General features: G+C 32.3%; 5 protein-coding genes and 2 long non-coding RNA genes across 9 annotated transcripts; 6 read left to right on the forward strand and 1 right to left on the reverse strand.

The window, feature by feature from the left end:
* Positions 1 to 984: 984 nt before the first annotated feature.
* Positions 985 to 41,372, forward strand: LOC143053734 (uncharacterized). The gene is made up of 21 exons (XM_076226516.1): positions 985 to 1,003; positions 7,863 to 8,036; positions 9,083 to 9,154; positions 9,439 to 9,606; positions 9,839 to 9,920; positions 10,500 to 10,669; positions 11,013 to 11,183; positions 12,083 to 12,216; positions 12,894 to 13,068; positions 23,901 to 24,149; positions 25,262 to 25,432; positions 26,093 to 26,359; positions 29,462 to 29,635; positions 30,273 to 30,344; positions 30,601 to 30,768; positions 31,312 to 31,393; positions 32,306 to 32,478; positions 33,396 to 33,566; positions 34,643 to 34,776; positions 35,988 to 36,162; positions 40,900 to 41,372. Exons 1-21 carry the CDS (start codon positions 985 to 987, stop codon positions 41,313 to 41,315), a joined length of 3,417 nt encoding a protein of 1,138 aa, XP_076082631.1. The 3' UTR covers positions 41,316 to 41,372.
* Positions 41,373 to 62,986: 21,614 nt separating this feature from the next.
* LOC143054587 (uncharacterized) lies at positions 62,987 to 65,211 on the forward strand. Its single transcript, XR_012971745.1, has 3 exons — positions 62,987 to 63,131; positions 64,042 to 64,212; positions 65,084 to 65,211. It is a non-coding gene; the product is annotated as an uncharacterized LOC143054587 (long non-coding RNA).
* Positions 65,212 to 81,679: 16,468 nt separating this feature from the next.
* LOC143054585 (uncharacterized) lies at positions 81,680 to 119,146 on the forward strand. Its single transcript, XM_076227600.1, has 14 exons — positions 81,680 to 81,760; positions 83,347 to 83,619; positions 84,339 to 84,509; positions 84,896 to 85,144; positions 86,815 to 86,985; positions 90,279 to 90,542; positions 91,322 to 91,495; positions 92,483 to 92,557; positions 93,643 to 93,798; positions 94,636 to 94,717; positions 96,547 to 96,719; positions 98,622 to 98,792; positions 116,059 to 116,192; positions 118,994 to 119,146. The coding sequence occupies exons 1-14, from the start codon at positions 81,694 to 81,696 to the stop codon at positions 119,012 to 119,014; spliced, it is 2,181 nt and encodes a 726-aa protein (XP_076083715.1). The 5' UTR covers positions 81,680 to 81,693; the 3' UTR covers positions 119,015 to 119,146.
* Positions 119,147 to 130,971: 11,825 nt separating this feature from the next.
* On the forward strand, positions 130,972 to 133,831 carry LOC143054586 (uncharacterized). The gene is made up of 3 exons (XR_012971744.1): positions 130,972 to 131,058; positions 132,656 to 132,928; positions 133,675 to 133,831. It is a non-coding gene; the product is annotated as an uncharacterized LOC143054586 (long non-coding RNA).
* A 462-nt stretch (positions 133,832 to 134,293) lies between these two features.
* Positions 134,294 to 145,642, forward strand: LOC143053735 (uncharacterized). Its single transcript, XM_076226518.1, has 12 exons — positions 134,294 to 134,541; positions 135,156 to 135,329; positions 136,251 to 136,514; positions 137,271 to 137,444; positions 138,209 to 138,283; positions 138,769 to 138,924; positions 139,774 to 139,855; positions 140,571 to 140,743; positions 141,027 to 141,197; positions 141,533 to 141,666; positions 142,248 to 142,422; positions 144,905 to 145,642. Exons 1-12 carry the CDS (start codon positions 134,313 to 134,315, stop codon positions 145,381 to 145,383), a joined length of 2,286 nt encoding a protein of 761 aa, XP_076082633.1. The 5' UTR covers positions 134,294 to 134,312; the 3' UTR covers positions 145,384 to 145,642.
* A 1,667-nt stretch (positions 145,643 to 147,309) lies between these two features.
* LOC143054589 (uncharacterized) lies at positions 147,310 to 210,182 on the forward strand. Its single transcript, XM_076227601.1, has 10 exons — positions 147,310 to 147,677; positions 186,783 to 186,972; positions 188,379 to 188,532; positions 194,737 to 194,959; positions 199,822 to 199,890; positions 200,170 to 200,261; positions 200,908 to 201,689; positions 203,329 to 203,516; positions 206,467 to 206,678; positions 207,717 to 210,182. The coding sequence occupies exons 1-10, from the start codon at positions 147,474 to 147,476 to the stop codon at positions 207,727 to 207,729; spliced, it is 2,127 nt and encodes a 708-aa protein (XP_076083716.1). The 5' UTR covers positions 147,310 to 147,473; the 3' UTR covers positions 207,730 to 210,182.
* A 5,663-nt stretch (positions 210,183 to 215,845) lies between these two features.
* Positions 215,846 to 237,024, reverse strand: LOC143054590 (sialin-like). 3 transcript variants are annotated; one of them, XM_076227604.1, is made up of 10 exons: positions 236,864 to 237,024; positions 232,571 to 232,761; positions 229,421 to 229,651; positions 228,548 to 228,731; positions 226,949 to 227,070; positions 224,989 to 225,138; positions 222,095 to 222,227; positions 221,321 to 221,476; positions 220,902 to 220,987; positions 215,846 to 217,865 (listed from the first exon to the last, which is right to left on the reverse strand). In XM_076227604.1, the coding sequence occupies exons 1-10, from the start codon at positions 236,961 to 236,963 to the stop codon at positions 217,659 to 217,661; spliced, it is 1,560 nt and encodes a 519-aa protein (XP_076083719.1). In that variant the 5' UTR covers positions 236,964 to 237,024; the 3' UTR covers positions 215,846 to 217,658. The 3 variants fall into 3 exon arrangements, with proteins under 3 accessions (XP_076083719.1, XP_076083720.1, XP_076083718.1); XM_076227605.1 differs by lacking the exon at positions 226,949 to 227,070 and adding an exon at positions 227,084 to 227,205; XM_076227603.1 differs by having other exon boundaries at positions 226,949 to 227,205.
* Positions 237,025 to 271,102: the final 34,078 nt, after the last annotated feature.

Genomic DNA, 271,102 nt, shown 5'->3' on the forward strand with positions numbered 1-271,102 from the left:
TGGTGCGTTTTCCCTGTGACTACTATCATAGTATTCTCAGATTTGGCGATATTCAATATATTCTATCAGAAGTCAAACCTACATGGGGACCTTTTCATGTCTTGATTTGGACAACGATTGTTTAATTTCGTTGGACAATTTAATTCGTGGAGAAAGTCATCCACGAAAACCACGAAAATTGGTTCCCCACGAATAAAAGTACTTTCACATTACTTTGGTATTTGAACTTACTTTGTACTTACTTATTTATAATACTACTGTAGCGAGTAAAGTTGCCTCACAGTAATATATCGTGATGTATTGTCACATAAAGGACGAAATGTACTTAGGTGAAATTAAAAAAATAAATAAAGTTGATACTATAAGTTGAAAAAGTATACGTAAGGAACAAAATGAGCTAAAAATATTGATACCTGCGTTTTTTAAATGGCGGAAAAGACTGACTCGGTCTTTAACTTTATATTTGCATTGGTATTGTTTTGGTCTCAAATCGAAAGTAAAGTATATCTAGAATCTATCTTAATTTTATGAATGACCTTTTATTAGCTATTAAAGTCTGGTGTGAAAAGAAAATGGGTGCTGTGAGGCGAAATATGTTTCGCAGTATCGTAGGAATATAACCGAGGAATCCGAATATCTGACAGAAATTCTTAAATATCACCTAAGTACATCCTTAAGATATGTCAGACATAAACATTGTGTTGTATTTGTGACCTCAGCAGGACAATGTGTCTATTCTTGTTGTATTTTTATTATTGGTTAACTGTATTATTTCTGTTTCTTTATGCGTATACATCTATTATGTATATTTGTATATTCACAAGTTAAAAATTAGATATTATTTTTCCCTTTGTATTTTTAAATGACTGGGATTTATCTTTTGTATAGTACGTAGTCGTTTAATTCCTCGTCTTTATTTTTCTGACGATAGCAATGAGGATGATAAGGCTTTTCACTTTCGTCCTTAAAATATATATTTATATAATGAGAACAACAACTGCAGGTTAGTGAAGAACATATTTAAAGATATAAATTAATGTATGAATATATCATTTCTGGATAAACATGTATATATATAATTCTTTAAATAAGGAAGTAATGCTTACATACCGATAATGTTTAACTTTAACAAATTGATATTTATCAATATTGTGCATTGTTCTTGCTATTCATCATAAATATTTATGGCATCAAAATCAAATGATTATATCTTAAAAAAGGGACGAAAAATACCAAAGGGACAGTCAAACTCATAAATCTAAAACAAACTGACAACGCCATGGCTAAAAATGAAAAAGGCAAACAGATAAACAATAGAACACATGACACAACATAGAAAACTAAAGAATAAACAACACGAACCCCACCAAAAACTAGGGGTGATCTCAGGTGCTCCGGAAGGGTAACTATGTATATAGACAATTAATGGTTGTACGCGTACTTTTAACGGTAAATAAGTTTAAGGTGGTATAGGAGTCTAAATTAAAAAGGATAGAATTTGTTCATACTTTGCCAAAACGTAGTAACTATTGATTTATGTTCAAAAATTTCATAAAATTGATAGGTCACCGTGCATTTTCGCAAGCTACAGGTCGTGATGAAATGACACATTTTGTATGGATTATACAGAATAACCACCATTATGTGATTAGAAGCTAAACTAAATGATAGAATTGTAAAATAAAATACGAGAAGATGGCTTTTCTAAATTGCTTTTAAAATATCTAAAGAAAAGATAGGGTCACCGTGCGTTTTTTTTCGGCAAAAATACAAAATAGCAAAAGTCCATGTCGATTCCTTCAGCAAATACACTATTTCAGAGCTACCTCCCCTTAAAATACCAATTTAGAAATATAAAAATTCAAGCAGAACTAACCAAACCTTGTACAAATATTCATTTAAACAAGTTATTATCTGATAAATTTGTTCTTTTAAATGTTTATTCATAGCAGTTATCTGCATTCCTGCATCAAATTTTGCAAACTTGATTGAAAATCTAGACCTTAGATTCTCTGTTTTTTTACAATCCATGAATACACCCATACCACCTTAAATAAGTTTATGTCCGACCGTGCGATGGCTAAAAAGCCAGTCAAGGTCATTAAACACTTCAATAATTACGTTAAGTCTTAAAAGTAAGTAGGTAATACATGAGTAAAATTACTAGACATTTGTGTTAAACATCCAGTGATTAATATTACAAGGTCATTATGATATGATAATGTTAACGTGGTATAAATTTCATCAGTGCTCTGTACTTGACAGACACGCTGAGCCGGATTTTGAACGTGCGTTTGCACAATGTCATGTAACAGTACACAAGAAAATATACACCCAAACGTAGATAATTTGAAGTGTTAACTCATGCAAACCACTCGGTCGCTATGGAAATTACTAAATATCACTTAAAATATGCCAACGAAATAGTATGTTTTTTTTCCATTTTCATCTTATTTTAACAAAGAGTAATTTTTCTCCATTGAATGAACATTGGGTGATACATACATAGATTTTTACATTGATTACAGAAGCAGGAAGTATTTATATAATCATAAAACAAACAAAAAAGTGTGTCCTTACTGTTAATACATATTGTCTATATTGTAAATTATCACGCAATCCTTTTCAATTTTAATATATTGACAATAGTGATACTGATATAGATTTAATCTAGTTACGACAAATATAAAAAAGTGTCTACTATAGCATCATACTAAATCACTAGTACATTGTAAAGATCAGTTCAAGAATATGATAGTCAATTTGGTATATAAGTAATGGTTCATATGGGTTGATTGACAAATGTTCGAAAAATTAAAAAAAAAAGAGATGAAATCTATCAATGATAAATACATCTATTAAGAATATTCATCTGTACTACCGTTTACATTTAGATCAATCATTTATTAATCAATTTAGTTACAATAAGCCAAAAAATATTTCTGAATAGTTCATTTATATAAATTATTGACGTGTGAACAATACGATTCATTGTTTAATTTAGTTAAGAAGTTTTATCATCGCGAAACAATATCTTCAAAGACTAAATATGAATTTTTGACGTATTATTACATGCATTAATCCATATGCGGAAGTTAAGATGAATCATGGTTAATTTTTTTCTTGTTACTAAATGTTTAACGGTGCATATGTGTTTCTTTAATTGTATGTGATTGTATTTTGTATGTATTTACCTATTGTTTCACATGTGAATCAGACGACGGAGGTGATTTTAAATAAAGCATATTGTACTGTACACAAAAACAACAGGAAGTACTTACATATAGATTTCACTTCTTTTAATACGACCAATGCATTTTTAGAGTTAACATAAGATGTAAGATTTGGTCGGACGACCCGTACAATATAAAGATAAAGATTAGAAGATGTGGTATAATTTCCAATGAAACAAGTATCCACGAGAAACAAAAGCACAAAGAATTAACAACTCTTTGTCACCAAACGCCTTCAACAATTAATAAAACAAATCCTGAATAGTCATCTATAATAGGCCCCGAAATTACGCATGTAAAATTATTCAAACGTAAAAACTATTATTATTCGTCTACATTTTATTTGTAAAGCCAAATGCATTTAGTAATCAGTTCAGCCCGAACATCTATTTTCAAACGTGACCTACTGCACACAAATCTAATGTGAACGTTTTATTAATTTGCTCTCTGTGGTTACTTTGTCATATGAGAAAAAGAAACACATGGAACATTTGGGTTTACGTAAAAATCAGTTTTGCAACACACAAAAAAACATAGTCAATATGTGTTATTCTACTATCCGATATGTCCGGGTTTTATAAATGTCCATATTTCTTTCAATTTGTTTTTCATTTATATGCCAAACATTTGCATCATTTCAGATCCAATTATAAAGACATACACAGAGGGAGAACGTGCACAATTAACATGTTCAATTAAATTTAACGAAATAATTGACATCACATCGATCAATTATTTCAATGACACATGTAGTCATAGTCAAACATATGGTATAAGAAATTTATGCAACGGCAAAACAGTTTGTCGTTTTGATGTCAGTAACAGCAATATTGGAAGTTCTTGTGGTGCAAATGGAACAGCCATGTTTAAAGTGGAATACAACTGCATACGTATGTACAAATATGTAGTTGACCATGTTTTCTAAAGCAATTTAATGTTGAATTTGAAATCACTAAAGGTGTAAATTTTGCTGTCTGAATCCAAGTTGATACTATTGTATATTGGTCAATATGTATGGTATGAAACTTAGGACTAATTGCATATCGTTATATTTCCGCGCATTGCAAGACTACATGTAAATCGTTCATAGAAAAATAGGTAAATCATTCATATGCATCACCATAAGACACTAACAACATAAGCCAATATGTTGAAGCGCCGCTCGGTTGAAAAAATTAAATGGACTAAGCTATTTTTATTACTGACTATCCGTTAACACTTCAAGTACAGACTTTGGTTTGATAATCGTAATATTTATTGAAACAATGTTGAGAACGTTATTGCTAAACATCTTAGATTCCAGATTTTACATTTTAGAAAACTAAAAAAATAACACACCATGAAAGAAGAGTTATAAGTACGTTAAAGTTTGACAGAGAAAGTCTGATATTGCTAGACATTTTTGTGTCTTCAAAGATTTCTTATATTTCTAATATATACCATCAATAACAAAACTTAATAAAAACATAGTTGAATCTTATTCCATTAATAACATACAAATGCAACCATACATAGTCCAAAGACATCAGCTGATATTCGACTCAACATTATCTTTTCACCAGTAAAGACAATGTTACGAACAGAACGACACATTTTAAATCACCAACGACTTAAGAATTGAAATATATACGAGTAATTTTACATTTAAAAAATCTATAACATTTAATATAGAATGTGAAAATTTAAAATCCGGAAAGAGACATTGAACTCTTGTCACTTTCAAATGTACTGTAGTTAACGTCAGATTCCACGTTTTAACCTTATTTATAATTCCACAACTACGCATTTTAGGAAAACAGAAATACCTAGGTCAGTGTAAATAAATATATAAAAAGGATAGAAAGAAATATCTAAATTGTTTCTGATTCAGTTTAAGTGTAATAAATTCACGTTTTAAGGCAATGGTGGTTGGTCTGATTGGATCACTTCCGCTTCTTGTCCAGTATCATGTGGTGGTGGTTTTCGGAACGACACAAGAACGTGCAGTAATCCCCGTCCAAATGCAATAGGAAGTACATGTACTGGTGAAGCTTTTCATGAACAAAAATGTAACACAAACATGTGTATTTGTAAGTGAATAATATTTAGAGGCTTCCGAAATAAACATCTCGTAAAAGATATATTTCGTCTATTTAGAGCTAAACTTTAAGACAAATGTGACTATTTCAATATACCGTATCTATATTTTCTGCTGGCACTTTCAGAAACCTTTAGATTGATTTCAATTAAGACTTGTTAAAATAATTTATTCTTTTTTTCTTTTGTAAAAACAAGCTGCTTCTCTAATGATAAAAATATGGAAGACTGTTTCCTGTACCCAACGTAAACGTTATACAGTGTTGATATTTGTGCATTTGGAGGCTGCCGAAATTACGGTGTACTAGTGGTCAAAGAATTGTTTTTGTCATTTTTGTAAAGAGGAACAGACAATGGGTATATCATTACTTTGATTTCTTTTAACAATGTTTTTGTAGCATGAACAATATATTCATTGATTTGATTTTTTTACATTTGTAACTAACTCCGGAATGTTGCATTACACAAACTACATTTGATACATTGGCCTTGAGTTACGACAAAATCACTATGATCGGACTTCTTGTATGTAATCAAAACTTCTTGGTATCATTTGACAACATTAAAATTTGTAGCTTTAAACAATTTTGTAGATCAAAACACCGCATGTTGGAAAACAACTGTCAATTGGAACTGCCAGGACGGGCTTATCACAGTTATAAAAGCAGTATGGGAGACAAGTCAAACATGTGGCACACCATACACTGGTTTCATATCATATAACGTGATTAACCGTGTAAAAGCTACTTGTGAAAACAGACGGAATTGTTCATTTATTGCTTTTGATTACACTTTTTCAGAGTCTTGTTCTTCTTTGTACTCAAGATGTACCATTTTTGACTATGTTTACACATGTATTAGTAAGTAAAACAGCATTTAAACAAATAATATGCATTCGATATTCGATTTACAAATCAGCTTTCATGACATTTGTGAGCGAACATTATGTGAGCGTGCTATGTAATTCAGTTTGACAGTAAACGCTTAGCGATTCTGGTGTGTACCAAACACCATTGCATTGTCAAATTAAAGAATAAACATATCTGCTCTCACTCAAGATTTCTACAGTGTAATAAAAAGAGGGGCAAAAGATACCAGAGGGACAGTCAAACTCATCAATCGAATATAAACTGAAAACGCCATGGCTTAAACATAAAGACTTAAACAAACAAATAATGGTACAAGGCACTAAGTTAAGTTGGGTTTTATCTTTAGATGAGTTATATCAAAATATAGAAAGCTTAATTGGCTTTTACTAAATATATTTATAGACAGTTTTCTGTTTAATGAAGCCTTTTAAACTTTTAGACTGGACCAAATGACTACTTTGTCTCAAGCTATTCATAAAATACTTTAAGTTGATTCTGTTACGTATACACTATGACAAAATAAGTACGTTTGAACAAAGTTCACAAGTTATTAATAGACTGGCGTCATTAGGACAAATATAATAGGCGATTTTTTTCTCTGTAATATATCCATACAAACACGGCCTGGTATCTGTTACAATATTCACAAATCCTATACAATTAAAGCCAACAGTAGTATAGGATTGTACCTGATATTCATATGATGAAGACATAATCTTTCAATCAGTTTAATTGAGGTCTGGAGCTGGCATGTCAGTTAACTGCTAGTAGTCTGTTTATGTATTATTGTCATTTTATTTATTTTCTTTTGTTACATCTTTTGACATCAGACTCGGACTTCTCTTGAACTGAATTTTAATGTGCGTATTGTTATTGTTTTACTTTTCTACATTGGCTAGAGGTATAGGGGGAGGGTTGAGATCTCATAAACATGTTTAACCCCGCCGCAATTTTGCGCCTGTCCCAAGTCAGGAGCCTCTGGCCTTTGTTAGTCTTGTATGATTTTAAATTTAAGTTTCTTGTGTATAATTCGGAGTTTAGAATGACGTCCATTATCACTGTACTATTATGCATATTTTAGGGGCCAGCTGAAGGACACCTACGGGTGCGGGAATTCTCGCTACATTGAAGACCCATTGGTTGCCTTCGGCTGTTGTTTGCTCTATGGTCGGGTGGTTGTCGCTTTGACATATTCACCATTTCCTTTCTCAATTTTATTCTATACCGCTGTTCAAAATTCATAAATCGATAGAGAAAAAACAAATCAGACATAACAGTCACAACACCAAAAAACCATAGAAACAAACTATAATGTAACAATAAAATATGAATAAGAGCTTGAATTTTGGTATCCAGCTGAATGTACAAATGTATTGCAACGAATGTGTTTTCACATAGTTTACTCATCATCATCATATGAAAAGAATACCAGAATTTGTATTTTATGGGAAATGCATTATAAATTGATATATATCATATAGATATGTTGATGAAACAACATACATTATTTTTTATCTTCTTACCTGTCGCTATCGCAGACTTTGAGGTAAGATAATGTGTTGATGGGCATAACATCTAATGTGCGCTAATCACTATAAAGCAGCTCGAACACTTGACACGAATATAATCGTGACAATAAATCTCAAACTGATGAGGTATATATCATTATTGTACAATATTACAGAAGCAACTTGGGATGACTGGTCTTCGTGGTCAAAATGTTCAAGATCATGTGGTAGTGGTAGCCAGACAAGACAAAGACAATGTTTAAACCAAATAAATGACACGGATGGATTTGTTTCCGATTGTGATGGAGTTGGAACTAATTTGAGATCATGTAATACTGAACCATGCCCATGTTAGTAGAGTTTGTACAATTAATTACTTTTGTATTCGTTGATTGATTTATATTCAAATCTTAGATTTAAAATGATCAGAGTTCTACTCTTTTGTGTTGTAGTTTTTATAATCGACTGCAATACAATTATTAAATTAAAGTCGTTTTAGTAAAGATTCCTTGTATATGGCTTTCGCGTATTCTGTTCCGAAAACTATAACAACGTTAAAAAATTAACTATATTACAGTTGCATTACATGTCTATAGCATTATTGCTTTAAAAATATTGTACAGTAAGAAATATGAATAAATTTTATTGACAATTGTCACAACTTATTAAATCCAAATCCAATTGGCAACCTTATTGCACATTTTCATGATGATAGATGGCTGGCTTTTTATTTATTGTGAAATGACTTATTCACGGGATGGTCTGAACTAGTATACAAAAAGATCTGTCAATGTACACACTTTTAAACAAAACGTGCTCTGAAAAGATATCATCAACTGAAGACGATTTGTTCTTTTTTTGATATGTTTGTTTAATGTTATGCTTATGTTGTTCATATATGGTTATCTGTGAATTATTGACAATTCATGCAAGATATATTTGAACGATGACCACATTTTAAAGCTACTAAACTTTCACTTATGACATCCCCGAATGTAAGTAATTGCCGGATTTTTTACTTAAAATGAGACTGACTGCATTTCTACATAAGTAAGCCGCCTATTTAAACCAATAACCGCAACAACAACAAAACTGACTGCAATAACCAACATTAAAGAAAGAATTACATTCAGGGGCATTTTTAAGTCCATTTATTGTTTTTGGTAAGGTTTTGGTTATGTTTTTATCTCAATATGGTTTTACACTTTTTGTTGTTATTTTTGTGTCTTTCTTCGTTTTATGTTTTTGTTCCCTTATTGGTATATTTTTTTTGTAAAAAATGCTTCTGTCAATTTGTCTTCCACTTTAAAGACGAAGCAGTCATCAAATAATGCATTAATTATATACTATACATTTCTGTAGGAAGAATAATAATTGAGAAGTATTCTATTTTTAGACTGTGATGACACCAAATTTCAGTACCGATTACAAAAACCGCTATCAGATCTGAAGGATGATACCGGTTCTGGTATTATCATTTACTTTAATTCAGATATAATAATATTTCATTTGTTTTTTTTTTTTTTAAACGAATCATGGTTAATCAAGTTTTTATTTATTTCAAACTAAAAAAATATCACAATTTTGATATAATTGTGCATTGTTGCACTAAGTATTTCAAATAAACACATTGGATACAGTTCGTGACAATAATAAGGAAAAGTCCAGTTTGTAGCGGCTGGTCAATAATTTTGAACTTGCTCCATGTAACTTTTAAACTCTATACACACATTTTGTATTAATATATTCTAGGATCCGGTTATTTGATAACGAATGGAATATTTACTGTGAACTGTTGCGGTAGAATAAAATTGTGGGAGTTTATGCCTGTAAAGGCTGGAAGTCTTAAATTCATTGTCGTAAGAAAAACGGAGGGTGGCAAATATAGATGTGTAGGATCTAACGTAATTGATATCTCAGGTATGTATCTTTAATGCCGTACTTAAAAGCTCAGTGCACATAAAAAGACCAGTTATCAATTATGAACAGGGCAAATCATTTTAAGCTGTAAAAAATGAAGAATTGCAAATGCAAATTTATAAGTTTGGTATCAATAGAAATATTCGCTCATTTTATAAAACATCAATATCTTTTTATTCGCTTGTAAAATAACTATAGTACGATTTCGTACTGGTGTTTTTTTTTTTTGTAGAGTCCGACCTTCACAAAACAGCACAGATCCGTGTGTCTGATGACGAACGTATTGCTGTTACGCAAGGGGACATTATTGGATGGCAAGTAACTCTTATGTCTCTTTCTTACCGATTCATGATGATATTTTCTATACAGACATTAGTCGTAAAACCTTGTTTGGTTGAAGTTGTTGCTCATAAGTAAATATTAATGACAAGATCACAAAGGAGACTATTTTGGCAATTACTGTTTTGCCAAACATGTAACAACATTGAAGCGTTAATACCATTATGTAAGATCACATTAAAAAACATGTATTTTGATGTTCCACAGACGAACCTTTAAATAAACCTGAAGGTTGTCATTTGGTAGATTGATAGTACATTTTGATTTTTTGAATTCAAGGGGTCAAAGAAGCCGACTCATCATAACAACTTTTTCTTGAACGATTTATTCGTTCATTTTTTAATAAGATCGACTTTGGGTTAGCCTAGTTTAAACATTTTGTAAATATTGAGAAATACGAATCACACCAATTACCTTGGATAAACTGGAATGGTAAGCAGAACCTGCTCCATATAACATGTATAAGTCACCTCTAATCTTACAGCAATTTTGATTTGAAAAAAGTTTTCAGATTCGGTAATATTGCATCATTCGTGTTATTTCTTTTCCTCTAGGTTTGGTAGTGGTCACATCATTGGATATTATGAGTGTATTCCGTCATCAAAACCATGTCCTGTGTCATTAAAGCTAAATTATTCTGTCAGTGAGGGAGATACTATTGATCTTGGTACTCTAAGCAATTCATTCAACAGAATATATGCTCTTAATTATTCAACAATTGCAAGTATGTTTTAATATATACCTAAACTTGTGTTTAAAAAGATATAGATACTTGACATCGAAAACCAAGTAAAAACAAGTGGTATAGAAAAAAAAATTCTAAACAAGCTTCAATATCAAATGTTATGAAAGCGTACATGAATACATGAAGAAACTACAAACTTAAAACATAAAAACAGATAATTGAAAAATCTTCTTATTACATGTATATCATGTATATCGTTAGTGGAGAACGAACCGGGTAAATGTTTCCGACATTTTATAGTTTAATATTCTCTAAACATTTGAAGATGTTCTAAATGTGAATTATATCAAATATTTTATAAGTTACATATTCTCTATTTTAGACAGAGCAGTTACTATTGCCATTCCATCTAAACCTGTGACGATCCCGGATCATTTAATGGTTGATTCGTTTGTGATGACAATACCAATATATGATCCAGACTATGGTGACTTTATACTGGATTTCAAACTTGATTACAATAATGATTATTTTTACCTTGATACGAAACTGAGTTAGTATACATGTTATTCATTAATTTTGAAATAGGACCCTCATAAAGTTAATACACTTATGCAACTTTACAATTTCATCATTCAATTTTCCTGTAACACAACATTATACAACGGCCGTCATCTCCTATAAAGTTTGGCTAAGCAAAGCTGCTATTCTTCACACGGTATACATTTCGTAATAGTATATTATATGTGGCAATCAACCAATATAGTGATCTTCTCGCAGGATATTAGACAGGTACTAGTTTACTTGCCTCACAACTGTACTTTATTGTTAGGTTAATCATTGGATAGAATTTCAGATTGGTAATGCATTTTTTGTGTATATTACCACTTTTAAGTTTTTATATCTCTGATGGCTTCTCAAGTTTTCTTGAAAATATAAATTTAAGTTATTGTTTTTTTTTACGTACTGCAGACACATAAAATAACTATTTTTACTCTTTTTTTAACTTCTGTCCCTACTAAAGTCAATACAAAAGCATGACTAAATTGTTTGTAACGCTTCGTTTCCCTCTTGACATGCAAACCATATTCTACTTTTGCATGCTTGATTAAAAGTTTGTTGATTGTAAATCATCGTGCTTGTATATGAAACAGAGTATATGCGAACAGAATACTAGCGTCAACAAATTTTAAAACAGAAATCCATGTCAAATCATCTGACGTTTAAACGCTTTACATACATGAAATATGGACGAATTAACAGCTTTGGTTTGAAAAAATAATCAATTTGTTAATTCTGACATTCAGTTGGGTAGTAAGGTGATTCTATAAAATACAAATCGTATATGTCGTATGTGATCTGTTGGTAATGATTTTCAAAAATACCTTATATCATGACTAAAATTTGAACTTTGAAATTAAAAGTATTTAATATTTGTCCTTTTCATTACAGGAAGTGTTCATGCTAAGAATCCGCTTCCACATGTTATAGGCCAGAAAAATACAACTTTAAACTTTATTTGTACGGTTCAGGACTCTTGTTTTAATTTGGCTAGTACTACAATTACCATAATTTCATACAATGTTGTAAGTACCAAAAAAAAAAATATACAGATTTTTAATAACTCAATATATTGATATTAAAACAAGATTGTGTAATTTTATTTTAAATCCACATGGAGAGTAATTATTCCTCAAACGACAAAGTTTTTTGTTTATGTTCAACATTTTGGTCAAATTCTTTATTATCGTATTGACATTTTGTAGTGATGTATCATTTATAGAATTTAATAATTACACAATGAGTTAGAAAACATTCAAAATTAAGGGAACACATTAGTATGCAGTATTAGCGATTAGATCTCATATTTCTGCAAACCTCAAACACATTCTTTCATTTAAATGTGATAGGCTTAATGCAATGAAGAGAGCAACATCCACATGCACATCGCCATTATGCATGTCAAAATCAATAAGTTATATAAAGATTGATTTCAGAAGATTTGTTACCCGACAAAAATTAGACAAATTATATGTTTTCTTCTTTGATCATAGAATATCTACGCGTACTAAACTTGTTAAATGTATTATTTGGAAACGCAAGAAGTATTGTGAAATAACATAATAGTCCGTTAGTTGCAAGTGTGACATGATTTCAACAGCTTTGGATTGTTAAGTTTAAGTGATGACGGCTACAGGAGATTTTTTTATTTTACTTGTCAATAATTTAAACAATAATGATACAGACATTGTTTGTTTAACAGCCACCTGTTATCACAGAATTACCAGATATATTGAGAATAGATTTACAACAGCTTCAAGAGGAGACCAGTTTTCACATCTTTCATGTTGAAGATCCCTCTAATGATACTGTGTCATGTGCTTTGAGTAAAATATCTCCGACGACAGATGCATTAATTTTTAAGATGGATGGCAATGGTATTTGATATAATTCGTATAAAACTATTAACTAAAAAAATCATTTGTGGAGAAGAATTAAAAACGGGATACAAAAAAATCGTATTTGAAACTATTTTGTATTACTATATGTCAATAATAATCTAATCCATATATTTGAATATCTTTATAAAAAAAGTTCATAGATTTACGATGATATAATTTTGTTGTTTGCAAATTTGACTGTACTTAGAAGGTCTTCAGTTTTGCATTGCAAGATATATAATTCTAATGCATCAACGCCTGTAACGTTCAGTTTGATAGTATGACGTAACTTTTTTACATGGCATCAATTGACAATTGATGCTATGGGACGTACGCGCATGCGCAGACGGCATATAACAGATTTCAGTTACATGTTTTAACGTTGTTTTCTGTCAGTTTCATTAGAATGGAGATAACAATATTGTATTTTAAGCTCCGATGGTATCAATTGGGGATTTGATGGTCGCAAATACCCGTTTACTCTCTTCGTCGCCAGTAAACTTAATATGCGACCGTCAAATCCCCAATTGATGCCGTCGGAGCTTAAAATACAATAGAGTTATCTTCAAAATATGAAGCATTTACACAACTAACAAACTATGTTCAGAGATTAATCTCAATACATCATTTGCAATTCAGAAATTATTTGACTGCCACATATGTGAACATCTTTAATTTTTCAAAATAGCATTTGAGTTTATTTATTTGACGGTTTTATTTTTGTTTGATTCATTGAACTGTTTTGATTTGTTATACTTGAAAATCTTGTGTTTTTGCACCTAGTGATTAAAATTTGGTTTACTGTTCCGTTACACAAACATTTGTAGCTTCTTCTTTATTTTACAGACGCATATTTAATAGTATCCAAACATACAGAAAGTAATTTAACATTGGAATATGACCTCCAAATATGTTGTAACGATGGAACAGAGGACACTGTCTTCAACTTAACCATCCATTTTTGTACAGAAAACAATTGTCAAGGAATTTCAGCATCCAGTCAAAGTAACAAACTGCAAATTGTTCTTGTGTATTGTTTAATTGCTGGGATGCTAACAATTATTATTATATCTGTCCTTTACTTATGGAAGCGACAAAAGCCATTAAATGTTGAAAATGGATCACATGATAGTAGTAGAAATAGTCGGTATATATCAACAATACAGCGGAACTCTGCTGTCCACAAATATGATGACCTTGACAAAAATGGACACCAACAAATATTACAAGATAATGTAGAAATGTCTGCACAAGATACGACCATTTATGAAAATACCAATCCGTTCATTTGAATGTACTTGATCATGGTTGAAACCTGTAGAGTAAATCATGAGCATATAATTTTTATTTGTATTGACACAATCTGCACGTCACCTAAGTTATAATTACTAGTTTTAATTGATGTATTAAAGATTAAGCTATGTTTTGATTAAAGAGATCTCCGAAGACTGCCGAAAACAACAATTAATTTAAGAAATGCATTCTTAAATTAAAGACAATATACCAAAGGACTTTTGCCTTTATTTTTCATTTTTCTTTTAAATTTCGTTCACTCATGACCACCACTTCCATTTAGACAAAGCTTTAAACAAAAACAAAATTGAGAATAGAAATTGGGAATGTGTTAAAAAGACAACAACCCGACCGAAGAGCAGAAAACAGCCGAAGACCACTAATCGGTCTTCAACACAAAGAGAAAATCACGCACCCCGAGACGTGATCCAACTGGCCCCTAACAAAAACGTCATTCTTAACTCAAAATATATGGCCAGAGGCTCCTGACTTGAGTCAAACGCAAAAATGCGGCGGGGTTAAACATGTCTGTGAGATTTCAGCCCTCCCCTATAATTTAGCCAATGTAGAAAAACAAACACTTAATTTAAAAGAAGTCCGAGTCTGAATAGGTAACAAAAGAAACTAAACAAAATGACCAAACTACATAAATTAACAAAGGACAACACGCAGTTACTGACAAGCCAGCTCCAGATCTCATTTAAAACTTAAACTGACTGAATGATTATGTCTTCATCATATGAATATAAAAAAATCCTTCCAGTTAGGGGTTAAGTATTATAACATAATAACATGTATAAGAAGAATATAAACCGAATCATGCCAACAACTGGTTTCAGAATAAATGAGCTAAAGACGGTATTTGTGGATCAATATGAAAACCAAACTATGCCATCTTTGATGATCTGACAATAGTATCATAACTATATCCCTTTTAATCAATCTAAATGTGTCTGTTTAAAAGTTTTGTGAGGTTTTGAGGTGAAGGACGACATTTTGTGCTTTGTAAAGAATATAACCATTACGTTTTTACAGACACGAGCGCAATGACCCAGATGAGATATAAAAGATGATGACAAGGAAACCATTGGAACGTCACCATCTAAAAATGAATAATTCACAAGAGGGAATGAAAAAAATTTAAAAAAAATTTTCTCTTAACATAAATTTTGGTATTAAGCTTCACGTTAATGATAATGATATCAGGATCCAGGAAAGGGCAGAGTTCATTGTCAATATAAGCTTTATTCAAAGTTAGTTCAACAGGTTAAATATCTTTAGCGTTCATACAGAAGTTGTCATTATTGAGAGTCAATATATTATCCAAATATCTTAAGGTATTATTTGATTTGTGTATGTTGTTTTGGTGGGTCTTTGCTGATTTTTGTCATAAATTAAAACTCATAACAATACAGAAATAAGTGGTGCACAATAAGTCCCTGTTTGAATTCAAATAAATTAACGTTATCCGGAATCCTTAAAGTGAACAAAAGTGTTCTTCCGTAAAGATCAAAGGGTAGTTATAGTACCAAAGCAGGTAAACATGTGTTTGTTGTTACTAAAAAATTACCTTAAATAGTTGGAACATATATATTCACATTCTGACTTTTTAATGCCCATTGGTTGTTATCAATGTAACACAAATAGAGTAAGCACACACAAGTTCAAATGTATCAATCAACTATTTGTTTTTAGAATTGCTCATATCAGAGTTGATAAGACTCCTTTGAATATTGTCAGAAAGTCGTTCGTTTTGGTGTGTGTGTGTGTGTGTTTTTTTTCTAATATTTTTCTGTTTCTTTGAAAACTATTTATACCACTGGATCGATGCCACTGTTGATGGACGTTTCGTCCCCAAGGGTTTCACCAGCCCAGTAGGCAGCACTTCGGTGTTGACATGAATACCAATTATTCGTCATTTTTATAAATTTCCTGTTACATAACGTTGAATTTTTCGAAAAACTAAGGATTTTCCTATTCCAGGAAAAGCCGTATTTGGCACAACTTTTTGGAATTTTAGGTCCTCAATGCTCTTCAACTTTGTACTTGTGTGGCTTTACAACTATTTTGATCTGAGCGTCACTGAAGATTCTTGAGAAGACTTAACGCGCGTCTAGCGAATTAAATTATAACCCTGGTACCTTGATTACTATTCATAGTAGATCTATTAAGTATCAAACTTAATTGCAAAGGAATGGTTTGCATTTCAGTTATTGTGTTGTATTAGCATTATTGTCCATTTAATAGAAATTGCGTCTCAAGAATAAAAAAATACAGAGCTAATGAACATCTGATATATCATTCCCTGTTTTAGTGGGGTTCGTGCTGTTCATTCCTTATTTTTTTATGTTTAGTTTGGTATACTCTTGTTTGTCTTTTGTTTTTGTTTTGCAACTGCGTTGTCAGTTTGTTTTGGACTGATTTTGAATGGTGGTGTTTTTCCCCTTTCTTTAAAAGAATTCAACTATTTTATTGGAACAGTGACTATTTTAATCATATAGCTCCAAATTTTCACAGTATTTTCAAGATGTTAACTTAAGATGGTAAATAAATGTGTGTTTAGAATGTCATTATCGTTTATATTTATTTCTATGCATTGTTCTGCTCCCCAGCGGCCACATCCATTGCCAATACAATGTTTTGTTTTAGATTCTGTGTAGTGATACACAGACTTAACTAAGTCATGACTCGAACCATCAGTACTGATGTTGCTGTCATTGCTTTTTCGGTATTCCGGGACTTTTCAGTATTCCGTAACATATGGGCAAACAAACTTTGGCTTGGATCTAAGACCTTTCAAATGCTCTAGGCATTGAGAGATTACACGTTTGCTGGAAAAGGAACTGCGTTGATGACATGAATGGCGTTTGAAGATGGGACTTTAGCATTAAGAATGATGATTGATCAGCCAAAATCACCAGATATGGAATTTAATAATGTCATTGATAAAACGATACGTAGTTTTGTTGTAAGATCGAACAACCTTATCAGATGGGGTAAACGGAGCAAGAAAACATGTGATTTTGGAAAAGAAAAAACTTTTTAAGGCTATTCTCACGATTCGGTCTAGTCTTTTCAGCTTTCAAAACGTGCAATATACCATTGCGGGTGTGAATGAGTAACAAGCTGTGAATTGATTCCTATGCTAAATAGTTCAGATGCTAATGAATGGCGAAGGGACAACTATGATCCATGGGAACCCTTTTGGACATCTCTTTGTGAAGTCTCTTCATCTGATCAGGAGCGTGTACATTATGGATGTAAGAAACAATACCACGGTCTTTGCAAATGTGAAAAATCAGCACTCCGATTGTGAAAAACATGTATTTGCGGCCATAAATTATTAATTCTAATTATGTTCTAATTCATAACTTCAAGCGAACATAGATTATTTACAAAATAAACTCAACACCTTTGTATGGGATCAGCTCGCCTGATAGTGTGCAGCAAAGCTTCGAAAAATAAAGAAAGGGTAAAGAACAAATAAAAGAACAAATACATAATTAAATTCCAATATTATTTGTTATAGAAAGTCTATCCTTCAAAGACTCTTTAACATAACCGTCTTTTGCTGTGTCACTTTTCCACCGACCATGCTTTTTGAACAATCTGTCCTCTACACCAGGCGCTGCAGCAGCAGCCGATGCCTCTCCTGAACGGAGACTATTCAGTCCAATTTTTTTACTATCTAAGCCTATACTCTGTAGATTTGAAAGTAGTATTTCCCGAGCTCTCGTGTATGACAACGGACCTGTACTTCTAAGTTTATGAGAATTATCAGACTTACAAAAATTAACAGATCTAAAAATTAATTCATCAGAATTTGATGTAATACTAGCTAATTTGAGATATCGTTCTAGCATAGAGACAGAACAAGTTACAAGATTAGTTCTAGAAATAACCTCATCCCTCCCTTCTCTGTAAATATCAGTTTTACTTTTCGCCAAATATAAATTTGCGTGTGTAGAATAAATCGTTATATCGATACCTCTCAAATTAACTAGTTCTGAAAACCTTAAAAAAACCTGCATAGCTTAATAAACACATACAAACAGTTCTTAAGTCTTTAAGATTTCTATTAAGATGACCATAAGTATGAACAATCTTTTGCAAAATGCCTGGTGTAATAGGATCTTTCTTAGTAATAAAATGTCCCAATTTTCTCTGTGCTCCTTCGTTAACAAATGTTACTTATTCAGATGTACAAGGATTATTAAATCCAGTCAGTTTATGTGCCCAGCTAATGGCGTAATTACTTCATTTATCTTGCTAGCCGATTTTGCATTCTGTGAAATGTGAATCAAATAGAGAGAAACTGTATAATCAGATGAAGGAAATGGAGTAATATTATGTATTTTAGTCCACTTACAGAAATCTTTAGAGGCATAGTGGTACTTTTTATGAGTGTTCAGAGAACGTGAGCTCAAGCAGTACTCTGGTAATCTAGCTTTCAATGGAGAAAATTCATCCGAAATATCTGAATTCCGTTTCCATCTACTAACTCGAAAAATATCTGAAAAATGTGCATTCGTGAAACAAACATTATAAAATGTCAAAGTATTAAAACTTATCTACAAGTGAACCATGCCACTGTAAACATAACAGGACCTTATCCAATATTTACTTGACCATGCCAGCTACAATGCTATATACATTAGTGCCGTGTTGAATACAACCATGCTTTCTATAATGTATATACACACAGGGGCCTTATCAAAAATAATAACCGTGCCTGCTACAATACACATTCGTTTACTTGGGCCTCGTTACTTTAATCTCGCCAGCTACAATACACATTCGTGTACTAGGGCCTCGTCACTTTAACCTCGCCAGCTACAATACACATTCGTGTAGTAGGGCCTCGCCACTTTATCCTCACTAGCTACACTACACATAAGTGCACTAGGGCCTTGTTATCCTTGTCGCATCTAATTTCACTGCCAATACTGGAGCAATAAAAGGCTCAGTGCCAAAAATGGATTTTCTATTAGAACCACTGACAAAAATACCACTTGTATTTTTGAATTCAATAACAGCAGATATGTATTCTCTGTATTTCATATTTTTATCAGAAATGAAAGGCCAATAGGTCGCAGATATCCATTTTGGTACAATTAAAGTACCTCTAGCTTTACAAGCAATTACATGTTTTATAGCTCTCAACACTAAGTACATAGGTGGTACAATCCAATTGTTTTCACCAGACCAATTCTGAGTAAAACAGTCTACAGCTTCTGTATTTACATTCCAGAATAAAGAGTTAAATCTTTCTAATTTTTGTGTCACGAGAACTAGCAAAACGATCGACTGTATTATGACCCCAAAGGTCGTTAATAAAAGTATAGAAAAATTCTGAAACACCCCAGTCTTCATAATCAATTATTTTACTGATATAGTCAGCTTTCGAATTTTCACCTCTCGGAAGCCATTGTATGTTAATAGAGATTCCCTTTTGTAAACAAATAGAAAAAATGGAAATTGCTATATCTTGCAATTTTTCTTTCATGCTTCCTGCTTGAACAATTCTGACACAATTTTGATTATCAGTTAGCCATTTTAAGGATTTTCTAGCAAATGCATGTTGCTAAGACATCAACGCCAATTATATGGCCTTTAGTTCCCTCCACGTGGAACCCTCTAACATTTCAGTGGATTTCCACATAGTGTGAAAATTTTACTTTCCAACTCTACTGTACATGCTCCGGCAGCTATGCTGCTAGCATCAGAATGAATCATTACATGCGACTGACTATATTGATTTCTTTATAATAATGCATTTACTGGGAAGGGATAAACAGATTGATTGTTTCATTTTTAACACATCATAAAAGTCGAGATAACATACGAAATTTCAACTTTATAAAGTTATATATTTTTGATAAGTTTTGGTGCATGGAAACTTTTTTGGTTGTTTGTTAACCAACGTATTATACATGTTATAAGGGCTTTTTGCAATATTTTGCAAATTTGGTTTAATATTCTATGATTTAGTTATAATATCGTTAAGCAGATGTTCTAATCGCTCAAAATTGTTTTTTTTTTTATCATGAATAAATTATAATTTTTTTGGGAAAAAGCTAACCTGAAGCTTAACGAATGCAAAGACATAACATGATATCAATTACGTTTATGCTAAATATCAGAATTTTTTATCAATTTTAATTCAGATCTTAAGTTAGCTTCTAAACTGTTCAGGTCACGCTTCAAACCATTATATTCGTTTAATCTGTATAACAAGTTGACATATACAATTATTTAGTATTGATACCATCAGCCTTTAAATGTAATTAACTCGAGTGATAATCAATTTATATATTTGGATTTGCTTATGTTAAACTGTACAAATTAAGTTACTAATAAGTCAAAATGATGAATATCCTATCTAAGGACTGAAACATATATAAATATAGATTCATGAATTAACTGATATTGTTTACTCTCTTTTTTAAATTTTAGTTTTATAATGATTTATATTTTAGCACATGGACATTTATTTTGTATTTAAACACAGTTTATGCATACTGTTTTAATTCTTATAAGGCATCATTTAACACATTTGCATCGTAAATTAAGAAAGTAAGTTAAAAATTGAACGTTACATATACTTCTCATTAGAATATCACAGCTGAGATAGTTTGATATACAAATACTTTAATTAAAAAATATAGGTAGCTTTGATATATAGTCCATATTTTGTTTTCAATTTATAAAGCACATCGTCTCTGTTCTTATTATTTTATAAAGGAACATTTCTTTCCGTTTTCACTAACCTGCGACTGTTGAACCATAACTCCCTACGGTGATAATGAGCAGCGATGAAGCAATAAACCTTACAGCTTTCATTATAATCACGAATTTCAAACCAGGAAGAGGAGGGTTTAAACAATATTAGTAGTCACATTATGTCGTATACTGCGGAACAAAAGAATTGTCATGCTAATTTAAAAGACCAAAATAAAACAATATAAATTGAGGGGTACTTACATTTGGTATACATTATATAAAACTTCATGCATAAATAAACATAAATGAATATAACAAAAATACAAGAATGTACTTTCAATTTTGCATAGGTACTATTTATGTACCAAAAATCTGTAGAACTAGAAATTTACTTTTAAATTCAGTACTATTTTGTTACTTAAGAATTATTTCAATATTTAGGTACCGGTATTTTACAGTACTTGATTCATACCTATGCAAAAGTAGCTGTGTAGTATCAATAAATATGTAATAGGTATTTGACAGATGGAAAAATTAAGTGGTAAAATCTAAATACCGCTAAGACGCTGATAAAATAGGAAGTCATTATATTTAAACTTAACTTTTATAAGTAGTTTGTGCCTTATATGTGAATTAATATGTATTTAAGGAATGATTGCAATATTTTTTCTGTCTATGAAGAAATAACATAAAAAATTTGGTGCACACTGAATAACGCGCGTAGCTGGTTATTTAACAGTGTGCATCTCATTTTTTATGTTATTTAGAATAAACAGAAAAAATATTACAGTCATTTCTTAAATACATATTAATTCACATATAATGACTAGATATTGCTATATGTCTATTGAAAGTAGAATGTAATGGGATAGTTATTTAGTTTTTGATAGTAGACGTTTTGTGATATCAGAATGAAAGTTCTGGCTTGATAACATTGCAAATGTAAATTTTAAAATTATGTGATTACTAATATTGTTTAAACCCTCCTCTTCCTGGTTTGAAATTCGTGATTATAATGAAAGCTGTAAGGTTTATTGCTTCATCGCTGCTCATTATCACCGTAGGGAGTTATGGTTCAACAGTCGCAGGTTAGTGAAAACGGAAAGAAATGTTCCTTTATAAAATAATAAGAACAGAGACGATGTGCTTTATAAATTGAAAACTAAATATGGACTATATATCAAAGCTACCTATATTTTTTAATTAAAGTATTTGTATATCAAACTATCTCAGCTGTGATATTCTAATGAGAAGTATATGTAACGTTCAATTTTTAACTTACTTTCTTAATTTACGATGCAAATGTGTTAAATGATGCCTTATAAGAATTAAAACAGTATGCATAAACTGTGTTTAAATACAAAATAAATGTCCATGTGCTAAAATATAAATCATTATAAAACTAAAATTTAAAAAAGAGAGTAAACAATATCAGTTAATTCATGAATCTATATTTATATATGTTTCAGTCCTTAGATAGGATATTCATCATTTTGACTTATTAGTAACTTAATTTGTACAGTTAAACATAAGCAAATCCAAATATATAAATTGATTATCACTCGAGTTAATTACATTTAAAGGCTGATGGTATCAATACTAAATAATTGTATATGTCAACTTGTTATACAGATTAAACGAATATAATGGTTTGAAGCGTGACCTGAACAGTTTAGAAGCTAACTTAAGATCTGAATTAAAATTGATAAAAAATTCTGATATTTAGCATAAACGTAATTGATATCATGTTATGTCTTTGCATTCGTTAAGCTTCAGGTTAGCTTTTTCCCAAAAAAATTATAATTTATTCATGATAAAAAAAAAACAATTTTGAGCGATTAGAACATCTGCTTAACGATATTATAACTAAATCATAGAATATTAAACCAAATTTGCAAAATATTGCAAAAAGCCCTTATAACATGTATAATACGTTGGTTAACAAACAACCAAAAAAGTTTCCATGCACCAAAACTTATCAAAAATATATAACTTTATAAAGTTGAAATTTCGTATGTTATCTCGACTTTTATGATGTGTTAAAAATGAAACAATCAATCTGTTTATCCCTTCCCAGTAAATGCATTATTATAAAGAAATACTGATATACTATTCTATTGACGAATATATGATGATACATAAAATTGAGAATGAAAATGGGGAATGTGTAAAAGAGACAACAACCCGACCATAGAGCAGACAACAGCAGAAGGTCACCAACAGGTCTTAAATGCAACGAGAAATTCCCGCATCCGGAGGCGTCCTTCTGCTGGCCTCTAAACAAATATATATACTAGTTCAGTGATAATGAACGCCATACTAAACTCCAAATATTACACAAGAAACTAAAAGTTAAAATAATACAAGACTAACAAAGGCCAGAGGCTCTTGACTTGGGACAGGCGCAAAAATGCGGCAGGGTTAAACATGTTTATGAGATCTCCCACCTCCCCCTATACCTCTAGCCAATGCAGAAAAGTAAACGCATATCAATACGCACATTAAAATTCAGCTCAAGAGAAGTCTGAGTCCGATGTCAGAAGATGTAACCAAAGAAAATAAACAAAATGACAATAATACATAAATAACATCAGACTACTAGCAGTTAACTGACATGCTAGCTATTATGTCTTCATCATATGTCTATCAGTAGGCTGACAACACAACCAAATCGAACATTGTATGCTTGGTTGTCATGATGCTTAAATGACGGGATATGGCTCTACATTCATCTGTTTAGGCCTTATGATACTACTAATCCATATTTAATATTTTTGTAATGTTACATAATATGACTTTTTATTTAATTCCAGAACCGATTGTTAAAACGTATATAGAGAGTGAAATGGCATATCTAACATGTTCAGAACAGTTTAATGAACAAATTGAGATCTTATCGATTAATTATACCAATGGAATGTGTATTCATAATGAAATATTTGGTGTCAAAAATATATGCAACGGAAAGACAAGTTGTAGCTTTAATGTTACTAACAGCAATATCGGTAGTTCTTGTGGAGCAAATGGGAATGCAACATTAGAAGTTGAATATACCTGCAGACGTACGTACAACTTTATAGTTTTTAAGATAAATCAAGGTTAAAAAAGTACAGTTTGAAACATTTGAAAAATAAATGATGACTATCTTAATAAGAGGCGTCAGATATTAGAGGGACATTCAAACTAAAATCCCAAAATAACCTGACAACCTCGTGGCTAAAAATTAAAATAAAACCAACAGACAAATAATGATACATAAAACACAACATATAAAACTCAAAACTCAGCAATACGAACCAACACAAAACATGGAGTACAACGGTAGGGCGAGAATACTGCTCTACATATTTCATCCGTCGTGTTGCTTATGTTAATACAGACCCGGTTATAAGTCTTGTTTGGTAGGTCACTACTTGACTAAATAGAAAAAGGTTGAGCAAAACAAAACCAATATTAAACTATGTATGATATAAGGGGTTATTAGTCTGAAGCTAATTTTACTACAACCCGTCGTGTTGCTCTTGAAGTCCACATAAGATAGTAAGTCTTATATTAAGATGTCACTGTTTGAGAAAAAAGAAAGGGATTGCTGTTACAATTTTCAAAACATATTCGTTTCCATCTGTGAAACAGACATTTAATACCGATCAATCAACTCGTGATGCCGTCCGTACAAATGTTGAAGAAATTTCTTTTGTAAGAAGCCACCATGATATTAAGGAAATCGCGATATGAAACAAAGCTCTGAATTATCGTATCAAATATGAGATACATAAACTACATCTGCTGGAATATGGAAATATATAACCGAAAGATCAGAAATGGAAAGCCGAAGACATCAATTTCGTGTAATTTATTGCAATAACAAGAACTTGAATGGGATATTTCAATGAGTAACGCAGTAAATGTCTGTTGTAAGGCAATATCAATCAAAACCAAGGAGTAAACAAAGACTCATAAAACCAAAAGACATTAACCTCAACAGTTACAAATAATAAATAAGAAACAACTAGAACTCCGCTAAAACCCGGGAGTAAAATCAGGTACTCCGGAAGAGTAAGCATTTCGTGCACCGTATACGGCACCCGTCATGTTATTTCTTTGTTCACTTCGGTAAAGATGGCAGGTTGTAAAGTTATAAAGATACTATCTCCTGAATGAGTATATTTATTAGGCAATGGTGGTTGGTCCGATTGGAATACATCTGCTTCCTGTCCATTAACATGTGGTGGTGCATTCCGGAACGTAACACGAACGTGCAGTAATCCTTACCCTAATGAAGGAGGAAGGGCATGTACTGGTGAATCATTTGAAGAACAACTATGTAGCACAAACAACTGTATTGGTGAGTCAACCTTGTTCATATGGTTCTAAATTTATCGTTCTATAATTTACAATCATGATATATTGAAGCTTAATTATAAAACTAAAGTAGCTGTATAGATGAAATTTTTCATGATGTCATTTTTGCTATTATATAAAGTATCAACTTCGTGATTTCAGCAGGACCTACGATATGTAATGATAGCATCTTGATTAAGCATATTATTATTCTCACTATTTGTCGAACAAATCAGGTGAAGATGTCAACGGTTCATAGTCACAAATCTAAAAGAACCTTCGTTGGAAATATTTTATCTTGGAGTTTATTCTAAGTACCCCCTATAGTTTGATACAGATATGACGTACATTAAACACAAATCATGACAATGGATTAATTAAAGTTGATTATTTTAAAAATAAAAAGAGTTTCTGAATTTTGATTTTTAGAAAAATTTTCGCTGAAAATATTATATTTTGTTAAATATGACATACAGCGTATGAATTTAAAAGTAGCTGTTGACTGTTACCACAGCAATGCTCATTGTACACACTATGACACTTATACAGTTTGAGTAAAAGCAATGTTTCCTTACGATTGGTGTTCTATGTATCAAGAACACTATCATCAGATTTCTCTCCTTTAATATACAAATGTAGTTATGTTTTTGAAACAATTCTGTAGATCAAGATTCTGCATGTTTGAATGCAACAGTCAATTGGAACTGCCAAAACGGAAACATAGAGGTTAACAAAGCAGTATGGGAAGCAAGTAAATCGTGTGGCGTTGGATACACTAGTTTCAAAACACACAACGTGATTAAACGTATGCAAACTAGGTGTAATATCAGAACCACATGCTCGTTTATTGCCAATGATCATAATTTTGGAGTATCTTGTTCAACAGCAGCCTCCAAATGTACCATTTTCGAATATGTATATACTTGTATAAGTAAGTATTAAATAACTTTAAGCATCAGACTGTAAATCCAAAAGTTGTTGTAATTTTTTTAACTACTTATCAGAACTTCTTTAAACTGGAATTAGCGTGCTCTGTCTGTGAATCGATATCAGACAACGATCGCTCACTTTGTCGATTATCCAATACATGTACCAAAGACCACGATTGATTTTTTTGTTTTATATATAAAAAAAAAAGACAAATAAGAACATCTGTTCTTCGTGGTGTTTGGTTTTATTTACGGTCGCACAATGCAAAGATTTTTCATCCCCAATCAGACAACTTTAAACTGGTGTATTACCACTCATCCTTCTTTAAATTTTATAAATGAGGTACCAAAAGAAAGAAGAATGATTAATCTTTCAAATTGGGATAATTTCATTATAACATAATTATTAAATAAGTAATTGTTATGTAATTACATGCAGTTGCTATATTGTTATGTCCATACTTGAATGAATTTAGCTCTTTTGTTATTCATAGCATCCCAAAATATTTTATAGATTCTTGCACAACAAAGTTTGACCTCCAAAACTGTGTCTCAGACTTTTCCTATTGTATTTCATTCTCTCATAAATCTTCAATGAAGTTTGCAACATCAATTCATAAGAGATCACTAAATTGTATGTGGTATACAATTTGTTCTATTGATGTGTTTGGAAATCTGAGACACGGTTTTGGAGGTCAAGCTGTGTTGTACCAGAATCTATAAAATATTTTGGGATGCTATGAAGAACAAAGACGCTAAATTCATTCAAGTGTGGACATCACAATATAGCAACTAATTACATAACAATTGATCATGAAATAATTATGTCATAATGAAATTATCACAATTTGTAGGATTAATCTTTCTTCTTTCTTTTGGTACCTTATTTATAAAATGTAAAGAAGGATAAAATAAATTACATCAGTTTAAAGTTGTCTGATTGGGAGTGAAAAAATCTTTGTATTGTGCTACCTTAAGGTTCATCATAAGGAATTGAAAAATATGGCCGTGTTTACACCTCCAAAATTACTATGAGTACAGACAAACTGGTACATCCAGGAAAGTTTTAAGGCATGGCAGGAACTAGATATATAAAAGTTATATGAAGTTTACGTTTCAGAAAATTAAAAACTTACCTGGATTTTGATGTTCTTTTTTTTCCAGTCTGCAGAAGATAGCAAAATAAACAAACACCCGAGTTTCATTTGATACGGTCCACTCAGTTACACAGTTTAAACCTGTTAAATAACCTATTGTTCACAGGTGTCTATTGTCCATCTATTGTCCATTTAAATCAATACTACTCACAACATTGATTATATGAGGGGAGCTTCTCAATCGTTTTCACTACTTAGTTAATTTTTGCACCTTCTGCAGGAACGAAAAAAAAATGGATAGCAAAATCTAGAAAAGTTTATAATTTTCTGAAACATAAAATGCATTTAAAATTTATATATCTAGTTCCTGCCATCCCTTAAAACTGTTGCAGGTGTATAGGTTAGTCTGTACTCAGAGTAAAATTTGGGGTGTAAATACGGCCATTTTAGCCTAAAGGTTATGATGAACCTTAATACACATAGAAACCCGTCCTCGTCAACTCTGTGTTTTTGTTAGATGTGTTTCTATATGTATCCATTTGTCGATTTTAAACTTGTCAAGGGATTTTTATAGTTTGTTCATATGTTGAACTGTTACACTACTGTCCCGGGGAACGGTTGGGTTGAACACTCACAAACATATGTAACCCCGCCACATTCTTTGTGCGTATATCTCAATTTAGTAGTTCAGTAATTGTCGTTTGTTCATATCTGTAATATTTGTTTTTTTCGTAAATCGTTTTGTTATAAATTTGGTCATTAGTTTTCTCAATTGAATTCTTTCACATTTTTCATGTCATGCCCTCTTATTACCGCCAGTTCATACTGTTGTTTTCTCATTGTTGAAGGCCGTTCAGTTGCCTATTATTGCCAACATCCAACTCATTTGAAGTTTGCTGGATAGGTATTTTATTGGTAATCATACTTCATCTTCTTATTTCTTTTACTAATACATGCGTTTTCTCAGATTCATACAGTGATTAAGTAAAGAAATATATACTTTTGGGAAAACTAATTTAAAGCATCTGAAAGAAAAGTTTTATTAATCATGTTATTATGTGATCTTTACTTTGATTTTGCAGCATCAGACGTACTAGCTTTTGAAGTTTCTAAACTGGATCAAATAACTAATTAATATTAAACTTCTTGATCAATTGTGTTTTTCTATGTTATATCATTTCCCTATATTCTATTTTAAATATACATGTATGACACGACAAAATAATTAAAAATGCATTCATTTCGTCAATTTTGCAAGTAATTCACTGTCATCGGTACAAAAGAAAGGCTCTATAATTGTAGTCGCTGACAAACACTCCAACAGAAAATGGGGCCATGATTTTTTCTAAAGCTCACTATAAAAAGTAGAAAACCGATCTATACATTAATCTAGTAAATCAACTTCGAAGAGACAAAATACGTCACTTTACAAAACCGTTGGAATCGCGTGAAAATCAAAAGGAGTGAGACTGAGAACTTCGAAAAGGTCAGCGTGTCTGTGTCAGCATGTTACAAGAACAAGTGACAATCTTCACAATTAAAGATCAGAACACTGATCTGGAACTTATAGATCTGATTCTACGAAAACATGTTGCAATTGAGATGTATTGAAATATCGACACACGACATTGGTTAATTACTTGAAAATGATGACCACGAACTAATGGTTCTTCTTAGATTTGGGCATCAAGCACAACTTATTAAAAAAAGTCGGTGTTTAGAAATATATATAAACACAAAACGATGGAGCATCCAAAACGTGTCAATTGCCTGTGAAACTAACACATAAAGTGGAGATCGTATTTGGTGAGTGGAACTCCCACTTGATATTCTTATCTGAACACATTGACATTACTTGGTTATCGTTGTGGCATTTGATTTTCTGTGGTTTATATTAATACAATTTATAATGTGTCGCAAATTCGACTCAAACAATATTGCGCGAATATATTACAATAACCTTTGATAAATATATATATTCAATCTGCAAATTGTACACTTTCACAGAAGCAACTTGGGACGAGTGGTCTACATGGTCAGAATGTTCAAAATCATGTGGTAGTGGTATCAAGTTCAGAAAAAGACAATGTTTAAACCAAATGAATACTACGGATGGATATATTTCCGAATGTGAAGGATTAGGAACTGATTCTAGATCTTGTAATTCCGAACTCTGTCCATGTATGTTAAATTCAGACAATTTAGATTTTACTTAATGAAAAATATATAAATATATAAATAAAATATGTTAAATATGTCTTGTCAAAGTCCTGAAAGTGTTTACTATGGTCATTTACTGACTTCCTGAATTAATTCAATTTTTTTTACAAGGGTCTTGATTATTAAGCTTTATTGTTTTATTGTAAAGCCGTAAATGGGTTACTACTTATCTGCTCGTTTCTATTTTATTTTTTTTTATTTGTGCGATCAATGTTTATGAACGCTCTTTGGTACTATCGTTTTCATAATATTTGCCAAATTCCTAGTTCACATGTGTATCTCTCGGGTTTTATATGCAATAGCTTCCGTTCATTTTTTATCATCATAAGTGCAATAATAAATAGAAGCGGTGAAAACGCACAAACGACAATAATTTAAGATAAACAATCAAAAGATAATAAGAGATCGTCATTCAATCTAAATGTGTTTTTTTTTAATATCAATTTGGTAAATATTTGTATTATAATAATCTTGTACTTTAATCCCGCATATAATATTTTCATATATATCCCTTTTAGTCAAACGGAGGACCAGATAATACATAAATTTACATGGTATAAATCAATTCTCAACAATAAATAATACATTCTATTTTCAGATTGTAATGAAAGTACTTTTCAGCATACTTCAATCCAATCATCTAGAATTCTGAAAGCAGACACATCGTCTGGTAAAATGTTTATACTTTTTTTTCTAAAACAGTATAAAATATTTAAAGATCGGAACAGTTTGTTTGAAATAATTGCTGTAACATATTATGAGTATGTAAGTTGATATTCATATATGAATTCGTCGTCATTTTTATTGCTTATATTTCGTATTTAATCATTTCATACGACAGCAAATACTCAACTGATTAAACTTGCATCAATAATTTCTTTTTTGAAGTCGCACATATAATGATATAAAAGTATTATTTATTCCAGGGTCTGGTTATTTACTATTGAGTGGAATATATTCTATAAACTGCTGTGGTAGAATAAAATTGTGGGAGTTTACTCCTGTAAATACTGGCCGTTTAACATTTGTTATCATGAGGAAGACGACTGATATTAAATACAAATGTGTTGGAGCTAATCAAATACATATATCAGGTAAAACACCAATATGCTCTGTAGAAAATAAAATTGGCATTATGATTATAACAGTATGTCTACAATGAATGCCCATCGTGCGAATTGTGTCAAGTACACTTACTAAAGACTGTTCAAACCAAAACAGACGTCCTTAGTATGTTTACAGTACAAAAACCGATTCTTAAAACACCCACGTTTTGCTTACAGTGTGGATAGGGCATGCATCAAATTGTGTTTAATTTTAAGATTTTCCATTGGTACCAATTTATATAACATGAACATGATGTATGGAATATTCCTTAAGTGGTAGTGAACTAATAGTTAGGAGACCTAATAATCAAAAGTTATTATGACTAGTTCTATATAATTTTAGAATTATTTTTTTTGTAGTTTCTTTTATCTTAATTATATTAACTCGTCTTTATTCGAACGAATTTTTTTGTTATTTGTTCTTGTGGTATGTTTTGATTTCCAAAGTTAATACTGTCTGTACTTTTTACATATTATACTTTGCATATTCTAATTTCTTTTGGAAGACAATAATTTTGTTATTTCTAACAGCCACAAACCTTCGAAAATCAACTCAGTTCAATGTATCTGAAGATAAACGCATTGCTATAACCCAGGGAGATGTAATTGGATGGTAAGTAAATTAAATGACAAACCCCATATTCTAAAATTGAACTCAATTCATAGGCTAACATAGATGAGATTAGCTACTCAAACAGTTTTTCAATTAAGACATGGATACTTCTTTTTAGGGTGTAAAAGCGTTGACCGAAGTACATTTTGCATGAAGCGCGGAAGCGCTTCGTTCTAAAAACGTGCGCACGTTCAACGCTTTTATAACCCTATGAAATTACAAACAGAAGCATTCAATTAGGAGATAACTGTATTGTATTTTAAGCTCTGACGGCATCAATTGGGGATTTGATGGTCGCAAATTAAGTAAACGGGTATTTGCGACCATCAAATCCGAAATTGATGCCGTTGGAGCTTAAAATACAATATTGTTATCTCCATTCTAATGAAACTGACAGAAAACAACGTTAAAACATGTATTAAAAATCTGTCATATGCCGTCTGCGCTTGCACGTACGTCCCATAGCATCAATTGTCAATTGATGCCATGTAAGAAAGTGACGTTATCCAATCAAAATGAACGTTACAAACGTTGTTGCATTAGAATAATTAATAACATAATTACATTTTTTAGCTAAGATCATGAAAAGACGAATTTTATCAATTTTGTATTTAATTCACTTGTACACTTTATTGTCGACAGATACTCGTGTTATCATGAAGGATAAGTTTTATTGTGTAATGTAATTGCTTAAGGAATAACACGTACGTCATTTGCAGTTAGCCAATCAGAATAACGTTTTATAATGAAACATACATCTACTGTAATTATTGTATCATATTATTTCTTCTAAGATTGAAATTAATAATGACATACAATGTTGTTTCATTTGGTTTAATACTTTTAAAAACTCCTATCATACACATGTCTATATGTTTATTCCATCGTTTTTTATTACTACTTTGTATGCAGGTTTGATGGTGGAAGCAACATTGTTGGGTTCCACGATTGTTTACAAAACAATGACACGTGTCCATTGTCGTATAGACTAAACAATGGTGTCGATAAAGGAGATGTTGTTGATATTGAAAGTTTAAGTAGAACGTCAGGAAGATCTTATTCTGTGAATTATTCAACAAGTGAAAGTATGTCAGTGTACTTTTTTTGTTTCCATAAATCAAGCATATGAATGCTTGAATAAGAGACCAGCAATAACTATAATAACGCTACTATATCAAAATATCACGCACCATAGTCTATTTAAACATGTTCCCGTGTGTACAAAATAGTATGTATTCATTCGGTAAACATCTGCACAAGTAACGGATTGTCAATAACATATTTTGCGACCATGTAATTTCATAAAATACAAGTAAACAATTAAAATCATGTATATTAAACAACCGCCAATCTCCACAAAAATATAAACAGATATACAAAATTCAACTTTTCAACTACATAAAAGCGTCATAAGATGCATACAATGAATACGGCAATTGAACATTCGGATAGTGACTTTTTGAAGCCGAATTCAAAGCAAATAATACACTTTCTGTGAGCCTTGTTGTGTTTCTTTGTTATATATTATTTTGTTTTGAAACCAACATTTTCTACATAAGAAAATGCCTGTACCAAAAGTCAGGAATTCGATTCATGTTATTCATTCGTTTATTGTGTCTGAGCTTTTGATTTTGAAATGTGATTAGGGACTTTCACTTTTGGATTTTCCTCGGAGTTCAGAATGATTTTACTTTTGAGCAGTCTTTTTGATTTCGATTCAAATGAATCTCAACCAATTGGTATAAGTTCAACCAATGTGCAAGCATTGTAAAAAGGTGTTGTAAGAATACATCTGTTATATTAGAAAATCAAACATAGTAATTAATTTTATTCAACAATACATGAAATAGTTGATAATGAATTGAAATATAAATAGGTAAATATTTGTGCAAATGATGAAATTAAAATAGGAAGAGTTTGCAATAATTACAAAACCTAACACAAATCCTATATCTTTTTAAAAAACAAAGATGCTTATTTGAATTTTAATTGAATATTTTAGACAGACGCATTGCTGTTGACTTACCATCTGAACCTATCACCATTCCCGATCACTTTACCGTGGACTCATTTGTGATAACAATACCGATAAATGATCCAGATAACGGCGACTACATACAAGATGTTAAACTAGACTACGACAATACATATTTTTATTTTGATACCAAATTAAGTGAGTAACATTGTATATGAAAGGGTTATTATTCTTTAATAATGAAAAATATATTATTAAAAATGATAACTTATATTGTTAAAGTATTTGATTTATCTGTATGATTGCTTTACTAACAGTTAATGACCGTAGTTAGAACAATGTTTACAACAATCTTGAATTCACGAAAGAACAAGATCAACTTAAAACCTAAGTTTTCAGGACTACAGTGCAAGGGGTATTATGTGGTCATAACCGACATCTGATATCATTCTGATCAATAAATACTTTATGTTTTATTTAAGAACGATTATGTAAGGCCGTACCTCGACCTATAATGGTTAACTTTCATACATTGTGACTTGGATGGAGAGCTGTCTCATTGGCACTCATACCACATCCTCCTATATCTATGGAAAATTAAATTTCAATAAACAACGTTCGGTGTGTTTCTTTTTGTCGGGATATATCAAAATACAACTATTGTCCGTGTAAAGATCTCTAAAAAAAAATAACCCAGAAGAAATGATTTTATGTCAATTCAAATTAGAAATAAATCAAAGAAGTGTGTTTTAAGAGGTTTTTAATCGTGTTTTTTTTTGTGTGTTTTTTTATTTATATATTTATCATCCTGGGGTTTTCTCGTAAAAATGAGTTTGCATTTGTGACGTCGGGATTTTCATAGCGTACTTTAATTTGGGCTCTTTTGAAATACCCGATTAAGTTCCTCATTCAGTTTTAATATATGGGTCGGTTGGTTTCTGATTGATATATTTGTAGTTGTATCATTGAACATCAAACACTATTGCCTTATTTTTTGTTTACTTACAATGTATATGACATGTCTTACCTGAATCTACGACATCTGTTTGGATACTCTTACGTTTCTAAAAATATGACTGCCATTTATCTTTTTTTATCATTATTATTATAAGCATAGTTGTTATCAGTTTTATAATTATTAGTATAGTTAATTTCATTATTATAATTTTATTTTCTTATTATGATAATTATTATCAGATATTGTTATAATAAGAAGTATGTTTACTATTATTCATATTCATATTAGTATCATAATTATTATCTGATTATTAAAGGAAGCGTTCATGTTAAGAAAACGTTACCACACGTAGTAGGACAACGCAATACAACCCTCAACATAGTTGTGACATTTGAAGACTCGTGCTTCAATTTTGCAAGTGCAAACATTACCATAACATCATTTAATGCTGTAAGTATGATTGTCTACGTGCTTAAATATTTCAGGAGTTAAATATCTGTAACACCGAATACCTAAACGCATATAGAACTCAGAAGCAAATATAAAATATAAAAAAAAAAGATGTGGTATGATTGCCAATGAGACAACTCTCCACAAGAGACCAAAATGACACAGAAATTAACATCTATAGGTCACCGCACGGCCTTCAAAAATGAGCAAATCCCATACAGTAAAGCATAGAAGATATCAAGGCGCATTTAAAAAGTCAAAATTAAAAACAACAAAAACAAACACAGACAATATCATGGCCACCAATAAAAAAGGAAAGAAAGACTTCGACATTGGTGACTAAAAGTCATATTTCAAAAGCACTTGTCTAGCAACATTCATCGGGAACATGGTCAAATCCAAACAACCTTGTCGGATTACTCAGCTTATACTCACAATCAAATGTTGACAACATATGCGTAATATATGTACTAAGGCACTGAATCAATCAATTCCCGCTTTAAACACAAGTGACTTGAAATACATACATACTCCAGTTCGACCATCTTAGGAGACCAAGGTACGATAAAAATAACATTAAAACAGTGTAATTACCGATTATGAGGTTGTCTGCATATTCACAGAGTGAGCCACACAATGGAGCTTCAAAAAGGTATAAAAAGGGGCTTATCTTGTGCCAAAATCAATGTTGCACTTACTGGTACACTTATTCAACAGAAGTTCTACAATAATATCACCAACGTATAACTAAAAAACAACCTACAATCTACCTGTCTAATAACAACGCATTTCACCTCATTCGAATTTGTGGTCCTCTATGCTCTTCAACTTATACTTGTTTGGCTTTACAACTATTTTTGATCTGAGCGTCACTGATGAGTTAATACATGAGCAACACAACGGGTGCCACATGTGAAGCAGGATGTGCCTACCCTTCTGGCGCACCTGAGATCACCCCTAGTTTTTGGAGGGGTTCGTGTTGCTTATTCGTTAGTTTTCTATTTTGTGTCATGTGTACTATCGTTTTCTGTTTGTCTTTTTTTCATTTTTGGCCATGGCGCTGTCACTTTATTTTCGATTTATGAGTTTGGATGTCCCTCTGGTATCTTTCGTCCCTTTTGTGTTGACGAACCGCGTGTCTAGCTTATCAAATTGTAAGACTGGTACCTTTGATAAATAGTATGATTAAATTTAAATGTTGATTGTTGCAGCCTCCTGAAGTGAGTGGCTTTACAGACGAACTGATAATAGATCCAACCAAACTTTCAAATGATTCAAGATTCCACATATTCAACGTTGAAGACCCCTCAGATGATAATATATTTTGTGGTATAAAAGATACGTCTCATTCTACAGATACATTTGTTTTAGAGATGGAAGACAACGGTATGCATTGGTGTTTTGCATTATTTAAGAAACACATGAACAAAGAACAATAATGATATTAAACATCTGACTGAAATAAACAAGAAACTCAAATAAACAATTTAAACAACAACAAACAAAACACCCTGAAGGTCAGTGGATTAATCGGATGTTGTCAATATTATAAAATTTGATGCGATTGTAATACATATGAGAGGTTTAGCTAACAAAATTTCATCCATCATTTTCTACATAAGAAAATGCCTGTACCAAATAAGGAATATGACCGTTGTTATTCTTTCGTTTGATGTTTTTGATCTTTTGATTTTGTAATTTGGTTTAGGACTTTCCTTTTTTAATTTTCCTCGGAGTTCAGAATTTCTTGTGTTTTTCCTTTTTCTCGAATATAATATAATTGGCTGTTTGATCCATATTTAAAGCAGTTATTTTTATTATCCATTTTTAGATGGTGACGTTCCCTTGTCACTATCTTATGGTGTTTTTATATCTCAACTTGAACGATTCTCTCGTGTATGTAACAACGTATTAGAGTTTAGCGAGAGACATTTATGTATTACTGAAAAATTATTACACAAGGGTTTTCGATATCACAAACTAGTCAAAACATTTACTAAATTTATCATCGATATAAGGAAATAATTCGTAAATATAACATGCAGACATCTTAAACGTTCAGGTATTTCTCATCCAATCTTTTATGGTAATATTCTTTACAAAGCACAAAAATTTCAGTATTCACCTCAAAAGCTTACAAAACTTTTAAACAGAAGGGATAAAGTTACGATACTGTTGTCAGATCATTAAAGATTGCATATTTTGGCTTTAATATTGATTCACTTATAGGGTCTTTTTACCGGAACTAAACACATTTATTTACAAAACAGTTGTTGGCATGATACGGGTGATGTTCTTTATATATACGTTATGATTTTATGATACTTAACCCCTAATGGGAGGGATTGTGCCTGATATTCATATGATGAAGACATAATCCTTCAAGCAGTTTGCTCTTATCTTTTACATAAAAGAGGGACGAAAGATACCAAAGGGACTGTCAAACTCATAAATCTAAAACAAACTGACAACGCCATGGATATAAGCTTTGGACTTCAAATATTTTGGCCACGGGCATCACTGAAGAGACATGTATTGTCGAAATGCGCATCTGGTGCAGGAAAATTGGTACCGTTAATATTATTACTGCCACTGAGTCGATGCCTCTACTTGTGGACTGTTAGTCCCCGAGGGTATCACCAGCCCAGTAGCCAGTACTTCGGTTCTGGCATGAAGATACGTATTTTGTGTGTTATTAAAATTTGCTGTTGCAAAATGTAAAATTATTATAAATTAAGGAATGTATCTCCCGCATGAAAACGTTTGAAAGCATATATCTTTCTTATTATTGTATTGGTTCATATTGACATAAAGAATGTTTTAGCTACCAATCATTGAAGCAGACATGTTATACATGTATAGTAATATAAGAGTTTATCAAAGTTTCCATCAAGCAACTTGTTATCTTTCCAATGTAGGAGCCATGCTTGACAGTCTCTCGAATGACCAAATTATTTCACAACCGTACAGTTCTGTTCCCACATTGTGTTAATATAACTGACAAAATTTAAAGACTCTCTTAACTAAACAATGGTTTGCCATGCAGCGCTCAAATATTCAGCATTATCTTTTGGTATCGGGTTTAGAAATATTTGATATTGTATAATGATCTTTAAAGTCATATGAAACGAGTGAGTGGTGAAAAATAATGTTTTTCCAATTCTTGAACCAATGCATGTATATATCACAAACTAAGTCCTCTGTGCACGATTTTATCATTATTCACGCAAATATATCGTATAATCGTCAATTTTTTTTTCTCTCTGTCTGTTATGATTTAACAAATATGGTTGCTCATTAAATGCCGTGTTTTGAAGCCGAAGTTTACCGATTGTCACCTTATAGTAAATAAATAACAAAAAGCATGGGTATTGAGCACGTGTTTAACATGTACAATCAGATAATTGTTTATTTTAATGACAGATTCATGCGTATTGCGATCACCGGATTTTTACGGGGAGGGTTACGCTCAGGTCACTATGCATACGGAAAATATGTCGGCGAATTGCTTCCTGGAAGCAAGCAATTAAAAATAAGTAAACTTCTTCTAAATGTGGACAAATTAAAGAATTTTCCTCAGAAAAAAGTATATGTACAAAAGTTTTATAATGAAAACTATCCATTTAGTAAAAAAACAGATGCATATTTTTTTTTAATTTGAGGTTTCATATGACTTTAAACTAAACTAAGCTATAAAAGATTCAGATTCATTATGTTATTGAATATAAAACATTTATATAGCATAATATTAAACCTGACGGTCAAACATCAACAGCTTCAATACTAATAGTTTACGTATACACAAATTCATCAATTCTTTTACTTTTAGCCCTACGGCACCTTTTATTGTATATTGTAAAAATATTGTAAAATAGTCATTTACTTCTTGCGTTATGGATCATTGATTTTGTTGCCTGTTGACCCGGTTGATTACTACCACGTGCCGTTGAACTCAAGCATTTTAACTAAAACAGAGAATTTTAATTTACGCCATATATATCAGGGGCGGATCCAGATTTTTTTAGATGAATGTATGCAAGTACGAGTGAGTTTTTTTTTAGCGGAGGTGAGCTCAGATAATAATTTCTATATTTCTATATCTAAATCTTTTATTTTTTTATCCTTTATCTTTATACTGAATATTTGCCTGCCCTAAATGCATCAAATATGTGCCTTTGGATGTTAAACAACGAAACAATCAATCAATATGTTCTTTATATTTCATCATCTATATATTCTTTCTATCTTTATAAATGTTGACCTATTCTTATCCTCATACATGTACTATATAGATATACATATACATGGTAATTGAGACAAGAAATACACAAATTTTAAAACTGTATGCTTTAGAGAAAGTCCTAGATTCTGCTCCAAAGTTGATCTTGTGAACAAAAATAGCATTTGATTAATGTCAAATTGAATTAATTTTCCTTGGATCGGAGGGAATAAGAGGGGAAGGAAATACGACATTCCGTTTAAATAGACGTTTTCGAAATAAATAAGAAAAAACATCCACAAAGTACCAATTCTTTACAACACAGACCAGAAGTTTCACCTGTAAATCGATTTTAATCTGTATTGTATTATAAACCAATATAAATTCGTACTATTCAAATCAACATGCATGTAAATGTATTTTACATCAAAACTTTTGCAGAGACATTACACACAGGTGTGAATATTTACACACCCACCGATAAGTTGTCATTAATCACGTATATATAAACTACACATACATCTGGACGTTTGTATTAAATAACGGCCAATTAAGAAGTCCAATCAAGCTCTGCTGTGATGAATTTCAGCTCTTGACAGGAAATGGCAAACAAATTATGTTAGAACATTTTTTTGGAACCTGCATTGGAAAGGGGGGGATCAGTTAATCTGCCACTGCTGCTATATACATATGCATGGGTTAGAAAATAAACATAAGGATAACGTGATTAATTGTTTGGATGAAAATCTTTATACGGTGGTACTTTATTTATAGTTTTAACACTATCTCTGCACAGACTGAATGCAGTATCATGATCAGCTTCATGTACGTTGGCGACCTTGGTGGTGTTTAGACGCACCTTTGTGTAACATAAATAATTGTTTAATGATATGTTGTACACTCTGAGGTTGTACAGTACAAAGTTATGGTAATAGAAGCGTTTCCGATTTTAACAGAATAACTAGGACGAAAATAATAATAAAAAAACCCAGCTCCAACGGTAATAGTAAAGTAGGACATATCAACAGAATACGAATTAAAACAAAAATACGCATGTGTTATTTTTTGCTTTGGCTTCATTTCAATTGATTGTCTCGTTGGCAAATATACAACATCACCTTTTTTTAGGTTATGTTTAAGATATTTCCGTTTCTAATTTTCAAATACGAAAATAATGTTTACAAAGGGTTCATGTGTATATAATTACCATACGTCCTTGCACTTTATAGCTAATATGAATACATAAACTAATATTTATTAGAAAATAAGCAACATATATAGACGAATAATTTATTAGTTACCCAACAAACAACAACAGAAATAAAGAATCAACAGAGGATTTAATCTTAATAGCTTTAATTACTTTTTTTTTTTATTATTATTAATCTAAAATACACTAATCAAGCAGAAGGGGCGTAACTCGTGATATCATACCGGCATACTGAACGGATCTAAACATGGTCTGACACTTTTGAATGTTGATTTTGAGTTTTGATCTGTTTCGGTCTGACACGGTCTTAACGGATCTAAAGAGCTCGCTAGAAGATACAGTCTTAAATATCTTGACATGCCTTAACGGACTAATTTACCTAATGAGACTATCGATCCGAATGGAGACTTAACGATCTGACAAATCTTGACGTTTTCCTCTAGCGGTAAATCCAGTCAATTAAGATACGATCAGACCAAAATGACCGTTTCAGACTGAAATCGTGCTACTAGTGAAAGCTCTGATTCCTTTCACGGATTTGGCTATACCTTTTGGACCTTTTTCATTTTTGCTCTTCATCTTTTATATAAGCTTTATAAAAACGTTAGCAAATAAATTAACGAATGAATTCCACTTTTTATTTATGTTGAAGTAATCACTATCACTGTTGACAAGTAAATGTGTTGTTTTACAGATGCATACTTACGTTTATCCAACCATTCATTAACCTCGGATAATTCTTCATCGGAATATGAACTCAAAATATTCTGCGATGATGGTACAGACGAAACAACATTAAAACTGACTGTTAAGGTTGGCTTAATGAAGACCGATCAACCAAACGATCGAATTGATACAGATAAAACAGACATACATGTAGTTATAATTGGTATATGTGCCTCTGTTGGTGCACTATTTGTCATTCTGTTCATCGTAGCTTTGATTCGGAATTGCCGAAGCCAACCTACAACTAAAGAGAAGTTGGAGAAGGGACTTAACACTTACATGTCTTCAATAGATAAAACTGCTGAGAATCCATATAATGACATGGAACAAACTGTAGATCAACAAAAGACGTATATTGAAACGTCTGCCGACAGCAAACATTAAAATAAAAATGATCGATCATTTCATATTCAGCCCAGAGAAGAGATGACCCATTATAAACTTTTAAATTAATGTAATTTTCCCAAAACATTTATTATAATTGCCCTCTTTTATTGTTTTCAATGTTTGCTGTAATAAATATTTTATTGCATTATTAATTTTGGAATGTAAGTGTTTTCGTAAAGATGTATTTACTGAATTGTACGATTATTCTGGCGAAACATGATGTTCAGATCAACATTAAAACCCAGGACACTTTATATCCCACTAGAAATATTCAGGCAAACAATCTCGGGGAAGATAAAGACAAAACCGTTACAAATTGAATCGATTGAGTTGATATTTTACTCAAATTATAGGTTGCAATTGAATTAAAAGAGAGAGAACATGAAGCTTGATAAAAACGATTAATCATTTTAAAATAAACTAGACAAGATTATAGAACAATTTAGACAGAAATAGACAAAATTTAGATAGAAAAAGGCAAATTATATGTCAAGATTTTGGGTGGGTTGTCAATAACTATGCATCAAGGACCAACGGGTGTAAATGTACGCAATATTAACTCACTATACGGCTTTCAACAATGAGCAAAACTTTTATGAAGTTTCCCGTTGAAGCTATACAGGTCTCGACATGACTAAATGAAAAAGAGTTCAAGCGAGAAAAACAACAAATGATTTGTGTACAAATATGAAAAAAATACTAGACGGCAACCAGATTCAACCTCTGAAATACAGGCTCCTGGACTAGTACATGTTGGCAGATAATATGATAAGGTTAGACATGTTTGCGAGCGTGCACGATTAACATTTTAAGGTAGTGTTACTACAGTTCAAGATAAAAGCAAAATGTAAAAAACCAACAGAAAACGGTTTGACTTATAATATAAACATAAAGACACACACAACATATTACAAACTAAAAGACTAAAGACAAAGGCCCAATGTAAAAAAATTGTTTGTTACATTTTTTACTTAAAGCTAGTTATATTTAAATTGTGACTTATTAATAAGCTATTTTGCAAAGACAATAATGTTTCACCCAATAGTTTAATTGAAAACAGTAATAGCATATAATATCAACATGACTTTCTACAAGAGAACATATCCTGAAGTTATACACAGGAAAATATACAAACAGTTCTACCACAAAAAATATCATGTACAGTTTTACCCTAAAGCAAATGCCGACAATGATACTCTAGAACTTCTGGAGATTGTTTAACCTAGAAAATATGATAATTGTTCTATTGAATGTGGAGTTAGTGAAGGAGTAATGAAAATTTCATACATTTGTCACATTTATCACAGCCATGAAATAGATTTTAATTTGTTATTCATTTTAGTATCAAGGGTTGTGTATTGCTTCTCTATTGATTTGGTATCATCTGTCACGGTGCTCACAAACGTTTAAAATCGTATCATCAGTGTTCTGTTCTTAATGAGGTTGATTTGGTTTCATCATACGATGTTTTTATGCCCGTGTGTGTAGTGATTTTTGAAATTATCAAATCAGAGATGTCGTTACCATAAATTACTTATAACATTTAATAAATTCTTTCACAGATACAGATATACGCTTAGTAAATTCGTCCTTACCTGTTGAAAAATTTATTTAAAACAGTGTTTCACGTCCCAAATGTTCCTGAAATAGTGTACTAAAAGTTCAGCAATCACTTTGTAATTCATGCATGTAAACTCGAATCTTTAAACAAACTAGTTACTAAATGTTATCCTATTATTATTGAAATAACATTTTTTAATATTGTTTACATTTGCACTGGATTTTGTCATCAAACACAAATCCAACTAACGACGGGTAATCTCAGTTGCTCAGGAAAGGTTAGCAGGTCCTGGTCCATATGTTGCACCCTTCGTGTTGTTTGTGTTAGTACAACCCCAATAAAAAAAGTCTAATTCGGTACGTCACATTTGGGAAAAGAGGGCGGGAGTGCAGTTTGGAACATATCCGGTGTCAGCTGTGAAACGGATATTCCATATCGTTCAACCGACTCGTGTTGCCGCCTATAAAATTTACGAAGGGTTGATTTCAACTTCACCACTTAGAACTCTTGGTTTAAAAGCTTCCGTGTTAACATCAACCTTCTATCAAGGAATGTATGGTAGCAAAAAAAAAAACCCGTGAATATAGCATCAGCTGGGAGATATATACACTCAGTTGAATTTAACTTATTCTGAAGTCAAACCTACTGAAACAAAGATTTAGATAGAATTAAGACAAAAAATGTTATTATTAATTTAGTCTCTCACACAAACAAAAATAATCTCTATACCTTAGTAATAAGAAAAGAAATGATTTAAACATATCTAATTTATTGTAATTTACCACACAAAAAAACATTTTGTAGTCAAATTTTCGACCATACTTTAGACATTCTTATATATTTTGTTATTGTACTACGGTAAATCAATGTATTCATGTCTTTAATTTTTACTAATTTACTGTGTCTATATGCCATTTTGTGCTTCTTTGTTACAAATTTGTTTTTTTTAGTGATTGAAATTATAACACAATATTGACTGCTGTATTTTTGACATTTTTACCTGCTATGTCAGATTGTTTTTATGCGCTTATCATAAAGTTAGCGATTTAGCCAGCTATAAAACCATGTTTAATCCACCGTTTTCTACATAAGAAAATGTCTGTACCAAATCAGGAATATGACAGTTGTTATCCATTCGTTTGATGTGTTTGAGCTTTTGCTTTTGTCATTTGATTAGGGACTTTCCGTTACAAATTTTGTGATGATACTTTATTGGTAATGTTTAATCGGACTAATTGAGACTCATCCTTCATATCAATTACGTCGTCAGGTTACCAAGTCGATACTGAGTTAAGGACGATAATTTAAAGCATATTTAAAAAAAAGTACATCAATTTAAATGGTAGAATCTAATATGACTCATTCGCGTTTATCCTTCATGCAAACACCTTGACATAAAAACACGAACATATATAAGTAAGGCATTGGAATTACAACATTTCCCAATGGTGCAGACCCGTGGTTACCAACTTGGACAAACAATATATTCAATTAGATTACATCTTGTCCATGGCCATTTCTGAAGCCTCAATTTTTCATGCATAAGTCTCTATAGTTAAACCCAACTTCGTTGGAGTTCTGAATACGGCTATAATCCCAAGGCACAAACATGGTGTTTGCATGACAGTAGGTATGAATTCTACTTGAAATTCAACTAGCTTATTCCAAGAGGTCAGAGGTAGTAAACAAGATAGTAGAAGTAGAAATAAACAAAAACAATGTATAATCATTAAAACAAACACCTACTGACATCCTATAATAACATAACTTTCCCATATGCTGATAATTTTCAATCACATACTCATCCGTTTTATATGGTGTCTCTCACTTCTGAAATGTAATTTTCAAAGACAAATAGCTACTATCCTTTGAGAAATACAGTAGGGAATTTGGTGTGATAAGCAACGAAATAAATATACACAAGTAGATAACGTGGATGTAGGAAGGTACAACACATATAATAACGAACATATACAGAAGTAGGATCAGGACTTTATGCAAGATTGTGTGAGACCCAAAACATTATACGAAATGAGCGAGAAGAAACATATTTTCTTGACGTATTCCATGCTAAAGAAATAGTTTTCAATTTAAATTCTTTATAATCGTTTGTAAATTATTCACTCTTGTTAACTAGTACGTTTTTAAGTAGCCAATGAGATCATATCTGTAGTGTTTTCACATTATCCGTTCCTCCAACAACTATTCCGTATTTTTCTCAAAATCATACGAAACAAAACGACTGTATCTTTGGTAAGAACTTGAGAGTAATGGCTCTGTAACATATGAGTACTGTTTGGATCAGTCACCAACATATGTTCAAATTGTTTGCCCATTTGCACAAAAGTGACATTTAGGGAGCTACCATTTGATTTTTATGGGGGGGCTAGGATGAAATTTGAAAAAAATAGGCAGGACAGGAGTTTTGAGTAAAAAAAAGGCAGGATGAGACACTTGCAAAAAAAAAAAGTCAGGACGACAATTTAGATAAAAAAACAGTCAGGATAAACTAAAAAAAAAGGCAGGACCGAACAGATTGAAAAATAAAAAGGCAGGACAGAGATTACAGCTAAAAAAAATGCAGGACAAAATTTTTCATCAAATGGTAGCTCACTTAGTGAATTAAGTTAAAATGGTTCGTCACCGATTTATATAGTATAACAGAACAATATGACTTTATATTAGACAACAACCATGTGATAAGTAGATATGTGTAGTCTTTTTTTAGAATTAACAACAAATCTAAATACTGTTCCGCGGTACATCTTAATTGAGTGTAATGTTAACATAAACACGTACAATTCTTTAAATACATCAAAAAAAAATCTTTTTATTTGTGTATAAAACCAACATTAGTATGAACAGATATGTCAAAAATACAGAACTCTAAAGAAAATTAGATAAAAAAGAACGAATGAAAAGTACAAACATATTTCTAACTTAAAACGGGAAATTTTACAGACAAAATCATTTTGTTCATGTCATTAAAATGTAGGAAAACCTTATGCTAATGCAATTTTAATTGTTTTGTTTTTTTCTAAACAAAGACCTTTGTTTATAGCATATGTCCTGGTTGAATCCACTTCTTCCGGGTTTCCACATATAACGACAATAATGAAGACTGTTGGACTTTTTAATCTCGTCTTGAATACTTCGTTCATGCTGAGAATTGTGATCACAGGTTAGTGATTATTAGTTTAATAATTTTTATGTATGCATACACATTTAGTTATGTTGCAGGAATATGGAAGAAGGATTATCATGTACCAGGTAAATCATTTGTAAATTGTGTTCCTTTGTTTTTATTTTTCTTAAGTACACGGACAATTCATCTAGTGCAATAATCATTGTAAATAATTCATGACAAACATACAATATTTCTTAAAGAACTTAAGTCTTCAAAGGAAAAAGAGAAATCATTATGTAATTTCAATATTTAATGTAAACAATAACTATTTGTGATATGATCAATAAAAAATAGACACTAATTATTCAGCTGTTTATCAAGTATACACATGTTTTTTAAATAAATTCTGATCATACCTTTCAATTTATTTATATGCATGGTTATGGCGTTTAGAAACCATGGTACCCCCAATCAAGCCTTTTTTGAAAGTATATTCATTAAATTATGATAGAAATGTTCATAGGAAAATAATTGAGAAATAAACGAAACACAACAATCGAATGATGTTTGCATCTAATTTCACTATATTTTATTGTATCAATATGTGAAACATTTTGATACCATGAATGTTTCCTTCTTTTCAATAACAGGTGGATATTAAATTGTATATAAGACGTGATATGTTATTGTTTTTTTTTTTTCAACATAATTAAATATTTATTTCAAATATTGGCTGGTTACAATATCCTTCAAGAGTCCAAGCTCCTCCTGATGTTCCCTGTTACAATCCACTAATCACTCAGGGTAGTGAAAAGTTGTAAAATACATATTACATTTGTATAGCAAATATATATATTAAATAATATCACTTAGTATGACTATTCATATGTTTTCTTTTAGTTGCTAAGAAATTACTTTTTATATGTAAACATACTCTTCTATTGAACTCATTGAGAAAAATTGAGAAAACATTGACATTTGTTGTCTTTTGATCAGATATGTAATAGGATTTGTAAATAGAAAAACCAACAATTGTTAGAAAATAGTTAAAGTCAAAATATTCTTCGTCAGAAGTTTTATATCCAAATACCAAGTGTCTTAGTTTTATCTTAAACGTTATTTTACTGTTCTTTAAAACATCATCTATTTTATTCCAAAAAAGTTTTAAATACGGACACAGCATAAAGAAGTGATCATAATCCTCTTCTTGTGTACAAAAATTACAAGAACTATTGTTTACAATTTTCCAATGTATATAAAAGTTTCTTTGTAGGTAGAATATGTTGTAGTAATTTCCATCTAAAAATTTTAAGTTTATTTTCTTTTAAATATATGAATAAAAATTTATTTAAATTGTTTTGATATAACACATCATCTATATCAAATATACGCAGCCATTTTTTAGGTCCAATAGCTGGTTCAAATTTTTTATTTATCAGAGACTTATATAAAAGTTTATTTGATAGTGATTCTAATTTTATAGGTAAACCTTCCATTATAAATTGGTTTCTTTTTATATTAACAATACTTTTTACAGAGTTTTCCGATTTTAAAGTTGCTACCCAATCTTTCGGTATTGATTTCTTTACTAAATTAATTTCAGCTATCCAATTTGATTTATTTTTTAGTTTATTTAAAATGATGTCTTGAGAAATACAGCCTTTTTCATCTATGATATCATTTACATAAACAAGATCGCTGTTAATCCAATTTTTTAAAAATATAGCTTTATTTTCAAATTTAATAAATTCATTGTTCCATAATATTTGTTTTCTTATGTCTGTAAATGTTTTTGTTTTTTTTTGTTAGTCCTCCACCAGTTAATTTCCAACATTTAATGATATCTTTATAAAAATCTGGGATGTGTTCAATAGGCGAGTGACTTATTTCAAAAAGACGCTTAGTTAACGACTTTAATGCACCCACCTAACACACGGCTGTATTATATATCATTGGAAAGCTAATAATCTGTACTTTCTGTTTTGCCCGGTCGTAAAAAAATCGTACGGTGCATTTTCTGTAAAATCAAGGTCAAAGGTCATGAATAAACATTCCAATTTTTGCGATTACAAAACAAAAAGCCATTTTCTAATTCTTGTACCATAAATTTTTTCAAAACATCATATGAACTTTATGGAACATGATACATTATTTCCAAATCAAACAAAAAAATAGAGGTTAGATACGCAATATTTCCCGAAAATTGAAATTTATCGCAAATCTTAAAAAAATGAAAAATTGTTCCAAAAGCAAAATATATCTTAGGGAATCGATATGTGTATGCTAAAAAATTAGATAAATGTATATGTTTTAGGTCAGGGAATATTTGTTTTGAATTTTAAGATGCAATAATTAATTATTGTTCATAGAACAGCCTTCTATTGAAGTGTTTGCAGTTGCCCAAAAATCTGCCATCTGAAAATAGCGATCTTTTTGTTATTCTATGTTTAGATAGCACATCGCTTATTGTCAAAATCAGGGAGGAGAATGATTTTCCATAATAGAATTAGGGGTATTTAAAGTTCGAAAAGAATATATACGAGCTAATTGAGGTAAACATGTGTTTTTTACGAAGTCAAACGTATTAACTTTTTGTAATCATGTTTAAATGCAAACATGACTTTGCGACTAAATCGTAGGTAACATTGAAAAAAGTAACCTTGCTTAGAAACACTTGGTTGTCTAAAGCGGGATGTAAACGAACAAAATATAATGCTGCTGCTTCTTATTTAGTCTAAAATCGTGTTAGTAATATTAAGTGTGTTTAGAAGTTTAATCGCTTTAATTATTTGAATAAAAGATGCTTTGAGTATTTTCAACATAAACTTTCAAAATACAAATGCAGGTCATTGTGTATGTAAAACACTATAAGCAGTTTTGAAATAAAAAAATGAAAAACTTGAATACCCTTTCTTACCTCATAAGATTATTCGCTGTTTAGGCAGTGATCGTTTTCATGGTGTGCTGTATTTTGTGAACTGTTGTTCGTCTCTTAGACTTTAATTTTATTTTGTTCATGGTTTTAATTAAGTTTATCTGATTCATGGTTTAAGATGTTGATTGTGCTTTTAGTATTAATTTACTTGAAAGACATTAACTTGCAGTAATGAAAATCGGCAAAAAAATCGCCTCAAGGCAAAATGAAGAAGAATAACGCAAGAAGACAAATATCCTCGAAAATAACTTAATTTGCTCACTGTGATGTATATATAGAACCAAATCGTTATTATGATACATTTAGCTACAATGATCTACAATTTTAAAACCTTTGACTACTTGAATAGTGACGAAATATATCAAAGGGACATCAAACTCATAATTGAAAACGAACTGACAAAACGGCCAAAAAAACGAACACGACAAAGCAACAGTATACAAAACACAACATATAAAACTACAGATTGAGTAACAAAAACCCCCCAAAAATATTTGGGGTGAATTCAGGGACTCCAAAAGGGTAAGCAGATCATGTTCCACATGTGACACCCGTCTTGTGGCTCATTTAATTCCTAACTCGGTGCCAAGCCATAGTGGGTAGGTGTAATGCAAGGCAGATATGACGGTATTTTGGTAACGTCGATTGGAACTTATCAGTCGTCATCTGGCGAAACAAATATTTTATAATTGTCAACCAACTCGTAGTGGCGTCCATAAAATTTTCAAAGGGATGATTCCAACTTTGCATTTGAACTCTGGTTTAAAAACATGTTCAAACCACCACTTTTCTTCATATGTCCTGTACAAAGTCAGGCATATGGCAGTTGGTATCGAATAATCTGTTTCTTTGTATGTTGGGGTTTGTTTTTGTAGCAGTTCAGTGTTTCTGTTATATCGTTGTGTTCCTCTTGTATATATATAGTTGATGCGTTTTCCTCGGTTTTGGTTTGTGACCCGGATTTGTTTCAGTTTCTAGTAAATCGATTGATGACTATTGAATAGCGGTATACTATACTAGTAGTTGCCTTTATTTAACATCTTCATTGTGAGCAATTACGCACTATCACGAAAATAAATCGTGAACGTACATGCAAGCTCTGGAAAATTGTATCAACTCGGGAGAAATATACTCCACAAGAAGATGCCGCGAAATCGCGTTATAATTGGACAAGTGTTTAGATAAATAGTTTCATTTAATTTCGCGGGCAGTACGTCGACTGAGCATGCAAAGACAAATTAAGGAAATACAAAACCCTACATTTATACGACATATAAATATAAATATTTCCGACTTGTTATTGTCTCAGAGGAGTTGAGGCTCAATGAAATCGGTCTCCTCCTTTAGTAGTTGAGATATGCTGGCGTTGCTATAATGTTGCTACATAGAAACGACTAATTTATAATTTGGTAGTAAGGAGTGTTTTAATTGGTTGATTTATGCTCATCTCTGTTGTCGTTAAACTTGTTCTCAACCAACCCTCATCGTTGTTTTCAAGATACGTGATAGAGTAAACTATATCTATTGAGTCTTTGATTTTCAATTTCAATGGAAATTATGAGTCCAGCATTGTCACAAATTTGGCACTATTCAGTGAGATGAAATCATCTACATAGTTGAAAGTAAAGTTTCAAGATAATGGTGCTTCTTTCCAGTCGTCATCAGAAACTCTTGCATGAATCAACAACGCAATTTAATCAATCAAGAAGTAAAGTTTTATGATTTGTTTCCTGGTTTTTTAATTCTTTGAAATTTCAATTTTCATCAATTAATTTTCTATATTTTTTTTGTCTAGATTGTCAATTTCTTTTTTATGGTTCACATTAAATAAATAAAAAGGTTTTTCACTACATCAATATTTATAATGAAGCTACAAATCAAACAATTAGAAAAGTCGAAAGATGTTCATTTCAGTCGGGTAGTTTCAATGCAGATTGCAATCTCTTAGTTTCGCCCCCTTTATTTCAAGCAATAGTATGATTCGCGCACATATTTTTTTACTTTGAATTTTTCATATTCTTAAGAATTTGTTTATTAAATCTTATTTTGACCACATACAATGTTTAAATTGCTAGAAATGCTTAAAAGCTTTTTTTCGCAGATGGCGGTATTTGGGGCAACTGTATGAGTTGTTTTGATTTGCTGTTTGATTAGAAGTAAGCATAATTTTAGGAAATTTATGATGTCAAAAACTTCTGTGATAGTCATTACAGGGTTTTACTTAGTTTAAAGTGATTAGCAGTTCCATCAGAAAGAAAAAATTGTGTTTTTGCACATTTTATTAACTTTTACTCGAATTTCAGGAAACATGTGCTGTCTATCAAAAACACGCTTTAAATATATAAAAATGCATTTGATTGATGACTGTTAATCTCTGTGCTAAAAGTTTAAATTGTTTGCATATGTGAATTAAGTATATAAAAGTCATATTATGCAATCAACCTGAAATCTTCGACAATATGCCCTTATTCGTCCTTGGCCTTTGATCTTGATTTGACGGAAATTGCACCGTACGATTTTTTTACGACCGGGCAAAACAGATAGTACAGATTTGTAGCTTTCAAATTATATATAATTTAGCCGTGTGTTAGGTAGGTGCATTAAAAATTTAATTTCATGGTTAAAGTCACTCGCCTACAATGCTTTCGTCTGGCTTATCCCCACTGTTTGTTTGAAACACTAACCAATTTGCCCCAAAATTATAAAAATAGTGCTGGGGTATAATTTTCCAACCTCCTTCACAATCATTTACTAATCTTTTTACCCAAATAGCTTTTAAAGCAGTGAAATAACTCCTTATATCTATCATATCTAATCCCCCCTTTTCATATGGACCAATAATTGAATTTCTTTTTACTTTATCTGGTTTATTATCCCAAACAAATTTAAAACAACTTTTTTTCTATTTCTTTGAAATATTTCTCTTGAACTATGCAGGCAGATCCCACAAAAGTAAAAATGGGCACAATTAGTGTTTTGATTATCAAAATTTTTCCCAAAATAGTAAGATTTCTTTTTTGCCAAGAACAATATAATTTATTCATCTTTTCAATTTTATTTTCCCAATTTAATTTTTCACATTCCTCCCTACAATGCCCAAAGTATATACCAAGAGTTTTGACTGGTCCATTACTCCAGTTGATTCCCTCAATTTTGTCTTTACATGATTTAAGCTTGCCTACCCATAACCCCTCTGTTTTATTTCTATTTAATTTCAGTCCTGAATAAGAACCAAATATTTCAATTTCGTTCATAGCTACTTGAACGTCATATTTAGAACAACAAAATAAAGTAGTATCATCTGCTAGTTGCGAAATTTTTATACTATGACTTTTGCAATCTAATTTGATTCTTATACCTTTAAAATCACTTTTGCTTCTTAATCTTGAAGCCATAATTTCCACAGATAAAACAAATAATAGTGCAGATAAAGGACATCCTTGGCGTATACCTCTGGTGTTTTTAAAGACATCAGATATCCAACCATTATTCATAACACATGTTTGAATATCGCTATATAAAGTCTTTACCCATCTTATAAAAGAATCATTAAATCCAAAATGTTTTAAAACTGAAAACATAAAATTCCATTCTAAAGAGTCAAACGCTTTAGAAAAATCAACGAAGACTATAGCCCCCTCAATTTTGTATAAATCAGTGAAATCAATGATATCTTGTATCTGTCTTAGATTAAAACCAATAAATCTATTCTTTACATATCCAGTTTGGTCTTCTTTAACAAGTTTTGGTAAGATTTTTTTCAATCGTTGTGCTAGAGCATACGATAGAAGTTTCATGTCTATATTTAAAAGAGAAATAGGACGGTAATTATTTAGTGACAATGGATCACCTTTTTTAAATAATAGCGTTAATACACTTGTACGCTGTGAGTATGTAAGTGTTTGATCTTTATATCCACTATTAAGAATATTTACTACTATGAACTTTAATTTATCCCAAAATTTTCTATAAAATTCAACTGTTAAGCCATCTAATCCAGGAGATTTATTGAGTTTCATTTTATAAATAGCATCAGAGCATTCTTCTACTGTAATATCCCCATCGCAGAGTGATTTATCATTTTCATCCATTTCTTTCTCTAGTTTTGTCTCAAATATATATTTATCACTTGATGTTTTATCAGGGCTGTGCGTCGAGTATAACTTTTTATAGTACTCTTTAATATTAGATAATATATCACTTTGATCTGTTAAAATCTCATCATTTTCCCCTTTTAATTTATTAATTGACTTTTTTACCTGTCTCTGTTTTTCTAAACCTCAAAAGTATGAGTTATTTTTTTCCCCAAATTCGACCCATTTCTCACGTGATCTTATTTGAGCCCCTTTAGCCTTTTGTTCATAAATTTTGGTAATATTATTTTCAAGTTCTTCAATATCTTTATCTAAAAAATTATTCTCAGATTCTTGTTCATCTCTAATTTTCAATTTTATTTCTAATTTTTTTTCAAGAGTTCGTAAATTTTCTCTTGTACGTTTGGCTTTAGATTTACAATAAGCTATAGTTGTCTCCCTTACCTTTATTTTAAACATATCCCATGCTAAACCAAGATTTTGTAAATTACGATTACCCTTAAAGCAGCTTTCCAGTTCTTTATCAACTAATTTTATAAAGTCATTATCTTCTAATATAGAATTATTTATTTTCCAGTACCCCCTTCCCTTTTCTGATGCACCAGTTCTAAATCTCATAAAACACTTTGATGATCCGTAGAATCAATAACTGCAGGTTTAATTTTGCAACATTCTACTAGTGGTATGAAGTCTGAACCTATAAGAATCATATCAATCCTACTTGCCTGCGATTTATCTTTTCTCCGCCAAGTATATTGTTGTTTATTCTTATTTGAATATCTCCAAATGTCTGTTAAGTTATTTATTTTTATTAAAGATTTAAAACTATTTACTGATTGGATATTTTTTACCTCAGAACTAGTACTTTTTCTGTCTATCCCTTTCATCGTATCATTGAAATCTCCCGCCATTATTGTAATTCCTATCCCTTGTTCTTTTAATATATTATTAACTTTTTTTGAAAAATATATTTCTATTACTTTTACAATTGGGTGCATATATACACATTAGTGTAAAAACGCTTTCATCAATTTCTACATTAAGAAGAACTAATCGTCCATCTACATCGTTGTGTTTATTTATCAACTTATAATTTAGAGACTTTTTAATGAGAATAGCCACACCTCTACTAGAGGTCGTTCCGTGACTGCAAAATATATCATATTCTGAATTATTTCTTATTTCTGTTTCGATTTTTTCGTCAAAGTGAGTTTCTTGTAAAAAACAAATAGAGCTATTTTGACATTTAATCCATTCAATTACTCTGTCTCTTTTAGCTTTATTTTTAGTACCATTTACATTTAAACTACTTAAGTTTATTAAAAATTTAGAAGCCATTTCTAAGTATAATTTCATATTTTTGTATTATTTCCTCACATAACTGTACATGCCTACAAACAGTACAATTAAAACACATGCGTATAACAATCATACAGAAATCAACAATGTATAACTTTCTATTTCTACGAACATAAAAAGCACAATTTATCCGACTACATAAAATTACAGGTAACAAATAAAACACATTACCTGTGAATACGGCATTTAATTTACCGGCCTGATTTGACCTTATGTTAAAATCAATTGACACTGAAATAATCAACAGCCACGTTGTTATTGTTAATATACCCCATGTTTTACATTTTACCTAATATGTCTGTTTGTTTTGTTCACACATCTTTGTCAATATAATTGAATTTAATGCAACTGTAAAAGACGTGAGAGGTGGAAGCTAGCTATTCAACCACGTTAAATCCATCATTTTCTACAGTAGAAAAATCCTGCTCCAAGTCAGAAATATGGCAGTTATTATCCATTCGTTTGACGTATTTTAGCTTTTGATTTTGCCATAATTTTGATAAGGGACTTTCCGTTATGAATTTTGTATGAAATGTCAAAAGCAGGGACACAATTATCATGATAAGGTTATAATTTTAATCACTTTTAAAAAAAAAAACCAACCATGACAACAATAAAGCATATACTGAAAGCTGAAAATTATATTTAAAAAAATGACATAATAACCCAATCATGACAATGGCGGGATGTAGAAATACCGAACAATTCCAAAAGGATATTACAAAACTGGCCGAAACATTAACGGTTAATAATATACAAAAACAAATACATGATCACTTGAACACGTTATCAGGCTGATAAACAAAGTATGTACCGAGAATGTATGCATGCAGTCCATCATATGATAATGGTGAAAATGATACGGATTATTTATTAACATAGGGTTGGTGTCTTCTAATGTTTATTTTTAGAATAAGGACTAGACGGGTTTTTTTCATGGTGACTTGGCCCTTGTTCATCAATTTTCTGCTCAAACACAGGTGACGTTTTATAAAGTCTGATCAGCAAATAAAAAACATCAGTTTTAAAATAACTATTTTAAATAGGTTTAAACCAGTTTTATTTCAACAAGGCTACATTTTGAAAAAGAATCATTCTTTACAGGTTCAGCTTACTTGCACATTTGGAAGCATTATGTGTCTGTCTTACGTTAACTGTCCACTAATATACCGCATCTGATGTTCCTGTTTTTGGCAATACTATAAAATTAAAGCTTATTTAAAAAAGTGTTTCTGAACTTTTTTCTTAATACATGGTGTAACGTGTGTGCCAAAATTCCAATACGTATTGCCAACCTAACATATTCTTGTTTTAAATCGGGTTGAATCTTCCTAAAGAACTTAACATAAAGATCATTGCAAATAAAGCTAAACGATTAGGTCCTTTTGATATCTTTTTTTTTATTCCTTATTACAACCACACTATATATGATGAAGAAAAATATATTTTAATATCGCGTCAACGAAATAAAAAATAACGAGACTTATGCTTGCGGTTATCGGTAACGGCGGCAACTACAATGAATTATCTTCGATATGTATTTAGTACTGCCTTTTCATTTTCTTTTGTAAACTTTATTTTTATTAATTAATCCTTTCTGTCCAAACAAGATCAAATAAAGAAATGTTTCAGCGTTCACAATTTCTTTTTTATATTTCATTTCAATAGGTGAGAAACCGAAGTTGATTTAAAGTGATAACTTTGTTTGTGTAATCTCGGTAATAATTTGAAGTACATGCATTATTTTAGAAACGTTCACTAAAAAATATATGGAGGAAAACACAGCTTATTTAACGTGTTCAAGTGAATTTAACGAAATAATGAAAATAGCCACTATCAAATACGAAAAGGGAACCTGCAATCACAATGATGTATATGGTATCGGGAATCTATGCAATGGAAGAACAGAATGTTTATTCAAAGTTACAAACAGTAACGTTGGTAGTTCGTGTGGTGCTAATGGAACGGCTTCTCTTGGAGTTACGTACAATTGCATACGTGAGTTGACTCTTCAATTACATTATTTTTTAAGACGATTGATTGAAAGCTATTCGTTCCTCATACAAATAAATCAATATAATCGTATTTTTAATATAACATATTGGACTTGAAAAAAAGATGTGAGTCGAAAGCACGTATTACTGCAGTGTCACAACATAATTTAAATTGAAAAACATTAAGAAATCACAAAATTGATTTCATTTTTTTAATCATCAAGACTTAAATTGTTTCAATCGATTATTTCTTTTATTGAAAAATGTCAATTGCTCCGATATGCTTTTTAATATCGTGAGCTAAATCCATTAATGATCAGATACTTGCGAATCAGTAATTAATGTGTAATATCCTGTGTTAGATTTATCTACTATTTATTTATATTTATTCATATTCTTACATAGGAAATGGTGGTTGGTCAGAATGGAAAAATGCAACAACGTCTTGTCCCGTCAACTGTGGTGGTGCATTACAAAATGTAACACGCACTTGTACAAACCCAACCCCTAATGAGTTAGGATCCCTGTGTTCTGGTACTAATTTTCTTGAGCAAATATGCAATGACAATGCTTGTCCATGTAAGTTCTGCTGTAAAAAACATTTAGTGGGTTTTTTTTTTGGGGGGGGGAGTGTAAAGTTTATTTAAAATATATCAATATCATTATAATATGACGTCCTTATTACGGAACCAAATCACTGTTCTAATTAGCTAAAAATATGTTTGATACATGTGCACGAATTTACTGTTAATTTTCACGCTGTTATCATTGTTTTTCGAATACAATATAAACATTAGAGCAGCTTAAATAACATGTTTTTATAAATTGTTATCAAATACTATATATTTTCCCTGCTTTAATTGTTATAACTTATTAAATATCTAAATGAAATGTACAACTGGGAGGAAATGAAAAACAGTCAAATATTTTAAAGATGTTTTCGTACGCTTCAACTTATAAAAATACTGCATTTGTCTAAATAGAAATAATTCCTTCATGTCATATTCTATGCTCATTTTAACATGGGGAGGCATTATATTAGATCATACTTTAAACTTCGCTAACGCTCAGTGTAAAATATAGACAAATATAATGGCTTTTCATGTTAAAATGAGCATAGAGCATGACATGAACGAATATTTGAAGATTTTTCATTCGATTTCAGTATTGTTTGGTTTCGGGAGAAATACGTTATATGAAAAACTCGTTGTTCATTGATTTATTATTTATCTGTGGCGTGTGTCCAACAAATCTATTTAATAGTTTCTTACATAAGCATGTTTGTGAACACCTTTGTAGTTCACATTAACATTAGTATGCTGTATTTGCTGTAGAAATAATAGAAAGAAATCATCATGGTATAAGTCCTTTTCGTCAAAACTATGAGTCCTCTTTTTATCGAAATCATTATATTCAGATATTAAAAACAAATTTAGAATAGATATACCACACTTAAAAAAACAAAATGTTATTAAAAAAATTCACAATGAGACTAACAGATGCAATTTGAGAATAACAGACTGATACTTGTGAGTGCATTATTTAAGTTGGAAATATCTTACTGGCACATAACATGCATAAGGTTCTTTACAGTTATACCAATTGGCACTTCAAGGTACCTCTGGGTGAAAAATATGAAGATAATTATGACCAAATTTCCAAAAGTTAAGCACTCTTTTAGTTTAACTAATGCCTAGACTTTGCCTGTTATTTTAGTGGCAGGAACCGTATGTAAGGATTTTGGAATCGTTTGGACATGCCAAAGTGGATATATACAAATGATACATGCACGGTGGAAAGCAAGTAATGGGTGTGGTGAACCTGGCAATTATTCAAATTTCGATGTTGTCCGAGAAATGAAAGAAATTTGTAATTACAGAAAGTCTTGCACATTTACAGCAAAGGATAGTACTTTTAAGCTATCATGTAGACAACAATTCAAAACATGTTCCCAATTAGAATATGAGTATATCTGCAAAGGTAAGAGTTAATTATCAGAAATAGTAATATGGAGTCCATAATTGTTCTTTAAAAAGGAATTTCATGATGCACTAGTGAATAATTTGAATTCTTGTAACATCGCAAATGTACAAGTTTGCTGACTCTGATGAAAATAACATTATACACAATGCTTAGTTATCAAATTCTGGATAATTTTTTTTTTCACTATTGCAACCCTTATCTACGTCTTTATAAAGTTTGTAGATATATACAGAAACATTTATATATAAACATATTTAACATCATACCATTACATTGTTTCATTATGAAGAATATATAAACACTTTATTATATATATGTCTTAACAAAGACAAAAGACGTACATGTACTCATTGAATGCTATGATATATTTTAACTTGTAAAATAAGTATAAAGAAGAGTCATTGAGTATAGTTAAGAATGCCTGATTTTGTTTATCTAATATGTGTTCAAAATTATAGAAAGATTCGTCTATTGTGTTTTTTGTAAAATAATACAGATTCAAGTATTTCTATGTTGATATGTTGATATGTTGTAGATGCACAATGGAATAGTTGGACTAAGTGGTCATTGTGTTCAAAGTCATGTGGTACCGGTGAACAATATAGAACCCGGAACTGTTCAAACCAGTTTTACACAACGGACGGTTATTTTGTTAATTGTGATGGATCATCTGTAGAAACAAGAGTCTGCAACACTGATCAGTGTCCATGTTAGTATACATAAATAGTGTGTAACCTTTTTAATACATGTATATGAGTATCTTCGATGCACCCAAGGAGAATACAAGTTTCTTTAAACGTTCGAACAATCCCGTGCGCTAGTCTGCAAGTATGTCCTTATGGATTGCTACTTATCACCATATAAAACTTGTATAAAACAAAAAAGCAAGGTGCCACATGTGTACTGCTAACGCTCTAAAAATACCTGATGTATTCTCGATTTTTAATGTTGTTGAGGTAGCTCATTCTCTTGTTTGCTGTTTTATTGTTGTTTGCATTTATAAGCTTTTAATTGTTTTCTTAGTTTTTGTCTGTTGTCTGTTTTTTCCTTTGATAAACATTTCATATCTTCAGCCATTTTTCCAAAAGTCTTAACTTTCTTAACTTGTTGTAAGCAGACAACATTTAACAGATACGATACGTTTATACTGTAATGAGACTGTAAACATACTATAACGCAACAAAAAATAACATGCATTCTTTTACATCTGTTGTAGATTGCGGTGACACCAATTTCAATAATGAATTGCCAAAACCATTATCAGAGCTGAAGGAAGATACCTCTCCTGGTTTTTTATTTTCTCATAATTAGCTGACAAACATAAAATAATATTTCAATCATTGAAAATAAAAAATATCTTTTTCCAAATAAATGTTTTTAATCTGTGTGTGTAACAGTACAAAATATTTCGATATAGAAACACTTATCTATTTCGTCTTAAACATATTAAATAATCTAAACAGTTATTCCTAAATCCGTCACTCTACTAATATTACATTCGGATTGTATATGCTGTAAGACCAAGTTTTGAACTTGCTCTATAAGCATTCGATAGTTGAAATCTTACATAAAAAAATGTAAATGAATTTCATAATTATTTTCCAGGATCAGGTATTTTGCATTTGAATGGAATATTTTATGTGAAGTGTTGTGGTAGAATCAAAACATGGGAGTTTATTCCTGTAAAAGCTGGAAATCTTACATTTGTGATCTTGCGAAAGACAGAGGATTACAAATACAAATGTGTTGGATTTAACGAAATACATATCTCAGGTAAATAACTTAAATGATCTTGTATTATTTCATGCACAATTGTTGTAAATATAAAAGAATTTGATTCCACTGTCATACAAGTAAGAGGTTTAGCGCTATAAAACACGATTCAATCTACCATTTTCTACATTTGAAAATGTCTGTACAGAGTCAGGAATATGACAGTTGTTGTCCATTCGTTTAGTGTGTTTTATTATATGATTTTGCCATTTGATTAAGGACTTTCCCTTTTGAATTTTCCTCGGAGTTCAGTATTTTTGTGATTTTACTTTTATCAAAAGTATTTATAATTGAATAAAAAAGATGTTTAAATTTACTTAGCTATTAAGTATAAAAATTTGAACTGTAATGCATTTAAAAACGAAAACGTCAAAGCCACAGAGTTGAACAAAACATGGAAAGTTATCAAAGGTACCTGAATTATAACTTAGCACGCCAGACGCGCGTTTTGTATACATAAAACTCATCATTGACGCTCATATCGAAATATTTATAAAGCCAAACAAGTACAATGGATGGAGAGCTCTTCAATTTTGTTACATTAATTTCAAAACGGATGTTATCGAATGTACTTTTACGAATGCGTGCTTAATGAATGGTACCTCTGACGGAGGAAGTTCAATGTTTTTGTCATGGATCAGTTATTTAAGTTATGTTACATCAATTTATGACATGTTAAAACTCTAAACTCTGCATTGACAACTAAAATAAATATAAAAACATACATAGAAAAGAGTCTAATGAGCATTCTTGCAACGGTTGTCGTCGAGTGCTCAATGTCATATTTGTTTTATGTATTTGTCCAAAATCTGAATAATGGTTTTCTATTTGTATTGTTTCACTTTTTCACCCTTTGAAACTGACTACAAATATATAATCTAGGGTTTTATCAATGTTGTAGGCCATAATGTGACCAATAGCTGTTACCTGTTTTAATAATTTGATGTTGATTTATTTGAATAAGTTTATTGTTATTTAAAGTGCTATTAGCATGATTAAGACGATGATATATATTACGAAATCAGACTCCTATCACACAGAAGGCTACATTGAATAGTCGAAAAGTACATGTGTATGTATCATCCGTCTGCGTTCTGTCGTTTACCATAAGCATCGTCTATGTATTCCTCGTCATCGTCTGCTTTTTCCATGTCACATTTGATGAATCTTTAAATCCTAAAAAAACACAGGTTCGTGCATATAAAAGGAAGCTGTGCACCTGATAATTCCGATTGATGTCATGGTTTACCCTATAAGATAATGTATCGGTCGTCTCACTGTCTATATACCTCTGCTAAGCTCTTAATAAAATTACATATCACGGCTTTGTGATGTCAGGTACGTTGACCCGGCCTTAATAACTTTGACTCGGACCCATCAGCGACGTCATAATGATTGAACCGACGTTGATAAGTTTGACTAGAACTTATCAAATCATCTTCTGGTTACTGTTATAACAAAGAAAACACTTTCAAAAGACGCAAATACAGCCCGATAAATCAATTATTAGGGTATCTGCATTTTGTTATAGGATAATATCAGCTGCTCGACACATTATGAAGGCTATTTGATCTCGTTTGTTGTGCTCACTCGACATAAAGCTTCATATTGTGTCTCGCAGTTGATATTTTACGTTATCAACATACAGACAACTTGATAATCGCTACTGATTTTTTATAAATCTTTGACTGAATTAAGAGACTGCTGTCACATGTTATCAATGTAAACACTCTAAGATACAGTATTTTTTATCAAATAGAACGGAAAATGTGTATGAAGTTATTTCAAATTCTCTTCAATAGCACTAGACCTTCACACACCAACACAGTTTGATGTTGCTGATTCTGAACGTATTGTTATTATTCAGAGAGACATCATTGGATGGCAAGTAATTTCTTTCTTCTTCTTTTAATGACTCAATTTGCTGAACATTTGCATGATGTGTATGATAAAAGATTGTTCTGAGTGTGAAGTAATAAAAAGGTACTTCTAGACAAAAAATAAAATACTGAATAGGAGGGGGCTAAATGTTGAGTCGTAATAAACTACGCACAAAATTAAATTACAAAACAAGATGTATATCATGACTACAATAACAGCAGTTTTGATATGCGTCCGAAGTGCCACAACATTTTGAGAGCTACAAGAGTAAAAGGACCTTAAGAGGACTCGAGGGTATTAATCCATTTTTTAAATCTTGCATTTCGTTATATTTCTATAAATGAATTTTATCATAAACATTATACTAAATAGTTAAATGAATTTAAAAAAGGGCACCACTCATTTAAGCTCATAATCTTCCTTCGAAAGAAGCATGCATTTTTGTTAAGGTATTTTTTCTCTGTTGTACTATTAGGAGAAATAGAGGTTATATAAGGGAAAAAATAGATAACAGAAATCGCTTAAAAATTTACAATTGTAGTATAATTTCAGCTATTTTAAAATGCATTTTAATTTTAATGCCGAAAACTGGCTTTTTTCCACCGAAGGGAGATAATTTGGAGCTTTTTCAATAATATGACCATTTTAAAAGTAATAACGGGCCAACAAGAACGTATGAATTACATGCAAACAATTTGTCTTCGCAACACAAAATTCGGTTTCAAAGGGAATTTTCTTTTGATATAACTTTAACTCTGTTTTATTTTTAAATTGTTTGACTAATCATCACTATTCATATCAATAACACTTGTGAACTTAGTCACCAGTATCCTTGCTAAAAAAAAATATGCATATATCTAACATGTTAATTTCTTTCCAAAATGCTTAAAAAATAGTTAAAATAAAAATTGATATTTACACTATTACTGTCATTATCTACAGGTATGGTAACAACATTGGATATTGTGACTGTATTGCAAGAACAAAAGCATGTCCATTGTCATTAAGGCTTACTGATCCTGTTAATGTTGGAGATGTAATTGATATTCACAGATTAAGCAATTTGTCCAACAGAATATATGCTTTTAATTACTCAACAACTGAAAGTAAGTTCATATTATACGACTGTATTTCAAGTTGCCGAGGCCTTTCATGTCCAATTATAAGGGGTTTTTTTTCTTCTTATTTTTGAAGGCCATATAATTGCGTACTGCCACTTTATTTTATCTAGTGAATAATTGTCTCATTCGCAATCATACTACATTTTTATTATTATTAGTTAAACACTATACAGAGTATAGAGAATCAAATTAAATGCGAGGGTGTGTTTATTTACATTTATGCTATAGGGTAATTCGAAGTTTGTGTGCACGACACGTGTTTTTAAATACAAAAATATGTTGATAATTTAATAAAATGCTTTCAGAAGAAAATGAATGGAGGGATGATTAATTGCGCTAAAACTAACCATCATTTTCGTGCAAAGACAATCAAAATTCAAAATATTAAAATAATTTAAATTATTTAAATCGTGCAAAAATTATACATATTGACTACATTGCAGATGTTGTTTTTGTCATCAGATAGTCAATGAGTTGGTTGACCGTTATTGAATATCTGTGTTACAAATAATCACGGTTATATTTCAAGTGTCTTAACAACAATCCCATCATTTGCCCTTTGAGTGTGCGATTAAAGAATGAAACTTATCATCGCATTTGTTCTTGCACTATCAACACAATCGATGTAATATATTACAACTGCTCAACTTTTCGAAGTACCGGACATCAAGTACTAGTGGTATGGGGTTCGTGTTGCTCAGTCATTAATTTTGTCTGTCGTTTTTTGTACACAGTTTTGTCCTTTGGTCGCGTTTTTGCCATTGATTGTCAGTAAACACCATCTTCCGGGTAAATTCATTCCACATTTTATGATCCAGCATTCTCCAAACATAATTTAAATATTTTCACAATGTGATAAAAACTTGATATTTTTTGTATATATTTTCTATTTAAGACAGACCAGTCACAATTAACATATCATCTGAACCTGTGACGATACCTGATCACTTAAACGTGGACTCATTTGTGATGACAATATCCATATTAGATCCAGACTATGGAGACTATATACAAGATTTTAAACTTGATTACCAGAACGAATATTTTTATCTTGATACACAACGAAGTAAGTACAACGTTGATTGCATTCTTGATTTTAATGAAGAAGTTATAGTTATAAATAAGTTTTTATTTTCAACTTTTTTGCGTGCAGTTTAAGTTTTGCCATCCTCAAGACAGTTTGGATAAGTAGACCCCGTATTTATCAGGGCTATATTTGTCCTTACTCCCTTTAACCAAAAGAGGAGTTATATTATGGAGTTTAACATGTTTAAGTAGCAGATATACTATCACATACTTATCTATTGTATCATGTTGTTAATGTTTATCTTAATTTCAAGTTGTTTTCATTAAATTTGATTGATAATTCCTGGTCTGAAAAAAGTATAGCCTAGCAACAAACAACAATAACGACACATATAAATAACTTATACTTTCAACTACTTGTTTGCATTGTCAACGTGCTGTAAATTCAAATGAAAATACTCAGACTGAGTCAGGAATATGGCAGTGTAAACAAATAGTCCGATCCCATGTATTTTTGCGCTTTTATTTTAGATGCAGTTCAGTGTTACTATTTTTCACAAGTTTCCTCTTATAGTTGATGTACTTTCTTCAGTTTAAGTTTATTAATATACAGATTTGTTTTTGCTTAATAACCGATTGATGACTATTGAAAAGCGGTAAACTAGTGTTGCTTTTTTTGAATTTAAAGGCACAGTTTAAAACTCCTCTACAGCGTTCGATCACTATTATTATTTGTTCATAACATGTTTAACCTTAAAGTGTACATATCACTACATGTATCAACATGTATGCATCTATTAAAGTGACTATAATTGCAATTTTTGAAACCATAAATCAAAATTATCGACTATTAATTAGACTTGTTCATCATAAAACTTAAATCTTATTTCAATTTGACTTTTACATTGTAGGAAGTGTGCATGTTAAAAAGGCTCTTCCTCATTTGGTTGGACATTCAAATGCAACTTTGAACTTTACTTGCATTGTTCAAGATTCTTGTTTCAATTTGGCCAATATTACTATCACCATTATATCCTTTAATGTTGTAAGTATCGCCAAAAACTTTAAATGTCAAAATTAAAACGCAAATGGAGGTTAAACGTATTTACAGTCAGCTTACTAGAGAATTTAGAAAACCTTATTTTCTTTATAATATGTACTTTTGAAAACAGTTAAATTTAGAAATGGTGTCTTTGATGTATTAATGTTACATGATGGTGGCATATAGAACTTATTCTGTTAGTAAGTACTTATTTATGATATTGAAATAAATTTTTGTAGCCACCTGCTGTAACAGATTTGCCAGATGTATTGATTCTAGACCCACAACAACTTTCAGACAATTCCAGTTTTCACATCTTTCGCGTTGAAGATCCCTCGAATGATAATGTGTCATGTGGTCTGAGTAAAATATCTCCTTCGACGGATAGACTAACTTTAGAGATGGACCTCAATGGTAAATGGTATAAACTATTTTAAGACATTCAACTAAAAAAAATCCAAATCATCCTCCAGTAATACAGATTTCGATACTGAAGGTAGTATAAGTGCCTTTTTGTTTACATACTGGTTCCCAATTATGCTCCCTGCTTTCTGTGTTCCATCTCATAGAGACATAACTTGGGAATGTTACCGGTAAATATACATGGGCATATTGTTTACATTGAAATCTGTGGTAACCCTTCATTCGAGGTAGGGGTAGTTAAGAAAACTAGTGTTAGTTTAAACTCAGCCCTATATTTTGACCTTTGAAAAAAATGGTAGTGCATATGAACATTAAATTCTAGGATAAGGTTTTTTTCAACACTTCATAGTAAAGTGGTACAGTTTTAGTTGTAAAATGAGTTCCTATGGGAAATTTCATTGTCAATATTTACAGAAATGCAACCTATATAGGGTGAAAAAAAGAGAACATTCAAAATTTAACCAAATTTGCTTTATCTCACAGATTTTAAAGAAATTAACTCAAATATGAAGTTTTATAAATATTTCATTAAGATTAGTAGAATCCTGGGCCTAAGATATGATAACTCAGCATAAATTCACAGTTTACAGTATGCATAGTTTACTTAAAGACCTATATACAAAATTAATTCATAATATTTGCATATATGTATGTTAAATTGTTAAGAAGTGCTTAAATTGACTTTTCGCAGTCATTGAAACTCATTGATCCTTCCTGAATATTATGTATGGGGTGTTTGTGGCCTGTCGACAACCCAAAAGTAAGCCGTAACACCTAAATCTGCTTTTTTGTCACCACGCATAAAAAATACCAGTGTGTTCTATCCGAAATATGTACTAAATATTTTTTTAACTGCTTGAAACAGCAAAGTAATTAAGGAAATTTTAGGCCCCAGGAGCACAAAACATAGAAAATTGCCAACCCCTGGGTCATTAAAAAAATAATTTAACATGTAAATGCTATGATTTTATGATTTTTAAGTTCTTGATATTGAAAACAATAGCTATGCTTGGAAGTTATACAAAAATCAGATGTTAGCAGTCATCTCTATAACATTTTAAGTGAATTTCTATCTCAGATTGGTATCTGCATACATACAACTATTGCAAATATGGCTTTGTTTGAACACTAGTATATTTATTAGGTATATTGTGTCGAAAATATGGTTACAGATGATACTGTTGTGACAAGAACTCAAAATTGACCATTTAATGTAGGAAATGTGATTTTTAATTGACAAATAGGCATACAGTAAGATGTGGACTGGAGACAGAGGCAGGATTGGATACTTTATATAATCTTGAATGTTGTAATGATTGACTGCTTAACATAACATTACTAGTATTCTGATATGCTTTCAATATCTTATCAAAACAGTTTTAAACAGGTTCTAGGCATTCTATATCAGAAAATATGCAAATAGGGTAAGCTGGCAATAATTAAAGTCTTGTTTTCAAATTCTTTTAAAAATTGAAACAGGGGAGGGGGTATAAAATGTTCAGTAAAAAAAAACTTAGAGTATACACAGTTATTTCTTTCAGGCTATAATTCTGATAAATGAGTCTTACTTAATGTGAGAAAAACTGATTTTACAGAGTTTTCTATTTGAATGAATATTTGTATAGGTTGCACCTTGTAAATAGTTTGACCTTTGAAAAAAATTGCAGTGCATATGTACTTTTAATTCTAGGATATGTTTTTTTTTCTTCAAAACTTCATAGTAAAAGTGGTACAGTTTTAGCCGTAAAAGGAGTTCCTATGGGAAATTGCATTGTCAATATTAACAGAAATGCAACCTTGACTGTCATCAAATTTGTCTTCAAGGATTTATAAATGTGCAGTAATAATTAAAAAAAATTCACGATCCTTTATCCATGTTCAGAGAGTAGTGTTAGAAATCCGTTTAAACACTTTCAAAGGATCCATATTTCTCCTGTTTCAAGGATATGTATATTTTGCTTCCCCACATGATCTGGTGTTCTTCCTCGTATACCAAGTATACCCAATTATGTCGTGGTCACTCACTTTATTTAAACTACTGAGAAATATGTTTTTTTTATCATAACATAAAATGGCAAATATGCAACCTTATGTATACAACCAATCAGTGATCAGAAGTAATTGCAATTAAGACTCTTCTTTCTTCTTTTGAGTTTTGATCTGTATGCTGTTTTCAAACTAGCATTTGAATTCATGAGATATAAATTGACATTTTTAAATTGCTGTGTTCTTTTATCTTTTCTATATCGTAATTTGTTTGAATATATATATGTAGGACTCTAAAGTGCGATGGGGACGCTAAATTACGATGGCCACGCTAAAGTGCGATGGTCTACGCTAAAGTGCGTGGTTCCATACGCTAAAGTGCGATGGTCCGGGAAAATGTAGACGTAAAAACGTAGTTCGATAATGACGTTAACAGTTGTCTATACAAACTAATGATGAACATACCAGAAAATATATTAGGAATATTTGTTTAACAATTTTTACACCATATGTCCATGACTTACGAGTAATCGATTGCATTTAACCGTTCTTTGTCGGCTGAATCACAATGTTTATTTTTTTCGAGTGCTGAAAAAAGGACTTGTATCCTACAGTCGACCATTTTACTATATAAATACAAAACAGTATAGGCATACTTATCCTGCTTCTATTTGAAGCGAACGGACACATTCGAATCATTGTTTATGCGGCAGTTTTCTTTGTGATCCCTGTTAAAATGCCGTCGATTTTAATGAAAAGTAACGTTGGTAAAATAGAGATACATGTTTTCATGCGTTATCTATAAATTGTCTGCTAAAACATAAGTTCGTACTGTATATTGTAAGAAACAATACGGAAAAGGAGAAAGCTCGGCGAACATTGCATTTCTCTCGCATTTAGATTTAAGCTTATGCAAATAAATGCTGCATATTCCGACAATGAACGAATAAGGGATTTTTAACTTTCAATGACAAATGTAAGGGAGGTTGTATTATTAGTGTGAACGGCAATCTACAGCAATTATCCAAATATTCAATACGCTCCGAATTGTTAAAAATTCATTTTACATGAAATATAATATTAGCAAAACATAAATTACCTTTATAGCAATTATTACTTGGTCGGACTTGTTAATTTAGAAATAAATTACTTCCGCCTACCTTTAAATTGTAAAGCCTATCACATATGTTATACCTTAACATAATCATGATAATAGCTTTTGCAAAAAGACTTTTTAAACCTCGATGTTTTAGTACTTCGAATCTTACCCTTTGGACCATCACACTTTAGCCTGATACACCATCGTACTTTCGCGAACAAACAACCCACGCACTTTAGAGTGCCGGAGACCCCATCGTACCTTACCGTAGACAATCGCACTTTAGCGTGACCATCGCACTTTAGAGTACCATCGCACTTTATATTCTTACAAATATATATCATGTATATAGTGTCTTTGATTAGGTTACCATTATTATTTTGATAATAGACTATGTTCTTGTAAAGTGCTTTGTACGTTGCTACTTTGTTCAATTTAACTACATGTATTAAATACATCTATTTTTATTTCACAGAGGCTTTTTTACGTTTATTAAACCATAGTACAAGTAATACAACACTGGAATATGAACTAGACATATATTGTGACGATGGAACAGATGAAACTATTATCAAATTAATCGTCCATTTTAGTTCAAAGAAAAACAGTGAAAGTACAGAACTCAAAATTATTTACGTTGCTGGTTCCATAGGCGGGCTGCTACTTATTGTTATTATTATAGTTGTTTTCTATTATTGTTTTTCGAAACGACAAAAGACTCTAATTACGTCAAAAAGTTCAAACGAAAGTAATATCAATAGTTTGTATACATCTATAATATATGACAATGCTGCTGTTAATCCATATGATAACATTGAACAAATTGGAAACAAACAAATACCAACAGATCATTTTGAAATGTCTAAACCAGATACTAACCTTTATGAAAATACCAAAATATTCATCTGAAATGTCATAAAAAAGTAACGCCAAATGTTGTAGGCCGTTGATACATTTCATTGGCTATAATGTATTGTTACTATTTTAATGATTACGCCGTATGCGCGTCATGCGTATTAAATTATAAGCCTGGCACATTTGATTACTGTTTTTGTGTCCATTGGATTAACGTTCGTTTATTATTTTGTTTTTTATTTCGTTTTTAATTGTTTGTTTGAATTTGTATTGCCACAAACATTGTAAATGTTTAATGACAATTAAAAAAATAATAATAATATATAATAACTACCAGTGTTGATGAACTGAAGGTAAAACCAAGGTGCAGATTGAAAATATCTGCAAATACCAGTACTTTTTCAGAAAACAAGTTTATTTTTATTTCAGGCATATTAACATAATTAATGAAAATAATTAAAGACTTTCGCATATTCAATTTTAAGTTGTTTTTTGGAACACACTTTTGCAATAACTTTGTTCTTGTTTATGCATTAAAAATTAGTTGGATTTTATAATTGTGCTTCCTGCATACGAAAACATGCAATAACAATATGTACAACTATCCTCTATTAGTTTTAGTTACTTTGTTCTTATCAATATGTTTAAGTAAGGGTAATGATTAGAAAGGAATCAAATCCTTTCCAAATATTTAATAATAGTCTATAGTTTTATGTGTTTGTTTTTCCCCCTTTTTCGTCTAGATTTGTTTACTTCCGTTTGTCAATAAAAAGCTGTCTAGCAATTTGCATGATATTAGTTTAATTGAATTTCAACAAGATATGCACGTAACCTCGAGAAATTTTTATCTGTCATTGATTGAACGTATATCCCTGACTGCAATTCCTTTCGGCATGGTTGACGAATTTGGATTTTTAAGCTTCAGCAAGCGAAAATAGATCTGGGGTATTTGTGCATGCAATAGCAAAAAGATATATCATAAGAAAAAAAAGCGACAAAAGAAGGAAAAGGAAAATTCAAACTTCAAAGTCGAACAAAAACTGATAACGGCACGGCAAAAAACGAAAAAAAAACAATGTGACATACAACAGTTTACAAGAGAAATTTGAGAAAACGGCTTTGAACTAGAAAATAAATGTACCAAAAAAAACGAATGTGTATACCGACATAAATGATCATAACAGTTTGTATAAAAGTGACGCCTAATAATCATGCATTCCAACATCATTCCGAATTCCGATAGCAAAAAAAATATTTGGACTCCGTCCGTATGCATGCTATTAGTATTTTATTGTAATCATATAAAAAAATAATGATCGCATGATGTTAGTATAACTAGACTTGCAATTGCTTTACATAAATCCAAAACTAAGTTAGTGTTTCGGCAGTTTTGTATTACAAAAAACAAAAATAAAATTGAGAATGGAAATGGAGAATGTGTCAAAGAGACAACAACCCGACCATAGAACAGGCCCCAATAGAAGGTCACCAACAGGTCTTCAATGCAGTGAGAAATTTTCGCACCCGGAGACGTCCTTCAGCTGGCCGCTAAACACATATATATATTAGTTCAGTGATAATGAACGCCATAATAAACTCCAAACTGTACACAAGAAACTAAAAATTAAAAATAATACAAGACACACAAAGGCTAGAGGACAAGCGCAAAAATGCGGCGGGGTTAAACATGTTGATGAGATCTCAACCCTCCCCCTATACATCTAGCCAATGTAGAAAAGTAAACGAATAACAATACGCACATTAAAATTCAGTTCAAGAGACGTCCGAGTCAGATATCAGAAGATTTAACCAAAGAGATAATCACTCACTCAAGGGAAAGATTGAGAATTGACAATCTTGTAACAAACTGCAGAACAGGTGATAGGATAGTCATATGCAAACCTTTCAATCCGCCTCTGCCAAAGTCGTTGAAAATAGGCAATTATTGGGCTACTATCAGCCATTTTGGCCAAGCATCTACAAGCAGACCAAATATAATGAAATGTAGTAAGTGTCTAGAGGAAGGGCACATAGCAAACACTTGTCCAAACGGATGGAAGTGCAAAAAATGTGGTCAACTAGGACATAGGCAATATGAGTGAGACGAGCATTCTGATGTTGAAGTTGAAGAAGACAATACATATACGACCAACATGGAGGGTGTCTGCAATCCAGACATTTTCCATGCAAGTGAAAATGATGTTCAGACCAATGAACAAACTGAAGATAACGATGAGTCATTCCAGGATAGTGATGTCGATTCCAAAAGCTCGACAAAACCTCTCCTGAATACCAAGGGTAGAAGTAGGTCAGAGAGTGACACGGAACATTCGCATTTGAACCTTGGTACTCAGGAAAGTAAGTCCGCTGGAAAAGACAAACCTAAAGTTCTCAAAAGTGTTGACAGAAGACCAGGTATCTCGAGGTATTTGACAACAAAACCAAGTCATGATCCGAGCGACACTTCAAGTAGCACACCTAAACAGTCAAAAACAAAGAACATTGAAAAATCTCCAGTAACCCCAACAGAGAATCTGCACGACGCAACACGAGATGAGGCTGCTAAGAAGCCAAAAAAGAGACGCTGATTTAACATCTGTTAATCAAAATACAAAATATAAGACTAGAACTCTTTTATTTTAAATTATAAAAAAAAAAAAAAAAATGCATTTTGTCAATCATATTTTTCACAAAACAGTATGTATAGCACTGATTTCATTTATTTTTAACTGTATATATTATTCGAGATATGTCTCAAAATGTTTGTTGTTATGTGACACAGCTGATGAAGGTTGTCCACTTAAAATATCCAGACTGACAGATAGTCTAATCAATTCCAACAATGAAGATCAGAAATGGTCTGTTCTTCATGAAAGTTTCATCCTGAAAAAGAAAAAGACAAATAAAAAGAAAAAGTACATTAATGTATGTGTATTTAATAAAGTGGCAAATTTTTGTTATTGTGTACTAGAGAATCTAGTCATGTCGATGATAATACTTATGTCATGTTACTATAATATTAAATTAAAGTATTTACCATCTGCTACTAAACATCCTGATCGAGAAAACATATTAATCCATCTTAAAAAGTCCCCAACAAAAGCGGATGAAATAACCTTGACCTAGAAATTCTATAAATACTTTAACGTTGAGGTCAAAATATAGAACGTACAAAACTAAAAGTAGAGAGCAAGCGTACCTGGACAGCGAAAGTCTAAATCTATTCCAAAATAAACACCATATACTTGACGAATATAATCATCATGAGAATAGGTTATTAATGCTAATTATGGAAAAGATCGATAAAATAATACATTTTACGGTACGGGAAAATAAACTACTAAAAATATTAATCAGGAATACACCGACTATAAACATAGAGATAGTAAACAAACCGGTATTACTTGAGAAAAAAACAAACACAAACCTTAATTCATCGTTTAAATACCCACGATCTGAAAAACCAATCGCAATCAGTGAGGCGTATAACGGTATTTCTCAGGTAAAACAAATGCTGTATCAGTATGTAAACTGCCCTATAAATAACTCTTCTTGTACAGAAACAAGACTAAAAGAATTTAGTTTTAAGTCAGTCAAAAGAAATAACAAAATAACAATAAAGAAAACCAATTCTAAATGCTTCATTATTAATAGTAAGAAAGATAACTCACCATGCTATTGTATGAAATTTAAAATATCCAACTATAAACCACCATGAAAAACTATTTGCATATTTGTACGGTCAATGCTAATGGACTACAGCAACCTGAAAAAATAAATAAAATAGTAAGTTGGGCAAATCAACAAAAATGTGATATAATTTTTATACAGGAAACTCATTTTACTAAACAAATGCAAGATACTTTGTCTAAAGAACTTGGTAAAAACATTTTCAGAAGTGATGGTACAAGCAATTCACGCGGAGTAGCAATATGGATAAAAGATAGAATAAATTTTAAAATTATTGATGAGCACAAAGATGCTGATGGTAGATTTATTTTGATTAATATTGAAATAAATGAAAATATTTACACGCTAGTAAATATATATGCTCCAAATAGATCAAGAGAAAGAAATAGTTTTTTCAAAACAGTTAAATCATATATAAATAAATATGGATTAGGTCAAACAATTCTTGGGGGAGATTTTAACGACATCTGGTCATTAATTGATACAAAAAATAAAACTAAATCCTCTAAAAAATTTGATAAACCAGTTACAGGTTTAAAAGGGCTTATAAAATCGTGTAAATTAATAGACATTTGGAGAAGTAGAAATAAAAATCTAAGGCAATTTACTTGGTGTAGGAAAGATAGATCAGAAGCCACCAGAATTGATTACTTTCTGATTTCAAAAGAAGTACAAAAAAATTGTAAAAGCTGCGATATTAGACCTTTAATACAGAAAATAACAGACCATAATGCAGTATCATTAAAAATTAATACTGAAAGAGGAAATAAGGGGCGTGGCTACTGGAAATTAAACTCAAGTGTTTTAAATAATGATGACTATGTAAATGAAATAAACAAATTAATAAACAGATATGAAAATGAATCAATTAACTGTGACGATTTAGGGATACTATGGGACAATTTGAAAATAGAGGTAAGAGATGCAAGTTTAGACTATTGTAAAAGAAAAGCCAAATTAAAAAAAGATAAAATAAATATCCTAGAAAAACAACTAAATGATCTCAATAATAAAGCAAATAATGGTACAGATGTAAATCATAAATTACAAAAAGAAATTGAAAATGTGGAAAATGATTTAGAGTGTTTATATAAAGACAAAATTAAAGGACAAAAAATAAGATCAAGGGTAAAATGGTTCGAAGAAGGGGAAAAAAATAGTGCTTACTTCTTGGGACTAGAAAAAAGTCGTCAAACAAAAAAAATTATAACTGAACTATATGATGAAAATGGGCTCGCAACAACTGATCAAGATAAAATTCTAAATCTACAAGTGAAATATTACAAAAAACTTTATGAGTCAACTAATCCTTGTGATAATGAAGTTAAAACATATATTAATGAAACAAAATTAACAAAAACGCTTAAAGACTCAGATAGTAATCAATGTGAAGGGGAAGTAACAGAAATTGAATGCACTGAAGCAATTTTTAAAATGAAGCTTAATAAATCCCCTGGTCTTGATGGGCTGACAGTGGAATTTTATAGGCAATTTTGGACGAGCCTAAAAAATATTGTTGTCAAAGTATTTAATTATAATTATGAAAAAAAAGAACTTACAAACTCACAAAAGAAAGGTGCAATTTCACTAATATTTAAAAAGAATGATCCTCTTTCATTAGATAATTATCGTCCAATAACTTTATTGAATATTGATACTAAACTATTAGCTTATGTGTTAGCTCAGAGACTTAAAAAAGTACTACCATCTATTATTAGTCTAGATCAAACAGGATATGTTAAAAATAGATATATCGGATTTAACATCAGACAAATTCAAGATATAATAGATTATTCTGAGAAATTTAATATAGAAGGAGCAATCCTTTTCTTAGATTTTAGTAAAGCCTTCGACTCACTAGAATGGACTTTCATGACGGAAACACTGAAACGGTTTGGATTTAAAAGTAGCTTTATCAGATGGGTTGAAACTATGTATAACGACATTAAGGGATGTATCTTAAATAATGGGTGGGTCTCAGGTCCGTTCAAAATATATCGAGGAATACGACAAGGGTGTCCGATTTCAGCGTTACTTTTTGTTATAACAGTAGAATTAATGGCAATAAGACTTAGAAGTAATAAAGATTTTAAAGGTATAAAAATTACATTAGATGGAAAATCTTGCAATTTAAAAATTTGCCAATTAGCTGACGATACAACACTTTTTCTTCAGTCAAGGAAAGAAATAAGTTTAGCTCTCAGTATAATTGAAACATTTGGAAGTTTTTCAGGACTTAAGCTTAATAGAAATAAAACGGAAGGGGTATGGTTAGGACGACTAAAAAGTTCAAAAGATAAATATGAAAATATAAATTGGACCGACAAACCAATCAAAAGCCTTGGAATATATTTTGGGTATGACAAAAAAGAGTGTCAAACATTAAATATTGAAAAAGTGTTGGACAAATTAACGAAACTTGTAGAAAGATGGGCAAAAAGAAAGTTAACAATACTTGGAAAAATATTAGTAGTAAAAGCTCTTCTTCTACCAAATATAACCTACATTGCTACTAACAGTATCATTACTAAAGAAAATCTACAATATATAAATAAAATCTTATATAAATTCATTTGGAACGGAGGAAAAGATAAAATAAAAAGGTCAATAATAACAAAAAACTTCGCAGAAGGGGGGTTAAAAATGATTGATATAGAATCCTATATAAAATCTATACATTTAAAATGGATTATAAAAATATTAGAATCAGAAAATGCAAATTGGTCTGTATTATCAAAACTATACCTTAATAAGTTCGGAAAAAACCTTCTTATTTTCAAGATGAATGTAAATAACACAAAATTGCTAGATAAAAACATATGGAACAGTACACCAACTTTCTATCAAGAGATGATAAAAACATGGATAAATGTAAATAATTGTGAAAACAATCATCATGATCAAATCGATAATTATTTAGAAATCAGAAAACAAGTTATATGGGGAAATAAATTCATAAAATTTCAAGGAAAATGTTTGTTCTTTGATAACTGGATTGATAGTAACATAGTATATATAAATGACATAATAGATAAAAGAGGAAATATATCAGAAGAAATGATTACTTCAAAATTAAGAAATAAAAGGAATTGGATTTCTGAATACTCAAAACTAAAAAAATCTATACCAAAGCAATGGACAGACAAATTAAAATCAGAAGAATCATTCAAAACAAAAGTCCACATCAACCGAACAAAAACTAAACTTAGAGATTGTAATGATGTTCTAACTATTAATGGTAAAAACATATACAATTTAGTATTAAGTGTGTCAAAAACAGAAATACCAGTAGGATTTTTGAAATGGGAAAGAGTCTTAAGCAAAGGGAGACTAATAAATGAATTTAAAGACTCTATTAAATTTAATTTTGAATATCTTAAAGATAATAAAATAAAAATGTTTAGGTGGAAATTAATGCACTTTATTTTGCCAAATGAGGTGCTGCTTTTTCAGTGGAAAATTTCACAAAACAATTTGTGTTCATATTGCAATGAAATAGATAATTATAATCATTTTTTCATTACATGTTCATATCATAAAACATTCTGGAAATCAATGAAAGTTTTACTCAAAAAAGTCTTCATAGGCGAACATGTAATAAGTCTTCATTCCTTGGTTATAGGATACAAAATTCATGACGATGCATACTATGCGCTAAATCATTTGCTTAGCTTAATGTTCTTTTCAATCTATAAAACACATTATGTTTCCAATAAAAAAACCAAAGCAGTAGACACATTAGAAATTTTTGAATATGAGGTAGAAAATACTGTTGAACTATATAGTATGACCAATTTAGAGATCAGCAGTTTATTAACAAAGGTGTTGAATATTTTGAAGAATAATAATGAAGTCATTTTTAGTTAAAATAAGCTACATGTATAAAAATTGATTTTTTGTTCCTCTATTATAAATGTACTATGCAAGTAATTATCTGTAATTGCTATGCCTAAGGTATGAGTATGTATGAAAGTTATTGAAAGAAATTTGTTTGTAAAATGTATCATGTGACAGTGAACAAGTATGACTGTATGTGCAGAAGTTTGTTTGTTCAGTAATTATTACTACAATGTATGAATGTTAATGTGGGTAATTCAGATATAAATGAATATGTAGGTGTGTGTGTGTGTGTGTGTGTCTTTGTCAATATATAGGTACTTCGACACTTGTACGCTACATGTGTGTGCATTGTTTACAAAATTTGTCAGGTAAAGGTCACGACACGGTATTTATCTGGGTCAAATCAATAACAAGTTTATTAAAAACTGAAAGTGAAAGTGCAACTATGAAAAATATATTTACACTCCAACTTACCTTTTCGCAATATTATTCAAAGCTTAAAACCACATAGAAATTAATAATCCAAATTCTCGAAACACTTAAAAAAATATTGTCCCAACACGAGGAACAGAAAAGTCGTGTGAGGTCACTTGACCGCAATTCGTTTTTGATTAGTTAATAAAAGAACCCAAAAAGTCATTCCGGATGAATGATCAATTTCCGTAAAAATATTATTGTGTAGATATTTGTTTATGAATATATCAAAAAATACTTTTTGTGAAGATGCAAAGACTATTTGTAACAACTATAATAATAGTTTAATATGTGAATTAAACCAATGTAATGTATTAGTTAATTTTACTGAATATTATCCCTGGGTATTCAGTGGTAATTTAACAGGGAAACTTGATGAAATGCTGTACACCAAGTTTAATTGTTAAACAGCAATATGTGCAATAAAGAATCAATTATAGTGTTAAAAAAAAAAAGATTTAACCAAAGAAAATAAACAAAATGACACTAATACATAAATAACAACAGACTACTAGCAGTTAACTGACATGCCAGCTCCAGACTTCAATTAAACTGATTGAAAGATTATGTCTTCATCATATGAATATCAGGCACAATCCTTCCGGTTAGGGGTTTAGTATCATACCATCATAACATATATGAGAAGAACATAACCCGTATCATGCCAATAACTGGTTTTAGAATAAATGTGTTTACTTCCGATGCAAAGACCCTATAAATGAATCAATATTAACGCCAAAATATGCAATATTTAATGACCTGACAACAGTATCGTAACTATATTCATTCTTGATATGTCTATTTAAAGGTTTTGTTAGCGTTTGAGGTGAATACAGACATTTTTTATGCTTTATAAAGAATATTTCCATAAAAAATTGGATGTGAAACAACTGAACGTATAAGAAGTCTGCATGTATGCTAATGCCAAAAGTATATAATGACAAATGTAATAAACATCAGTTATAAATATTTTTATAATCATATTTTTAAAAATGTGGAAATGCAAGCTACCAAAGTGAGAAACATACATTATCTAATTGTAAACAGATACTAATTTGCTTAAATTGGATATATATCATATGAAGTTTTTTTCACATATTTTTATTTTCCCTTCCGAATATGATTTGTTAAATAAAACAGGGACCCCTCTATCAGCTGTCTTTGACTTCTTAGGTTTTATTTTTAAATGTTAAACGCTGTACCCGTATTTATTACATTTTCCCTATTATGTCTTTTTGATCACACATCGTTGTCAATATAATATAATTTCAATAAACATAAGGAAATGCCTGTTCCTAGTCAGAAATATGACAGTTGCTATCCATACGTTTTATATGTTGATGGGTTTAGGCTTTTGATTTTGCCTGTTGCTTAGGGACTTTCCGTTTTCAATAGTACTTTCTTAATTGATGAGATTTCAAAATTTTACAAACATAAGAAAACAATATAGGTCACCGATTGGCTTTTAACATTGAGAAACCATAAGAAATCGTACAGCCAACTATGAAAGACCCAAACATAATATAATGATGCAATGTATGAGAGAAAATTAAAGGCCTAATTTATGAAGTAAAGCTAACGAAAAACATATACTATATAGTATGATAGACATAAACTATCTATAATTACTGTAATACATTGCCTTGAACTGGGACAAGCAAACACAGAATGTGTTGGGTTACACATGTGGGTGAGCGCTTGTCATTCAAAACCATTTTTCAGGTGTGCAACAACACATAATCAAATTGTGAACATCAGTTGCAGATGGCGAAACACATATACATTAGATTACATCAATACAATATACAAAAAACCACCGATATAGGAATATTCACGGCAATTAAAAACTAGTTCAAACCAATTACAACTAATAAATAAATGATGTTTACTATTATCTCGTATTAGTTACTTGGGTCCAAATATTATCGTCGTATTTTAAGACTCTGATAAAGACTAATGTGGGGGAGAAATTTATTCGCCATTGTATGTCTGTCTGTTAACGTAAAGCTTTTTTTATAACAGTGACAAAACATTTCAAATCCCTGGTAATCAGACGTCGTGTATTACTTTGAAATCCAAATACATGTATTTTCTTGGATACCCTCCGTCAATGTTTATAATTTTGCAATGATATCAAAGCGTATTTCTTACCAATAATGTACGCAATTTATCTGATTCTGAAATGAGATCTCCTTAAATTGTGAGTTAAAAAAAAAATGTACAAAAGTGTTCATAATCTAAGGTTCATTGGTATAGATTCTAACACAATAAAGGGGAATATAAACAGAACGAAACCAGTTGCTCCAACAAGACTCTCGTCGCCTTCTTTGCCACCTCAAAAGCGAATTAACCCAAAGCATACGTATATAACTCTAAACAAATCATAAGCAAAAATAAATACGTATTTTGAAAAGCAAGACAACAGAGGTGTAAACTTTAAAAAAAAATGGTCTGTTGAACCATGTTACCTTCCTGGCGCAGATAGGTCATTCGCTTCGAGTCGGACGCATATGTTTTACATTGTCGCTTATAACACGTATTTTTATTTTACGTATTGATCTTTTCCTCAATATTGACGCAGATGGACGACTTTACACGAAAATCTATGATAAACGTGACGATTTCAACTTCCCAATTATCAATTTCTCATTTCTCAGCAGTAACATACCCTCTGCCCCTTCGTATGGTGTTTACATATCTCAATTGATACGTTATTCTCGTGCTTGTTCACACTATACGGACTTCATATACATGAGTGTGCTCCTTACGCAGAAACTGCTCAAACAAAGTTATGAGTAGGACAGATTACAATTCACACTCCGTAAATTTGATGGACACCATCACGAATTGGTACATGTAGGTCCATACGATGTGGCTTTGACCAAACTAGCTGAGGACATTCTTCCCACATGGTAGATTGTGGTTTATCATTACGTCGTATAAACTTTTGATTACCGAATGTGACTTATACCCGATTGTGACTCTTTTGCTGAGTGTGAATTCGCATTGCTATAAGACGGTACTCTTCTATCCCAAATTCATGTACAATGTATTTGGTTTTGATGTTATATTTTTTATTCTCATCGGATTTTGTCTAATGCTAAGTCCGTTTCTGTATGTATTACATTTTAATGTTGTGTCGTTGTTCTCCTCTTATATTTAATGCGTTTCCCTCAGTTTTAGTTTGTTACCCCGATTTTGTTTATTGTCCATCGATTTACGAGTTTTGAACAGCGGTATACTACTGTTGCCTTTATTTACGTAACTATATATTTAACGGGATTCCATGTTTTTGATTATTTTAGATCGCCCAAACAATTATTAACTTTGATGTATAATACAAATATTTTGTGTTCACCATGTCCCTAACCTCCTCCGAAAACTATTTTGTCACAGCTTTTTTCAAGTACAACGGAACAAAATCACTTCATCTTTGGCGAAGAGTCCGGCAGTAATGCATTGCAACTTACTGTTTGAATCTGTGAGATATCTACATGGGTTTTACCTACATAATTACCGATACTTTGATATTTTCATTCAGTTATTATCAACACAATAGTTCGTCACACGTTTCTGTACAATCCTTGCTCTTGATTACGTTATATATTGACAAACAGCTTTGTAGCAATGTGTTGTAAAAAGTAAAATAAAAGAATAACTGAACTCCAAGGAAAATTCAAAACGGTAAGTCCCTAATGAAATGACAAAATCAAAAGCTCACACATAAAACGAATGGATAACAACTGTCATATTCCTGACTTGGTAAAGGCATTTTCTTAAACAGCAAATGATGGATTAAACCTGGTTTTAACATGTGGGTGGTTATTTTGATCTGTCTAACAACTACGTTCTTGTCGATGACAATTCTGAATGACGAATAGTGCTAAACTTAGCACGACAATGCATACATTCTTGTTTGTATCGAATACGTATTTTAATGCGTACAAATTCAGTCATGTACGTAAAATATTGCATTGATATGTATAAAATTTCAATTAACCTTACGATAATATTCTTTTGAATGTGTTTACCAAATAAGCGTGACGTGTCTTTAGTTTAAGGTCAATGTTCTAATTAAGTTCCTTCTTCCGGATTTCATATTAGCGAATATAATGAAGAATGTTAGACTTTTTAATCTCGTCCTGACGACTTTATTTATATTGTGTGATGCAGTCGCAGGTTAGTCATTACTAACATAAAATAAATAATGTTTTACAAGTATATACATTGACGTCTTTTGTAGACATATTGTCGAAATACTATTATATGTTTGAGAAGTAGTGAATGTTCGCTTTATTCCCTGAACTACATTTTGAAAGGCGATTTTTAAATCTATATACTGCGTACATCTATGGCATTTGATTCTGTGAATAATCTATGCCATAGATGCACACTAAAATAATTTCCAAAGTTTAATCTTATAATAAGACATTGAAACGAAAACTTACAGTAATTTGAACCTTATATTGAATTAAAAATTGGGATTAGAAGAAAATTATCACTCGGTTTATCGGAAAATGCTTGTATATGCTATACTTGAATCAGTAAGGCTCCGTGGATAGAATAAACATGATACTGTATTTATGTTTTATGTCCATCGTTTTTGTTACATGAATTGTAAACTTGCTGATTACTCAACACTGGGAGTCAGAATTGTATGTGCTTGCAGAAAAAGTACACAGAAAGGCACGTCTTTCTACCCGGAGACAGTTTTAATTTTGTTTGAAAATGTAAGATATTTTTACCATCTTTTGTTTAAGACACATTTATATAAGCAACAGGAACCGATGCATTCACGTTGGCAAAATAATATACGTAGGTAAGGGTTTCCCCTGTCATCAACGTACACATATTAACACAAACATCTTAAAGAAAGTTTATCAGGAAATAATTAAGGATACTTATAAAAAAATCAACAATCAAATATAATTTGCATATTTTAATAAAAACCAGATTTTTAACTTCGTTAGCAAATAAGGAAGAATTGGTTGTTGTTATCTAGCAAGTGATCTTTACCTGTAAAAATACATGATTTATGTTAATGATACACGCAATAAACATGAGAAAGAACATTGAGTGAAATTCAAATCCCTTGGGTTAGCTGTCTAAACAATTATACAGGTTTACTTTAATCACAAAAAAAAGTAACTCAATATATGGTTCTTTATTATTATTTTGTTTTTGTTTTGTTACATTGATCAGTTTCTTCTCATTCGATTTATGAAATTCAAACATCGGTAAACTTCAGTCGTATTCATTTACGATTTACATGAATATAGTTCTTCGTATTTCTACAACTTTGGGGCCCTTTTAAAGCAGGAAATTTGACATTAATTCAAAATGTTTAACGTATACTGGTTTATATGTTCGGAAAATAGCTATCAAAAGTACCAGGATTATAATTTAGTACGCCAGACGCGCCTTTGGTCTACAAAAGACTCATCAGTGACGCTCATATCAAAATATTTATACAGCCAAACAAGTACAAAGTTGAAGAGCATTGAGGATCCAAAATTCCAAAACGTTGTGCCAAATACGGGAAAAACAGTATTAATTAAAATAAAAGTACTTCAATGAAAATTCAAAACGGAGGTCCCTTATCAAATATCAAAAATCAAAGCTCAGACACATCAAACGAATTAAAAACAACTGTCATTTTCACTATCATATATCAAATATGTTATTTCAAAATTAAAAATGCATGACGTGCATATCGATATTAATGCTAATTTAGCCAAAGCTATGGAATAATCATTTTATTTCAGACAGTGATACTCGAGTGACATATGCGGTCAATGGTACTGACATTCTGAATTGTACGGCTGATAAACAGTCGAAGATATATATTGACTCAGTCGATTTTAACTCATCATTGTGCAACATTACTGATACAGCATTTATACGGCACTTCAGAAATATATGCAATGGTAAAACCGTGTGTGGATTTAGTACTATGAATGAAATCAGCGACCTTAACATTTCATGTTCTATAAATGGGACGGACAGTAATCTACCTGACGTTTACTATCACTGTGTTCGTAAGTATAATTTTAAAGATTGTACTACGATAGTAGACCTAAGTTATTAAAGATAAACCATCTCACATATTTTGTCTGCTGAAAGGCAGAGTTAAATTTTGTTAACAATAATTCATGTACAGCAACTTAGTAAATTGCAATTATGTCTTATTAGATATTTGAACATTTTAACGTATATCTAAAACAATGTGGTGGCTATTTGCATATTGTAAACTGCTTAAGCCTCATTTTTTTTCACAGACAAACATGTTTATTAAAAGTTAAGCTAACCTGCATCGGCAAGTGAAGCTTTTTATGTTTGTTCGACGACTGCTGATACTAGTATTTTTTATCTCAATATTTTGAAGAAAAGATAAAAACGATTGCAGACTGTAAAAAAAATCTTACAAATTCTTGTATACGCGATGCAACCAATACACATTGTCGCTTATGCATTTTCTAGTTTCCAATTGATTTAAATTCTGTTAAAAATACTCTGAATATAGATTCGAATAATATATAAATATATACATTTCCCATTTTCTTTCTTAATTTTATGGTTTCAAAATATAAGTTCTCATGCATCGTAATGTTTTGAAAATCGATATATGATGAATAATGTATTCTGAATTTACTTTCGCTCTTCCTTTTTTTTGCCAGTGTGTGAGTGTATATTTTCTCGACATAAGTAAATGCTGCATAAAATCTTTTTAATTTTCGTGTGCAATTGTTTTGTTTAGGTAATGGCATGTGGTCAAATTGGAGTGACTATTCCATTTGTTCTGTCACGTGTGGTGGAGGTATACAAACCAGGTCCAGAATGTGTTCCAATCCAGCTCCAAATGAAAATGGTCAGAACTGTTCTGGTAACAATGTAGACGAAAGAAACTGTAACACACAAAACTGCTCTAGTAAGTCTTGAAACGTTGTTACATATATGCTGCATGTACATTAAATGTTTGATGCAGTTTCGAACATGCATCATTTAATTCACACCTTAACCAATTTTAGAAAAAAAAGAGTACTGTTTTGTAACCAATCAATGTTAAATCCTTTAGTTTTTTTCTCATCCTCGTTACGTTTACAGCATGCTTTCCAAATCCTTTTTTTTTTAACTTAATAGTTTTTCAAAAATATATCATCTTAATTATTCAACATCCATTACAACAGCTTCTGTCTAATGTTAGAGATGTTGCTGTTTTCATGAGACAGATAACTTCTAAAAAAAGTTAAGTTGATTTTAAATAACACTAAAAAAGTGATAATTGGGTCATATGTACGTGATGTATAATTTCAGATCCTTTTACTAAGCATTACTTGGAGGAAGAAACAGCTTATCTAAAATGCTCAATAGAATTCAACGAAATAATAAAAATAGCAACTATCAAATATGAAAAAGGAACCTGCAGTCACAATGATTTGTATGGTATCGGGAATCTATGTGATGGAAGGACAAAATGTGCATTCAACGTGACAAACAGTAATGTCGGTAGTTCGTGTGGTGCTAATGGAACGGCATCTCTTGGAATTACGTACAATTGCATACGTGAGTTATACCTTCATTTATATCTTTTAATAAGACAACCATGTATTTTGATCCAAAATACATCATAGTATGTGTTTTATTTTGAAGATCAATAATAATCATAGATTGACCTTTAAATACCAGAAGATCTGAAGCAAACGTTAATAGGATTGCAGCTACAAAATACAAAACAATATAAATGAACATCTAGAAATCATGTTTAAAACAATAATACTATTTTTTTCAGTAGACTACTTGATATGAACACATGATAGTACAATGGTCATTTATACAATTTCTCATAAAACGTGTGTAAATAAAACATGTAAAAAAAAAAGGATCGACAAAACGGCTGTTATAGAAAAAAATATAACTTTGAGCGTTTAAGCCAGAGACAAGTATTTTAATGTGTTCACACGTTTGACAATTATCGTATGAAACATCTATGCAGGAGTGTATTCCTAGTTCACTTTTTTTTTAAACGGAGAAACGAATCCTTATTCTCCTTTTCTAAAATTTGAAAGTAACTGTTGCTACTGGACAGCTCCTCGAAACATAGGCTAATAATCTAATGTGTCAGTGTTACGAAACTGCAGTGATACATGTATATAAGAAAACATGCTTGCATGTACACTGTATTTAGCTGTTATTTCTGTTTTCCGTTTTTGTTTGAGCGTTTTGAATAAAGATTAAACAACAATAGTTCTTCGAAAGTTACAATCTTTATCTAGCTTTTTTTCCAAATAAATTTATGAAACCATGTCGACAAGAGTGTTATGACAAGACTGCGAAAAGTTATAACGGGTCTTTTTCCTTTCGGGGCAATTAGAATACGATTAGGCAATGAATCATAATGCAAATTAATGCATTTCTTTGTCTAACCACAATACTTAATCCTTTTAGTTAAAACAATTGTGATACCCTTTATATCGATTATTCTTTACAAATTGATGTCCTTTAAAGACAAATTACAAAATGCATGCATGTTATCAAATAAACAATCGGCCCTGTAAGCCAGTTTTCTCTGTTTGTTTTGCAAATCATTATATTTGAATATAAAGCATTGCGATAGAAATAATATTTTTTAAATTACGGTCGGACAACTTAAAATCAAAATAAATCATTACAAATCTCTTTTGTTTAGATTTTCTGTCCGTCCGTCCAGACTTTTTTCTTCATGCTTGAAGATATTGATTTGATATTCGGTGTATTGTTTTATCATGACAAGTAACATGTCAAGTTCGATTTTCACGATTTTAGATTTTCTCAGTAAAAGTCCTTTCCCTAGAATTGATTTTTTGCTGAAATACTGTTTAATTGCTAGATTTTTGTTCAAAGGGAAATAACTCATTGTTTAACTTTCACTAGAACTAAATTTTGAATGAAATACTTATTAATTACTTGATTTCTGTTCAAAAAGGAAATAACTCATTTTTTAACAGATTTGTAAAATACATTATTTTAAGATAAATGACTTTTTGGATTTTTTTCCTTTTCTTTGGCAACTTGTTTGAAGAGGTGGTAGGTTTGTTTGTTATTTTATATAGTTTAATTCATGACAAGTTATTGATTAAGTTAGACTTTCGTTTCATTTCAATGATTTGTTTTAACGGTAGTTGACAATGTATTGCCATGCAATACTCACAGAATGCTTGTTCATAGTTTATTTAATTCTACATATTGTTCTTAAGGAAACGGTGGATGGTCAGACTGGAAAAACACAACATATTGTCCCGTCAACTGTGGCGGTGCATTACAAAATGTAACACGTACTTGTACAAACCCGACCCCTAATGAGCTAGGAGCCTCGTGTTTTGGGACCAGTTTTAATGAGCAAATATGTAATGACAATGCTTGTCCTTGTAAGTACAGTTGTCAAATATTATGAGTGCAATTAGCGTCGCGCGAAATCTATTTTACATACTAAAATTTGAAATGAAGATATTTTAGTTAGTTTTAGTATTGTTTGTTTTGGATTTAACGACGTTATGTGAGAACGAGATTGCCCAGATATTTTTTGCATATCTATGGTGTGTGTCCACAACAACAATGTGGTTTCACGTTTTTAATAGTTGTAAAAGAGGGACGAAAGATACCAAAGGGACAGTCAAACTCATAAATCTAAAACAAACTGACAACTCCATGGCTAAAAATGAAAAAAGACAAACAGAAAAACAATAGTACACACGACACAACATAGAAAACTAAAGAATAAACAACACGAACCCCACCAAAAACTAGGGGTGATCTCAGGTGCTCCGGAAGGGTAAGCAGATCCTGCTCCACATGTGGCACCCGTCGTGTTGCTTATGTGATTACAAATCCGGTAAATAGTCTAATTCGGTAGGTCATATTCATGAAAGGGAAGGGGATTGTAGTTACGACGTAAGGAACATATCCGATATCATTTGTGAAACGGTTATTCCATAACGGTCAACCAACTCGTGATGGCGTCCGTAAAATTTACGAAGGGATGATTTCAACTTCACTATTTGTAACATCAGCATTTTTGTGAAGACCTACATGTATGTATGAAAATTGTAGTAAGTAGATCATGTTACTTTGCATGATAATTCCTTCTCGTCAAAACTATGTGTGTCCTTTTTTCGAAAGCATTATACAAGTATTCATATATTTAACAAACCCCATCTAAAAGCAACACAACACTTAAAGAAACAAAAATGCTTTTCAATTCTCAATTTTATGAGGTTAAAAATGTTCGAGAGGCAAATGGATCATCAAAACAAAACACACTAAGATTTACAAATGACAAGTAAGATGTACACACTCATATTGTTGAACGCATTATTTAAAATGTTAATTTCATACTGGCACATTTGTATTCGATTGAATAGCTACCTAAGATTGTCATTAATATTTTATATGAAAACTTTGCAAACAAGTTAGTATGATTTTTTTGTGTTCATTTGATATCAATACATTTATTTATCTGTTCTTTAATGCAATAAAATGTCATTTGCAAACAATAAAATATCTAAGTAAAACGATAGCAGGGGCCAGGGCAATAATGAAAAGAGTAAGCATGAATAAGTATTTAAACATCCAAACATTATCATGATTATGATATTGAAATAACAAGTATGAACAAAGATATAACAAACATGCAAAAACTCTCTCACGGGCAAACACCCCATAATTGTAAAATATAAGGACACACACCACGGGGACATGTTCTACTGCATCAATACAGAACGATCAACACATACTGCTGTTCCGTGAAAACGTTGCATAGTGTAGTCGTTATTTCATGTCAAAAATAATTTGTACCGTACGATTGTTCAATCTGACAATTTAATGACCCAGGACTAAACAGTTTCCTGTTCCTCATTAAAAACAAATATTCACCCAGATGTCTAATATAGGGGGAAGTTTGGATACCACTATGACGTTTAACACTGTCACATTTCATATGTACCTGTCCAAACTCAGGACAGGAATCCACCGTTTTTCGTTTGTTAATGTACATCATATTTGGTTTTGGTTTCATAGTATTGTAACTTGTCATGTGGCTGTACCACTGACCGAGTTTTGTGAAGGTTAGTCACCTCCGCCGATGTATAATCCCGCTACGTTCTATATGAGTTTGTCCCTAGTCATGTAGGGACCTGTAATTCAGTGGTTATCGTTAGTTGCTGTATATTCTATGTGTTCTTCTTTAATAGTTTATACATAGGTCTGAGAATTAATATTTCAGATAACTTCTTAAAGCATAGATGAGTATGGTCCGTCTCTAAAAATGGGCGTATGTATTTTTTTCACTATTTCAAGCAAGAAGTTTTTATTGACTATTTTTGATTGCATGTATTGCTCAATTGCTTAAACAAAATTGCATCTAAATTGTATTACCTTTGACATCAACCTATGTGCAGATAAGAATATGTTTTTAGTTACCTATACCCAAAAATGTCTTGTCTATTTCCTGTGTTGGTCTTTGTATTATGTATTCGGGTTTTGTTTTCTGTAATTAGTTAAGACTTCAGTTTTATCATCATGTATATCTTTGATATTCATTTGTAAAATTTACTGTTTGCAATAGCATAAATTATTCTAAATAATAAGGATGTTCTTATCACAAGCAGAAAACCTTAGCCGTATTTGACACAACCTTTTTCAACTTTTGATCCTCAGTGCTGTACAACATTGTACTTTTTTTCACTTTCGAACTTTTATATCTGGGCGTCACTGGAAAGTCTTGTGTGGACGAGGCGCGTTTTTGGCGTATTGAATTTTAAACCTGATGCCTTTTGTTATCTATTATTCATGTGTTTCTTTGCATAATACGTTGTCCTATTTATTTGTAGTGTAGTCCTATAATATTATGTTGTCATTTTAATGTTATATTTAACATTGCCATTAAAGTGCGAGGTTTGGCATGCCACAAAACCAGGTTCAACCCATCATTTTTTCCTTTAAAAATATCCTGTACCAAGTCAGGAATATGGCCATTGTTATATTATAGTTAGTTTCTGTGTGTGTTACATTTAAACGTTGTGTTTCCGTTGTGTTGTTTGTTTTCTCTTAATTTTTAGTGTGAATTCATATTACTATAAGACGTGTAAAATTATAGTCCTGGTACTTTTGATAACTATTTACGGTACTTATCTATCCCAAATTCATGTATTTGGTTTTGATGTTATATTTGTTATTCTCATAGGATTTTATCTAATGCTTAGTCCGTTTCTGAGTGTGTTACATTTTAATGTTGTGTCGTTGTTCTCCTCTTATATTTAATGCGTTTCCCTCAGTTGTTTGTTACCCCGATTTTGTTTTTCTGTCCATGGATTTAGAAGTTTTGAACAGCGGTATACTACTGTTACCTTTGTTTACCATACGTTGTTCCTTGAATACAATGTTTACCTCGACATCCTAGCTTGCATGTAATGCATCATCATAGGGCAGACCTAGACTTAAATCAAAGAAGACAGACATATGCACCAGGACAAAAAAAACATTAGATACACAAACGGGCATAAAACACACTTTAAACAGCGGTGTGAATTTTGAAAACAAGAATATGATTAAAACAGAAGGTGCACTTACACAACCTAGGAGAGTTAGCATTTTCGGTTGACTGTGTGAAACAATGTATTACTCTATTTTTTATACATGGACATACTATAATATGTTTTTATAGTGATAGGAACCGTATGTATTGATAATGGAAATGTAGTGACATGCAATAATGGATATATACAAATGAGACGTGCATGGTGGAAAGCAAGTAACGGATGTGGTGAACCTGGCAGCACTTCAAATTACGATGTCGTCCGAGAAATGAAAGAGATTTGCAATGAAAGAAAGTCTTGTACATTTACAGCAAAGGATAGTACTTTTAAGCTGTCATGTAGACATCAATTTAAAACATGTTCCGAATTAGAATATCAATATATATGCAAACGTAAGTGTTATTTGATTATGAAATATAGTAGATAGCAGTCCATAATTGTTGTTGATGAAACATTTATGCATTAATAGATAAAAACAATAATTGATAAATTCACCATCGGACATGTACACGTCATATTTGTTGACGCCGATACCCATTTCAAATGTGTTGATCGAGGCTATTTTCCACTGAAATATTTTTTTATGGATCAGGGCACGTCTATCTGTCGTGAAATGTATTTTCCATACCAATCACACATTCGGTACTCCTTGGCATGACCCTACGGCAAAGGACCGAACCACATCTAGCTGATTTCAAAGATATTGACCCGGGTTTTTCGACACTTAAATAGTTTTCTTGTGTCCAGGTCCGACTAGCGACCAAAGAGGTCCACAGTTATTCCTAAATGTATTTTTCATATCAGTCACAATATCTACCAGTGCTCCTTATGGTAAAAGTTCCTTACCAGACCAAGCATATTAAAAAAGTGTTGATTGAGGCTAACCGCCACTTAAATATTTTTCTTATACCCGTCCCGTCTTGCCACCACAGGAGTTCAAAGTTGTTCAATACTGTTTATACTGTCTGATTACTTTCATCTAATCTACGTGAATATTTGAGCATATAATCAAAATTTATCGCAAGATTCCTATTTTTAAAAGATTTATCATAAATTTATAAATTTTAATGTTTCAAATATATTCAAAATTTTAAGATTCTTATATTGAGAAATATGTTGTAAAAGAAAACGGACCCAAACATTGATATAATTTGATGTTGGTGTGTTGCAGAAGCAAAATGGAATACGTGGACCGAGTGGTCATCTTGTTCTAAATCGTGTGGTACTGGTGAACAAGTTAGAACACGCAACTGTTTAAACCAGCTTAACACAACGGACGGTTATTTTATTGACTGTGAAGGATCGTCTGAAGAATCAAGAGTGTGCAATACTATTCAGTGCCCATGTTTGTATACATTATTATAATGCAATCTACTCCCTCACATTCATTAGATATGTGACATTCTCCAGTGAAGTTGTAAAAATACCAATTACTCTTAATTTTGACTGCCTTTAATCAGTGTACAAAATTATTGTTACCTTTTATATTTTTTATTGTACGCTCCTTGTCAATAAATTAAAGCATAAGTGTATATGTATGCAATTCAAAAGTATTTACAATCAAAAATGCTCGGAGAAAAATTCGGGGCAAACCCGAACTTTAATTAATATCTCAATTATTTTTAATAATGATAAATGTTATAACTAGATATCGTTCAGTTTGACTTCTTTATGCCTGAACAAGCGCAGCTTTTTGGAATAAGAATATAGAAGGCTTCATGTTATTATCTTGTGTCAGCGTAGAGTTACATGTTTTTGTTAACTTTAACCCTGAGCAGAAGCACGTTTAAACAAAGCTTATACATTCTGTTTACCACAAATTTATATTCGTATCAAGTAGAAAACATTATATTTGCCACAGAACGTTTCATATCAATCCATCATTTTCATCGTTGAATACACTATTGAAAACGTATTTAATAAAAAAAAAAAATTAAAAAAAAAACATTGGATATGGGGTATATATCCATGACACAAAATCAAAACATTTGTTCATGTAATTTATACGTTTTTCTCGTTTCTCGTTTTTTTTATATAGATTAGACCGTTTGAATGGTTTTACATTAGTAATTTTGGGGCCCTGTATAGCTTGATGTTCGGTGTGAGCCAAGGCTCCGTGTTGAAGGCCGTACATTGACTTATAATGGTTTACTTTTATAAATTGTTATTTGGATGGAGAGTTGTCTCATTGGCACTCACACCACATCTTCCTATATCTATAAACACAAATAAAAAGCACTATAATTGTGTAAGTTGTGATCTACGGCAATGTGGAGGTATATATTTGATTAAAGTATCAATGCTAATAAATTATATGTTAAAATTTTCGCAGATTGCAATGGTAATACGCTTCCTAATCACATGCCAAGTAATCGTCAACTGAAAAAGGATGTCTCTACTAATTCTGGTAACATGCAATGTTTTATACTTTATTGTTATTTCACTATTTTACTGCGTTTTTACAGGACTGATATAACCAATGCAAGTTTGCTCTATCTTAAAACTTGTGGAATTCAGAAAACGTGAGGAAACAGTTTATAATAAAACAGATTGGGTTTTTTTCCAAATAAATCGGTATCAGTTAGAAAATAACATAGTTGTTTTCGAATGCCAAAAAAAAAAAAAACGATAAAGCAAATACTTTTTTTGATTCCATAAGATCTAGAAGAATTTTGCACTAATGCACATATTAGTTTTGTTGTTTGTTGCGATTAACTTGTTATAATTAAGTGTGATTTTAATCATTATGTTACTTCCTTATAAAACCTATTACTATGATGAATTTTTAAATATATTTAAAGTCATAAGAAACGAGTGACCGGTTAAATATAATGTTCTTCCAATTCTTGAACCAATGCATACAAACATCATTAACTTAGTCTTCTGTGCACGAATTTATCATTTTTTTTCGTGTAAATTTCGTATAATCGTCAATTTTTTTTCAATCGGTCAGTGTTGTTGTGAAAATATGGCAGGTAATTAAAGTTCGTGTTTTGAAACCAAAGTTTAACGATTGTCACCTGTTTGTCAACAATCGACAAAAAATCAACAAAAAAGCATGGAAATTGAGCACGTGTTTAACATGTAAATTCAGATAATAGTTTATTTTAAGGACATGCATTGCGTATTGTGATCACCGGATTTTTACGAGATGGGTCACACTGAGGTCACTTTGTATACGGAAAATATGTCGGGGGAATTGATTCCTGGAAGAATTAAGAATTAAAGTAAACTTCTTCTAAATATGAATAGATTAAAGAACTTTCTTCCGAAAAAAGTATATGTGTACATAAGTTTTATAATGAAAACCACATTGAGCTATAAAAAAAACCATATGCATTATTTTTTTTTTTTTTGATTTGAGGTTTCTTATGACTTTGAATGTATTTTTACATTATTTTTTGCTTTTGTAATCTCTTTAGTACATTTTTCATTTTTTTTTTCGACAGTTCCTATTTAAAAAAAAATGAAATCTATATTTTCTTTCAATAGAAATGATGACAGACGTATACAAAATTGAATGTTGTGGTACAATTAATGCATTTCAATTTATTCCCTTAAATACTGGAGACGTCAAATTCATTGTTTGGAGGCGCATGACAGAACATACGTACAAAGCTATTAAGAAAAATACAATATCCGTGACAGGTATGGTATCAAGTAGTTTTGGAACAGTATGCACCACATCAGATCAATTAGTTTAAACATATTTATTTATTATGGATTGGGACACAAGTTTTTGCTACTTATACATGTTATATAAGTCCTTTTCCATTTTGCGTCAGAATATGAGCTTTTCATATTAAGAGCAAATGGCATGGGACAATAATTAGAGCTTTTCATGCTCGCAACCCTTATACACTTTCTTATACATATATAAACCATATATGCAGCAATCGGTATGATATCCTGCGTAATGATAACGTGTAATACTGACCTCAGTGTTTAAGTAATGTGCTTCTTCAATGATTTTCATAGCACACAGCTCAAAACAGATAACATGATAAAAATTGTAAAATAATAGGTGTAAACAGAACAATCCAAAACGTCTGACATGAGAAAAAAGTAATGCGTGTACAAAGTCAGGAATATGGCAGTTAAGTTCTGTTCGTTCCGTTGGTGTAGTGATTGTTTTTTTCATATTTTATATACTTACCGCTCTTAAAGTTACTTTATGGTTCGTTCTTTTCTTGTTTGTTCATATGGCTATTTTTTCTTATCTGCGTTTGAATTAGCCATACTGCAAACGGTACTTCTCAGAACTGATATTCTACAAGCAGTGGTATCGGTTTTCGTCTGTAGGAGTATCACAATACAATGGGCACATGTACATGAATTATCTTTAAATGAATACATAATCATATTGTTCAACATTTTAAGAAGAAAATTATTATTTAAATGATGTCAGTACCAAGTATTTTCTTTTGTTGGACATTACTGCCTGCATCAAGAACCAAGCGTCCAATCTTATTATATTTATTTCAGCACAAAACATTGGGAAGTATGTTCAACACAACTTGACAAAATATGAACGCATAGCTGTAGTGCATGACGACATAGTTGGATGGTCAGTTATTATGACTTCGTATTCGTTTTAGATATTCTTTCAAAGCTTTCGTATCAGCACATTCATTTGTATTTATCTTCACCTATACCCCAGGAATGTAACATATAGATAATTTAGTTACAAGTTCATTGTATTATGAAGAGAAATGAATGCGTCTAGATAATCACTTAGATACCCTTTACTTGGTGTTAGATACCTGCCTATTAGATGTATATCTTCTTTTACTAAATTGAACATTACAAATGTATTACGCTTATAAATTTGAGTACATAAACTCCATCAAGTGTAAACGACTAATGAAACAATAATTTACAAAACTAAAATTAAATAAATAGCTATGATATGATGCAAATAAAAATTAACCGATGTCCCATTCGTGGATGTCACAATCGCTGAAACAAGGACGGGGTTATAGCTATTACAACTGAACACATATTTGGTCATATATTATAAAGATATTCCATAACGGTCAACCAACTAGTGACGAGGTCCTTCAAACTTTTGAAGGAATGGCTTTAATTGTACTTCTCAGACCCTTTTTTCAGAAGCTACATAGGAATGAAAAGTTTAAAATTAGGAAGCTGTAACTATTTCATTGGTCGTGGAGATGTGTTCTCAGCCGAAAATAATCATCATTGTTCTAAGTTAAGACATGAGGCAGACTATACAGTGCATGTTTCAAATTCGATGGAATATATGCTTTCCATATAGTCACCAAACTCCAAATCATTAAGTGAGAGGAATCCATTTTTAAAGCGGAACGTGAATCTTAAAGGTTATTTGATAACTTCGATCCATTTTTCCTGGCTTCAGATCACAGTTAGATGCCTTTAGTGGTCTATGGGTCCAAAGTAATATATATATAGGGTATGTTTTTCTGATTTTACTTGACACTGTTTCCTTTTAAAAGTTTACTATTAAAGTGGTCGCATAAGTTGCATATAATCCTGGTATATATGATGAGTTACTATATTGAAATAAAAAATAAGTAGAGTGTATAACAAGTGAAAAATATTAATTGTTGTAAGTGATTTTGCCAAGTGAAAGTCGAAAATATGTGTGCAAAGTCAAGAAATGACAGATGTTTTCCAGTTGTTTGATGTGTTTTGATTTTGCAAATTGACAAAAAAAGTTAAAAAAAAAAAAGAACTGCAAGGAAAATGCACGAAAAATGATGGCGAAATTAATTGTAAAAAGGCGCCATTTTGATATCAATGATAAAAACATCGCCAAAAACACGCATGGCCGATCATTCCAGAGAAATCGCACTTAAACAAATCATCGCCTTTACCTTATGTTTTATTTACCTTCAAATTTTTCAAAACTATAAGACATAATCCAACATTTATCTGCATTGACTGATCTTATATTGCAAAATGAAGTTTAAGACTGATACGTTGCACAAAATTTAAAGGAGAAGGTCCGGTAAGGGCCGATTTTGGCCTCAAATTTCAGGTTCATCGGATGACAGTTTTCTGACACTTTTTAAACACTAAAGAGTCTACTTCAGTCGATTCAATAAGTTTATGTGAAAGATTTGAACTGATTTAATCATTTCAAACGCTCAAATTCAAGCTTAAATATGATAAATCTATCAAATATGCCATAATATGGCATTTTTCAGATGGTTTTTGTCAAAAAATAAAAGTGGCCGCATCCGTGTTAACTCTCAACCTTTATATATGTTATGTATTATTTTCAAATACAACTTACATTTTCAAAACCTAAGGCTTTTCTTCCAAAGGAATAGATTACCTTAACTGTTTTTGGCAAAACGTTTTGGAACTTTTGGTGTTCAATGCTCTTCAACTTCGTACTTTATTATACAGGTACGATGGCGGCAAAAATACCATTGGATATTATGACTGTTCTCACAAGAATGAAACCTGTCTAGCATATTCATTGCTTAAACCCCTTGTAAATGATGGCGATGAGATTTACACAGACGGCTTACCTTCTATATCTGACAAAATATTTGCATGGACTTTTTCAACAACTGAAAGTAAGAAAATCATCTCATGTTTAATTTAAATACCTAATAAATCATGTAAATTGGTTGGTTTCAAAAGATTATTTAAAAGTACTAAACGCGTATGGTGTATGTTAAAGCAGAAATTCGGGGGCGGGGGGGGGGGAGGGAAACGTTACAAATATATCATATGTGTTGAAGATTTTTGTGATATGCTCTACTGAACAATAGAACCTTTTAGTCAGTCGATTTGTCATTGAATAAGCGCCTTTATTTCTTATTCTATGATAATTCTTGTCAATCAAAGCATGACTTGAACGCAACATTTCTATTCGCAAACCTAATCATTTAAAATTATGCTTTGTTTTAGACACGGCAGCTGAATTATCGTTTGGGGATGACGTCATTAAAATTTCCGACTATTCGGCAGTAGACTCCTATGTGACCCATATCAGAATTTAAGACCCAGACGCGGGAGATTTTATCGGGAATATCAAACTAGATTATAACAATCAGTATTTCTATTTCGATACAAAATTAAGCAAGTATACGACGGAAAAAGATGTAACCAAATGAATTCTATTTCTTTGCAAAACAAGCAAATTAAAATCCACGTTTTCTTTAAAACGGTTTAATGCTTTTTTTGTTTTTAATGTTGACCTTTTCAGGGTTATATCTTGTCTAAACAATAGCTTTGACAAGTGTTTGGAATTACTAAAAATTAAAAAAAAGTTTACTACTACGTACTATTAACTTCAAAATTATTTCCTTTCTCCTTTTACATGTTTTATACTGCATATCCATTACACTTCCGGCACCTGTACCTGTATTGTTGATATTCAACCAACATGTACCAATTTTAAGAATAGTTTTATTGATAAACAAGAAATTTATTGGTGTTCCTTAACGGAAGGTCATACAAACAGAAGAAGAAGTAGTATACCTAACAACAAAATTATTTTCATTTACCTGTGTATAATTTTATTGCAAATAGCGGAATTTTTTTTCAAGTTTGATGGTTTTCTTAAATTTCACAGCAGTATGATACTCTTACTTTAACATGTTTAATTATTCATTTTTTATTTTTATCAACTTTGTATTTACATTGTATCATAGATCAAATTAATTCGTCCAGTGTAAGTTCATTTGTGTTACTGCGTCTTTTGATTGAGTAAAGCCATTTCAATTGATATTTTATATTGTGTCTTTCTATGTTGTGATTATTATTGTTTCAGATAAGAGTGAAGGTTTGGTACCATTAACACGTTTGAACAGCGCTGCAATCGTATGCACCTGTCCTGAACACATCGGTCGTAAATAATTGACTAACAAAGCAACAATTAAACATATTAATTATAATCTGAATTCATATAAACTTTAATCTGATCATAAGAAGACATAGGTTGAAGATTTGTTCAGCATAGAAACCAGGAGAATATAAGAAGGTGATGCAAGGACACCAGGAATATTGCAGATGTTGTTTTTGTTATCAGATAGTCAAATTACTAGTTGACCGTTATTGAATATCTGTGTTTCAAATAATCACGGTTATATTTCAAGTGTCTTAACAACAATCCCATCCTTTTCTCCTTGAGTTTGCGATTAAAGAATGAAACTTATCATCGCATTTGTTCTTGCACTATCAACACAATCGATGTAATATATTACAATTGCTCAACTTTTCGAAGTACCTGACATCAAATACTAGTGTTATGAGGTTCGTGTTACTAATTCATTAATTTTGTCTGTCGTTTTTTGTACACAGTTTTGTCCTTTGGTCGCGTTTTTGCAATTGATTGTCAGTAAACATCATCTTCCGGGTAAATCCATTCCACATTTTATGATCCAGCATTCTCCAAACACTTTTTACATAATTTAAAATATTTCACAATGTGATAAAAACTTGATATTTTTTGTATATATTTTCTATTTAAGACAGACCAGTTACAATTAACATATCATCTGAAGCTGTGATGATACCTGATCACTTAAACGTGGACTCATTTGTGATGACAATATCCATATTAGATCCAGACTATGGAGACTATATACAAGATTTTAAACTTGATTACCAGAACGAATATTTTTATCTTGATACACAAAGAAGTAAGTACAACGTTGATTGCATTCTTGATTTTAATGAAGAAGTTATAGTTATAAATAAGTTTTTATTTTTCAACTTTTTTGCGTGCACTTTAAGTTTTGCCATCCTCAAGACAGTTTGGATAAGTAAACCCCGTATTTATTAGGGATATATTTGAAATAATATACCCCTTTCTCCCTTTAACCAAAAGAGGAGTTACATTATGGAGTTTAACATGTTTAAGTAGCAGGTATACTATCACATACTTATCTATTGTATCATGTTGTTAATGTTTATCTTAATTTCAAGTTGTTTTCATTAAATTTAATTTATAATTCCTGGTTTGAAAAAAAAGTATAGCATAGAAACAAAAAACAATAACGACTCATATAAATAATTTATACTTTCAACTACTTGTTTTCATTGTCAACGTGCTGTAAATTCAAATACAATTAAAAACCAATTGTTCAAAGAACAATTGAAGGTCTTTCAACCAATAAGGATCTATTTAGATATGAAAATATTAAAATTCAGTTGAAAATGTCAGTTCGTATGGCTTAATGATGTATAAATATGAATTTTAAGCAAAGGTCAAAATCTAGAACGTCCAATTAACCTATGACCTTGACCTCAATTTCAAGGTCATAGACTAAACATCTCAAATAAAAAGACACTAGTTCCTTAATATGTATGGTTCATGAGTAAAATCCCTTTACGCATAATTCTTAATATAAGAGGGGCGAAAACTCGCTTTTATTGTTTACGCACCCTCGCAACCAAAATTTATAAGTTACGACATGTCGCAACTAACAATTTAGTAAAAAAAAATTGTCGATATCTTATAAGGTTAATGAAAATAAGTGAAAATAAGCCAAAATCAAAATTTAGAATTTGACCTTGACCTTTGACCTTGACCTAATTTTCATTTTTTTGGATCAAGGATCTTAAATCTAAAGACCCTAGGTCTCTATCACTTATGGTTTACCAGTTAGATATGCATATCACTTATATCATATAAAAAGGGGGGATAACTCTCATATGGAGTCTCCGTATAGCTTCGGTCAAAATAAAACAGATCATCCTGAGGACTTAACGAGCAATTTGGAAAAATAAATTTGTCGGTTTTTTATACGGTTGCAAAGCCTTAGAGGACACAAGAAAAACAGTGTTCGGGGAGATAACTCTTACAAGGTGAAATTTTTTGTTACGCGGTGTCAGTTTCAGAAGCGTATTAACTGTTCGATATCATATACCATATATCTAAGCGACATCTTGTGAAACAAAAAAACAGCGAAGGAAAAAAAAGTTGGTGGAAGAAAAAAAAAAAAAAATAATAATAATAATTAAAAACCAATTGTTCAAAGAACAATTGAAGGTCTTTCAACCAAAAAGGATCTATTTTGATATCTATAATACTAAAATTACGAGGTCCAATTTGTCAGCCGTCATCACGTAAAAACGACGAATCACAGAATTCAACTTTATATATAACTAATATAGTACAAAGGTGTAGATTAAAAATTACACCACTCCAGGCCCTTTTGTTTTCCACGTAATTAATATTGCCAATAATTAAGAAGTTCCGGGTCGAGTCCGCTATCGATACCAATAGTATATTCACCTGTTACCTATTACCTTATCTGTACGTTCCGCATCTGACAGGCACACCACCAAACGTTGTATTCAGGATTAATATGCTATATACACGGGTCATAACCACAGGGTTGACACTACTAAATTGTCAAATTGTTACCTATTGTAGTATTTTAATCAGTAAGACTTTCTAAGATAACAATACGAATACTAAAAATCTGGACTAAAAATAAGGCGTATAGGTACAGTTTTCAATTTGTTAGTGGGCATGACGTAAAACAGCGAAGCAAAGAATTCAACTTTATTTATAACTTATATAGAACAATGCTGTTGATTAAAAAATACTCCATTCCAGGACCTTTTGTTTTCCAAATAAATAATATTATTGTTTCAGTTCGACGGGTTCAAACAGAAAGACTTGAAAGCAGAGAAAAACTGTGTATCTTATAATCGGCATGACTTTATCAGATGACAATACTAATACTAAAATAAGGCTTGCGCATAGTTATATACTTTAATTCAGTCACGAACCCGTGATGTCACGGGTGTGTTCTAGTGAAAATATAAAGATTCAGTTGAAAATGTCAGTTCCTATGGCTTAATGATGTAAAAATATGAATTTCAAGCAAAGGTCAAAATCTAGAATGTAAAATTAACCTATGACCTTGACCTCAATTTCAAGGTCATAAACCAAGGAACCTAAATCAAAAGACCCTAGGTCTGTATTATGTATGGTTCATGAGCAATATCACTTTACGCTAAACTCTAAATATAAGAGGGGCATAAACTCCCATTTATTGTAAACGCACCCTTCCAATCTAAATTTATAAGTTACGACATGTTGCAACTAACAATTTAGTAAAGATAATTTGTCGAAAACTTATAAAGTTAATGAAAATAAGTGAAAATAAGCCAAAATCAAAATTTAGAATTTGACCTTGACCTTTGACCTTGACCTAATTTTCATTTTTTTGGACCAAGGATCTTAAATCAAAAGACCCTAGGTCTCTATCCTTTATAGTTTACCAGTTAGAAATGCATATCACTTATATCATATATAAAAGGGGGGATAACTCTCATATGGAGTCTCCGGATAGCTTCGGTCAAAATGAAACAGAACATCCTTAGGATGTAACGAGCAATTTGGTAAAATAAATTTGTCGTAATCTTTTACGGTTACGAAGGAGTAGTGGCCACAAGAAAAAACAGTGTTCGGGGAGATAACTCTTACAGGGTAAAGTTTTTTGTTACGCGGTGTCAGTTTCAGAAGCGTATTAACTGTTCGATATCATATACCATATATCGTAGCGACATCTTACGAAACAAAAAAACAGCGAAGGAAATAAAAGTTGGCGGAAGAAAAAAAAAAAAAAAAATTAAAAACCAATTGTTCAAAGAACAATTGAAGGTCTTTCCACAAGTAAAGATCTTTTTTATTATCAAAATATTAAAAATCAATCTAAAATGTCAGTTCCTATGACTTTATAATGTATAAATATGAATTTAAAGCAAAGGTCAAAATCTAGAACGTCCTATTAACCTTTGAACTTGACCTCAATTTCAAGGTCACCAACCAAGGACCTCAAATAAAAAGACCTTAGGTCTGTAATATGTATGGTTAATGAGTTATATCACTTTAGGCATGATTTTAAATATAAGATGGGCAAAAACTCTCATTTTTTGTTTACGCACCCTTCCAATCAAAATTTATAAGTTACAACATGTCGCAACTAACAATTTAGTAAAAATAATTTGTCGATATCTTTTAAGGTTTTTGAAAATAAGGGAAAATTAGCCAAAATCAAAATTTCGAATATGACCTTGACCTTTGACCTTGACCTCATTTTCATTTTTTGGGACCAAGGACCTCAAATCTGAAGACCCTAGGTCTCTATCACTTATGGTTTACCAGTTGGAAATGGACATCACTTAATTAAATGGAAAAGGGGGAATAACTCTCATATGAGGCTCCGTAAAGCTTCGGTATAATGAATATCCTAATCCTTAAGATGTAACGAGCAATTTGGTAAAATAAATTTGTCGTAATCTTTTACGGTTGCGAATGAGTAGTGGCCACAAGACAAACAGTGTTTGGGGAGATAACTCATACAAGGTTAAGTATTTTGTTACGCGGTTGTAATTTTTTAAAGCGTATAAACTATACGATATCATATTCCAAATATCTAAGCGACATCTTTTGAAAGAACAAAACTACGCAAGAAAAAAATTTAGGCGGAAGAAGAAAAATAATAATAATCAGAACAAAACCTATAGGTCTTTCCACGGAAAAGTGGAAAGACCTAATAATAATTAAAAACCAATTGTTCAAAGAACAATTGAGGGTCTTTCCACAAGTACAGATCTATTTTATTATCAAAATATTAAAAATCAATCTAAAATGTCAGTTCCTATGACTTTATAATGTACAAATATGAATTTAAAGCAAAGGTCAAAATCTAGAACGTCCTATTAACCTTTGACCTTGACCTCAATTTCAAGGTCACCAACCAAGGACCTCAAATAAAAAGACCCTAGGTCTGTAATATGTATGGTTAATGAGTTATATCACTTTAGGCATGATTTTAAATATAAGATGGGCGAAAACTCTCATTTATTGTTTACGCACCCTTCCAACCAAAATTTATAAGTTACAACATGTCCCAACTCACAATTTAGTAAAAATAGTTTGTCAATATCTTTCACGGTATTTGAAAATAAGAGAAAATAAGCCAAAATCAAAATTTTGAATATGACCTTGACCTTGACCTTATTTTCATTTTTTTGGACCAAGGAACTTAAATCCAAAGACCCTAGGCCTATATCACTGATGGTTTACCAGTTAGAAACGCATATCACTTATATCAAATGCATAAGGGGAAATAACTCTCATATGGAGTCTCCGGATAGTTTCGGTCCAAATGAATATCCTAATCCTGAAGAAGTAACGAGCAATTTGGTAAAATAAATTTGTCGTAATCTTTTACGGTTGCGAAGGAGTAGTGGCCACAAGAAAAACAGTGTTCGGGGAGATAACTCATACAATGTAAAGTATTTTGTTACGCGGTTGTAAATTTTTAAAGCGTATAAACTATACGATATCATATTCCAAATATCTAAGCGACAACTTATTAAACAACAATACTACGCAAGAACAAAATTAGGCGGAAGAAAAAAAAAATAATAATAATTAAAAACCAATTGTTCAGAGAACAATTGTAGGTCTTTACATTAGTGAAGATCTATTTTGATATTGAAATATGAAAAATCAGTTTAAAATGTTAGTTTCTATGGCTTTATGATGTATTTATATGAATTTAAAGCAAAGGTCAAAATCTAGAACGTCATATTAACCTCTGACCTTGACCTCAATTTCAAGGTCACAAACCAAGGACCTTAAATCAAAAGACCCTAGGTCTTTAATATGTTTTGTTAATGAGTAATATCACTTTACGCGTAATTCTAAATGTAAGATGGGCAAAAACTCCCATTTATTGGCTGCGCACCCTTTCAACCAAAATATACAAGTAAGGACATGTCCCAACTAACAACTTATGAAAAATTATTTGTCGAAATGTCATTCAGTATTTGAAAATAAGTGAAAATAAGCCAAAATCAAAATTTAGAATATGACCTTGACCTTTGACCTTGACCTCATTTTCACTTTTTGGGACCAAGTACCTCATATCTGAAGACCCTAGGTCTCTATCACTTATGGTTTACCATTTAGAAATGCATATCACTTAATTTAATGGAAAAGGGGGAATAACTCTCATATGGAGTCTCCGTAAAGCTTCGGTCCAAATAAATATCCTAATCCTGATGATGTAACGAGCAATTAGGTAAAATAATTTTGTCGTAATCTTTTACGGTTGCGAAGGAGTAGTGGCCACAAGAAAAACAGTGTTTGGGGAGATAACTCTTACAACGTAAAGTATTTTGTTACGCGGTTGTAAATTTTTAAAGCGTATAAACCATACAATATCATATTTCAAATATCTAAGCGACATCTTATGAAACAACAAAACTACGCAAGAAAAAAATTTAGGCGGAAGAAGAAAAATAATAATAATCAGAACAAAATCAATAGGTCTTTCCACGGAAAAGTGGAAAGACCTAATTAAAAACCAATTGTTCAGAGAACAATTGTAGGTCTTTCCACTAGAAAAGATCTTTTTTGATATTGAAATATTAAAAATCAGTTTAAAATGTTAGTTCCTATGGCTGTATGATGTATTTATATGAATTTAAAGCAAAGGTCAAAATCTAGAACGTCATATTAACCTATGACCTTGACCTCAATTTCAAGTTCACAAACCAAGGACCTTAAATCAAAAGACCCAAGGTCTTTAATATGTTTGGTTTATTAGTAATATCACTTTACGCGTAATTCTAAATGTAAGATTGGCAAAAACTCCTATTTATTGTCTGCGCACCCTTTCAATCAAAATATACAAGTAAGGACATGTCGCAACTAACAATTTATGAAAAATTATTTGTCGATATGTCATAAGGTATTTGAAAATAAATGAAAATAAGCCAAAATCAAAATTTAGAATATGACCTTGACCTTTGACCTTGACCTCATTTTTATTATTTTCGACCAAGGACCCCAAATCTAAAGACCCTATGTCTTTATCACTTATGGTTTACCATTTAGAAATGCATATCACTTAATTTAAGGGAAAAGGGGGAATAACTCTCATATGGAGTCTCCGTAAAGCTTCGGTCCAAATGAATATCCTAATCCTGAAGATGTAACGAGCAATTTGGTAAAATAAATTTGTCGTAATCTTTAACGGTTGCGAAGGAGTAGTGGCCACAAGAAAAACAGTGTTTGGGGAGATAACTCTTACAACGTAAAGTATTTTGTTACACAGTTGTAAATTTTTAAAGCGTATAAACTATACGATACCATATTCCAAATATCTAAGCGACATCTTTTGAAACATCAATAATACGCAAGAAAAAAAATTAGGCGGAAGAAAAAAAAAAGAAATAATAATTAAAAACCAATTGTTCAGAGAACAATTGTAGGTCTTTCCACTAGTAAAGATCTATTTTGATATTGAAATATGAAAAATCAGTTTAAAATGTTAGTTCCTATGGCTTTATGATGTATTTATATGAATTTAAAGCAAAGGTCAAAATCTAGAACGTCATATTAACCTATGACCTTGACCTCAATTTTAAGTTCACAAACCAAGGACCTTAAATCAAAAGACCCTAGGTCTTTAATATGTTTGGTTTATTAGTAATATCACTTTACGCGTAATTCTAAATGTAAGATTGGCAAAAACTCCCATTTATTGTCTGCACACCCTTTCAACCAAAATATACAAGTAAGGACATGTCGCAACTAACAATTATGAAAAATTATTTGTCGATATGTCATAAGGTATTTGAAAATAAATGAAAATTAGCCAAAATCTAAATTTAGAATATGACCTTGACCTTTGACCTTGACCTCATTTTTATTATTTTGGACCAAGGACCTCAAATCTAAAGACCCTATGTCTTTATCACTTATGGTTTACCATTTAGAAATGCATATCACTTAATTAAATGGAAAAGGGGGAATAACTCTCATATGGAGTCTCCATAAAGCTTCGGTCCAAATGAATATCCTAATCCTGAAGATGTAACCAGCAATTTGGTAAAATAAATTTGTCGTAATCTTTAACGGTTGCGAAGGAGTAGTGGCCACAAGAAAAACAGTGTTTGGGGAGATAACTCTTATAACGTAAAGTATTTTATTACGCAGTTGTAAATTTTTAAAGCGTATAAACTATACGATACCATATTCCAAATATCTAAGCGACATCTTTTGAAACATCAATAATACGCAAGTAAAAAAATTAGGCGGAAGAAAAAAAAAAAAAAAATAATAATAATAATAATCAGAACAAATTCAATAGGTCTTTCCACGGAAAGGTGGAAAGACCTAATAATAATAATCAGAACAAATTCAATAGGTCTTTCCACGGAAAGGTGGAAAGACCTAATAATAATCAGAACAAAACCTATAGGTCTTTCCACGGAAAAGTGGAAAGACCTAATAATAATAATAATAATTAAAAACCAATTGTTCAAAGAACAATTGAAGGTCTTTCAACCAATAAGGATCTATTTTGATATGAAAATATTAAGATTCAGTTGAAAATGTCAGTTCCTATGGCTTAATGATATGAAAATATGAGTTTGGAGCAAAGGTCAAAATCTAGAACGTCCAATTAACCTATGACCTTGACCCCAATTTCAAGGTCATAAACCAAGGATCCCAAATCAAAAGACCCTAGGTCAGTAGTATGTATGGTACATGAGTAATATCACTTTACGCATAATTCTAAATATAAGAGGGGCAAAAACTCCCGTTTATTGTCTACGCACCCTTCCAATCAAAAATTTTAAGTTACGACATGTCGCAACTAACAATTAAGTAAAAATAATTTGTTGATATCTTATAAGGTTATTGAAAAAGAGTGAAAATAAGCCAAAATCAAAATTTAGATTTTGACCTTGACCTTTGACCTTGACCTAATTTTAATTTTTTTGGACCAAGGATCTTAAATCAAAAGACCCTAGGTCTCTATCACTTATAGTTTACCAGTTAGAAATGCATATCACTGATATCATATATAAAAGGGGGGATAACTCTCATATGGAGTCTCCGGATAGCTTCGGTTGAAATGAAACAAAACATCCTAAGGATATAACGAGGAATTTGGAAAAATAAATTTGTCGGTTTCTTATACGGTTGCGAAGGAGTAGTGGCCACAAGAAAAATAGTGTTCGGAGAGATAACTCTTACAAAGTAAAGTTTTTTGTTACGCGGTGTCGGTTTCAGAAGCGCATTAACTGTTCGATATTATTTACCTTATATCTAAGCGATATCTTGTGAAACAAAAAAACAGCGAAGGAAAAAAAAGTTGGCGGAAGAAAAAAAAAAAAAATTAAAAACCAATTGTTCAGAGAACCATTGATGGTCTTTCCACCACTTACAACATATTTTGAAGTGAAAATATTAAAAATTCAGTTGATATGTCAGTTCCTATGACTTTATGATGTCTAAATATGAACTTGGAGCAAAGGTCAAAATCTAGAACGTCCAATTAACCTATGACCTTGACCTCAATTTCAAGGTCATAGACTAAGGATCTCAAACCTAAAGACACTAGTTCCTTAATTTGTATGGTTTATGAGTAATATCACTTTACGCATAATTCTAAACATAAGAGGGGCGAAAACTCCCATTTATTGTCTACGCACCCTTTCAACCAAAATTTATAAGTTACGACATGTCGCAACTAACAATTTAGTAAAAATAATTTGTCGATAAGTTATACAGCTTTTGAAAATAAGTGAAAATAAGCCAAAATCAAAATTTATAATATGACCTTGACCTTTGACCTTGACCTTATTTTCATTGTTTCGGACCAAGGACCTCAAATCAAAAGACCCTAGGTCTCTATCACTTATGGTTTACCAGTTAGAAATGCAAATTCTTATATCAAACATAAAAGGGGGGATAACTCTCATATGGAATCTATATACGGCTTCGGTCAAAATAAAACAGAACATCCTGAGGATATAACGAGCAATTTGGAAAAATAAATTTGTCGGTTTCTTATACGGTTGCGAAGCCTTAGAGATAACAAGAAAAACAGTGTTCGGGGAGATAACTCTTTTTTGGGAAAGTATTCGGGTAAACAGAGTTGGTTTCAAAAGCGTATAAACTGTTCGATATCATATTCCAAAAATCTAAGCGACATCTTGCGAAACAAAAAAACAGCGAAGGAAAAAAATTAGGCGGAAGAAAAAAAAAAAAAAAAAAAAAAATAATAATAATAATTAAAAACCAATTGTTCAGAGAACAATTGAAGGTCTATCAACCAATAAGGATCTATTTAGATATGAAAATATTAAAATTCAGTTGAAAATGTCAGTTCCTATGGCTTAATGATGTATAAATATGAATTTTAAGCAAAGGTCAACATCTAGAACGTCCAATTAACCTATGACCTTGACCTCAATTTCAAGGTCATAGACTAAACATCTCAAATAAAAAGACACTAGTTCCTTAATATGTATGGTTCATGAGTAAAATCACTTTACGCATAATTCTTAATATAAGAGGGTCGAAAACTCCCTTTTATTGTTTACGCACCCTCGCAACCAAAATTTATAAGTTACGACATGTCGCAACTAACAATTTAGTAAAAAAAAAATTGTCGATATCTTATAAGGTTAATGAAAAAAGGTGAAAAAAAGCCAAAATCAAAATAAAGAATTTGACCTTGACCTTTGACCTTGACCTAATTTTCATTTTTTTGGACCAAGGATCTTAAATCAAAAGACCCTAGGTCTCTATCACTTATAGTTTACCAGTTAGAAATGCATATCACTGATATCATATATAAAAGGGGGGATAACTCTCATATGGAGTCTCCGGATAGCTTCCGTTGAAATGAAACAGAACATCCTAAGGATATAACGAGCAATTTGGAAAAATAAATTTGTCGGTTTCTTATACGGTTGCGAAGTAGTAGTGGCCACAAGAAAAACAGTGTTTGGGAAGATAACTCTTACAAGGTAAAGGTTTTTGTTATGCGGTGTCAGTTTCAGAAGCACATTAACTGTTCGATATCATATACCAAATATCTAAGCGACATCTTGTGAAACAAAAAAAACAGCGAAGGAAAAAAAAGTTGGCGGAAGAAAAAAAAAAAAAAAAAAAAAAATAATAATAATAATTAAAAACCAATTGTTCAAAGAACAATTGAAGGTCTTTCAACCAATAAGGATCTATTTTGATATGAAAATATTAAGATTCAGTTGAAAATGTCAGTTCCTATGGCTTTATGATGTATAAATATGAATTTCGACCAAAGGTCAAAATCTAGAACGTCCAATTAACCTATGACCTTGACCTCAATTTCAAGGTCATAAACATAGGATCCCAAATCAAAACACCCTAGGTCTGTATTATGTATGGTTCATGAGTAAAATCATTTTACGCATAATTCTAAATATAAAAGGGGCGAAAACTCCCATTTATTGTCTACACACCCTTGTAACCAAAATATATAAGTAATGACATGTCGCAACTAACAATTTAGTAAAAATAATTTGTCGAAATCTTATTAAGTAATTGAAAATAAGTGAAAATAAGCAAAAATCAAAATTTGGAATTTGACCTTGACCTTTGACCTTGACCTAATTTTCATTTTTTTGGACGAAGGATCTTAATTCAAAAGACCCTAGGTCTCTATCACTTATGGTTTACCATTTAGAAATGCATATCACTTAGCTTAAATGAAAAAGGGGAATAACTCTCATATGGAGTCTCCGTAAAGCTTCGGTCCAAATGAATATCCTAATCCTTAAGATGTAACGAGCAATTTGGTAAAATAAATTTGTCGTAATCTTTTACGGTTGCGAAGGAGTAGTGGCCACAAGAAAAACAGTGTTTGGGGAGATAACTCTTACAACGTAAAGTATTTTGTTACGCAGTTGTAAATTTTTAAAGCGTATAAACTATACAACATCATAATCCAAATATGTAAGCGACATCTTTTGAAACATCATTACTACGCAAGAAAAAAATTTAGGCGGAAGAAAAAAAAAAAAATAATAATAATAATAATAATAATTAAAAACCAATTGTTCAAAGAACAATTGAAGGTCTTTCAACCAATAAGGATGTATTTTGATATGAAAATATTAAGAATCAGTTGAAAATGTCAGTTCCTATGGCTTTATGATGTATAAAAATGAATTTCGACCAAAGGTCAAAATCTAGAACGTCCAATTTACCTATGACCTTGACCTCAATTTCAAGGTCATAAACATAGGATCCCAAATCAAAAGACCCTAGGTCTGTATTATGTATGGTTCATGAGTAATATCACTTTACGCATAATTCTAAATATAAGAGGGGCGAAAACTCCCATTTATTGTCTACGCACCCTTGTAACCAAAATTTATAAGTAACGACATGTCGCAACTAACAATTTAGTAAAAATAATTTGTCGAAATCTTATTAAGTAATTGAAAATAAGTGAAAATAAGCAAAAATCAAAATTTAAAATTTGACTTTGACCTTTGACCTTGACCTAATTTTCATTTTTTTGGACCAAGGATCTAAAATCAAAAGACCCTAGGGCTCTATCACTTATGGTTTACCAGTTAGAGATGCATATCACTTATATCATATATAAAAGGGGGGATAACTCTCATATGGAGTCTCCGGATAGCTTCGGTCAAAATGAAACAGATATAACGAGCAATTTGGAAAAATAAATTTGACGGTTTCTTATACGGTTGCGAAGCCTTAGTGGCCACAAGAAAAACAGTGTTTGGGGAGATAACTCTTACAAGGTAAAGGTTTTTGTTACGCGGTGTCATTTTCAGAAGCGCATTAACTGTTCGATATCATATACCAAATATCTAAGCGACATCTTGTGAAACAAAAAAACAGCGAAGGAAAAAAAAGTTGGCGGAAGAAAAAAAAAAATATAATAATAATAATAATTAAAAACCAATTGTTCAGAGAACAATTGAAGGTCTTTCCACTAGTAAAGATCTATTTTGATATTGAAATATGAAAAAATCAGTTTAAAATGTTAATTCCTATGGCTTTATGATGTATTTATATGAATTTAAAGCAAAGGTCAAAATCTAGAACGTCCTTTTAACCTATGACCTTGACCTCAATTTCAAGGTCACAAACCAAGGACCTTAAATCATAAGACCCTAGGTCTTTAATATGTTTGGTTAATGAGTAATACCACTTTAAGCGTAATTCTAAATGTAAGATGGACAAAAACTCCCATTTATTGTATGCGCACCCTTTCAATCAAAATAACCAAGTAAGGACATGTCGCAACTAACAATTTAGGAAAAAATATTTGTCGATATGTCATACGGTATTTGAAAATAAGTGAAAATAAGCCAAAATCAAATTTTAGAATATGACCTTGACCTTTGACCTTGACCTTATTTTCATATTTTTGGACCAAGGAACTTAAATCCAAAGACCCTAGGCCTATATCACTGATGGTTTACCAGTTAGAAACGCATATCACTTATATCAAATGCATAAGGGGAAATAACTCTCATATGGAGTCTCCGGATAACTTCAGTCCAAATGTATATCCTAATCCTGAAGAAGTAACGAGCAATTTGGTAAAATAAATTTGTCGTAATCTTTTACGGTTGCGAAGGAGTAGTGGCCACAAGAAAAACAGTGTTTGGGGAGATAACTCTTACAGCGTAAAGTATTTTGTTACGCAGTTGTAAATTTTTAAAGCGTATAAACTATACGACATCATATTCCAAATATCTAAGCGACATCTTTTGAAACATCAATACTACGCAAGAAAAAAAATTAGGCGGAAGAAAAAAAAAAATAATAATAATAATCAGAACAAATTCAATAGGTCTTTCCACGGAAAGGTGGAAAGACCTAATAATAATAATCAGAACGAATACAATAGGTCTTTCAACAGAAAGGTTGAAAGACCTAATAATCAGAACAAATACAATAGGTCTTTCACCTGAAAGGTTGAAAGACCTAATAATAATAATAATAATAATCAGAACAAACCCTACAGGTCTTTCACCTGAAAGGTTGAAAGACCTAATAATCAGAAGAAATCCAATAGGTCTTTCCACGGAAAAGTGGAAAGACCTAATAATAATAATAATCAGAACAAACCCTATAGGTCTTTCACCTGAAAGGTTGAAAGACCTAATAATCAGAACGAATTCAATAGGTCTTTCAACAGAAAGACCTAATAATAATAATAATAATTAAAAACCAATTGTTCAGAGAACAATTGTAGGTCTTTCCACTAGTAAAGATCTATTTTGATATTGAAATATTAAAAATCAGTTTAAAATGTTAGTTCCTATGGCTTTATGATGTATTTATATGAATTTAAAGCAAAGGTCAAAATCTAGAACGTCATATCAACCTATGACCTTGACCTCAATTTCAAGTTCACAAACCAAGGACCTTAAATCAAAAGACCCAAGGTCTTTAATATGTTTGGTTTATTAGTAATATCACTTTACGTGTAATTCTAAATGTAAGATGGGCAAAAACTCCCATTTATTGTCTGCGCACCCTTTCAATCAAAATATACAAGTAAGGACATGTCGCAACTAACAATTTATGAAAAATTATTTGTCGATATGTCATAAGGTATTTGAAAATAAATGAAAATAAGCCAAAATCAAAATTTAGAATATGACCTTGACCTTTGACCTTGACCTCATTTTTATTATTTTCGACCAAGGACCCCAAATCTAAAGACCCTATGTCTTTATCACTTATGGTTTACCATTTAGAAATGCATATCACTTAATTAAATGGAAAAGGGGGAATAACTCTCATATGGAGTCTCCGTAAAGCTTCGGTCCAAATGAATATCCTAATCCTGAAGATGTAACGAGCAATTTGGTAAAATAAATTTGTCGTAATCTTTAACGTTTGCGAAGGAGTAGTGGCCACAAGAAAAACAGTGTTTGGGGAGATAACTCTTACAACGTAAAGTATTTTGTTACACAGTTGTAAAGTTTTAAAGCGTATAAACTATACGATACCATATTCCAAATATCTAAGCGACATCTTTTGAAACATCAATAATACGCAAGAAAAAAAATTAGGCGGAAGAAAAAAAAAAAAAAAAATAATAATTAAAAACCAATTGTTCAGAGAACAATTGTAGGTCTTTCCACAAGTAAAGATCTATTTTGATATTGAAATATGAAAAAATCAGTTTCAAATGTTAGTTCCTATGGCTTTATGATGTATTTATATGAATTTAAAGCAAAGGTCAAAATCTAGAATGTTGTATAAACCTATGACCTTGACCTCAATTTCAAGGTCACAAACCAAGGACCTTAATTCAAAAGACCCTAGGTCTTTAATATGTTTGGTTAATGAGTAATACCACTTTACGTGTAATTCTAAATGTAAGATGGACAAAAACTCCCATTTCTTGTATGCGCACCCTTTCAACCAAAATATACAAGTAAGGACATGTCGCAACTAACAATTTTGGAAAAAATATTTGTCGATATGTCATACGGTATTTAAAAATAAGTGAAAATAAGCCAAAATCAAATTTTAGAATATGACCTTGACCTTTGACCTTGACCTGATTTTCATTTTTTTGGACTAAGGATCTCAAATCAAGAGACCCTAGGTCTCTATCACTTATGGTTTACCAGTTAGAAACGCATATCACCTATATCAAATACATAAGGGGGAATAACTCTCATATGGAGTCTCTGGATAGCTTCGGTCAAAATTAAAAATCCTAATCCTGAAGATGTAACGAGCAATTTGGTAAAATAATTTTGTCGTAATCTTTTTTACGGTTGCGAAGGAGTAGTGGCCACAAAAAAAACAGTGTTTGGGGAGATAACTCTTACAACGTTAAGTATTTTGTTACGCCATTGTCAGTATTTAAAGCGTATAAACTATATGATATCATATTCCAAATATCTAAGCGACAACTTATTAAACAACAATACTACGCAAGAACAAAAATTAGGCGGAAGAAAAAAAAAAATAATAATAATAATTAAAAACCAATTGTTCAGAGAACAATTGTAGGTCTTTCCACTAGAAAAGATCTTTTTTTTGAAATATTAAAAATCAGTTTAAAATGTTAGTTCCTATGGCTGTATGATGTATTTATATGAATTTAAAGCACAAGGACCTTAAATCAAAAGACCCAAGGTCTTTAATATGTTTGGTTTATTAGTAATATCACTTTACGCGTAATTCTAAATGTAAGATGGGCAAAAACTCCTATTTATTGTCTGCGCACCCTTTCAATCAAAATATACAAGTAAGGACATGTCGCAACTAACAATTTATGAAAAATTATTTGTCGATATGTCATACAGTCCTTGGATGGTGTAAACTTCCCACTAACACCATACACCATTACACCATACCCCATACCCCATTACACCATACACCTTGTACCATTACACCATACACGTTACACCTTTGCACCATACACCTTACACTTTACAACATACACCATTCCCCATTCTATCTACACGATCCGAAATTACCCATAATGCAATTAAATTTTAAATATTAATATTTTTATTATGTTTATGCTTACAATCCGAAAAAATGAAATAAATTTTTTTTCGTTTGCAACCAGTGAAAGGTCGTACACTATCATTCACACCATTCCCGATCGCACGTTACACAATCACACCATTCCTCATACACCATTACACCATTCCCCTTACACCATACACCATAGCACCATACACCTTACACCATTGCACCATATGCCATACACCATTACACCATACACGTTGTTTTGGGAAGTTTACACCATCCAAGGGCTGTAAGGTATTTGAAAATAAATGAAAATAAGCCAAAATCAAAATTTAGAATATGACCTTGACCTTTGACCTTGACCTCATTTTTATTATTTTCGACCAAGGACCCCAAATCTAAAGACCCTATGTCTTTATCACTTATGGTTTACCATTTAGAAATGCATATCACTTAATTTAAGGGAAAAGGGGGAATAACTCTCATATGGAGTCTCCGTAAAGCTTCGGTCCAAATGAATATCCTAATCCTGAAGATGTAACGAGCAATTTGGTAAAATAAATTTGTCGTAATCTTTAACGGTTGCGAAGGAGTAGTGGCCACAAGAAAAACAGTGTTTGGGGAGATAACTCTTACAACGTAAAGTATTTTGTTACACAGTTGTAAATTTTAAAAGCGTATAAACTATACGATACCATATTCCAAATATCTAAGCGACATCTTTTGAAACATCAATAATACGCAAGAAAAAAAATTAGGCGGAAGAAACAAAAAAAAAAAATAATAATAATAATAATAATCAGAACAAATTCAATAGGTCTTTCCACGGAAAGGTGGAAAGACCTAATAATAATCAGAACAAATTCAATAGGTCTTTCCACGGAAAGGTGGAAAGACCTAATAATAATCAGAACAAATTCAATAGGTCTTTCCACGGAAAGGTGGAAAGACCTAATAATAATAATAATAATAATAATCAGAACAAAACCTATAGGTCTTTCCACGGAAAAGTGGAAAGACCTAATAATAATAATAATCAGAACAAATTCAATAGGTCTTTCCACGGAAAGGTGGAAAGACCTAATAATAATCAGAACGAATTCATTAGGTCTTTCAACAGAAAGGTTGAAAGACCTAAATACTCAGACTCAGTCAGGAATACGCCGGTGTTAACAAATAGTCCGATCCCATGTATTTTTTAGCGCGCTTTTTTTTTTTTTTGTTGCAGTTTAGTGTTACTATTTTCCGCAATTTTCTTCTTATAGTTGATGTACTTTCCTTAGTTTAAGTTTATTATACAGATTTGTTTTTGCTAAATAACCGATTTATGATTATTGAAAAGCGGTAAACTAATGTTGCTTTTTGAATTTAAAGGCAAGTTTAAAATTCCTCTACAGCTTTCGATCACTATTATTATTTGTTCATAACATGTTTAACCTTATAGTGTACATGATACTACATGTATCAACATGTATGCATCTATTAAAGTGACTATTGCAATTTTTGAAACCATAAATCAAAATTATCGACTATTAATGTACACCTAATTAGACTTGTTCATCTTTAAACGTATAACTTATTTCAATTTGACTTTTATATTGTAGGAAGTGTTCATGTTAAAAAGGCTCTTCCTCATTTGGTTGGACATTCAAATGCAACTTTGAACTTTACTTGCATTGTTCAAGATTCGTGTTTCAATTTGGCCAATATTACTATCACCATTATATCCTTTAATGTTGTAAGTATCTCCAAAAACTTTAAATGTCAAAATTAAAACGCCAATGGAGGTTAAACATATTTGCAGTCAGCTTACCAGAGAATTTGGAAAACCTTATTTTATTTATAATATGTACTTTTGACAACAGTTAAATTTAGAAATGGTGTCTTTGATGTGTTAATGTTACATGATGGTGGCATATATAACTTATTCTGCTAGTAAGAACTTATTTATGATATTGAAATTTTTGCAGCCACCTGCTGTAACAGATTTACCAGACATATTGATTCTAGACCCACAACAACTTTCAGACAATTCCAGTTTTCACATCTTTCGTGTTGAAGATCCCTCGAATGATAATGTGTCATGTGGTCTGAGTAAAATATCTCCTTCGACAGATAGATTAACGTTAGAGATGGACGGCAATGGTAAATGGTATAAACTATTTTAAGACATTCAACTAAAAACAAAATCCAAATCATCCTCCAGTAATACAGATTTCGATACTGAGGGTGGTAAAGATTAGTATTAAACAATATTGAGCCGAATATCTCATCTTAAATGTCTAGGGTAATTACATTTTTGTCACCTGCACTTCTGCCGTTCGAACTTTGAGGTTGCACTTTGTAAATACAGCTGTTTCTCAAACCACGCCTCTTTTGGGGAGATTTAGAATATTGGTAGAAAATTAATTTTGTTTACATACTGGTTCCCAGTTATGCTCCCTGGTTTTTCATCTCATAGAGCCATAACTTGGGAATGTTACCAGTAAATATACATGTGCATATTGTTTATATTGAAATATGTGGTAACCCTTCATTCGAGGTAGGGGTAGTTAAGAAAACTAGTGATAGTTTAAACTCTGAAAAGTTCGGGGCATATAAACGTTGAAAATATGCCGCACATCCCTATATTTTGACCTTTGAAAATAATTGTAGTGCATACGAGCTTTCAATTCTAGGATAAGTTTTTTTTCAAAACTTCATAGTAAAGTGGTACAGTTTTAGCCGTAAAAGGAGTCCCTATGGAAAATTGCATTGTCAATATTTACAGACATGCAACCTTGACTGTCATCAATTTTGTCTTTAAGGATTTATAAATGTGCAGTAATAATTAAAAACAATCCACGATCCTTTATCCATGTTCAGAGAGTAGTGTTAGAAATCCGTTTAAACACTTTCAAAGGATCCATATTTCTCCTGTTGCAAGGATATGTATCTTTTGCTTCCCCACATGATCTGGTGTTCTTCCTCGTATACCAAGTATACCCAATTATGTCGTGGTCACTCACTTTATTTAAACTACTGAGAAAGATGTTTTTCTTATCATAAACATAAAATGGCACATGTGCCACCTTATGTATACAACCAATCATTGAAGTAATTGCAATTAAGACTCTTCTTTCTTCTTTTGAGTTTTGATCTGTATGCTGTTTTCAAACTAGCATTTGAATTCATGAGATATAAATTGACATTTTTAAATTGCTGTGTTCTTTTATCTTTCCTATATCGTAATTTGTTTGAATATATATATGTAGGACTCTAAAGTGCGATGGGGACGCTAAATTACGATGGTCACGCTAAAGTGCGATGGTCTACGCTAAAGTGCGTGGTTCCATACGCTAAAGTGCGATGGTCCGGGAAAATGTAGACGTAAAAACGTAGTTCGATAATGACGTTAACAGTTGTCTATACAAACTAATGATGAACATACCAGAAAATATATTAGGAATATTTGTTTAACAATTTTTACACCATATGTCCATGACTTACGAGTAATCGATTGCATTTAACCGTTCTTTGTCGGCTGAATCACAATGTTTATTTTTTTCGAGTGCTGAAAAAAGGACTTGTATCCTACAGTCGACCATTTTACTATATAAATACAAAACAGTATAGGCATACTTATCCTGCTTCTATTTGAAGCGAACGGACACATTCGAATCATTGTTTATGCGGCAGTTTACTTTGTGATCCCTGTTAAAATGCCGTCGATTTTAATGAAAAGTAACGTTGGTAAAATAGAGATACATGTTTTCATGCGTTATCTATAAATTGTCTGCTAAAACATAAGTTCGTACTGTATATTGTAAGAAACAATACGGAAAAGGAGAAAGCTCGGCGAACATTGCATTTCTCTCGCATTTAGATTTAAGCTTATGCAAATAAATGCTGCATATTCCGACAATGAACGAATAAGGGATTTTTAACTTTCAATGACAAATGTAAGGGAGGTTGTATTATTAGTGTGAACGGCAATCTACAGCAATTATCCAAATATTCAATACGCTCCGAATTGTTTAAAATTCATTTTACATGAAATATAATATTAGCAAAACATAAATTACCTTTATAGCAATTATTACTTGGTCGGACTTGTTAATTTAGAAATAAATTACTTCCGCCTACCTTTAAATTGTAAAGCCTATCACATATGTTATACCTTAACATAATCATGATAATAGCTTTTGCAAAAAGACTTTTTAAACCTCGATGTTTTAGTACTTCGAATCTTACCCTTTGGACCATCACACTTTAGCCTGATACACCATCGTACTTTCGCGAACAAACAACCCACGCACTTTAGAGTGCCGGAGACCCCATCGTACCTTACCGTAGACAATCGCACTTTAGCGTGACCATCGCACTTTAGAGTACCATCGCACTTTAGAGTCTTACAAATATATATCATGTATATAGTGTCTTTGATTAGGTTACCATTATTATTTTGATAATAGACTATGTTCTTGTAAAGTGCTGTGTACGTTGCTACTTTCTTCAATTTAACTACATGTATTAAATACATCTATTTTTATTCCACAGAGGCTTTTTTACGTGTATTAAACCATAGTACAAGTAATACAACACTGGAATATGAACTAGAAATATATTGTGACGATGGAACAGATGTAACTATTATCAAATTAATCGTCCATTTTAGTTCAAAGAAAAACAGTGAAAGTGCAGAATTCAAAATTATTTACGTTGCTGGTTCCATAGGCGGGCTGCTACTTATTGTTATTATTATAGTTGTTTTGTATTATTATTTTTCGAAACGACAAAAGACTCTAATTACGTCAAAAAGTTCAAACGACAGTAAAAGCAATAGTTTGTATACATCTATAATATATGACAATGCTACTGTTAATCCATATGATAACATTGAACAAATTGGAAACAAACAAATACCAACAGATCATTTTGAAATGTCTAAACCAGATCCCAACATTTATGAAAATACCAAAATATTCATCTGAAATGTCATAAAAAAGTAACGCCAAACGTTGTAGGCTGTTGATACATTTCATTGGCTATAATGTATTCTTACTATTTTAATGTTTACGTCGTATGCGCGTCTGGCTGTAAATGTTTAATGACAATTAATAAAATAATAATAATATATAATACCTACCAGTGTTGATGAACTGAAGGTAAAACCAAGGTGCAGATTGAAAATATCTGCAAATTTCAGTACTTTTTTCAGAAAACAAGTTTATTTTTATTTCAGGCATATTAACATAATTAATGAAAATAATCAAAGACTTTCGCATATTCAATTTTAAGTTGTTTTTTGGAACACACTTTTTGCAATAACTTTTTTCTTGTGTATGCATTAAAAATAAGTTGAATTTTATAATTGTGTTTCCTGCATACGAAAACATGCAATAACAATATGTACAACTATCATCTATTAGATTTAGTAACTCTTATCAATATACTGTTTACAGATGGGTGCAGTCCTAACCTGTACAGCAAGTCAACTTGATAACCAGTCATTTGGGCTGGTCAAAGTTAACCTGTGACCGGATTTAGGACTGCTCTGACCAGTCCTAGGACCAAAATCTAGTTAACTTGAAAAGCGGACTGTTTTTATGTCTGCCAAAAAGTTAACTTCGAAACAGGTTCGCTATTGATATAAGTTAACTTCGAACCAGTCCTGCCATAAAGTTAACATAAGTTAACTTCGAAACCAGTCCTGCCATAAAGTTAACATAAGTTAACTTCGAGACCAGTCCTGCCACAAAGTTAACATAAGTTAACTTTTGCTTTGACAAATCCGATCGAAACCAGACCTGTTCCCAAGTTAACTTTTGACTGGTCTGCTCAACACTAAGTTAACTTGTAACCAGGACCGCTCTACATCGATTTTTTAAAAATGTTTTTTAATATCTTTGTTTCGTAGTATAAACATAGAAAATAAAGTAAAACTAATACTTCCGTTATATAAACAGGATTTAATACAAATATTTGAAAATAAAGTACGCATAAAACGTTGCTTGTAACACAAATTTATCTGTGATCTGCCAATCTATAAATTAAAAAACGATCTTGGTTACAATGATAACGGGCACGGAATATATATTCCAATACCTATCAAATTCAACCATATTTGCACTTTATTTATATGTAAATCTATGAAAGGAAGTATTTTAGAGGAAAGCATCATTTTAACACATGACTACAAATTTTTGTTCGCATAAATTTAGGGTGCCATCATGTCCTCCTTTTATTCAAAATATTGATGCGTAAAAAAAATTTAGTTACGTTTTGAAACCTCATGCTGACTTGTACAACAAAATTATTTGACCGTGTAGACCAAAACTGACCCTGTGTGCACTTTTATTTATAAATCTATATACCTGTATAGTAAATCAGCCATATTTTTTCAAATTTTTGTTCGCATAAATTTAGGGTACCAGCATGTCCTCCTTTTATTCAAAATTTTGATACGTAACAAAATTTCAGAAGTTTTGATACCTCATACTGACTTGTACAACAAAATTATTTGACTGCATCAACTAAAACTGACCATATGTGCACTTTAATTTGTAAATCTATATACCAGCATAGTAAATCAGCCATATTTTTTATGTCAGAATTCAAAGTATATTACAATGGACAGCAATATTGCTATACAATAACAACAATTTTTTGTTTGCATAAATTTAGAGTCCTCCTTTTATTCAAAATATTGATGCGTAAAAAAATTTAGTTACGTTTTGATACCTCATGCTGACTTGTACAACAAAATTATTTGACCGCGTTGACCAAAACTGACCATGTGTGCACTTTTATTTATAAATCTATATACCTGCATAGTAAATCAGCCATATTTTTTCAAATTTTTGTTCGCATAAATTTAGGGTACCAGCATGTCCTCCTTTTATTCAAAATTTTGATACGTAACAAAGTAGTAGTTTTAAATCTATATACCAGCATAGTAAATCAGCCATATTTGTTATGTCAGGATTCAATGTATATTACAATGGACAGCAATATTGCTATACAATAACAACAATTTTTTGTTTGCATAAATTTAGAGTGCCAGCATATGTCCTCCTTTTATTCAAAATATTGATACGTTACAAAATTTCAGTAGTTTTGATACCTCATGCTGACTTGTACAACAAAATTATTTGACCGTGTTGACCAAAACTGACCCTGTGTGCACTTTTATTTATAAATCTATATACCTGTATAGTAAATCAGCCATATTTTTTCAAATTTTTGTTCGCATAAATTTAGGGTACCAGCATGTCCTCCTTTTATTCAAAATTTTGATACGTAACAAAATTTCAGAAGTTTTGATACCTCATACTGACTTGTACAACAAAATTATTTGACTTCATCAACTAAAACTGACCATATGTGCACTTTAATTTGTAAATCTATATACCAGCATAGTAAATCAGCCATATTTTTTATGTCAGGATTCAAAGTATATTACAATGGACAGCAATATTGCTATACAATAACAACAATTTTTTGTTTGCATAAATTTAGAGTCCTCCTTTTATTCAAAATATTGATACGTTACAAAATTTCAGTACTTTTGATACCTCATGCTGACTTGTACAACAAAATTATTTGACCGCGTTCACCAAAACTGACCATGTGTGCACTTTTATTTATAAATCTATATACCTGCATAGTAAATCAGCCATATTTGTTATGTCAGGATTCAATGTATATTACAATGGACAGTAATATTGCTATACAATAACAACAATTTTTTGGTTGCATAAATTTAGGGTGCCAGCATATGTCCTCCTTTTATTCAAAATATTGATACGTTACAAAATTTCAGTAGTTTTGATACCTCATGCTGACTTGTACAACAAAATTATTTGACCGCGTTGACCAAAACTGACCATGTGTGCACTTTTATTTATAAATTTATATACTCGCATAGTAAATCAGCCATATTTTTTCAAATTTTTGTTCGCATAAATTTAAGGTACCAGCATGTCCTCCTTTTATTCAAAATTTTGATACGTAACACAGTAGTTTTGATACCTCATACTGACTTGTACAACACAATTATTTGACAGTGTTGACCAAAACTGACCATGTGTGCACTTTTTTTTATAAATCTATATACCCGTATAATAAATCAGCCATATTTTTTTCAAATTTTTGTTCGCATAAATTTAGGGTGCCAGCATGTCCTCCTTTTATTCAAAATTTTGATACGTAACAAAATTTCAGTAGTTTTAATACCTCATATTGACTTGTACAACCAAATTATTTGACTGCATCAACTAAAACTGACCATATGTGCACTTTAATTTGTAAATCTATATACCAGCATAGTAAATGAGCCATATTTATTATGTCAGGATTCAATGTATATTACAATGGACAGCAATATTGCTATACAATAACAACAATTTTTTGTTTGCATAAATTTAGGGTGCCAGCATATTGTCCTCCTTTTATTCAAAATATTGATACGTAACAAAATTTCAGTAGTTTTGATACCTCATATTGACTTGTACAACAAAATTATTTGACTGCATCAACTAAAACTGACCATATGTGCACTTTAATTTGTAAATCTATATACCAGCATAGTTATTCAGCCATATTTTTTATGTCAGGATTCAATGTATAATACAATTGACAGCAATATTGTAATACAATAACAACAAATTTTTGTTTGCATTAATTTTGGATGTCAGCATGTCCTCCTTTTATTCAAAATATTGATATGTATCAAAATTACTGTGTTTTGATACCTCATGCTGACTTGTACAACAAAATATTTTGACCGCTTCCACCAAAACTGACCATATGTGCACTTAAATTTGTAAATCTATATACCATATATACCCGCATAGTAATTCAGCCATATTTTTTATGTCAGGATTCAATGTATAATACAATGGATTGCAATATATTGCAATACAATAACAACAAATTTTTGTCTCGCATAAATTTAGGGTGCCAGCATGTCCTCCTTTTATTCAAAATATTGATACGTAACAAAATTTCAGTAGTTTTGATACCTCATGCTGACTTGTACAACAAAATTATTTGATCGCATTGACCAAAACTGACTATATGTGCACTTTAATTTGTAAATCTATATACCATGTATAACCGCATAGTAAATAAGCCATATTTTTTATGTCAGGATTCAATGTATAATACAATGGACAGCAATATTGTAATACAATAACAACAAATTTTTGTTCGCATAAATTAAGGGTGTGCTGCATGTCATCCTTTTATTCAAAATATTAATATGTAACAAAATTACAGTAGTTTTGATACCTCATGCTGACTTGTCGAACAAAATTATTTGACCGCATCAACTTAAACTGACCATATGTGCACTTTAATTTGTTAATCTATATACCCGCATAGTAAATCAGCCATATTTTTTATGTCAGGATTCAATGTATAATACAATGGACAGCAATATTGCAATACAATAACAACAAATTTTTGTTCGCATAAATTTAGGGTGCCAACATGTCCTCCTTTAATTCAAAATATTGATACGTAACAAAATTTCAGTAGTTTTGATACCTCATGTTGACCATGCTGACTTGTACAACAAAAATTTTTGACCGCATCAACTAAAACTGACCATATGTACACTTTAATTTGTAAAGTTATATACCTGTATAGTAAATCAGCCATATTTTTTGTGTTAGGATTCAATGTACAATACAATGGACAGCAATATTGCAATATAATAACAACAAATTTTTGTTTGCATTAATTTTGGATGTCAGCATGTCCTCCTTTTATTCAAAATATTAATATGTATCAAAATTACTGTGTTTTGATACCTCATGCTGACTTGTACAACAAAATATTTTGACCGCTTCCACCAAAACTGACCATATGTGCACTTAAATTTGTAAATCTATATACCATATATACCCGCATAGTAATTCAGCCATATTTTTTATGTCAGGATTCAATGTATAATACAATGGATTGCAATATATTGCAATACAATAACAACAAATTTTTGTCTCGCATAAATTTAGGGTGCCAGCATGTCCTCCTTTTATTCAAAATATTGATACGTAACAAAATTTCAGTAGTTTTGATACCTCATGCTGACTTGTACAACAAAATTATTTGACCGCATTGACCAAAACTGACTATATGTGCACTTTAATTTGAAAATCTATATACCATGTATAACCGCATAGTAAATAAGCCATATTTTTTATGTCAGGATTCAATGTATAATACAATGGACAGTAATATTGCAATATAATAACAACAAATTTTTGTTTGCATTAATTTTGGATGTCAGCATGTCCTCCTTTTATTCAAAATATTGATACATAACAAAATTTCAGTAGATTTGATACCTCATGCTGACTTATATAACAAAATTATTTGACTGCATCGACCAAAAACTGACCTGCATACAGTACTCGCAAGGACATACTGAGAGACATGACCGACACAGTCTTCGCCCGACATGGGGTTACCGACACAGTGGCCGACACAGTGCCCGACGTGTCAGGTTAATTAATCTACCTAACACCTGCGGTGATTGACCTCTTCACACAACTATTCAAAGTCATAAACGACACCTGATTTTACGTATGGACAGTGATCAGTTCTTATCAGTTATTTTACCTGTAGCTGCATCTCGATAAGATATTTATAGAAATGTATTCATGGTGTATTTTTGATTTGTATTAATTTATTTTTTAGGTTGAATGACAGATTTTACAATCAGTTTCTTTTTTTGTTGATTACCTTTAAAATTTCGTCATAATTATGAAAAGCCTTCGATTACGCTATTCAAAACTGACGAATTACTCTCGTGAAACCACGTGTCGTGTGATTTAATGGGAATAATATTTTATATGTAAATATTTCTTTTCGATTTTAAACTTTTCCCCGAGTACCTTTTTTTCTTTTAAATGAATGAAGATTACGATGTTCTAAAATATAACTGACCGATGTTTTTCATTGGTGTTTGTTGTTTTGTTTATTATCATAAAGCAATATTTGGTGTATATCCTTTTGTTTGATTTAATGTTAATCAATACGCATGTACGAAAAGGCAGCAGACGATTTGTGTAGACTGTGTACGACCACGTGTAGTGTGATTTTAAAATAGGAAGTTAATTCTTGTGTATTTATTTGCCACAAAAAAACTGAGGTAGACAGTTCGTTTGTTTATGTGTTACATATTTGTTTTTCGTTCATTTTTTTACATAAATAAGGCCGTTAGTTTTCTCATTTAAATTGTTTTACATTGTCTTATCGGGGCCTTTTATAGCTGACTATGCGGTATGGGCATTGCTCATTGTTGTAAGCTGTACGGTGACCTATAGTTGTTAATGTCTATGTCATTTTGGTCTTTTGTGGATAGTTGTCTCATTGGCAATCATACCACATCTTCCTTTTTATTGTTCAAGTAGCAAATAACATAAATTTATAATCCGAAAGACGAGATCGTGTGTCTGTTTGGTTTTATATTATGTAATAAACCACAGGTACTCTGGTGGGCAGTTGATATAATTATTTTTATCTTTCTTGTTCATTCGTAAAATAAAAGGTATTACTGGAATCATAAAAAAGCGGACCGTAGGTCTGGTCCACCGTAGACGAAGTTAACTTGCTGGTCTGCTTAAAAATTCTCAAGTTAACTTAAAAAGCAGTCAACAAGTTAACTCTAAGTTAACTTTTGTCAAGGTTAGGACCGCACCCATCTGTAAGTGAGGGTAATGATTAGAAAGGAATCAAATCCTTTCCAAATATTTAACGATATTCTATAGTTTTATGTGTTTGTTTTTTCCCCCTTTTTCGTCTAGATTTATTTACTTCCGTTTTTCGATAAAAAGCTGTCTAGCAATTTGCATGATATTAGTTTAATTGAATTTCAACAAGATATGCACGTAACCTCGAAGAATTTTGATCTGTCAATGATTGAACTTGTATCCCCGACCGCAATTCCCTTCGGCATGGTTGACGAATTTGGATTTTTAAGTTTCAGCAAGCGAAAATAGACCTGGGGTATCTGTGCATGCAATCGCAAAAAGATATATCATAAGATGGCATTTGTTCATAAAAAAGAGGCAAAAAAAGGAAAAGGAAAATTCAAACTTCAAAGTCGAACAAAAAACTGATAACGGCACGACAAAAAACGAAAAAAAACATTGTGACATACAACAGTTTAAAAGAGAAATTTTTGAAAACGGCTTTGAACTAGAAAATAAATGTACCATAAAACACAATCCGTCAACGAATGAGGTCGCTGGAGGACTCACAAATGTGTATACAGACATAAATGATCATAACAGTTTGTATAAAAGTGAAAAATCAAAAGTGACGCCTAACAATCATGCATCTCAAAATCATTCCGAATTCCGATAGCAAAAAAAATATTTGGAAGACTCCGTATGCATTCTATTAGTATTTTATTGTCATCATATAACAAAATAATGATCGCATGTTGCTAGTATAACTAGACTTGCAATTGCTTTACATAAATCCATCTCTAAGTTAGTGTTTCAGTGGTTTTGTATTACAAAAATAAAATTGAGAATGGAAATGGGGAATGTGTCAAAGAGACAACAACCCGACCATAGAACAGACAACAGTAGAAGGTCACAAAAAGGTCTTCAATGCAGCGAGAAATTCTCGCACTCGGAGGCGTCCTTCAGCTGGCCGCTAAACACATATATATATATATACTAGTTCAGTGATAATGAACGCCATACTAAACTCCAAACTGTACACAAGAAACTACTTATTAAAAATAATGCAAGACAAACAAAGGCCAGAGGATCCCAACTTGGGACAAGCGCAAAAATGTTGCGGGGTTAAACATGTTTTTGAGATCTCAACCCTCCCCCTATACATCTAGCCAAAGTAGAAAAGTAAACGCATAACAATACGCACGCTAAAAAATTCAGTTCAAGAGAAGTCCGAGTCAGATGTCAGAAGATGTAACCAAATAAAATAGACAAAATGACAATAATACATAAATAACAACAGACTACTAGCAGTTAACTGACATGCCAGCTCCAGACTTCAATTAAACTGATTGAAAGATTATGTCTTCATCCTATGAATATCAGGCACAATCCTTCCGGTTAGGGGTTTAGTATCATACAATCATAACATATATGAGAAGAACATAACCCGAGTCATGCCAACAACTGGTTTTAAAATAAATGTGTTTAGTTCCGATGCAAAGACCCTATAAGTGAATCAATATCAACGCCAAAATATGCAATATGTATTGATCTGACATCAGTATCGTAACTATATCCATTCTTAATGAGTCTATTTAAAGGTTTTGTTAGCTTTTGAGGTGAATACTGACATTTTTTATGCTTTACAAAGAATATTTCCATAAAAAATTGGATGTACGTGATACATCTGAACGTAACAGAAGTCTGCATGTATATGCTAATGCCAAATGTATATAATGACAAATGTTATAAACATCAGTTATAAATGTTTTTAAAAATGTGGAAATGCAAGCTACCAAAGTGAGAAACAGACATTATCTAATTGTAAACAGATGCTGATTTGCTAAAATTGAATATATATCATAATTATGAAGTTTTTTTCACATATTTTTATTTTCCCTTCCGAATATGATTTGTTCAATAAAAACAGGGACCCCTCTATCAGTTGTCTTTGACTTCTTAGGTTTTATTTTTAAATGTTAAACGATGTACCCGTATTTATTAAATTTTCCCTATTATGTCTTTTTGATCACACATCATTGTCCATATAATATAATTTCAAAAAACATAAGGAAATGCCTGTTCCTAGTCAGAAATATGACAGTTGCTATCCATACGTTTTATATGTTGATGGGTTTAGGCTTTTGATTTTGCCTGTTGCTTAGGTACTTTCCGTTTTCAATAGTACTTTCTTAATTGATGAGATTTCAAAATTTTACAAACATAAGAAAACAATATAGGTCACCGATTGGCTTTCAACATTGAGAAACCATTAGTAATCGTACAGACAACTATGAAAGACCCAAACATAATATAATGATGCAATGTATGAGAGAAAATAAATGGCTAATTTATGAAGTAAAGCTAACGAAAAACAAATACTATATAGTATGGTAGACATAAACGATCTATAATTACTATAATACATTGCCTTGAACTGGGACAAGCAAACACAGAATGTGTTGGGTTACATTTGTACACATGTGTGTGCGCTTGTCATTCATCAACACATAATCAAATTGTAAACATCGGTTGCAGATGGCTAAACACATATACATTAGATTACATCAATACAATATACAAAAACCACCGATATAGGAATATTCACGGCAATTAAAAACTAGTTCAAACCAATTACAACTAATAAATAAATGATGTTTACTATTATCTCATATTAGTTACTTGGGTCCAAATATTGTCGTCGTATTTAAAGACTGATAAAGACTAATGTGGTTGGGGGGGGGGGATTTATTCGCCATTGTATGTCTGTCTATTAACGTAAAGCTTTTTTTTATAACAGTGACAAAACATTTCAAATTCCTGGTAATCAGACGTCGTGTATTTCTTTGAAATCCAAATACATGTATTTTCTTGGATAACCTCCGTTAATATTTATATTTTGTAATGATATCAAAGCGTATTTCTTACCAATGATGTACGCAATTTATCTAATTCTGAAATGAGATCTCCTTGAAATGTGAGTTAAACAAACAACGTACAAAAGTGATCATAAACTAAAGTTCATTGGTATAGGTTCTAACACAATAAAGGGGGATATAAACAGAACGAAACCAGTTTCTCCAACAAGACTCTCGTCGCCTTCTTTGCCACCTCAAAAGCGAATTAACCCAAAGCATACGTATATAACTCTAAACAAATCATAAGCAAAAATAAATACGTATTTGAAAAGCAAGACAACAGAGGTGTAAACTAAAAAAAAATGGTTTGTTGAACCAAGTTACACATGTACCTTCCTGGCGCAGATAGGTCATTCGCTTCGAGTCAGACGCACATGTTTTTACACTGTCGCTTATAACATGTATTTTTATTTTACGTATTGATCTTTTCCTCAATATTGACGCAGATGGACGACTTTACACGAAAATCTATGATAAACATGACGATTTCAACTTATATTCTCATTTCTCAGCAGTAACATATCCTCTGCCCCTTCGTTTGGTGTTTACATATCTCAATTGATACGTTTGTCTTGTGCTTGTTCACACTATACGGACTTCATATACAGGAGTGTGTTCCTTACGCAGAAACTGCTCCAACAAAGTTATGAGTAGGACAGATTAAAATTAACACTCCGTAAATTTGATGGACACCATCACGAATTGGTAGATCCATACGATGTGTCTTTGACCAAACTAGCTAAGGACATTCTTCCCACATGGTATAATGTGGTTTATCATTGCGTCGTATAATCTTTTAATTACCGAACGTGACTGTTTTGCTGAGTGCGCATTACTATAAGACGGTACTTTTCTATCCTAAATTCATGTACAATGTATTTGGTTTTGATGTTATATTTTTTATTCTCATCGGATATTGTCTAATGCTAAGTCCGTTTCTGTATGTGTTACATTTTAATGTTGTGTCGTTGTTCTTCTCTTATATTTAATGAATTTCCCTCAGTTTTATTTTGTTACCCCGATTTTGTTTTTTGTCCATCGATTTACGAGTTTTGAACAGCGGTATAATACTGTTGCCTTTATTTACGTAACTATATATTTAACGGGATTCCATGTTTTTGATTTTTTAGATCGCCCAAAAAATTATCAACTTTGGTGTATAATACAAATATTTTGTGTTCACCATGTCCCTAACTTCCTCCGAAAACTATTTTGTCACAGCTTTTTTCAAGTACAACGGAACAGAATCACTTCATCTTTGGCGAAAAGTCCGGCAGTAATGCATTGCAACGTACTGTTTGAATCTGTGAGATATCTACATGGGTTTTACCTACATAATTACCGATACTTTGATATTTTCATTCAGTTATTAACCACACAATAGTTCGTCACACGTTTCTCGAAAATCCTTGCACTTGATTACGTTATATATTGACAAACAGCTTTGTAGCAATGTGTTGTAAAAAGTAAAATAAAAGAATAACTGAACTCCAAGGAAAATTCAAAACGGTAAATCCCTAATAAAATGACAAAATCAAAAGCTCACACATAAAACGAATGGATAACAACTGTCATATTCCTGACTTGGTAAAGACATTTTCATGAATAGCAAATGATGGATTAAACCTGGTTTTAACATGTGGGTGCTTATTTTGATCTGTCTAACAACTACATTCTTGTCGATGACAATTCTGAATGACGACTAGTGCTAAACTAAGCACGACAATGCATACATTCTTGTTTTGTATCGATTACGTTTTTTAATGCGTACAAATTCAGTCATGTACGTAAAATATTGCATTGATATGTATAAAATTTCAATTAACCTTACGATAATATTCTTTTGAATGTGTTTACCAAATAAGCGTGACGTGTCTTTAGTTTAAGGTCAATGTTCTAATTAAGTTCCTTCTTCCGGATTTCATATTAGCGAATATAATGAAGAATGTTAAATTTTTTAATCTCGTCCTGACGACCTTATTTATATTGTGTGCTGCAGTCGCAGGTTAGTCATTACTTACATAAAATAAATAATGTTTTACAAGTATATACATTGACGTCTTTTGTAGGCATATTGTCGAAATACTATTATATATTTAATAAGGAGCGAATGTTCGCTTTATTCCCTGAACTACATTTTGAAAGGCGATTTTTAAATCTATATACTGCGTACATCTATGGCATTTGATTCTGTGAATAATCTATGCCATAGATGCACACTGAAATAATTTCCAAAGTTTAATCTTATAATAAGACATTGGAATGAATACTTACAGTTCAGTAATTTGAACCTTAGATTGAATTTAAAATTGAGATTAGAAGAAAATTATCGCTCGGTTTATCTAATAGGAAAATGCTTGTATATGATATACTTGTATCAGTAAGGCTCCGTGGATAGAATAAACATGATTACTGTATTTATGTTTTATGTCCATCGTTTATGTTACATGAATTTTAACCTTGCTGATTACTCAACACTGTGAGTCAGAATGGTATGTGCTTGCACAAAAAATACACAGAAAGGCACGTCTTTCTACCCGGAGACAGCTTAAATTTTGTTGAAAATGTAAGATATTTTTACCATCTTTTGTTTAAGACACATTAAGATAAGCAACAGGAACCGATGCATTCACGTTGGGAAAATGATATACGTAGGTAAGGGTTTCCCCTGTCATCAACGTACTCATATTAACACAAACATCTTAAAGAACGTTTATCAGGAAATAATTAAGGATACTTATAAAAAAATCAACAATTAAATATAATTTGCATATTTTAATAAAAAAAACAGATTTTTTACTTCGTTAGCAAATAAGGAAGAAATAGTTGTTGTTATCTAGCAAGTGATCTTTACCTGTAAAAATACATGATTTATGTTAATGATACACGCAATAAACATGAGAAAGAACATTGAGTGAAATTCAAATCCCTTGGGTTAGCTGTCTAAACAATTATACAGGTTTACTTTAATCACAAAAAAAAGTAACTCAATATATGGTTCTTTATTATTATTTTGTTTTTGTTTTGTTACATTGATCAGTTTCTTCTTATTCGATTTATGAAACTCAAACATCGGTAAACTTCAGTCGTCTTCATTTACGATTTACATGAATATAGTACTTCGTATTTCTACAACTTTGGGGCCCTTTTAAAGCAGGAAATTTGACATTAATTCAAATGTTAAACGTATACTGGTTTATATGTTCGGGAAATAGTTATCAAAAGTACCAGGATTGTAATTTAGTACGCCAGACGCGCCTTTGGTCTACATAAGACTCATCAGTGACGCTCATATCAAAATATTTATAAAGCCAAACAAGTACAAAGTTGAAGAGCATTGAGGATCCAAAATTCCAAAACGTTGTGCCAAATACGGGAAAAACAGTATTAATTAGAATAAAAGTACTTCAATGAAATTTCAAAACGGAGGTCCCTTATCAAATATCAAAATAAAAAGTTCAGACACATTAAACGAATTAAAAACAAATGTCATTTTCACTATCATATATCAAATATGTTATTTCAAAATTAAAAATGCAAGACATGCATATCGATATTAATGCTAATTTAGCCAAAGCTATGGGATAATCATTTTATTTCAGACAGTGATACTCGAGTGACATATGCGGTCAATGGTACTGACATTCTGAATTGTACGTCTGATAAACAGTCGAAGATATATATTGACTCATTCGATTTTAACTCATCATTGTGCAACATTACTGATACAGCAGTTATACGGCACTTCAGAAATATATGCAATGGTAAAACCGTGTGTGGATTTAGTACTATGAATGAAATCAGAGACCTTAACATTTCATGTTCTATAAATGGGACGGACAGTAATCTACCTGACGTTAACTATCACTGTGTTCGTAAGTATAATTTGTAAAGATTGTACTACGATAGTAGACCTAAGTTATTAAAAAAAACCATCTCACATATGTTGTCTGCTGAAAGGCAGAGTTAAATTTTGTTAACAATAATTCATGTACAGCAACTTAGTAAATTGCAATTATGTCTTATTAGATATTTGAACATTTTAATGTATATCTAAAACAATGTGGTGGCTACCTGCATATTGTAAACTGCTTAAGCCTCATTTTTTTTTAAAGACAAACATGTTTACCAAAAGTTAAGCTAACCTGTATCGGCAAGTGAAGCTTTTTATGTTTGTTTGACGACTGCTGATACTAGTATTTTATATCTCAATATTTTGAAGAAAAGATAAAACCGATTGCAGACTTTGTAAAAAAAAATCTTACAAATTCTTTTATACTTGATGCAACCAACACACATTGTCGCTTATGCATTTTCTAGTTTCCAATTGATTTAAATTCTGTTAAAAATACTTTGAATATATATTCGAATAAAAGTGAATAGTTATAAAAACAAAAGTCATAATATATACATTTCCCATTTTCTTTCTTAATTTTATGGTTTCAAAATATAAGTTCTCATGCATCGTAATGTTTTGAAAATCGATATATGATGAATAATGTAATCTGAATTTACTTTCGCTCTTCCTTTTTTTTTGCCAGTGTGTGAGTGTATATTTTCTGGAAATAAGTAAATGCTGCATAAAATCTTTTTACTTTTCGTGTGCAATTGTTTTGTTTAGGTAATGGCATGTGGTCAAATTGGAGTGACTATTCCATTTGTTCTGTCACGTGTGGTGGAGGTATACAAACCAGGTCCAGAATGTGTTCCAATCCAGCTCCAAATGAAAATGGTCGGAACTGTTCTGGAAACAATGTAGACGAACGAAATTGTAACACACTAAACTGCTCTAGTAAGTCTCGATACGTTGTTACAGATATGCTACATTTACACTAAACGTTAGATACAGTTTCGGACATGCATCATTTAGTTCACACCTTTACCAATTTTAGAAGAAAACAAACTACTGTTTTGTAACTGATCAGTGTTAAAGTTTTTAGTTAGTTTGTTCATCCTCGTAACGTTTACATCATGCTTTCCCATTTCTTTTTTTTTATCTTAATAGTTACTCAAGAAAAAATATAATCTAAATAATTCAACATCCATTATAATAGCTTCTCTCGAATGGTATAGATGTTGCTGTTTTCATGAGACAGAACAATAGGAAGAAAAGATTCACATTTTTTTTTAATATTTCTTGCGAATCGATTTATTATAACTGCTAGAAAATTTAAGGTGATTTAAATTACACTTACAGTTAATAACTGGGTATATATATGTACGTGATGTATATTTTCAGATCCTTTCACTAAGCACTATATGGAGGAAGAAACAGCTTATCTAACATGCTCAATAGAATTCAACGAAATAATGAAAATAGCAACTATAAAATATGAAAAAGGAACCTGCAGTCACAATGATTTATATGGTATCAAGAATCTATGTAATGGATGGACCGAATGTGCTTTCAATGTAACAAACAGTAATGTTGGTAGTTCATGTGGCGCTAACGGAACGGCATTTCTTGAAGTTATATACAATTGCATACGTGAGTTATACCTTTCTAATAATAGAAATAATGTGGGTATTTTCAAGACAAAAACATGAATATTGGTCATGAATAAAAGACGATGTGAGGCAAACGCTAATAGGATTACAGCCAAACAATATAAAGCGTAAAAATTAGACATCTATAGTTCACGTTTAAAACAATATTTACCTTTTCGTTCATCAAAATCATTACATATGTTTCAATAAGCATTTAAAAAAAGGATAGATAAAACGGCTGCTATAAAACAAAATCTATTACTTTGAGCGTTTAAGCCAGAGACAAGTATTCTAATTTGTTCACAAGTTTGGCTATTATCTTATAAACCATTTATGCAGGAATTTAGAAGAAGAGCTAAAGATACTAGAGGGACATTCAATTCATAGATCAAAACTAATCTGACAACGCCATGGCTTCAAAAGAAAAAGACAGACAAACAATAGTACACAAAACACAACATAGTAAAATAAAGATTAAGCAACACGACCCCACAAAACTGGGGGTGATCTCAGGTGCTCCGGAAGGGATTGCAATTAGGACATTGGGAACATATCCGAAAAATGACTTTCATTTTGTATCTTAGAAATGCATCTTTTATATATATTTTTCCTAAGGAAATGGTGGTTGGTCAGACTGGAAAAACACAACAACATCTTGTCCAGTCAACTGTGGTAGTGCTTTACAAAATGTAACACGCTCATGCACAAACCCGACCCCCAATGAGTTAGGATCCCCGTGTACAGGGACCAGTTTTGATGAGCAAATATGCAATGACAATGCATGTCCTTGTAAGTACAGCTGTCAACTGCTATACGTGAAATTGGCGATGCGTGAAGTGTATATGACGTACCAAAACTTACCATGAAGTTATTTCGGTTAATTTCAGTATTGTGTGTTTGCGATTTAACTACTTTATGTGAGAATAACATTGTCTATTAAATTTTTGCTTATCTGTGATATGTGTCCCAACAACTATGTTATATAATGTGTTTTAATAGTTGTTCCATAAACATTGCTGTGAAGGCCTTTGTATGAAAATTGTAGAAAGTATATCATGTTACCTTTTATGGTGTGTCCTTTTCTTTAAAACTATCAGTCATAAGGGAATAACATTTTTTGACATAAAAATACTCTTTATGATATTGAAATAATTCATCCGTTAAGTAAAATATTTCTTTATTTTATTGATGTAAAGCACATGCAGTCTTAATTGCTTTAAAGCACGCGGCAGAACGTTTAGATATAGTGACGTGTAAATATTTTTTTAGACTACTGAAAAATGCAAAATTTTATCTCAATGTATATTTATTGATTTATAAAAATGCAAAATAGTTTCTTAGCTTTGACATAAATCTATGTGTAAATAAGAACATGCATTTAGTTAGTTACACCCGTAAATGTATTTTCAATTGTGGTTTACTTCTTTTCCTGAATACCATTACAGCCTCACGATTATAGCCTGCATGTTAATTATTATGATACGTCAGACCTATGCCTAAATAAAAGAAAACAGACACAAGCACAGGACATAAAACAATGGATACACAAACGGGTGTAAAACAAACTCTAAGTTCAGAAATAAAATTTGGAAACATGCATCTGATTAAAAACAGGGGGTGCTTGTAGACGACCTAAAAGAGCATTTTTGGTTTACCTTGTGATACTTTTCGTGTTTGCCCCATTTATTATACTAAAAACACTTTTTTTAGTGAGAGGAACCGTATGTAAAGATAATGGAATTGTTTGGACATGCCAAAATGGATATATAGAAATGATACGTGCACGGTGGAAAGCAAGTAACGGTTGTGGTGAACCTGGCAGTAATTCAAATTTTGATGTTGTCCGAGAAATGAACGAGATTTGCAACGAAAGGAAGTCGTGTACATTTACAGCAAAGGATGGTACTTTTAAGCTATCATGTAGACAACAATTTAAAACATGTTCCGAATTAGAATACGAATATGTATGCAAACGTAAGTATTATTTGATTATGAAATATAGTAGTTAGCAGTCCATATATAATTGTTGTTGATGAAACATTTATGCATTAATAGATAAAAAAATAATTGATCATCGAACATGTACACTTCATATTTGTTGACGCCGATGCCCATTTCAAATGTATTGATCGAGGCTATTTGCCACTGAAATGGGTTTTTTTATGGATCAGGTTGAATTTCCATACCAACCACACATTCGGTATTCCATGGCATAACCCAACGGCAAAGGACCGAACCACACCGAGCTGATTTCAAAGATATTGACCCGGGTTTTTCAACACTTGAATAGTTTTTTTTTGTGTCAAGGTCCGACTAGCGACCAAAGAGGTTTACAGTTATCCCTAAATGCATTTTTCCTATCAGTCACAATATCTACCAGTGCTCCTTATGGCAAAAGTTTCTTACCAGACTAAGCATATTAAAAAAGTGTTGATTGAGGCTAACCGCCACTTAAATATTTTTCTTGAACCCGTCCCGTCTTGCCACCACAGGAGTTCAAAGTTGTTCAATACTGTTTATACTGTCTGATTACTTTCATCTAATCTACGTGAATATTTGAGCATATAATCAAAATTTATCCCAAGACTCCTATTTTTAAAAGATTTATCGTAAATTTATAAATCTTAATATTTCAAATATATTCAAAATTTTAAGATTCTTATATTGAGAAATATGTTGTAAAAGAAACGGACCCAAGCATTGATATAATTTGATGTTGGTGTTTTGCAGAAGCAAAATGGAATACTTGGACCGAGTGGTCATCTTGTTCTAAATCGTGTGGTACTGGTGAACAAGTTAGAACACGCAACTGTTTAAACCAGCTTAACACCACGGACGGTTATTTTATTGACTGTGAAGGATCGTCTGAAGAATCAAGAGTGTGCAATACTATTCAGTGCCCATGTTTGTATACATAATTATAATGCAATCTACTCCCTCACATTCATTAGATATGTGACATTCTCCAGTGCAGTCGTAAAAATACCAATTACTCTTAATTTTGACTGCCTTTAATCAGTGCACAAAATTATTGTTACCTTTTATATTTTTTATTGTACGCTCCTTGTCAATAAATTAAAACATAAATGTATATGTATGCAATTCGAAAGTATTTACAATAAAAAATGCTCGGAGAAAAATTCGGGGCAAACCCGAACTTTAATTAATATCTCAAATATTTTTAATAATGATAATTGTTATAACTAGGTATTTTTCAGTTTGACTGCTTCTTGACTGAACAAGCGCATCTTTTTGGAATAAGAATATAGACGGCTTCATGTTATTATCTTGTGTCAGCGTAGAGTTACATGTTTTGTTAACTTTAAGCCTGAGCAGAAGCACGTTTAAACAAAGCTCAGCCATTCTGTTTAACACAAATCAAGTTTATATTCGTATCAAGTAGAAAACTTTATATTTGCCACAGAACGTTTCATATCAATCCATCATTTTCATCGTTGAATACACAATTGAAAACGTATTTAATAAAAACAAATCATAGGATATGGGGTATATCCATGACACAAAATCAATACATGCACATCAAACAAACAAAAAACACCAAAAAAAGCTATTTCCGTTATTGTGTAAGTTGTGATCTACGGCAATGTGGAGGTATCTATTTGATTAAAGTATCAATGCTAATAAATCATATGTTAAAACTTTCACAGATTGCAATGGTAATACGCTTCCCAATCAGATGCCAAATAATCGTCAACTGAAAAAGGATGTCTCTACTAATTCTGGTAACATGCAATGTTTTATACTTTATTGTTATTTCACTATTTTACTGCGTTTTTACAGGACTGATATAACCAATGCAAGTTTGATCTATCTCAAAACTTGTGGAATTCAGAAAACGTGAGGAAACAGTTAATAATAAAACAGATTGCTTTTTTTTCCATTCAAATCGGTATCACTTAGAAAATAACAGTTGTTTTCAAATGCCAAAAAAAAAGATAAAGCAAATACGTTTTTCATTTCATAAGATCTAGAAGAATATTGCACTAATGCACATATTACTTTTGTTGTTTATTGCGATTAACTTGTTATTATTAAGTGTGATTTTAATCATTATGTTACTTCCTTATAAAACCTATTACTATGATGAATTTTTAAATGTATTTAAATGTATTTTTACATTATTTTTTGCTTTTGTAATCTCTTTAGAATTTTTTTTTTCGACAGTTCCTATTTTTTAAAATATGAAATACATACTTTCTTTCAATAGGAATGATGACAGACGTATACAAAATTGGATGTTGTGGTACAATAAATGCATTTCAATTTATTCCCTTAAATACTGGAGACGTCAAATTCATTGTTTGGAGGCGCATGACAGAACGTACTTACAAAGCTATTAAGAAAAATACAATATCCGTGACAGGTATGGTATCAAGTAGTTTGGAAACAGTATGCCCCACATCAGATCAATTTGTTTAAACATATTTATTTATTATGGATTGGGAAACAAGTTATTGCTACTTATATAAGTCCCTTTCCATTGTACGTCAGAATATGAGCTTTTCATATTAAGAGCAAATGGCATGGAACAATAATTAGAGCTTGCCATGCTCGCAACCTTCATACACTTTCTTATACATATATAAACCATATATGCAGCAATCGGTATGATATCCTGCATAATGAAAACGTGTAATACTGATCTCAGTGTGTAAGTAATGTGCTTCTTCAATAATTTTCATAGCATACACTCAAGTCTAAAGTTGGAATACCAAAAATAGATAACATGATAAAAATTGTAAAATAATAGGTGTAAACAGAACAATCAAAAACGTCTGAAATGAGAAAAAAAGTAATGCGTGTACAAAGTCAGGAATATGGCAGTTAAGTTCTGTTCGTTCCGTTGATGTAGTGATTAATTTTTTTTATATTTTATATACTTACCGCTCTTAAAGTTACTTTGTTGTTCGTTCTTTTCTTGTTTGTTCATATGGTTATTTTTTCTTATCTGCGTTTGAATTAGTCATACTGCAAACGGTACTTCTTAGAACTGATATTCTACAAGCAGTTGTATCGGTTTTCGTCTGTAGGAGTATCACAATACAATGGGCACATCTACATGAATTATCTTTAAATGAATACATAATCATATTGTTCAACATTTTAAGAAGAAAATTATAATTTGAATGATGTCAGTTCCAAGCATTTTATTTGTTGGACATTACTGCCTGCATACAGAGCCAAGCGTCCAATCTTATAATATTTATTTCAGCACAAAACATTGGGAAGTATGTTCAACACAACTTGACAAATTATGAACGCATAGCTGTAGTGCATGACGACATAGTTGGATGGTCAGTTACTATGACTTCGTATTCGTTTTTGATATTCTTTCAAAGCTTTCGTATAAGCACATGCATTTGTATTTGTCTTCATCTACACCTCAGGAATGTAACATATAGATAATTTAGTTACAAGTTCATTGTATTATGAAGTGAAATGAATGTGTCTAGATAATCACTGAGATACCCTTTACTTGGTGTTAGATACCTGCCTATTAGATGTATATCTTCTTTTACTAAATCGAACATTACACATGTATTACGCTTATAAATTTGAGTAAATAAACTCTATCAAGTGTAAACGACTAATGAAACAATAATTTACAAAATTTACTGCATTTGCGACCATCAAATCTACAATTGACGATGGCAACTCTTCAAGTACAGTACTGTTATTCCTTCAACGTACAAATTGCGCACAATTTTTCAAAATCTTAGTCGATAAATATCTATCTTAAACAAATAAAAAAACTGTTTATCTACAAATAGTTAAGGTGACGTATACTGTAACAATATTGCCAATTTCATAAGCGCCCTTAGATGCAAAAGAGTAAAGCGCGAAAAACAAAATGCCGGCCTCCTTACATGTCTAACTTACCTATATGTGTGTTCAAACAGAATCCATGTCTTAGTCTGAAAAAAAAAATATATTTCACTGATCGTATATTGCTATATAAAGATCAAGACAGATGCATAATTTAACAGTGAACTCCTTTTCTTTATATAGGTACGACGAAGGCAAAAATATCATCGGATATTACGACTGTTCCCCCGACAATGAAACCTGTCTGGCATTTTCATTGACGAAAAATCCCGTAAATAATGGCGATGAGATTGAAACAGATAGCTTACCTTCTATATCTGACAAAATATTTGCATGGAACTTTTCAACAACTGAGAGTAAGTTAGTCATATTATGTAGTTGGACATTTCAAAACATAGTTAGTATCAAATTATATTACCGTTAGTAATCTAAAACCTGTACATTGTATCTTTTAAACAGCATTTTGGATAAAATTGGTTCCATATTTTTTTACTAAACTTCAATCAAACATGAATATATCACACACTTCATCGGTCATTGTGTAAGATTCGGAACAATTAATGTATGCTGATCTATATTCTTCAGTAATTTATTTTGTTTATATCATTCATCAACTCTAAATGATTTTTTTTGTTGTAGACACGGCAGTAGAATTAACGTTTGCAGATGACTCTTTTGAAATTCCTGACCATTTTGCAGTGGACACCTATGTGACCCATATAAGAATCAAAGACCCAGATTATGGAGATTTCATTGAGAATATAGAACTTGACTATGACAATCAGTATTTTTATTTCGATACAAAATTAAGTAAGTGTACGACGAAAAGAAGTACCTGTATTACAAACTGTATTTTATGCATCATAAACTCAACATATTGAAATTCATTAATTTAGCAAACTTTGTTATCGAAAAACTTTCTATTATTTTCTATAATTTCCAATTTTTCAGATTTGAATAAGTATGATAGAACAAATAGAAAACTTGTATAATTATTTGGAATCTGCATTGAAAAAAAATATTTTAACATATTTTCATTTTCTTATCTTTTAAACGGGAAGATGTGAAGGATTTACATACCATTGATATGACCTTTTTTATTTCTTATTTCCCTAGTTGGTTATGTTTTTATTTACCAATTCCAGGAAATGTTTATGTAAAAGATGTCTTACCACACACAGTCGGACAGACATTTTACAGCCACAATATTACACTGACAGTCCAGGACTCGTGTTTTAATAGGATCACAACAAATGTAACAATTCTAATATACAATGCTGTAAGTTCATTAATATGAAATACATGCATGTCATTATTATGATTTCAATAAAAAAAAAAGGTAAAAAAAAAGGAAAAAGGAAAACTCACAAGTAGAAAAAATGCTATTACAAAAAGTGATAAATAAACCTGCAACGGTTTCAAACATTAATAGTATAGAGGCGAAAGATACCAAAGGGACATTTAAACGTTTATGTCTGACAACGCAATGGCTGAACAAAAGTCAAACTGCCAAACAGCATTACACAAAACACAATATAGAAAACTCAAGACTGAACAACACAAAAAAACACCTAAAACTCGGGGTGATACCTGGTGCTTCGGAAGGTTACGCCGATCCTGCTCCTCATGTTGTAACCGTCGTATTGCTCATGTAAGTGCAAATCTTGTGAGGATTTAATTTTGTATGTCACGTTGACAATGGTTGAGAGAAAAGGGGATGGGATTGTATGTAACGGCAATTGAAACATATTCATCGTCATCTGTGAAACAGATATTCCACAACCGTCAACAAACTATTCATATTTTTTTACTTTTTATTCTCATTTATTAATCGCATTATCAGCTATTTTATATTTACAGCCTCCGGTGATTAGCGGATTACAAAACAGTTTAGAAATAGATCCTACTACTGTTGAAAAAGATCTATACCTAGCAAAGTTCCAAGTAAAAGATCCTTCTGGTGATAATGTTTCGTGTATGATCAACGACAGTAATGTAGCAACAGAAATGTTTTACCTACAGCTAGACGACATAGGTATGATTAAAAATAATAGAAAGAAAAAAAAGAGCAGTCAAAAATTATTTTGTAAACGTACACAACAGGTACATCACACTTTGTTCACGTCCTGTAGATGTACCCGTAACACTTTTTAAATGTACCCTCGAGGTACACTTAACACTTTGTTCGCGTACCCTAGAGGAACATGTAACACTTTGTAAGTGTATCCTTGAGGTACACGATACACTTTGTTCGCGTACCCTAGAGGTACATGTAACATTTGGTTCGCGTATCCTAGAGGTACATGTAACATTTTGTTCGAGTACCCTAGAGGTACATGTAACACTTTGTTAATGTAACACTTTGTTGATGTACCCTAGAGGTACACGACACGTAACACTTTGTAAATGTACCCCAGAGGTACACGTAACGCTTCGTCCACTTATACTAGAGGTATACGTAACACTTTGTTCACGGGCCCTAGAGGACCACGTGACACTTTGTCCACGTACCCTAGAGGTGTACGTAAAATTTTGTGCAATGACCCTAAAGAAACACGTTAGACTGTATTCACGTACCCTGGAGGTACACGAAAAGTAATACTTTGTTTACGAACCCTAGAGGTACACGTAACACTTCGTCCACGTATACTAGAGGTATACGTAACACTTTGTTCACGGACCCTAGAGGACCACATAACACTTTGTCCACGTACCCTAAAGGTATACGTAACATTTTGTGCAATCACCCTTAAGAAACACGTTAGACTGTGTTCACGTACCCGAGAGGTACACGTGACACTTTGTTCACGTACCCTAGGGTAACACGTAACACTTTGTTTACGTACCCTAGAGGTACACGCAACACTTTGTTCGCGTACCCTAGAGGTACACGACAAGTAACACTTTGTTAGCACACACTAGAGGTATACGTAATACTTTGTTCACGTACCCTAGAGGAACGTGTAACACTTTGTTCGCGTCCCCTAGAGGTACACGTAACACTTTCTTGCGTATCCTATAGGTACACTTAACACTTTTTTGCGTATCCTGGAGGTACACGTAATACTTTGATTACGTATCATAGAGGTACACTTAACACTTTGTTGCGTACCCTTAAGATACACGTAACACTTGTGTTTGTACTCTAGAGATACACGTAACACTTTGATCACGTACCCTAAAGGTACACGTAAAAAAAAATGTGCCCTCATTAGGTACACGTAACACTTTTATTGCGTACCCTAGAGTTGACCGTGAGCACATTTTTAGAAAGAAGCGCTTCCGCGCTTCATACAAAATGTACTCCGGTCAACGCTTTTAGACCCCAATGAAGTAACAAAAAGAAGCATTCAATTCCTAAATCTATCATCAACCCTACACACTAATCAGGGAAAATGCTAGCAACAACTGGTATCATTAGAGAAACAAAGCTACAGTTCTGTATTCATTCTTTGCATTGTTTTCGACATGTTTTTATTATATTTTCGACGTTGTTTTTCTATAAGTTTTTGTCCAGTATCTTTGACGATTTTTGTGTAGTAAAGTTCCTAAATACTCTTAAATCTTTTCTACAAACATTCCGATAACTTTAATTTCAGTGAGCATAATCAAATACCATGTATAATTACCGACATGATAAATACAGGAGCTAAACAGATTAAATTAAATAAAGGCAACAGTAGTATACCGCTGTTCAAAATTCATAAATCCATGGAGAAATAACAAAATCGGGGCTTTTTTATATAGTTCAATTATAATTTTTTTTTATTTCATTAACAATTAAACTGTTTAGATTAATTAGAGATTTCCGTTATGTTGATCAGTAATATACGATTTTATCTAAGAAACTTGACCAACATCTTTAATAAGCCAGACCGTACACGTATAGTCCGACCGTATGCGTATTTTGAAAAACATGCGTACGGTCCAAATACTCATATGGTTTGAAACATACACAGACTCACGCAACTTCTTGTTCACGTATGTGGAATAATCTGTAGACACTTTGCACGAGGAACTAGTACGCCGGAGAATACTAATTGATGAATTAAAGCTGCCGCTGTTTACAACATTTCAATAACTAGATTTTTTAAAACTTGTCATTTTAACCCTTTTTATATTAAACATTGATTATGACAACAAATCGTGTACAGTAATCTTTGTTTTGTTGTCGACTGTTGCCAATTTTCAAGCGGTATTTACAGAGTTATCTCCCTTATCCAATTCACCTTCATAGAGGGTATAACTAAATGATTTCCGTTTGAATTATTTCACAGATGCCGCCGTAGTACTGCACAAATAAATTACCAGTTAGTGTGTCAATATTTAGCATATTGTTTCACGTCCTCTTTAAAATGTTCAAGACTTTTTATTAAACAGAACATGCAATTCCGTGCAATCCATTCCTAGATTATCTAAATAAAATGGCATTTGACAGAATAGTGTTCATGTATTATAAAAGTTATTGGACAATTATTTATTCAGTCACATTAACAAACTTAAGCTTTATTTTACAGATGTGTATTTGAAATTGGTGAATAATGTGAGCATTCAAAGTAATACAAGTTCCGAATTTATATTAACTATTACATGCGAAGATGGAACAGAAAACACAGAATTCGAACTGAAAATTCAGTTTCGACCGAAGAATGAGGGTACACCAACCATAGATGAGAACGAACCTACCAATATACCTATGATCGTAGGTATGTCAGTTGGTAGTTTATTTGTTATTATTATTTTGATCATACTTGCATGCCTTTGGAAAAAGCGGAGAAAACTAGTTGTGAACGAAACATCGGAGGACAAACTAAAACACGCCACGTGTTCAATCGCTGCAGATGTTACGGAGAACCCGTATCATGATATGGGACAAACTACAGAACAGCATAATACCAACGATTATGTAGAAATGTCCGGTAAACCACCTGCAAAGGAGAAAGCATTTCACTTAGGTACTACAGAGGTGGGCGCTTACACTGAAGCGTGGAGATGATCCAATTGCATTTATGAACATTTCACTTAACACTATAAATATAGTTCCTTTTCCTCTAATTCATTTATTATTAAATGTCAAATTGTTCTTCCTAAAAGACACTTCTTTTCGCCTACATTTTTAATTTATTCTATCAAGGTCTGTACTTATGGGAATTTATTTCATTTGTATAAATATTTGTTAACATTTTATTTGTCTGCATGTATTGATTTTTACTATAATACATATAATTAATAAATGTCATGTACTATTTATAATTTATATTTCAGTTGCTATTCATTTGCTTTTCATATAAAAATAAAACTATATCCATGTTAAAAAGTCACCGGCATAGTTGATGTTCCATTTTTATAATTACGCTTGCAAAATTTGCAAATTGTTTATCAAGCTGACGTCTTTCGTGTAGTAACTGTTTTATCATAAGTAAAGATGACCTGGACATATGTCAATGAGACAGCAACTTAACAACATAGAAAATTCTTACGCCAATGACACAACAACCAAACAAAACAACACAGAACATTAGCTTTGCTCATTGTTGAAGGCCGTACGGTTACCTATAGTTGTTAATGTCTGTGTCATTTTGGTCTTTTGTGGATAGTTGTCTCATTGGCAATCATACCACATCTTCTTTTTTATATATTATTTCAATGAGCCCAGCAGGCAAACAACATAGAACACACTTGTTAGTTGTATATCCGAGTAATAATGTGGTTAAAATGTTATAATGTTGGTAGACACGGAAAATACATGAATTATTTCAAGTAGAAAACAGGCAGAGAAAAAAACAAGTAAACCAACAAATGTGGTAGCACGAGTGTTCTCAACATCTCTTAAAGAGTAACTGTTCTTGATCAACTAGACAAGTGATTTTCGTCGTCGTGGTGCTCATGATAAGTATAAAGAAAATCACAAGTCTTTATAACCTCATAAAAAACATGTTTCATTGGCGGAACCAGAGGGTGTTCTGGCGATGTAACCCCCACCCTTACATCCACAGCTTCGATGTGGTTTTTTGTTGTAAATTGGGATTGTCTTTTTTTAAATAATATGGACGCGTTTCGTTTTGTTCTTGATAGGATCTCAATCTCCCCTTTTAAAATGGTTGGATTTCTTTAAATATAACACTTGTTTGCATGCACTTTAAAGACAATTTCAAGAACCTCCTGTTTCTAACCAAGTGTACATAATTTTGTTGATGTAGAATTTAAAGCGAAACTTAATGAAATGATGTACATTGTACATGTTTGGTATGGTCACTCGTTGAACACTGAGTTTGTTTTTAACTTTTGTTGCTGCATTTTTAAGCAATTGATTGACGATTGATTAATTGAATGAAATCAATGATTGATTCATTAATTATTCATGTGTATGATTATTTATGAATTCATTATATCATTTCTAATTCTTCAGTTTGATTTGTTTCTGTTGTCTTTTATGGAATTTCAGCTTCAATTTTAGGATCGTTTTCAATCTTGTAAAACTGAAATATGTCTGTTTAACTATAATACCATATTTGATAAACGAATAAAATTCATAATCAAGGACAAATTTTTATAAAATAAAATATAAAGTGTTAATTATATTTCACTATCGCAACGTTTGATCTAGGAACAGTATATCTAACTGTGAATATATATATGTTCCTGGTTTGACATATATATATACCTATACAATATCAATTTCTATGAAAGTATAAAATTAACAATATAAATACTATATGTAAATTGGCGTGGTTTACCTGACTCTTACTATCACAGTATATTAGCGATGTTTTTGTTCGATAATATTAGCAAATCAACGGTAATTGGTTACAGAATTTACCTGTAAATTGTCATCTACTTATCGATCTCCAGAAGAACACCTGCTTCAGAAACAAAATGTCGTCTGATAATATCGGTATCATTATAATGTTTACTTTCATAGGAAACAGTCATAAGTCATCAAGCTTCTTACTAATGACAAAACATCATCGAGTATTATTACAATATTGAATTGTATGTTTAGGTGGATGGTTGTTTTTAAACGAAGTGTTATTAAGATGTTAAGTCATTTGTGATATTATTATTATTTTAAGTTTTAAGTTAGCAATGTCATCAAAACAATTTTCTGAAGTTCCTTACCAGAATTTTTCTTTAATCAAACGGAACGTAAAAAGTAAATGCCGACAGGGGAAACGTTTGAGTGACGCTGATTTGTTTGTAGATCCATCTTTCCCGCCAGATTTGACGTCGCTTACGTATGTCTACACGGGAGATGATAGATATGAAAAAATGGTATTCAAAAGACCCACGGTAAGTAATTTAAATTGTTATCATTAAATCACATAATGCACATCTACCACTTAAATGTCGGAAGGGGACAATAAATGGCTGACCCGTGTTTAAAGAGAGCCATATCTCTTGCACGTAAAAGACACAGTGACACTTGTAGATTTCGAAAAAGAGCAGGCTAATGCCGCTACAAGGCAGCATTCGCACCCGCAAAGTGGAAAGGGGTTAATATAAATTACAAAACTTGTTTTCCTAACCACTATAAATAGATATGTTTAAACTAAATGTTAGGTGTTGTATACAGTTAAACGCTCTAGATAACTCATCGTCTATCGATAGTTCAAATAATTATTTATTCCATTCTAAATGAAACTGTAATTAAAGAGTCAGTTTGTCGTATATAAAACGTGCGTATTTAGGCTTCATGTATAAATTTTTTTTTTCATATATAAGTTCTGTAAATCAATAAAACGTATAATTAAGAATTTGGATTTTATTTTACGGAAAATTCAGATTGTAAGTCAAATGTAAACTTATCAATTTATATTTTCAAATAATATGCATAGAAAATATATAAGAATCCCACCCTTTGGATCCTTGGTATTTTAAAGAATTTTCCAGGAAATAGACTAGCACATGCATATGCGATATAGGCAAACGAGTTGCTGGCATAAGTGTCAGTACACGTATACTAACACTTGTTGATTCTAAAATGCAGGATATTGTACAAAATAAATTCGGACTGAAGTGTTGACTTTATTTCCTTGACCTTTCCACAACTGTACAAAAAGTACTTGTTTGTGAAATCTGTCATTAACATCGATCTTTTTTATTCCCCACCTTCATGTACTTCTTAAGGTGCATTGCATTTTTCTGTTTTGTGCGTCTATGTCTCTGTCCGTCCGTCTGTGTCGTTTTATTTTCAGTAGGTTACCATGAGGTTGGGATTACGTCAACTTTAAACTTTAAAATTACACATGTCCATTATGATAATGTGTTTGAGAAAAAAAATAGAAATCTACAGTAAATTAGGGTTTTTACCGATTTTCGTTGAACACGGAAATATGATAAAGCGCTAGCCTAGCGAGACGAACATGTATTTTCCTATTATCATTTTTATTAATTCCATTAAGTAATTTTTAGTGTTTAAAATAGTATTGAATTCTCAATCTGAATCATTTCATTTTTGATACAGACTACAGTGAAACCTATTTTAACCGAACCTCTTCGGAACTTAAGATTTTGTTCGGTTTTGGCCGATGTTCGGTTTTATCAGGTTCACAACGCACAAAATTTGATATGTCGGTGTTTACGAACATGTTTGGTTTATACAGGTTTTCGGTTTATATATACAGGATTCGGTTTAGTCAGGTTTCACTGTATATATGATAACGATGTCTGATTAGAATATAGACAACGGATAGTTTTTGTCAATGTTTATTTATAAAATTCATGTCATTCCTTCAATACTTATAATAGTAAAAAAAAAATTCAACCAAATGAATAACTGATCGTAATATATAATACTTCCAGTGGCGGATTAAGAAATTTTCTCAAATTGGGGCCCAATGACTGCCTGAGAGGGGCCACGCTTCGGTCATGCTTTAGTGATTCCCTATATAATCATATAATCAACCAAATGTCCCCCAGAAAATTGGGGGGGGGGGGGGGTTCAGCCCCCCCCTTAATCCACCTCTACCTTCCTCTAGACTAGGCCAAATACAATAAGATGTGTGTTTCCTATTACATCATTGAATAAATTGAGATGGTAGGGATTTGTTTTTTATTTTACATTTTTTTTTTTAAATCGAGTCTTTGGTAGAAAAATTCTGACTATAAAAACTTTAAGATAGGCTATCCTCAGCTCACAATAAAGGGTAGAGATAGGAAAATAGGAAACACACATATTTTTTTATATGGCCATATATATATACTTCTATAAAAACTTTAAGATAGGCTATTCTCAGCTTTCAATAAAGGGTAGAGATAGGAAAATAGGAAACACACATATTTTATTTATATGGCCATATATATATACTTCTATAAAGACTTTAAGATAGGCTATTCTCAGCTTATAATAAAGGGTAGGTAGGGAAATAAAAAACACACATATTTTTTTTTATTTGGCATAATATATACTTGGTCTACACTACAAACTTTTTTTTCATTTAATACGTTTAATTATTCTCCTCATCCTTTGATCCCTGATTAGTATTACCCTAGTTGTTTGTTTGGTTGGTTGTTTGGTTGTTGGTGTCATGTTATGTGTAAGATCAAACAACATTAGAATAGTAAGGTGTCAACAGGTGAACATTTAGGCATTGATTAATCTTGTAATATAACATGTATAACTGTGAATCTAATAAATAAGATATGACCTCATTATAATGTAATTAATTAACTGTTTGATTTATTGATTGATTTGTGACAGATTGGTTGTACCATGGAAGTAAAATGAAATATAATACTTTCACGGTTTTACTTTCCTCTTTTTTAAATAATCGCAATGACCACTGTTTTCTCGTCCAATATCACAATGCCGATATGAATATATTAAAGTTCAAGTACTAATTTAAAACACAAAAAAAATTCAGAATGGAAATAGGGAATGTGTTAAAGATGCAACAATCCGACCAAAAAGCAGAAAACAGCCGAAGGCCACCTATATAGACTTCAATATAGCGACAAATTACCGCACCGGCGGCGGCCGTTAAAGGCGTGCTTCATCTGTCGCATAAACAAAAATGTATATTACGGTGAAACATGACTAAAGCTAATCTTGTATCAACCGAAAACCCGTATAAACCAAACATGTTCGTAAGCACCATCATATCAAATTATGCGCGTTGTGAACCTGATAAAACCGAACATTGGCCAAAACCGAACAAAATCTTAAGTCCCGAAGAGGTTCTGTTTAAACAGGTTTCACTTTAGTTTAAGATTTGTTTATATAGATACATTTCATTTCATTTCGTTTGAAATTGTTATTGCAAGCAACTAATCCTATTTCTGTGTTTTTTGTTGTTTATACATGTAGCTTTTTAAATTTAGAGTAGAAATACATTTGTACTTTGAATACGGACGAGTAAGGCGAGGAAGAAATCTATTTATTTTATGTATTTTGAAGAAATAGTTTCTGTAGAACTAAATACTTCAGATCGTACTGAAAATGCATACCTCGATGGTGATTTCCAAGCTCTCAGCAAGTCAAAGAGGAACTAAAATAACTCCCTGCGTGTCTGTACATGTTTGTGATACATATGTAACTAGCAGAGCTAAATTTCTGATCCCAATCAACATACCCTACTTTTCCAGTGGCATTTTTTTTTTTTTTTTTTTTTTGATAAATAAGACCGTTTGTTTTCTCGTTAAATCGTTTTACATTTTCATTTCGGGGTCTTTTATAGCTGACTATGTGGTATGGGCTTTGCTCATTGTTGTGGGCTATAGATGTTTATTTCTGTGTCATTTTGGTCTCTTGTGGAGAGTTGTCTTATTGGCAATCATACCACACCTTCTTTTTTATTCCTGGCTTTTCAAGTGACAATCCAATTGTTCTCTCTTCAGCTCGGTGCATACAAAAAAACGAAATTGATATCAATAAGAACAGAAGTATTCTCTTGTACAATTTATTTTCCATCAAAGACAAAACGTTATATAATACAAGGACTTGGTTTTCGTAAATCTGTAGGCGGCTTACATAAGTAAATGCAATGATTTTTCAATGTTTAGCTTTTAATATTACACGGAACTAGCAATAGAATAAAGAAATAAAAGCCCATAATATCATTTAACATTTTCTTCATATAAATTCCATGACTTAGATAAACCTCAAACATTTTCTTGATGAAAACAATCCGTGTCTTAAATTTTTATTGAGAATTGTACTTTGCAATAAATTGAAGTATTAAAACTTTACCTTTCGCATTTTGTAAATTGAAAGGACACGTGAGAGGCTCGTTCCATAGACATATATATTTTGTAATACTATCATATACAAAAGAAGATGTGGTATGATTGCCAATGAGACAACTCTCCACAAGAGACCAAATGACACAGAAATTAACAACTGTAGGTCACCGTACGTTCATGTTTATGTCAATTCGTTCTTGTAAATTGTTTGTAAATTAGATTTGAGCTAGCATTGTCGTTCACATTAGGGTTTGACTTCATTAGAAGTATTGTAATAATATCATGTTTTAATATGTCAAATCGTTCTGGTAAATTGTTTGTTAATAAGATTTGAGCTACAATGTTGCATTGTCGTTCACATTAGGGTTTTACTTCATTAGTTGTTTTGTAATAATATCATGTTTTAATATGTCATTTCGTTCTTGTAAATTGTTTGTTAATAAGATTTGAGCTAGCATTGTCGTTCACATTAGGGTTTGACTTCATAGTTATCGATCTGATCATTGTTTTTATTAATACACGATGATGATTAGATACTTGTGATGCCACATTATCATACATGTAAATTGTTACGTATTTCTGACCTAATTATAACGTATTTCCGAGCTAATTATTACGTATTTCTCATCTAGTTATTACGTATTTCTGACCTAATGACATTTGTCCATGATTTGATAAATGAGTATTATACTTATTTTCCTAACGTTCAGTAGCAAGTATTTCATTATATTCTATAATGTCTTCGTGATTTATAAATATATAGATACTATTTTCCTAACGTTCAGTAACAAGTATTTCATTATGTTCTATTATGTCTGCGTGATTTATAAATATATAGATACTATATTTTTCTAACGGTCAGCAGCAAGTATTTCATTATGTTCTATTATGTCTACGTGATTTATCAATATATGGATATTTATTTGCATAACATTCAGTAACAAAGATTTCATTATGTTATCTACTGTCTGTGTGCTTTATTAGTAGATTGATAGTATTTTAATTTATCAATAAAATGGTAGTAAATTGTCTAACGTTCAGTGATAGGTATTTCAGTGTATTCTTGAATAATTCAATTTTGGATAAAACGCGTCATCTGGTTGGCTGACGTTGTTTTGTTTATCAGCTCATTGGCATAATTTAGTCATGTGACCGTGACGTCATCAACGTTTTCCCTGGTTTACTCCGGTTTAAAATGGAATTTAGAATTAAGTTATAAGAAATAACTGTAATATTTTTTTTCTGTCTATTTGAAATAACAGAAAAAAAAGTCGTGCACACTTTAATTAACCCGTTATGCTTGTTATTCAGTGTGCACCACATTTTTTGTGTTATTTCTTCATAGACAGAAAAGGAATTACAGTTATTCCTTAAATATACGCCTGCTTGATAAGGATATTAATATAGTTGTTTGTCTAACGTTCAGTATGAAGTATTTCATTATGCTCGGGAATGTCCGCGTGCTATATCAGTAAATTGATAGCAATTTTGTTAGTGTTCAGTAGCAGTTCTTTCATTTTACTCGTTATATATTCCCTCCAAACTTTACATCGGTTCCTGACCATATCAGAAGTACATCTAGTGACGGCTCCGCAAGTGATCATAGGAAAATGTCTGCCCCGTACCCAACATACACTCATAATGTGTCCAGTGGTAATTAATAACCGACTTTCTTAACAAGTCAATTAAATAGGCAGAATCCTTTTTATCGTATTAATTGTTCACTTAAATTCTTCCAAATTATTTCGTTCCTTTTTTATATAAATAAGGCCGTTAGTTTTCTAGTTTATTTGTTTTACATTGTCATTTCGGGGCCTTTTATAACTGACTATGCATTATGGGCTTTGCTCATTGTTGAAGTCCGTACGGTGAACTATAGTGTAAAGAACTTTGGCGTAAAGCAAGTACTATTAATCAATAAATCGTATGTCTACATTAAATGTTCAGTTTCTGCCATTAGACAGATTTTATGCTCTTTATGTAATCCTCGTTTATATCCATTATTTTAAAATAAGAGAATACACAATAATTGAAATATAAATATGGAAAATCAATAATTAGAGCTTGTTCATAATGTGGTAAATGACGAAATTACCATAAAGCATATCGAATAGCATAATTCATCATTACGATCTAGTGATTGGCATTATAAGTATCCTATTTTCGTCATATGTATGTTTAGTTTACATGAATGATTTTGTCTAACATGTGATTAAATTGTCAATGACTATCTCCTTGATTCTGATATTTAAAGAAATATAGAATACAGGCGCGGATCCAGGAGGGAGGGGGTGTCGGGGTTGGAACCCCCTTTTTTTGGAGGGTCAATGCATTTGAATGGGGACATGTAGTTGGAACCACCGCCCCTTGTCCTGGGTTAGAAACCCCCATTTTAAAACGGCTGGATCCTCCCATGGAATAGCCGACTATGCGGTACAGGATTTTTCTCATTGTTGAAATCCTGTGGCTGCTTTTAATTGCTCTCAAGCATCCACTTTATATTGGGAGATTTATTGGAAATCATTCCACATGCATTTCCTTTTTTTTCTATATTTACAACAAAAAAGTTCTGCGTTCATGTATACCTACGAACTTATTCACTACTTTCCTGAAATTACCACAAGTTTTCATTATCAGATCGAGTCGTTAGTCGAAGTTTATAATTGCTATATATATATTATATATATATATATATATATATATATATATATATATATATATATATATATATATATATATATATATATATATATATATATATATATATATATATATATATATATATATATATATATATATATATATATATATATATATATATATATATGATAATTTCTGTACACTTAAAAGAATACTTCATGTATTGTTTCAGAGATCCTTGTTTAATTCCTAAAAAACGGTAACACCTCCCGAAACGAAAGCTTATTTTTATAAGCTTAGTAGAGGTTGGAGGAGGGGATAAGGTCTCTGCGCAATGCTAGACGGTGTTGTCGTAGAAGTTAGAAATAAAGAGTACAGGTTCCAGCCCCGCTCGGGGAGGAAGTTACAAATCAGATCTACTCTAACATCATAGGACTCTAGTTGTTAAATTAAAATCGAAAATCACCATGGATAAATTTTTGATAATAACTATATATTTCACTACATTGTTAAATCCATTTAAGACAGTGATAACGAAGACCTCCATAACAATTTGTTTTCTTGTGGTATTTGAATGGGTGTTTTTTTACGTTTGTATGTTTTTTTGCTTATTGTTGAAGGCTATGCAGTTGATACCTTGGGTGGTCTCAGATGCTGCAGATAGACATAGGTGTTCAAATTTTTATAAGCTTAGTAGAGGTTAGAGGAGGGGATAAGGTCTCTGCGCAAATGCCAATGCTAGGTGGTGTTGTCGTAGAAGTTAGATATAAAGAGTATAGGTTCAAACCCCGCTCGGGGAGAAAGTTACGAATCAGATCTACTCTAACATCATAGGTCTCTAGTTGTAAAATTAAATTCGCAAATCGCCATGGATAAATTTTTGATAATAACTATATCAGTCATTTCAAAATAAAGTACAAATTCGGAATCTGAACTTTTCCAAAAAAAAAGTTAAAATAAATGCAAATTAATTTAAAAAACCAATAGCATATTGATTTGTTAATAATTTTTTTAAATATGCAATCTTACCAACACCTGAGAAAATTTTATTTTAAAATTGTGTGTCAGCTTGTGTCAGATTTTGTCCATCCTGTTACTTTTTTTAACTGATAGCAAAAGTGATAATAGAAAAGAAAATATCCAATGAAAAGTGTGGCTCACATTTGCATAGCAGTGTTCGTTTGAAATCACACTTACATTTATCATTTATGTAGATTACCCAAAAAAAATCTGCAGATAGTCGGTACGTTCAGGAAAATCATCACATTTCTTATTTTTCAAACACTCTTAAAAAAATATTGTGGAGACAGTGGCATTGAAAATTTACTATTATGTCCCTTTTCAATTATACTTACTGGAAACTTAGTCAATAGATCAGTTTTGTTGATTGTAAAAATTATTTTACACATTTTTTGGGGTAACAGGAACGAACAAAGGCAGTAACAGGGAGGACAAAGTGGTAACAGTAGAGACAAAACATAATTTGGGTCACGATAATCAATAACAAAAAACTGGATTTTAAATTTCATTTGATACGAACGGGAGATATAAGTATCTAAACATTATACACGAACCATTTATACGTGTATCAACCCTGTCCGGGTCAAACAAACAAACAAAAACAAAAGAAAAATTGGTATTGGTGTTTTTTTGATTTTTTTTCGCTAAGTATGAAGTAAGATTTGGTTGCCGCAAGTCGTAAAAATCAGTACATAAGATGACATGCCTTTCTGTGAACTACAGCTTTTAAGACCAAGTTCAGCCTGTTGGTTCTTATTTATTTATCATATTCTCTTCCTGAATATGCCTTTAAGTGTCCACTGGAGGCTAACCAATCACCAGAACAACCACCCATCGTACCGTCTTAGAGAAGGTTGAAGATATAGGCGAAAAAAGCAAAACTAATTTCATATGTTTAAAAACATGAGGACAATTTAAAGAACACAGCAATACAACTGAACGAAAATTCAAATTATTTTTTCTTATTGTCAATGATTCTGATATACATGTATCTAGTTTCTGACACATTTTAACACTGAAGGCTTGTCATTCTTGGATTTTTGGATCATCTCCATAAGTTCACGAAGAGGTTCTGATTTTATTTGGATTCGGAATGATAGCCAATATTCTGGAAGTTGTAGCAGCGTCTCTCAATGATTTTGGCAAAGAAAAGCACGGAGGCGTCCAAAAAAGGGGGGGGGGGTATGTCATTATAAAAATTATAAAAATGAATAATACACACAGATTTGCCGCTGGTGTGCGTATTTATATTTGGAATGGCAAATATATCAATGACCTGCAACTTTAAGAAGGCAATAAATCAATGGGTAGAAATTCTTATATCAATTAATGGGTCGACCCATACGTACATGATGTGCACCTACTGTAGACTAATATTGGTGTTCTAATATTTGTATCTCCTAATATCATCTCATTTAAGTATGAAAGTGGTAGCTGTGAAATATCATATGTAACGGAAAAGGGAGTTTCACATTGTTATTTTATGAATAGGGCAGATGAGTTCAAACCACAACCGGAGGTATAATATACCCACATTTATATGTTGTGCACCCCCCCCCCTTTTTTTGAAATAAAAGAAATTATTTTGTGTCATGAGTGTTGCTGTCGTCTCGCAAGGTTTAAATCTCTATTTGCCTGTAACGAGAAAGTATCATGTCTCTAAGAAACCAGTGCAAAAGTTGGCAAAATATGATAATGATAGTTTTACAACCCAAGCAGAACAAAATAACACATCAAGGAACAAAATGAACCAAATTAGGTTCAGGTACTAAAGAAAACACTTAAGTACAAATCGCAAAGGGTAAAGCATTCAAAGAGTATTGAAAAGAAATAATGTGTATTCTATATGACACGCTTGAATAATAGCTGTACAGTAATATCGGCAACTGAATTCTAAATAATAGTTGCACAATTAATAATTTTGTCCATCCTGTTACCAGTCAAGGTAGCACTTGACTTGTTCTAGAAATACCTCAATACAAATGTACATCTTATGAATTAATATACCGTACGGTAATAAATATGTGTAACAATTTATTTGCGATAATGTAAGAGGCATTTTGAGTTTTCTTACAAAGTATGTCTATCCTGTTACCATTTTTGTCCCTCCTGTTACCACTGTCTTTGTAACAGGAAGGACAGTAACAGGATGGAAAAATTAGTACATAACTTAAATTGGTTTTAAAATAGTCGCTCCCTAATAATTGATGTAGTGTTTTTATACTTCCGGCCCATGCCTAAGTTACGGTAACAAGCGTTTCATTAGTCTTATGCAATTACAAATTATCTATATATATATCAACTGGTAACATTAAAGACATTATAAAAAGGTACGCATACATCAATACCTACCGATCTTTTGATTCTGATGACCAAAATCTTTCCACATAAAAAATTTCACCATGTCGTTACGTCCTGTATCCACGCCTACGACGTCACCATAAAAAACCGCCGTTATTTGAGGGAGAAACTAGTTTTATTCCGTAAACAAATAAATAGTAACAGGAAGGACAAATATTGATGAACAGACATTCCAGTGACTGTGGAATAAAAGTTGTCATGATTTGAAACATGGAAAGTTATTTATTTTTAATTATGATGTTACTAAATGAAGAAAAATCATTCTGTTTACCTTTAAATGCAGTTTTATGTACAGATAATTTGAATGCAAATGTTATTTATCAAAAATGAACGCATGGAAATTGGCGAATTTTCATACTTCAACGAATATAAAAAAAATATGAAACTTTTTGCACACTAATATTTGCATGTACTATCTTGCACAATATGTAAACTCTTATGTTAAATTGAAAAAATATGTCAAACTTACAAATAAAACAGACAATAGACAATAACCGAAAAATGTACATTTTTTTGAAATGACTGATATATTTCACTACATTGTTAAATCCATTTAAGACAGTGATAACGAAGACCTCCATAACAATTTGTTTTCTTGTAGTTTTTGAATGGGTGTTTTTTTACGTTTGTATGTTTTTTTGCTTATTGTTGAAGGCTATGCAGTTGATACCTTGGGTGGTCTCAGATGCTGCAGATAGACGTACATAAAATGTAGGTGTTCAAATCATTGACCCCATGACCCTTTGGTCAGTAAGTAGATAGTTATAATTATATACGGTAGTCACGCTTCCGGGTTTTTTTTTTTAATATCATTATAAGAACGTTTATCTTCAATTACACATGCGCTTTAGTTTTTCACAACTACAAAAAAAATGTATTGATAGACTATGCTATGACGTGTGTGCTGTGCTAATTATTTTTAAAAGAAGCCAGTATGACAGTTTAGTTTTCTGTTTGAGTTAACACTGCAGTTTCATGGTTGATTCTACTTAATTATTTAGATATTTTTTACACTAATTATTAATTATTTAGATATTTTTTACACTTATTATTAATCATTTAGATATTTTTTACACTAATTATTTAACAACACGTGGACAAAGTCCATAAATTTCACTCAAAATATTCCGATAAAGTTTAATGTCAAATATATTTGAGGGTCTGAATTGGTCTCTCTAAACTCTGTATTCTTTAATTTTTAGTCCTTTTCTTTTCTTTATTTTCCATATATTTGCTCAAATTATTCTCTATTCTTTTTATTTCAACACCTCATTATTTTTAATTTGTGTTTGCCTATATTTGTGTATTCTGTATAGTCAGCTCTACATGTTGCACTGTTTGTCCATTAATATATTTTCTGCAAACCCTTCGAGACCCTTATAACATCAACATGAGGAAATGACGTAAAATTACTATTGGTCATCGATTAATCGTGACTTTGACATTTAATCTTATAAATTTTAATGACACTGTTAATTACACGTACATGTACCTATCTATGTCATCTAGACAATCAAAAGAAAACTAGAGGATCTCAAGAGCCTGTGTCGCTCACCTTGGTCTATGTGCATATTATCAATGGACACAGATGAATTCATTACAAAATGGTGTTTTTGTGATGGTGATGTGTTTACTGAACATTCTTGTTGCTACAATTATCTCTATCTATAATGAACTTGGACCAGTGATTACAGTGGAAAATATTTCCTAAAAATTTACAAAAATTCACAAAAATTTATGAAAATTTTTAAACATTCACTACAAAGGGCAATAACCCCTTAAGAGGTCAATTGACAATTTTGGTCATGTTTGACTTATTTGTAGATCTTATTTTGCTGAACATTATTGCTGTTTACAGTTTATCTCTATCTATAATAATATTCAAGATAATAACCAAAATCTGCAAAATGTCCTTAAAATTACTAATTCAGGGGCAGCAACCCAACAACAGGTTGTCTGATTTGTCTGAAAATTTCAGGGCAGATAGATCTTGACCTGATAAATAATTTTAAGCAGTCAGATTTGCTATAAATGCTTTGGTATCAGAGATATAAGCCAAAATCTACATGTCCCCTCTATGTTCTATTTTTAGCTATGGCAGCCATCTTGGTTGGTTGGACGGGTCACGTCACATATTTTGAAAACTCGATACCCCAATAATGATTGTGGCTAAGTTTGGTTAAATTTGGCCCAGGAGTTTCAGAGGAGACGATTTTTGTAAAAGATTACAAAAATTTAAGAAAAATTTGTCAAAATGGACTATAAAGGGCAATAACTCCTTAAGAAGTCAACTGATAATTTTGGTCATGTTGACTTATTTGTAGATCTTACTTTGCTGAACATTATTGCGGTTTACAGTTTATCTGTTTCTATAATAATAGTCAAGATAATAACCAAAATCTGCAAAATTTCCTTAAAATTACTTATTTCCGGGCAGCAACCCAATAACCAGTTGTCCTATTCATTTGAAAGTTTCAGGGCTGATAGATTTTCACTTGATGAACAATTTTACCCCTGTCAGATTTGCTCTAAATGCTTTGGTTTTTGAGTTATAAGCCAAAAACTGCATTTTACCCCTATGTTCTATTTTTAGCCATGGGAGTCACGCCACACATTTTTTAAACTAAATACCCCAAAGATGATTGTGGCCAAGTTTGGATTAATATGGCCATGTAGTTTCAGAGGAGAAGATTTTTGTAATAGATTACTAAGATTTACGAAAAATGGTTAAAAATTGACTATAAAGGGCAATAACTCCTAAAGGGGTCAACTGACCATTTTGGTCATGTTGACTTATTTGTAAATCTTACTTTGCTGAACACTGTAGCTGTTTACAGTTTATCTCTATCTATAATAATATTCAAGATAATAACCAAAAGCAGCAAAATTTCCTTAAAATTACCAATTCAGGGGCAGCAACCCAACAACGGGTTGTCCGATTGATCTGAAAATTTTAGGGCAGATAGATATTGACCTGATAAACAACTAAACCCCTGTCAGATTTGCTCTAAATGCTTTGGTTTTTGAGTTATAAGCCAAAAACTGCATTTTACCCCTATGTTCTATTTTTAGCCATGGCGGCCATCTTGGTTGGTTGGCGGGGTCACGCCACACATTTTTTAAACTAGATACCCCAATGACGATTGTGGTCAAGTTTAGTTTAATTTGGCCAAGTAGTTTCAGAGGAGAAGATTTTTGTAAAAGGTAACGACGACGGACGAACACGACGGACGCCGGACGCAAAGTGGTGGGAAAAGCTCACTTGGCCTTTTGGGCCAGGTGAGCTAAAAATAGAAACAATTGTGCGTGTAACTTTATTCTATAATTATAAATGCTGTGTTTTATGGACATGTAAAACTTTATCAAATAAGATAGAATCGATATATTTATATATATCCTTAAGTTTATATACAACTCGTCTAAACATCAACCCAACAATGTTAGATCTGTAAATTTGCTTTCGCAAATTTTTGGTTCTTCCCTCGCCGGGATTCGAACCCATGCTACTGTGATATCGTGACACCAAATCGCCTGCACTGCAGCCGTCCCGCTTACTATAATAGATAATTTAGCTGATCTGTAACAATAACATCTTCATGCCTTATATATCATGTACTGTAGTACGCCGCTAGATTAAAACTGACGAGGAAAGGTAACACATGGCCAGCGAAAGCTCTTTTTTGAGAGCCCAGGTGGTCGTGCGGTCTAGCGGGACGGCTGCAGTGCAGGCGATTTGGTGTCACGATATCACAGTAGCATGGGTTCGAATCCCGGCGAGGGAAGAACCAAAAATTTGCGAAAGCAAATTTACAGATCTAACATTGTTGGGTTGATGTTTAGACGAGTTGTATATATAGATATATATACAACTCGTCTAAACATCAACCCAACAAGACGTACTTATATATATATTATAGGTCAAATAAAATTGAGAATGGAAATGGAGAATGTGTCAAAGAGACAACAACCCGACCAAATAAAAAACAACAGCAGAGGGTCACCAACAGGTCTTCAATTTAGCGAGAAATTACGGTATTCATCACGGAGCATTGACTCACATCGAACAGCAAGCTATAAAGGTCCAAATGACTAACGAAAATCTTTAAAACGGTAAAACCAACGGTCTAATTAATCTATTATTATATATTTTTTTTAAAGCAAGAATTAAACGAGGAACACTTATGAACCACATCAACAGACAACAACCAATAAACATGGGGCTCCTGACTTTGGACAGTGCAAACAAATGCAGCGAATTCTAATATTAAAATCAACCTAAATACTTTTTGACTTTGTACTTTATGTGGTGTTTAAGTTTTTTTAAATCCGAACGTCTCTGGTATTTCTTCTATAGGCGAAACGTGCATCTGGTGAACATATTTGGTATCTTTCGTCTTTTTTTTTCGTTAATTGTTAAATGTCAAACAACCAAAATGACAAACAGTTGTTCTACAACATAGCAACTACATGTTATAATTTTTTTTAAATCACCACTGCCGTCGAAAATCAGATGCCTACTCTACTCCTCTAAAAACGACCTATTCCGTTCTCCAATAGAAGGAGAGTATCGTTTACTCGAGGATTGCCAATTGGTGCATACAATGGTGTCTAGCATTCGTCTCAACTCGGCCGATTCCGTACCTTCATCTAGAAGGAGAGTAGCGGATTCTACCGAGGATTACCGATTGATGCATACAATGGTGTCTAGAATTCGTCTCAACTCGACCGCTTCCGTAATTTTATTATCTGCCCTTGGCAACTTATATGATAGTTACGAGTGTGCTACATTGTAACTCGAATAATTCTACGCCCTCTAGCGGCCTATTGCCTAATGTAGAAATCGGAGATTAGACAGAGATCGGCGAAATATAACGACTGACATTATTCGGGTTACGAGTGTGCTGGTTATAATACAAAATTCTGGCGGAAGCCAACAGCTGAAAAGATTTGTGATTTTACCATGTTTATGTTCATGTTACTAAACCCATTCCCAGATAAAAAAAAAATATAAACTTATAAATAATCTTCTTATCGTAGTTGACCGGATAAGTTATGTTCTGAAATTTTTTTAATAAAGCTTTAAAAAAGTACACAATGTCATGTTTCTTGTATGTACTGAATTAGTTGTAAATCAGCCTTGGAACTGTCCAGGCAGAAAAGCAAATAACTACACGTGTAGTTCTCTTTCAGTTGGTTACACAACATAATTTTTTTTGTATTCTTGTTAATACAGCGTATTGGAACAACCAAATACAGCCGTTTAAAGTACTGTGTCCAAAAGACAGGTTTAAATAAATGTCTCGTAAAAGATAATCTTTTAAGTTATCAAAATCTTTAGATAATTATGTTCTTCTACTAAAATATTGTCTTTCCGTATTCTATTTCATCGACATCTATAGGTTGCACTTTGTAAATACAGCTGTTTCTCAAAACACGCCTCTTTTGGGGAGTAATTGAATATTCATAGAAAATTAATTTTGTTTACATGCTGGTTCCCAGTTATGCTCTCTGTGTTCCATATCGCAGAGACAGAACTTGGGAATGTTAACAGTAAATAAACACGTGCATATTGTTTACATTGAAATCTGTGGTAACCTTTCATTCGAGATAGGAGTAGTTAAGAAAATTAGTGTAAGTTTAAACTCTGAGAAGTTCAGGGCATATAAACGTTGAAAATATGCCGCACAGCCTTATATTTTGACCTTTGAAGAAAATTGTGGTGCATATGAACTTTCAATTCTAGGATAAGATTTTTTTCAAAACTTCATAGTAAAAGTGGTACAGTTTTAGCCGTAAAAGGAGTTCCTATGGGAAATTGCATTGTCAATATTTACAGAAATGCAACCTATAAGCAACGTACGAACAAAAATATTATGACGATGGTAACAATAACTATATAATACTTATAGGTTTAAATACGAAACAATGATTTTGATGATGATGACGGCTATGCTGATGAAAAATAAAAGAAAGTCCTCATTAATTGTATATGTTTGAAACGTATGGTGTCTGCAAGACAAATTATTAAATAAATCTAACTTTTCGGAATATAATAGCCTACGTATATTTTTAAAAGCTGAATGCAAAATTGAAATGCATTTTTGTTTAGAAAATGATTATAGACGACAAAGGAATCATAATGTGTTTTTATTGTAATTACATATTGATTAAAACTTGTATGACGTAATCATAATTGCTATTCCATCTTTTGTAATTAACCTCGTTTTCTTAATCTAATTCACCAGCTGTGACGTAAAGTGTTGGATGTTTTTGTCCTTCTGGTCAAGGACCTATAATTGTTCTTTGTGTTAAATATTCTCCGGATGGCCTTTCTCTATTTATCATATACATTTGTAACTGAAAGTAGAAAGATTAAAAATTAAAAAATTTCAGAGTCATTCAAAAACCCTTAGTCTAATACTATCATACGTTTTATAGCCGAAACAAACAAAATACAAACAAATGCAGTATTCAATACTAGTCCACGAATTAATCTTCCATAAATATTTTTCTCATTATAAAGCAACATCCCACAGAACAATGAATACTTCTACTAATGAGACAAAATATATGTCCAGTTTTTTGTTTTCCTTCAATATTTCTAGTAATTACAGGAATTTACGTAAATTTTGGAGGACAAAACAAATGGTGAATTATGAAGTTAGGGGATGTTGTTACCACGATCTACTTTAAACCTTCCCTACATTGTTGCTTTGATAAAAAAATATTATGGTTTGGAATTCTAACTGTAGTTGCTGAAATATTATTACAAACGGAATATCACATTATATAGTTTATATCTATAATTTGGAAGGGATTATTTATGGGATATAAAATAGCAAGGCGAGACACGGATTCTCGCATTTTATAAATTATACCATAGCTTTTGTTGAAACCCCCGGAAATAACCTCACGAGACGAAGTCGAGTGAGGTTCTCGAGGGGTTTCAACAAAAACTATGTTATAATTTACGAAACAACACAAAACTTTCCAAAAAATATGAAATATCTGTTTTAACCTATTGCATCTTTCGCTGTTTAAAATTGTGTATTTCATATATTTTTGTTTGTTTACTTCGAAATTATTTTAATAAGAATCTGTAAAATAATCCTTTTCGGACCTTACACTTAAGGCTCCGCATACTTTTTAAAACTAGAACGGGCTTCAGAAACAGCGGGTAATCAGTTTGAAAAGATTTTTCGACAGCGATGGATGCATCTTTACATTGGTGACGAAAAAACTGTTCTAGATGTTCTGGATAAGGACACAAGAAACTTCTACTACAGATATTTCATATTTTGGAAGATTGCTGCAATCCCAAACTTATGTACAATTGAACTGCATAGGGTAGTTTTTTTAAATTTTATTATATTTGTTTTCTAAATGTTCGAAATGTTTTAATTTTTTTATATTAGTTTATGATTTTGAGGAAATTAATTTCACAAGAATCTGTCTGAGAGTTTGTATGAATTATTCCACGTTTAACTTGAAACCAGAAGCCCATGAGGGAGGGTAGGAGGGGTCCTCATCCCGCAATCCCGTCCTTAAAAACACGAAATCCCGAGGTCCCGAAATTGTTTAGATAAAGATTGCATGAAATCAAAACCTTACGGGACTGACTTGATATATATATATATATATATATGAATCTTCCGAGACTTATCGCTACCTTTTTGATACACAAAATATAGTGCATTGATCATAACATTCTATACATCCTATCCATGAACATTTCAAGGTTATCGATATAATATATGTTCAGATATTCAAGGCACAAAATGATGGTACACTTGTCAAGAAAATTACATAAATTTTGCAAGGGGCAGGAATATAATATCTGCTCTAAAATTATAAATGATGTCATTGTTAAAGTCATCTCAATTTGTAAATTGAAGTTATCTTCTTTTGTCTAGAATTGCTGTAAAATCAACTACAACCAATGCAATATTTAATTTTACTTCCCATTGATAAATTTAAGCAATCTTTACCGTTCAGTGCTTACAAGCACTTTGATTACGATGATGCTGCTCATAGAGTCCGTAAATTTCAATTCGATCTATATGAACTTATCGATCCTTTGAGTGGAACTTAATATGAAAGAATATTAAATTTACACTTAAGTAAGATATTTGAACATTGCTTTTTTTTCGTTACTAGCACTTTAATGCATAAAAACAACAAAATATGTATGAGTACATATGTCGATACTTTCAAAACATTTCGAATTAAAACGGGGAATTTGTCAAAGAGACAACGAACTAACCAGAGAGCAGACAACAGCCCAATGCCATCAAGGGGTCTTTAGTACAGCAAGAAAAATACCGCACCCGTCTGGCGGGCGTCAGCTGTCCCACAAAACAATAATGTATTCTAGTTAAGTGAAAATGAACGTCACACTAACTCTGAAACATATATATGAACCAAATATTATAATATAAAAGACTAACAAATGCTACAGGTTTCTGCCTTGGGACAGGCGCAAAAATGCGGCGGGATTTTTACATGTTTTACGATATCTCAACCCTTCCCCTATATATGTATGTCTAGCCAATGTAGAATAAATAACTAACAAAAAAATGCACAGTAAAATGTACATTTTGTAACTGCACCTGTTCTTGATCACAATAAATTACTGGCTGTGTACTGATTAGACTTTTAAGATGTGAAATCATTATTGATTTATAAGTTCGAAAGAGCTTTAAACTAATTCCCATCACCTCCCAGTACTGCAAGAACTTTTACATCGGAACGTTGTTCGTGTATATTTTGGTCTCATGTAATGCTGGTTCTCCACTGTTCCAGGTTTGACGAGAGTTGAACACTAACATACTTGTTTTACAGAGTCAGATTTTACATGCGCATGTCTCAAGTCACAACCTTGGTTTCTGTTTGACGTTTTAGCAAACATATTAACGTCTTTGGTTTTCTCTTTTAATTACTTAACTTTTGACGCTTTTTGTGGCATCCCAAAAAATAATATATATAGCTTCATACAATACTGTTGACGCTTTCAGTGGTCTTCAAATAAATATTGTTAAGTTATGCAGCATCATTTTACACAATGTATTGGAAACTAACCAGAAACCCAAAATTTAATGATGATGAGTTCAAACGCACTGTTAACAAACGTTCACATAGCTTTTACTTTAAAAAAATAACTGAAATTATAATGTTACCCCTTAATCTAAAACTAGAAATTTATGCAAATTGTATTTCTTTTTATGGAAAATACATCTTATTGAATTAAATTTATCCGCCATGATTCTACAATCCCTATAAATAATGCAAACCTGTTAGTCATTATAGTTTTAAAAAGTCATCAAACGCGTTTACCGTACAAAAAGATCATAAGAAACTTAAAAATATGGAAAAGGAATGAGCTTACAATTACACAAGGTCGTGTGTTAAAGGTGTAGGTCATACTTTTCCCAGACTGTTAAGCTAAATCCATTGGAGATATATCGATTGATATTCTACCCTGGGAAAACGAGTTTGTATATTAATAAAAATTTAAACTTGAACTTAGTGTCAGTTTCAAACTAAGTATCTTATGACTATTTTGATTATTTTATTTCTTCACTGTCCGCTTTTGAGCAATGTGGATTTCTTAAAAAAACAATCACAAATACGTTGGGCAATAGCTGTTTTATATCCAGTGGCAAATGAAATACACTTTTAGGACGAGAACATACTTACATAAATAAGGCCGTTAGTTTCTCGTTTGAATTGTTTTACATTGTCATTTCGGGACTTTTTATAGCTGACTATGCGGTATGGGCTTTGCTCATTGTTGAATGCAGTATAGTTGTTAATATGTGTGTCATTTTGGTCTCTTGTGGAGAGCTGTCTCATTTGCAATCATAACAACTCTTCTTTTTTTTTTATATATACTAGTATTTAGTATATTGATAGAAATACAATAGAGGCAGACATAACCAACTGGCTATCTAACGGCAAAAAAAACGAAAAATGGACAAAAAACAAGCAACAGTCGACAAAATACAACATGAAAGCTAAAGACTGAGCAACAACAACAACAACAAAAAAGCTAACTTTTCTTCCTTCCTTAGAGGCTAGAATAATTATGTTCCCGACATTTTACGTATGTTGATTTTTCATGACGATGATTTATTACAAAAATGTCTTGTTTTGATGAAAAGTTACCAACTTAATGTTGACTAATTTTAAAAATGATTTTTTTTCTCCAAAGACCCAGCGATTTATATTTGATGTCAATTATTTAACGTCGGAAAACATAATCAGCATGGCAATTTTTAATCTGCCATATTAAACCAGTAAATATTAAATTCTCGGTTGCAGACAAATTAATACAAATCAAATATTAAACCGGATCTGCTTAGACGAAGATGGATACATTTGCACAGAAACTGACTCTTATTTATTATACGTTGATCAGTTTATTTTTTAAAACATTTTTCAATTATATCAATAATATGTTTTTTTCATTAAATCATCAAACCATAAGGGAGGAACAATTTATCTTTAAAAAAAAAGGATGGGGTATGTCAGATTTTTTCCCCCGCACAAAGCGCTAACAAATTTATTTTGTTTTTTGACACTTTCAATCAAAATAATTTTTCAAATTTGAACACTATAATGTATGGGTTAATTAAAACATTTTCTTTTTTATCTGCTTGAACGAAATATTTGTTTTCCCATCAAATTGGGGATCCGATTAATTGTTATAGGAAAAAAACCCTACCCCCTTTTTTGAAAGTGAAATAGTCGTTCCCTCATAGTCTCGTGTATTTGTTTCCTTTTCTCCTCATATCTTTGTTTTCAATGATACGATGGTTGATGCAGATTTCCTTCAAAAGTAAAATCATTACAGGTCCACAAAAAAACCGCATCAACATGCATATGAGACACTTTATTTCAGGGGGTGAAACTGCAAATCCGCGCAAACATTTGGTGTGCATGATTATTATTCAAAAATGTCATGCTGTTGTATTTTTTTTAATTATTTTTTATCCTGGATTTTAATATTATCTTCACAGTTTTGCTAACATTATGTAAACTTTTTCTTGAAATGTAGGTTCATGTAACATGATATGATTTACTAGACATTAAGATTTCTATAAACAAGTTATATTGAGTGGTATTTTAAAGTGCAATCTCAACAAATTGCTCCGAATCATTATTATATGTACAAGGTTAAAAATGTTTCGTGTCCATGTTTTCCATTAATCAACTAACAAGTGTGCTGTACCAGAAAGATGACCTAATTGAAAAATGAAAACAAAAGGTTGATCATTGTCTATATGGATTTTCCAGGATGTGTGGGTAATTGTTTCCTCCTGAGAATAGCGACAAAAAAGTCACATATTTATGTTGTATAATCATGATGATAGAGAAATTCTAACTTGTCACTTTTACAGTGCATTTTATTTTTAATTTATTTCTTGATACTTATAACAAACATATGCTACCCATCTGGGTGCGACAATTGCTAAATCGAGGAGAAAATGTATAATCATGATGATAGAAAAATTATAGCATGACATGTCATTTTTACAACGCATTTTTTTTTTTTAATATACAGTACTTCTTGATACTTACATTGTATAACAAACCATCTGGGTGCGGCCATTGTTATACCGATGAGAACATGTACATCAATCAGAGTTAGTAAAGCTATTGTATGGTCTGTATCGGATTTGAAGATAGGTGCACAATGGAGTAAACGTGTGGAAAAAAGGGGATAATGAATACTAGTAAGAGAAAATGCTAATAAAAAGACCAGAGAATAATGGGCCATGGACCACGAACCTAATAATAACTTGGCATGGTTATTCCTACATGTAATTTCATAATTCGAAATTCAAAACGACAGAATAAACTAAATATACATGTAGATATATAACACTTAAAAATTGTATCACAAAACACTTGTCTGTGACTGTATTGTTTCAGTAATCTTAAAGGCGTCAGGTCTGTGTCTACAAACATTATGTTTCGACGCCTTAATTATTGTAAACTATTGTCTGTTTAATTTATCACAAGAGCCGGCGATATTGGGTGGCTTTGAACATTTTCCCGCCTGTTTTGAGTTGGGATGATTGGACGTGGTGTAGTTGTTAAGAAAATTTACAGTTAGTCAGGGATGCATAACGTCCCACACAAAATATGCTCAAATATTGATAGGTTATGGAGATCTTTTTTCAAGGTAATCATTTCTTTTTTAAATGACGCGAACAGGCTGATTCAGACGTTAATATACAACTAACTTTCATGTTGCATTTGTAATATACTACTAAGTCTCAAAAGGAGTTAAAAGAAATCTACAACATGCTTAAATCTTGATAAATGAACATATATGAAAAAAAATGAGTGTTATTGGGCAAAATAATTTACCCTGTATCATAGGAAAAAAAACAAGAAGTCTGAACATCTAACAGAAATTCCTAAACCTGACCTAGGTACAACCTTAATTGAAAATCTTGTCAAATTAAAACGACATTGTTAAGCGTACAAACGACCTTACTAACACAACCAATTACAAACGGTACATGCATGTCAACCTGATTAATAGTAAAGTAACTAAGGTACTATTTCCCCATCATTGTTCTTTACAGACATACAGGATCTCACTGATTCTATGATGCCGTGTATACTTATATTGGTTTTACTTCTTTGACATTTTAATTTCCTTCTATAATACAAAGTTGATGAATAACATTCCTGCTTAGTCACGAGACGCCGTGGATATAGTTTTGTATGTATAAACTAAGATAATTTGTGGTTCTTAGAAATAACGGTGCAATGTGTACTTTATTGTCTCATTAATACAGTACATGGCGGTTTCATAAGAATCCGTAATTTTGATTGGCCAAAAACAATCACCAGGCAATGCAATTATATCAAATTGTATATCCGTATGTATAAAATACATCTTCAGTTACCGACAGACTATCCGTGAAAATGCATAGAAAAAAGCAAACGGGAATTTTGGTATAACTCTAAATTTGATGGTTGTAGCATACAGTGTTATTATAAGAATTGGATGCTTCATTTTTTCATAATATTTTGGGGTTGTAAAAGCGTTTAATATGCGCACATTTTTAATACAATTACATTAGATGTATGTTTCACTATAATACGTTATTCTGATTGGTTAACTGCACATCACGTGTTATTCCGTAAGCAATTGCATTACTCAATAAAACTTTTCATTCATGATAACACGAGGTCCCACAATAAACTGCACAGGTGAATTAAACAAATACATGATAAAATTCGTGTTTTCATGATCCTAGCTGAAAAATGTAATTATAAGTATTGAATGCTTCTTTTTGTATCTTCATAGGGTTGTAAAAGCGTTGACCTTGCGCAAATTTTTAGAATGAAACGCTTCCGCGCTTCATACAAAATGCACTTCGGTCAACGCTTTTACACCCAAATGAAGTTACAAAAATAAGCATTCAATTCTTAAATGAAACGCAAATGTGCTTCGTTCATCGCTTTTACACCTCAATAAAATTATAAAATGAAGCATTCAGTCCTGTACTATACCGATAGTAGTTGCAAAATTATACGTGACTCGAACGACTTGTGTTAAGGTTGTACTTGTATTTGTAATTTATATACAAGAATGTGGGGAATGAATAGGGAATATGTTTACTAAGTTTCAAGTTGATTGGACATCAACTTCTTCAAAAGCAACCTTGACCAAATTCTTTAACCAAAAACTTTAACCTGACAATTGCACTGTCATTTTCTATGTTCAGTGGACCGTAAAAATGGGATAAAATCTCTAAGTCGGCATTAAAATGGGATAAAATCTCTAAGTCGGCATTAAAATGGGATAAAATCTCTAAGTTGGCATTAAAATGAGAAAGATCATATCATAGGGAACATGTTTACTAAGTTTTCAAGTTGATTGGACTTCAACTTCATTCAAAACTACTTCGACCAAAAGCTTTAACCTGAAGCGGGTCGAACGGACGGACGCACAGACCAGAAAGCATAATGCCCATATATGGGGCATAAAACATTTCACACTCTAATATCTTAGATTCGCGCGTACTGAATGATGGTTACAATGTATATCGTAGACACATAAATTGTATTCCTGAGTTCTTCATAAATTGTTCGTTTGATCATCTTATGGTCAATCAGATGGTTAAATGTTTGAAAAATATATGTTTAAATTTGCCATTATGACATGTTTACTAAGTTTTCAATTTGATTGGACTTCAACTTCATTCAAAACTACCTCGACCACAAGCTTTAACCTGAAGCGGGTCGAACGGACGGACGCACAGACCAGAAAGCATAATGCCCATATATGGGGCATAAAAAATTTCACTCTCTAATATCTTAGATTCGCGCGTACTGAATGATGGTTACAATGTATATCGTAGACACATAAATTGTATTCCTGAGTTCTTCATAAATTGTTCGTTTGATCATCTTATGGTCAATCAGATGGTTAAATGTTTGAAAAATATATGTTTAAATTTGCCATTATGACATGTTTACTAAGTTTTCAAGTTGATTGGACTTCAACTTCATTCAAAACTACCTCGACCAAAAGCTTTAACCTGAAGCGGGTCGAACGGACGGACGCACAGACCAGAAAGCATAATGCCCATATATGGGGCATAAAAAATTTCACTCTCTAATATCTTAGATTCGCGCGTACTGAATGATGGTTACAATGTATATCGTAGACACATAAATTGTATTCCTGAGTTCTTCATAAATTGTTCGTTTGATCATCTTATGGTCAATCAGATGGTTAAATGTTTGAAAAATATATTTTTAAATTTGCCATTATGACATGTTTACTAAGTTTTCAAGTTGATTGGACTTCAACTTCATTCAAAACTAGCTCGACCAAAAGCTTTAACCTGAAGCGGGTCGAACGGACGGACGCACAGACCAGAAAGCATAATGCCCATATATGGGGCATAAAAAATTTCACTCTCTAATATCTTAGATTCGCGCGTACTGAATGATGGTTACAATGTATATCGTAGACACATAAATTGTATTCCTGAGTTCTTCATAAATTGTTCGTTTGATCATCTTATGGTCAATCAGATGGTTAAATGTTTGAAAAATATATGTTTAAATTTGCCATTATGACATGTTTACTAAGTTTTCAAGTTGATTGGACTTCAAATTCATTCAAAACTACCTCGACCACAAGCTTTAACCTGAAGCGGGTCGAACGGACGGACGCACAGACCAGAAAGCATAATGCCCATATATGGGGCATAAAAAATTTCACTCTCTAATATCTTAGATTCGCGCGTACTGAATGATGGTTACAATGTATATCGTAGACACATAAATTGTATTCCTGAGTTCTTCATAAATTGTTCGTTTGATCATCTTATGGTCAATCAGATGGTTAAATGTTTGAAAAATATATGTTTAAATTTGCCATTATGACATGTTTACTAAGTTTTCAAGTTGATTGGACTTCAACTTCATTCAAAACTAGCTCGACCAAAAGCTTTAACCTGAAGCGGGTCGAACGGACGGACGCACAGACCAGAAAGCATAATGCCCATATATGGGGCATAAAAAATTTCACACTCTAATATCTTAGATTCGCGCGTACTGAATGATGGTTACAATGTATATCGTAGACACATAAATTGTATTCCTGAGTTCTTCATAAATTGTTCGTTTGATCATCTTATGGTCAATCAGATGGTTAAATGTTTGAAAAATATATGTTTAAATTTGCCATTATGACATGTTTACTAAGTTTTCAAGTTGATTGGACTTCAACTTCATTCAAAACTAGTACAGCTAGAAAAATACCGCACCCGTAGGCGGGCGTCAGCTGTCCCACAAAACAATAATGTATTCTAGTTAAGTGAAAAAGTCACACTAACTCTGAAACATATATATGAACCAAATATTATAATATAAAAGACTAACAAATGCTACAGGTTTCTGCCTTGGGACAGGCGCAAAAATGCGGCGGGATTTTTACATGTTTTACGATATCTCAACCCTTCCCCTATATATGTATGTCTAGCCAATGTAGAATAAATAACTAACAAAAAAATGCACAGTAAAATGTACATTTTGTAACTGCACCTGTTCTTGATCACAATAAATTACTGGCTGTGTACTGATTAGACTTTTAAGATGTGAAATCATTATTGATTTATAAGTTCGAAAGAGCTTTAAACTAATTCCCATCACCTCCCAGTACTGCAAGAACTTTTACATCGGAACGTTGTTCGTGTATATTTTGGTCTCATGTAATGCTGCTTCTCCACTGTTCCAGGTTTGACGAGAGTTGAACACTAACAGACTTGTTTTACAGAGTCAGATTTTACATGCGCATGTCTCAAGTCACAACCTTGGTTTCTGTTTGACGTTTTAGCAAACATATTAACGTCTTTGGTTTTCTCTTTTAATTACTTAACTTTTGACGCTTTTTGTGGCATCCCAAAAAATAATATATATAGCTTCATACATTACTGTTGACGCTTTCAGTGGTCTTCAAATAAATATTGTTAAGTTATGCAGCATCATTTTACACAATGTATTGGAAACTAACCAGAAACCCAAAATTTAATGATGATGAGTTCAAACGCACTGTTAACAAACGTTCACATAGCTTTTATTTTAAAACAAATAACTGAAATTATAATGTTACCCCTTAATCTAAAACTAGAAATTTATGCAAATTGTATTTCTTTTTATGGAAAATACATCTTATTGAATTAAATTTATCCGCCATGATTCTACAATCCCTATAAATAATGCAAACCTGTTAGTCATTATAGTTTTAAAAAGTCATCAAACGCGTTTACCGTACAAAAAGATCATAAGAAACTTAAAAATATGGAAAAGGAATGAGCTTACAATTACACAAGGTCGTGTGTTAAAGGTGTAGGTCATACTTTTCCCAGACTGTTAAGCTAAATCCATTGGAGATATATCGATTGATATTCTACCCTGGGAAAACGAGTTTGTATATTAATAAAAATTTAAACTTGAACTTAGTGTCAGTTTCAAACTAAGTATCTTATGACTATTTTGATTATTTTATTTCTTCACTGTCCGCTTTTGAGCAATGTGGATTTCTTAAAAAAACAATCACAAATACGTTGGGCAATAGCTGTTTTATATCCAGTGGCAAATGAAATACACTTTTAGGACGAGAACATACTTACATAAATAAGGCCGTTAGTTTCTCGTTTGAATTGTTTTACATTGTCATTTCGGGACTTTTTATAGCTGACTATGCGGTATGGGCTTTGCTCATTGTTGAATGCCGTATAGTTGTTAATATGTGTGTCATTTTGGTCTCTTGTGGAGAGCTGTCTCATTTGCAATCATAACAACTCTTCTTTTTTTTTATATATACTAGTATTTAGTATATTGATAGAAATACAATAGAGGCAGACATAACCAACTGGCTATCTAACGGCAAAAAAAACGAAAAATGGACAAAAAACAAGCAACAGTCGACAAAATACAACATGAAAGCTAAAGACTGAGCAACAACAACCCCAACAAAAAAGCTAACTTTTCTTCCTTCCTTAGAGGCTAGAATAATTATGTTCCCGACATTTTACGTATGTTGATTTTTCATGACGATGATTTATTACAAAAATGTCTTGTTTTGATGAAAAGTTACCAACTTAAATGTTGACTAATTTTAAAAATGATTTTTTTTCTCCAAAGACCCAGCAAATTTGATTTATATTTGATGTCAATTATTTAACGTCGGAAAACATAATCAGCATGGCAATTTTTAATCTGCCATATTAAACCAGTAAATATTAAATTCTCGGTTGCAGACAAATTAATACAAATCAAATATTAAACCGGATCTGCTTAGACGAAGATGGATACATTTGCACAGAAACTGACTCTTATTTATTATACGTTGATCAGTTTATTTTTAAAACACTTTTCAATTATATCAATAATATGCTTTTTCATTAAATCATCAAACCATAAGGGAGGAACAATTTATCTAAAAAAAAGAATGGGGTATGTCAGAATTTTTTCCCCGCACAAAGCGCTAACAAATTTATTTTGTTTTTTGACACTTTCAATCAAAATAATTTTTCAAATTTGAACAATATAAGGTATGGGTTCATCAAAACTTATTCTTTTTTTATCTGCTTAAATGAAATATTTTTTTTTCCATCAAATTGGAGATCCGGTTAATTGTTATAGGAAAAAAACATACCCCCTTTTTTAAAAGTGAAATAGTCGTTCCCTCATAGTCTCGTGTATTTGTTTCCTTTTCTCCTCATATCTTAGTTTAAACAAATTTATTTATAGTGGATTGGGAAACACGTTTTGCGACTTATATTAATCCCTTTCCACTTTGCGGGTGCGAGTGCTGCCTTTAAGCGGCATTGGCCTGCTCTGTTTCGAAATCTACAAGTGTGTCTTTAACGTGCAAGAGATATGACTCTCTCTTAACAATGGTCAGCCATTTATCGTCCCCTTCTGACGGACTATCATCGTTTCCTCGAGACCATAATCAATGATACGATGGTCGATGCAGATTTCCATCACAAGTAAAATCATTACAGGTCCGAAAAAAAAACCCGCATCAACATGCATATGAAACACTTTATTTCAGGGGGTGAAACCGCAAATCCGCGCAAACATTTGGTGTGCATGATTATTATTCAAAAATGTCATGCTGTTGTATTTTATTTTTATTATTTTTTATCCTGTCTTTTAATATTACCTTCACAGTTTTGCTAACATTATGTAAACTTTTTCTTGAAATGTAGGTTCAGGTATCTTCCAATTTTACTACGACTTGTTGCTTTAATATGTGTATAACATGATATCATATATTAGACATTAAGATTTCTATAAACAAGTTATATTGCGTGGTATTCTAAAGTGCAATCACAACAAATTGATCCGAATCGTTATTAATATATGTACAAGGTTAAAGATGTTTCGTGTCCATGATTTCCATTTATCAACTAACAAGTGTACTGTACCAGAAAGATGAAATAATGAAAAATGAAAACAAAAGGATGATCATTGTCTCTATGGATTTTCCAGGATGTGTGGGTAATGGTTTCCTCCTGAGAATAGCGACAAAAAAGTCACATACAGTGAAACCTGTTTAAACCGAACCTCTTCGGGACTTAAGATTTTGTTCGGTTTTGACTTATGTTTGGTTTTATCATGTTCACAACGCATGCAATTTGATATGACAGTGCTTAAGAACATGTTTGGTTTATACAGGTTTTCAGTTTATACAGGATACGGTTTAGTCAGGTTTCACTGTATTTATGTTGTATAATCATGATGATAGAGAAATTCTAACTTGTCACTTTTACAGTGCATTTTATTTTTAATTTATTTCTTGATACTTATAACAAACATATGCTACTCATCTGGGTGCGACAATTGCTAAACCGAGGAGAAAATGTATAATCATGATGATAGAAAAACTATAGCATGACAGTGTCATTTTTACAACCCATTTTTTTTTTAATTTACTTCTTGATACTTACATTGTATAACAAACCATCTGGGTGCGGCCATTGTTATACCGAGGAGAACATGTACATCAATCAGAGTTAGTATAAAGCTATTGTATGGTCTGTATCGGATTTGAAGATAGGTGCACAATGGAGTAAACGTGTGGAAAAAAGGGGATAATGCATACTAGTAAGAGAAAAATGTTAATAAAAAGACCAGAGAATAATGGGCCATGGACCATGAACCTAATAATAACTTGGCATGGTTATTCCTACATGTAATTTCATAATTCGAAATTCAAAACGACAGAATAAACGATATATACATGTAGATATATAACACTTAAAAATTGTATCACAAAACACTTGTCTGTGACTGTATTGTTTCAGTAATCTTGAAGGCGTCAGGTCTGTGTCTACAAACATTATGTTTCGACACCTTAATTATTGTAAACTATTGTCTGTTTAATTTATCACAATAGCCGGCGATATTGGGCGGCTTTGAACATTTTCCCGCCTGTTTTGAGTTTGGATGATTGAACGTGGTGTAGTTGTTAAGAAAATTTACAGTTAGTCAGGGATGCATAACGTCCCACACAAAATATGCTCAAATATTGGTAGGTTATGGAGATCTTTTTTCAAGGTAATCATTTCTTTTCAAATGACGCGAACAAGCTGATTCGGACTTTAACTTCATGTTGCATTTGTAATATACTAGTCTCAATACGAGTTAAAAGAAATGTACAATATGCTTAAATTTTGGTAAATGACCATATATGAAAAAAGAATGAGTGTTATTGGGCAAAATAATTTACCCTGTATCATAGGAAAAAATAAGAAGTCTGAACATCTAACAGAAACTCCTAAACCTGACCTAGGTACAACCTTAATTGAAGATCTTGTCAAATTAAAACGACATTGTTAAGCGTACAAACGACCTTACCAACACAAACAATTACAAACGGTACATGCATGTTGACCTGATTAATAGTAAAGTAACAAAGTACTATTTCCCCATCATTGTTCTTTTCAAACATACAGGATCTCACTGATTCTATGATGCCGTGTATACTTATATTGGTTTTACTTCTTTGACATTTTAATTTCCTTCTATAATACAAAGTTGATGAATAACATTCCTGCTTAGTCACGAGACGCCGTGGATATAGTTTTGTATGTATAAACTAAGATAATTTGTGGTTCTTAGAAATAACGGTGCAATGTGTACTTTATTGTCTCATTAATACAGTACATGGCGGTTTCATAAGAATCCGTAATTTTGATTGGCCAAAAACAATCACCAGGCAATGCAATTATATCAAATTGTATATCCGTATGTATAAAATACATCTTCAGTTACCGACAGACTATCCGTGAAAATGCATAGAAAAAAGCAAACGGGAATTTTGGTATAACTCTAAATTTGATGGTTGTAGCATACAGTGTTATTATAAGAATTAGATGCTTCATTTTTTCAGAATATTTTGGGGTTTTAAAAGTGTTTATTATGAGCACATTTTTAATATAATTACATTAGATGTATGTTTCACTATACTATGTTATTTTGATTGGTAAACTGCACATCACGTGTTATTCCGTAAGCAATTGCATTACTCGATAACACTTTTCATGCATGATAACACGAGGTCCAACAATACAGTGCACAGGTGAATTCAATAAGTAAATGATAAAATTCGTGTTTTCATGATCCTAGCTAAAAAATGTAATTATAAGTATTGAATGCTTCTTTTTGTATCTTCATAGGGTTGTAAAAGCGTTGACCGTACGCACATTTTTAGAATAAAACGCTCCCGCGCTTCATACAAAATGCACTTCGGTCAACGCTTTTACACCCCAATGAAGTTACAAAAAGAAGCATTCAATTCTTAAATGAAACGCAAATGTGCTTCGTTCATCGCTTTTACACCTCAATAAAATTATAAAATGGAGCATTCAGTCCTGTAATATACCGATAGTAGTTGCAAAATTATACTTGACTCGAACGACTTGTTAAGGTTGTACTTGTATTTGTAATTTATAAACAAGAATGTGTCCCAAGTACACGGATGCCCCATCCGCACAATCATTTTCAATGTACAATGGACCGTGAAAATGGGGGGGGGAATCTTTAATTTGGCAATAAAATTAGAAATATGATATCATAGGGAACATGTTTACTAAGTTTCAAGTTGATTGGACATCAACTTCATCAAAAGCAAACTTGACCAAAAACTTAAACCAAAAACTTTAAAATTTTTAAATTGCAAGTATCATTTTCTATGTTCAGTGGACCGTGAAAATGGGATAAAATCCCTAAGTTGGCATTAAAATGAGAAAGATCATATCATTATGGAACATGTTTACTAAGTTTCAAGTTGATTGGACTTCAACTTCATCAAAAATACCTCGACCAAAAGCTTTAACCTGAAGCGGGACGAACGGACGGACGGACGGACGCACAGACCAGAAAGCATAATGCCCATAAATGGGGCATAAAAAATTTCACTCTCTAATATCTTAGATTCGCGCGTACTGAATGATGGTTACAATGTATATCGTAGACACATAAATTGTATTCCTGAGTTCTTCATAAATTGTTCGTTTGATCATCTTATGGTCAATCAGATGGTTAAATGTTTGAAAAATATATGTTTAAATTTGCCATTATGACATGTTTACTAAGTTTTCAAGTTGATTGGACTTCAACTTCATTCAAAACTACCTCGACCACAAGCTTTAACCTGAAGCGGGTCGAACGGACGGACGCACAGACCAGAAAGCATAATGCCCATATATGGGGCATAAAAAATTTCACTCTCTAATATCTTAGATTCGCGCGTACTGAATGATGGTTACAATGTATATCGTAGACACATAAATTGTATTCCTGAGTTCTTCATAAATTGTTCGTTTGATCATCTTATGGTCAATCAGATGGTTAAATGTTTGAAAAATATTTGTCTAAATTTGCCATTATGATCTCAGATGTTGCTTCTATAGTTTTAGCGATGTATTATTACCATGTTACCTATCCTATTTTTATTTGAGTTCTCAGTCTGTGTAATCAATAAAAAAAAGTAAAACTACAAAAATACCAAACTCCGAGGAAATTTAAAACGGAAAAACTCTAATCAAATGGCTCAAACACGTCAAATGTTATATATTCCTGACTTGGTAAGTAGAGCTCTCTTTAGAAACATATAGCCATGTATATTATTATATCTTGGACGAATAGATATTAAAACTAGAAAAACATATAGAACAACAATAATTCTATGCCAAATTTGCAAACATGCTTAAACCTTATATTTTGTACATTCAGTTTGTATCAAATTTATAACCGAATAAAGAAAAAAATATGTTAAAAATAAATATTCCTACAACTAAAATTTGTTGAGTCATCGACATTTTTTCATATCTAGGGACACTTTGGACTAATATTTAACAACTATGTATCTATGTCAACAAGAACCCGGAAGTTCTCTTGTTTGATCGGGTTATTGTTCTTTCGAAAAACCAATATATAAATGCCTGAGACAAATAGATATTAGTTCTTGATAATGCACAATACATCCTTATTAGTCTGCAAAAAAATGTTTAAAGCGTTTGGTTTTGTTTCCAATTTATTTCGAATGAAATTGATGACTGAATGTAGAAAATTATTCTTTACATTATACATAGAGGTCTTGCTGAGACTAGTTCAAAAAATATTTTAGATAAATCATAAAATTGCGAATTTCAATGGGGAATGTGTCAAAGAGACCATAGAACATACATAACATGCATGTGACGATATAATACAATGTTTTTGCACTAGCCATTTTTTAGGGCCATTTATAGCTTGCTGTTTGCTGTAAGACATGTCTCCGTGTTGAAGGCTAAAATTTACCTTTAATGGTTTACTTTTACAAACTGTGATTTGGATGAAGAGTTGTCTCATTGGCACCCATACCATATCTCCTTATATATATTGAAAACATATTTAAAACTTAGAAACAAGCAAAATTGTTTTTACAAATCTGTCTCTTAGAAAGACAAACCGGGTTTGACAGATTATTTAAGGAATGACTGTAATATTTTTTCTGTCTATGAAGAAACAACATAAAAAATCTGGTGCACACTGAATAACGCGCGTAGCGGGTTATTTTAAAGTGTTTCCTAAAAAGGACTTACAAACATTAGAGTATCGAAGTAAAAGACCCCTGATTAGACCCTCGTACATAGTCTTCAAAAATACAAGATGCAGACTACATCTCCGTATTTGTATATTAAGTGCATTAAAGGGTTATATTTATAGTCTGACGTCACGTGATTGCTGAAAATAGCGATATTTCACTCAGTGCAAATAAGTGAGAATGCATGTTACACGCTAACTTCTGTTAATTTCACCTCTGTTTATTTCCGTATCAGACATATAACGGCACTGCCGAAGACATGACTTTTGTTATTTTTGGAAAACAAGATATAAATCTATATTTTTAAAGTTTATTAGTAATTAGAAAGTTGCGTTCTTTCCCGTATTTTGAAGTTCGATGACGTTCTGACGTCACTCATCATCACGAGTTTGCAATCATATATCTTGGTTTCCGGTACTACATTTGTACGTTTAAGTCTTTAGTTCAAGGATATATAAAAATAAAACTTGGAGAACTAGACATCAAATTTGGAGGCTACCTGGTGGACGTTTAAGGGCCTTCATTACCTTATTTTGTTAAAGTTATAGCCAGATTTTCTCTCTTCTTTTCTGTGTTTTGGCTGATGTTTCTCTTTTCTGTATATCTTCGTTTCTTTTGTTGTGCACTTTTTATCCATTATTCTATGTTCTGTTAATCCCACTCAAATCCTCATAGATAAACTTGTCACCGTGTTCATAGAAAACCCTTACATTTTAGTACTAGAATAGCAAAGAATATTCAGTTAAATTTTGGAAAAAAAATTGAAAACTATAATGATGAATTTAGTATAAAGGCAATGCAAATCCATTACTTCAAATACAGTTACTGGCCGTACGGTGACCTATAGCTGCTAATTTCTGTGTTATTTTGGTCTCTTGTGGAGAGTTGTCTCATTAGCAATCATACCACATCTTTTTTATATAGAGCCAACTTTACCTGAAGAAAGAAAAATCGATAAGTGTTTCAAATAAATTCACACTTAAATCTGCAGTTGATTTTATGAAAAATACACAGACACAATAATATTTCATGTCAGAGCATTGTGTGTTGACTACTGGGCTAGAGGCACATTTGGTTCATTCCTTCTATTCCCACTTTTTATAAATCTAGTAAGTAAAGTTAAAATTTCATGTGGGAATAGGAGAAAAACTTGTGCAAAGAAAGGATTATACCATATAAACATAGTAATCAACAAACATGTTTAACCCCGCCTCATTTTTGCGCCTGTCCCAAGTCAGGAGCCTCTGGCCTTTGTTAGTCTTGTATTATTTTAATTTTAGTTTCTTGTGTACAATTTGGAAATTAGTATGGCGTTCATTATCACTGGACTAGTATATATTTGTTTAGGGGCCAGCTGAAGGACGCCTCCGGGTGCGGGAATTTCTCGCTACATTGAAGACCTGTTGGTGACCCTCTGCTGTTGTTTTTTATTTGGTCGGGTTGTTGTCTCTTTGACACATTCCCCATTTCCATTCTCAATTTTATTTTAATTGATAAGCGTTTTTTGGATAGGTAATAGGTCATTTATGTGTGTGTGAATTAATTCTGTGTTTTTAGAATAGATAGTAATGACATTCTTTAAAGAATTATGATATACAAAAAGTAACAATTCATCAATCATTAAAGGACTAAATAAAACTGTGTACTTTCTAAAATATGTAGCACCCAATACAAAAGAGGACAACGTTTCTTAACTTCAAAACCAAATGTACTGTAACATAGCTATCAATACCATCCAAGGTCATCTTATAAATCAGATGGTTATATATTTGAATAATATAAATCTAAAGTTTCCATTACGATCTCAGATGTTGCTTATATGGTTTTAGCGATGTTTTATTACCATGTTATCAAAATCTATGTTATTGAGTGACATGTGTACATATCAGTCTGAAGTAATCAATAAGAAGATGTTCCTTAAGAAAAAATATGTAACGATATCATGGATGAATAATTATTAAAACCAGAAAACATGCAGAACTTCATTTTTGACTTGACAACAATAATTCTCTGTCTGGTTTATGAAACTGCCTAAAGCTTTATTGGTTTTGTACAATTCAATTTGTATCAAATTAATGAACGACTAGAGAAACAATAATGTTAAACATATCTAATACCCCTACAACTAAAATTTGTTGAGTCATCGACAATTTTGCATATCTAAGACACGTGGGACTTATATTGAACAGCAATATGTCTATGTCAACGAGAACCCGGAAGTGCTCTTGTTTGATCAGATTATTGTGTTTTAGAAAAAAAAACAAAATATATTAATCTAAAAGCATTGGACAAATAGATATTAGTTCTTGATAATTCACAATACATCCTTATTAATTTCAACATTTTTCTCTTTATAGTCTGCTAAAAATGCTTAAAGCGTTTGGTTTTGTTTCCAATTTATTTCGAATGAAATTTATGACTAAATATTGAAAATTAATATCTACATAGAGGTCTCGCTGCTGGGGTTAGTTTAAACACTATTTTAGATAAATCATAACATACATGTAACGATATAATATACTTGCAATGAATATATTGTATTCAGAAAACAAGCAAATGGAGAATGCTAGTTGATTTTACAATCTATCTTCTAGACAGACTGACTTGGGTTTCAGAATAAAAGTAAATGTGCAAATACTTCAAACATGGGCAAAAAAAAGAAGATAGGAAAATTTTCAAAAACATTATCGGATAGAGATAAATAGTGTATACTTAATTACAGAAAAGAACAGAAAATAATAGGAAAAAATATTTAAAAAGAAATGGCCTAAACACTTAAGATTATTTAAAGAAATATCCTACCAGATCCTTTACATAGTCTGCAAAACAGCTAATGCAAACTTCTTCTCCTTTCTATAGTAAGTGCGTTAAATGGTTATATCTATATTCGGATGTCGCATGATTGATGAAAATAGCCATATTTTACTCAGTGCAAATACGTGAGACTGCAATAATGCTGCACGCTAACTTCTGCTTATTTCCACATCAGATTTATAAAAGCACTGCATAAGATATGTTATTATTAGAAAAAAAGATAAAAAATATTTATAGTTGAAGATTATAGGCAATTAGGAAATTGGCTATTTTTCCGTAGCTAGAAGTTCGATGTATCACTTACGTCACGCATCATCACGAGTTTGCGATCCTACAACATCAATGATATATAATAAATTTTGATGAACTAGAATGAAATTTGGAGGCCATCTAACGGATGAATATGGAGTCCTTCATTTCGTTATATTTTTAGGCATTTATTTTCTATTCTTTCTCTAGTTTGTCCTATACTTATATTTTCTGTTCCTGTATTTCCTTTTTACTGCATTTTTGTTCATTGTTTTCTATCCTGTCCAGTGGCGGATCCAGCCATTTTAAAAAGGGGGGGTTCCCAACCCAGAGTAAAGGGAGGGGGGTTCCAACTATATGCTCCCATTCAAATGCATTGATCGGCCAAAAAAAGGGGGTTCCAACCCCCGGAACCCCCCCCCCCCCCTTCTGGATCCGCCACTGCTGTCGCCCCAGCCAGTTGAAAGGTAATACACAGGCATCATTGCAATCCAATACTGCAAAGTTCATACTTTTTTCTAGAGTCTTAGGGAAGACAAATTTCACGAAAAAGACAATTGTCTTTTATATCAGAGCAGCAGTGTTGACTACTGGGCTTGTGATACCCTCAGGGATAACGTTTCTCAACCTCACGACAATCCAGGGACAACGTTTTTCAACCTCACGACCAATCAGGGAAAACGTTTCCCACCTCACGACCAATTTTTTAAACAAGAGTCAGAACACACATGTACCATAAATGTTAAGAAAATTGCGCATCACAAAACCATGACCCTTGTATGAAAGAAAAACGAAAATCTTTAAAAAAAAAATGAAGACATGACTACAAATCGCTACAAAAAAAAACAAAAGATTGAGCAGCACAAACCCGACCAAAACTCCGGGGATGTATTGATCTGGAAGGGTAAACAAATCCTTGTCCACATGTGTCATACTAGCAACAAAGGTCTCGCCTATAATGAGTTTATTTACAACCAATGGGTCGATGCCACTGCTGCTGGAGTTTTAATTCCCCGAGGATATCACAAGCCCAGTAGTCAGAACTTCTGTGCTGAAATGAATTAACATTGATATGGTCATATTCATAAATCAACTGTTTACAAAACTTTTGAATTTTTGAAAAACTAAGGCTTTTCTACCTCAGGAATAGATTACCTTAGCTGTATTTTGCAAAACGTTTAGGAATTTTGGTCCCCAATCGTCCTCTTCAACGTCGTATTTTATTTAGCCTTTTAAACTTTTTTGAATTCGGTCGTCACTGGTCAGTCTTTTGTAGACGAAACGCGCGTGTTGCGTAAAATAAAATTTGATCCTGGTGATGAGTTTATATACTATCAATAAAGGTCGTTCCTATATCTATATATTCCACGTAATGTCTTCAAGAAACTGTTGATCTAGCACCATTATTTCTGAATATTCTCCTCATTGTTTTTGTACATATGTACCTGATTTGAGTCATTGCGTACCGCTATCAAGTAAATCACATAAATTACAATACCAGACTTATAATGAAATATCATTGTCAAAGGTTTCTTTGTAATACTCAAACAAAAAAGACAGGATATGTTTTATCAATATCATTTCAGAACGTACTACAATAAACAACATCCACGTATGTCAAGAATCATGTCTATGCAGTAACACTTATGTAATGTTCCTATATTCGTAGTAGAATTTCATTGTTTCTTCGTGCATCTAAGCAACACTACAGCATTGTGGAAATTCAATATAGTCATTGGCATGTTCAAATATATCCTCATTGTGTTACTGATGGATGAAAAACATTGTTGAAAGCTTCTTTTATCACAAAAATGCATGAACACCTTTCATTTATTTAAGGAATGACTGTAATATTGTTTCTGTCTATGAAGAAATAACATCAAAAATGCGATGCACACTGAATAACCCGCGAGCGTGTTATTTTAAAGTGTGCACCACATTTTTCATGTTATTTCGAATAGACAGGGAAAATATTACAGTCATTTCTTATAATTTAATCTTAAATTCCATTTTAAAACCAGTAACTATGAAAAAACCTTGATGACGTCAGGGTCACATGACAAAATAATGTCTATGAGCTGATAAACATAACAACTTCAGCCAATCAGAAGAAGCAGTACACCAAAAATTAGATTATATTGTTATGTACCTTGATGTATTAGTATGCCGTTCGTCCGTTCAGGTTAAAGTGTTTGGTTAAAGTTTGTGGTCAAGGTAGGTTTTTTTTATGTAAGTGAAGTCCAATTAAATTGAAACTTAGTACTTAGTACTTAGTACACGTGTTCCCTATGATATGATCTTTCTAAGTTTAATTCCAAATTAGTTTTGACCCTAATTTTACGGTCAACTGAAAACAGATAATGCGAGTGAGGCATCCGCATACTTTGGACACATTCTTGTTTTTGTGTATATTGCAAAGATTTTTTGAAACAAAGGACAATAATTTAAAACGGAACTGTTGCATATATAATAATTTGTAATTTTTTCTTCAGATTTTAGAAAATGATGCAACTTTTTGCGGAGTTGGTGGAACTTGGGATGCTCCATTTCCATGGAAATCGTTTAAGAAAAGGGACTGGATCCAGGCTGCTATCGTCGTAGCATCCTTGAGTGTACGCTACTTGGAAAAATTGATGCCGGGGTACAGGAATTGTGAACAAAGTTTTATCAACGATTATATTGGTTAATACATATATTACATGTATCAAAGTTGCATCAAGCGTCCTTTCATATTACTGTTTTTAACCATAACCTCTTTGATAAAATGGTTCGATTTTTGTTTGTCTATTCTATATGGAATTTGAAACGACTGTTATATAAGTGAGAGATTTAGCTAGCTATAAAACCAGGTTCAACCCACCACTTCTACATAAGAAAATGCCTGTATCAAGACAGGAATTTTCCTCGGGGTTCAGTACTTTTGTGATTTTACTTTTTTCGTTAGATTATTCTACGCTAAAACATTTTTTTTATTTTTGACACATTCCCCATTTTCATTCTCTATTTTATTGAAGTTCTGCGGTAGAACATGTTCTGAAGTTGTCGGATCAGTTAAAGGGTACAATATCTTAGAACAGTTGTATAGCATATATTAAACAGTTCTATGATACAACGTTCAAACAGTTCTGAGTTGAAATTCGATTATAACTGATCCTTACTATACATGCATGTAAATCAATCATCTACTAGTAAGTCTTATTGTACCTAAAATTATTCTTATTTACGACACAGTAGCGGACACTTTTTCTGATTCTGTCATCACGAACTCATCAAAGAATATTATTTTTACTTAGAATCATCGATTTCACGAATGACATTAATCACAATCACACGACCCTACACTATTTTATTATATTTAATTATATTTGATTCCAATTAAATGATGTACTAGTAGAAAGATTTTAAAGTTTATTGAGTAAAATAATGCACAACTCCTATATCAGACATTAAAGGCGTTTTCTTTTCTTTCCTTTCCTTTTTACAGCTGATAATTTCTTTAATATACATTTTATTGGATGAAACTGTTATACTTTCATCTTAAAAATCGAACAACTATCTTCGTAATTTGAATTTTGTTGTATAGTTGTTTCATTTTGCAATCATACCAAATCTCCGTATTTCTATATAGATATATTTAGCATTTTTCAATTTACAAAATAGGAATATAATTCTTTTTATTTAATTAAATATTTTGAGCTCTGTAAATGTTATTGATTGTGAGATCATATATATTTGTAAATAACTGTTGCCTAGGAGAATGAAGCATGAATGATGATTTCTTTGAGTCTATCCAATTGCATTTTAATTACAGTGTGTTCGTATGTTGTGTTGTTATATCACTTTCACTGGCTACGGTCGGGTTGAGTGCTCACTAAAAGATGTAATCCCGCCACTTTATGTATGTTCCTATATATATATATATATATATATATGCGGTATGGGATTCGTTTATTGTTGAAAATCGTACAATGACATATCATATTTGTTAACTTCTTTGTCATTTGGTGTTTGTTGCAGAGTAATTTTTTTCTCATTAGCAATTATTCCACATCTCTTTATATATTTTTTTGCATATTATAAATTTTCAGGTGCTTTTCGGTTCAACATATGGCGGTTTGGTGATTGGTTGGACACTATTATAGATGATAATTTACCTTGTCTACAAAATAGTTTGTTATATTGTCAGGCCTATGGTAGTCCTCCTGAATTCTGGGGACCACTTCTAGAAAAAGCCTATGCTAAGTAAGTATACATTTGTTTAAGATTTCCAATTTTGCTGCATTTGACGTACATGTGACTTTGTCTGTATTACACTGATTAATGTCAAAAGCACAGATAGAAAAGGCTGAATTACAATTAGAAAACATTTCGAATTATGATTACAAAAATTATTGCAAATACTTAAAGTATGCTACACATTTCCGAATGCTGCATAATTTTGGAAAAATCTTAAGCTAGTAACAATTTGCCTTCTAAAATTTTTCCATAAAAAAATATGCAAACAATCAATGAATTTGTTCGAAAAAAATCGAAATATTTTATAGGTACCATGAACATCCACTTTCACCTTGTGTTTGCCAATACTTGAGAGTGTGTGTAAATATACCTAAAACATGTAAAAGGCATCACCGAAAGTTTCTGTTAATGCGAATGTTCTTGAGAGTACCAAATTGAACTTTATTGTCCAAGTTCATATGTGTTTCTCAAATTCTTATTGATACTTTTTTCTGATCTGTAGATAAAGTTATAAATCAACGTTCGTGTAATCATGGTTATTCATTTGTCAAAAATTCGATAATGACGTTAATTTTCTTGCTTTTTGCCGATATTCTATTGTGAAGTAATGAAAAAGAGGCGACCATGTCTGATGACGTCAAGTAGAAAAAATACATCTTTTTGCAGATCATTGGAAAGAAGGATTAATTTTGTCTTCATATCATCTAAATAAAGGCAACAGTAGTATACCGCTGTTCAAAACTCGAAAATCTATGGACAAAAACAAAATCGGGATAACAAACTAAAACTGAGGGAAACGCATTAAATGTAACAACGACACAACATAAAAATGTAACACACACAGAAGAAAAAATCATGAGAGAAAAATATTCCAACACTACAGTCATTATTATCCCCTCTCGACAGTTGAATATTAAATAAGTTCGCGTTGTAAATTTTAAAATTTTCTCTCTCTCGAGTGGATTGATTTATATCGTTTTACATTCGATGCAGTTATAAAAGCGATATATATTTAAAAGCAATTCTTATTATTCAAATTAATGAATTAGTAATGATGCACCGGCTATTACCAAAAACCACTAATGCAAGTTAATAATAATCCTCAATTGTACTTTAATTGTTTTTCGCTTTGGAAAGAAGGCCTTGTTTTAGTTTCAATACAACTTTGGCGCACTTGATTGACGTCACAATGAAACATTCATGACAAACTAGTTCACGTGGTTGACCTAATAATTAAAGAATTAAGACACTGGACATCACGTGATTGACGTCACAATTCAATAATTTATACACAAGAGATCACGTGATTGACGTCACAATTGAAAAATGCATTCCTTAAAATATACTGTAGATCAACATGGACATTTGCGTTGGTGTTTCTGGAATATTTAATTAAATCATTATAAAAGTACGTTTACATAGATCTGTTCATTTGTTAAAATCACGTTTTGGCTTTATCCATCCAAAATGGCGAGCTTTCAAATGTGCCATGCGCTATGGTCATTTTATCACGAGTATGTATTGTATTTGTGAACCTTTTCTCGCAAACACTCGGCATCAACAAAATGGCAAACATATTGCCTACCCATGTTAAAATGGGCACAGAGTTGTCTCATTGGCACTCAACCACATCTTCTTATATCTATATATATAGCATGGCATGACATAATTCGCCGTTTCAGATTCTAATGCATTGTGGGTAATATTTCCGAATGCTAACACTAAAACGTTATGTTTGGTTAACAACTTACAAAATAAAGGAAATTCAACCAATGACGTAACAATATTTTCATTTTGGTGCAAGAACAATGAGATAACCAATAGTTCTTCTAATTCTGGAAAGGCGAATTAGCACTGACTTATGTTTATACGATTTGCATATTAGGAATTCATTTATATGATTGGTCGCGAGGGCTTCCAGCAGTGGCTCTTGACGTTAGTTATTTTTAGAGGGACGCCTAGAATGTAAAGAAGATGACGGCGATAATAACACAGATCAGCTCTTAATTAATAGGGGTTTTTTTTGCCTTGCGTTCACCGTTAGATTAAATAATGAACACAAAGCATTCATTTGATTGATAGTTAGATATATTTTTGCGGGATTTTTTTATCAGATAGCAAATTTTAGTTTTTTGCGTTAACCAAAAAATGTATTCATGCACAAGGGAAGGGCATTTAGATGACATATATATAGATTAAACGTGTAATAGAGGTTTCGGCTAGAGAAAAATAAGAAGTCCATATCTCCACTTATAAAGCATTACAATATATCAGGATTAAGGTAGAACATGTATGGGTGTCTTTCGACATATTAGATCGATAAAAAAGAGATCCTTGAATCTTGATTTTTAATCAAATATTAAGAAAAAAATATTAGGAAGGTAGATAACTGATGTGAGTTTTCATTTAAATGAAAAAAAATTATAAGATTTCAACTTATGAATATTAATATTTTTAAAAGTGTAGATTTTGTTTGCTTCATTTTCAATAATTTTAGATTGGCATTTTAAGAGGATGTAACTCTGAAGTAGAGCATTTTCTGAAGTAATCTACATGAAGTTTTGCTATTCTATATTTGAATAATTTAATTTGGATGTAACGCGTCTTCTGATTGGCTGGCAATGTTTTGTTTATCAGCTCAAAGACATAAAATTGTCATCTGACCGTATCGTCATCACCGTTTTTACGTGATTTACTCCAGCTTATAATGTAATTTGAATTGAATTATTTATATTTCTTATGTCTATTCGAAATAACATGTGGTGCTACGGGGCTTATTCAGTGTGCAATACATTTTTTATGTTATTTCTTCATAGATAGAACAAAAATATTGCAGTCATTCCTTTAGTGGAAATAAAAAAAACATACTGTGACCTTATCTTTTCTTTTGATATTTTCAAAACAAATCTGAAAGTTTGCATCTCATATTTTAATATATTAACATTTAGTTTAGCTTCTAATCCTTTTTTTTTTTTGAGTATTTATTGAGTATTTTGTAAAAAAAGGGGGAGGGTTTTTTGACATGTCGCGCCATATCTCTAAAACGATTTATGATTATTGCTTAAAACTTTACACATGTTTTTGTTATATTAATCTAAAGATCTGTATACTTTTTGGTGATGATTCAAAATTTCATTTTTGAGTTATTAGTATTTTGTAAAAAATGGGGAGGTTTTTTTACATGTGCCGTATCTCAAAACCGATTTATGATTATTGCTTAAAACTTTACACACTTCTTTGTTATATTAATCTAATCTTAAGATCTTTATACTTTTTGATGATGATTGAAAATTTTATTTTTGAGTTATTGAGTATTTTGTAAAACAGGGGAGGGTTTTTTTACATGTCTCGCCGTATCTCAAAAATAATTTATGATTATTGCTTTAAACTTTACACAATTCTTTGTTATATTAATCTAAAGATCTGTATACTTTTTGGTTTTGATTTAAAATTTAATTTTAGTAATATTAGGTTTTTGTAAAAAAAAAAAACAGGGTGGGTGGGGGGGGGGGGGTTCACATGTCCCGCCGTGTCTCAAAAACAATATATGGTTATTGCTTAAAACTTTCTCAGAAACTATTTATGATTATTGCATAAGACTTCCACACAAGATGTCGGGCGTATCATGCGCTCATGGCGCAGCTGTTTATTATTATATTTTTGGCCATTTCACAATAGATATTTCGTTTTTGCAAAGCATGAACATATTCTATCATTTTTAATGTATACCTTAAACGTATTTTTAAAGAAATGTATTGGTGTATAAACTGGATCAAGTCAATCAAAAACAAATATTTATGATAAAAACTTACGTATAGGAGTAAATTGGTCCAGTTTATAATATACAAAAACTCCTTTAAAAGCCGTTTAAATATTTTTTACGTTAATCATCAAAATCAAAATGATTATTTTGAAAATCACCAGCAAGTTAAAAAATCTTAAACAAATTCTTCTAGTTAACTTCTCAGGAATAATAATAAAATAATTGTGTTACAACAAGAAATTTGCATAGCTTAAATAAATAAGGAAAACCTATGGCGAAGGGAATTCGAACATACTTAAACACGGTAAAAAAAATGTTCGAATGTAATGAAGGCATTTAGAAGATTCATCTATTAATTACTGATATGGAAGGTTGGCTGATTCGTAAAACTGACTTTATTGAAAACAAAATATGATTTATATTTAGAATTTTAATAATGGTTGAAGAACAAAAATGAATCAATTATTTATATATATGGCTAGACAATCTGAATCGTAGCATGTCCCTTGACATCATGGGACATGATTTAATATGTCTATATATATGAAAATAGCTCAAACTTACTAATACCATTAAAGGTTTATTTTATTAGAATAACAGTCAATATAACTAAGGCCTCGTGGTGAAGGGATTAATTTGTCCTATACTTGTCAACTTTTAATGTTTATTTGTGTATTTCTCTGTCCGTAATGCTCTTGCATTTATTTGTACTGTAGTCCTGTCATATAATGCTATTATTGTAGTGTTATATTTTAAGATAAAAGATGGGAGGTTCAGCTAGCCAGGTTCAAACCAACATTTTTTGTTAAAATGATCTGTGCCGAGTTAGGGAAATGTCAGTGGTTATCTTATAGTTCGTTTCTTTGTGTGTTGCATTGTCGTTTTGATATTTTGTTGCACTTCAGTGATTTGTTTTCTCGCAATCGATTTATGACTTTCGAACAGCGGTATTCTACTGTTGCCTTTTTTTAAAACATTGTGACTTGGATGTAGAGGTGTCTCATTGACACTCATACCGCGTCTTCTTATTTATAAAATTGGGGTCTTTTGCGATGCAAAATTACCACCATGATTCGATAGAAAGGCGAAAGATACCAATTATATACAATGGTTATCAAAGGTACCAGGATTATAATTTAGTACGCCAGACGCGCGTTTCGTCTACATCAAACTCATCAGTGACGCTCATATCAAAATATTTATAAAGCCAAACAAGAACAAAGTTGAAGAGCATTGAGGATCCAAAATTCCAGAAAGTGGTGCCAAATACGGCTAAGGTAATCTATGCCTGGGATAACAAACCCATTAAACGAAATCGCATTAACAACTCCATGTAATTATGACACGCATTAACAACTCCATGTAATTATGACACACATTAACAACTCCATGTAATTATGACACGCATTAACAACTCCATGTAATTATGACACGCGTTAACAACTCCATGTAATTATGACACGCATTAACAACTCCATGTAATTATGACACGGATAAACAACCTGCAGACAAACAGCAGTCTTAAACGCATCATCGACTAAACTAAAGACTGAGCAACATTATAATAAAAAGTTGTCCATGTCTCACGGTCATGAAAACTTTCATATCAGTGCTCCCGTCCTCAATATTTGTGCTCGAACCGCCATTCCAGTATTTTGATGCCACATGTGGAACATCATCTGCTATCCCTTCCGGAGCTGCTATCCCTTCCGCAGCACATAAGATCACCCCTAGTTTTTGGTGGTGTTCGTGTTCCTCAGTCTTTAGTTTTCTATGTTGTGTTTTGTGGTATCTGTCTCCTCTGTTATAAGGAATTATTAAAATTGTATAATTCTGTAAACGAGGGACGAAAGATACCAGAGGGGACGATCAAACTCATAGATTGATAATAAACTGAGAACCCTATGGCTAAAAATAAAAAGACAAACAGACAAATAATAGTACAGTAGACAAAACATAGAAAACTAAAGACAAAGCAACACGAACCTTATATACTAAACACAGGGGGTGATCCCAGGAGCTTAGAAAGGGTAATCAGATCCTGCTCCACATGTGGCACCGGTTGTGTTGCTTATTTAATTACAAATCCAGTCAATAATCTAATTTGGTACGTAACATTTGTGAAAAGGGAAGAATATTCGAGTTATGACATAAGGAACATATCCGATATCATCTGTGAAAAGGTTATTCCATCACGGTCAAACAACTCGTTATGCCTGAAGATATACATTTATTGTTCATTTATATATATATAAAGTTAATAATCGGGTTCGCGGTTATTTCGAGTGATCTTCGTTTCAAAGAATAATACGAGGGTACGGTGTTGGTCATAATATTTTGTTCCACGTTTTGTGGAGGGTTTTTTGCGGCGAAATCAAATCTTCAGCATTATTTTGTAATTTGTGAATTCTAGCAGTAATAATCTATTTTTCAATTTTTTTTTGTAGAATTATGAAGACATACGAGTCGATAGAAATTGGTAACATGTTGAATGCATTGTCTGATCTAACCGGAGATATCTGTGAATTTTATACACAAGATATAAATCCGCCAGAAAACTTATTTTACATTATGTATAAGTCGTACTCGAATCGATCTCTACTTGTTTGTTGGAGAAACGACAAAAGACTCACACATACTGGATTCCACCATACGCTGGAATCCATTGAGGTAAGTAGTTATCAAAGGTACCAGGATTATAATTTTGTACGACAGACGCGCGTTTCGTCTACATAAGACTCATCAGTGACGCTCATATCAAAATATTTATAAAGCCAAACAAGTACAAAGTTGAAGAGCATTGAGGATCCAAAATTCCAAAAAGTTGTGCCAAATACAGCTAAGGTAATCTATGCCTGGAATAAGAAAATCCTTAGTTTTTTTCAAAAAATTAAAGTTTGGGAAACAGGAAATTTATAAAAATGACCACATTATTGATATTCATGTCAACACCGAAGTGTTGACTACTGGGCTGGTGATACCCTCGGGGACGAAACGTCCACCAGCAGTGGCATCGACCCAGTGGTGTAAATAGTTATCAAAGGTACCAGGATTATAATTTTGTACGCCAGACGCGCGTTTCGTCTACATAAGACTCATCAGTGACGCTCATATCAAAATATTTATAAAGCCAAACAAGTACAAAGTTGAAGAGCATTGAGGATCCAAAATTCCAAAAAGTTGTGCCAAATACGGCTAAGGTAATCTATGCCTGGAATAAGAAAATCCTTAGTTTTTTTTTCAAAAATTTAAAGTTTGGAAAACAGGAAATTTATAAAAATGACCACATTATTGATATTCATGTCAACACCGAAGTGTTGACTACTGGGCTGGTGATACCCTCGGGGACGAAACTTCCACCAGCAGTGGCATCGACCCAGTGGTGTAAATAGTTATCAAAGGTACCAGGATTATAATTTTGTACGCCAGACGCGCGTTTCGTCTACATAAGACTCATCAGTGACGCTCATATCAAAATATTTATAAAGCCAAACAAGTACAAAGTTGAAGAGCATTGAGGATCCAAAATTCCAAAAAGTTGTAAGGTAAGATTATTTATGGTCAAATATTTTCGATTTTGGATGTAACGCGACTTCTGATTGGCTGACGTCATTTTATTTATCATATCAAAGACACAATTTTGTCATGTGACCATGAAGTCATCCACGTTTTTTCGTGATTTACGCCGGTTTAAAATGAGATTTTGAATGTAGTTATAAGAAATAACTGTAATATTTTGACAGTCTATTCGAAATAACATAAAAATGTGGTGCACACTGTTAAATAGAAAAAATTCTAAAATGAAAGTCCCAAATCAAATGGCAATATCGAAAGCTCAAACACATCAAGCGAATGCACAACTGTCATATTTCTGATTTAGAACAATCATTTTCTTATGTCGAATGGTGAATTAAGAAATAATTCTTTCATGCCATACTCTATGCTCATTTTAACACGGGTAGGCATTATATTTGTTAATATCTTAATACCGAGCGTCAGCGAGGTATTAAATGTTTACAAATATAATGCCTACCTATGTTAAAATGAGCATAGAGCATGGCATGATAGAAATATTTCGATTATAATAGGTATATTTTGAACTTTTGTACCTCGAAGTGGACCTATAAGTTCAAGAAAGATAAATGATTGGAAATGCTAAATTAAAAGCAAAAAAGAATTATGGAAATGATTAATAATACTCCGTGGTGAAAATTTAAAGTTAAACTATAAAAGGTACTCGATAAAAGGTTCATGCATGTAATTAAACCAGGTTCAACCCACCTTTTTTTTCTATATTAAAATGACCTTAACAAAGTCAGGAATATGGCAATTTTTATCAAATACATGTAGTATTCTATAAATGTTGGCGTTTGTTTTTGTTTCACTTCAGTGTTCATGTTGTTCTTTTGTTTCCTCTTATAGTTGACGTGTTTTCCTCGGTTTTAGTTTGTAACAAGGATTTGTTTTCTCTCAATCGATTTATGACTTTTGAACACCGGTATCCTATTGTTGCCTTGTGTACGATTGATCCTTTTTATTGCAAGACAAATTAAACCAAATAAAATTAAGTTCTTCAAACATGTTAAAACAACTTGCCCACTCAGACAATTTATATTTGTTCTTTTTATGCCCCACCTACGATAGTAGAGGGGCATTATGTTTTCTGGTCTGTCCGTTCGTCCGTTCGTTCGTCCGTCTGTGCGTCCGTTCTTCTTCTTTCCCGCTTCAGGTTAAATTTTTTGGTCAGGGTAGTTTTTGATGAAGATGAAGTCCAACCAACTTGAAACTTAGTACACATGTTCCTTATGATATGATTTTTCTAATTATGGAGCCAAATTAGACTTTTGACCCCTATTTCACGGTCCACTGAACATAGCAAATAAAAATGCGAGTTTCAGGTTAAAGTTTTTGGTCAAGGTAGTTTTTGATGAAGTTGAAGTCCTATCAACTTGAAACTTGGTACACATGTTCCCTTTGGTATGATCTTTCTAATGTTAATGCCAAATTAGATTTGTTACATTGAACATGGAAAATGATAGTGCGAGTGGGGCATCCGTGTACTTTGGACACATTCTTGTGTTTTGTATTTTACTCGAGTATAGATATACATATGCATTATACTCAAATGATAATGAAGTAAACATATTAACCGTTATAGTTCACGAACAATAGGCAATGCATGTACAATGGCCATGATGGAGATGATTGTTCATGAGGAAGGATATTCATTTATAATTGAACTGATTAGTAAATGAAATATTATTCAAAGTTTATCTACAAATAAAGTGCTATGATATGTATATATGGCCAAACTTAACGATCCATTCCTATAATTGAATCCCACAATAATAGATTAGATCAGGGATATTATTGCAAATACTATATATAGAATGTAAATCACATATGTTGTTACAATATACAAGACCTTGTTAATACTACAATATATAAATGACCTAGATTGTTGTAAGTTCACGTTCACGTTAGCAGTTGATTCTTAAAGAGTGACCAAAGATACCAAATGGACAATCCAACTCAAAGTTAAAAAAAAACTGACAACGCCATGGCTAAAAGAGAAAAAGAAAAAAAAACAACAGACGATATCCATGAAACGACATAAACACCGAGATTTGAAAATCGAATCGAAAATATACACGCACACACAAGTTTTATAAAAACAAAACAAAATTTTAAACAAAGTGAATGGCAAAATAAAAATATAACATATAAAAGTTATAGACTGATGAGTCTTATGTAGACGAATCGCGCGTCTGGTGTACTAAATTATAATACTGGTACTATAACTATAACTATAACAAGGATTGTTTAATCATATTTCTGGAAAAATGCAGCATCGTAGTGAAACGATCTCAAAGCATACGTGGATGTTCTGACACGCGGGAGAACTGCTGAGTTATACTGATGAATTTTGATATCAATTAACTTCGACTTTTTTATTCATCATTTTGAATGTTTCTATTGCATTAGTTTTTATTCTTCCTATTTCTAAAGAATGCAATTTTGAATTTTCTAACAGTTTTTCTTACGACGTCGACGTATCCGAATCTTAACAGATGAATTTAAGAGCTCTTTCTTTATTTTTTTCTGTTAATTCATTTTTGTCTGCTCGGTAGTGCTAAATTACTGGACAATAGTTTAAATTCGACCGAATACATGACAAGTGTGATGCTAGCCTGCCTAGTCTGTTTACAAAAATGGAAAACAACACTGTTAAATAATTTATTGCGTCCGAAGCGCTTTTCTGGATTTACCTTCATCAGGAACGCTTAAAACCAAATATTTGAAATCCAAAGATGAATAAGTATCGAAAATCGTTGAACAGCTATATGTCAGAAATACCTAAAAAAAAAAAAAAATAGCCAAATTCATCTAAAGCCAACTTTGCTTGAGGGAGTTTATCCACCCATTCGTATGAAATATTCAATTGTCATCATGACATGATTTAAACAGTTATCGTCTGACTCTGCCTCGATCACTCGAAGTCTAAATATATGGCGATTAGTAGATAAGTACGGCTAGAATTCACCCAATACGAATACTGCTTTTTTACGTTTATTGGAGCCGCAAAAAAAACGTGGAATAATGACATTTTTTATCACGACTGTATAATTATCATTATTAGTAAGGCAAGGAAAAACCACGAGGGCAATAAACAAATCTTTTTTTTTTATATGAAACAAGAGAAAAAGAAAAACAGCATGATCGAAAGGTAAAAGAACGAACTAACAAACAACAACCCACACTTTGTCTGATCTGTTTATTAGTTATACTTGTCTTGCAACTGGCTTTCGGTAACTGCGAGTACTCAAAGATTGGTCTTTTCATGTTTCTTTTTTGTACTTATGACGATCTGATGAGTTAAGTTATTTCAACGGATTTTCCTTTTTGTTTTTTGTTCTCATGTAAAATTATTGACACCGGTAAGGAGAGGAAGGAGCCTCGAACACATGTTATGCCCGTCCGAAGTCAGGGCTTTGCAATTCAGTAATTGTCATCGGTTGTTATCTATCTTACTTGTTTTTTTGTGAACTATTTCATAAATATATCATGCTTTTAGTTTGTCTCGTTTAAACTGGTGTAACTTTTATTATATTGGATATATAAAAAGAACGTATGACTGTCAATGTCCACAAGAGACCAAAATGACACAGAAATTAACAACTATAGGTCACCGTACGGCCGTCAACAATGAGCGAAGCCCATACCATATAGTCAGCTATAAAAGGCCCCGGAATGACAATGTAAACCAATTCAAACGAGAAAACTAACGGCCTTATTTATGTATACATACGATATGGATCTTGCTCTATGATGCGGTGACATATATATTTCTTTACTCTACGTCATTGCATCCCTGATGGATAAATGACAATTTTACCAAATCTTCTATCTTTTTATATATTGCATATATGATTTAGATACGCACACATTAATGGAACAAAATAAAATCTTATGAAAAGGTTGTCATGCCCATTACCTAATCTATGGTAACTTTTCTAATTATCTTTATCTAGAACACTAGTTTTGAAGAAGAGAATGAAGACCTTACACGATATCTACACATTATAACGGCTACGACGAAGGTATAATATTTAATGTTGTTTTTATTTATTTTCCTTTTTAATGAGGGTATTTACATTTTTAATTGCTTACCATATCATTTCGCCTTACAAATTCAAAAGACAATTTAGTTGGATTGGAAAAACAATATGCAGCAGATGCTAGATTAATAAAATGATATTCAAAATAGAGAAAAAGGATTACAATTTTAAACGCCATGTGAACGAGTCAACAGAAAACTTGGCAATGGCCTGATCTATATTTACCATATACTAATTCTAACATGTTTTTTTTTAATATAGTTCCCTACAACCGATGGACGATTGATAGAAATGGTCAGATTGAAATGTCAATTTACAGCAGAACCAAACTGGCATGGAAAATTTTCAGACTGGTATTTATATTATTCATTGTATTATCTAGTTCAAACTGGGATATAGTCTGATGTATTCCCAGCATCCTAAATATCTAAATTTATCGGGAACACACACTGGTACTAAATATATTTTTCATTTATTAAACACTACACACTTTGATATAGTCTTAAAAATTATCAGCATCCGTCATTATGTCTGACTTAAATGTCAGGCCCTTATTGGGGGACAAAGACTGGTACTTTCTTTTTCATTTTATTATATTTAATAAATCATTCATTAGAATACTTAATTTATTTCTTTTTTGTATACTAACTGAAACACCAGCGTTACCTCAAACATTAGGCTGTATATAATGTATGCCTTTTATCTGAAGAGTTCAACTCACTTTGTACTTTATAAAATTTCAAAGAATGAACATGTGTGCAATATCTTTTTGAAGAGTCCAAAACTGATTCTGCTTTTTTCTCGCACAAAATATGCCTTAGATATATGTCGCTGAGAACAAAAATAAATTTATATTTTACTAAGTGAATTAAAATATTTTAAATAAGGGAATAAGAATTACCAAATACAAATTTTAACAGTTTCATCAGAATCTCTAACATGCATGTTCTTTTTAATTTTAACAATGATGATAAATTTAACATTCGATTTTCTTTGCAGTGATCCAATCTCATGGGGGTCTGTATCCCTTTGGTTCATGGAAAAATATAAACCACTCCAGTGCAAAGATAAGGACGAGTACTGGATGAAATATGAAGATTTCAGGTGTAATTTTGGTGGATTGATTATAATAAGTGGAACAGACCCTTTCCGTTCAGAAGGGTTGTCAATAGAACGTATTTACAAGCGCTCAGATTCAAGTGATTCAACAACACGTCCTCCTAGCGGTCAAAGTATAGACGGAGCACTTCCGATAAGTAGTCGCAATTCAACAGCATCATCATTTATTGTTAGGAATGGTCAATCCCAAAATAGACTACATAACTCTCTAAACCCGCCAAATGACACAATTCAAAAACGTCACAGTTTTACGTCAAGTCCCCAAACTGATAATATTATGAACATGCTTTTAAATGGCAGAAATGTGCCATGTAGCAAAAATAACAACGAATATTCCGATTGTCCAGCTTACAAGAAGAGGTGGTACTGGCGCAGAGGTAGTTCGGATGATACTGCAGTTTATCCATTCTCTAGGATTGAAAGTATATGTTCCGAAAAGTCACAGGATGGTGACAGTATAAATGGGGAGACAGATATAACAGGATTTCAGGCAGGATTTGCGTATGCATATAGACGTAAAAGTGCTCCGCTGATCGGAAGAAACTTCTCTTCGTCGTCTTTATCACACTTGACTCACAGTAGTTTCCTAGCAACGAAAACAGACTTCTTCCGGTCACGTGGGGGCTGGAAACTTTTAGTAGAACATCATGACAGATGGATAAGTAAGTTGAATCAATATGTTATCTTAATTCTTTTCATTTTAGCTATTATCAAACAATTTGTTTGTACCGGGACAATTAAGTGCAAAGAAGTTTTTATGTGTGTTATCTCTGAACGATTTCCTGAATTTAGTCACGGTTTGATATTGAATGTTATACAGACGTCGTTTTTAAGCAGAAATGCATTACATTAAGATAAACAAGATAAACAAAGTGCTTCTCTTAACAAAGTAGTGTGTGGTCAGCGGTAAACAAGCTGATATTGGTGCATGGTGACATATATTTAAAATGACGTTTGTTTAAAAATTAAAAAAAACGGATAATTATGTATCTTCCCACATAGCAGAGACAACATTTCCATAATAGTAAAAATAGAGTTTCCCTGACAAAAAAGCAATATGTGTACTTTATGCAAGTCATACACTACGGAAAACATATTTTATATATACGGTATTATTCAAGTTTAAAAAAAGTTGTGGAATTATAGCAAATGAGACTCTCTGTACAAGAGACCAAATGACACAGAAATTAACAACTATAGGTCATCGTACGGCCTTCAACAATGAGTAAAGTCTATACAGAATAGTAAGCTTTTAAAGGCCCCGAAGCTACAAATTAAATGTAACAAAATACAAACGACAAAACTAACGGCTTGATGCATTGATTGTACTATACATAGTATGTTTACTTCTAAATATAAAAAAAGATGTGGTATGATTGCCAATGCGACAACGGTCCACAAGAGACCAAAATGAAACAGACATTAACAACTATAAGTCACCGTACGGCCTTAAACAATGAGCAAAGCCCATACCGCATAGTCAGCTATAAAGGGCCCCGATATGACAATGTAAAACAATTCAAACAAGAAAACTAACGGCCTTATTTATATAATAAAATGAACGAAAAAACAAATAGGTAACACATAAACAAACGACAACCACTGAAACTCAGGCTCCTGGCTTGGGTCAGTCACATACATAAATAATGTGGCGGGGTTAAACATGTTAGCGGGATCCCAACCTCCCCCTAACCTTGGACAGTCTTTTGATTTTTGTTTTAGGTGAAATAGGACCGTTTCCCCTGACAGTTTTTTGTTACTGAACTCGTTTCCTTATCGTTAATCTACGAAATACATTATGAAATTTGGTATTATAATCTCCTCTTACAAAGGTCTTTGCACTTGTTAAATTTTATTGTTTCTTAATGTTTGCTAATGGAACGAACAAAGAAGAAATGGCAAAACAATATCATGTTACGAAATATAAGTAACCGTTGATACCTTTTCTTTGTACACCTTACTCTAATCTTAGTTGTTAACGATGGGTAATAAAAAAACAAAAAATTACCATAATTTATTATAGCTCTTTTGTTACAAACACAAAAATCAAAGAGATGATAAAAATTTTAAAAAATTGAGGTAGGTCAGTAAAATAAGTACCAAAAAGAAGACAGAGAAAAAACAAACATCAATTCATATAGCAATATACAGATGATAAAACTTCAAAACCTGTATTTGTATCAATATGTATATAAATTTAATAAAGATCTGGACGAAATTCTCTACTTAATGATTCAACAGCGCATATATAGATCACATCCATGGACATGCAAAAGGTCACTCATTGCCTTTCTATTTTAGAGCTAGATGTATCAAACCTATCAAAATGTCCACGTGTATACTTTACGATCAGCAAGCCAGGTGTGATAAATGAAATGATACCACAAAACTACCATGGTAAAAGCCACATTCTCGTGTCACTCCTACAGGACTACCGTAGAGGATCGACCTATGGACAACTTGTTCCTATTGGCTTTGGACTTTACAAGGTAAAATTTATGCGTGTCTTGTTAGAATTGTCCCTCCTAGAAAAAAGTGAAGTAACCGAAATACCGAACTCCGAGGAAAAGTTCAGATTACAGAGTCAGTAACCAAATGGCAAAATCAGAAGCTCAAACACATCAAACGAGTAAATAACAAATGGCATATTCATGACTTGGTACATGTATTTTCATATGCAGAATATGAGGTATTAAACCTGTGTTAATAGAGTTGAAAATAAAATTTCATTATATAAAGAACGATGTGCGGACAAAACAAACAGATATGATATAACTGTCCTGAATACATTTGGTTAACATAGAGTACTAAATATATTGTTGTTTTTTTTTAAACTTCATTTAATTTTGACTTCTTAGTAATATTTATTTGTTCTAATAAGAATTATTAACATTATGTGTCCCTCGAATTTCCATATAATCGTTATTCTAATTAGGTGTCAATGAGACAACTCTCCAACCAAGTCACAATTTATAAAAGTAAACCATTATAGGTAACAGTACGGTCTTCAAAACGGAGTATTGGCTCCCACCGAAACAGCAAGCTATAAAGGGTTCAAAAATGACTAGTGTAAAAGTATTTAAACAGTCTAATCTATATAATAAGAAAAGGAAACAAAATCAATAAACGACAACTACTAAACATCAGATTCCTGACTTAGAACAGGAGAAGACAAATGACGTGTCTATTATTTAAAAATGTTGGACATATTTCTTTCTTTCAAGCAAAGTTTTGTATAAGATGACAAATAAAGGCAACAGTAGTATACCGCTGTTCAAAACTCGTAAATCTATAGACAAAAAACAAAATTGGTGTAACAAACTAAAACTGAGGGAAACGCATTAAATATAAGAGGAGAACAACGTTACAACATTAAAGTGTAACATACACAGAAACGGACTAAGCATTAGACAAAATCCGATGAGAATAACACATATAACATCAAAACCAAATATATGAATTTGGGATAGAAAAGTACCTTGACACGTCTTATAGTAATGTGAATTCACACTCAAATATAAGAGAAAGCAAACGACACAACGGAAACACAACATCAAAATGTTACACACACAGAAACGAACTATAATATAACAATGGCCATAAACTATCTATGCGTGTTGAAATGTGAAACTATTACAAACTAAGGTTTTAATTAATAAGGTACAATATGATAACATAATTCAAGGAATAGGTCAAAATAGAACAACTTAGTTTGGTAAACTCAATACTATGAACTGACTATAAAGATTATGACTAGAAATAGATATCGATATAATTCCTCGTTCTATTTTAAGGTTGAATTCATTAGTTATGATTAATGTTGATATATGATCTTAACTGTGAATTATGTTATCATATTGTACCTTATTAATAAAAACCTTAGCTTGTAATGGTTTCACATTTCATCAGGTACATTCAATATGAATAAAAGAATGCATGGCACTAAGTCTGATTAAGACATAAAAGTACAATTAATTTACAAAAACACACCAATTATATACCATGTACTACATTTGTAATCATAGTTTACTGTTATATTAAAAGGGTCACATAAGGTGTTTTTTTTTAGATCATAGTGCAATTGTAATAATGATATCCGCGATATTGAAAAATAGATTAACAAACAATCGAACTCCAAGGGAAATACAGATTGGAAAGTCCCTTATCAAATGACAAAATCAAAAACTCAAACACATCAAACGAATTAAAAACAACTGTCACAGTCCTTAATTGTAATTGGTACAGAAATTTCGTTACGTAGAACATGTCGGATTGAACCTTGTTTTATAGATAGTTTAACATCACACTTGTATGACAATTGCATAATTGATTTTATATATTGACAACAATGTGTAGTAATAATGTTAAAAAATAGGGATACATAACAGCAATTAACATTGTGTAATTATCTTATTCACTATGAAAAACAAAATGTCATATAGACAAAGCACATATTAGCAACAAATAAAGAGAAGACTTCAAAATTAGACCATAACACAACAAATCATTGGCGGAATGCATACGTACCAAACCATGACAAAAGAATATTACCAAAAATTGGCTAAACAGTATAGGTTCATAATGTATAAAAACAAAAACAAGATCACCACAACACTAACTTAAGATTATACACAATATCAGTACCTTGAATCTAAACTTCAAGACCATCTATGTCAAAGTGGTCTATTGTTTTTACCCTCCGTAATTCAGGAGGCGTTTGCCCTGTGGACGCACTGGGTGTCGATCTTTTGAAGCTCAAGTAATTTTCCCAGTCTGCGTTTGTTACCTTGGAGCGCTGAATTAGTGAATGACATTACACGTATGTTTCATCATAATACGTTATTTCGATTGGTTAACAGTAATATCGTGTCATTCTGAAATGAACTTCATTTCAAATTGAAATGTAACATCAATAATGACACGCGCTTCTACAACAAAGTGCGCATGTAAATACAAGGAAATATTGATAGAAATCGTGTTTTCCATTAAACATGTTAAATGTAATTATAAGTATTAAATGCTTCCGCTTTTAATACCAAACGTACTTCGGTCAACGTTTTTACACCCAAATAAATTTACAAAAAGAAGCATCCAATTCTTAAATAAATAATGACAAAGGTTATAATACAGATACGGTTTTTGTGATAGAAAATTAGCAGACAAATCGTCTGAAATGAGCATTATTTAAAAAATCCAAGTAAAACTGTCGCATCAGAAACTGCTTAACATTCTAAAGTACCAGAATACAGCCTGAATTATTGTAGGTGCTAAGCTCACTCTTTAGTTCCTGTGAAGTGCCTTAATATTTGTTTTGCATTTTTGTATGTCTGCTTTCAATGTATTCATTGGTATCTTCTTATTGTACAAATCTAATTGATGTTAGTCATGTATGAATTGTGCCTTTTTTCAATTTTTGTTTTGTTATTTTAAATTTAAAAGTGCAAGACACCAGAGTGTAAAGATTTCTCGAAATACAAATACATAAACAGATGCGAATCACATAACGATGAAAGGGAGATAACTGTCCGATTTGATCTTGAGGAGGGAAGCTATGTAGTTGTGCCTTACAGTCAAGTTCCACAGCATGAAGGAGAATTCTTACTGCGAATACTCTGTGAGAAAGACGTGTTATGTGGTACAAGAAATGGATGGTAAGTAAATTCATATAACATTCTGTTATTATTCGGTGAGTATAAAAAAGAAGATGTGGTATGATTGCCAATGAGACAACTATCCACAAAAGACCAAAATGACAGAGACATTAACAACTATAGGTCACCGTACAGCCTTCAACAATGAGCAAAGCCCAACCGCATAGTCAGCTATAAAAGACCCCGATAAGACAATGTAAAACAATTCAAACGAGAAAACTTAAAGGCCTTATTTATGTAAAAAAATGAACGAAAAACAAATATGTAACACATAAACAAACGACAACCACTGAATTACAGGCTCCTGACTTGGGACAGGCACATACATAAATAATGTGGCGGGGTTTAACATGTTAGCGGGATCCCAACCCTCCCCCTAACCTGGGACAGTGGTATAACAGTACAACATAAGAACGAACTATAAAAATCAGTTGAAAAAGGCTTAACTCATCAGATGGACAAAAATACAAGTGGTGTGGCCCGGTACTTATACATCCCGACACAAAAAGACACAATGAACAGATCTGAGAGTACTCGCAGTTATCTGACAGCTAGTTCAAAGCCACTAACTACTAATAAAAAATCATGCATCTTTTTGGTAAAGGATGGGGTATCGAAACCTACAAATTTCACACTGCCACATGTATATGTGCTTCTCCGAAGTTAATACCTGATCAGTGAATGTCTTTTTGCACATCACACAATTTGTATTGTATCTTTGAGAGATACGTGTAGATCAGCAAAGCCTTTGTGTTAGTTATTCACAACATTTTTCAAATTGGGAAAATTGGTATATTGCTTACATTTGTATTTCTATTGCTATGCTGCCGTTATAATTGGTTACATAAATAGCCTTTAATTGAGAACAGAAAACATGCACAAGTTTTATTCCCAAACATGCTAAATTTGTCATTGATTGTGAAGAGAGTTGTTGCGAAACGAAATTGACATTACACACGATTAACGGTGCAAATTGTTTATAGGAAGTATCCCAGCTGAAGTATAACTATCGTTCATATGTTTGTGTTATATTTTCAGCATTGTGTCATAGACATTTGACCGATTGAATACAGTTTCTTTGAAAGATATATGTTGAATAGACGATTTGAGAATACATTCTGCTGGCGGAATGATTTACATTAATCTCGTACCAAAGTGCTTTAAAAATATACTATTATACAACGTTGTGGAGTTATTTAGAAGTTTAATATATAAAACAACACATATTCATGTTTATATCATACCAGATGTAATATTTGAAATTTCATTTAACATTGTTTTCTATTGTGTATTCTGTCATCGATGTTGTTTTATTTGGATTGTCATCAGTCTATTACCAATGTTATTTCAACTGATCGGGCGGAGCTGATATTTTAATTTGCATAAGGACAATATATTTGAAGATGTGTGTGATAAGCCGTTATAATTATCATTGATTTCCAATCAACATTCAGTGTCATCAAACGAATTTTACAAAAGAATGACTCAACACTTCATTGATGAGTTTACCCCCAATACACCTATATATTGAGACAAGCGAACCGGTTAAACCCCGCCCAGTCAAGTCAAATAAATCAAGTTATAAGTTACAAAAAAATAACTTCTTTTACTGTACGGGATCACATGCTTTATAGTTAGTGCTCACTTTGCAGATGAGCTTAGGTTAAAGTTTGTTTTGTCAGAATTAGTTTTCATGATTAGGGCTAGTGTTGAAAAGAAAAAGTAAGGGTGAGTTGAGTATAAAGTCCTATACAAATGTACATTGTATTGGTCCCCTTAGGTAAAAGAAAGTTATACATTCTATTCATTATAAAGAAAAACGATTAAATAGTCACTGACAATTATACTTGAAAAATGTTAATCACACAATTAATATTTAAAATATGGTAAATAAACGCGATATATAATATTATGACACTTAAAATCGAGATAATCATAAAAAAATAAAAGTCAATCTACTGTGGATTCATTATTATTCGTTGGCTACCAATTTTAATTGGTTTCGTGGCTTCATGTGAACCACGAATTTAAATGTTCATATAAATTCAATTTTATATAGGCTTTGTATGCAGAGATTGATTACAACACGACATCAACGAAAATTGATACCCACGAAAATAAATGAATCCACAGTTTAAGTAATTATATCTTTCCTTCAGGTGTTAATAAAAAGTCTTTAAGAGACCTGTCCGAATTGTATGTTTTCATGTATGATTTCCGCCGTTTATGTACCTATTGCCAAAATTGTCTCATTTTTATTCTTCTCAATACTATTTAATTAAGGGTACAAGAAAATGCTTTGAGATATATATTGATGATTGATTTTCATATAAAGACGTTTTAATTTAAAATTTCAGTTCAGTTATTGTTCATACTTAATGAGACCAAATATTTTATAATGAATATCAAAATGACTATTTTTGTTTCATATTTTAATTTTGTCATATATTTATCATATTTATCATTTGTATGGTGTTATAACAAACTCTTGCCAAACTGTATTTCGGAATCATTTATTAATAACGTATTTTTATAGAATGAACGAGGATTTGTTTTCGTATGAGGGGGACCATTACTTTTATCATACATACCCCTCTTTTTTATTTACTTTGATTTTCTATTTAAAGGTCACCAAAAATACATAAAGCTTAAGTATGTTCTATATCCCGCCAAAGTGTCCCTATTGTATTTTTTTTATATTTTCTTGTTCATCATAATATTTTTACATATTGTTATTTCTTCAAATGTTCATATTGTGTCTAGGTGCTTTTATATTGGTGGAAGAGAAATTTTATTTAATAGATTAAAGTTTTTTATATTCAATACCAGATTTTTATTCAACTATATTGTTAAATTTGTAAAAATAGACTTTATGGTTGACAAATAATTGATAGAAATGATTTGTTACAAATCGTTACACCTTTAAGAGAGTTACAATACAGGCGGTCAGATAGCCGTACAGGTAATAGGTAATCTGTGCACGCATTTTAATCTCTCAAATGATTATGTCTACTTGTTTGATGGACAGGCTTGTTTGAACAAACTGATCTGAATTAATATGGTTGATTGATTATATGTGGGTATAATTCGCGTGAAAATGAGGAAATGAGGTTAAACGAAAAAATAAGCAGGATAAAATTTAGAAGCGACAGCATGACCAATGCGATCAAAGGCTCAACTTCTAATGCAACTAAAATATGAAATTTTAGAACAGGTGCATTTTTCTTTTCTTTGTTCGAGGTTGCAGTCTTGAGAAAAGAACATGTCAACACTGTATTCAAATTGTATTTGCTATTCTTCTACGTTTTATTTGTATACTGCAGTTATATAGACAGAAAAGAACGTAAATTACCATAAGTCATGAAAAATGAAGAAAAGATCTATATGTCTACTTGAATTCTTATTGATAAAATGGTGCAGTTTTATTTTAGCCAATGAAGATTGATTTATATTGTATTCTTTGTTATAAATGTTATATTTTTCCTACATGAAATAAATGCATGTGTTATGAAACGTGTTTTTCTCATTCTGTAAGCAATACTAGGCCAAACGAAACGCAAATCGTTAGTAAAATATCAACTTTGAATATAAAACAACACCAAAATAAACAAACCAACAAACCGACTCCAAACATAGCAAATACAAAACAAACATCGAACATATTCAAAACAAAACAAACAAAAAACAATAAAAACCGCTTGATTGTACAGCTTACACATACTGTTTACACAACAACATGTACATCTGTATGAAATCTTCATTATATTACATTTTCGCGTATCATCAAGTTGAGGTTTGTTATGTTTAAGTAGTCCTCGATCTTCAGATGCCAGAATAGTCGTCAATTATTTTACTGATTGTAAATATGCATGGCGAGTTGGTTGACTGTAATGGAATAACTGTTTCACAGATGATATCAGATATGTTCCTTGTGTCGTAAACACAATCCTCTTCCCTTTCATGAATGAGACCTACCGAATTAAACTTTTTACCGGGTTTGTAATAACATGCGCAACACGACGGGTGCCACATGTGGAGCAGGATCTGTTTACCCTTCCAGAGCACCTGAGATCGCCCCCAGTTTTTGGTTTGGTTCTAGTTGCTTAGTCTTTAATTTTCTATGTTGTGTCATGTGTACTATTATTTGTCTGTTTGTCTTTTAATTTTTAGCCATGGCGTCGTCAGTTTATTTTCGATTTATGAGTTTGACTATCCCTCTGGTATCTTGTCGACACATCCGGTTTTGTTATTTTTGTAGTTCATGAGATTTCCTTATTTTTTTTATACGCCCGTCGTCTTTTAGACGGGACGTATTATGGTATACCGTTGTCCGTCTGTCCGTCCGTCCGTCGTCCACACTTCGGACAATAACTCAAAAACACTTTCACCAATTTCCATGAAACTTTGGTGAATTGTTTATATCTATTGACGTAAGCTCCCTTTCGTTTTTTTTTAATTTCAGATTTTAAGTTTTGGATTTATGGGGCTTTATTCATAAAAAAGGGGGGATTTTCAACACTTCGGACAATAACTCAAAAAGGCTTTCACCAATGTCCATGAAACTTTGGTGAATTGTTTATATCTATTGATGTAAGCTCCCTTTCAATTTTTATAAATTTCAGATTTTAAGTTTTGGATTTATGGGGCTTTATTCATAAAAAAAAGGGGGATTTTCAACACTTCGGACAATAACTCAGAAAGACTTTCACCAATGTCCATGAAAGTTTGGTGAATTGTTTATATCTATTGATGTAAGCTCCCTTTCAATTTTTATAAATATCAGATTTTAAGTTTTGGATTTATGGGGCTTTATTCATAAAAAAAGGGGGATTTTCAACACTTCGGACAATAACTCAAAAAGGCTTTCACCAATGTCCATGAAACTTCGGTGAATTGTTTATATCTTTTGATGTAATCTCTCTTTCAATTTTTATAAATTTCAGATTTTAAGTTTTGGATTTATGGGGCTTTATTCATAAAAAAAGGGGGATTTTCAACACTTCGGAAAATAACTCAAAAAGGCTTTCACCAATGTCCATGAAACTTTGGTGAATAGTTTATATCTATTGATGTAAGCTCCCTTTCAATTTTTATAAATATCAGATTTTAAGTTTTGGATTTATGGGGCTTTATTCATAAAAAAAGGGGGATTTTCAAAACTTCGGACAATAACTCAAAAAGGCTTTCACCAATGTCCATGAAACTTTGGTGAATTGTTTATATCTATTGATGTAAGCTCCCTTTCAATTTTTATAAATTTCAGATTTAAGTTTTGGATTTATGGGGCTTTATTCATAAAAAAAAGGGGGATTTTCAACACTTCGGACAATAACTCAAAAAGGCTTTCACCAATGTCCATGAAACTTTGGTGAATTGTTTATATCTATTGATGTAAGCTCCCTTTCAATTTTTATAATTTCAGATTTTACATTTCTGTGTTATGAATTTTTATGCTTAAAAAAGGGGGGATTTTCCAATTTTGGATCAATAACTAACACTTTCACAAAATTTTATGCAACTTTGAAAAATTGTTTATATCTATTGACATAAGCCCCCTTTCCATTTTTATAAATTTTAGATTTTACGTTTTCTTAAGTAATGAATTTTTATACTTAAAAAAGGGGGATTTTATGAAACTTTGGTGAATATATTAATGTTACATCCCTTTTGATTTGTATATATATTTCTAGTTGATCATATAAATTCATTTAAAGCATAAAAGACAAGTTAAAAGAGCAACGGGCGTATCATGCGCTAAAGCGCAGCCCTTTATTTACTGATAACTTGATCGGCTTTCTTCATCGATTTATAAATTTGAACATTGGTAAAATACTCTTGAAGAAGGAGACGAGATTTGATATATTTGCTATTGAAATGGCAAGGAAACGATACAGTGAAAACATAAAATGCATGCATGCATAAGAGTTCAATCCCGGTTTATAAACAAATTTTCAATATATCATGTGTTTGACTTTATAACCTTTTCGATTCTAGGAAAGTAAAATTTGAAACAAAATACAAACTATCTGCCATCAAAATAAATCAAATTCTTTAAAGGACACAATCACTTGAATATAAACGAACATCAATATTCTGTTATATTGATTGATTGTTGGTTGCTTACCGTCCAGTGGCAAATATTTCATGCATATTCAGGACGAGAACAAGTTCACAATAAATACAATAGGTAGGTTGTTGTAATAGAGGCCATCTAGGATGATGGTCGGGGAAATTTGGACTGCCACTGGAAAATGAGGGTATATTGGATAGGGACAGAAATTTTGCCTTGCAACAGGCCACCTACGGACCCCTCAAAGAGTTGTTGCAAGGGTTTTTAACGTGCAATGAGTGTGGCACTCTCTTTACACGAGGCATCGGATTTAACGTCCCCTTCTGACGGACGTGACTGCGAACTTGATACATCCCGCACAGCCAAACGGACGCCCCACTTCAGCAAGCGTTTTACTGCCGGTCGGGAGAAGACCAAGTGACCATATTTCTATACCCCAGTCACCCTTGGGGTAATATATATTCTGTTATAATAACTAAACTTACTATGTTGAAAACCTACCTATTGATTAAACTTATAAATTATATAAAAAAAAGAACGAAAAATAGTACAGATTAAAAATTTTTAAAAATCCATGATTGGCTGATTTAGCTCTAGATCTTCACTTGTTAGCTTTGTTCGTTTCTTTTTGATGCGACCACCCTTTGCACAAATATTCTCCATTCCAAACATAAAGACAGCTTGACCTGATTTTTTAACAAATATTTGACATTCCCATGGGAACCAACTGTACGTGCTCCTTTTCTTATCAACTTGTTCTATATTCAGGTCACTTCACACCAGTTATAGTCTAAAATGGCCTATATCTGTACTTATTTTGAATTGGTCGAAGTTGTAGTCAATATCAACCGACCCAATCTTGACCATACTCGACTGCACTGATTTGTTCCTGACCCTTATACATGTTATATTTGCCATCGAAAGGAGTCTAATCTATTCCGCGAACCGTCTGAAACAGTCTTGAAAATTGAAAATGGAAACGGGGGAATATGCATATGTCAAACAACAATCCGACCAAGAGCAGAAAAAAACAGCCCAAGGCCACCAATGAGTCTTCAACACAGCGAGAAAATCTAGTACCCGGACACGGTTGTCAGAGGACCCCTTAAACAAAAAAGGACGTCACACGTTACTCTGAAATATATAAATGAACCCATTGTCGAGCTAAACTTGACCAATACTCGACCAGTTCTCGATCTATTACGTAAGTCGGAACCATATACTCGACCAAAGTTAAGAACCAGACCCGACCAAAGTTTGAACAATATTCGAACAATCTGAACCACAGTTGACCCAAATAACAAGAACGTAGTTCTTAATTTTAACTGTTCATACAAACATCTTTTATTGACATGACAACATCCACAATAACGTAGATATTTTACAACATTTTTACATCCTTACAAGATTATCGTATTTTTCAAAAAGAGCTTCTAGAAGAACTTTTGTTCCTTTCAGTCATACAATTCCTCCATATGTTTCAGTCTTATACATCATTTGTTTCAAATTATTTGGATTTGGGCGGTTCTGATGAAAATAAACACACTTGGGAAATTAATTTCATTTTCATTTAGGTCAACTTTGCTTTGGAAATACACAAAACCAATGACATGACCGCAGTGGTAAAACGGTATCAGGAGTTTATCTGCCTTATCACTAGCCGGTCAACACATTGGTTGCGAGTAGAACCATCACTTTAGGAAGGTGTGGTGCGTTTAACTCTACATCAGGAATATTGTACATAAGCTGTATTCGGCTAACTTTTAGGAATTTTTGGTCCTCCATGCTCTTCAATTTCGTACTTTATTTGGCATTTTTAACTTTTCTTATTCAAGTGTCACTGATAAGTATTTTGTAGACAAATCTCGCATCCGGCGTAAATAACAAAATTTAATCCTGGTATCTATGATGAGTTTATCAATAATGAACAAGGATTGTCAGTTTTCCTGCAGAAGGTAGGTCTGCCATTCTCTCTAGCTTTCTAGAGCTCCATATCAAAACTAACCGCCACAATATAGCAAAATGTGCCGCTGACAATAATCATTCAATCATCCACAACCGATGAGTCTTTTTCTTAAACTAACTTTTTCATATGCCAGTAAAATGTAATATAGTTTATCTTTGTTGTTTAACTCACATATACAAACGAGAATATACGATAATCGTGATGTGTTTAGTTCTATAGTCGACTTCCAATTTCTCAATAGTAACTTACTATTTGGCCATCTTCTAGCATTTTTATATCTCATTTTATACATTATACACATGCCATTTTACATTATACAGATCCAACTAACAAGGATTTGCTTCAAATACAACATAATACTACTGTTGCATCTTAAAATTATGTGAAAGCATCATTAATTTCAAAGCAGGTCTCAGAAATTTCTTTACCTTCAGTACGATTAAATGCTCTATTCCGTACCAATGAAACAGGCTAAATAAACAACATAAAGAGATTTTGTAATTTAATATCGAAAAATATAAATTATCACAGGCAGTTTGATATCTTATGTATCATGTATATATTGCACATACTTTGAAAAAAAATATCTAACAATTAGGAATGCAAGGTCAACCTGAAATCTTAAACAAATATATATATATACTTAAAGGAACTGTCATACACTACATCAAATTGGTGAATCTAATGCATCTTTCAGAAATGTAGTGTAAGGTTTACATCAAAGTATTGTAATCAGTTCAAAATATAGTTAACTACATGAATAATGGTAAATATTTTCCCATGCAGGTTTCAAAAGGCTGCAAGTGCAATATATTCTATAAAGGATAATTAGTTATATTACATTTAAATCATTTTACCCCTTCATTTTTTCTAAATTGAGATCAATTTACAACCTTTACCAATTTTAAAAATAGTTTTAATTTCGTTTTCAGAAAACTCTTAAACCTGTACTTTCGTTTTTTATAATATATAATATCATATTGGCAAGATATTCTAACACATTACACAAAACACAATATGACTAGACCTAGAAAAAGTAGATTTATATTCAGGGATGCCTCCGGGTGCAGGAATTTCTCGTTACATTGAAGACCTGTTGGTGACCTTCTGGTGTTGTTTTTTCTATTTGTTGTCTATTTGACAAATTCCCCATTTCCATTCTCAATTTTATTATATTCACTTATTTTGTGAAACAAAAATATGAGTTAAAATTGAATTAGATTATCACCCACTATCTAGATTCAGGTATAAGAAATATCAAATCAATGTAATTATTAGCTTTTGTCAAAACCAATGTATACTATTTTAACTTACAATATTAAATTTCAATTAAAACTATCAAGACAAAGGTTTGATTTGGGGCCAAATTTGCACCAAAATCAAATGATTTCAAAATTTATATATAACTGAATTAAATGATTGTGAAAACATTATCCATGTTCAAAAAGGCGCATAGTTCAGACTAAGGTTTTACAACTTAGTAATGTTGTTTCAATTTAGTTAAATGTTAAATAACCTAACTTCAATACAACATTCTTATTTTTTCATTTTTTGTAGAACACATTCTCTTCACAGAATAACAGCAATGTATACTAAATAAATTTTGTTAAAATTAAATATTATATTATCATAAATGTAATGTTTTGATGCATTCATACATGCAGAGAATTTAGACAGAACCAACCCTCATTCAAAAAGAAATTTACAAAGGCGGTCTACTTTTTAATCTAAAACATTTTGAGTAATGCTTGTGCAATATCTCAGTTGTCTAAATGATTTGAAGATCACTCTTTTCATTACAATACTACAATAATGCCACAATTGATAAAACTTAACTAGATGAAATAAAAATAATATGTGAATGCCCTGATGAAACAAAGCCCAAAAAAATGAATGTCTACAAAAAACATTTGCACATGTACTTTAACATGTTTAAACAGGTGGCTAGGTTTTCACTGTCTACAGCTATCATAACCTTAATACAACATATAAGCTAGATTAATGTTTACCAAATTATTTTTATAAGTTATGTAGTTACAATGATATTTCACAAACTTATCAATTTTGCTGATGGTTTTGTCAGAGAGAAGATTCAAGTTTACCATATAAGAAAAACTTGTATTCCATATATATCGGTCAATAAAATAAGTTGGTCCACATTAGCCAGTTAACAACCGTTATAAATATTTAGCAATTGTATTGGTATATGTATTAAGATAGCAACAGTAAATTATTGTGAACATATATTTCAAGTTAACATGCTTATAAAAATAAAATAAAAACTACAATCTCATATATAATCTTAACTAAACAACTAAAAAACAATCTATATGCCAATTACTAATCTGATTCAGTTATTACAAACTTTTTATACAAGTTGTTTCCTTTCGTTAAAAGGAAGACTTGTTCTAGACTTGTTACTCATACAAAGCCTGATGAGTTTAAACTGATACTGTAAATTCAGACATTATTGTGGGTGTTTATTATTGCGATTTTTGAAGAATGGATTAAATACGAGTTACCAGGTTCAGGAAAATCTGCATACTAAAGTATGTACCAGATATCTGAATGCAAGTTCTAATTATTGCAATACCCACCTTGTCACATTATTTGCAATAATAAAAACATTGCAGTAATTTCTGAATTCACAGTACATGCATTTTAACCAATTTTGTATTGATAAATAACTATAATTAATATCAAATGTTTTAAGGTAACAAAAGATTGCATGTAAATAAAAGATTTGAAAAGGTAATTAATCATATTCATAACACCTAGATAAACTTGCTTTTTCTACTAGCTTTATTATAGTGATGATAATCTAAGTCTCTTCTAAGGGAAACAACTCTTACAATTAGATCTCCAATCATAAGGCCAATTACTGAATTGACAAATAGACTATTGTATCCATGGCATTATACAAATTGTTTTAAATTAATAAACTTTATCGATTAACAATAGCACCATTCGCTGTATTGTCTCCCTCTAGCACCGAGTATGAAACGTTTCTGTTGTTACGGAAAGACAAGCCTCCATTTGGCTTGTTCCATGACTGTTCTGTTCCTCTTGCAAATAACACAAATATAACAGTACCAGCCACATAAACTCCTGCTGATATATAAAATACTTTCTGCCACTGCCCTCTTGTTTCCTGGAATGGAAGAATTTTGATTTTATAGAAAAATATTACTTCACCTTTATGAGAGTTTTTTATTGTTTTTATCAAGTTAAATGGTACTGATTAAGGTCATACAAAAAATTTCATCCAGCACAGCTTAAATTTTATATTTAAATAACATCACAAAATTGAAACATTGTTGAACTCATCTACGTATTTCTTAATATGTCAGATATTTAAGTAAAGTTCAAATTTTTGGTTTTTTTTAGTGCATGAATTCACTCATGTAACATGTGTAAAATAAACGGCTTCGCTGAGCACAGCTGGATACAATCGCAGATGTCCAACCATGAAAAGTTGGGGCCAAAATGGACACAATTTCCTCGCCTGATACAGGTTTGAATTTGGATTGTAATTAAATATTTGACACACTTAGGTTTCTGCAACAGAATAACTGTAGTCAAAGAACTTACAAATTGGTTATATGATTTGAATTTATATTTAATTTTTTGCTTTTGTGCAAAACATTATGTTGTTGCGAACTGACCCTCCCCCCCCCCCTTATATAAAATTGACCCCTGTATACTATCCTGTTGAATATTTGAATATTAACCCCAAAAAAAAAATATTTGAAGACATTTTCTTTTTAATTTTGTGAAATCAGAAATGAGAAAAAATAGTCCCCCATACACAAATTCTTACCCCCCCCCCCAATTTTTTATCACCGCCCCCTTTCCCTTCTTCCAAAAAAAATCAATCCCTCATGATAAAGTCAAAATCTCTATTTAAATTTCTAATAAAGTTTGCAACCATAATCACCCTTTTAAATGCATCATACAGGTATTAAATTATAAAATGACATACATATATAAAGTAATAGCTAAAACCATTATTAATTAATAATGTTTAAAAATAAATTGACTGCTAATCACCTCAAGACAATCATCATTTCTTAAAACATATTTTACAAGCAGTGTAAGGGAGGTAATTAAACATTGTTGTTTTAAATTGGGATTGGATTAGACTGTTTTTAAATTGTCTTAAGGTGGTACCTTACACTACAGGGAGATAACTCTGTAAAATCAGCTAAACGTTTTAATTACATTATGTTGTTAATGGAATATTAAGCTTTTAAATGATCAAAATTAGTCTTTGTCAAACTGCTATATAACCAGTGTAATTTTTCTGAAAAAACGGTTGGTTCAAATTATTTGAAATTTTTATATTTTTGTCAAAGGGACAAAGTATATACTTTGTCAAAACTTTATGAAATTTGAACGAGCCAAATTAATTTTAGTGAAAGTGTTGGGTACCACCTTAATTGTACTTTAACCAGAAAAAAAATCCCCCTTTTTTTCCTCTAATTTCTGAATGGTTTGAGCCATAACACCCCATAGTCAATCCTAACCATCCCTTTGTTGTATGGTAACTTGTGGTATAATTTCAGAGAGATTCATACTCTTTAGCACAAGTTATTGTCTGGAAACTACAAAAATGTTTATTTGGGCCCCTTTTTTGGCCCCTAATTCCAAAACAGTTAGGACCATAACCCCAAAAATCAACAACAACCTTCATTTTGTGGTAATTAACCTTGTATTAAAATTTTATTGATTTCTTTTGACTTATACCAAAGTTCTTATCAAGAAACCATCCGTCTTCGGAAGACACAGACAACGACAATGTGATACTTATATACGACCAAATTTTTGCATTCGTATAAAAAGCAAATTTGATTTGAATGAGGATTAAGGAATGAAAATAATAATTATATATAATAAACTGTAATTAATAGGTTGATTATTCCTACCCTAAGAATTAAAATTTATAGGCTACATAAACTATACTGATTTGAGATTATCCTTAAATTGTATAGATCTAGTCCTCCAAACAAAAAGGAGGAAGTACAATAAGAAAATATATTTTTTTGGTGAAACAGCCACACGAAAAACTTTTGCACTGAACCTTTGAACAAGATGTAACAGTGAACTAAGCATTAATTATCATAATTTCATACCTGTCAACCTGTGACGATGAAAATGCAGGTCATGACCTGCATTGAAGAATCAAATCTCAGGTCATAACGTGTACGAACTTTTTCGAGCTGAATTTCAGTATTTATGGTACATTTTCTTATAATGTATATCAAAGATACCAAAACATCAATGCATGTTCACTTGGTTAAGTCATTTTAAATCCTATTAATTATTATTTCATTGCACTTTTAAAGATTTTTAATTAATTTGTGTAGCACAGTCTTCTGTTTTTTACTTTTTTGACATAATGAAATACTTGAATTTATTTGTCAAAAATAATTTTAAAATGTTTGAGACTACTGGCTATGTAGCTTTAAATCATATCACCTTCCAAATAAGAAGGAAATTGTACTATGATAAAATATAGTAATACAGTTAAAGGAAGTATAAATGTAAAAAATAATTTTCAATTTTTTTAAAAAATTGTATAAAGGTATAAAAATAATGAAAACTTATTTTTCAATATGTATTTGAATTTTATATTTTCATGATTTAATCTTCTTCACCCATAAAACATTAATATAAGGAATAATTTTGAATGGTGACAAATAAGGGGAAGTAACTCTCTAGTTGAAATATGTTTGTAAACCAAAATTGCAATTTATTTATATTATTAAGCTAAGGTAATTGGTGTTAATGAACAGTGTGTTTGACACCAAAGCTGTCAAGTGAAGCCATGTACTTAATGGGTCACTTCATTTGACAGTTTACATAGCTAGATGAACTTCCTGTTCATGGAAGAATTACGAATTTGCCGGTATTTCAAAGGAATATTACTTATGAAATCGATCTCAAGGCTAAGAAATACGGGTGAAATCGGGTCATTTTCGAAATTCCCGGGTTATTTCAATGACCCGGCGGGTGTCCCGGGTGATCCCTCAGAATTGTGAAAATCTCGGGTCACACCCGCAGAATACGGTTCAGTTGACAGGTATGTAATTTGACCTATAACATCTTTTACCCATTGTGACATGGATGAAGAGTTGTTGTATTGGCACTCAAACCACATCTTTTTGTTAATATACCTCAAAATTACCTGATTATTGGTTAAAACTCCTACAACATAGGGTCCAAGAAAACCAGGTATTGTAGCTATCATATTGGTAATGCCCATTAATGTACCTGGAAAATAAAGAGATGTTATGATTATACATGCAAAGGTATTTTCAATATGAGGGTGCACAGTATGATAGTCAAGCTACAGCATATAGCAACTGAAAAACAAAAATTGGAAAACATATATATAGAGGTCACATTATCATGAAAGCAAAGTTCAAAGTCAATAATGTTTAAGAGGCATTTTAGTGAGATACAATTTCTGTAAAAATTATTGTTTTCATTTGTCAGTGTCAGATATTGAGGAAAATTGGTTTAACATAAAAAAGGGTCCTTTTGCTCAATCTATACCATAGGCTCTCACTAGAGGTGGAAATATGCTCTTCAATGTGATCTTACCTGAGAAATTAGGTGCTAAATCTAAATGGTTGACATTATAACCTCCCATACAGAATCCTCCTAATCCTACAGCAAAGGTCAGCATAACAACTACTACCACATAATTACAACCTACCAGTCCTATACAGGACATTAGTATAGCTGGAGCTAGGAGACCTGGAAAATAAAACATGACATTGAATATGTATCTTATTTGTAGAATTTTTTATGTTTTTCAATTCATGTTTTGGTATATAATTGAAGAAACAATTTAGACTTTTTTTTCGTTTGGGATTGCATTATATTTGCCTTCAGGTTTATATGATTTGCTCATCCTAATACGAATCTTTCAAAATTCAAGAGTCTATCTTAAATTGAGGCAAATTATATTGCCTTCCAAAATACTGTTTCGATTTCTAACATCACTGAAGAGACATTAATTGCTGAAAACTTAATTAAGCAGAAAACTTAAATTTGCAAATTTCTAATTAATTCAAAGTCACTAGATCATGAACAAAGAGGAAGGGCCTGGAAGTTAATGTCAAAAAGATATAAACTGTTATCAATGCAACTTCATATAAACTATCATTGATGTATCACAAGTAGATCCTATAAAACTACCTTAGGAAGAAAACCTAACAATTGTTGATGCTGTTTTTACAGCCTTCTCTTGAAAAGCAAACCCTAGGTCTTGCTTTCTGAGACCAGGACACATATATGTTTCTCTCTGGATAATTTTCTGTCTAACATTTTATTGGGTTGCTATCCCATTCCTTATTTACAATGGATACTCACCAAATGAGTTTATAACTAGTCTAGTATTAAGAGTAGACAGAAATCCTCTGCTCCTGATAAAATCTGCCAAATTACATGATATATTCATACTCATCCAGCATACAAGGTAAGGTAAAGCTGATACAAATCCATCCTTAAAAAATTGCAACAATAAATAAATAAATTTGGTGTATTTACTGTCTTCTGATTGGTTAAAAGAATTAGCTTTATTTTCAACGTTATCAATTTTTATGGCGACACGCCCACTCTAACGTTGTGTATTAAGGGCATCCGATACAGTTTCAAGGGAGTTTACTCTTGGCGCAACGTTAAGCGTTTGAATTCCCGCAAAACGTCACTTTTTGCGGGACGTAATGCGTGTAATTTTCCGTAATAAGAAACGTAATGTGGAATTTCGATGCTCCAATTTCTGTTTCTCCCGCATGCTTACTTCTACACAATTAATATTAGTGCATTTGATTCTAACAGGATAACAGTCTAATAACATCAGAAGAAATAAAACAAATTACTGTTTCTTTGAGATCTTCAACAAAATAATGTAAAGTGAGCAATCTCAAGACAACTAATCCTTTTGGTGTTACTAATATCATGCATGTCAATTATCATTTTTATTATCATTCATCCTCCATGAAATTGTATTGCAGCACAGGAAACCAATGATATTTTAAAACTAATACCGAAAACGTAGGTACACGCCGCTAATATAAAAGAACAAGGTTCTTATTTCCTCAACGTTGCACGTATTTATCTAACAAAAGGCAGTAGCCAACAATAATTATGTTTATACACCCGTAATTTTTTTACAGGACCTATTATAGTATACAAATGTCTGTCGTGAACATGGAACAGCATATTATCCAAATTTCATTAAACTGAAAATGGTTGTTTTTTCAATCATGATGCCCGATTCTGATGGTCAAACGATCTGTTTAATTTTTGGTGAACTTTTTGAGCTACAGGACTTTGTAACTAAAACAGTTTTTTTTCACAGTTCACGCTGTAACTCAAAAAAGATTTATGACTATTGCTTAAAAATTTACATATATTATTAATAATCTGAAGATCTGTATATACTTTTTGAGAATGATTCAAAATTTGATTTTAGAGTTATAATTGAGTTTATGACAAAAAGAGTGGGTTTTCACGTCCCGCCGTATCTCAGAAACTATTTATAATTATTGCATAAAACTTCACATACTTTCATGACTTTTTAGTTAAATTATTCTTAAGATCTGTATACTTTTTGTGATGATTCTTTAATTCATTTTTGAGTTCTTGAATTTTTACTGAGCTTCAATTTGGGGATCATATATTAAAACATATTGTGATATACAAACTTACTATTGAGCAAAAATATTGAATGAGTCAAGCATGACTTCCTATACAACCCCCGTGTTATTTTAAAAACATGTATAATGTTTTTTAATAACACGATGGGCTTATCATGCGCTCGTAGCGCAGCTGTTTATTTTATTCTTTATATTTTTTGTAAATATATTAGAGAAATGATGGGATGTCAGCAAATACAATGCAATTTCCAATATAATCAATGTTTTCAAATGGCATAACTCTTATAAAGAATAGTTGATATGCACTGAATTTCGAATGTGTCCATAGGATATCAGTTTTATAAAAAGTTGGCAACAATTGTTCACTTGAAAAATGTAATTAACCAGAAGGACCGGAAGGACAGACACAGGAATGGACGTACCATATTTTATGTACGCGCTATGGTGAAAAAAAAATATAAAAGTTATTTACCAATAGAATTACGCTATGAGAGAAGGATTTAAATCGCAACTAATCCAATCGGTTTTGCCAAATAAAAAATTTCAAAGTTATAGTTTCATTGTTTGTATGAACAAGAGCATTCTTTATGAAATTGAGATTCTCCTTTATAAGAGTTTGCTTTTGTTTTCTGACCACATAAAACAGAAGATGCAGTAAAATTGCCAATAAAACAACTCTCAACAAGAGACAAACACGACACAGAAACTAACAACTATAGGGCACAGAACGGTCTTCAACAATGAGCAAAGCCTATAAAGCTATAAAGGTCAGGAGATGACAATGTAAAACAATTCAAACGAAAAAAAGTAATGGCCTAATGTATGTGCTGCAATTTATGTACAAAAAAAGAAGTTCCTTTTGCGGGATACTGCTGAGTTCACACATAATTCGAAGTCGGTTCGCATTCACTAATTCGAATTAGTTTAATTCGCATTCGAAATGTTTCACGTTCTAACGTAAATTCTAATTCGAATTGCAATGCGCGTTAAATTTGATTTACTGTCCAAACGACCTGAACTTTTAATTTGTATCAACAAAACCAGATTTTTCAGTGATTAAAACGTAAATAAAAGGATTTTATGGAATATTTGTAATGAAACAGCAGCCCAACAAACAAAACAAAACAAATATAGAGGTCAACATACGGTATGAAATAATATACGAGTGTGTACAGTAAATGTACCTGTATGTCAAGTTCTAAATTGCTGAGTCTTTAATTTTAAAAGCTGTAAAAATTATCAACAGTCCGTTATAACTTTTCTTGAGATGTTTCTCATTTTGATCACAAACAGAGAGAGGTATTTGTTATTCACATGATTTTATTTCCGGAAACAATATAACCAATTTATAGATAGTACTTTCCAAGCAATTTTTAAACATCTGAAAAAATGTTGCCGGTAATTTGCAGAGATAACGTCGACATTGTCTGCCAGCAACGTCGTGCACTTTAGCGCTAACGTTGAGGTTACAAAGGGGGGACGCAATTTTTAGGATAAATTTTTTGGCAGCATTTTTGCAATATTTTTTTCAACTTATTGTCATTGGTTGATCTCTTGGTATTTTCCCAATCTTTTCTTACCTTAATACTACATACATGAACTTACAGATTTAATATCAAACTTGAGTACATCTTTCATATAAGTAGGAAGACAGGTCAACATGGTATAAAATCCCCAGTTATTGGCAAAATGTGCTGCACTGGTTGCCCACACTGCTGGAGAGGTCAAAATGGCTAACCATGGAGTCGGCATTTTCTGTAAAAAAATGTTTCTGATTAAGGTGGTCCCAAACACCTTGATAAAAATTCATTTGTCTTGTTTGATTTTCCTTAAATTTTGACAAGATATCTACTTTGATCCTTTGACAAAATTTTAAAAATTTCAAAAATTTGAACCACTCACTTTATTGGAACATTTCTTCAGATATATAGCAGTTGGACAAACACGATTATTTTGATCATTAAGAAGCGTAATATTTCTTAATAAAGCGATTAAAACGTTAATTTAATTTTCACAGAGTTATCTCCCTGTAGCGTTATGTACCACCTATATTGATAGCTATCATCATTGGATTTGTTCTTTGAAAATGATGCATGCTTATCATTTTCATTATTAACACCTGGGCTTCAAAGATATTGCATGTCATTTTTTTCAAGCTTCTCTTTCAATTGGCATGGCAATATATTTAAAAGTAGATTTTTACAACAAAATATACACAGATTTCCAAATCATGCAAATATCATTGCTTTTTAAATACAAATTATATGGAAGCTACTGACAAAAAACTTATCGGGGCCTTTTATAGCTGACTATGCGGTATGGGCTTTGCTCATTGTTGAAGGCCGTACGGTGACCTATAGTTGTTAATGTCTGTGTCATTTTGGTCTTTTGTGGATAGTTGTCTCATTGGCAATCATACCACATCTTCGTTTTTATATCTTACAACATTTTATTTACTGTGGAATAGGCAAGTCAATATTTTGTTACATAAATCAAGATTGAATAATAATAATTAGAGCACAATTAGAAGCATAGAACAGAATGTGAAACACAGATCAGGAAATATTGAGAGACTTTGGTTAGGATGTTAGAGCTCATATTAGGCACTTTTGTATAGCCATAAATTTTACCATAATCTAAGTCTGATGTAAAAATTGTCTTTTAAAGTGTTTTTTTTTCCTTCAATCTTCCATCTGAACATGCTGAATGTAATGTGTTTACAATACCCGTGTAGATTTTCTTTTTGAATAATATCACTTGAAGGAAATATTGAGGAGATTCAGTTTCATGACACGGGTTATGTTCTTCTCATATATGTTATGATGGTATGATACTAAACCCCGAACGGGAAGGATTGTGCCTGATGTTCATATGATGAAATCATAATCTTTCAGTCAGTTTAATTGAAGTCTGGAGCTGGCATGTCAGTTAACTGCTAGTAGTCTGTCGTTATTTATGTATTATTGTCATTTTGTTTATTTTCTTTGGTTACATCTTCTGACATCAGACTCGGACTTCTCTTGGACTGATTTTAATATGCGTATTGTTATGCGTTTACTTTTCTACATTGGCTAGAGGTATAGGGGGAGGGTTGAGATCTCACAAACATGTTTAACCCCGCCACATTTTTGCGCCTGTCCCAAGTCAGGAGCCTCTGGCCTTTGTTAGTCTTGTATTATTTTAATTCTAGTTTCTTGTGTACAATTTGGAAATTAGTATAGCGTTCATTATCACTGAACTAGTATATATTTGTTTAGGGGCCAGCTGAAGGATGCCTCCGGGTGCGGGAATTTCTTGCTACATTGAAGACCTGTTGGTGACCTTCTGCTGTTGTTTTTTTCTATGGTCGGGTTGTTGTCTCTTAGGCACATTCCCCATTTCCATTCTCAATTTTATTTTATCTTGTTTTTGTTTTTGATTTTTGATGATTACACTAGTAACTCAAATTTAGCTTGAACAGACAAAAACGCCTTACCGGCATCCTAGGATGTTTGGCAGGTGTTGCATGTACAAGTAACATCCAAGCTACAAACCATACACAGCCTAATACACCTGAAATACATACCTCTTTGACACCTATAGATTTCTCTATATAGTCTCTCTCTACTTTAGATATCCTAGGATGTTTGGCAGGTGTGTCATGTACAAGTAACATCCAAGCTACAAACCATACACAGCCTAATACACCTGTAATACCTACCTCTTTGACACCTATAGATTTCTCTATATAGTCTCTCTCTACTTTAGATATCCTCGGATGTTTGGCAGGTGTATCATGTACAAGTAACATCCAAGCTACAAACCATACACAGCCTAATACACCTGTAATTATAACATGAAAACAGTATTTCTACTGTTGACTCATTATTATTCAATGGAAACCAATTTTCATGGTATAGGTAAACAACCAAATTAAATGCTCAACAAAGAACACATCTCCTATTGGCATTGTTACAACAAAATCTTTGGCAAACCACGAAATCAAATATCAAAGAAATTGCAACTTTTACATTATCAACGAAAAATAAAATGAATCCACAGTACAAAAAATTAGAAAATTTGATATGATTGTTAACGTGACAACAAACAACCAAAAGACCAAATGATACTATATGTCAGAAGTAAGAGTCCTGTGATGAAATTTACTAAAATTGTACAATTTTTAGTGAAAAGATCAACTTTAAATGAGCAGTGGACTAGTAAAGCTGGAAATTTATAATTAAATGTTAAATACATTCAACAGATACATATAAATTCTACCACTGCATCGAGGTGATACTATATTTATCCACTCGAGACAGTTAAATTTTCAAATTTAAAACTTGAGCCTTGCCGAGCGTTTTTAATATTTAAAATTTAACTGTCCAGAGTGGATAAATATTGTATTACACGAGATTTGGTGGTGAGATCTGTTTCTCTAATGATTTTCAAACAATATGCAGGCAAACTTATTCCTTCTTTGCGACTGATCTGCAAAAAAATGTGTTCTTTCTATGTGACGTCATCAGACATGGTCGCCTTTTTTCATGCCGTCACAATAGTAAATTCAGAGGAAAACAAGAAAATTTTATAATTTTATACCAAAATGTGATTTTAGTTTTTGCGATATTGAGAAAAAAATCCTGCTTTATTCATACAAAAACTCCAAAATGCAAGTTTAAATATTACAATTACATCACAGCTGCATTTATCATATAGTGGCCTCGTTGGCCAATGGTCTAAGGAATTTATATTGTAGTCACTATTAGGTCAACACTGAAGTTGTGAGTTAGAACCCAGCTCCTGCTGGTGCACTCGACTCTAATCTTAATTGACTAGGATTGACAGTTTTCCTATGGAAGGTCAGTGGTTTTCTCCCGGCACTCAGGCTTCCTCCACCAATAAAAACTAGCCGCCAGGAAATATTTTTAGATTAATCACAAGTCTCTCTTGGAGATAATTGTTTTGGAAAGGCAAAAACAGAAATTATTGGCTGGTTTTTAATTGTAGAGTTATCTCCAATTGACCTCATATTTCTAGATTTAAATTATATGAATTAGAATCATTACTAAGATAATGTTTTCATATTTATCAGCTGTGTAAAAATATGTAAAAGGAAGTGACCTATTATGATTTGGTGGTATGACACCTGCTAGGCCCTCACTCTTCACTGTTCAACACTTACCAAAAACATAAAATACTGATGGCCATCCACCAAGAAAATTAGAGTCAGCTAGAATCCCACATATAGGCATGGCTATCACTGTACCTAACTGTGCTCCAGCATAACTAAACCCTGCTAGTTTACTCCTTTCCCAGATAGGAGCCCACTGTCCCCACATGGCATGCATAGCTGGGAAAGTTACACCCTGAAAAATAAACAATACTTGGTTTTAAATAAAATTAGTTTTTGGCATTAATAGCAGGACTTTTTTTTTTATTAATTTTTCATATTCGTTTTTTATACTTCGGGTAATTGAAATCTTCACATTTGTTGTGAATGTTGTATAAACTGTGAAAATTTCAAATCATAATTGTGTGAATTTGTCTTAAAATTTGTTCAGTGAAACAAAATATCAAAATAAACTGATGCAGTTGAATAGTTTACAATTTTTTGTGCCTTGTGTAAGAAAATTGTAATAGGGTTACCTCTATGACCAACAACTGTAAAAATTCTTGCCAAATGAAGTTGGTGATATTTTTTTATGCATGTACTTTTCGTTTAGACGATAAAAAAAAAATCAACAGATTTTCACGAGTCATGTTATTTTTTCACCAAAAATAAAGGTAACCATAAATACTTGAGGGGGGAAGGGCCTTTATCTGGACTCTGGGATCAAGAGTTTGTAAGCTCTGGATTTTGGGATTGACCCATTCGTGATCCGGGAATTCTTTTTTCGAATTTCAGGATGTTATTATTTAATTTTTTTTAAATTCGGGACCTCAGGCGTTTATGTTTTAAATCTCAGGATTTCGGGATCAGGACCCCTCCGACCCCTCCCCCCCTCATAATGACTTGGGATCTCTGACAAATCATGATATGAATAAAATTACACACCTCACCAATACCTTCCACAATTCTAAGGGCAATAAAATAACCGAGTCCAGCTCGGGCAGCCAGTGGGGTCAACATTGTCAGTACAGCGGTACACAGTACACCAAAACCAAACATTCTCTTCCCACCAATTATCTCCGCCATCTTTCCTCCAATAATCTGTGTACAGATGTAACCGTAGAAAAATGATCCAAGTATGATCCCTTGTGTGTTCTGGTCCCAGTTAAACTCTCCCTAAATTACAAATAGAACTAGTTTATTTATAGACATATTTGATAGTGTCAAATAAACAATTGTGACTTTGATGGAGAGAAGTCTCATTGGCACTCATACCACATCTTCTTATATCTATTTAAGAGTTAAGTCCATTTTGTAAGTACATGTACTGATTTCAATTTTATGTGTTTTTTATTGTACCTCTTGTTAGTTACAAATAGTCAACTTTGTTAATACTTTGTAACTAAATAACGTAATTGTAAGTTCAACATACAAAATGTACATGTATGTCTAATTGCCATATCTGTGTATTTCTAGCTCTTTCTCATTGGAACATTAAATATTTCACAAATTTGAATTAAAGAGCTTGTTGAAGTTTCTGTGTAGACCTCAAGGTGGTTTTTTTTTGTAATTTTTGTTGTTTGGTTGATGTCTCATTTAAGAACTGAAGCATTTAATGTGTGCTTTAACAACCCTTTACTAATTAAATAAAGAGAAGCATTTAATTTCTCATAATTACATTTTAAAATTTGCTACTGCCATGCAATTCAGAATTATATCAAGCCTTGTGGTTTATATTTATGGATTGCTTTGACAATTTCATAGAGAGTATATGCAGTCATATCTGCCTCACTATTGTTGTCAGCCAATGAAACATATAAATGTTATGTTTGTATACACCATGTTTCTTTTAATCAAAACAAAATACATGTGCATGTTCATATCAAATGTAAATTTTAGTGTATTCAATAGAAATCCTAAGTTTAGATATTAACAAAATCCATCTACATGTAAATTATAGCTGTATCTCTCCTATTATCATATGCATGATTATACTACATGAACTAATACTAATAAAATGCTTCGCTGAGTGCAGCCTGATACAATCGCAGATGTTGAACCCTGAACAGTATTGGCAAATTTGGACACAATATTCAAGCTTGATACTGTCTGATTTCAGATTGTGATCAAATTTTTGACATAATATAGGTTTCTGACACGAACCAAATGTCAAGATCTTATAAGTTTATTGCACAATACAATACCCAAAAAATTGGATCCCTTAAAACAAATTGGACCCCTCCCCAAAAAAACTTTTTGATTCCCCCTTAGAGCAATTTTCCACAGACTCCAAACCAGCCTTTCCTTTGTGATATGGAACCTTTTAGTACAATTTCAGAGAGATCCATACACCTAAACACAAGTAATTGTCTGAAAATTAGAAAAATGCTTGTTTTGGCCCTTTTTTGGCCCCCAATTCCTTTTGTGGTATGGAACTTTGTGGTACAATGTCAGAGAGATCCATACACTTACACACAAGTTATTGTCCAGATACTACAAAATACTAGTTTTTGGCCTGTTTTTTACCCTTAATTCCTAAACTGTTGGCACCATTACCCCAAAAAAGGAATCCAAACGTTCTACTTGTGGTTTTAAACATTGTGGTACCATTTCAGAGCAATTAAAATACTTGTACACAAGTAATTATCCTGAAAGTAGAAAAATTCTTGTTTTAGACCACTTTTGGGCCCCTTATTTCTAAACTGTTAGGCCTAAATTAAAATATTGTTTGTTTGCCCTTTTCCGACCCTATGTTTTGAAACAGGGTAGGTAGGTAGGTGAAATATTTTATTTTTTTCCCAAAAAAAATAATTTGGCTCGGTATATTTTTTGTCATGGGTAGGCAGGTAGGTATAATATTTTATTTTATACATACAAAATCTGCATAATGTCATTTTTGTCTGTTTTGCTAATAAGTTTCTGGGACTATTAGTATAATATAGTCCCAGGAAGTTTTGAAAAAAAGATATCATGTAGAATGTGAAGTTAATTCATATGCACGACTATTTTGTTTTCAAATATCAAAATATAGAGCTGTGCCGCATATTTTCAACATTTATATGCCTGAAAGTGCACTAATATTCTGTACTACGTACCTCTACACAAAGGTTTTCTGTAAGAGATAACTTTGTCCTGGTAAAATATGTCCGGGCAGACATACATTACTAGTAGAAAAAGTCCCTAGAGTGTTTAAAAATATTCGTGTGTGCCTGGGTTTCCAATAAAAATGCTACAAGACTTGAACTCAATTGTCATGTATTCTACATTGTACATCGCATTTATTAAATGATCTGTTTGGAAAACTTAGGCGATTTTACTGCCAAATATTCTCCACTTTACAGGCTTTTGTCACCTTTGGTTCATGTCAGATATAAATAATATAGCAATGCTGGTCGAAGGCATTGTTAACATAATCATCCTGATCTACGGATCACAAAAGGCCATCCCTACATAGAATACAACGTCCGTTTACAAAAAAGTTTGTACACACGTTGATAATTTTGTATTAAACGAACTTTTTTGTAAATGAACCCTGCTCTTCAAGTATAAAGAGTAACGTACGTCATATCATGTTTTCAAAGCGTTCAACATCGATTTCAAACAAATGCTTTGAAACTCTAAATGCAAGTGTTCATGTCAAACGCTCACGTGATACCAAAAGGAGTAGACTTTATACGGTAAAGATAAAACCTGAGGATTCCGGTAAACAAGTTTTGAGTGGGAAATACAAATATAAGATTTTTGGTAGGAACAAAAAAATAAAATAAAATAAAATCTTGCTGGTAAATACAAATAAAAGATTTTCAGGCAAAACGAATTTATAGGGTCGGTCGGTAAAGGGCAAACAAACAATATTTTAATTTAAGCCTTAGGGGCATCAACCCCACAATCAATCACAACCTTCCTTTTGTGGTATTGAATCTTCTTATCAAATTTCAAAGAGATCCATTAAAGTAAACTAAAGTTATTGTCCGGAAACCAAATGTGTCTTTTGATGACGACGCAGACAACACAGAAGACATTATACCATTATACAATCCAAAATTTTTTTTGCGGTCGTATAAAAAGGTTACTATTCTTCTGATTTATACAAACCACTTTGACCGTAGTATTTTGTCCAGAATCAGGGCCTGCACATGCTTCTTCATCACTGGTATTTTTTGTTGTATCCGTGTCATTCACCATGGCAACCAATCCTACACTCAGGTTGACTCTCAAGCAGTAGACATTTACAAATCCTAGAAAGGCCATAAAGGCAAGGAAATGTCTGGTTCCAAAACATTCTCCTTAAATTATAAATTATCATGGCATCCTGAGTTAAATGACAACAGAATAGGATAAAATAAGACAATATAATGTATTTTTTCCCAGTGAAACATTATTATTTCTTTGTTACCATTATCAAATTTAATACTTATTTATAATTATACATGTAGTAAACATATATAAACTGTAAATTTCAGAATTTATTACGTGCATTTATCATTACAATTTTTGAAGAATGGACAAAAATGCAAGATTTATTGCTGTGATGACAGAAGAAAGTTGTAGCTATATATTCATCAGATGCTACAATGTGAATTCTTATCAATCATGTCAATGTGATACTCACTCAGTGATGTACATTATTCACATTGACAAAACCCTCACAATAGTTTCTGAATTTCAAGTGTATGATATTAGATATACTTATTATACACTGTACCTCAGTTAACATTTTCTATATAAACTAAGTCATGTAAGTACACAATATTTTGACTATTTTTTTCAAATTGCAAGCATTGATCTTTTGGACTGGTCAATAGTTTCCAACTATTGGACCAGTGGATGAAACTACTGACCGAACGCGTCATTATATTTGGTGGAATTTCAAATGTAGTTAGGGGAATAGAGAATTTTGAAAATACCGTGGGACTTTGAGACACCCTGGTTTACCTATTTTATCTAGGTTTGATATCAGAACACATCCTTAGCGAATATTTATGAAGTAAACATTTAACAATATTGGGTTTCTGCTTTTTTATATAACAATAGTATGTCCCCCCCCCCCCCATTTTGTAAACTTATTGACTGGATATTCATGAAATAGTAAGTTTATTGTCCCCTCGGCTATGCCTCAGGGCAATATTTTCACCTCAGGGAAAATAAATATACTATTCCTCTCATACCCAGTCAATAAGTACATACATTATTGACTGGGTAGTTGTGGAATAGCAAGTTTATTGTCCCGGAGGTGCAACTATTGCCCTGAAGAATTAATAATAGCCCAGGGCAATCATAACAATTGTATCTGAGGGGACAATAAACTTACTATTCCAGGAATATCCAGTCAGTGTTTTATTACATTTGCATACAGGCCTCGACAATAACGCTTGTCCGATACCAGAGGGAAAAAAGGTCGGACAAGTAAAAGCTATATCAAGCTTGTCCGACGAGACAACATTTGGACAAGTAAAATTATTCTGCAGAAAATAAATTTCATCCAACTTTGATGAACAAAGTAATTATAAACAAAAAACAAGGAAAGAAGATAAAAACAAATAATAATTTGACTGTTTACCGTACTTTGAAACTTTGAAATTTTATTTCTCAAGACCCCACCACTTGCAATCGATAATTTACAACTGGTTCTTTGTCAGGTACTTTTTAACAGGTAAAATGCATACTATTCACAGAAACCAGTCTTACTGATCTGATTCAGCGATGCGCTTTGTAGACAAGTTACTTTACAAGACAGTTCATCACCAGCTGGAAACATTTGGCTTCCAGTACTGTTGGTTTAATAGTTTGGCACCGTAGGATCCATATTTTAATAGACATGATTAATAGACAGTTTGGCAACCCAGGAGACATTTTAGGACCAAGACAAATCAGTACCTTATTTTCCTACCTTATTCTGTTGCTTCAAAAAAAAATACCTGCAATACAGTGACCTATAGTTGTTAATTTCTGTGTCATTTGGTCTCTCGCAGAGAGTTGTCTCATTGGCATACCTCATCTTCTTTATTTTTATTGATTGTATTTGAATAAAAGCTATTTCAACTTAAAAAATCAGGATACAAATCCAATGAGCATGATGAGTGTACATTGACAGGTCTATCAGACTTTGCCTCATGTGCAGAGTCTGATGAGACTTTGGTTTTGATGAAAACTAGAACCTAAGTCCTGTGACATGACTAGATTCAGTTGTTCTCGACTCATACATTTGAAAAGTTTTTCAAAAGATTAAATCAAATTCTGTTTTATTGTTTTAATTCATTTTGTTCCTTGAACCAACTTAAAATACAAAAAAGGTTATTATTAAGATTTTTTTTTTGGACAAGTTACAATTTCATTCCGACAAGTAAGTTTTGGTCAAGTTGAAAAAAAAGTTATTGTAGAGGCCTGGTATATCAGAAAAGAATAGCAAGTTTATTGGCCCGAAGGAAAATCCAGTAAGTAAGTGTTTTATTATATTGAAAAAGACTACAGACAATATATTTAGTAAGGATAAATCGACTATAGTAATATATAAAGCAGAAACCAAATCAAACTGTTTAATGTTTACTTCATAAAAACTTTTGAAATTATGCTAAAGCTACGTCCCGTATTGACTTCTAACCCTAGAGACAATAGGTAAAATGCAACGTCATCTCTCTGGCTGTATTTTCAACATTATCCAATCCTGTAGCTGCATTTGAAATATAATTAGGCTTAAATTTGGTCAAATAGTTTCACAAGGACTGAGGTCAAATAGTTGGAAACTGTTAAGACCGGTCCAATAGTTCATAGCTTCGTAACTGGAAAAATAGTAAAAATATTGCAGTGATCTGGAAGTTTTTTTTCAGTATGGGCCCAGGGCCCCTCAAAAATAAATTCAATAGGCCATTTAAAAAAATAATGGGCAATGTTGTCAAATGAGTGGGCCATTTGAATTGACTTCTGTAAAAAAAAAGTATCAGTATATTTTGGCAAAGAGGTGTTGATACTTACCTTTATGATTTTAAATAAAATCATGGATATTGTCAGATTGTTCCTGTGATTTTGTAATTTCAATTTCAATGAATATACAATAACTTCTTCCAACCCCAACAATATTTAAGTCAACCTTTATTTACAATGTTTAAACTGGTACTGTTGCTTTGTTCATGTTCATGTTTTTTTTTGTACATTAAATTTGGGTCTTCGTCGATACCATACTTATTCCAGACGTTCCATATCAGAGGACATTTCAGGCATTTCCTCTGCACTTCTTGTATTATTATAACTTCATCACGGTGACAAGAATAACAGTATAGAGTACCATTTATTCATAGAACATAACAACAAATCGCTGAAGTCATGTTTACAAAATGTGAAAACGAGCCAAAGACCAAAAAATGACAAGGACAGTTAAGCGTCTTTAATGAAGACAAAAACTATATTCCTAAAAAGTCTTTGGGGTTCTTCAATGGAAATAATAGAAAGCTAAACTAAATGAGATTATTATTAGACTTAAATCTCGTCTGTACCAGCCAAATTTCACAATTAAAGTTGTTTTAAAAAGATATATATATCATGAATGATGGTAAATTACGTTTTTCGGGTTATCAGTTAGACCGCATGGTTCCATTATTCCAATAGAAAAACACTGAGACGTTAAATCGCATGGTTCTATTATGATAGGGAACACCCGAGACGTCCAAAAATATATAGGTGCTCCTATTATTGGAGGAACATTACACAGTTGTGTACACACACATGGCGGCACGAAACACGATCGGAAATTCATTTGACGATATCTAAACGTTTCGAAACGAAGTAACAAATATCGTGCGCCACGTGGGCGCTTACATTTGTCACTGTATGCGCCATTTCTTGTCAATCTGCGCTATATGCACAGGGCGCACGTCCTTCCCGATCACTGATATTGTGTACTTATTTAATATAGAAAATGATAACTGAGGTATAATGGTATGAGTGCCAATTAGACAACTCTCAATCAAAGTCGCAATTTGTAAAAATAAACTTTTATAGGTCAAAGTACGGTCTTCAACACAGAGCCTTGGCTAAAATGGATAGCATAATTATTGATGTACATACATACAATAAATATTTTAAAATTACTACTATCAATGTTTTCACATGTTTCTTTTGTACAAATACATGCGAACATAAATCAGGGCGAATGCACTTGGATTCCTCATGCCCAATAGCCCCCCCACCCCTTTTTAAAGGAAAAAATGATTAATTATTAAGTAATCACTGAAGCACAAATGGACTGCAACCACTGTGAGGCAGACCGTCGACCACCACTTACGAAAATTTCTGCACAGCGTTATGTTTCTTTACAAACTTATGAACATTTGCTACATATATACATATCTGATGGACTCTGATCGCCACGGGTAATTTCCTAAATTTAATTACCTGAAGGAGGTTTAAGTACCGCTCCTGTTCCTTTAGAGTAGTCATTTTTTACATGTGATTGGGAATATATTATTGGGGTTTCATCGGAGACAACAGACATAGTGTTGATGTCATGTGAGGATGTACTGCGGATACCATCTGCCTTGTAAACAAAGAGGAGAGAACTTGATCACATGATAAAAACATTGTCATAAATTAGCGGGAAAGATGATTGAACTAAATACCTCCGTTTCACCAAGGAATATGTGTAACACCATGGACATAATTGTATACTGGTTTCAAGTTTTTATTTTCACAAAGACCCCAACAAGAGTATGATAATGTGAACAATTATACATACTATATAAGTACCTAATATAAAAAAATAAGAAGTAACAAAATAAAAATGCAGAGAAACTAAAAATTAAGTTAGAATGACGTCCAATAACAACTGGATTATATGATGATGATATAAAAAAAGAACATGTGGTATCATTGCCAATGAGACAACTCTCCACAAGAAACAAAATGACATAACAATCAACAACTATAGGTCAATGTACGGCCTTCAACAATAAGCAAAGCCAATATATCGCTATAACTGAAAAGTCCCCGAAATTATATGGACAATAAATGCCGTAAAACATTTCAAACGAGAAAACTAACAGCCTAATGTATGTACAAAAATTGAACGAAAAATAAATATGTAACACATAAAGGAACGACAACCACTGATTAACAGGCTCCTGACAGAAGCTCAAACAGAAGGTTTAGCACTAAGTATATTCAATTAACCAGGAGATGTAGTAGTTATAACAGTCTTTCTAGATCTGAAAAATAAATTGATCCTGTCAATTATTTCATTCTCTGCCAGTTAGTGCATGCATACAATATGTCAGATCATCCATTGTTGAAATGGTCCAAGTCGTATTTTTCTAATAGATAACAAAAAGTGTGCTCAGGTAATACAACTTCAGATTCTGGTATTTAACAATTATGGACTTTCAACGAGGTCAAACCTGTTCAGATAATCAATTGACCGATGAAAAAGTCCGAGTATCAATATAATCTAACAGGTCCAAATATAACGTATTGACTTAGTAAAAGTCTTTGATTAATATATATGGCATATGTAAATAATGTATTAGTAAATTGTCTGTGTATTTCTAAATTGTATATATTTTCAAGATTTTTAACATTATGCGATTAAAAATATAAATATTCTTTGAAAGCACTATATACACTAATGAAAGAAACATGGTAAAAAATATAATGCACATGAACGTCTCTGAAAATGCAACCAACTTACAATCAAAAGTGAACGATTGACAAATGTCTGTACAAAATGTAAACCCTAAGTTGTTCAATGTCTCGACAAACAGTGAATTAATTTCATGAAATTTGAAGACCTTAGATAACCATGCTAGTTTAAGATAAACAAAAAAACACTGAAAATTCATTATTCAGACTAGCGACTACGATTATTAAAGAGATTTAAATGTCATAAATCTATTTATAATATACAAGATAATCAAGATAAACATATCCCGGGTTCAACCACATTGTGAGGACCGTCTACACGTAGAAAAAATAAAGCGATATATCAGATATTTTCTATTTTTATTTATGTATGTGAAGTTAGCAGCCGGTTCGTTATTCGTTATTCGATATTCAATATCCAATCGGCTGCTAGCAGCCGGTTTGATATTCAAAATTTAGTGAAAAAAATTATAAGAAAATTAAATTATTGATAACATAAAAAGCATGATTTTCATATTTAAAAAGACTGATAAAATACGTAGGAAATCGTTAAATTACCTTTTCAAGCTGTCGTAATTTCTCGTCGTAATTTCTCGTTGTCCTCGAATATAAACCCTTTTTCATGTTACATATTTGTCTATATGTAATATAGAGTTTTGTCAATAAAACGACTTCAAAGATGTACTTTTGTGTATAATATTTCTTAAGACAAAAAGAAAAACCCATAACTCTAGAAATATTTATAACTATCAATAGAAATATAAATGGAACACCAAAAAAACAAAAACAAATCATTCGAAAAATGTCAAAATTTTAGGACAAAGGGCACAGGGTAATGGTGAGAGCCCCCTGATCTCTCAATCTTTCTAATATTTGACAGACATTTAGTCAATAGGTAGATACAAACGTGACTAAAAGGAATTTGGGTACACTTCTTGTCTTCTATGTTTATGGAGCGCCCAAAGTGCCAGTTGGATATTCAAAATATATAGCGAAAACCTACCCGAGACCGCTTAAATGAGGTTGAGACCCCCCGGGTCTTTCAATGTCCATAAAATTCAACCAAATCATTGACTCTGTATATATAAAGGTTGTATTAGATGGATTTACCAGAATAACGTCATCTTCCATATCTACGGAGGGCTAAGATTGTCACTTTTCAGTCGAAAAATGTCAAAATTTTAGGACAAAGGGCACAGGGTAATGGTGAGAGCCCCCTGATCTCTCAATCTTTCTAATATTTGACAGACATTTAGTCAATAGGTAGATACAAACGTGACTAAAAGGAATTTGGGTACACTTCTTGTCTTCTATGTTTATGGAGCGCCCAAAGTGCCAGTTGGATATTCAAAATATATAGCGAAAACCTACCCGAGACCGCTTAAATGAGGTTGAGACCCCCCGGGTCTTTCAATGTCCATAAAATTCAACCAAATCATTGACTCTGTATATATAAAGGTTGTATTAGATGGATTTACCAGAATAACGTCATCTTCCATATCTACGGAGGGCTAAGATTGTCACTTTTCAGTCGAAAAATGTCAAAATTTTAGGACAAAGGGCACAGGGTAATGGTGAGAGCCCCCTGATCTCTCAATCTTTCTAATATTTGACAGACATTTAGTCAATCGGTAGATACAAACGTGACTAAAAGGAATTTGGGTACACTTCTTGTCTTCTATGTTTATGGAGCGCCCAAAGTGCCAGTTGGATATTTAAAATATATAGCGAAAACCTACCCGAGACCGCTTAAATGACTCTGTCTATATAAAGGTTGTATTAGATGGATTTACCAGAATAACGTCATCTTCCATATCTACGGAGGGCTAAGATTGTCACTTTTCAGTCGAAAAATGTCAAAATTTTAGGACAAAGGGCACAGGGTAATGGTGAGAGCCCCCTGATCTCTCAATCTTTCTAATATTTGACAGACATTTAGTCAATAGGTAGATACAAACGTGACTAAAAGGAATTTGGGTACACTTCTTGTCTTCTATGTTTATGGAGCGCCCAAAGTGCCAGTTGGATATTCAAAATATATAGCGAAGACCTACCCGAGACCGCTTAAATGAGGTTGAGACCCCCCGGGTCTTTCAATGTCCATAAAATTCAACGAAATCATAGATTCTATATATATAAAGATTGTATTAAAAGGGGGATGTTCTTGAACGGACTGTTTGATCCAGATCAGATCAAACCAGAACCCTAGTAGAATCGAGTTGTTTCAAGTACAAACCGTCACCATAGGTTGAAGTTAGCTTGGCGGGGGAAGATATACAGACCTATACCACGCACCTTCACACAGCTTACACAACCACCCCGTTTGATGTAAAATCCAGGTTCAAATGCGTTATTGACGGCTATATTTCACACAGGCAACTTATAAGGCTCCAACACTTCATGCTGGCAGAATTGTGTTCGCCAACATAGGAAGGGCTCGCATAGTCATTCTCGCTAACTTGGGTAGGAATGCCCTTTCTTTTTGAATGTTTTTCTTCAATTGGGTAGTGATTATTTTCAGAGTCATAGCACTAGAACCTTTTCTAGGAGCTTTTTCAATCTGTCGCAGGGTAAGCAACATTTTGTGTGCACCTTGCAGGTTTGTGTGGGATAAACGAATGGTGACCGGGCAACCTTTTTTGACTGCTTTCTGTAATTTATTAGCTTAACCTTTTATCAAGTTCAAACCGTATTTTGATAAGACTATTTATGCATACCTCGCGAAAATGGAAGCGGATGGTGAGATGTTCACTGCGGAGATTGATAGGATCGCCGTTTTGATCGGTGAGGTATGTCTGCATGCGATTGATGGTTCTCAAGGTCACGGGTAAGTACACCATGCTTTTTGGCTTTTGAATGATCTTTATCCCGGGATCAATTGCGGGGGAAAAGCTGCAGATAGTGGACTGTTGGGTGACGTGTACGTAGCTTCCATTGATGATGCTACTGTTCACCAGGATGCTGTTGATGCTTCTGATGCTAACAATGTATTCACCCTCTTTGTAACCGTTTGTTGCCCGATCAAATGTGTAGAGATGTCGCTTAAATCCCAATATGGTGTTCGATTCCTTAAATTGTAGTTAGGTAAGGGGGTCAAACCAGGTAAGAATGCGACTATCGTTTCCAGAGACAAGAATGGAAAACCCTTGTTTTGGGTCTGTGTTGTTGACGATTTGTTGCAACAGTATGGTGTATGTTTATTTATTAAAACACGACGTTCAACTTCTGACCGTTCGATTCGAACTGAAGGACATTGCAAGTGCAAATTCTTCGGTGTTGGCGGGAACATAACGCTCGAATTCCGCTCGAATCTGGATGTCCACTCGGACTGATGACTTACATCGATGACAAACAGAGGCTATAAATCAATGAAACCAGAGGGGTTGACGCCACCGTTACTGAGGAGGGTGTCAATGTTGTAGAATTTCTTTCTGAAGTCTACAGCCTTCTTGAACACTATGGCAACCTTGTTTTGTGAGAAACCGGCATTAAAGTGGACGACTGAGCAGTGATCGAACACGGAAGCATTATGGATTTTGTCATTATCTCTGTCGGTTTGGAAGGCAATGGTGATGTATCTAGGCTTTTCGCGACCACTATTGGCATCTAGGCAGCACTTAAACTGTGAGGCTTGGGGATGTCTCATGCAAAATCCATAGTGGATCTTGGATTTATTCTTGATGGTTTTGTACAATTGCATCTTGTTTTCGTCTGCAGGAGTGACGTGAGGGAGGAACCAAGAGATTTAAATCAGGATTATTTTTGCCACGTTATTGACGGCGGCTGCCCTAAGAATGACATTTGCATCTGAATTGCGAACGAGTGGGAGTTTGTGCCTGTACAATATTTTGTTGTAATCATCCCAAAATATGTTTTAGGGGGATGGCAAACGAGTATGATCCTTTGTTGGTGGTCTTGGTGATAACGAATCCATGGCAGGCTGCAAATCCAGTGTTTTCAGTCTCGGCATCGGTGGAAGAATCCTTATGCCACAGTTGGGACCCTGCGATTTTGAGAAGTCGTCGGGGTAGGTTAACATTCCCAGCATAGTGGTGGCGATGCCGGGGTCGTTAATATGTTCAATTTGCTGGCCGGAGAGTCGATAACAGATAGTTTTGAAGAGATACATGATACCATTGTGAATGAGATCAACGTCTGCATATGGAGTGCCGTCGTGCTTTTCAAGTCGCCCTCCTACCAAGAGATAACGCTCGGTTTGGTGGAGGAACAGGTCCTACGTTTCGATGTTGATTCGGGTCTCCGCTCCAGAGTTGGTTAGTTGGGCGCCGGCTCAAGGTTCGAATACGTGAACTTGGTATTTATATTTTTGAAGACTTTCATCGAAGGTCAACACTTCTGTGATTGTAAGGATGTCAGACATTATGTATTTATCTATAGCGTTGGAGGAAGTTTTGGATGATAGCGATGCCACGACCAGAGATGAGATTGCTTTACTGGGTTTGGTTGTGGGGCTTACTGCGTTTAACAATTAGCTGTTGATTGGGTTTTCTGCGTTGGACACTGGGTTTTCGAGGGCGGGTCACTTTGTCAACGACATGGTCGACGACTTTGGCTACCACCTTTTTAACTCCTATCATTGCTGAATTGGTGGCAGCGCTCATAGCCTTACTTTCCAAGGTCTTGGCAGCAAAGGAGGTGAACATGCGACCAGCGATAGATAACGCAGATAGTGTCAAACAAACTCCTACCACCGTATGCATACTTTCGAGCAAAACCTTTCATGATATTACGATGGAGTTGCTTATATTCCTTGATACTGATGTGTTCACCTTTCTTCATGGCATCGAGGATCGCTACAATTGCGTTGCGCACACCATTGTTTCCAGCACTGTAGGCAGCGTTGCACAGATCCAAGCGATATAGGAGCTGGTCAAAGTCGGAGGGTAGAAATAAAGTTTTAAATCCGCTACATTGCTCATCTTGCTTTAGATGTGCGACACAATCTTCTTTATTGCCTTTGGGTTCTCGAGAGGTTTAACTGCCTTGATACATGGCACCGGAACTGTTCAGGATCTCTGCATAGTCGACAAGGTCTTAAAAACTTCGGGCTCGAACGATTCTGGTTTCTTTTTCACCATGAGTTCCCAGAGGTCAAGGGTTCCTTTGTACCTTACACCATCCACGAAAATATCATCGCCGTCAGAAGTAACTGCATGCTGGTTAGCTTCCGATGAAGATACCATCGGTTTCAGGTGTGGTCGGCGGAAGGATTGTTACTGATCTGCACATACTGCTGTGCTCGAGGTCCGAGGATGATGTCTGTAGGTGGTGCTATGGGTAGTGGGTAGTCAAACTTGGGCGGTGTAGGAGGGATGGATGTCACTGCTGCAGGAAGGTATACGATCGTTTCGGTAATCGATGAAGCTGCCTCTCCCAGAGCTTCAACCACATGCTTAACACCTTGGAAAGGTCCCGGTTGAGTTCAATCTTCTCGAGGCGATGCTGCATGTTGATGGCTTAAATCTTTCGCTTGATCTCTTGCAACTCCCTGGCGAGCGCCTCACACTGTTTCGTTTGTTTTTAACGTCCCTAAGCGTTTGTTTGAACAGTGATACCTTTCCTGAAACCATAGGCAAAAATCTATCGAAAGGTAAAAAAATAAAAAAATACATGCATTTCTGCTCGTTTTTCAATAAAATTGAATTGAAAGGATCGAGCGATAAATCTTTGTTGATAAACGCTACAATAATTTATGGACCTATGGGTGGTAGGAATAGGAAAATACGGACTGTCAAACAGGTAAATGCCATATAAAACATGCTAAAAACAATCTAAATGTTCATATATATAACCCCACTATGAAGGCTATATTATTCTTCAATTATCTAAAAATCTATTTTATTGTACAAAAACTTTCATATTAAAAAAAATCACCATGTCCATAATGCGTAACTAAACTTCTAACTGTGTATTGCTACCTTATCGTTTTTATTTTCAACCTTATCGGTAAATTAAAGCACTCAAAGTCCGCGTACACCACGAAAGAGACTTTCATCGAATGGGTGGTGTTGACAAAGGTCAGCTGGTATTTCCCTTTTTAGGCAGCTCGATCTTGACTGCCTTACGGTTGACGCAACACTCTTTGTTGGTCTCCAGGACTTTCTTGCTATAAAAGTATTTCGAGCACCTGTAGCCTTCGATCAGCAATAAGTTGAGTTCTCTCTCCCGCTGTTTACCAACGTTTGAAATGTGCAGCGGGTATACTTCACTATCATCTATTCTAGATACAGTAACCGCCAGGGTGGAATTGGCCTTCTCAAATTCATTAATATCTTTAAGGCTAACAAGATTGAGCTCTGTGTAACCTTGTCCGTTTGTTTTGGGTCTACCTTTTTTTCTGCCTATTTTTCACATTGATTACAGTCTTCTTGGCTTTGATCCACACCGGCTTATCAATGTACTAGGACTCACCCAGCGGTCGGTGTTTGTTAATATTGACTTGAAGTTTTACAATTGCCTTCGATGTCCAGCCCTTTTTTCAGAGGTCCACTGTGCAATCTTTTCTCCGATCTTTGCATCCATCTCCTCAAGACCTAGGTTTCAAGCAAGTCCGTGGTTAAGGTGAAAATCTGGTTTCCCGAGTGAAAGAATCCCTCGTTCTCATCATCCATCTTACCTGTTTGGTTAATTTTCACTGTGCAGCATTACATTGACTTTTTGATCCTTTTTATCCTTTCAATGCACAATCGTCTATAAGTTCCACCCTTGACATCCGAGAGACCTCAAGGTAGGTCGTCACATCCATGTCAATAATGGGGTCATTTTTCAAGTAGTTTTAAAAATACCTTCTTCAGTGGACAAATGGTGGATGTACCTCAATTTTATCCCCAATGGCTTTCCTATCTTCTCTGAATTTTCTTGTAACTTCTCCAGTAGTTGATCTTTCGACATCCTGCTAACCCCTATCAACTCATCCTTTTTGGCCTGGGTGATAATATCCTTCCTCGTATAGGGTTGGGACAAAGCTCAAATAATGTTGATCTTCGTTTCGATCAACTGAACCAACTGATCCTTCCTCATCCGAGAGTACCATCGGAGGTGGTTCATTTTGGCAATACCTCTCAGGGCATTAACGTTTTCAACAACTAATTCCAGCTTTTTTAAGCTATTGGATCCATGTCTTTATCCTAACAATCCAAAATAAAATAATTTTAGGGCACCCAAAACAACTACTAGTATCCCCAATTCAATGGGTTTTCAAAAAGTATAAAATTTGTGGTAATCATACCCGGTGCGCCTGGTTTTTTCATCCCAAAGCTCACAATTTGCAGAGCTCAATTGGTCTCTCTCTTTGCCAAGACGGTGGTCAGCTGCTTGTTTAATCTCTCACAATCCCAATTGGGGACAGTTGCCCCCTTCCAACATAAGGTTATAATTTTTGCCTACCTATTAACTATATGTCTGCTTAATATTAGGCAGATTGAACGACCAGGGGGCTATCACCATTGCCCTGTGCCCTTTGTCCTAAAATTTTGATAATTTTTAACTGAAAAGTGACAATATAAGCCCTCCATAGATATCGAATATAACAATATTCTGGGAAATCCTTCTAATACAACCTTCATATATACAGAGTCTATAATTTAATTAAATTTTATGAACATTGAATGACCAGGGGGGTCTCACACTCATTTAAGCGGTCTCAGGTAGGTTTTCACTGTATATTTTGAATATCCAACTGACACTTTGGGCGCTCCGTAAACATGAAAGACAGGAAGTGTACCCAAATTCCTTTTAGTCACGTTTGTATCTACCTATTAACTATATGTCTGCTTAATATTAGGCAGATTGAACGACCAGGGGGCTATCACCATTGCCCTGTGCCCTTTGTCCTAAAATTTTGATAATTTTTAACTGAAAAGTGACAATATAAGCCCTCCATAGATATCGAATATAACAATATTCTGGGAAATCCTTCTAATACAACCTTCATATATACAGAGTCTATAATTTAATTAAATTTTATGAACATTGAATGACCAGGGGGGTCTCACACTCATTTAAGCGGTCTCAGGTAGGTTTTCACTGTATATTTTGAATATCCAACTGACACTTTGGGCGCTCCGTAAACATGAAAGACAGGAAGTGTACCCAAATTCCTTTTAGTCACGTTTGTATCTACCTATTGACTAGTTGTCTGCTTAATATTAGGCAGATTGAACGACCAGGGGGCTATCACCATTGCCCTGTGCCCTTTGTCCTAAAATTTTGATAATTTTTAACTGAAAAGTGACAATATAAGCCCTCCATAGATATCGAATATAACAATATTCTGGGAAATCCTTCTAATACAACCTTCATATATACAGAGTCTATAATTTAATTAAATTTTATGAACATTGAATGACCAGGGGGGTCTCACACTCATTTAAGCGGTCTCAGGTAGGTTTTCACTGTATATTTTGAATATCCAACTGGCACTTTGGGCGCTCCGTAAACATGAAAGACAGGAAGTGTACCCAAATTCCTTTTAGTCACGTTTGTATCTACCTATTGACTAGATGTCTGCTTAATATTAGGCAGATTGAACGACCAGGGGGCTATCACCATTGCCCTGTGCCCTTTGTCCTAAAATTTTGATAATTTTTAACTGAAAAGTGACAATATAAGCCCTCCATAGATATCGAATATAACAATATTCTGGGAAATCCTTCTAATACAACCTTCATATATACAGAGTCTATAATTTAATTAAATTTTATGAACATTGAATGACCAGGGGGGTCTCACACTCATTTAAGCGGTCTCAGGTAGGTTTTCACTGTATATTTTGAATATCCAACTGACACTTTGGGCGCTCCGTAAACATGAAAGACAGGAAGTGTACCCAAATTCCTTTTAGTCACGTTTGTATCTACCTATTGACTAGTTGTCTGCCTAATATTAGGCAGATTGAACGACCAGGGGGCTATCACCATTGCCCTGTGCCCTTTGTCCTAAAATTTTGATAATTTTTAACTGAAAAGTGACAATATAAGCCCTCCATAGATATCGAATATAACAATATTCTGGGAAATCCTTCTAATACAACCTTCATATATACAGAGTCTATAATTTAATTAAATTTTATGAACATTGAATGACCAGGGGGGTCTCACACTCATTTAAGCGGTCTCAGGTAGGTTTTCACTGTATATTTTGAATATCCAACTGGCACTTTGGGCGCTCCGTAAACATGAAAGACAGGAAGTGTACCCAAATTCCTTTTAGTCACGTTTGTATCTACCTATTGACTAGATGTCTGCTTAATATTAGGCAGATTGAACGACCAGGGGGCTATCACCATTGCCCTGTGCCCTTTGTCCTAAAATTTTGATAATTTTTAACTGAAAAGTGACAATATAAGCCCTCCATAGATATCGAATATAACAATATTCTGGGAAATCCTTCTAATACAACCTTCATATATACAGAGTCTATAATTTAATTAAATTTTATGAACATTGAATGACCAGGGGGGTCTCACACTCATTTAAGCGGTCTCAGGTAGGTTTTCACTGTATATTTTGAATATCCAACTGGCACTTTGGGCGCTCCGTAAACATGAAAGACAGGAAGTATACTGAAATTCCTTTTAGTCACGTTTGTATCTACCTATTGACTAGATGTCTGCTTAATATTAGGCAGATTGAACGACCAGGGGGCTATCACCATTGCCCTGTGCCCTTTGTCCTAAAATTTTGATAATTTTTAACTGAAAAGTGACAATATAAGCCCTCCATAGATATCGAATATAACAATATTCTGGGAAATCCTTCTAATACAACCTTCATATATACAGAGTCTATAATTTAATTAGATTTTATGAACATTGAATGACCAGGGGGGTCTCACACTCATTTAAGCGGTCTCAGGTAGGTTTTCACTGTATATTTTGAATATCCAACTGGCACTTTGGGCGCTCCGTAAACATGAAAGACAGGAAGTGTACCCAAATTCCTTTTAGTCACGTTTGTATCTACCTATTGACTAGATGTCTGCTTAATATTAGGCAGATTGAACGACCAGGGGGCTATCACCATTGCCCTGTGCCCTTTGTCCTAAAATTTTGATAATTTTTAACTGAAAAGTGACAATATAAGCCCTCCATAGATATCGAATATAACAATATTCTGGGAAATCCTTCTAATACAACCTTCATATATACAGAGTCTATAATTTAATTAAATTTTATGAACATTGAATGACCAGGGGGGTCTCACACTCATTTAAGCGGTCTCAGGTAGGTTTTCACTGTATATTTTGAATATCCAACTGACACTTTGGGCGCTCCGTAAACATGAAAGACAGGAAGTGTACCCAAATTCCTTTTAGTCACGTTTGTATCTACCTATTGACTAGTTGTCTGCCTAATATTAGGCAGATTGAACGACCAGGGGGCTATCACCATTGCCCTGTGCCCTTTGTCCTAAAATTTTGATAATTTTTAACTGAAAAGTGACAATATAAGCCCTCCATAGATATCGAATATAACAATATTCTGGGAAATCCTTCTAATACAACCTTCATATATACAGAGTCTATAATTTAATTAAATTTTATGAACATTGAATGACCAGGGGGGTCTCACACTCATTTAAGCGGTCTCAGGTAGGTTTTCACTGTATATTTTGAATATCCAACTGGCACTTTGGGCGCTCCGTAAACATGAAAGACAGGAAGTATACTGAAATTCCTTTTAGTCACGTTTGTATCTACCTATTGACTAGATGTCTGCTTAATATTAGGCAGATTGAACGACCAGGGGGCTATCACCATTGCCCTGTGCCCTTTGTCCTAAAATTTTGATAATTTTTAACTGAAAAGTGACAATATAAGCCCTCCATAGATATCGAATATAACAATATTCTGGGAAATCCTTCTAATACAACCTTCATATATACAGAGTCTATAATTTAATTAAATTTTATGAACATTGAATGACCAGGGGGGTCTCACACTCATTTAAGCGGTCTCAGGTAGGTTTTCACTGTATATTTTGAATATCCAACTGGCACTTTGGGCGCTCCGTAAACATGAAAGACAGGAAGTGTACCCAAATTCCTTTTAGTCACGTTTGTATCTACCTATTGACTAGATGTCTGCTTAATATTAGGCAGATTGAACGACCAGGGGGCTATCACCATTGCCCTGTGCCCTTTGTCCTAAAATTTTGATAATTTTTAACTGAAAAGTGACAATATAAGCCCTCCATAGATATCGAATATAACAATATTCTGGGAAATCCTTCTAATACAACCTTCATATATACAGAGTCTATAATTTAATTAAATTTTATGAACATTGAATGACCAGGGGGGTCTCACACTCATTTAAGCGGTCTCAGGTAGGTTTTCACTGTATATTTTGAATATCCAACTGACACTTTGGGCGCTCCGTAAACATGAAAGACAGGAAGTGTACCCAAATTCCTTTTAGTCACGTTTGTATCTACCTATTGACTAGTTGTCTGCCTAATATTAGGCAGATTGAACGACCAGGGGGCTATCACCATTGCCCTGTGCCCTTTGTCCTAAAAGTTTGATAATTTTTAACTGAAAAGTGACAATATAAGCCCTCCATAGATATCGAATATAACAATATTCTGGGAAATCCTTCTAATACAACCTTCATATATACAGAGTCTATAATTTAATTAAATTTTATGAACATTGAATGACCAGGGGGGTCTCACACTCATTTAAGCGGTCTCAGGTAGGTTTTCACTGTATATTTTGAATATCCAACTGGCACTTTGGGCGCTCCGTAAACATGAAAGACAGGAAGTGTACCCAAATTCCTTTTAGTCACGTTTGTATCTACCTATTGACTAGATGTCTGCTTAATATTAGGCAGATTGAACGACCAGGGGGCTATCACCATTGCCCTGTGCCCTTTGTCCTAAAATTTTGAAAATTTTTAACTGAAAAGTGACAATATAAGCCCTCCATAGATATCGAATATAACAATATTCTGGGAAATCCTTCTAATACAACCTTCATATATACAGAGTCTATAATTTAATTAAATTTTATGAACATTGAATGACCAGGGGGGTCTCACACTCATTTAAGCGGTCTCAGGTAGGTTTTCACTGTATATTTTGAATATCCAACTGGCACTTTGGGCGCTCCGTAAACATGAAAGACAGAAAGTGTACCCAAATTCCTTTTAGTCACGTTTGTATCTACCTATTGACTAGATGTCTGCTTAATATTAGGCAGATTGAACGACCAGGGGGCTATCACCATTGCCCTGTGCCCTTTGTCCTAAAATTTTGATAATTTTTAACTGAAAAGTGACAATATAAGCCCTCCATAGATATCGAATATAACAATATTCTGGGAAATCCTTCTAATACAACCTTCATATATACAGAGTCTATAATTTAATTAAATTTTATGAACATTGAATGACCAGGGGGGTCTCACACTCATTTAAGCGGTCTCAGGTAGGTTTTCACTGTATATTTTGAATATCCAACTGGCACTTTGGGCGCTCCGTAAACATGAAAGACAGGAAGTGTACCCAAATTCCTTTTAGTCACGTTTGTATCTACCTATTGACTAGATGTCTGCTTAATATTAGGCAGATTGAACGACCAGGGGGCTATCACCATTGCCCTGTGCCCTTTGTCCTAAAATTTTGATAATTTTTAACTGAAAAGTGACAATATAAGCCCTCCATAGATATCGAATATAACAATATTCTGGGAAATCCTTCTAATACAACCTTCATATATACAGAGTCTATAATTTAATTAAATTTTATGAACATTGAATGACCAGGGGGGTCTCACACTCATTTAAGCGGTCTCAGGTAGGTTTTCACTGTATATTTTGAATATCCAACTGGCACTTTGGGCGCTCCGTAAACATGAAAGACAGGAAGTGTACTGAAATTCCTTTTAGTCACGTTTGTATCTACCTATTGACTAGATGTCTGCTTAATATTAGGCAGATTGAACGACCAGGGGGCTATCACCATTGCCCTGTGCCCTTTGTCCTAAAATTTTGATAATTTTTAACTGAAAAGTGACAATATAAGCCCTCCATAGATATCGAATATAACAATATTCTGGGAAATCCTTCTAATACAACCTTCATATATACAGAGTCTATAATTTAATTAAATTTTATGAACATTGAATGACCAGGGGGGTCTCACACTCATTTAAGCGGTCTCAGGTAGGTTTTCACTGTATATTTTGAATATCCAACTGGCACTTTGGGCGCTCCGTAAACATGAAAGACAGGAAGTGTACCCAAATTCCTTTTAGTCACGTTTGTATCTACCTATTGACTAGATGTCTGCTTAATATTAGGCAGATTGAACGACCAGGGGGCTATCACCATTGCCCTGTGCCCTTTGTCCTAAAATTTTGAAAATTTTTAACTGAAAAGTGACAATATAAGCCCTCCATAGATATCGAATATAACAATATTCTGGGAAATCCTTCTAATACAACCTTCATATATACAGAGTCTATAATTTAATTAAATTTTATGAACATTGAATGACCAGGGGGGTCTCACACTCATTTAAGCGGTCTCAGGTAGGTTTTCACTGTATATTTTGAATATCCAACTGGCACTTTGGGCGCTCCGTAAACATGAAAGACAGAAAGTGTACCCAAATTCCTTTTAGTCACGTTTGTATCTACCTATTGACTAGATGTCTGCTTAATATTAGGCAGATTGAACGACCAGGGGGCTATCACCATTGCCCTGTGCCCTTTGTCCTAAAATTTTGATAATTTTTAACTGAAAAGTGACAATATAAGCCCTCCATAGATATCGAATATAACAATATTCTGGGAAATCCTTCTAATACAACCTTCATATATACAGAGTCTATAATTTAATTAAATTTTATGAACATTGAATGACCAGGGGGGTCTCACACTCATTTAAGCGGTCTCAGGTAGGTTTTCACTGTATATTTTGAATATCCAACTGGCACTTTGGGCGCTCCGTAAACATGAAAGACAGGAAGTGTACCCAAATTCCTTTTAGTCACGTTTGTATCTACCTATTGACTAGATGTCTGCTTAATATTAGGCAGATTGAACGACCAGGGGGCTATCACCATTGCCCTGTGCCCTTTGTCCTAAAATTTTGATAATTTTTAACTGAAAAGTGACAATATAAGCCCTCCATAGATATCGAATATAACAATATTCTGGGAAATCCTTCTAATACAACCTTCATATATACAGAGTCTATAATTTAATTAAATTTTATGAACATTGAATGACCAGGGGGGTCTCACACTCATTTAAGCGGTCTCAGGTAGGTTTTCACTTGTCTATATATTTCTTTTTTGGGCATTCCATAAATATTTCTATTTATAATTCATAATGTTTTCTAGAGTTAGTGGTTTTTCTTTTTGTTTAAAGAAATATCATGTATAAAAGTAAATCTTTGAAGTTGTTTTATTGACAACAATCTATATTATATAAAGACAAATATGCAACATAGAAAAGGGTTTATATTCGAGGACAACGAGAACTTACAACAGCTTGGTCATTTTACGATTTCCTACGTATCTTATCAGTCATTATAACTATGAAAATCAAGTTTTTAATGTTATCAAGTATTTCTTTTTTTCAAGATTTTCAACAAATTTTTGAATATCCAACCGACTGCTAGCAGCCGGTTGGATATTGAATATCGAATATCGAATAACGAACCGGCTGCTAACTTCACATACATTTTTTATTTATCAATATGCAGGTGGAATTAACATATTTGAATATCAATATACAATTAGTTTCTATCGAAATAATGAAAGTTAGACAAGATACATTGCACGCATGTTTCAAATAGGCGAGCGCCGATTTGAAAAAAAGCCTCTCGTTAAGGTTTTTAATGCACCTATCTAACACACAGCTAATTTTAGTACCATTTGAAAGAAAAACTTCTAGAGCATACGATTTGGGTGGTCGTCAAGGTTCCCTATGGTCACGTTTCTTGTAAATCTCACGAGAACACAGACATGTCGAAATTCTTTGGATTATACGGCGAAATTTAACATTGAATATATCTGCATTGTTGTAAATATATTATTCATTTTTTATCTAAGATAGCTTTGAATACATTCGAAAAAGACATCGAATCCAAAAAAAAAGAAGATTTTATGAAAAATTAGTAATTTCAGAGGCATTTGTCAGACCAACCCTAAAATGTAAAAAAAATACCGTATTTTTTTAAGATTGTCAGTGTCAATGACTTATTAAAACTCTCATGATTTGTTTTTTATAAATTCCATATACCTTGAAAAGATTGCGACACACATCGAAGCTCAATGATGGATAATAAATGTTTGACGACTTCTCTTAAATCTGCATTATTTAACGGTATTCCGGATCTGCATCGTGTTTATCCCAGACGCTCAAAATTTATATAAATCGGAGTCTCCAAATAGAGTATCTATTAATATGCACAGGTAACATTTGAGTTGCCAAAACACGAGTCGTGTTTTAACATATTACTAAATAATTATTCGTATATAATATATATATTACGCATTACTTACGATATTAGCAGGTGATATGTAAGCAGCAGACTGCATTTTGTAGAATAGTAAATTCTTTACATTAAATATTATTATAATTATAACTCATCATGGATGAGTGTCCAAGTCCTGTTAAATGTGCGCCACCTCCATTGAAACGCGGTCGCCTGTCTATAAATTGGCAACGCTGTATAATATGTCAAAATATTACACAAGAGACTCTCAGTATGACAACTGATAGAGGTTTTACAACCTTAATGAATGCTGTAAGGCAAAGACAAGATAATGTGTTTAGGTTGTTTTTGAGTGAGGTTGATACATTAGATGACATTATTATGAACAACATAAAATATCACAAAACTTGTTACAGGACATATACAAGCAAACACAACATACCGTCTCCATCAAGTCGTACATCTGCTGCAAAAGTCCAGCAACAGCAGTCTCAAGCAGAAACTACAAGTTCATGTTCATCTCCAAATATCCTTACTAGATCTAGGCTATCACTAGATTTTTTGTGTTGTATCTTTTGTAAAAACAAGACTTTTAAGAAAGATCGAAAACTTCATCGTGTTTCCTCGTCTATGAGGGTTAAAAGCCTTTTTGAAACAGCAACTAAACATGCTGACAATGACATGCTCTTTCAAATTGCAGATAAAGATTTCACATCAAATGCTTTATATCACTCTGGTTGCATAACAAAATACCTTTTGCGAGAAAAAGAAATTAAAACAGAAACCGATGAAAATAATACTGGTACCATGTACGATAAAGCATTTACCGCATTTGTTGAGTCTATAAGCGAAGAATTGTTCGTTCACAAAATGGTGTTCTCCTTGTCTTATCTCCTTTCTAAATATAAATCATTTCTGCCAGAAGACGTATCATCTAAATACACTTCATATAGACTTCAACTGAGATTAAAAAATCACTTTCAAGAACATATTGTGATTGATGTAAATCACGGTCAAGGGGAGTCTAACTTCGTATATAGTAGTTCTCTCACATTGCGCGAGGCAGTTAGAACTGCTATTCGTTTCAAAGCCGAAACAAAGTTTACTAAACTGCAGATGTCTGCGTGCACTTCAAAAAACGACCAAACCGACGAAAATCAAATATTATATTCAGCTGCTTCAATTCTCAGACGTGAGATTGAAAATGCCGTTGTCCCTATGGATACTTATCCTTCAGTTGATGAAATGTCTTTATCGAAATCTCTAGAGACCGTGCCTTCTGTTTTAACTGGCTTTATAAACTGGCTTATCGATGACTCTAACAGCCAAGTAGATATAAAAAACCATTTATCTGACATTCCATTTGAAAGTATAAGGAAAAGCTTAGCTTTATCTGAATGCATAGTTTCATTGCACAAAAAAGCTTTATCACCTCTTTACATTGGCCTTGCATTACAGTTACATCATATGCATGGGTCGAAAGCTTTGATCGAGACATTACATTCGCATGGATTTTGTGCATCATATCATGAGGTACGGCGATACCTTACAAGCCTTGCGTGCTCTGAATTATCTCAAGTTCAAAACAATACATACCTTCCCAGTGGAATTCGCCAATATAACGGCACAGTCTCGGTCATACACGAAGGAGCTGATAATGTCGACATCAATGCAGAAACAATTGATGGAAAGGATACTTTCCATTCAATGGCAAGAGCGGTATTCCAGGTATGTGAGGAGATAAATGGTGAAACTGAGCATCTGGAACACCAAAAAGTCGCCCGAGGTCGCATAAAAACCCTGCCAATAGACGAAAAAGTATTTTCCCTTACCACATGTGCTCCTTTTACAAAGCCAAAGCAAAGAGCTGAGCCTAGCCGCAAGAATGACGTTTATTCAAAGCTTTCTGTGTGTGTTCTTCCCTATGCTGAAACCTCTGATCTTATCTGGGTGCTCCTGAGAAATTTATCAAGGACTATTGTTGACCTTCCATACAAACAACCTTCGTTTGAAGGACAACAAATTCCATTCTGGACTGGATTCCACAAGCAGATCTCGAATATTAGTACCACTTATCATGTTGTCAGCTATCCGCCAATCATTGACGCAAAACCTTCTGACATGGGCACTGTGTATACAACAATGAAGAGGTGTGCTGATATGTGCCAGAAGGCTGGTCAACCATTTTCTATTCAAACTTTTGATTTACAATTGTACGCAGTGGCACAACAGGTAAAATGGGATAGACCTTCTGAGTTTAAATCAAACATTTTACGTCTTGGTGGTTTTCATACCCTATCGTGTTTTATTTCATCAATAGGTAAGATATGGGGAGATGGTGGTCTCCGCGACCTGCTAGTTGATTCTGGTGTGTACGCAGCAGCAACGGTAGACCAAATGCTTGCAGGAAAACAGTTCAACCGTGCAGTTAGAGGACTCACACTCCTTTATGAGACATTGAAAACACTTCGGATCTGTTCGTTCTTTGATTGGATCAGACAACAAAAATGTTTAGAAATCCCTGAAAGCCTTTTTGTAGGCCTCACAGAGTGTCATGAAAGTTTTACGAGTAATGGCCGTATATTTGACATGCTTCAAAGTCTAGAAAAAGCTCTGAATGACGACCTTGGGTCAAAAATGATCGAGTTTCGAGAATGGGGTGGTCGTGTTTCTCCTACATTTCGTTATTGGGATATGCTACTACAAGCTTTAGAAATTTTGCTGATAAATATTCGAGCTGAAAGAAATGGCATTTGGTCTCTTCATTTGCATTCTATTTTCTCAATGCTTCCTTACTTCTTTGTAGCCAACAAAAACAATTATTCCAGATGGACTCCTGTCTACCTTTTAGATATGCTAAACCTGCCAACTGAGGTAGAAGGTCTTTTTTCGATGGGATTCTTTTCTGTTCGTCAAAAAGTCGGATCGTTCAATGGCGTTTGGAGCGACATGGCAACAGAAAAAACAGTGATAAAAGATTCAAAAGGAGACGGTGGTATTGTTGGTTTAACAAGGAAGAAGGCTTCATTGATAAGATGGAATCTTACAAGGCATGTGCTTAGTCAGATAACATCGACAATGAGAGCACGTGCGGGTCTTGCCCAGGTTGATGACCAATGTCACGATGAAGCAAAACCAGCTGCAATGAAAAGGGACGAAAAACATGTACAAGATCTTATTGTTTATATAACAGAAAATATGACAAATCCATTCGACGTTGATAATCACCCCCGTCAGCTTATTAACATTTCAACTGGTCTCCATGCAAGTCACGACATTGAAGATTCACTGTTAAAATCAGTTGAAACTGGAAGAACTAAAATGAAGATGTTTGTTGGGTCATCTCTATCAACAGATACGACAGGTAGCTTTTACCATCCTATCCAAAGATCAGGACTGAAGACCTTTGAAGATATGAACCCCAAAGTACAACTTAAATGCAAATCTGGGCAAGTTGTAAAAGGTCATTTGAATCCCGAACTTGTGTTTAGACGTGCACTATCTCTAACTAAATGTAGAGATGACGTATCTGTGGAAACTGTTTTGTCATATCCGATTTGTCCCATTCCCACTGCATTATTTCATGACGATGGAACTATGAGAAAGACAAATAAGTCTGATCTTGCCCATGAATTAGAAAATTTAGTAGGATCAGTACCTAACATTCTTCCATTCGATCACAGTGCTACCATACTAATAAGAGATGGCATGAGCTTAGTTCAGTCATTTGATGTTAAAAGGATGTCCACATTTGGAGACTTGGCCAAATCTTATATTACGCAGTTACAATCATGCTTCCGATTCACAGACAAGGTTATTGATGTCTTCGATCGCTATGACACTGAACATTCCATAAAATCAGCAGAGCGTCATAGACGATCGGCAACAACATCTACGCAAAAAGTTTATCATATCGCTGAAGGCCGAACTGTTCCAGACTGGAAGAAATTTCTATCAAACAACAAAAACAAGCAAGCATTGATTACTTTCCTTGGTGATTATCTGAGCAGCAATTTGTCTGATATGTTCCAGGAGGAAAATAAATGTTTAGTTCTTGCCGGTGCATTTTCCAATCCAGAAATAGTGCGACAACTCTCTAACGAGCATGTAATCGATCTCCCAGAACTTTTCTGTTCGCATGAAGAAGCAGACACAAGAATCTTGCTTCATGTCATACACTCTGATAAACTCTTTCAACAGTTGAACATAAGGGGACGAATCATAGTCAAGTGTTCCGATACAGATGTTCTTGTGCTCTGTGTTCATTATTTCAAGGTTCTTGTGTCGACTGAACAAATGTGGTTTTTGACGGGGTCAACTAATTCTCTTAGGGACTGTAGAAGGTACATACCAATTCATGAGTTAAGTAAATCTCTTTCCCCTTTACTAGCTAATATTTTCCCTGCAGTTCATGCTTTAACTGGTTGTGATACCACTTCCGCTATATTTGGGTTTGGCAAAAAGACCGTCTTCAAATTGATAAGAAAATCTCCGAGTAAGTTTACCAACCTCCAAAACTTTGACAAAATCGATTTTTCAACATCGTTGTCAGCAGCCAGAGAGCTTATTTCAAGCTTGTATGACCCAAAAGACAAATTTGCTTCATCACATGTTGATTTAAACAAGTTACGTGTTAAACTTGCAACATGCAAAGACACAAGTTTGTTGCGATTGCCACCAAGCGAACCTGCATTCAAAGAACATGTTTTGCGATCATGTCTTCAAACGAAAATTTGGATGTCCTCCCATCTCGATCACCCAAATCCTTTGTCTCCTTATGAATACGGATGGAAAAAGAGTTCACATGGCCCGGATCCAGTCTACTTTTTAGGCATGATGACGTCCGATTTCCTACAAGATTTAATATGTTCTTGCAAGGGAAAATATATATGTAGCAAGTAATGTATTTGCCGAGAGCAGCAGATGTCTTGCACTGAGCTGTGTCCATGTCAGGGTAGTGATACATGTCAAAACATATTTTCTAAAGAGGACATCGACCTCGCAGATCAAATAAATGACGATGATGAAGATGCAAATGATACCATTGACTAACAAAAGAGCATTTGAGCAAAGGGGCAACATAAAGTTTGTTTTGCCTCACTGTTATTCAATGTAAATGTTTATTTCTATTAATTTTGTGTTTTTGTTATTGATCTACCAGCAAACATAATGGGTTGTATACTTAAGTTTCGTATGCGATGATAGTGGTAGTAGAAAATTTAAATTAAAAAAAAAAAAAAAAAAAAAAAAAAAAACCTTGCTAGTGATCTTCGACCTTGACGTGGTTGGCAAGCTTAAGACAATTAAATCATATTGCATTTATAATTGTCGAACTAACAGGAGACCAAAATAACATATATTTTAAACTGCTGTAAACATGGTAAATATGCGCTTTGAAGCAGTTTTACGGAATGTTTTAATATAGTTTTATCGGTATAAAAAAACGTGCTAGGCGAAACATTAGAACTTAAAAAACAAGTTATGTATGTTATTAATATAAAACCAAAAGAATTTGTGTGTTTTCAATGCAAAATTAAATATTTCCGAGCGTTTTGTGTCAATATCCGTAGAAACTATGATTTTCACAAAAATACGAGAATTTTTCATTTTAAACACTTTTTTATAAAAAACATTTACAGAAACAAAAACTAGATAGACTATAGTTTATCAAATGATATATTTCAAATAATATTCCAGATGAATTTGTTTTCAAACTGCATTTTTCGAACAATATCGTCAAATTATGACTTTTATTTTTTCCCCCTTTTTTGCCGTTTTTAGAAAAATGTGACCATTTCCCAATTTGACGACCAGGCAATTCTGAATGTACGATAAAAGACCTTTCAAATGATATATCATATAGCCGTGTGTTAGGTAGGTGCATTAAAAACCTCCGAATCCTTGATTTGGCGCTCGCCTAAAACGGTGTCTTCAACCTATGCCAATATTTGATAAAAATATTTCAACCTATGCCAACAAACAAAATACAATAGGTGTTGTTTTAGCAATTTGGAATCAATAATAGGTAAAATACAGTCAGTATATTTAAGCATTAAATATAACTCTTTTAAAACTCAGAAACAAAAACAAAGTATTTGTAAAATTGTGTTGTAATAAAAATAGAATTATAAAAAAAAAATCTAAAAATAGGCGTAATATGTTTGGGACGGCATGAACTACATTCGCGGGTCCCTTCCTCCACTTACTGCAAATGTCCTGTTTTCAACAAAACGAAATGATGCACATATTACAAAAAAACACATCTATAAGACGATCAAAAAGTATGATAACTATAAGCCATTATATTGTCTCGTGTACCACTCCTTGAATAAAATCATACTCGGGTTAAATATATAATGCAGCAATATTCCCCCAAAACACATAATTACTAACTGTAAATTTTAATATCCTATGTAAATTATAAAATCATATCGGATTGGAACCTCATGGCATTTCTACATGTGTGTTGCATACTTTTCATTTACCACAAGGAAAGCAGGAAAAGTAAGATGCTGCGCGTTTCCAATTTAACGTAATTTTTCTGTTACACTAAATGGTAGCAATATTTGACGTTGCGTCTAACTATACGTGAGAAAACGAGTTAAAAGCTATTTCATTTGTGCAGATTTGTTTAATATTTTTTTATCATTATTTTGTTGTTTTTAATATAAAACATACTTAGACCGTTGGTTAATCCGTTTGAATAGTTTTACACTAGTTATTTTGGGGGCCCTTCATAGCTTGCTGTTCGAGGTGAGCCAAGAATCCGTGCTGAAGGCCATACTTTGAGGTATAATGGTTTACTTTTATAAATTGTTACTTGGATGGAGAGATGTTACATTGGCACTTATACCACATCTTCCCATCTCTATAAAAACAAGCAACAAAATATACCATACTTCCACAGAAACTTTTTTTTTAAAAATCAAATGAATTTTGCAAAATAAAATTTGAAACAGATATCAAATAAAATGATTTTTTGGATCATTTATAGGCAGCGACTTTCCAGTGGGACAGTGAACCCTTTATTTACTTTGTTTCATTGTAGAAAAATTAAAGTACAGATCTATGTGTTTGTTTTTATCCATTATAATTATATATTCCTTACCTTAATCTTAATTCTCTCCGCGCCAGAAATTGCATAAGGCCTCCACGCTGCCTTTCCTCCCTTTTCTATCTTTTTTCGCTGTTCTGGCTACGTTCCAATGTGTCCATCCTTGTTGGTTCCTTTCTCTCTCTTTTGTTCTTCTCCATGTAGTTTTTGGCCTTCCTCTAGTTCTTTTCTCTTCAGGTGCACATTGTAGAGTTACATAGCTGTTGTTGTCTCTTTCACGTCTTTCACGTCTTAATATATGTCTTATCCATGTCCACCGTCTCCTTCTGATTTCACAACCGATGTTTCTGGTGTTACTGTTTTTTTCGATGTTTTACTTTGCCATCTTATTTTTAGAATATTTCTTAGGCATTGGTATTCTACAGTATTTAGTTTCTTTTCTTCAATGTTTCGCATCCATACACTAATACAGGTTCAACTAATGATTTATATAGGTGTTTTTTTGTTTTTTTTTTCGGCCAATTCCTCTTGCATACCATATGTTTCTTAGGCGATGGAATGTCCCTCTTGCTTTCTGTATTCTGTTCTTGATGGCACAACTTCCTCCTCCCTCTGTCCATGACTGCTCCAAGGTATGTGAACTTGTCTACATCTTTTACTTTCTGGTCGTATAATGTTATCAACTCTTTACTCTTTGTTTGCTTGAATCTCAGAGTTTTACACTTTTTGGTTTCATTCCAACTCTTTCAGCTTCAGTTGTTAATTTCTTTGTTTTTTCATCAAGGTTGCTAAATTTTGAGGAAAGAAGTGCAATGTCGTCAGCAAAGTCAAGATCTTCTAGAACATTATTAAAGTTCCATCGTGTCCCTCTGGCTTTGTCTGCAGTTGTTTGTCGCATGATCCAGTCTATGACTAGAAGGGAAAAGGAAACCTGACATTATGCATCTCTGTATCACTCCTGATTTTATCTCAAACCATTCTGATGTTTCTCCCTGATCGATGACGGAACATTTAAATCCTTTATAAATCTCCTTTATGGTTCTTATGATCTTGTCTGGTATTCCGTAGCTCTTCATGATATACCATAGACTCTCTCGGTGGACAGAGTCAAATGCTTGTTCGAAGTCTATAAAAAGAATTATTAAAGCTGCCCTCCATTCATTTGTTTGCTCGAGTATGTTTCGAAGGATAAAAATCTGTTCAGTTGTTCCTCTTTTTGTAACACAACACATGGTTATTTGGAATAGCATTTTATTAAAGCCGGTCTGGACCAGTGTCCATAACGGACGGTCTCCTCTATACGGTAAAATACACAAGTATATATTCAGAATATAAACAGTGTCAAGGTTTCTATTAACTTGACCATTATAGTCTTAAATCAAAAGATACAGGGATGAATATCTATTAAGTTGACTTTAATTGACATGTTTTGACCAACCTGGAGATTAATGGTCAAAGAATACACGTATTTCCCGTGTTTTAACTAATTGCTACATGTCACCACCTGGTCTGCATGTAAATATGCAACGTAGCGGTCAATTGAACAACCTTTTACAAGGTCATGTTTTTCTTAATAGATATTCCCCTGTATTTATTTTATTCAATTTAATAAACATTTTGAGAATGTATAATCATAAATATAAATATAAATATATATATAATATATATCTATATATATATTTTAAGCCCATCATATTGTCACATTCCTCCCTTTCTTAAGAAATATAATTTTATATTTTAGTTAAAATCAGTGACAATATGAATGCTTGCAAATTTCCCTAAAAACAACAAAAAAATATTCATAAACAAAATCATTTCAAAAGTTCAACAACATCTAAATGTTCAGCTATGTATAGTTCATACAATTCTTGTGTGAATAACTAAGTTCGTAACATCAAATATCGGAACTTCTTATTTCTAGAAAAAGGCGCAACCATCAACTTCGGACCGTCTTCATAACCCCGATTCCAGTGAACTGCTCCTCTGATCGTCGTTGTCAACTCCAACAATCCATTTTTTTATCTGCAACGCCAATTCCCATCATTTAGAAGTACTGCAATTACTCCGACCTGCATGTGATCCACCATCCATCGTTTAAAACTCCAACCTGCATGTGATCCACCATCCATCGTTGAAAACTCCAACCTGCATGTGATCCACCATCCATCGTCGAAAACTCCAACCTGCATGTGATCCACCATCCATCGTCGAAAACTCCAACCTGCATGTGATCCACCATCCATCGTCGAAAACTCCAACCTGCATGTGATCCACCATCCATCGTCGAAAATCCAACTTGCATGTGATCCACCATCTGTCGTTGATTTACTCCTAACTGACCTAGCTTACCTACTCTGGTAATTCAGAGTCCCTGACTAGGTTGCTCAGTTATCACCGGCTGAAACATTACAGGCAAATCTACCTGTGATGCTGTAGAACGATTCCCTCTACCAGTATAAGTTATGTGATCGTATAGTTTTATGTACATCTAAACGTCTGCGTTGTGTCCAATGATCAAAACCAATATCCAATACTGGATAATGGTTCTTAGTGGCTGGTTCTAGTAATGGTACAGAAGCTATTTTAACATCTCTGGAGGCAGTACCATCGCCCTCAACATTAGTTGACACCATTTGATCGCCACCAAGGTATCGTGTGACTATTTGAATCTCTCTTTTACTAAATTCTCTTGGCTAGACACCTATTATTAAACTTAAGAATATATCAATAAAAAAAATACCTATAAATATAGCAACAAAATGAATTAATGAATTTACTAAATTTGATAGTTCAAAGTCGTCCTCAAGTTCTAACTGCTTTAATTTGGCAAATAAACTTATAAAATTAATATGATATTTACTTATATTAAACTAGAATATAAAAACTCGAAAAAAATACGAAATGGTTTCCATATAAAGGTTATCTTTTTTTTAATTAAATGTTTTCTAATGTGTATCAATTTACCCCCCAAAACAACCTTTTCTTGAATAGTTCTCTCTTGCAGATACTGAAAAGGTTCGAAATAAGGTTTGACATTCAACCAACACTTTCCTTCCTTTTTCATAAACAAAGCTGTGATTCAGAGATTACTGATATTTATAGGATTTCTAAACAATCAACAATTTTTCAGCGATCAATCTGAAGCGAGAATTAGAATAATTATTCAAAACATAATTATTTTACATACACATTTATTCATTTAAAAACAATCATTACGAAGCCTATATGTCTACGTCGTTTTAGTCGTGCATTTTATAAAGATAACAAGAAATGTTTGAGAAAAAGTTTAACATTAATTGATCTTTATTTCAGACTTATGAATTTTCGTTTATATTTCTTTCGGTATTTTGATTTCGTCAACAGGCATGTCTTGGCTACTTTCTAAATTATATCTGTCAGAACTATTATCATTTGTCATATCACTTAAACCGGAAGTTAAAGATGACCTTATGCTCCTCTTTTTCTCAATTTTTCTTGGTTTACTAATTTTCTTTTAATTGAATCAGCATCACATTAAAATATTTGCGGAAGATGTATCGCGTTATTGTTTATAACGATTAATCATATGATACTTATTTCCATATTTTAAGTCCCACATTGTTTTATTATGAAAATATTTTCATTTTCAACCCTTAGTATAAATGTATGTACTCTATAAATAATCCTATATCTCATCTATCGCTAAAAACTTATAAAACCCTACCTTTTCCTAAGAGTGGACTTAAACAATTGTATCAATTTTTATCATTTAGGCGCTATTTTCCGTAGATAGGTCCGCCATTCTTTAAAAATACCACAATAACTGTGCGAAAATAAAGGTTTGGATTCTAAATAACATAGAATATTTTGTTTCTCTAAACAAATGTGCTTAAGCACTTACCCAACTGCGTCAACCATATTTAAACAACCATATGATTATAACATCGTAGAAATACCCTTACCTTCGTCGCCAAAAGGTTCTTATGAAACTTTCTTATACCAATGTATATAGGCGCGTATATTCTAGAATTACAAATTGTCTCTTCAGAAAACAGCTCAAAATATGAATAAAAAAATAGATTATTATATTCAAAATCAAGATAAATTAAATGTTTTAATATTATCATTATTCATGCAGTTAAATACTTTAAAATATAACCAACATCTTTAAAATATTTTTACCTATTGTTATTTAATTCTTAAATTTTAATATTCAAGTGTTGTTTTTTTCTTATTTAAATATCTATTTTGTCTTTTAAAAAACAGCATATAAAAACTTCTCATTATCTCATTACAATATGTACGCAAATCTTATATATTGACTTATACTATCAAATATCTAACAAAGTTGCCAGTCTTTTATATTGACTAAAACAATCAAATACCTATTATAAGTACCTTCACCCTTATGATAATGATTACATAAAAAAAATATCAATACAAAAATCAAACCTTCACCATTGATACATAAAAAAAATAAATATCTACATTTTCGCTTAAAAAAAACTTTATTTAATAAAACTTTTTTTTTAATGAATTAATCCACGTCATTATCTTGAACATTAACAATTGTGCTCACATCTGGTGCACCTAATCCTATTTTTTTTCTGATATTGAACCATTAAAGCTTCCAATCGAATTAATGCCTTTTTTAAACACCCTTTGAGTAAGACTTTGAACTTTTGTTATTAAATTTTGAAAAACCGACCCTACATTGAATTCTTGTCTAGCCATTTTGAGAAATTAAATAAAGAGTATCAAATAAAAAGTAACTTTACCTTAATATCCTTTGGTCAAGGTTAACCAAAAATAACCACATGTAACACAACACATGGTTATTTGGAATAGCATTTTATTAAAGCCGGTCTGGACCAGTGTCCATAACGGACGGTCTCCTCTATACGGTAAAATACACAAGTATATATACAGAATATAAACAGTGTCAAGGTTTCTATTAATTTGACCATTATAGTCTTAAATCAAAAGATACAGGGATGAATATCTATTAAGTTGACTTTAATTGACATGTTTTGACCAACCTGGAGATTAATGGTCAACGAATACACATATTTCCCGTGTTTTAACTAATTGCTACATGTCACCACCTGGTCTGCATGTAAATATGCAACGTAGCGGTCAATTGAACAACCTTTTACAAGGTCATATTTTTCTTAATAGATATTCCCCTGTATTTATTTTATTCAATTTAATAAACAGTTTGAGAATGTATAATCATAAATATAAATATAAATATATATATATCTATATATATATTTTAAGCCCATCATATTGTCACATTTTTGGTTAAAATCCTGCTCATTCCTTAATCTTTTGTCTATTCCTTCTTTTATTCTTTCTATTAGTATTCTGCAGAATACTTTACTGGAAACAGGTAAAAGAGTCACTCCCCTCCAGTTGTTACAATCTGTCATATCGCCCTTCTTAAAGATCTTACAAATTTATTCTTTTCTCCAGTCTGATGGCCAATTTTCTTCTTCCCATGGGCTGTTAAGTATTTCTGCCATTTTCTCTGCTGTAAGGTTGATGTCTGTCTTTATAAGCTCTAGTTTTACACTGTCTATTCCTGCTGACTTCCCATTTTGTGTCTTCTTCAGCGCTCTTTTTACTTCAGCTACTGTCCATTCTCCTAGATCGATCTCGTCTATTATAATTTCAGCCATATCTATATCTTCCTCTGAAATTGGATGAAGAGGGTCTTGCCTATTTAAAACTTCACTAAAATGTTCTACCCATCTATGTAATATATCATTTCTGTCATTTTTCAGTTCTCTTTCTTTACTTTTTACTCCTGTGTGTTGCCTCTTTCTTTCACCTGTTAAAATTTTAGTGATGTTCTAAAGCTCTTTGCTTCTGACATTTTCTGCTGCTTTTTCTGCATCTTCAGCCATAATATTGTACCACTTCCTTTTATCCTCTCGGGCGCTTTTCTTAACCCCTTTATTTTTCTGCTTGTATTCTTCATTTAGTCTCACTTTTAATCTTTCCGATCTAGTTCCTTCTAATTTATTTTCAATTTCTTTTCTTTTCTTTTATCAACCATTTTCCATGTATTGCTGCTTATCCATGTTTTTTTTTTAAATCTTTTTACTGCTCCCCAATACCTGTTTAGCTTCCTCAGTGTATATCTCTATTGCACCTTCATAATTCAACACTGGATCTATGTTACCTTCTTCCAGTACTTGGAATCTGTTTCTCACTTCAATATTGTACGTTTTCCTTACATCCATAATTTTGAGCTTGTTTAGATTATATCTCTCTCTTTTGCATTTGTTCTTGTCACCTTTATTTCTTGCCAGTTTGATTCTGATCTTTGACCTTACTAAGTAGTGGTCAGTATACACATCTGCTCTTCTCATTACTCTTCTATCTAATATTGATGTCCTCTTGTCCCCTCGTACCATTATATGATCTATCTGGTTTGTTGTTTTTCCATCAGGGGTTTCCATGTTACTTTATGTATATTCTTATGTGGGAAAATGGTTGTTATGATAAGTCCGTTGATTTGGCAGAAATTGCATAATAATTCGACATTTTCATTAATTGTCCCACATCCATGTTTCCCTAACACCTCTTGCATATGGCTGTTGTCTTTGCCTACTTTTGCATTCAGGTCACCCATAACTTTAAGCATATCATTCTTGTTGCAGGATGAAACATTGTCTTGTAGTAGTTGGTAAAATTCTTCTTTCTCTTCCTCTTTTGCGTCATTTGTTGGAGTATATGCTTGTATAACTGTCAGCTTCTTATACTTTGAATAGAATCTTGCTTTTATCATTCTTTTGTTGGTTGGTGTCCATTCCATCAATGATTTCTTAGCTCTTTCATTCATCATTTAGGCTACTCCCATGACTTGAAGTTTATCATCCCCGACATAGATCACTGGGTCACCACTTTGAAGCTTGGTTTCACCCGATTCTCTCCATCTACTCTGAATGATACCTAGTATGCCCATACCATAATTATTCAATTCCTTCGCTACTTGTGCTGCTTTTGATATATCTGCCATTGTTCTAACATTCCAACATCCTATATATATACATATTCTGTTTTGGACCTACTATGGAACCGATCGGCTTTTTGGCTTCCTTTCGGCTTTCCCCCAAATGTGTCATGTTTGGTTCCTCAACAGTACACCAGTTTTGGGTTTCTTCAGAGTTTCTGGTTTCTGTAACAAGTTCTTTTTTACAGAGTTGGGTAGTTGGGAACGTCCAACTTCCGCTCTGGTGGGCTGGGTTTTCTCTCTGGGTAGTCCTTCCCGTAGATGATTGCATTACCATGCTAACGGATTGCATCTGTCCTGATTTCTTTCTGGGTTGTCTCCCATAGCCTTTGACTTTTCATAGTCATTCACAAGGCAGTGGCGCTATTTACCCATAGCTGAGGGTCTGTTTTGCAGGCACCAGGGTGTAATCACTCACCGGTGGGTCTAGCATGCCTTGCATCTAGGGGCCAAACCTCCTCCGAGAGTTTGTGGTTTTGCCTGGGGCCGTGAGGTGCCAAATTTCCATATATCACCTCATGGAGGATCCCAATATTTGGGCCACATAGGTCTTCCTGCATGAGAGGCTGTAACTGGCAGGAAAGACTTACGCACTCGATTCTTCTTTTCACAGCAAGCTGCTAGCCATTGATAATGCTGAAAGCTAGAGTGACAAGCACAGGCACAACAACACACATACAGGTGCGCATCACACAGTCATTTGACATTTTGTGTCTCTTATTTGGAACTCTATCATCCGAATTGATAATTAGGTAATAAAAAGGATAATTTGCAAAATTGATAGTAAAAATATGTTTACTTTATATAAGAAAAACTTGTGACTATCCTAAGACCATCATAAGACACCTCTCGCGTAGTCCTTACTTTGTGACCAACTTTTAAAGATGTCCAAATTTAGGACCATTTTGTGAAACCCACTAAGGACTAGAATATATACTGTAAAACCATCTTAAGACATGTCTTACTCTTGAGATAGTTTTGTGAACTTGCCCCAGAGACTAAAGGATAACAACATGACACAGTTGATTGTGCAGATGTAGCATCATATCTTAAAGTGTGATTATTGAGTGAAATTCGTCTAATTCTCTGTATGTATTGGAATTGATAGTGAACATTTAAAATAGATATTTTACATGAGTCAGTATTTTATGAAATACACGTGTTTCAATAGTGTTGAATGTCATTATATTTGAAGGAACCTATTATACATAAAATTTAATAGTCTGATCATATATTTTTTATAGTATCCACTGATAGTTATGTAATACAATGTTTGACTAAATGATTGTTTCTTTAAGAAGAATTACAAAATATTTTTCCCTTCATTATTTCATTACATTAATTTAATACTTATTCCTATATGAAAAAGAGATCGTCAACACACACAATAACCAACATTTTCTCTAGTATTTGTAAAATAAATTGTATAATGAGTATACTTTAACGCTAGGTTTAAAAAAAAATGAGCAATACGATCTCCACTAAATACCGGAGTAATCGCAATGTTCTGGACGGGTAAGCAGATTCTGCTTCAAATATTGCACCAGTGGTGTTGTTCGAATTTGCACAAATTTGACGAGAAGTAAAAATCATATCTTTTTTTGTAAAGTTTTGATTTGAACCAACTCTTATTTCAAGTTCTAAATGAATGTTAAGTTATCAAACAAAATTAATGATAACAGGGGTATCCTTTACTTCGAATTCAACAGGATATCATATATGATATCTTTGACAGATAAAAGCATTCATCAAGACCTAGAAGTGTGCAATTTTTTTAGCAGTATGCAAACATGGTTTTTGAGATGCGGTGCGACATGTGACCCCCCCCCCTTTTTTTTTTTACAAAAAACTCAATATAAAATAACTCTTAAATAAGTTTTGAATCATCACCAAAAGGTATACAGATCTTTAGATTAATATAACTAAGAATTGTGTAAAGTTTTCAGCAATAATCATTAATCATTTTTAAGATATGGTGCAACATGTGAAAACCCCTTAATTTTTACAAAAAACTCAATAACTCTAAAACAAATTTTGAATCATCACCAAAAGGGATATAGATCTTTAGATTAATATAACTAAGAATGCTTAAAGTTTTAAGCAATAATCATAAATCGATTTTGAGATACGGCGCGACATGTAAAAAAACACACACACACCGGTTTTAGTAATAAGGTCCCGTAACTCAAAAAGTTAATCTTATTTCCCCAAAAAGTATACAGATCGTTTGATAATCATAAGAAACAACTATGTAAAGTTCATGAAATTTTTATAAGTGGTTCTCAAGTTACGGTGCAACATGTGGACGCCGAACAGACAGACGGCAGGACAGACGGACGCATCTTTTTAGTTTGAATTTGGACTGGGATGATATATTTTGGTATTATTAAGTGCAACGTTCGAGTAGATAAAAATCCACAGGTCGTTTAATCTCATTTTGTGGGTTTTGTTTGCTGATTATTTATTGATGACATAATATATAGTTTTCTTACGAATGTTTATATAAACTATCATGCCAATAGTCCATTTGCCAATTACCGATTTGATTCTGTTATTACACACTTTTTAAACAAATTACTTCCCTTTGTCAATCGTAGACTGGTTCCATACCGGACAAAATTGACTTTTTCCAATGGAAAGTATGATGAATTGAAAGTGATGTATCGACGGTTTAACTAATTTTTCATAAAAAACAATTCTGATGTCAAAAGTATTTAGGTTAACAACAAAGATTTGAAAGCCTTCAATATACCTCACAATACGCACAGGTAAATTTGCTCGTTCTACTAGCTCTCCATTATAAATGAAATTAATGTCCTTCATAAGGGAGACAACTGAAAGAGGGATCTCTAATTACAGGGTCATTTACAGGAATTGGCAAATAGCCTATTGGTACACCTTTGAATTACATCAACACCAATAATAGATGCAATACATACATAAACACAAACTATGTGACATAATAGCGTAAGGTGTTGTAGTAAACATAAACATTATTTTTTGCATTTCGGTTCTAAGCTTAAACGATCTGAATATAAATTTACATAAAGTAGACAGCTCTTTTACATTGTTTACTCATTAGTTTGTACATCGATGATTTCTTCCCATAATATGGCTCAATATAAAATGTACGAAAACTATGAACCAATTGACATTTGAGGATTAAATGATACTCGTAGTCTCTGATGCAGGATTTTTTTTTTTTTTGCTTTTAACTAGCTGTCAGTAACTGCGAGTTCTCTCAAATCGTACTTTCTTGTTAATTGACATGTAGATACTAATTGTAATGCTTTTTTGTTATTTAATGTTAACATGGATCTTGTCTATTTACCAGCTTTGATTTTTGGAATTACTACAAACTTTCACTTCTTCGTACTATTAACATCAAAATTATTTCATTTCTCCTTAAATACTGTTCCGGCACCTGTACATTTTTTTTCTTTATTTATAAGCTTATACATCGATTTATTTATTCA

This window comes from Mytilus galloprovincialis, chromosome 12, assembly GCF_965363235.1.
Source record: "Mytilus galloprovincialis chromosome 12, xbMytGall1.hap1.1, whole genome shotgun sequence".
Lineage (NCBI taxonomy): Eukaryota > Metazoa > Mollusca > Bivalvia > Mytilida > Mytilidae > Mytilus > Mytilus galloprovincialis.

Coding starts and splice junctions, on each gene's coding strand:
- LOC143054590 (XM_076227603.1), bottom strand. CDS start 236,963: ATGTCTGTTGTCTCCGATGAAACCCCAATAATATATTCCCAATCACAT. Junction 228,732..229,420: donor TTGTGGAAGGTATTGGTGAG/GTGTGTAATTTT, acceptor TTTATTTTTCAG/GGTGTAACTTTCCCAGCTAT. Junction 220,988..221,320: donor TTTAGCACCTAATTTCTCAG/GTAAGATCACAT, acceptor TTTATTTTCCAG/GTACATTAATGGGCATTACC.
- LOC143053735 (XM_076226518.1), top strand. CDS start 134,313: ATGGAGGAAGAAACAGCTTATCTAACATGCTCAATAGAATTCAACGAA. Junction 134,542..135,155: donor AGTTATATACAATTGCATAC/GTGAGTTATACC, acceptor ATTTTTCCTAAG/GAAATGGTGGTTGGTCAGAC. Junction 138,284..138,768: donor GGATGTCTCTACTAATTCTG/GTAACATGCAAT, acceptor TTCTTTCAATAG/GAATGATGACAGACGTATAC.
- LOC143054589 (XM_076227601.1), top strand. CDS start 147,474: ATGTCATCAAAACAATTTTCTGAAGTTCCTTACCAGAATTTTTCTTTA. Junction 186,973..188,378: donor TTTTATCAACGATTATATTG/GTTAATACATAT, acceptor ATAAATTTTCAG/GTGCTTTTCGGTTCAACATA. Junction 194,960..199,821: donor ATACGCTGGAATCCATTGAG/GTAAGTAGTTAT, acceptor ATCTTTATCTAG/AACACTAGTTTTGAAGAAGA.
- LOC143053734 (XM_076226516.1), top strand. Junction 11,184..12,082: donor TTACCTTGATACGAAACTGA/GTTAGTATACAT, acceptor TTTTCATTACAG/GAAGTGTTCATGCTAAGAAT. Junction 31,394..32,305: donor CAGGGAGATGTAATTGGATG/GTAAGTAAATTA, acceptor CTTTGTATGCAG/GTTTGATGGTGGAAGCAACA.
- LOC143054585 (XM_076227600.1), top strand. CDS start 81,694: ATGAAGAATGTTAGACTTTTTAATCTCGTCCTGACGACTTTATTTATA. Junction 83,620..84,338: donor CGTTTACTATCACTGTGTTC/GTAAGTATAATT, acceptor TGTTTTGTTTAG/GTAATGGCATGTGGTCAAAT. Junction 116,193..118,993: donor CCATTATATCCTTTAATGTT/GTAAGTATCTCC, acceptor TTTATTCCACAG/AGGCTTTTTTACGTGTATTA.